Raw genomic sequence first — 202,816 nt, forward strand, 5'->3', positions numbered from 1 at the left:
AATTATGATTGCATTATTCCACTCCTTAGGGGTCATGCCTTTCCTAATGTATTTTGTGAAGAGTCTTGCCAGTTTCTGTGTCATGACTCTTCCTCTCAATTTTAACAACTCTACAGTAACTTCATCTTCACCCTAGGCATTTTGATTCTTCATTTTCTTCAGTGCAGGCTCTATCTCATTAGGAAGAATATCGGGTATGGCATATGTGTGATCCATCTTCCCCACTTTCCCTTGCTTCTTATATACTTTATAGTAGTCTTCTGCTATTTTAATTATGCTCTCTCTGCTACTTATAAGCACAACATCACTCTTCTTCAGATTCATTATCCTTTGTTTTCCTGTATTACTGCTCATGACCACTGATTTAAGTCCTCTGTTTTCCCTTAATGCTTGTTCTACTTTTCTTGTTAAATCTTCTTATGTCCTCTCTGAGTCTCATTCTAATGGCTTTACATAACTTGGTATACTCGATTTTGTCCTTGTCTGTGTTTATCTTGTTCAGTTCATCATGACAATTGTTTCTTGACTAATTTTTTCTTCTTTGGATTTCTTTTTACCTATAGGTGTCTCGGGCTTTATCACTTTTAGAAAGTTGTATTCCTCGTTAACATCTTGGTCCTGAAAGGTCTGCAGAAACGTCTTTCTCTTTACATGAGTGCATAAGCTTTTATTTGAATGCAGTGAATCAATTTGTTTTAAATGCCATCCATAGTGTAAATGTTACAGTACTAGTATTACAAGTTTTGTTAATATTGTAGAAAAGCTATCACAACCTTTTTTCAAAGTAAACATGGAGATTGTATTGTGCAGTTTAAATGATACTTTGTAAGTCTGATTAGTGAGTTATACCATCTTTTCCTCCAATTGTGGAACATTGTAAATGAACTTTTAAAAGTTTCTTTTGATGCTCTGGTATAGACACCATTCAGTGTCCATTTAATAATGAGTCATGCATTTTTGTGGTGATGTACAAGTTTCACCATACTTACCAGTGGTCACACGTGCCACATACTGCTCTTGTAAGGTTAGTCCATCCTGGTATAGTAAGACTCCCATTGAATGGTCTCCTGGGTCATCTAATTTAACTGTGAGCACTGGGTTTGAAGGTACTTGAGGGAGAAAGTTTAGAAAAAGCAGAGAACACTAAAAAAATAATCAGTACCACCTAATAATTTTTTCATACATTATGCTTAGATGTGACTTACAAAGCTACCCAGATTTCCCAAAGTATATTGTATAATGCAGTATACATTATTGTACTTTACATATTTTGCATTCATTAAATTTGTTTTCCAGTTTGCCAAAAGCTTGCTTTTTTGTACTAGTTATTTATTTATTTTTTTTTCCAAACATGTAAATATTGTGTGTGTTATTTATTTGTATATGTTTTAACATATTTGGAACTCAAACTTACATCAAGACAAATCACAGTTTTTGTGCCTTAATGCAAATGTGCATCCATGCAATTTCCATCAGTAAATGAGTGCTGTAAAAGGAAAAACATGTGAAATGAACAACTGTTTGATTGTAGCACAATGATTGAACCATGGACTATTTGCATTACAGCTGGGATTTTGCTTAACTCAATTGCACTGTCTAGAGAGCAGTGTAAAAGATGTATAGTTGTTTCACAGTTTCATATGTTCTTTGCTTAATTAAAATTCAGGGAAAAAGCTTTAGACTGCAGAAAATTTATTGTAAGTGCAAATGCATCATATCTATACGTAGTAAATTAACCAAAATCATTACAGTGGCATTGTTTCATTATTATAGTGGCACTATTTCATCATTTTTACCATCTCCCATATGGATTTAATTTCACAACTGGGTTGTCAGCTGTTATAGAATCAGGGTACCTACCTACCCACCTGTGAAGGTTAACAGCCCTGAAATTGGTATCTGATTGGTGGTATCCACTGAGAATAAGTAAGTGTTGTCTATTGGGGAGGCATTACTTATTTGAAGTATAACCAAAGAAGCAACTTGTAGTGAAGGCACGCAATATGAGACGTAATGAAACAATGCCACTATAATAATTTTGGTTAATTTAATGCATATAGACATGATGAATTTGCATTGACTTATATGTCTGTAAATTTTCTGCAGTCTGAGGCTTTTTATTAATATTAAACTACTAAACGCCGTTTGGCATCTTTCGTATTGTGGATTTAATTTCACAACTGGGTTGTCAGCTGTTATACCTTTACCTACCCACTTAACAATGAAGGGCCAAATAGCCGTAAAACAGCCATCTGGCTTGTTGATATCCACTGAGAATAAGTAACAATAGTCTTCTCTACAGACAAAGTGTTATTATTCAAAGTATAACCAAATAGGCAACTCATTGTGAAAGCATTCACAATATGAGATATAATGAAACAATGCCACTATAACAATTTTGGTTAATTTACAGCATATAGACAGCCCTTTTGGGTAGCACAGTTGGTAAAACTGGTGCCCTCCCCACACCGGGTGAAAAAGACCAGAGTTTGAGTTCTGTCAATGATTTGTGAGGAATTTTTATGGACCTTTGCCACAACGAAGCTGAGTTAGTCTCACGCAAGGGTAGCATAGTTTTTACTCCCAGAAATTCGTGTTTTTCATCCAACAAACAGAAAATCAACCACAGACAGTATATACGGAACAATATGGCCTTAGTTGCTAATGTTCCTAAAACCCTACCACAACAACAGTATATGACATGATGCATTTGCACTAACTAGTATGTATGAAATTTGCTTATGTCGAAGTTATTTTATCTAGGTTAGTATTTTCCACAAGAAAAGGTAAAATTTTTTGAAGATGCTAAATTTTACTGGGATGGACAGTATGTTGAAGCTGATGACATGGAATCAGCTCTTATATGTCTTAGTATGTCATCTGATACTGAAATAGAATTCTATTCATGTGATGTGGATTCTGAATCTCAGAATCCACATCACATGAATAGAATCTTCATGAATAGAATCTGAATCTCATTTGGATGCATCTGTTGATGTTAGAATGCTACAAAAAAGAGATGCCAATGTTACTGTTATTATTAGTGGCATATGATGCAAGCTTATGAAGCATCAGCAAAAAAAAACTTCCACTTCACTTGTCTGCCCCTCCAATAATTTCTCCAGTTCTTCCCTGAATTTATTAAAACTGCCCACCTCCACAACTTCAGATAGCCGACCGGGCTAGCCGAGTGGGTAAAGTACCTGCCCGGCAACCCAAAGGTCGCGGGTTCGATTCCCGCCTCGGGCTTGGATCAAAGTACTGCAAAAACCTTGGGAGGTGCAATATGGCCACAGAAGCCGATGCACCAACAACTACCAAATCAAAAAAAAAAAGAACTGAAGCTTATCTTGGTAAGGTGATCCTTTCATTCCCTTCACCAATCTCCATTTCCCTTCTCTGCACCCTTTCCAGCAGATCAACACCCTTCCTAAAATGAGGACTATAGACCTGTATGCAATACTCAAGATGCAACCTAACCTTTGTTTTTTATAATGGGTTAATCACTTTCTTGTTCCTACTACAGCACCTTGAATTATCAGTGTTAAACTTCCACTGCCACTTCTCAGCCCATCAGCCTAATTTTTTTTTTAGATCTTGTTGCAGCAGCTTACCATTTGCCAACCTTTGTATCATCTGCAAACTTAGACATTAAGGCTGATATATTGTACCTTCATCAATATCATAAATAAATATAGAAAACAACAATGGGCCCAGCAATTAACCCTGAGGGATTCCACCAATAACATTAGTCCATGAAGAGGAGTATCCAATTATAACCACTGTCTTCTCCCAGTCAACCATCATTTTATTCAGAGATAGTAACTTGCCCTTAATGCCACACTGTTCCAATTTCTATAGCAGTTTTTTATATGCAACAGTATCAAAACAACATTTTATTATTCTTGAGAGGTCAAAAATTCAAATTGAGGAAAGACAGTTATAGAATAGATGTGACTAAATTTGCCTTTAACCAGCAAGTGGTTGATTGCTGGAACAAATTTCCATCTGTCCTGGAAGTTGACGGCTTGAATAAATTCAGGGCAGAACTAGACAAACTTTTGGAGTGAATAGATGGGTGAAATAAGAAGTTTTTTTTTGTTTTGTTTTTTTGGCTGATGCTGTATAAGCTTGATTTCTCCCATCATGTGCCTCTACTACTCGCAAGTATATGAAATCAAAATTATTTTTTCATCCAGTTCCTTTTTTACTGCATTAAAATATCCAATCAAATTGGTCAGACAAGATTGCCCCTTAACAAATCCATGCTGACTGTAGTATTATCATTAGTAAAGGCATATGATGCAAGAAAGCAAGCTTATACAGCATCAGCAAAATAAAAAAAACCTTCCCATTTCACCAATACATTCTCTCCAAAAGTTTGCCTAGTTCTGCCTTGAATTTATTTAAGCTGTCAACTATCCACTTGCTAAAAGCAAATTTCCACACATCTATTCTTCTACTGTCTTACCTCAATTTGAATTGAGGTAAGACAGATGGGATTCTTCCTCAAGAGGAAGAATCCCATCACCACTGAGTTGCTCCAATCATCCTTATACACCTCAATCAGATCACCTCACTGGTGCCAAGTCTCCAGATGCTGCAACTTGCAGAACTTAAGCCTTGCTTGGTAAGAGCAACTCTGTTTCCCCTCACCAAACTCACTGCTCTTCTCTGTTCTCATTCCAGCAGCTGTACATCCATACTAAAATGAGGCCTCCAGACCTGAATGCAGTACTCAAAGTATGGCCTGACCAATGCCTTATATAAGTGCATAGTATTATTAAGTGCATTCCTGTCTAGATGGTCCTGCATTACTTCTATAACCAGTGACTCCATTATTTACCCTGGCACAGATGTTCAGCTAGAAATTCTGAAATTACTCAAGTTAACTTTTTCATCCCCCTTTGTGAATTGGGGATATATTTGCACATCTCCAGTGCATAGTGACTTTCTCTGAATCTAAAGAACCCCTTATAATTACTGCTTCCATTAATATAACTGGATCTATCCCAGGTGCCTATTATATGTTTAGCTTGGGGGGATTCACAGACTAAAAGATTAAAAGTAACCACAGGCAGAGGTGTAGGTGATTCTTGCACTACTTCTATTAGAACAAGCTGGAGTGAGGGGTGTTGGAGGTTTCAGGGACTGATGGCAGTCACTGTGAAACAGGTGGGTATATGAGATATTTTAGGGTAATTAATAATAATAATAGGTACATGTATACTTGCATGTATACCAATGCTAGAAGTATAGTAAATAAATTTGATGAATTTGAAGTGTTGGTCAAGACATCAAAGGTGAATATTGTTGGGATAGCAGAGACGTGGTGTCGCACAGATAAATAAGAAATGCAGAACTGGAATTTGGGGAGTACAATGTGTACAGAAAGGATAGACATGATAGGAAGGGAGGAGGTGTTATGCTGTTAATTGAGAAAAACATAAAATCAAAAGAAGTGCATCCAGTTGATATAGATGAACAGTGCACTGTTGAGTCAGTTTGTTGTGACATAAGCACTGCGAAAGCAAAAAAATGAGTAGGAGAGTGTTATAGGCCTAATGACTTGAATGAATACAATGAACAATTGTACAGAGAAATAGAGGGCTAATAAATCAGAATGTCTTATGATGGGGGGGGGGCTCACATCTGGTGATTATGGGCTTGGCAAACCCAGGGTCCTGAGCTGGATATCACCATTCTTCTCTTTCTTGGTGATTCCTTTCTACTTATCTCTCAGGGTAACTCGGGAATTTTTTTTTTTTTTTTTTTGGCTGGTGCAGCATAAGCCTCAGGCTTCCTTGTACCATATGACTATTAATAATAATAATAATAATTTTAACTTCCCAGATATAGACTGGAACTTATGGGTTGGTCACTCGCACACTAGTAAGACTTTTGTGGATTTATTGGATGATTGTTTTCTGCAGCAGCAGCATGTTCGAGAGGCAACTAGAGAGGGTAATACTCTTGATCTGGTTATCAGCAGTGATCATTCATGTATTAAGAATTTGCAGATAAAGGAACTGTTAAGTGGCAGTGATCACAGTGTACTGATGTGGGATTTACTTAAAGATATAATTACCATCAGGAGCAAAGGAAGGGGTTTTTGCTTCTGTAAAGGTGACTACAGTGGTCTCAGACAGTTTTTAAATTCTGTACAGTGAGACCAACTGATGATGTTACCAACAGCAAATTCTAAGTGTGAAGCATTCAAGGAATTAATAGTGGGAGCTACTAAACGTTTCATACCTATTAAGAAATATTGTTCAAGGTTTAGGCCGAAATGGTTGTCGAATGAACTAATGAGCCTCGTGGCAGAGAAGAAAAATGCATGGGATGCATATAAATTATCAAGTCACAAAGGAGGTTAGGCAGATTACAAGAAATCTTTGGCAAAGGATGCTAAGAAAAACAGCAAGGATTTCTTTACTTATATAAGCTCTAAAAGGAAGGGAATGAATCTGATTGGTCCACTTGATATCGATGGTTCGACTGTTGATGATCCTGCTCAGTTAGCAAACGAACTGAATGAGTGTTTTGCATCAACATTCACGCATGAGGAGTTATTAAGGTTTGAAATGCCACAAGGTTATCAAATTGTAACAGGATGCTTAATGATTTTGTAATGACTGAGAACAAAGTGGAGGAGAAATTGTTGAAGTTAAACATAAGAAAGGCACCTGGGGTGGATGGGATCTATCCAGTTATATTAAAGGAGGCGGCAAAGCAACTAAGCAAACCCTTAGCCATAATTAGGAGAGCATCCTTGGACTCAGGGGCGGTCTCCACGGACTGGAGATGTGCAAATGTGTCCCCAATTCACAAAGGGGGATCGAAGGGTGACACAAGTAATTACGGACCAGTTAGTTTAACTTCTGTTCCCGGTAAAATAATGGAGTCACTGGTTAAAAATGCATTGCAGGATCATCTAGACAAGACTGCAGCAATAATTCAGACACAGCATGGGTTTGTTAAGGGAAAGTATTGTCTGACAAATTTGATTGGTTATTATGATGTGGTTACAAAGGAACTGGATGCAAAAAATAATTTTGATATCACATACTTGGATTTCAGGAAAGCTTTTGACACTGTTGCGCATGGAAGACTACTGTACTGTACTGTACTGTATTAAGGTTTGAAAATGGCAGAAGGTTATCAAATTGTAGCAAAGGAACTGGATACAAAAAATAATTTTGATATCATATATTTAGATTTCAGGAAAGCTTTTGACACTGTGGCGCATGGAAGACTATTGTACAAATTGGAGCAGAATGGTATTAAGGGTAAGTTGCTACAATGGATAAAAGGATGGTTAAGTGGGAGAAGACAGAGGGTGGTAATCAATGGGTGCTGCTCTTCGTGGATTAATGTTATTAATGGAGTCCCACAGGGTTCGATGTTGGGTCCACTGTTGTTTTGTATATTTATCAATGATATTGATTAGCATTAGCAGAGGCATATGATGCAAGAAAGCAAGCTTATTCAGCATCAGCCAAAAAAAAAAAAAAAAACCACTCCCATTTCACCCCTCCGTTCGTTCGAAATACCTGTCCAGTTGAGCTTTAAATTTGTTTAGGCTATCAACTTCAACAACAAGTGATGGAAGTCGGTTTCACCAACCAACCACCCGCTGGCCAAAGGCAAATTTCCGCACATCTATCCGACATCCGTCCTTCCTCAATTTGAATTTATGCCCTCTGAGGTGATTATTCTGAGAAAGATGAAGAATCCCATTGGCATTGAGCATGCTCAAACCATTCAAAGCCTTATACACCTCTATCAGATCACCTCGCCGGTGCCTAGTCTCCAGACTCTGTAATTTGCAAAACTTAAGCCTTTCTTCGTAAGAGCAACCCTTTGTTCCATTCACTAATCTTGTTGCCCTTCTCTGTACCCGTTCCAGCAGCTCTACATCCTTCTTGAAATGAGGCCTCCAGACCTGTATACAGTACTCAAGATGTGGCCTAACCATTGCCTTATACAAGGGAATAATCACCTCCTTATCCCTGCTAGAAAAATTCCTGTATATCATTGATAAGACACCATGAGCTACTCTTGCAGCTCGTCTGCACTGCTCAGAGAACTTCATATCTGCTTGCACAATTACCCCCAGGTCCTTTTCAATCTCCACCACTGTCAGTGTAGTACCGCAGAGTTGATACGTTGCTCTGGGGTTACTGTTTCCCATATGTAGTACTTTACATTTGTCGATGTTAAACTTCATTTGCCACCTCTCAGCCCATCTGTTCAACCTTTCCAGATCCTGTTGCAGCAGCATAGCATCAGTATTGTCCTTAACGACCCTGCCAACCTTTGTATCATCTGCAAACTTGGACATTAAACTTGATATCCCATCATCAATATCATTCATAAACACCGAAAACAACAACGGACCCAACACTGAACCTTGAGGAACTCCACTAATAACATTAGTCCACGTTGAGCAGTATCCATTGATTACCACTCTCTGTCTTCTGCCACTCAACCATCCCCTTATCCATAGCAGCAATTTGCCTCCAGTGCCACACTGCTCCAATTTGTGCAGCAGTCTTCCATGTGCAACAGTATCAAAAGCCTTTCTAAGATCCAAATATATAATATCAAAGTTATTCCCTGCATCCAGTTCTTTTGTGACTACATCATAGTATCCAATCAAATTGGTCAGGCAAGACCTGCCCTTAACAAAACCATGCTGCGTCTGAGCTATAACTGAATTCTTGTCTAGATGATCCTGCAGTGCTTCTTTAACCAGTGCCTCCATTAATTTACCTGGAACAGAAGTTAAACTAACAGGTCTATAATTACTTGTGTCAGCCTTTGATCCTCCTTTGTGAATTGGGGTTACATTTGCACATCTCCAGTCTATGGGTACCTCCCCTGAGTCCAAAGAAGCTCTCATAATTATGGCTAGGGGTTTGCATACTTCCTTTGCTGCCTCCTTTAATATAACTGGATAGATCCCATCCACCCCAGGTGCCTTTTTTATGTTTATCCTCAACAATCTCTCCTCCACTTTCCTCTCAGTTATTACAAAATCATCCAGCTCACTGCCAATGTTTACTTTACCTACATCATTCTCCTTCCTGAATAACTCCTCATGCGTGAATGTAGATGCAAAATACTCGTTTAGATTGTTAGCCACCTGAGCAGGATCCTCAACTGTTGAACCATCAATATCCAGTGGACCAATCTGATTCATCCCTTTCCTTTTCGAGTTCAAGTATGTAAAGAACTCTTTTCTGTTTTTCTTTGCATCCTTTGCCAAGGATTTTTCATAGTCTGCCTTTGCCTGCCTAATCTCCTTTGTGACTTGGTTACAGACCAACTTATATCTATCATAGGCTTCCATGTCACCCATTAATTTGTATGTATCCCATGCATTTTTCTTCTCTGCCACATGTCTCATTAGTTCATCTGACAACCATTTAGGCCTAAACCTTGAACAATATTTCTTAGTTGGTATGTAAAGCCTGGTAGCCTCCAAGATTAGTTCCTTGAATGCTTCCCATTTTGAGTTTGCTGTTGGTAACATCATCAGTTGGTCCCACTGTATAGAATTTAAATACTGTCTCAGACCATCATAGTCGCCTTTACGAAAACAAAAACCCTTCCCTTTACCTCTGATGGTAGTTACCTCCTTGAGTAAATCCCACTTCAACACACTGTGATCACTGCCACCTAGTGGTTCATTTATCTGCAGGTTCTTAATGCATGAAGAATCACTACTGATAATCAGATCAAGAGTATTGCTCCCTCTTGTTGCCTCACGAACATGCTGATGTAGGAAACAATCATCCAATAAATCCACAAAAGCCCTGCTAGTGTGTGAGTAACCAGCCCCCAAAATCCAGTCAATATCTGGGAAATGAAAATCTCCCATTATAAGACTCTCTGATTTACTGGCCCACTCTATTTCCCTGTACAATATCTTATTATACTCATCAGAGTCATTAGGCCTATAGCACACTCCTACTCTCAATTTTGATTTCCCTATGCTTATGTCACACCAAACTGACTCGACACTGCCCTGTCCATCGATGTCGACTGGCTTCACTTCCTTGGACTTTATGTGTTTCTTAATTAATAGCATAACCCCTCCTCCCCTCCTGTCCTGTCTATCCTTTCTATACACATTGTATTCCCCAATTCCAGTTCCGCATTACTTATATCTGTGTGACACCACGTCTCTGATATCCCAACAATATCTGCCTTTGATGTTTTGAGCAATACCTCAAATTCATCAAATTTATTTACCAAACTCCTAGCATTGGTGTACACGCAGGTATACATGCACCTGTTTTTTTCTTAGCTACCCTAACACAACCCATGTGTTTACTTGTACCGCAATGACTACCAGCAGTCTCTGAAATATCCTGCATCTTGTTTTTCAGACTTCTGCTCATTTCAATAGAAGCAGTGCAAGAATCACTTCCACCTCTGCCACTGGCTACTGTTAATCTATTAGTCCTTGTATCCCCCCCAACTAGCAGTTTTCCGACCCACCTAACACGGCCTCGACAGCATCAGCAAAAATTCTTGCACCCTTTCTATTTAAGTGTATCCCATCCCTGTAGAAGCAATCTCTCCTGTTAACAAGTACAGTCCAGGCTGAAAAAAATTCTACCCCTTGAGCCTTGCACAATCTTTCCAGGGCCGAATTGATCGACAAGGCTCTCATCATATACTCCCTCCTATCGTGTCTGGGCAGAATTGCAGACACTTTCAAGTTCAATCCTAATTCACGGCTTTTTTTCAACAGTGACCTGTACTTGCTAAGTAATTCCGCCGGTCTCCTACTCTTAATATCATTAGTGCCAACGTGTACAACTATATCACCTTTTGTGCCCTTAAAAGATGATATCCGCTCTACAACGTCATCAACCTTTGCCCCTGGCAGACATACCCTGGTCCTATTCCACCTATGAAGGTATATCAGGCTTAATGTCGAAGTTTGCAGATGATACAAAGGTTGACAGGGTTGTTAATGACAGTAATGGCAGTGTGCTACTGCAACAGGATCTAGATAATTTGGGCAGATGGGCTAAGAAGTGGCAACTGAAGTTTAACCTTGACAAATGCAAAGTACTGCATATGGGTAGAAGTAACCCCAGAGAAACTTACCAACTGTGTGGTACTACACTTAAGGTGGTAGAAAATGAAAAAGACCTGGTAGTAATTGTGCAGTCAGATATGAAGTTTTCTGAGCAATGCAGACAGGCTGCCAGGGCATGTCATGGGGTTTTGTCAATGATATATAGGAATTTTGCTAGCAGGGAAAAGGAGGTGATTGTCCCTTTGTATAAGGCAATAGTCAGGCCACACCTTGAGTACTGCGTGCTGATCTGGAGGCCTCGTTGGCTTTGATCTGGAGGGCAACAAGGTTGGTGAGGGGAATGAAGTGTCCTCTTACCAGGAGAGGCTTAAGTTCTGCAAATTGCAGCAGCTGGAGACTAGGCACCTGCAAGGTGATCTGATTGAGGTGTATAAATGGGTTGTATGGGTTGAGCACGCTGAATTCTGATGGGGAACTCTTGAATGGGTTGAGCACGCTGAATTCTTCCACTTGTTCAGATTACAAACCTAAGGGGGCATAAATTGAAATTGAGGAAGGACAGATGCAGAATAGATGTGCGGAAATTTTCCTTTAGCCAGTGGTTGGTTAATTGCTGGAACAAACTTCTATCTGTCCTTGTGGAAGTTTGATAGGTTAAATAAATTTAAGGAGGAACTGGACAAATATTTAAAGGGGATTGTTTTGCAATTTTTTTTTTTTTTTTTCTCTCTCTCTTGCTTTCTTGCATCACATGCTACTACTACTACTGCTTCAACAATTCCTCTTTCACTTTCCTCTCAGTCATCACAAAATCATTTAGCTCCCTGTTAGATTCTTCTGAACTTCTGAAATTCCCCTCGATAAAGAACTTGTCATGAGTGAAAGCAGATGCAAAATACCTATTCAATTTGTCAGCAAAGTGGGCAGGATCATCAACAGTTAAATCATTGTCCTATGTGATTCAACACCTTACTTCTACCATTAATATAAGTAAAGAAGTCTTCGCTGTTTTTCTTGATTACAGATTAATTTATATCTGCAGTAGGCTTCTGTATCGCTAGATAATTTCTATGCATTTTTCTTCTCACCCACAAGTCTCATAGCGCCTCGTAGCCCGGTGAGCAGGAACAACAGTACATAGCACACCCTTCTTGATTAGACCGGGGTTCGAGCCCGTGACCACCAAATACGGAGGATGCGGAAAGGTCAGGGAATGACGACCGCATATCCCAGGAGCAATATGGCCTTAGTTGCTAATGCTCCTAAAAACCAAATGACAACAACGTCTCATCAGTTCATCTGACATCCATTTAAGTCTAAATCTGGAATGGTACTTTTTAGTCGGTATGAAAAGCCTAGTAGCTACTATGATTACTTCCCTGAATGTTTCCCATTTAACATTTGTTGCCAATAACATCATCAGACAGCCGTATTGTATAGAATTTAAAAACTAAGACCACTGTAGTCACTTACAGAAACAAATGCCCTTCCCTTTACCCTTCACAGTAGTTATGTCAATATGTCCCACATCAGCACACTGTGATCACTGCCACCCTGATGGTATTTTACCTTCAAGTTGTTAATACATTAAGAATTGCTGCTGATATCAGATCAAGGGTATTGCTTTCTCTTTGCTTCTCTATCATGCTGCAGTAGAAAACTGTCATCCAATAACTCCACAAAAGCCTTGCTAGTGTGTGAGTGACCAAACCACAAGTTCCAGTCAATACTGGAAAGTTAAAATTGCCCATTATAAGACGTAACTTGGAGTGATAATGATTCTTCATAGATGAAATCCCTTCCATTTACTAAAAAGCAGTGCATACTTCTTCCAGTGCCTCAGAGAAGTGCCCAAGGCACACATTCCATTTTTTTCCATTTATTTGTACACACAATTATTAAATATACATACAATACTTACATGAAGATATATATATAATTTTATATACATTAACTTTCTTGTTACACATATATAAGACATAATATTTGACCTCCTGGTGCATTGCATACGTGTATCCCAGAGTCAAGGGTGGCTCCTAGGCAAAAGCCCATCTCCACCTAGTTCATCTGTTATGGTGTAGAACCTCAACAAATCTAGCCTAAAAACATTTGTGAATTATTTTACCACTGCCAATATAAGACAGCTGCTGCCCGGTGCCCTTCTCTAGGCCCGGGTTTACATTATGTATTTGTGCCAAATGCACAAATCCTGCACCCACCGAATGTAGGGCAATACCAGTGGGTGTCAACAAGTGAATTACTAGTGGAGAACTTCCACAAATTATCCTCACTACCACCGAGAAACAGTAAATTATTATATTAAAATTATTATATAAAAAAATATATAAAATAGTATTGTATGTATCTGTTTAGATATATACAATACTTTTTTTAAATATGCTCAGAATCTCTGAATTCCTGAGAACCAAAAAAAAACAATATATAACATACAATGGACAATTAATAACACTTTCAAACCTAACACAACAAACACAATGAGATAGCTACTAAATGAGTCTCATAAACCTTGTGTTTCACAGAAACCAATCTTTACAATAACAATTGACATAAATCTTGTTGATAACCATGACTACCCATATCACTTGTCCATCCTCTCTAATGGTTTTTTTAGTTCTCTGAATTTATTCAAACCACCTAATTCTACAACGTCAGATGGAAGTTTGCTACATCACCTACTTGCTCACTGAAAGCAAACTTGCACACATCTATCCTGCAACTATCCTTCCTCAATTTGAATTTATTTCCCCTCATGATACATAATCTAAGCAAGAGAAAGATTCCATCAGTAGTGAGCTTACTCAGTCAATTCAGAATTTTAAACAGTTCAATCAGATCTCATAGGTGTCTAGTCTCCAGACACTACAAATTACAGAACTGAACCTTTCCTTTTATGAGCACTCTTCTTCCCCCTCACTAATCTTGTTGCTCTTTTCTGCACATGTTCCAACTGATCCACATCCTTCCCAAAATGAGGCTTCCAGACCTGTATGCAGTACTCAAGATGTGGCATTACTTTTGCCTTACACAGTGGAATAATTACTTATTTATCCCTTCTGGTAAAATTCTGTATATCATTGACAAAACCCTATGTGAGCTCTTCTAGCAGGTCATGTACACTTCTCAGAGAACTTGATATCTCACTGTACAATTACCCCATGTTTTTTTTTTTTTTTTTTGCATTCTCCACTACCCTGACTATGGTACCTAGCATTTGTCAATGTTAAACTTCAACTGCCATCTGTCTAATTTATCTAGATCTTGTTTCAGTAGCATGCCCTAATTACTGTCATTAAGCCTGATGCTTCATCAATATCATTAACAAATATAGAGAACAACAATGGGCCCACTCAACCATCCCTTTATCCATAGGAGCAACTTGCCCTCAATGCTACATTGCTCCAATATGTACAGCAGTCTTTTACTTGCAACAATATCAGAAGCTTTTCCAAAATCTAAGATGTCAAAGTTATTTCTTGCATCTAGTCAGATTGGTAAGACAAGACTACCCCTTAACAAATCCATGCTATGAAAGTGATATAAATGTAATCTTGTCTAGATGGTCCTGCATTAAATATCTTAATTGTCACTGCAAAACTGAAAGCTACCATTAGACAGCTCTGGCTCTGATCATGGTTTCATGTTTGGTGTAGAGAATACCACTTATGTTCATTTAAATGAACATAACTGATATTCTCTGCACCAAACAGGGCTGAGGATTGGTTTCTTTTCTCTGAGTATTGTGGGATAAAAAATCCTCCCACATTATAGGTGAAGATAGTTTATTTATTTTCCATTCAGAGCATTTATTCATCACTTGATGCCCTAAGAAACTGTCCATTAAATTGTATAATATCAAACAGTATTTCATATATTAAAAAAAAAAAAAGACAGGCGATGAGAAAAAGAAGTACATATATTGGGTCATCTGTGGTCCAGTGGTTAGTATGCACAACCACAAATAAGGAGATTGTAGGTTCAAGCCTGTGCACTGCCACAAAAAATGCATGACCCAGTGAACCATGGTACTCATTTTGGCTGTGTTTAACAATTACATATGTATATAGTTGCACTGAATTTGTAACATGTTCTGGCATTGGCCATCTAGAAAATAAATGGAAATTTATTCATTCTGAGAAGCTTAGGGAAGCATATACTGGTGTGTTCCCCAGTATTTCTAAGACATGAGATGTGTTTGCATTTTATGGTTCAATCCAACTTGACGTTATTATATCCTATGGCAAAAAAACTGATATTACTGATTATCTGAAGCATGCAGAACATGTTCAATAATGTGTTAAGAAGGAAAAAAAATAAAAGTGGAAATGGTGATGTGAATGTTGTACAGAATCCTTTAACTCATTTTTGTGTGGAATAATTTTCCTGTGATTGTAGCATTTGCAATTTCCAATTCAGAAAAATGTTTTATGAATTGGAAATTGCAAGAAAGTACGGTTCCTACAGAACAAAAGATTTAATACAGCAGATGTTTTGCATAACTAGATTAAATGTAATGTTTTACATAACTGATTTGTCTAGTTCTTGCAAAGATTTATCTCATAGCAGTAACATTTTTTGATGAGAATCATTTTTGATTGGAGAATGTCACGAGTATTCTACTTTACATACATATCTTGAAATTTGATTTTACTTTGAATGCCAGAAGATGTTTGCTCTGAATAGTATTTTATGTGAATAATTCTTTGCTGTTATGGTAAAGCACAAGAATGGCATTATAATAGTATTAAAAGAAAACCAAAAGGGGCTCACTGTCATTCAATTAATTTATCTTTACAAAAGTGCAATTTTCACAAATCAAATAGAATGAAATTCTTGTTAATATATATATATTATTGGGAGAAAGCTGCAGATGTTGAAAAATCTTCAATGCAAAGAAACCAAGAAATATTGAAATGTACATGCATAAGATGGCTTTCACATAGAAGTTAATGAAAATTGGTTGATCAGTGAAAACCTTGCCTAGGTTTTATTTATTTTTTTTAAGGTATTCACTTAGAAACCTTGACATGTTTAAATTTATACTAACTTTCAATTTGTAAACAAAATATGTTGCAAATGGTTCAACTAAAAATATCAAGCATAGAAAGGATGAAAACTCAAATTCTGGTGTTGTGCCCTTTCACAGCAAGAAAGTTGCTATTACATCATAATATTTAAGTAATTAAATATGACAATTTCTTTTCACAAGGATTTAACTTTTGATTTCAGTGTTGATTTTGTTATTTTGACTTTTTTATACATATTATTGCTAACATCAAGGGATTATCTAACCATTTTTGGCTAGGGACCAAAGATAAAATGCTGAAGCCATAAAACCATTTTATTTTTTGAAATAGAATTTAATATTTGTTATCAACATTTCATTTACATTTAATATATTTTTTTTTATATTTAATAATTAAATATAAAACATATGACACTTCAATTATTACATAACACTAATAGCATTCTTATTATATGGTTGTAATAATATTGTTAAATACTAAGGAAGAAAGACAATGCATCATAAGAAAGCAATACACAAAAATCAAATATTACTAATATTTGATTAGTAATGTTTAAAACATAACTATAAAACATATTTTCAGAAGTCCAGATAAAACTATAATTTGTGACATGCTAGTTTTAAACTTGCCTAGTAGTAGTGGCAAATGATGCAAGAAAGCAAGCTTATATAGCATCAACAAAAAAAAAACAAAAAAAAAACTACACACTTCTCCCATACCTTCCAAGAATTTCTCTAGTTCTTCCTGAATTCATTCAAACAATCCACTTCTACAACAGATGGAAGCCTGTTCCAACAATCAGCCACCTTCTGGGTAAAGGCAAACTTTCTCACATCTATTCTGCAACCATCCTTCCTCAGTTTGAATTTGTGTCCCAACGTGTGTGGTCTGAGCAAAGCAAGAGGAAAAATTACATCAGCATTGAGTTTACTCACTCCGTTCAAGGCCTTAAACACCTCAATCAGATCACCCCGCAGGTGCCTAATCTCCAGAAGCTGCAATTTGCAGAACTAAAGCCTTTCTAGGTAAGAGCACCCTTTTGTTCCCTTCACCAATCTGTTTGGCCTTCTCTGCATCCATTCCAGCAGATCTACATCCTAAAGTGAGGCCTCCAGACCTGTATACAATACTCAAAGTGCAGCCTAACGATGGCATTGTACAAAGAAATAAGCACCTCCTTATTCCTGCTAGCAAAGTTTCTGTATATCATTGACAAAACCCCATAAACTGTTCTGGCAGCTTGTCTGCACTGCTCAGAGAATTTCATATCTGACTGCACAATTACCACCCAGGTCTTTTTTCATTTTCCACAACCCTGAGAGTAGCGTGGACCTACATTACCACACAGTTGATAAGTTACTCTGGGATTACTGCTACCCATATGCAGTACATTGCATATGTCACTGTTAAACTTCAACCACCATTTCTCAACCCACTCACCCAATTTTCTTAGACCTTGTTGCAGTGGCTCACCCTGATTGCTATCGTTAACCATATGTGAAGAAAACAATACACAAAAATCAAATGGCTAATTCCTTTGCATGCAAACCATGTAAAGAAATTAGCCTTGGGTTGAATGCCCCATTATATATATATATTTGCAGAGCTTTCTTTTTTTAATGAAGAGGTTCCAGAACACAACATTTTTATTAGTCAATACTACCTAATTGAACAAGATTAAATACTTTTTTAGAATGCTTTTTCTTATTCCCAAACTGTTAACAAACTGCTATTCACTGTTCACATAATGTAAAAAGTTAGCACTTACAATGTAAACGAAAGTAAGTTGTAAAGAATTTATTCATTGTTACAATGAATAGTGCTACTAGTTTTGAGACCTGTCCTTTCTGTTCTTGTTTCATCATCCTCTGGAGCAGCGGTTCCCAATGGTGGTTTGCAAACCTTCAGGGGTTCTTGAAAGTGTTCCAGGGGGTTTGCAGTAAAAATTATGTAATGGCGTCTGCTTCGATTTACATAGCTATATTATTGTAAACTACAAAATATAACTAATAATAAACAATAAAGTAAAATAAAAAGTAAAAATTGCCAAAGAAAGAAACCAAATCTCTCATAATTCCTTATAATATGTGTATTGTCTTACAATATATCATGTTAAATAATTTTTTTCCATATTAAATTTTTTGTTTTTTTTTTTCATTCTCAAGGGTCATTGTTATATGTATAGGTACTTTTTTGTTTTTTTTAGAACCTATAGTATTTAGTATCATGAATGGGTTGAAAAGTTGAAAATACTTGTTAACATTAAACTTGAACTTTTGTAGATTGTAATTTTCAGGAAATATGTATGAAGGAAGGTGGTTCCAGAAAACAGAAGTTGAATGAATAAATGAGGAAGAAGAAAAGTTGGTTCTGTGAGTTTGAACTTGGACGGCAAAATGATGTTGACTGGTTGCTGCACGTGTTCGGACTGCTTTGAAAGAGAGAGAGAGAGCAGGAATTATAGAAGCCAATTCAGAAGAACAATGCCATGCAAGTATCGGTAGAAAAGGCATGTGGCAGAAACAGTATGGCTATGGGACAGCAAGTAGAGAGACCCTGTTAGAGATGAGTTATTAATTAACCTAACTGCCCCCTTCTGAATGGAATCTAGAAGCCTGAGAGAGGTTTTGGGGTCACTGCCCCAGATGTGGGAACAATATTCCATGGTAGGGCAGATTTGCAATTTCTACAGAGTCAACAACTCTTTGGAAGTAAAGTAACGCTGAGAGCAAAAGAGAAAACACAGTTTATTAGATGCAGAGGAAGCAATATTTGTAATGTGCTTTAAGCCAAGTGAGATTAGGAGTCAGGGCAATCCCCAAACTCTTGTCTAGAAATTGGAGCGTCATCGAAGATAAGCATAGGAGCAGAAAAATCTTTTTTTACAAGATATAAGACAGGACTGAGTTTGCTTTAGAAGGATTGAAATTAAGTTATCTTTGCCCCACTGGAGAATTATCTGAAAATCAGCATTTAAGGATTTGGTAGTGGATACTCGAGAAGTTGAAGCTGTTTGAACAGGGCAAGATTTCTCAAACTAGAAGGTGGAATTCAATGTGCTATCGTCAGCAAAACTATGGATAGGATTTCCGGTCAATGGAAGAAAGTCATTAATATACAAGAGGAAAACGGTGAGAGAAAGAACTGAACCTTGGGGAATACCAACATTAGTGGCCAAGTTAGAAGACAGCCATCTACCGTCACCTGAAGTGAGCGGTTAGAGAGAAAACTGGATACCCCGTTACAAAGAACACCTGGCAAATCAAAAGATGGAAGCTTATTATTATTATTATTAGCCATATGGTGCAAGGAAGCCCGAGGCTTATGCTACACCTGGAAAAAAAAATTTCTGAATTACCCAGAGAGAGAGAGAGAGAGAGAAGTAGAAGGGAATCACCAAGAAAGAGAAGAATGATGATATCCAGCTCAAGACCCTGGGTGTGCCAAGCCCATACTCACCAGATTTGAGCCTCTGGGAGGAGGGGGTTATTTTGAAGGCCTTTAGACCAAACACAACCAAAAGCCTTTGAAATGTCAAGAGAATTGGCTTGAGTTTCACCAAACGTTTCCATTGAATTTGTTCTATAGATGGGTAACCTAAGCCAGAATATCACCAGTGGAACGACACTGACGGAATCCATACTGGCAATCGTTGATCAGATGAAAGATTTCCAGATAGTTTTAAGAGTTGGCAGTTAATTGATTTCTCCATTACTTTGCAAACAGAAGTAATCGCAATGGGACGATAATTGGATGGAAGGGATTTTTCACCCTTTTTTATGAACTGACTGGATATGAGCAAATTTTCAAGCAGAAGAAAAAAACACCTTTGGAATGAGAAAGTGAAAAAACACGACACAAAACAGGAGTAAGCTCAGGAGCACAGGTTTAGAGAACAAGTGGAGAAATACTATCAGGACCTGGAGTTTTCTTAGTATCAGATTCATCAAAATCCTTCTGACACCCTTTTGAAAGAAACCCACAGAGGCATTGAATGGAGTGTGCTGGGAATGGTTTGAGGTGATTTACAAAGATCATCAATACATAAGTTGGAAATAAAATAGGATGTTAGCAGGTCAGCTTTATCTATGACTGATGTGACAACTGAACCATCTGGTTTTGTCAGAGGTGGCAACAGAGATGGGCAAAAATTGTAGCCAATAGCTTTGGCAAGAGAGCAGAATGCTCAGCTACCATTTGGCCTAAAAGCAAGTTTTCTACTCTTAGCCTGTTCGAAATCTAGTTTGGACTTATTAATAACTGCATTACAAAGTATAAATAATACTTAATAGTAATTTTTATTATTATGCAATGTCGCTTATAAAAACGTACTGGAAATATTTTATAATAAAAATTCAGTATTATTATACGATTTCAGAGAATATAGTCTTAGTGGTTTGCATTAGAAATATTACGATGAAAGGGGTTCGCGATAAAAAAAATATTACATTGAAAGGGGTTCCGAGTCAAAAATGGTTGGGAACCGCCACTCTGGAGGATGATGAAACAAAAGATAAGAATTTACATGAAGTTCAGAATAAATTCATAGGTATTTTTAGACATTTAACATTTCACTCATTCTCATTCAGGTAGCTGACAAACTGAATGAGTATTTTGCACCTTCATTCACACATGAGGAATTCTGTAGGGAAGTGGAGGCCAGAAGTTTATCAAACTCTAACAGGGAACTAAATGATTTTGTAATAATTGAGAGCAAAGTGGAGGAGAAATTGTTGAAGTTAACCATAAGAAAGGCATCTGCAGTGGATGGGATCTATCCAGTTATATTAAAGGAGGCAGCAAAGGAAGTAAGCAAACCATTAGCAATAATCTTGAAAGCAACAGGATCTATAAAAGTTAAGCAAATATGCTGAGGGTGGCAAATGAAGTTTAACATTGATAAATGGGTAGCAGTAACTCCAGAATAACATACCAACTGTGCAATACTACACTCAGGTAATGAAGAAATGAAAAAGACCTGGGGTAATTGTGTAGTCAGATATGAAGTTCTCTGAGAGTGCACACAGGCTGCCAGTGCAGCTCATGGGGTCTTGTCAATGATATACAGGATTTTTGCTTGCAGGGATAAGGAGGTTATTATCCCCTTGTATAAGGCAATGGTCAGGCCACACCTTCAGTACTCTATACAGATATGGAGGCCTCATTTTAGAAAGCATGTAGAGCTGCTGGAACTAGTACACAGAAAGGCAATGAGATTGGTGAGAGGACCAAAGAGTTGTTCTTACCAAGAAAGGCTTAAGTTCTGCAAATTCCATTGTCTGGAGACTAGGCACCTGCTAGATGATCTGATTGAGGTGTATAGGGCTTTGAATGGTTTGAGTAAACTCAATGCTGATGAGATTCTTCCTCTTGCTCAGATTATAAACTTGAGGGGACATAAATTAAAATTGAGGAAAGACAGTTATAGAACAGATGTGCAAACATTTGCCTTTAGCCAGCGGGTGGTCAAATGCTAGAACAAACTTCCATCTGCCATTGTGGAAGTTGATAGCTTAAATAAATTCAAGGAAGAACCGGATAAACTTTTGGAGAGAATGGATGGGTGAAATAGGAATTTTTTTTTTTTGGCTGATGTTGCATAAACTTGCCTTCTTGCATCATATGCTAGTGCTGTCGAGGCAGTGTTAGGCAGGTCAGAAAACTGCTAGCATGGGATGGTAAAACACCGACTAACAGATTGACAACAGCCACAAACAGAGGTTGTTACACTGCTCCTATTGGGACATGCAGTAGCCTGGAGAGAAAGGGGTTGAGATTCCGAGCCTGCTGGAGATACTTGTGGGCTAAGCAAATACATGGGCTATGTTATGGTTACTAAGAGCAAAAACAGGTACATGTATACTTACACATACACCAATGCAAGGAATATAGTAAACAAATTTAATGAATTTGACGTACTGGTTAAATGGTCGAATGTAGACAATGTAAGGATGTCAGAAACATGCTGGCACTCAATCATAATGTAGTACTGACAGTGGTAGAGAATGAAAAGGACCTGGGGGTAATTGTGCAGTCAGATATGAAGTTTTCTGAGCAGTGCAAATGGTCTGCAAGAGTAGCTCATGGTGTCTTGTCAATGATATACAGGACATTTTCTAACAGGGATAAGGAGGTGATTATCCCCTTGTATAAGGCAATGGTCAGGCCACACCTTGAGTACTGTATACACGTCTGGAGGCCTCATTTTAGGAAGGATTTTGAGTTGCTTGAGAGTGTACAGAGAAGGGCAACAAGATTGGTGAGGGAAATGAAGGGGTCCTCTTATCAAGAAAGGCTTAAGTTCTGCAAACTGCAGCAGCTGGAGACTGATCACATCACCTGTGCGGTGATCTGATTGAGGTGTATAAGGCCTTGAATGGTTTTAGTATGCTCAATGCTGATGGAATTGTTCCTCTTGCTCAAAATAATCGTCTGAGATGGCATAAATTCAAATTGAGGAAAGACTGTTTTAGGATAGATGTGCGGAAATTTGCTTTTAGCCAGCGGTTGGTTGATTGCTGGAACAAACTTCCATCTGTCGTAGAAGTTGATAGCTTAAATAGATTCAAGGCAGAACTAGACAAACATTTGGAGTGAGCGGATGGGTACAATGAGTTTTTTTTTTTTTTTTTTGGCTGATGCTGTATAAGCTTGCTTTCTTGCATCATATGCCTTTACTAATGCTAATATAATGAATGCAGAATTTGAATATAGAAAGTAAAATATGTACAGACAGGAAAGAGGTAAAGGTTATACTCCTGGTTAAGGAACACAGAATCTAAGATACAGGATCTAGTTGATGTGGGCAGCCAGTGAAATTTTTAATTAGTTGGTGTAACATAAGGATAGGGAAAACAAAAATGAGAGTAGGTGTATGTTATAGGCAAAATAACTATGTTTAATGAGTATAATGAACAGCTATACAGATAAAGAGAGTGACCCAGAATGTCATAATGGGGATTTTAACTCTTCAGGTATTGACTGCAGCTTGTTTTTGGTCACACACACAGTAAGAAAACTTTTCTGGATGACTGTTTTCTATACCAGCATATTAGGCAATAAGAGAAAGCAATACTCTTGATCTGATTATCAGCAGTGACTCTTCATTTATTGGGAATCACCAGATAAAGGAACACTAGTTGACAGTGTATCAATGGGATCCACTTAAAGATATAACTACAATAAAAGGTAGCAGGGATGGATTTTGCTTTTGTAAAGGTGACTACAGTGGTCTCAGACAGTTTTTAAATTCTATCCAGTGGAACTAACTGCAAATTCTAAATGGGAGCGATTCAAGGAAATAATCATAGAAGCTACTAGGCTTTTGATATCAAATAGGAGATACTATTCAAAGATCAGACCTAATGATATCAGATGAACTGATGAGAGTAAATGCAGAGAAGAAAAATACATAAGGTACATATAAACTGTCAGGGAATAGAGTATACTTACCAATGGTAAGTATAAACTAGTCTGCAATCAAGTCACAAAGAGGGTGAGAAGAATGATGATATCCAGCTCAGGACACTGGGTGTGCTCAAGATGGTGAGCCCCTGGGGTTAGGCGAGGTATGAGAACCGGATTAGGCAAATTACGAGAAGTATCTGGCAAGAATGCAAAAAAATAACAAAACATTTCTTTACTCATGTTAACACTAGAAAGAAACAGACAAACTGGTCCACTAATTATGAATGGTATAAATGTTGATAATCCTGTTCACTTTGCTGACAAACCAAATAGATATTTTGCATTTACATTCACGTGTGAAGAATTTTTTATGGATGAGAATGCCAAAAGCATATCAAATTACAGGCAGCTAAATAATTTTGTGATAACAGAGAAAATTGGAAGAGAAATTATTGAAGCTTAAAAGTAAATATTCAGGGGGAGACACCTATGAAATGGAGATGTGCAAATTCCTCCCTAGTTCACAAGGGGAATCATAGGGTGAAGAAGTGAATTGTAAGCCTGACCTGTGTTCCAGGGAATGTAATGGAGTCACTGATTAAAGAAGTAATGCTGAACCCATCTAAACAGGAATACAGTTATATGTCAACCACATCATTAATTTATTACAGGACAATCTTGTCTAACCTATCTAATCAGATACTATGATGCAATAACAAAGTAACTGAATACAAAAAAAAACTGAGTACAAATAAATATGTTTAACTTAGCATTAACATTAATTCTTGCTTTCTTGCATTATGATGCAAGAAAGCAAGCTTATACAGCATCAGCAGCCAAAAAAAAAAAAAACACGTCCCATTTCCTCCAAACCAAAAGTTTGTCCTTTTATTCCTTGAATTTATTTAAGCCATCAACTTCCACTACAGATGGAAGTTTGTTCCAGCAATCAACTACCAGCTGGCTAAAGGCAAATTTCTGCACATCTATTCTACAACTGTCTGTCTTGTTGTTGTTTTGGTTTTTAGGAGCATTAGCAACTAAGGCCATTGTCTGTCTTCAATTTAAGTTTGTGCCCCTTCAGTTTTGTAATCTGAGCAAGAGGAAGAATCCCATCAGCATTTATCCTGCTCAAACTATTCAAGGCCTTATACACCTCAATCAGATCGCCTCACATGTGCCTAGTCTCCAGATGCTGCAATTTGCAGAACGTAAGCCTTTCTTGATAAGAGAACCTTTTGTTCCCCTCACTTATTGTTGCCCTTCTAGCAGCTCCACTCCACACCCTAAAATAAGGCCTCCAGACCTGTATTCAGGACTCAAAGTGTGGCCTGACCATTGCCTTATACAAAGGGATAATCACCTCTTTATCCCTGTTGGTAAAATTCCTTTTTATCATTAACAAGACCCCATGACGTGCTCTGGCAGCCTGTCTGCACTGCTCCAAAAACTTCATAACTGACTACAATTACTCCCGGGTCTTTTTCATTCTCCACTACCCTGAGTGTAGTACCACAGAGTTGGTAAGGTCTACTACCCATATGCAGTACTCTACATTTGCCAATGTTAAGCTTCAGTTGCCACCTCTCAGCCCATCTGTTCAACTTTTCTAGATCCTGTTGCAGTAGCATACTGTCATTAACAACCCTGCCAGCCTTTGTATCATTAAACTTGGACATTAAGCCTAATATACCTTCATCATTCATCAATATCATTGATAAATATACAAAACAACAATGGGCCCAACACTGAACCCTAGGAGACTCCACTAATAACATTAGTCCATGAAGAGCAGTGTCCATTGATTACCACTTTCTGTCTTCTCCCACTCAACCATCCCTTTATCGATTGTAGCAAATTGTTTAACCTTTCCATGTGCAACAGTATCAAAAGCTTTCCAGAAATCAAAGTATATGACATCAGAATTATTTTTTGTATCCAGTTCCTTTCTGCCCACATCATAGTATCCAATCAAATTGGTCAGACAAGACTTCCCCCATAGCAAACCCATGCTGTGTCTGAATTATTGCTGCAGTCTTGTTTAGATGATCCTGAAGTGCATCTTTAACCAATGACTCTGTGGGAATGGGGTTTTCTTATCCTGGCTATGGCTTGACAGTTGTGTGGGGGGGGAGAATAATATTGATAATTCTCTCTTGTTTATTTGTTTATATATATATATTATTTATAATCTATCCCTTGGCTATTTCTTTTCCCCTTTACCTTGGAACCACAAAGGCTGTTGTTTTTATTTTTTTATTCCTTTAAACAGGGGGGGGTCCTCACTTCCCTTCCAAGGCCCACATGCTACCTGCTGCATATATTATTTCCATTAATTTTATCTTGTTTGTTCATCAGAAGATCCAAGTACTGAGGACTTTATTTTATTATTTTTTCTCTTTATGCTAGCTTCCCTAGCTTGGATAGTTCGTACTACTAATTATAGCTCTGAGGTGTCAGTCTATTAAGACGAAACAAGGGGAATTAACATAACAAGGATTTATTAACCATTTGTACAACAATTATTTACACATTCTAAATTATTCATGATATCAAAATCTTACAACACAGTAATTATTATTATACATGAAATGGTGTCCTCCCTTAATCACCCTTCTTAAACAATTCGTAAACTTCCACTATGTTTTCAATACAAAATCTTAAATATTCTATCCTATACACTTTTATATGGTCATATATATATATATATATATATATCCTTTCCAACATATACTGAATAACTCCAATAATTTTTCAGTCTCACTTACATACTCTATGGAGGAAATTTCTACTTCGTCTGCTTCATGATATCAACTCTTACTTTTAACACGTTTCTTTAAGTTTCTTATCAAAACCTCTAATCACAGATAAGTAACATACTCACTCCGTCTCTTTCTCTCTCTATATTTCTATTATATCATATTCCTATCCTTACAATATAGTAGTCATCACATTACAATACTTCTCAAACGGTTCCGTCCAATTTTCTCCCATGGGATTTCTTTCTAACAGTTCTCGTTAGTAAAATTCTTACTTGGTATCTTCCCACTCTTCCTGGAAGAGTAGTTGATTTCCGGTCGTTCACAGGTGCTTCCTCTCTGACCTGCTAGGTTTACGGTTCTTTTCTGCCTCCACGTCGATCTTCCCACACTCAGGGCTACTGTCTCATTTTACCTTCCGTTAAAAGCTCGAACTGGCTTCCTCACGCTGATCAGTCTGCCTTTCACTGTTACCTTTACCCACTAAACTATCATGATCGGACTTTCCGTGCGCGTTTCCCGCACTCCCAAAATTTCTTTCCGCCACTCTCAAGCGCCTCTCCCCGGGATTCTCCTCCGGATCCTTTCCTTTCAGGTTTCGGGACTCTGACTCCTGGGCTTCGTCTGCTCCCTGCATCATCTTTTTGTTTCCCTTCACTCCCTTTTCATCCAATCATTTGGTAGTCCTCCATCACTATCTTCTTTTTCATTCGTTCATTTCTTATTCCTTTGTTTTTAAACAGATTCTGGTAGGTCAAACTGCCTTCTTTGTGATGAGAGCATCCGGGTGCTGCTACATCACTAGAATTTTATCTGAGACTGTCCGCTACTCACTTACCCTTCAGTCACGCTCAATTTCAAGTTACCGCCATTGAAATTATTGAGAGTGCCTTCCGAGTCTGCCCGTTTGTACTTTGTTTAGCACTCGAACACTGTGTGCTCTCGGGTCTTCCTTTTCTAATGGAGTCCGAAACCGTTCTAGGGTGTGGGCGTTCTTTTGTCCCTGGTGCCGTAAGTTCGGTACAGCCCTACATTCTGTAAACAAGAACCGTATCAAAACTGGCCTACCTATTGTACTACCTATCGATCAGGGTCCCTCCTGCTGCCACACTAATCCGGTCCCTATTGAAATGTGCACAGCGCAAGCAAAATTCTGCTGAGTGCTTGTCTGTTTTAAACATTAGATATTTTTCAATTAAAATGGTAAATTTTAATATCCTAATATATATGTAAGAATGGTTCTTACAATTCCATTATTTTTACCCGGAACAGAAGTTAAACTGACTGGTCTATAATTACTCTTGTCGCCCTTGGATCCCCCTTTGTGAATTGGGGATACATTTGCACATCTCCAGTCAGTGTGAGATCTCCCCTGAGTCCAAGGATGCTCATAATTATGGCTAAGGGTTTGCTTACTTCCTATGCTGCCTCCTTTAATATAATTGGTTATATCCCATCAACCCCAGGTGACTTTCTTATGTTTAACTTCAACAATTTCTTCCCCTCACTTTGCTTTCAGTTATTACAAAATCATTTAGCGCCCTGTTAGAGTTTAGAAGCTTCTGTCCCCCACTTCCCTACATTTTTATTACATTGTTCATTACTTTTTTTTTAATTTGATATTTTTAAATTCGATGGGTTAAGATTAAATCTAACGAACTTTTGTTACTTTTGTCCTTTTCAGTTAACTTGGTATTGTATGCAAAAATATTCGTGCAAGAAAAGTTTCGTTTTCGAACAAAAAAAAAAAAATAATAATAATAATTTTCGCAGTTGAAACCATGAAAATACCATATGACCATTGCTGAATTATTACTTAATCTAAAAACAAAAGAAACAATTCAGTAATACCAACCGTCCTTTAAATTTTATTGCTTTTAAAACGCTGTCGTAGAATGACTAATGCAAGATTGTAAAATTTATCTTTTTTTGTGAGTGCATAAATTGTTTAATTTTATGAAGAACATAGGACAAAGTCTGTTCATACAATTAACAAATTCATAAAATTAAACTAATTTTACTAACTTTATAAAAAATAAATTAATTGTGCAAATCTTATACTTTGATAATCTTTGCATGCCAATCCAGTTTCTGTTTTGAGGAGCATCATTTGACTAACAAGTAGATTGTTGTTGGTAATGCTCGTGTTATGTATTATGCATAAATTATATCGTCATATTGAATATGATTCAAGTTGATTAATTCATAAAATTATAAAATAGTACACGAAAAGAATACGTTTACCAAAAATTAAGTTATTTTTATTATCGTTATTATGATCACACCGTATACAGCGCCCCAATCGGAATTCACTGGTTTTTCCTGAAAAGTAAAACTTTTTCGACTGCTATTTGAGACGAAGCGATTGGCTGAGATTAGCCAAGCGACCATTATGTTTTTCGGAAAGTGTTGATGAGTTCTGTTTTCAGAATGATGCTGTCACTGAAGAAGTAAAGGTAAATTAATACCCTTTTGTTGCAATTACTTTTTTATCACATAAGTAAAAACAACAAAAAAATTACGAAGCTGCGAGACAACCAAAATGGCAAACAAAGTAAATGTTTATTTAAACGTATGACTATACAAATCTCATATTACTAAGGTCGCCCCGATGTGAATTGTCGCGTTAGATTACAGTAGAAAAACATGAAATTGGTAAAGCACATATAAAATACTGACTAATACAATCTGTTTGCAGTAGTAGCTAAATTTAAGCGTTAAGCAAGGCAAACCAGCGCTTGTGCCGTCTCTCACTTTAGATAAAAACGTATATCATACACATGACAAACAACTGGCTTTATATAAAAAAAAAAAAAAAAAATCGCGTTTTTAAATTAAAAAAAAAAGTTCATTAAAGTCAATGACTCGGTTAGTGTTAGGGTGTTTTATCCCCACCCCCTTACTGCTGTTTTAAAATCGGAAAACGAGTTCCCGAGTTAGGGTTTTACCCCTAACTCGGGAACTGAAGTTAGGGTGTTTACCCCCTCCCTAACTAAGACTAATCATAGCCTGCTTGCTATGTCAATCAATGCTACTCGCAACGATCAACCGGAAGGGTTCCAGCTTGTAAAGATTAACTGCCTGTTGCTTTTATATAAAAGCGACAAGCCATTGGATAATAATTTCGAAATCTTAGTATTGTTTCATCTTTTAAATAAATGACAGTTTAACCTTTTGACGATGCCATTTGTTTTAAAGTGCAGCTCCCAAGCAACTCGTTCGAAGTTTATTCTGCTGTGAGCATTAAGACCACTGCATTTAAGATGCAGTTTAAATCCTGCCAACCACAAAAAGCACATGAGGATAAGCTGGCCTTCATACTTCTTATTATATTTATTTTAAAATTTAATTAATAATAAATTAAAGCAACATTCCTGTTATAAGATATTTTTTATTATTTATATTTTAAATATTTTATATTTCAAATATGAGTAATTTTATATGAGGTATTTTACTGATAGCAATACGAGTGTTCTTTTATTACGATTTTTTATCAACTAAAAAGTGCATTGGTAACGCCAAAGCTTGTGTGACATGTAAATTTATCCCTGCCGTGCGAATGAATTTTGGAATAGCATGCAAATATAGGCAGTAGTGCCTTACCAGCTCGCTTTATACCATTATACGTATTAACTAAATATAATTATCTATGAAACGATCTAGTTTAAGATTATTTTACTTTATTTATATAGGAAAAAATAGTTTTAATAGAACTTATTAACAGAATATCAGCTGTCTTGTGTAGGATTCCCTTCCATTAAATTGTGTTACCCTCCAGCTTAGTTGGCCATAAAGGATAGTTTGCTGTTAAACCAAGTATGTACGTAGGAAGTAATAAAGATTTCCTTCTCTCTTTTATGAAATGTTATTAGAAAATCGGGTAATACTCCAGAACACGGTGCCCCTTTGACAATTACGTCGAGAAGAAGAAGGGGAAAGCAGTGACGTACGGTTCGTAACTCCGCCCATTCACTGCGTTCCCCCTCTTCTTCTCGACAACTGCACGTGGCGAATGTCACGCGACATAACAGTATGGCGGAACCGAAAAATAACGAAATTATCGGCAACAGTAATTTTTTCGGAGCAGCAGCCAAAATAATTGCAAATTAAACACACTAATTTCGTTCTTCAAAACGAAAAAAAAAAAATGAGACGCAGCAAACGACCAATTTTCGACAAATAACTGGCGAAGTCCCGCAAAAAGGTAACCTACCATTTTTAATTAAAAATTAACTTTCGTAACCTACCATTTTTAATTAAAAATGGTAGGTTACGAAGACAATTAAAAACGTAATTCCAATTGAAAAAGGTTCTTCAAAACGAAAAAGAAATAATGAGACGCAGCAAACGACCAATTTTCGACAAATAACTGGCATAGTGCCGCAAAAAGGTAACCTACCATTTTTAATTAAACACAAACGAAAGACAATTAAAAACGTAATTCCTAATTGAAAAACGTTCTTCAAAACGAAAAAATATATAATGAGACGCAGCAAACGACCAATTTTCGACAAATAACTGGCGAAGTCCCGCAAAAAGGTAACCTACCATTTTTAATTAAACACAAACCAAAGACAATTAATTAAAAACGTAATTCCCAATATACATTTTTTTTGTATGGCCACTAATACATCTGAATTAACACGTGCAACGAACAATAAAATTGCTCTTTGCACAAGCACAAAACGGCAACATAGAATTTTTTCTTTTTTTAAAAAAAAACCGCAACGGACACAATACTACGTTAATAATACGTGAAAATAACACAGAAATACAAGACAAACTAAACTCACCTCACAGCAGCAATAAACAAAGAAACAGTTTACCAGCAGGATGGAACGGGATAACGACAAACTGAAAACCACGAGGCAATAACCAGAAAATGAAGAAGTAAGAACTCACCTCCGTACGCACTAAAAACCAACATTCAAAAGAAAGAATATACGCAACGAATTTCGCATTTAGCGCGCTCCAGTGACGTCGTGTCACGTGACATCCACGTGAAACGAAGAGGGGACGCAGTCAGTAGGCGGGATCAAAACCTGTCAGTCACTGCTTCCCCCATTCTGACAGCCAATTACAAGGGGGCACCGTATATTGGAGTATGGCCGAAAATCGTATTGTTCAATTTTATAAAATATGATTAAAACAATTCCACTCAGGAATGCCCGCGCTTTTGTGCAAAGTCTTATCGGCGAAGATATTTCATAATGATCAATAAACACATAATGAAATACATTTTGGAATTATAAAATTACAACTGTGTTCTAAAACTTCATAACAGGGGGAAAAAAATGTTTCACATCAGAATGTTTATCGTTCTGTTTTTTATAATTTACGCTAAATTTGATAATGATAATGTAATGTGCCGGTAACTTTTTAGTGTCATTTAAATTCAAATATAAACAAAAACTAGAATGGGTCATTCTGGAAAGGGTCTGGTTTCAAATCTAGTCAACGACGCGGGAACTTTTACAGGCTTTTTTTCTCTCTCTCTCTCTCTCTCTCTCTCTCTCTCTCTCTCTCTCTCTCTGGGTTAGTCGGCCACAGATGGGAATAGCACGGTTTATCTCCCACAAACTCAGATTTTCGTTCAGTAAAACAGGCAAACCGACCAGGAATACATGCAAGTGCTCGGAGATCCCTAATATGACAGTTCCCCCTCCCCTTACACACACACACACCTAAACGGGGTGCATGCTTCGTAACCAAAATAAGTGGAACGACAGTTATCTATAAACTAATCACGGGCTGAAATTTAGTATCCAGTATCCCAGCGTGGCAGACGAACAGTCGAAGTGTAGAATATGATTGGTTCTGTCGAAGTGAAGGACGTAATTGCTAGCCTACGAACTGAAGTACGTGATGAGTTACGCGGAAAGGCTACGTCAATAACGTGAACTGAGAATAATAGTTGCAATTAGAAGGGGGGGGGGGCACTTATAGAAGGTGCTTTTAATCGACTTTCATTTTTGTTTAGTGAAAAAAAAAAAAAAAAAAAAGGTTATGTTTTTACCCTACTTCTTATGTTTTTACGCTACTTTACGCTACACTTGACGGATTCAAGCAATTGAAGCAGCGCGTCATTCATTTCAACCGCCCCTAGGGATACCGGATACTAAATGTTTACCTAATCCGCCGTAGCCTTAAATTAAATTAAAATTTTCTGTTTATACTCCGGGACGACCAAACGGTCAGAGGAGTTCACAAGATCGATAGAATACAAGAAACAGCACCGTATTCAATCTATCATTCGAACTCCTCTGACCGTTTGGTCTTCCCGGAGTATAAACAGAAAATTTATTTTTATTTTTTAATCACGTCTTAACATAGACAAGACGTGATTAGCTTATGTATCAGTACAGCGGTATTTAGTTACGAAAATGCGGTACTTTTCTGTATGAAGTATGGCCTCCATGAAAGCAATACAAGCAGCCAAACAGTGTGGTAGGTAGTGGAAAAGTAGCGATTGTCATTAAGGTGAACATTGATCCGATATCACAAGGACATTGCTGCCCCGTCGATATTTTTGATAACGGAATGAGGGGCGAAGGCCGGCGAACGTCTCATCGCACTCCGAATGTGTTAAGTGGGCAACAGATCTGTTTAACGTGCAGGGCGAGAAAGCGCAATCATACAACGTTACTACTACTACTACTGGGATATGAGCCGTGTGTAGGCGGGCATTGACTTTCTGTAAAATAGTATATGAGATGGAGTGTAGAAAGGGCAGAAACACGTCTCAGAATGGTTTCTTGTCATCATGAGTAACTAGTTTAACTGATGGTAACCCCATATCCCGACTCCCGGGCTAATCTCAGTATGCCACTTACTGATGCAGACTGGATTACCTCTTACCCCGGCATGTCTCCAGACTCGCATAAGGCTGTTATTAAATCCCAAAGAGACCCGTAATTCCCCACTAAAAACGTCTGCTGATTGTGCTCCCTGAAAAACGCAGAAAGAGATGACGTTACGATGTTAATAAAGTTGAACAACAATCTGCAAAAATATTCATTACACTAGAAACCAATGTTAATAAACAATTTTAATTATTTTCTACCTTTCAGATTTTGTTTTTATTAGTGTAATAACAATAAAATCGTTAAAGGTTTTCAGTTTTAATGAAAATTGTATTTAAACTTATTGTTGCTTTAATTCTAATTAATAAATTAAAACAATACTTGGATTTTTAAAAATCTTGTACAAAATGATTTATTAGGGGAAAAAAAATTAACTTTAGTAGTTTAGGTTAAGTAGTAATAATACATTAACTTAGTTGCCCCGGCGCTTATTCTAATTCGCGTACTACCACTTACTGATAAAAAAAAAAAAAAACTGGATTACCTCATTCTCCAGCATGTATGCTTGTTTTCCGACGTGCATACATGCTGGGGAAAGAGCAAGTATACTATTCATTCCAGTAACAGATACATAATTCGTCACTAAAGACGCGATACTGTTTTCGTGTTCAATCTCTTTCTGTTCACCGTTGTAGACGCTGCTGCAAATTTATTTTTAAATGAGCTAAAACGTTAGTTTTTTAGCAGTAGAAAAAGACCACAGCAGAATAATGAATGAATAATTCCGAAAAAAAACAATTATTTAGTAATAACTTAAAAGTGGAAAGTATAGTAATCTGCATAGTTGGTATTCTAACTTACTTGCCGATATAACAAATTTTGCAAACTGGAGTGTAGTGAATTTATTAGCCAATTTCACTACATCCTGTTCTCTTGCAACGTAATTTCAGTCTGTAGAATAGACAGGTTATTAACCCTTTCTTCAGTCATCATTGACTGCATGTAAGTTTTACAAATTTTATTTTTTTCTCTCCCACTTTCTCTGTTTTATACACATGTCTCAGTCCGTTTTATGTCTCACAAGTATGGTACCAAAATTTTTTTGTCAGCTGTAGTGTGGCGCCCAAAGCCTCATTAGCCTTTACTTTAAGGCCCGGTCTGCGCGAATGCTAGCACTTTAGCGAACCGAAACGTCTACATATAAGTGAAGTTAATATAAAAGTTATGTAATAGAATGCCCGCTGTGTGACAGTATAGTGGTTTCGCTGTTTCACCTCTTTGAAGAAGTCTGGGTGCAGATTGCTCCTGAGATTGGAAAAATTTAAAGGCTTCTTCAGTCCAGTGTACAGTTATTTGATCTGAAGAGGAGGAAATTGTTGGGTCTCCCCCCCCCCCACGTTAGATCTGGATTTTTTAGCTAAACACACACTTGTACATTGAGTGGACAGAAATCGTGGGATATCTACCTAGTAATAGGTAGGCCCACTTTTCGCCCGGATAAGGGCAGTCACACGGCGAGTCCATTAGTTCACAAAAGCATTCCACAGGTATTTCCATTCATGCCTGCTGCGCCACTGTCCATAATTCCGTCGCATTCCTGGATGGAGGATCCAAAGCTCGAACGGACCTTTCCACAATCCCAAATATGCTCTACAGGGTTCATGTCCGGTGAGGCTATTCCATGGTGATAAAATCTGCCGAGTTCTCTTCGAACCATGTTCTAGTGACCACGACTCTGTGGGGAGGCGCATTGTCCTGTTGGAAGAGTCCATTGCCCTGTGGGTGCACGATGACCATGAAGGGATGCAGATGGCCTGCAAGGATGGACACGTAACCTGGACCGTTCAGAGATACGTCTAGATGTACCAGAAGTCCCAATGTGTGCCAGTTGAACACAGTCCAGAACATTACCGACCGTCCACCTAGCTGAACAGTTCCTTGTTGACATGACGGGTGCATAGCTTCGTGCGGTTTCCACCAGATACGCACCCTTCCGTCCGCTCGAAATAACTGGAAATGTAACTCATCGGACCAGGAGATCTGTTTCCAAGGTCCAGTGCCGATGTTCTTTCGTCCCGTTGAGGCGTAGCATCCTGTGTTGTGGTGTTAGCAGTGGGACTCTGGTGGGTCGGCGGCTCCCATTGCGGCTAATGATCGCCTGATGGTCTTGGTGGAGACGTTTTTGGCACCCCTCGTTGAAGTCGGCGGTGATTTGTGCCACCGTCGCTCTCTGGTTGACTGAAACAATGCGAGACAGACGTCGACGGCCACGTTCTTCGACCACCTTTCTCCTTGTCTCTTGGGTTTGGGCGGCCTGAGACCAGGAATGCTGGCACCCAGCAGTATTGCACTTTTTCTGCTGGGTGCGGGATTGTGCTTTGGCACTATAGATTACAATAGTAGAAGCAGGTCCGGCTCCACGTACCGGGGACGGGCATCAGTTGGCAGCTGTTGATGTCAGCTGCTTCCTGATGGCAAGTGACCTGACATAAACAACACACTAAATACACAAACACTTCTTTAATACAGTTTTAATCTTTCCTATACAAAATTTAACTATTACTTTTAGATATATCTGTTTAAAATTGTAACCATCCCAAAATTTTTCTTGTTTTGAATATTCTATTTCTTAGCTATATTTCAGGCCCACTTTACAGTTTTTCTGTTATCTAAATGAATTAGGTGGAGATGGGCACATGTCTAGGAAACACCCCGACACTGTATATATACTTATTTGTATAAGTTGACAAATAATGATTTCATTAAATCATCTTCGCTTCTGTCATAGGAGGAGAGATCTGTAATCTGATACGTCACCACTGTTTGTGGCGTGGGGAATGTCTATTAATGGAATGTTGCGGCAGGGGGGCGGGGCTGTTGGTTAGAGTTAATACAACACTTCTATACCGAGAGCGCTCTACGAGACTTCCTATGCGACAACAGTTTTTGACTATAACCAGGAGGAACAGTAACATAAACAGGAGTTTCGCGGTGTGAGGGGGGGCTAGTAAACTTCCCCAGACCCACACGGGGACAGGAGGACCATCCTACTGAGGCTGTTTGTCTCGGGGCTTGTTTTGGCTCCCGACAGCCCTGAACACGAAATCGTCCAAGTGGCATTAATTAAAGATAATAGAAATGATTATTTCCATTCATTGCTTTCTAGAATCCTCGGGTAAAAGGAATTTGTGCTAATAGAGTGTGTTAAGAGTGCTATTTCAACGACGGGATCTGCTTTGTGCAAACGAAAATCAGGCCACTAGGATTACTAGATGTGGTTATGTAGTCTGCGTTTTTCTGGTTGTTAATTTTTATTTTTATACTGGGACAAGCTGTCCAGTATCTACGGATGGCAGGTACACTTTTCCAGGGGAGGGGAAGAGAAGACTCGAAGTTTCCTTTAATTTCTTTTTTTCAATTTTAAGTTAATTCCTCCGAATATATCACACTTCTTAGCTAAACGAGGCAAGACTATTTATATGATAAAGCAACTGTTAATTGACTTAGTTTCTTTCGAGACTTAAATCTTCAGCGAACGTAAATAATTTTTTTGGTCGTAACATGTAGATTTTCTTGTGTTTTTCTTTTCTATGTGGCTCTTAGAAGCATGCAGTAAAGGATTTAGTAAAATTCATTTATTTAATTTCACATTAAAAGATATATTTTTTACAGTTTCGTTTGTTATTCAAAATCTGTTGTAGTACCCAGTTCGATTTATTTCTAATATGCAGACTGAACATGGCAAAACCGAAATATTTAATCTAAACCCAAAATGCAAAGGGTTAGGAATGAATTATTCCATATGCTGTGTCACTTCAACGGTAGCTGAAGTGGATACCATGCCACTTAAGCTTCAAAATTTTGTTGGAACTAATTCATAATTTACGAACTTCCTTTTCCTCTCGTATAATGCACTCATAAACTGGTCAGTTTGAGTTAGCACGCTTTGCTGAGTCAAAGGGAAACAGCTTGAACTGCAGTGATATCGAAGTAATTTCAGATGAAGCTTATTGAAAATAGTAAAATAATTAGACTGTTTCATAGCTGGTCGGTTCGTAGTTCTGGTTTTCGATATTTAATACTTGAAACATGTGTAGATCATTCTTATTACTGGTTATTTTATCTCAGTTTCGTTTTATCTTATACGATTTTCTCAAGGCTTCCATCAAAGCCACAGCTGAGTGGAACCGGTAGAAAATAACAAGAGGAAGCATAATGCGACTAATTAGTGACCATGTGATTTTTCCATAAAAGTGTAGCTGTAGCTGGCTGGCTACGTGGTTTTGTGCAGTTAAGGACTCAATTAGCCACAAAATCATATTAGAGAACACTAGAAATATGGTTGCCTCTCTCCCAGGTCGCGTCTTGTTTATCTCACTTGCAGGCCCGCACCGTTTCTTGGTTACTTGGTGGATGAAGAGAGATTGAATGAATGTCTGAATCACCATAAGACTTCCATCCATGAACAAAACAAGATTTTCTCTTTGACTTATATGCACACCTCCAACAATCATACTGCACATGCCGTATGAATAAACAGCAAGCATTCCTATCCTTTGGAGAAGGTCATTTAATCGTTGTCGCCTGCTTGTTTTTGATCTCATTCGCCTTATTTGGATTAAGCCAAGCAAAGCAGCAAATCCAGATAATCCAAATATTGTGCATCGCATTACCACAATTCCAAACAGCATGTCATCTAGAAAGTCATCATCAGACAATACAAAGAACAAGATGAGAACAATTAAACCTGCCAATAGAATCAGTAGACCAAGAAACAGTCCTCTAGTAGATTCCTGACAGCCAAGACCGTGCCGTTTTGTATTCTCCCCTCGCTGAGAGACAGAAGACTGCCTTTGTTTGTGATGTCTATCATACAGATTAGCCCAAACGATGTAGATAATGCCTGCAGCTACTAAGCAGTACTGGATAATGAATGGATACATGTAGGGCATAGCCTTTTCCCATATGTTTCCTATGGTGGAGTTCTTAAGACATGCGTGAAGAACGATAAGGCCCTCTGTCTTTCCTTCTCCAAGATCCTGCCACCAGCATTGAGAAGTAACTGAAATATCAAAATACTGCACATCAATCTAAATTTTGAACTTGGAAAATAATATTTAGTCTGTTCAACCTTACTTTAATCCTGACAAACAAATTCACGTTATTGACGAACGTTCCTGCTGGTCAGTTGCCAAAGTACCACTTGTATTTTTAAGCAACTGACGAATGAGAGGGTTCAACTACGTGTATTTGTTTATCATATCATATTCTTACTCTAATTCTGACTTACTTCCATTAATATAGGATTAAAATAAGAATGAACAAGCAATTGAATTGAAATCACTGTTTGTGCATAGAATTTAATTACATTCAAAAAATTTAATTGTGAACGATTCTTCGATGTAAAAGTTTACACTAACATCGGCTTGACCTTAAAAATCGATTCACTTTTAACTGCAGTACGAGAGTGAATCAGTAAATAAGGCGAATTTTTATTTTTCGCAATAGTATATAACAAACAGTAGACATACTACTGTTTTTTATTGTTTTTTTTATCATAAATACTATTATTTATTATATACTTACGACATTCAAGGACTTACAACTTTCTCACAGTTCCCCCTGGTTCATTTCCATAAAAAATGCCCACTTGATATGTTTAGTGTACTGCTAAACAATAGACTAATCAGAGTAAACGATGGTGAGACCTAAAGCATAGGGAAATTCTCCATTGGCGGAGGGATCCTTAGCTTTTTCTTTGTTACCGACCCAGAGTTCTTCACGTCTATGCATAAGAATTTTGATTTCCTATGTAGATAACCTCAAGATGTTTATGTACTCCCGTTATTACCCAAACAGAGAAAACTCATTAGCATTTCTTTAAAATTCAAAGAGCCATAGCTCTGTAACCATTCAAAATAATACTTGTTTATATGAATTTTTTTTTTTTTTTTTTTTTTTTCATTATTTGCACGTGCTGAATTGATCCCGAAAGAATGGCATGCATGTTATGAAACACCTTATATAGAAGGACCGGCACATACTTTTTGATGGATATTCATTCGTTTAGTATTCTTTCAAGGGATATTGAAAGAATGCCAAGGTTGCTGAAGCAACGCATTTGGTAAAACACTATGCGTTAACCATGGCTTCAGAAAGCGTTGATAATAATCATTGAACCCTGCGGTATTCGAAAAAGTTGTAATTGCACCTGAGGCAAAAACTGATTGCCAAGCAATAAAAATGGCTATCGAACACGTCAAAAACAGGTATAATGAAGAGATAATAATCTATACCGATTCCTTGAGTGCAGTAACCTCTTTACAACATAAATGTCCGAACTCTCACCCTATCCTGAAAGAAATCAGAGCAGAGTTAATTAATCTCACAGAGCATAACACAGACGTAAGATTCTGCTGGATTCCCGGGCTTGCTGGAATCCAGGGAAATGAAAAAGCAGACCAAGCAGCAAAAAATCCAGTCAACCCCGTGTCTTCACTTGCCTCGATTCTTTATATGGACTGTAAACTCATCATAAAACAGTTATCTATTGACCAATGGACATCAGTATGGCAGCAATAGACCCATAACAAACTTTTCCAAATAAAGAAAAAGCCACAATACTGGAAATCGAGTTCACGATTAAACAGACGAGAAGAGGTTGTCCTTGCAAGGACACGCATTGGGCATTCCCATCTGACCCACCTCCATTTATTGACAGGTGATGAACCTCCTCACTGTCGTCATTGTTCCGCCCTACTTACAATGAAACACATTCTCCTCAAGTGTCCCTACAATCATGCTGCTCGATTAACAAATTTCAAATCGGTTTTAACCCAAAACAATTCATTAGAGATGAACCATATTCTCAGTGATGACGCAAATTTAACAGATTTATTTAATTTTTTAAAACAAATTCATTTATATGAACTTATCTGACATATGACTGAAAAAAAAAAAAAAAAAAAAATCATTTGCAGAATTACTGTGACAGGTGCAATTTGGCCTTAGTTGCCCTTGTGCCAATAAACTTCCATTTAAACCAAGTAGCCAAACATAAAGCAGTGGATATAATCACCTTTTTCTCTCCGCACCGGATAAAAAAGGCTCGGTTAGAATCCCATCTGTAGTGCTAAGAGTTTTTATAGGCTCTTCTTTTTTTTTTCCCCACAGCGTGACTGAGTTAGTCAGTCTCTGGCGAGGGTTGCATGCTTTTATCTTCCGGAAACCTGGGTTTCTCGTTCAGCAAACAGGCAAGCGAACCACATAATATGCGCAGTGTACAGACACAAATACACTAATGCCTCATAGCCTAAGTTGTTTTGGCGCTTAATACACACATACATACCGATCTTATGACAATTTTATGGAAATTAGAGCTTGTTCATCGAGAGAAGGGAATGCGCATAAAAGGAAAAAGTGCATAAGCCATGTGCAGAAAATGATCATAGAAAAAATACATAAACAATGAAGCCTAAGCCTCGGTTAAGTCTCCTATGCATAAGAATTTGATTTCCAATGTAGATAACCTCAAGATGTTTATGTACTTCCGTTATTAAGCAAACAGAGAAAACTCAATAGCATTTCTTTAAAATTCAAAGAGCCATAGCTCTGTAACCATTCAGAATGATACATATTTATTTGAACTTTTTTTTATTTATTTTTACGTGCTGAATCAATCCTGAAAGAATTTCCCCCATATTATGAAACACCTTATATAGAAGGACTGGCACATAATTTTTGACGAATATTTATTCATTTAGTACGTATTCTTTTAAGGGAATAATCCATTAATCTGTTCCAATTTACGCTATCACTCATCTCATCTCATCTCATCAGATAACCAATCATCACCAATCTGAAAATCGCAAAAATATATATTTTTGCATATAATAATTTAACTTACTTCTTTCTACCATATTTTTTGAAATGAAGTATAATAGTTCTGATACCGACGGAGACTACAACGATGTCCAGAAGTTAAAATTACAACCACAAAATCTGAATTATCAAAAAATGTACATGTTGAAATTCTTTAAAATCTTTTGTGCAAAACTACTGAGTTTGAATAGAAATATTTTTATTTTCCTGAATCATAACTGAGTTCATGACTGCCAAAAACAGTTGTGCCAGCCTTGCATAATTTAAGCCTGTAACAGAGTGTATGACATTGCTGCCAGCCAAAGAGCTTTCATGCTGTTTACAAGGCTGATGATATATCCTTGTAGTAATAAATTCCATTCCTCTACAAACCAAATATTAGCATATGGAAGGTTTCGAAATAAGGACGTGCTCCAATTCGTCTCCATAAGGCTCCCATAGCATGATTAATCAGATTCAGATCCGATGATATGGCTGCTCAAAACATCTGAAAAAAGGTATCACATTGAAAGAATTCATCGATCCCTGTGTGGATAAAAATAAAATAAAATAAAATTTCAGCGGTTATGGTACTCTGAAAAAAGAGACTAGATCTGTGATCTAGTCATATTTTCAAAGTTTCCTTCGCTTGCCTCCATCTTCGATGCAGGAAAGGGAAACAAACTCTGAAAAGGCAACTGAAGGTGTTTCCATCAAAGTATAAGATTTGCTGCCATTCATCATAATGTCTCCGAAAACCATCAGACTTCCTTCATGATAGTGCTTAATTTTCCTGACGTTCCAAAAGGGGCTATAAAAGTGTTCTTGGTTCTCGTCACCCGATGAGAATGTGGAACACATTTCTGTACACTTCGAGAATCCGTTTCAAAACGATCTTGAGTCACCTGTACTGAAAATATTGACCCAGTGGTCTTGGCTGTAAAGACTATATTGTCTGCATTAAGTCAGATGAGATCTCTTGGTGGGAAGGTGATGAGAAGGGAACACAAACTATTAGCTGCCTCATAAACTGCAGCAATTACCGTATTTTAGCAGTCAGGGACTTGAACCCCGATCTACTCAAAGAGCGTGTGCTACTGTAGTCCCACTCCTGACCACTTAGCTACGGAGGCCATAATAGAAATTTTTCGAAGCTTTCTGTATACAATTTGCCTTAATACTGTACTGTGATTACTGACAGTCCGAGAGATTTCCCTGGCAGTCAGCACTCTGTAGCATCTAGCTCTCAAGAGCTCAATACCGTCGTCTTGCCAATTCTTTGACCCACCTTGAGTTTGCCTTTGAGACGCCCTGATTTTTGATACTATTAAGGTTCTTACCACCCTGTGTGAGGTGGAAAAATCCTTTTTTTCAAAATTCAGAACCACACTGCATTTTACATAAAGAGGAAGTTAAAACGAGATGTGTTTTTACCGCTTTAGATTACAAATTAATGGTATTGCTACAGTCCATCCCTGGAGATCCCTGATATAGGATATATCTGATCTCCAGATATTAGATCCCTTTATATCAGGGGTGTCCGTGATATGAAGGTATCTGTTCAGTATTTTCTCTTCCTTTTAATGAGTTAAACTGATTTGTAACTTTCTCATGTTTTTTTTTTTTTTTTTCCCGTATCTCTCATCATGCCTTTTTGTTATTTCCGACTTTGTTAATAATGAAAAATTATTAATATAGTCGTTTTTTTTTAATATTAAATGGTAATATTTAATATTAACAAAAAATCGTTTTGATGTTTGTGCGCGTTACTTTTTATGTTCACAAGCAATGTTGGCCAGCTTGTCTTTTGTTATTGCACATTCTATTGGAGCAGCATGTAATGTCTTAGGTGATAATAAATAAATAAATAAATAATCCGATCGCTAAACATATACATAGACGTATACGTTACACAGAAAGGAGAATTCTTTTGCTAAAATAATGCCATTTATACTGTGAACTCTTTATGCAACGAGGTTTTAAAATCATTCCATATTTCCGGATTTGCACCATAATCTCGATATCTATTCTAGGCCTCTTCTAGTTGTGATCCACCTTCCCCCACCTCTTGAAGCAAAATATTATTAAACTTTTCAGTTATTGCTGAAAAGTGGACGATCGTATTTCAATGAACACTGAATGTGTAACTAGTTTGAGAGCGTGATAGATTGTGTGAAATAACTGAACCTCTGCAACTTACCGTAAACTCTGTGTTCACCGTTGGTTTTCAGAGAATGGACTGTCACATTCAATTTCTTAAAAATGTCTGTCGTGATAGTATTATGAAAGATATGAGCAGCGTTCAACCAATCCTTGGCGCATTCCCACAATAAAAGGCGAACCCACACTGCAATGTTTGTGGCAAATAGATGCATCAGAGCTATGTGGCGGAACCAGCCCAGTGAACGCACTATTTCCTGAAAAATAAAGAAAAGAAAAAAAAAACAACTTGTAGCTCTCTCTCTCTCTCTCTCTCTCTCCCAAGCATATACAAGTATAATACTACTTATTTAAGGAATAAGAATTTATAAATTATGCAAGACTGCAAAGTGAAACTTGTATAATGATATTTCTGTTCTAATATATTACATTCCTCAAGTCTGCTATTCTAGTTTCAAAATTGATATATACATATATAGTTCCCCCCCCCCAAATATGTACTATATATATATATTTTTTTTTTTTTGGCCCCCAGGCTTCTGTGTGTATGGGGGGGGGACTCCAGAAGTAATATTGTAGTTGGCAGTAAACGGGCTAGCCAGTCATCAAAAGGGTAGGATCACCTAGCCAAAAAATATGAATTTAATTTTAATATTTTCAAAAATCATAATAAGAAATTATATTTATAGAATATTATGCTTGTCCATCCCCTTGGTCTTCATTCTCCCCCCCCCCCGACCCGGTGCACCCATAAATGAAATCGCTCAGCCTTTAATGTATACCCAATACGTACACATAATTTTTAATTTAGACATCATTTGGAATATGAGCGAGACCGGACAAATGACCCACCCACCCAACGATGGTAAGGGAAAAGCTGTGAGTTCACACACACACACACACACACAGCCCGACACCGCCATTATAAACAAATCGTGTTGTTGTTGTACATTATCTGTCCTGACAACTGCTAAAATGCCGGTCGTAGTGGCTCCGTACACGTAGCGAGTGAACTGACACACCTCACATCTCAGCAACCTGAATAGCCTTAGCAGCATTTACGCAGTTTGTTTACCTTGTTGCTATGCAGGCTGAAGAGTTATGCACAATTTAGAAGAGAAATTTCCAAAAATTTATGAATGTTTATCCACCCTACTCAGCCAGGAGCGTAGCTACCGTATAGCAAAAGTGGGCAAAGCCTAGGGTCCTACTTCACCAGGGCCCATAAACAGATGCAAGTAGGGACCGCCGGCTATAGACAGATGCAACATGTAATGAAAATATTTTTGTCACTCAGCTCGTTTTGTTTTATCAAGGGGGGGGGCATATCAGAGGGCGTATCCTCCAATTTTGGGGAACCCCTCTGATCGGGGCCCTAGGCACATGTATTTTTTGCCTATAGGATAACGCGCCACTGCCTAAAACCATATTTGTCCCGAGTTTGGGAATGTTCTAACAGGTTTTAGATCGATATTCAAATTAGATTTATTTTTTATTTATTTATTTTATTTATTTTTTTTTTTTTTGAGAGAGAGGTACATAACTTTAAACTTGAGAAAGACCTGATATATTAAATTAGGATCATTCCAGATTTTCTTACCCATAAGTAACTTAAATATTATAGTCAGAAAATTATTATGTTTTCGCTATATTGTTTAGCTGTGGTCCAGCTATTGACAGTATAGTTTAGAACTGAGTACTGTATATTAAAGCAATGTACAGAACAGGCATAGATTCTGATGGTTATATTCAACTTATTTTGAATGGATAAAATAAGTACATGAAGAACAGTCTCAATTTGCACTCTATAATAATGAACAAGATTAGTGTAAGCAACTGTGGAATGGTATTGTAGTTGTGCATTCGGCAATCTTATTAAGGTTTGCTTAATAAGATTTTTCTTTTTCTTCCGCTAATTACAAGTTTATCATGTGTCCAGTTCTGTATATTAATTAAATCTCTCTATAAATCAGTGGTCATTTGGGTAAATTATTACCTGTAATATGCACAAGTATTAACATTTACTTATGTATTGGAGACAAAAAGATTACTCACAAAGATGTTGAATAATATAGAGCCAGGGTCAGTTGTTGTTGTTGTTTAGGAGCATTAGCAACTAAGGCCATATTGCTCCTGGGATATGCGGTGGTCATTCCCTGACCTTTCCGCATCCTCCGTATTTGGTGGGCCAGGGTCAGTGCCCTGGGACACGTCACATGTAATGTTCTTTTTACTCCTTGTAGTCAGTCTCAACCTGTACAATTAAGTTTTCTCCTTGTTAAGTGACAGTTTACCAAATCATATATTTTTTCCTCTGATTTCTAAGTTAGATAGCTTTTTCAGTAAAAGGGATGTCATTTTCAAATTAATGAACCCGATTAATATATATAGTTATTAATATTCAAATTAGTGTCGAAAGTATCAGTGAGTTCTTCTGAAAGGGTTTCAGTGCTTTTGCTCTTTTGGTGGAAGTATAGATTAGGATTTAATAAAGAAAATTTTTAAAGGTAGTTGCTATGTGTCGGTCATAAAATAATTTTCGGTTACTTTGTTAAGTTTACTCTGTAAGGTTATTGATTGATAGTCGAGTAAGTCGGTCACCTCTTTTGAATATGGGCTTGATCTGAAATGTAATTAAAGGGGTAGGGTATGCCCCAGTGCATATATAACGTCAATAAGTAAAAGAGAGAAGGCAGAAGAGAGAGAGAGAGAAGGAAGAAGAAAGAGAGAATATTATTGCTCTTAATATCCAAATTACAGTGTCTGGAGACTAGGCACCAGCGAGGTGATCTCATAGAGGTGTATAAAGCCTTGAATGGTTTGAGCATGCTCAATGCTGATGGGATTCTTCCTCTTGCTCAGAATAATCACCTGAGAGGGCATAAATTCAAATTGAGGAAAGACAGATGTAGGATAGACGTGCGTAAATTTGCCTTTAGCCAGCGGGTGGTTGGTTGGTGGAACAGACTTCCATCCCTGTTGTGGAAGTTGATAGCCTAAATAAGTTTAAGGCTCAGCTGGACGGGTATTTCGAACGAACAGAGGGGTGAAGTGGAAGTGGATTTTTTTTTTTTTTTTTTTTTTGGCTGATGCTGCATAAGCTTGCTTTCTTGCATCAAATGCCTCTACTAATGCTAATATCATGATTTGAATTGCCCTAATAATGCACTGCTTTCAGGAGATAGCCTTAGCTATTTTACAACTTGAAAACATTTCTTATGATCGAGAAGCGATGTCAACTGACAGCTTTAACTATATTACATCTTTGAAAACTGATTTTGTATAGTAGCTCATATTGAACAATTTATTTACAACTGTTTTGCCTGTGTTTTGTCGCTAGAGACACCACATGCTCTAAAGAGGGACCAGTTAGTCACGAAACAAGTTGTCATAGCAGTCTATCTTCGAGGAATCCATCTCTTAGAAAGTAGCGCAATACCAGGGCAACTCGATGCAAAAGCAAGCTTGTTCTGTAAGAATTAAGACCGTTGCATTAACTATGCAGTTTAAATCCTGCTGACCGGATAAACAGATTAAAACACAAGACAGTCTTGTAAACATTTTACAAAGACAGAAATGTTACCTTTTTTGCATGGATTCTTAAAGCAAATGAGATCTTTGATTAGAGTGCCAGATTGCTTTTTCAGTATTTTCTGAGAAATTGTAAAATGTTGATGATTTTTTTAATTATTTTAATGTGTTGGATTTTAAGGAATTTCGAATTGTAAAGGGTTGGATTTTCAAGTGTTTACTGTATTTATGATTCTAATAATTTATTTCACTATTTAAGCCTAAACATGTGTTTAATTGATTGTCTTTGGATCTTTTCAAAGTTTCTTAATTCGTGATTCTGATGTCAGAAACCATTAAAGCGTGATGCAAGGTAGGAATGACTAGAGTCAGATGTACTTGTAATCTATAAGGAGATGAAGATTATAGAGGTAAGATACATGTCTTTAATAAACCTAAAGTTTGGTGTATTCATTTGGTTATATTTTGTATTTCTGCTGGAAAACTTTTACTTGATTAAATTATTACTCCAAGATCCATATAGGATATATAAATACTCTCTACATAGGATGTTGATTTATGACTTAATTAAATTATTGTTTTATAGATTACATAAGTTTTGTTCGTCTAAATTTCTCTAGACGAACAGCTACTTTGGCCATTGCTTCTCGTAATCATATCGAGAACTTGGTCCATTCTTTCTTCCAGTTTTTTTGAGATCTTACGTTCGACATGTTGGACAGAGTTAGCATTTGTCCGATTTTACGAATATTAGCGGGTCTCGATTACACAAGTTGTCTGGTATCAAGTTTCGAGACATGTTTTTTATATTTTTTATACGTTTTTTTCCATAATGTTTTTATACGATCTTTACGTTCTTGAAATGAACTTTTTCCCTAGCTCAATTACTACAGAAAAAAAAAAGTGTGCTGTCAAGATTGAGCAGGCCATTCATGTGCACTACGTCGTCCAAATATCGTTCTGAAAAATTTTCATGTGGCCATGCCCCCTTATCACTCTTATTTGTTTTAACTTATTTACATATAATTATATATTTTAGCTTATACAGTACCCTGTATCGGCAAACTGGTACAGGGTATTGTATCAGCTTCCTTGTTTGTCATATCCGCTTTACGCAATTTGTTTACTTTCCTACTTTTAATCCCATAAACCATTAAAATTTGCACATAAGCGATGTGGAATAGTTTTAATTTTAATTTAATATTATAATGAAATGTTATTGTTGTTGCTACAATATTACAGAATTTTGTTAACCAAAACTCCAACATAAAAATAAAATGTCTTATGAAAGCGCTTATTTGCGCAAGTATGTCATAGGCATGCCCGCGTAATAAGCGAATTTAATTTTGTCACAGACCAGCGTAAGGCCGCGGATCACCTTTAAACACCACTTGTGTATGATATTAATATTATACACAAGTATCCGTCAGTATGCCGCTGATAATGATATTAATCAGCGAAATACTGACGGATGAGTGAGGGTTGTCAAACTGAACTGATGTACATAAAATGTGACTTATCCAGAATTGAAGTATGTACTATTTGTTAACTTTTATTATAAAATGCTAATTTATCTGTAAAAAATGCACTTCGGTTTATCACAAAAGGAGACACAGTAATCTCTTTTCCCTTGATGCTAGCTTACATAATTGCTCTAAATGTTTAACCTAAACTTAGCACTGCGACTTACTTGGGCATTCATGAAAAGAAAATGCATCTGCAGAAAGGAGAAGAGGCCTCGAAGAACGGGTTGGGCCAGATTTAATTCATCCATACAGTGTTCATGCATGGTAAAGAGAGATGCTATTTCTAGTCCTGTTGGTACCAAGGTACCCAATCCAAACACTGAAAATACGTAAGAATAGGTATTAGTTTATGAATGAGAACGAAACTTGCTTAAAAGGCTGAAATTAATTTAAAGTAATGTGCGTGTTATATTTCGGTAATTATTGCACCTCTAAATAAGTAAAAACATGATAAAATTTTAACATGAAATGCCAACGAGGACCCAATTCCAAAGTGTAAAATCTGATATTCAGATGACCGTCTCTTCCATATGAAGAATTTCTTTAAAGTGTTGTCATTCTATGGCAACGAACTCTTCTGCTTTACACTTCCCCGCTGGTGAGCTGTATATTCTATGCAAGGATTCAGTGTATACAGTTCAAGACCAAAAATACAAACCTTTCAATATGCAATGCTCTTAAACAGTAATTTAGTGACATAGATATTGTGATTATTGATATACTCGTACTTTCTTGGGCAGACACTCTATTCATTTTACAATCTGCACTCTATTTTTAATTTTATTGTGCCCCTCAAAAACACCACGGATGGGTTGAAGGTTTGGAAACAAGAACTTGTTCACGTTGGATTTACATTTCAGTATATTGAAAGTTTCAAGAACCACATATGAAGGGAGGTTGTTTCAACGACCAGAAATGAAGAGCGAAGGCTAGATTATTGAATTAATTCGAAGTTGAACCTTGAATGAATGATAACTGGTTTATGTACATGTTTGGTCAGTGTCTTTCAACAAGCATTTTACCTGTTTACGGAAAACTTAAAACAAGTGTATTGCTAGTATCATGGATGAGCTGAGTGAGTTGAGCATCAAGAAGAAACTTATTGCCGTTGAGACCAGGAACAAAGAAAGTAATGGAAAATAGTAGTATTTTTAATCGAAGACTCTTCTATTTGTTGCAGGCTTCAACAGCCTATCAATTAAAAAAAAAAGTAACCTTTCTTGACTTTCTTTCCATCTGGTTTCACCAAGCTTCTTCTTGCTTGTTAACTTTTCAACCGATTCATGGCGCTAATGCAGTATACACTTTCACGTTTCTGAGACTGTGGAAAGCTACAATGGAATTTTCTAAAAAAAAAGTAATTTTTCTTCATTTATTTTCATCTACTGCTGACACTAACAGTAGATGAAACAACAAGTTCTTCTGGATTCCCAATCCCCAAATCCAGCCATGCTTCTGAAGCAGTACAGGCTTCGACATTTTTTTTCTATTAAATATTAACTTTCATTTACTTTCGTTACTTCCGCTCACCGTGTGAATAAAATTTCTTCTGTCCTCTGATTCCTCGAGTTACCAGAGTGGATGGTTGGGATCGTTCTATTTCCACGCCATGTGGAAAAGGACTGAATTCCAGTCTTATCTGAAGTTGAGGGGGAGGTATAATTCTTTTCTCGTGGAAAGTTCGGTTATTTCATATATATACTGACACCCCATGGCCTTAGATCATATTCTAAAACAGCTAAATTTTGCCCTCCACCCCTCACCCATGCTAATGAAACAGTATGTGCTTCAATCAAGCTCGGTGGACTGGAGCACATCGGAACGCCTGCGGTTCGTCATACGCATCCGTAATATTACGTACATATTTATTTAGTTGGAGATCGTAATCTTTCCCTAGACAGCAAGGCGCTAGCGGGTTTACATTGGTTACAAGTCAGTAATTACAATAATGATTATAATATCAATAGATGAATAATTAGTGTATAACAATAATAAAGTAGATTATATGTGAAGTTATGGGAGTAAATAAAATAAAAATAAATGTATAATAACAAGAGTAAATTATATAAAATTAATTTTATAAAAATGCACAGAAATTGATCAATGAGCTTAGTAAGAAAACGTCTGAGGTCCATTTCGAACTTCATGGTAAAAAAATTGACCATTGGCAAATCCCTGATAGAAAATAGCACATCCCAAATTGGCCCTGTCAGTCGCCGACACCGGATTTCTGGTTTGTAAAGCTAATGAGACCAGTTTCTGGAATCACTCGTGCTGCGTCAGAATTGAACCACGGAGGTTTCAGCCAGGATTTGTTTTCTGCATTTCTTTTCAAAACGTATTTTAAGGAAGTCTATTTCAAGGATGTTGTAGAAATTGATGGTATTGGAGGGTAACATGTATGAAATACATGTTAGGATTCGAAGTGCAGTTCTGTAGATAGTAAAGTTGTAATTTTGGCCTCTTCTCTTCCCGCTGCACAGAATGTTGTCAATGTCAGGGGCATCCAAAGTGTGTGTGTAAACAACTGACTAAGGGTTATAATTTTCTGTGTAACGATGAGGTGTTCCCACGGTGGGATGCCCAGGTTCGAGAATAGTACATGTACATGTACAATAGGCCTTGAATGGGTTGAGCACGCTGAATTCTGATGGGATCCTTCCACTTGTTCAGATTACGAACCTAAGGGGGCATAAATTCAAATTAAGAAAAGACAGATGTAGATTAGATGTGCGGAAATTTGCCTTTAGCCAGCGGGTGGTTAATTGATGGAACAAACTTCCATCTGTCGTTGTGGAAGTTGATAGGTTGAATAAATTTAAGGAGGAACTGGACAGGCATTTGGAGGGAATGGTGTGTTTTTTTTTTTTTTTTTCTTTGGCTGATGCTGCATAAGCTCATACACTTGCTTTCTTGCATCACATGCCACTACTACTACTACCGCCTTGAAGGTTGTGAAGAGCTTCCTTGTGGCCCAGTTCAACCATCGCAGGTACCAGTATTTTAATCCAACATAGCGTTTCAGGTAGGGGGGACGGGGGAAGATGACCAAATCACTGATGCGTATATAATGACTGGGACGATACATCTCTGAACATACTGAACGATTAGCCTTGCTTGATTATAAAGTATTTTAGGGCAAGAACTTCATGCTACGTGGTAGAATAACTAACGTATAGGTTAGTGCAATAGCATCAGTTTAATTCGTAGCCATCTACCAAAGCAGTTAAATTGGCGGCATAGTTTTAATTATATCTCATGTTGTGAATACCTTCATAGCGAGTTACCATGGTATTGTACTACCTCGAATAAGTAACACTTTACCAGTGGAGAAGACTGTTACTTATTCTCGGCGGATACCACCACCCAGATGGCACCGTTCGAAGCTTATTGGCTTCTCATCGGTGGATGGGCAGGTACTCTGGTGTTGCAACAGTGACAACCTAGTTATGAAGTATAACTCCAGAATATAAGAGATGCCTGATGGTGTGCAGTAGTATAAACTGTAGAGTATTTTAGGGCAAGAGCCTCATGCTACGTGGTGGAATAACTAACATATAGGTTAGCGCATTAGTATCAGTTTAATTCGTAGCCATCTACCAATTAAAGTCGCCAGTAGATAGAGTTCCTTATAAAACATAATGCCAAACGTATAGTGAACGTAATTGTAAGATTTAAATAATCTTACAAGTAAGATTTTAATAAACTTTTAAAAAATGTATTTATTACAATAATTGTCAGAAAATTATTATTGTGTGATAATTATACTGAATTGTTCTTGGTTAAATAAAACTGATCTAGCCAGTAAAAAAAAAAGTTGGTTTACATGCCAGGCCGCGAAAAATGTTGAAGTGTGACGAAGATATTTACGAGTAAAAGTTGAATACATATGTATGTACAGTACTCATTTTCTTTATTTCTATTTTGTAACTCTGTTTTTAATTAAAATTAACAAGTACGATGCCTTGTTTTTTTTTATTCTTTTCTTATTTTATTTTATGTTACGTATCGTATACAATAAACCATAATGCATACATACATTATAATAAAACGTATTATATAGACCATTCGATGTTTATTGCATGGTTTTAATGCTTTAAAATGGCTGGTAACGTATACGTTACGTATCATAAAAGCTCAAGAATGCAAGATACACATAACGAACAACGTCTTGAAACGGAACTCGTTCGTAAACCGAGAGTTGCCTGTAGTTAAATTGACGTTATTCCAGGTAGTACAACACCATGGAAACTCCTCGTGAAGGTATTCACAATATGAGATATAATTAAAACGATGCCAATTTAACTACTTTGGTAGATGGCTACGAATTAAACTAATGCCATTGCACTAACCCAGTGATTTTCAACCTTTTTTTTTAATAACGGCACCCTAAGTAATTTATTTTATTTTGCGGCACCCCTACTCAGTTTTCTGCCCATTAGATCCGATTCTCTTTCTGTGTATATATATAATATTAAAAAATATATGTTATATGATAGTTATTACAATAATATAATTATAAAAATTACATTTACATAATACAAATTATATATATATATACTGTATATAATAATTTTATTCTTTATTTACTAAACATCAATTATAGATCACCACAAAATTAAAGAGATACTGTACACTTTTTATAATGAAATAAACATAAATTTTAAAAAAATAATGTTTAATTAACTTAAACCCAAATTACGTGTCACCCCTGGAATGTTGTTGCGGCACCCCGGTTGAAAACCACTGCACTAACCTGTACCTTGCTTGATTATTAAAAATAATTTATTTTATTAACGAGTGTTCCGCTTTGTAAAATTTTCCATTTCGGCCTCGAAATGGCCCATTATCAAAAATTCATTGTCCACTTACAAGTTTTTGCTTTATGAACCTATTATGATTAAATATTTTAACATTGATTTAACGATTTTCTTAATTTACGTAAATCAACGGATGTCTCACAAGTATGAAGACCAATCAGTTACTTTTACTGGTATCCATTGTACATCTGGCAATATTCATGTCCATCATAACCCTACATGAATTAAGTATTTACACGCATCCTACACTCATGATGACCATGCAAGATTATAAGGACACATTACCCAAAACTTTCTCAACCAAATTACTCTAGCGTTATCTTTACTTTTGACAACCAGAATGCGCATGCATTTGACTATAATTTCACCAATTTATTCGTTTCACTTTAACAATTTTTTAACCCCAACTTGAAATGCAACTTATTAACTTTTAAGGTCTGACGTAGTCGAGTGGTCAAGAGCGAGAATGCAGTAGCACACACTTTAAGTGGACCGTGGCTCAAGCCCGTAACTGCTAAATACGATTAATGATTGTATTCATGATTTTTTGTAAACGACGCCTCCGTAGCCAGGAGCAGCAGTGCGTAGCACACGCTTCTTGATTAGACCGGAGTTCGAGCCCGTAATCCACCAAATACGGAGTATGCGGAAAGGTCAAGGAATGACCACCGCATATTCCCGGAGCAATATGGCCTTAGTTGAAAACAAAAAAAAAAAAAAAAAAATTCATGATTTTTTGCAAACCTCTCTGACCATGGTCGTGCCAGAGTATAAACAAGAACATTTTTATAGGTGAATTTTCAGATTTCATAAAAAGGAGGGAGGATTTATACTAGATTATAATATTCAGCTCATTGAGAAACTTTAAGTTTTAAACCAGAAATTTCAAATTTTATCGTTTTTAATATAGAGTTGCGTTAATGTTCGATTTCTCTTACCTAAAGCTCCAGTACGCAGGTAAATGCTGGTGTCTATGGTGAACAGGGTTATCTTGTTACGGTTGTAGCCACTATCTTCTTCATCTTCGTTTCGAGACGATAAAGAAAACTTATCAAGGAGCACGCTAATATAGGCTCCTACCAGACATACAATAGCTGTACCCACTAGGTAGGTGAAAATGTAACCCTGAAACGAGATAAAATTTGCGTGTGAAACCTGCCATAAAATAAGTAAATTTTTTTCATAATTAAGCTATTTAAGCAGAATGACCGGCTAGCCCATTGACGACGGTGTAATGGCTTAATAATTAAAATCCTAGCTCTGGTGCATAGAAATCTTTTTATAAACCGAAATGCGCGTCTTTCATTAGACTTTGCATCTTTTTTCGTCTGTTCTATACAGATGGGCATTAATCCTACTATAGTAAAGATTTTGGAAAATTATTTTAAAAAAAAAAATATATTTTTTTTAAATTTATAAATGTATGAAATAAACGAAGAGCCGAGGTATTAGGAACACATCTCAGCTCCGCTTAACACAATTGTCCTTCAGTCGAAATATTAAAAAACTGCATTAAAGCAATACTTTTAGCGTTAATTAAAATTTATTTTCATACTGAAATTTTCGTGGAGAGTCAAAATATTAAGTTCCATTTATTAGTAGGTCATGTTGACTTTTCAAGAAAGAGTTTGCAGGTAGAATAGAGTTTGGTCAATAGTGTAAGAGTATTTATTCAGTAAAATATGCGTATGAGTACTAAACCAACCAAATGATATCTACTTATTATAAAAAAAATGATATCTACTATATATTTTTATTTATTGTTGTATTTTACTTTTTATTTTATTGTCTGGTGCACTAAAAGCTTTGGGCTTTCTTGCACCCTTCTGGCTAATACTAAATACTTACGTGAAAATACAGAAGAGGAATTTTATCGTGGAGAACCTCCGTAAATACTAGAATGGCGGTTATAACGATAAGGAGTTGTGCATAGAGGCCACTGAGTGCATGTATTGTGTCTCCTATTCCAGAGCTGTAAATAAATAAATAAAATTATATATAGCTTGTAGTTGGCAAAAACGTTTTGAACTCAAGACTTTACGGCAATTGGACAGCTAATCTTGTTTATCTCTCCACTAAAGTAAATGTTGTTACTTTTAAGAGTACGTTGTGTTCAGTACGTTGAAAGAAACTTTATGGATTTATTACTATCCGTGATAATTAATAGTAGTAGTGGATACATTACTCTATGTATTCACTACCACTATTGATTTTTTGCAGTGTTCTTTCCAGTTCTTACAATGCTTATTTACGACGCCCCAAGTTTACTGCCTGTATGAGACGATCGCCTCTACAGTATTGCAACTTCTCTTCAGAATGGAATTCCAGAGCGGATCCGAAACATTGACATCATTTTGCAATTACAGTATTTAGTTAATTGAGCATGCCTTTGTTTGGGAAATTCTGTTTTCCATTCCTGGGTTGCAATCAATAAAACCGTTTAATTTGCAAGTATACGTGGAGTCTGCGTTTTCATCTTTTTTGAAATTTAACTTTGCTTTTTCCGCTTCAGAGGTTTACGGTCTAATACCATCATCAGAAAAATAGTAAAAATATCTACAATTCGCTATCCAGTTGTTCGTTTATTTCCAAAAGAACTAAATATTCTTTTCTACCCCGCGGAAGATTATTACAATCCATCAATTATAAGTAGTTTTAGTAGCTTCGATGCACTTTACCTAGACACACGAGTCGTACACAATGCGGCAATTGGAGAACGAGACTGATGTTATGAGACGAGTGCTGGTGCTGCCATCCACTAGAAGTAAACATGAAATGAAGGAGTAATTGTTCCTCGAGCATCGCAATCAAGGTCAGCGGAAACTGCCGCCATTTGAGAACGTAGTGTGAGCTGAACTGCACATCTCTCCTAAGTCTGTGTTGTGGAGGGACAATGGAACAAAGAGTAAACATCAAATTTTGTATTCGACTGGGAAAAAGTGCCACGCAAACGTTTCAAATGATGCAGTAGTGAGTGTTTGTAGAGAATTATTTGTCTCGTGCATGTGTGTTCGAGTGGCATAAATAGTATCTCCCGAAAATGTTACAACCGAAGAGAATCACTGGAAGACGACGAACATCCGGGCCCGGCAAAATCGGTTCGAAAGCCAAAATTGATTGAGAAAGGTGCGAGAAATCATTGCCAATGACCGATGTGCAACGCTCCGAATGATTTCAGATCTGTGCGTTAAGGAAACTATTTGGCAAATAAACCAGGATTTGAAGAAAACGAAGGTGCATGCATGGTTCTGTTCCACATTCGTTAACAGACGGTCAGTGACAGGCACGAGTTGAACAGGGTCATAATGAAAACGTGGTGTTTTCATTATGACCCTGAAACGAAGCGAAAGAGTGGAAGTCTGCAAACTCTCGCAAAGACAAAAAAAGTTCTTAAAGATAGGTCAAAAATTAAAATCATGCTCATCGCTTTCTACGATAGAAGGGAATTCCGTACAGAGTTCGTGCCCAATGGCCAAAGTTACTGCTGCCTATTACCTGCACGTTTTGAAACTTTTGTTGCAGAAAATTTGTTGTGTGCAGCCTCAGTATCGAGAGGACGGCAGTTGGTTTCTCTTGCATGCATCGAGCCACAGGGCTCTCATTTTTTAGCAATTTTTGGCTAGCAAAAAAGTCTGCGTAGTGTCGTTTGTTTGTTTGGTTTTAGGAGCATTAGCAACTAAGACCATATTGCTCCAGGATATGCGGTGGTCATTCCCTGACCTTTCCGCATCCTCCGTATTTGGTGGCGACGGGCTCGAACCCCAGTCTAATCAAGAAGCGTGTGCTACGCACTGCTGCTCCTTCCCACCTGGCTACGGAGGCGCCACGTAGTGTCGTACCCACCGTATTCATCAAACAGCCCCGTGCGACTTCTTTTTGTTCCCGAAGCTCAAGGCACCACTGAAAGCTGTTATTTGATGACGTCGACACTATTCAAAAAGCTCTAACGAAAACATTGAACAGGAAAGCAGTCACGGTCTTCCATCAGTCTTTCCAGTCGCTTCGGGATCATTGCATGCAGTGCGTGGACGCTGGAGGAAGTTACTTTGAATAAATCAAGGTTAGTTTACTCATACATGGGATCATTACTTTTTTCTAGCATCAGTCTCGTTTTTCAATTACCGCACTGTACAATTAGAGAATGTCAGCCCTTTCTAGTTAAAATGAGAGCATATATTTCTTACTTCCTTGCCTTTCTCAGTATTGACACAATACGGAATTTCTTCTTTAAATGTTCATTTGAAGCTTTTACTTTTGAAGCTGTCTGATGATCCCCCCCCCCCACGCTTTTCGTCGTTCTCACCCATACTTATCTAGAGGAACAATCAATCCAAACGAAATTACTTGTCTGCGTTGATTGTTAATTTTTCTTTCCACTCAAATGAAGTTTCGGTGGAATCTACAAAGATGAGTTCATATATCATTCAAAAAGTCTCAACCAGAAATTCAGTTTATGCTACTAACCAGAATTTAATGAGTTAAATTTTTAAATACAAAATTTAGTAACTGATGCATTTACGCAAATGAATGACATTGAAAATCAGGACACTATGAACACGACGATACAGCTGAATCAGTAGTGTAGGGAATAAAAAAAACTAAAACCTGTACATTATTTTATTTTTCTTGTATACTCCATGAAATCCAGATGTAGGCGTTTTTTCTGTTTCTTTTTTTAACCCTAACTAATCTTTGCTTCTTTTGACAGAAAAATTAAAGAAATGATATAAATGAGATATACGAGTATAAATAAAAAATCATGTCACCTGGAAGAAATTTACAGATTAAATAAACTAACCTCTGAACGTTGAACCTTATCTTTGACCTTTATATTACTCATAAATTGCCTTTATATCAGCACTAATACAATCTTAAGGGGAAATCTGATCGAGGTGTATAGAACGTTGAAGAAGGGTTGCGTAAAATAAATGAATAAGGTCCGTTCTCCCTCGTAAGTGAGAAAAGAGTCAAGGGGCACAAATATAAAATCTCAGGGAAATAGCAGAGGACTGAATCTCAAGTTCACTATATGGAAAATGAGTTGTCGAATACTGGAATAAATTTCCACTTAGTGTGGCAGAGCCAGTGAGTCTAACTAAATTCAAAATGGAATTAGCTGGTTTCCTTATGGAAATGGGAATTGCGTGAATATTATGTTTTATTTTGTTATTGTATTTCATATTTATTATTAGTTATTATTGTTATATTATTTCTCCCTGATGTGGGGGGGTTCACCCCTTGACGGGTACTAATACCATGTGTACAGGGTGGTTGTTATATCCGGTGTTACTGTTGGTCGAGGAACTCTCTGACTCTGTTCAGGATTGTGACCTTCTAGAGTCTGTAGGTGTTCTCTGGGAAACCTATCGCTGCTAGACTCTTGTGTAGTCTTCGGCACCATACCGGAGTTTGACACGATAGTCGGGATAGTCGTTACTTGTTGCATAGGCTACATCTCTTTGATCTCCTATCTTAGGTCTGTGTAACTCCTGATCTTTTCCTCGTGAGTTTTCTGGAGTGTTGGGTACCGCTATGTCAGTCAGATAGGTAGCCTTTTCCTTCTTGTCCACAAGAGTTATGTCCGGTCTATTGTGCGGGATTGTCTTGCCGTTATTATGGCGCGGCCCCAGTAGAGCTTGTGGTTGGGGTCTCTAGTACAGCCAGGGATTCATACTTGTAATACTGTACAGTTTGTTTCTTTCTGAGGCCAGTTGGCATCGTCGACATGTGTCATCTGTCACTTCGGGCTCCTTGGCGGTGTATTTTAATGTTAGTAGTTAGCATTATAGTTATAAGTTTAGTTTTCTTTTCAATTAAACTCTTTGTTTAATTGAAAAAAAAAAAAAAAAAAAAAAAAAGCCAAACAGCACTTTAAATCTAACCGGCGTTACGCCGGGTAAGATTTAAAGATTTCTCCAACATATTTAAAGATTTTGATATGTGCAATAAAGTACTCGGACTGGTGCTTCTGCGGTCCTGTTCAATGAGTTTGAAAATAAACGGAAGTAGTATGTTATAATTCAAACTTCCTCCAACAGGAAACTGAACATACGACATACGCATGCGAATCTTTTCAGTCATAATTCAGTTTTTACCATTCCCATCCAAATTTATACGACTTTATAGAAATTTTATAGCTTTTTCAAATTCAAGCATAACATTAAAATTCTACGGAAACATTCGTAACTTCAGTTAAAGGGGAATAATAATAAAATAAATGTAGCGATTTAAAAATAAAAAAATGGCAAAGTTATCATTATAAATAAATTAATTAAAATTATAAACAAAAAATGCCAACTTGGAAATATGTGTATATTTTCGTACCACTTCTACAGTGACAGCTGTCATTGCAATATCATCGTCACAAAAGATCTTTTGTGATGGTGATATTGCAAAGACAGCTGTCACTGAAGAAGTGGTAACAAAATACCACGAAACGTTTGACCTCATGCACATATTTCCAATTCAGAAATAAACATAATAATACAAACATAGGTTTTGAGTGTTTACTATCTTCAAACAGCACAGTTTACCTGCGCATCATGCTGCTCAAGGAACGGGGAAAAAACGCAAAGTTTATCATTAGTTCTCGAATGGCTTATTTAGAGCGCACTCTCTAGGTAAGCCATTCTAGAGTTATTATTCAGAAATTTTACTTATCTTGAGAAAGGGCCTTCATGCTGCAGTTTACATACCGCGTAATGTACAGGATGGTAAATAAATGCTATATCCATCGGGGACGAACTTGGACACTTTTTGCTGCAATTATAAGATAGGGATAAAGAATGTTTAGCACCCTGTATATTATTCATCCTCTGTGGCTTTCTGTTACTTGATTAAAACTTGTTGAATCTCACATCTTTAGATCCGTAGAGATTATCCTCCAAAGTAATTTTTAACGTGCCACTATCATTCAGAGGAAATGTTCAAAGTTAAAAATATAATATTATGCATTAAAGTATGCTCTTTACAAATAATTTATCCTGTAGCTATTCAAGCTGTGAAGGATTTCTTGCATGATGACGTAATTATTATCTGGTAAAAAAACTTTAAATTAAAATAATTCCAAGGTTAAGAACAACTGAATACTGCAATGAAAAATTCGTGAAATTTGTTTTTAACAGCAAGCCACTCACCTTGCTGACGTTGTCTTCGTCCAGTCTTTGGAAGAACTCTTAGATTCGTTGCTGCGCTTCTTGGAATCATAATTAAAATTCTGACTTGCTAAAGGGAGCTCTTGGGTGACGCCATTTGTACGTGGCAATGGTAAGGGTGGAGGAGGTGGCAGAGGGGGCGGGGGAGGAGGTGGCGGCGGTGGTGTTGGTGGCGAATCATGGAAATCTGGCAGATCTGGGAAGCTGATGGCAGTGGGAAGTCCTAGTTTATCATTTTTGATAGTCATGTTTCAAGTTATGTTGGGTAATGTGTTCACATCAGTGATTATTCCTTATCGCTGAAATAAAACATAAAAAGTAAGTCAGAAACCTATTTAATACTGTTTCTTATCATTCTTCTTAATCTAATTTGAATTATTATTATTATATATATTTTTTTAATCAATAAAATGTTTCGCACCTTTCATATCTGCTAATTTTTCTCATAGTTTTCCGAAAACGTTTTCAAGGATTCATTAAGCAATAAAATGGTGATATATTTTTTTTTTTTTTTTTTTTACCTGGTGGTTATTACCTGACAAGTATTGTATCTGTGCGATGGTCTCTTTAAAAAAAGCCATAATTTTGTAAAAAAATAAATTATCACAGGACAGTGATGAAATCTTCAGTTCTCTAAGTTTTAATCTCCTAGCTTCGAATTGTAAAGTTTCGTAATATTTCTACGGAGACTGGAAGAGCTGTTGCGGCTGTTTGATCAAACACCAAGGCAACTAAGACCATGAGGTGTCGTTCCGTATCTATAAACTGTGTGTGTTTATTAACCTCTTTAGGTTAACCTAAGTTGCACAATTTAGAAACAGATCCAAATTTAGTTTATTTACTCTATCAAGGCAACTTAAAAAAGACTAAAATTTTCTCTTTCTGTCCGGTAGTTTATTAGGAACAGACTGCGCACGAAAATATATATCTGGTACAATGATATTTCATTGTTCTGCTTGTTAAGGATCTTGAAAAGAACGTAGTTTTCATCAACAAATGTCGATTAAATAAAGGGTATAACCCATATCTTTGTGTTAAATGAAATACAATTTCGTACTGTAGGTCTTCGCTGAATCCGAACTCAGTAAATTCTTATTGCTTTTTGTTGAGTTATTTCCATTGAACATACGATGTTAGTACGTCCGTGAGGCGTCCAGATTGGGGATATTCTAAGATAGGTAAACCGAGTTACATACTGTATAAACAGCGAAATATATGTGGATATTTGAACATTAATGAATGTCTGTAAATGAACCCTAAGGTTCGGTAAACGGCCATCATTTCCAATATATGTACTTTGTAAGGTAGAAGAATGTAGTTGTCGCAACCAGTGACAATTTTTTGATAGGTTTCCGAGGATGAAGCCTATTTAGAAATCACGTCACTCTTGCAGTTCATCCTGTTTTGTGATAACTTCTATGCACCTGTTCTTTTGTAACATATATCTCGTTCACTGCATGGGGCGGTGGGGAGGGGGATGTACGAGTATTTTGGTAGGATAGTACAAATAAATCGTGAGGCTATACCAAGTACAAAAATATACTTTTATGCACAAAATCCAAATACAATCAATCAATTGCATATGCACGGAACTTTTTTAAGAAGAACTCATTATTGTACACATAAGGTACAAACGATACTCCCCTCGCAGCTACAAGCGGGGGATTTACATAAAAAATAATGAAACACAGCGAATAAGATGATATAAACTAAATAAATAAAAGAATAGAACGTAGCATTAGACAACCATATGATTAATTGAAAAATCACAAATGATTTTACACTTAATCCATCTATGTATAAGAATTCGCTCCTTACTCTGTTTTCTTAAATTCAGTTAACGCTATTTGAAAAATGATACCACTTTACACGATGCAAATTTCCAGTTAACGCGATCTTTTTTTTTATGCGATAGTTGAAAAAGATTTCAATCGCGCGTTAAGCTTACCGCGAGTCGTACGGTCAATAAACAAACGTTTGCCTGCTGCCCGCCTCGGTGTGTTCCATCAACCATCGGAAGAAGACGTGTTTGTCTCCTGCTAATAAAGTCAATGCAGACTTGCATTTAAAAATTAAATTTTTAAATGAGCCAGATGAAAATGTTACCGCGAAGGAGATAACAGTAAAAGAATTAGATGAAATCTTTCGTATCGCATAGAACCTCAAACAAAAGGTTTGATGTTCTCTGCGATATTTATTTCGCCAGGGCCCAGAGAAGATTGTTGTCGGCTATCGGAAATTGATTGATGAAAAGAGAAAGTCAACACTTCAAATATTTCCGCAAAAGTAATTTCTTCACTGTGTATTTTATGTCAGAGGTTCCCAAAGTTTCTCGGTTCACGGCGCCTTTAATATCTCAGTAATTTTTTCAATGCGCACCCAGACCAAAAGAAATACCTAACAGTTTCGTTTAGTAGTTAGGTCCAAACAACTTAATAAGAAATGCTGAAACTGTGAACTACCTCGAGCTAGTAGTTCGCGCGGTGTCCGACAGATGTCGAGTATCGCTGTGTTTCCCTCGAAAATTTAAAATATTCCGCGGCGCACAGTTTAAAAACCGCTGTTTTATGCAATAAACATATAATTAATTTCATTATCTTTTACATTATATACAGTTAAAAAGTTATTTAAAAGGTATTTTTAAAATTCTTTATGGACATTCCAAAAGGTCAAGGACCAATTATAATTTTTCCTATTGGTTATGATATTCGATTAACGCGTTTCCGTTTTGAACGATGCGCTCGCGGGACGAATTAATCGCGTTAATCGAGGCCCGCCTGTATATACTGTATATATACAGGGTGATTCACTACCAGTGCGACAAACTTGCAGGAGGTGTAGGGGCCACAAAGACGAATCGGAATCACATAGCTTTGCAGGGTCCGAAATGCCTTCGTCATGCGGTGGAGGACGTTGAACGGGAGGTCGATGTGAACAGCGATCCCGCTGGAAGTCAGCATTTGCGAACCGGTTCCCGAGGCAGTAGGATGGACGAGTATTCAAACGTTGAACTGGCCGACATGCACCTCGCGTATGGAGCTGCGGACTGTAATGGGCGCGCCGCACTGCGCTTGTACCAGGAATATTTCCTGCACAGGCGTGCTCCTCATCATACGATTTTCGCACGTGTGCCCAGAAGATTACGTGAGACTGGTTGTTTCACGAGAGGTACCATGAATCGAGAGCGAACGACGAGGACGCCAGACAGTGAGCAGAATGTCCTACGTCTTGCAGAAGGCAATCCGAGTACGAGTACTCGAGCGAAACGCCAACGATTGGGTATTTCCCAATCCACTGTATGGAGGATACTGTCAACAAACCAAATGAGTTCATACCATCTGCAACGCGTCCAATCATTGGATCCTGCGGATTATCCACTCCGGAGGATTTTTGCTACTTGGTTTCTTCAACAGAAAGGTTTCGCAAATGCTGACTTCCAGCGGGATCGCTGTTCACGCGACCTCCCGCTCAACGTCTTCTACCGCATGACGAAGGCATTTCGGACCCTGCAATGCTATGTGATTCCGATTCGTCTTTGTGCCCCCCCTACACCTCCTGCAAGTTTGTCGCACTGGTAGTAAATCACCCTGTATATATTAGAGAGAGAGAAAGTCTTTACTGCAACTTAAGAAAAGAAAAAGAAAAGGTAGTTACATAGAACTTAATGTTGCAATCGACCCGTCACGGCACGCAGGCCAGAGGTTAACAATGAAACAAAGTGAAGTTAAAAAAAAAAAAAAACAAAAACAACTCAGTCCAACTGATGTCATTGCATGGAAAGCACCTTTCGATATCTTTTATCACATGCGAATTTGTTGAGATCAGCATCAAGTTTGTAGACCTTGGAGAGCATCTGAAAAGGGAGAAATCGATCTCTCAGGAAGTCTCGAATTCCTGGCGGCCAGACTTGGAGTAATCCACAGGGCAGAGATCGGGATTATCCAGCAGCATGTATCCCAAAATGGATGGCTCTGAGGTAAGTCCTGCAACCATTTTCACTGTGATGACCAGCCTCCGGAAATCAATAAGCTCAGAGAGACGGGGAACCCCCATTGCATTTGCTAATGCTGTAGTTCTAGCTTGTGGCTGCAGATTGGATTTCCAATTGGCTCATTTGAGTAGCCAATATTCAGCCGCAATGAGAGGCTTTTTAGTCGCGTGGGTGGCTGAGGCTCAGACTTCCGATGCGTACAGTAATGATGGGTAGATAATCGTTCTGATGTATTTACTGATTATTTTGGGATCTTTAATGTGCAACAGATTTTGTTTTGCTATCCAACAGAGTTTATCTAGCTGCGTATTGAAACGGAGTTTAGGGTCGAAGATTACACCTATGTTAGAATGTGAAGTAACAACAGGAATTTGGGTGTTTCCAAAAGTGGGAGCAATTACAGAAGGGTTGGTCTTTAGAGAGAACATCATTATCTTGATCTTGCCGGGATTGATCGCCAGGCCAAAGTGCTGTAGAAAGGATGCGATTAGTGTGGTTAGTGGTCGTGATGAGATTGGGACTGGGCCTGATTGGGGTAAGAATTTTAAGGTCATCTGCGTAGGAGATGATATTTTGGTTATTCCGCACCAGTGGGGCAATAATTGCTGTGAACAATAATCCAGAGAAGATATCCCCCTGTGGTACTCCAGCGGTAACAGCACTCAAATAGCATCTTCCTCCAGTGTCAAGTCGCAACAACCTCTTGCTAAGGAGAGCAGATAGAAGGCACAGCATGTCTCCCTTGGTGTTATAGTATGCTTTTAACAGCCACAAGAGAGAAGGAACATTCACAGCATCAAACGCAGCCTCAATATCTATGTAAGTTATGGCAAGATCGCTGCTAGTATGGCATTTGTAGTTGCGAGGAGGTTTGTAGTTGTTGATCGCTGTGAGAGAGTGTAGTGAATCTGGGGAGGCTTATCCGCGAGTATTTGTTTGGTGAGGACTGGTAGTAGCATTTTTTCCAATAACTTCAGAAGTGTTGAGGCTTTAGAGATTGGGCGGTAATGTTTACTTAGCGATGGGTTACGGATCTTGGGTATAGGCCTGACAATGTAGCTGTTCCACTCAACTGGAAAGGAGAGGGTCTTCAGGATGTCATTGTAGATTGACAGACAGCAGTGGTTGAATAATAAAAGGGCTGAGGCACATAACTATGAATTGGGGAACATTATCAGCTCCTGCAACAGCAGTGGGAGCAAATGAGTTGATGGCTTTTATAAGTTGAGGTGAAGTGAAATTATAGCTGTGAAGGATATCCAGATAAGACATATGATCTGGCATGTCAAGTTTTGGGGCCAGCACACTTGACGGTTGAAATCTGGTAATGCGGTCCATCCATTGGTCAGGATCAACAAGGATTTGGTTGCTGAGGCACCTATGATGATGGGGATTTTCCCCATATGAAGCTGAGCATTGAAGAAATTAGCAATCGCCGATGATTTTTGTCTGTTGAAATAGGCCCGTGCTTTTGAGTACGAAATTTGATCACGAACATCATTTGTTTCTTAAATTTTGTGCAGTTGTTGTTTCAGTTGAAAGGCTGCATTTAGGTCCTTGTTGTACCACGCCATCGAGTGGGGGGGGGGGTGATTTTAACCTTCTTGGAGGCGGAAAAGTTTGCGACAGTATTAATCCAGTTTGTAAGAATGGTTGTTGCAAACGAAGGGTGACCTCGCACCCTTCCAGGACATGCCATGCAGTGAGTGTAGCAGCCACAAGGCATTTTTCAGTATTTAGAAAATTTTGGCTGATGATTGTGGATGTTTTACTCCGCTTATACATAGATTCACAAGACTTATGGACAGTCGCTTTGCATGGAGGCAGTAAAATTTGCGAAACAAGAGGGTCATGATCAGAGTTAAAAGGTGTTTCCTGGGGGGGTCACACAATGTACATCGTGTGGATGAGAACGTAAGGTCAAGCTGGTTAGTTCCGCTAGTGGGCATGTCATTGAAGAGGAGAATTTTAGCGGATTTCATATCTTCCGTTAGGCGTTCCCTCAGCGATTCACGTTGAATTGGTATGTTGAAATCGCCCATCACGACATGACCTGCGGATGGGTGGAGGTGATTTAAGATCCAATTAGGAACTTCGGTAATAATATCTCTATTGGGCATTGGAGGAACATAGACTGTGCAAACGTCAATAATAGCTTTATTGTGAGCTAGGGTTAAGATTAGTGCTTCAAAGTTGGTGGAACGACGTCATCCACTTTATAAAAACAGATCAACTGTAGAAAAAAAGGTCACCATTTTTTTTTTTTTTTTTTCAGTTGATAGTCTGACATAAACACTACGCTTTGACGTACGTCTTGCCACTCTTCAGTTGTCCAGTTTTGATGGTCTTAGCCCACCGTTTCTTTCGATATTCCCGTTTTAATAAGGGTTTTCGGACCGCTACACGACCACGAAGTACTACTTGTTTAAGACGAAATTTTGAAGTGGATGTAGACACCGTAGTTTTTCTCTTCCTGTTGAATTCAGCTCGGACTTCAGGTGCAGTAAGTCGTCGATTGCGTTTAGAAATCAGTGTTATGGTCTTATTGTTTGGTTTCGCAGTTGTCCTGAGTCGTCCTTTAAACTGCAAGTGTCGTTGCATCCTCGAATAGTAGTTGTACTCCTTTATTAGAAAGAGCGAGTTTTTTGCCAATATTTCTTATGGAATAACTTACTTTATACAGAGTTGTAATAGCACTTCTTCATTCAACACTCAGTTCATTATTTCTTGCCATGTTTATCACAAAACACAAATCTTATATCAATGAATGATGGGTGTTCGATTTTATAAGTTACAGCTCTTACTCCTCAATTTATATTATTGCAAAACACTAAAATCATCTACAACGTTCTACTATATGCAGGAATCTTCTGCAATGTTCTACACATTCAGGTATTCTCTACACCTTTTTAGAATATTCTCGATTCTAGTAACTTTATAAATATTTAAGTGTTTTGATTTTTTAATAAAACTTTGACAATTAAGAAATATGAAACGTGATTCCAAACATTTCGGCGGGATGTACAACAGTGTGTTATTGTCTTGGGGAAAGTCCTTTTATAGTGCAGGACAACATTGTGGAGACTCATTGTAGTGCGAGGATCCAATGCCATAATGAATCAGTCTTTGATACTTTATTCTTACTTTCACAACTATGATGGGATCCAAGCAAGCACAGATCTCTGATAAAGCAAGTAATCACGAATAGCGATACTTAGGTTGCCAATCATCTCAGCAAGGCGCAGAAATATTGGATCACCGGAATGATGTGACTGTGGCGCTGATGGAGAATTTTTCGGGAATAGGTCCTTTTTCTTTGTGACATGGGTCTGGGAAGGAGCACTGCAGCATTTGCATGGGTAGGAACGTATCAGATAACTTTAATCAGTTTGGAGTGATCTGAAGGAGTGATTCGGCCAAAAGACTTAGGACTGGGATCTTCTAGCTGTAGTGATCCCAGAAGTTTGGTTAAGAAATTCTCCCGACCATAATTTTGACAGCAAAGATGAATCTTTTCCCCTGAATGATGGCCGGAAGGCTTCTGATGTTAAGGGCTGCTGCCATCTGGGTGGCCCTTAGTGGAGGAGATTCCAAAATTGCCAAATGATTCATTTCAACAGCCAGAATTCCACCATGAAAATCCGTCTAAGATTCATCGTAGCAGTTGATGTCCAAACTTCGGCGCCATAGCGAATGACCGGATAGACACAGGTCTTAATGTATTGCACCCAACAGCCTGTTCGTGAACGCGTGAAAGTTGTTGCTTTAGTAACCGCTGGAGTGGGCAGAACTTAATTTTAAGGTGATCTATTTGTGTGAGAAAGGAGAGCTTCTAGTTAAAAATGACACTCAAATCGGTGTGTTATTGGACAACAGAGATCACGGGTCCTCTTCAAATGGATGGGTTGCACCACCATTATTGGATTGCGTTTGAGTGAGAAAGTCTATTGTTTCGACTTTTGAACAACTTTTGAACAATTTGAATGCAGAGACCGAAAGCAGAGAGGTAGGCCTCAAGGTTCTGGACTTTCAATTGGATCAAAGATTGATATAGTCAGCAGTGCCCCTAGGGTTGATGAGAGTGAATGGTTTTCTATCATCAGCAGAGGTAACGATGTCAGTTCGGCCCGTCACAAAAGGCACAAGATAGCTAAGAACAAGATACCAGACAGGATCCCACCTTTTGGGCTTCCAGCTGTAATTGTCCTGGTGCAGCTCCGATTGTCATCCCGACCAATAATAAAAAATATACAGTATTATATTATATTAGGGTCACTTGGAATGATAATTCAATTACCCATGTGTATTGTATCTGTACCAGTGTGCATTGCCTGTGTTCTCTGGTCGATTTGCCTGCTTTGCTGGACGAAAAATCTTGCTATCTACGCCTGAGACCAACTAACTCAGCCACGGAATGAAAAAAACCCATAAGAGTTCTTCGCGTCATCGACGGGATTCGAACCCGGGCCTTTTCCACCAGGTGTGGGGAGGACGCTGAGACACTGTGCTACCCACGCAGACATCCCAACCAATAACAGTCCTGTTTCTCAAGCATTGTTAGAATAAACTACAACATGGTCACTGTGATTTATTCAGGCAGTGTCTGAATAAATCAATGCCCGCCAATGTCATAATATTCCGTGTGAGGCATGAAGCACAGTTTGTATTTTTTTATCTACTTGTGTTTTTTTTTTTTTTTTTTTTTTTGCCAGTGCAGCAATAGCCTATTTCTTCCTTCCCCTATATGACGAATACTGTTACTGTTATTATTACTATTCACGTAGTAAACTTGTCAACACGTGAACGGATATGCCATCAGATGCAGTCTGGTCGTCGATATACATAACTGTGACTTCAGAACTATGCTCAAAGGTCTTAAGGATCTTGATAGTGGTGGTCGATCTTGACCGAGTAACATAGTGAATCTGCAGTAGCTGTTCTGGATACGTAAGATTTCTCAAAGTGCTCTGATAGGCTTCATGCAAAAGAAATTGGGCGGAAATGACTAGTTTGGGAAGCTGTTGTTGCAGTAGAATTTTAGGAGCATCGGCAACTAAGGTCGTGTTGCTCCGTATATATTGTCTGTAAATTACGTGTGTTCTGTGGTCGATTTTCTGTTTGCTGGTCTAAAAAATCCGAGTTTCCGGGATAAAAAAAAACATGCTGCCCTCGTCTGAGACCGACTAACTCAACCACGTTGTGAAAAAGGCCCATAAAAATCGAACTCAGGTCTTTTCCACCAGGTATGTGGAAGACATGCGATGGTAAGTTTCTTTGTTGCATCGTGTGTATATATATATATATATATATATATATAGAGAGAGAGAGAGAGAGAGAGAGAGAGATTATCCATCTTGTCACCAGGTAGATTCCTAGTTCGTGTTCGCAGTCCTCTAGGACACAGGATGGAATTTTCTGTGCTGCATAAACACACTTTGCTAGTTTAAGTTACGTGGGCGCAGTAATTCTCTTGGTTGTTTGGTTTCCTTCTACCGGAAGTAATGTGGACATGTGTTTTGTAAAGGGCAGCTCCTAGAACGTCTGTTCAACTCCGCTTCGTATCTCTGTGAAGAACAGTGTCACTACAAATGGGCCAGAATGTGAATGACGTAGGTTTGAGTGTATTATGTGTGTGTTCTGTTGTTCTGTTCTGGCCTCTTGGCTACCCAGAAGCATCAGTCACCTGGACAGATGATTCTGGGTACTCGTCCACACCACGGGAAGGTGGGCCAGTCCCAATAATACACGTACCGTCTCAAAAGAAACTCTGACTCACCCGATGTTGTCAGAAGGTGGACCACGTTCCTCTGGGGGCCCCTTCCAGAGGAAGTGAAAAAGAAAAAAAAAAAAATCCCGTGGTGTAATTAAAAAAAAAAAAAAAATTCCAGAGGAAGTGAAAAAAAAAATAATAAAAATAAAATTTTTAAGCTGCTATCTGGGGATCCCCATTCGTAGCCTGCGTTATTCTGTAGGAGGCTTTCCTGCGCGTGAATACTTGCGTCGATAAGTTCTGGAAGGCAGCAAGGTTCTGTGGTGTCTGTAACAGAATGTTCAGTTGGTTTTCAGTGAGAGGGATGGTATTTGCTAGGTCTTGCCTCAGGTCCTCATAGAGAGCGCACTCGAAGAGAAGGTGGAACCAATTCTCCTTGGCCCCGCAGTAACAAACGTCTATGGGTATACTGGAAGTAATAGGCCCTTCTATTTGTAAAGAGATAATGATGGGGTTGTAACCTGATTGTATGTTACTTATAAGGTTTTGCTTAGTCACATATTGCGCCGATGCGAACGCGAGGTCCAGTATACTTTCGCTCCATGTCGGTGGTGTGCTAACCAGTTAAAGTCCTAATGTATTTAGACCATGACTCGGTCTTCTCTTAATATTCTCCAGAATATTTAGGAGATTAAAGTCCTCACACACACAAGGTGTTTCATTGATGACTGGAGACGGTTATGAAATCAGTTCAGGAGTAGGTGGTTGGTTGTTTGTTGTAGGGGTTTAGACACATCAGCAACTTTGGCCATATTGCGCCGTATATACATAAAATATGTCTGTAACATATTTTATGCGTGTCTTGCGTGTGTTCTCTGGTCGATTTGCTGTTTTTTTTGAGGAAAACCCGAGTTTCTGAGAGAAAATCTATGCACCCCTTGCCTGAAACCGACGAACTCAATCACATTGTGAAGAACATCCATAAAAGTTCCACCCGTTATTGACGAGATTCGAACTCGGGTCTTTTCCACCCGATGTGGTGAGGGTGGCGATTCAAACACCTCTACTACCCACGAGGAAAATTCAGTAGTTCATCGACTACTAGTACGTATGGCACTGGCGATTATACACAGCAACAATATCGAGAATATTGTTCTGGTTGTTGTTTTTAGTGTGGTTAGAACCCGAAAGAACAGATTGATTCATAGTGAGTGGACCATAGAGAATAATGACCTCTGAAGAAAATCGCTACTCCTTTCCCTCCCTCCCCCCCTGTGGTTTTCTCTTGACGTGCACACCATCTGATACCCTGCAAGCTATGTGGAGGTTATTGTATCCTGTTTAGAACCAAGCTATGTTTCTGTGAATCAAACCACGTCCATTGTTACTGGACAGCAAGAGCTCGTTAACTTCATTAAGTTTATTCCTCATAGATCTCACATTTTAAAATAGGACTTAGAAGGAAGCTGTTCACTTTACCGTTGTTAAGGATGTAAATGGCGTAATTTGTTTGTGCTGCTTCGCTCGTCTTCGATCTGTTGATACCATGACAGTGATCGCAAAATTCAGCAATGGAGATGTTAGCATTAGTATTAGGAGAGGCATATGATGAAAGAAAGCAAGCTTATATGGCACCAGCGAAAAAAACCAAAAAAAACTTCCCATTTCACCCACCATTCACTCTAATTGTTTGTCTAGGTCTGCCTTGAACTTATTTAAGTTGTTTATCTCCACTACAACAGATGGACGTTTGTTCCAACTACCAACCACCTGCTGGCTAAAGGCAAATTTCCGCACATCTGTTCTACAATTGTTTTCCCTCAATTTGAATTTATGTTCCCTCATAGATGAGTAACCAGAGAGGAAGAATCCCATCAGCATTGAGCTTGTTCAAACTATTCAAGGCCTTATACACCTCACATAGATCACCTCGCAGGTGCCTAGTCTCTAGACGCTGCAGTCTGCAGAACTTAATCCTTTCTTGATGACAGCAACCCTTTGGTCCACTCACCAATCTCAATGCCCTTTTCTATACTCGTTCAATCAGCTCTACATCCTTCCTAAAATGAGGCTTCAAGACCTGTGTGCAGTACTCAAGGTGTGGCCTGACCATTGCCCTATAAAAGGTGACAATGACCACCTTATCCCTGCTAGCAAATTTCCTGTATATCATTGACAAGACACCATAAGCGACTCTTGCAGCCTGTCTGCACTGCTCAGAAAACTTCATATCTGACTGCACAATTACCCTCAGGTCCTTTTCATTCTCCACTACCATGAGTGTAGTACCACCCAGTTGGTACGTTATTCTGTGGTTTTTGCTACCGATATGCAGTACTTTACATTTGTAAATGTCAGCCCATCAATGTCTCAGCCCATCTGCTCAAATTTTCTAGATCATGTTGCAGTAGTGTACTATCATTACTGTCATTAACAACCCTGCCGACCCTCGTATTGTCTGAAAACTTGGACATTAACGCTGATATACCTTCATCAATATCATTGATAAATACAGAAAACAACAATGGGCACAACACCGAACCCCCGGAGACTCCACTAATAACATTAGTCCACGAAGAGCAGTGTCCATTGATTACCACTCTCTGTCGTCTCGCACCCAGCCATCCTTTTATTCATTGTAGCAACTTTCCCTTCATGCCATTCTGCTCCAATTTGTACAATAGTCTTCCATGTGCAACAGTATGAAAAGCTTTCCTGAAATCCAAGTATATGATATCAAAATTATTTTTTGCATCCAGTTCCTTTGTAACCACATCATAGTATCTAATCAAATTTGTCAGACAAGGTTGCCCCTTAACAGACCCATACTGTGTCTGAACTATAACTGCAGTCTTGTCTAGATCAGCGTTTGCTAATTTTTTTTAGTCACGGAACACTTACGAAACACAATTTTTAACGGGAGCCAAAAAACTGTTTGCTAGTACGTATTTTATTACATGCGACGCTCTGTGCATCAGGAGCATCTTCATTTCCAACACATGTAAAGCCGAAATTCAAATAACTGTCGTCATACTTTCGTTTTGGTCTCTTAGTTGGTTCCTGTTTTTTCACTTGGAAATGACCCATAACTATAGACATGCGTTGAAAACCAAGACCGCAGTGAAATATGAAAGTTATATGGCTTTCCCATCTACCTTTACTTGACAAGTCAGTATGCTGTTGCACAGTGCTAGTGCCATATGTATTTGTTTTAAAGATGTTCATTCGATCGGTTTCTCAGGCTGCACATCTATTTTGTTTAAGTAAACTGGCATGGGTTCCTTGTTAAGCAATTCCGAAAAGAGTGACCCGGAATTTTTTTCTGGGTCACTTTCTCAATTGCAATATTGATGATATTGATTATGATGACGATTCAAGATGAAAAGCTGTTTATTTTTTTGAGTTTTCAAAAACCATTGGGTAGTCAGTATATCCTATCTCTAAATGGGGAATATTCTATAGTCGGTTTGCCTGTCTTGCTAAAATTTAAAAAAAAAGGAAAAAAAAGAAAAAAAAAGTTTTATGGAAGGGGAAAAAAACAAGCAACCCTCTGTGTAAATCACCTAACATACAGTACGAAAAATTCCCATAAAAGTTCCTCCCGTCGGAGTGGAACTTTTATGGGAATTTCAACTCGGGCCTTTTCCGCATGGTGTGAAAGAACAAAAATTATAATCACTCTGCTAGCCTCATGGGCTGAGAGATGGTAAGCAATAGCGAGTCTGGTTCTGGGACCGGTAGACCTATTTCCGTCTCTGGAAATGTTTTTATTTTGCAGAAGTGTTATTAGGGCAGGCAACAAGTGGTCGTATAAACTGCCAGTTCTTCGTACGAGAACTTAGAAAAATGTAAGCTCCCATTGTTGCTTAGGCATGTACTTAGGCAAAACGGGTCCCGTCATTGAATGGGACCCGTTTTTTGTTTGTTTGTTTTTTTTAATTCTCCTTCTTCTTCTTTCTCCAGAGGAGATGTTAAAATGAATCAAAAACTAGGAAAAGCAAGTGTGAAATATAAAGTTAACAATAAAAGCGATTCGCGATATAAACTTGTAAAAGAGGATTTCAAAGTGTTGACAAAATTGGAAAGCATTTATCTGCTTTTGCTTATTTTAAAAATCATGTTTGTAAATAAATCAAACTATTTCTTTACTAATCCAGTAAGCCTGGTTTTTAAATATTCTTCATTATTGTAAATGAGCTTGCTGTTTACAAATCAATAGATTTCAAACAAAAATTGAGTTTTACAAGTATTTCTGTGGTCTACCCGAGTATGCGTGAAAGCAACTTAAGTTAAAGAATCAGTCATTTCAATAAACTCAACGATTATCCTTTTATCTTTTATTCTGTAGTTAACTCCCCTTGTAAACAAGTTAAACAACAAATTAACATTAATTAACTTCTAGAGGAGGTGGTTAAGCTCCTTTAGCAGTTGGTTGTTAAGAAGTAATGAAGATAACTTACAAGTTTTTGCCTTTCTCACTTCCATAAGCCGGACGACTTCTCATATTTGCTTTTCTTTGCCGTTGTCACCCTTACACAATTTGCCGCGACCATACAGAATATTCCACTCGTGACGAACATCGCCGATCACTTGTAGCTAACGTACTTTAGGGCAAGTGGCGTCTGAATGGCGTTTCTTTACATCACACCCTTCTCTGACTTCATTGACTGCGCAGGGGCACGCTTAACATTATGACCGTGCCTGGTAATCCGTGTAGGTCGCAACTAAATTTCCCTCAAACAAGGGAGTCACTGTAATGCACGCCGTCACCACCCTCCTGCGATCATTAACTGTGAAACATATGTCGCTGTTTCAAAAGTTCAGGCAAGGTTCAACCGCGTTTTCAGTTTTCCCTTTTAGACATGAAATGTAACATCAAAATCTCTGCAGGTTCTTTCTATTAGTTCTCTGAACTATCCTGGAAGTGACGTCATCGAGAGTTTACATAAATACCGATAAAACGTTAGGGCTTCACCGAATGAGTGATTGGTCAAGTATTATGGTGTTACGGGTTGCTGGGATATATGCCAGTGTGCACTTTCGACCTGCGATACCACGGAAACACTCATTTACTATTGTAAGGTAACATCAAGTTAACAAAAGCATAAAGTGAACTACAATTAGCTTTGATAATTAATTTGCATTTCCATTAGATCTGGTTTCCACCTTTATTTTCACACACACACACCGAAACGGTACATTATTACATATGCTCACTCTGTTAAGTTTGTTTTTATAAAGAGAGATATTGCTGCCTCTTTTGTTATTCGATTATTTTTCTTATAGAAATTAATCAATTATAAAAATTTAGAATGTTTTATCGTTATGCGAAAGGAAATTATAACAATTTGGAATATGTTTTCATCACGCGCTAGTAATTTGAATATGTTTGTAAAAAATCATATCTTCCATGTTAAAATTCACACAATCTCTGATTTTTTTTATTTGTTCCTTAACATCTTCAGAAAAATTACAGTTTTGTTTTATTTTTATTTTTTCAGGATTACAAAATTACCTCTTCTGAATATATTTATTTTAATGGTGCATATATTTAATTTTATACACAGATTTTAGTATATGCTATTACAACAAAAATGAAATTGAATTCATCACAAACTCAGAATTACTGTATTAAAATTACCCTTGCGCTAATGGAATATAGGAAATGGTTTTAAATCAGTAAAACCGTAGTATTATAAAAAATAACTATAATGTATATAATCAGAATTGAAGAGAATCCTCTGTATTATCTAAATTTGTTCTCATCTTCAATAGTTAAAAGCAATATTTCTGTAAATGAGTGTTTTTCTTCGTGAAGACCTAGAACATTTCACCTTGAAGAAATGCAGAATATGTATAGAATCTTAAAACATCTTAAAAGTGAACTGTACCGCATTTATATACTCAGCGATCAACTTCAGGGCTTCACTGAGTGAGTAATTGGTCAAGTGTTATGGAGTTGCGGATTGCTGTGATATATGGCAAGCGGTAACTTTCGACCTTGTTATTTCGATTTTATTAGTTAGTCTACTCTTTTCATGAAATGGAATACGCCTTCAGAACAGCATCACGTGTTCGTACCATGCAATATAAAGCAGGTGGGCTGATTACGTAGAGATAGATTTAATAGCCCTAAGCATACGTAATCGTAAGTATATTAACTATATGTAGAAGTACATGTAAGGCCTCCGTAGCCAAGTGGGCAGGAGCGGGAGTGCAGTAGCACACGCTCTTTGAGTAGACCGGGGTTCAAGCCCCTGACTGCTGAATACGGTCGATCTGCCAACCCGCACTGGACCAGCGTGGCAGCTTATGGTCCATTTCCCTCACCATGAATTGTTGAGGAGGCTTCCATCCTGCAGTGGGTTGATAATGGCTGCACTTTACTTTTTTTTTTACATGTTCACGGAACATTTTGCCTGTTGTGCAGGCTGAAAAACACGGATAAATCATGGGAGAAACCGTCTACTTCAAATCAGCTAATTATAGCATCGAATGAAGAGGACTTTAGAAATTCCTCCAGTTAGAGACGAAAATTTCCACTGACCTGGTAGTTGCGCCGGAGTATAAACAAGAACATTAAATCTAACCCAGATCCGGCCAAACGAGTGGCGCACGGCCGTGTATTGTGCCGACAAGGCTGCATGTGTGCAATTCCGTGCAATCGGACTTGCCAGCATGATTATTTCGTAAACTGCAATCCTGCTGGATTTTCACGTACGGCTGTTTCGAGATTGGTCCAGTAACCAAATAACATCCAACCAACGGCAGCCCTCTGCTTGGAAACAGCTCGTTGATGCAATAGGCCAACGGAAGTTGACAAGACTCGTGCAGGATAATAACGAAAGGCTGCTGTCAGTAAAACAGCAACCCAGTATCCAATAATTTGAAAATTTATCACCCATTCACTGTCTGTTGGATGTCCGGCTAATGCAGGGTTTTAAATAGTATTCCAATCTGGCGCAAGAAAATAAAAAATAATATTGGTAGTAATAGTAGTGGCAAATGATGCAAGAAAGCAAGCTTATATAGCATTAGCCAAAAAAAAAAAAAAAAAAAAAAAAAAACGCTACACAGTTCTCCCATTCAGGCCCTCCAAGAATTTGTCTAGTTCTTCCCCGAATTTATTCAAACCATCCACTTCCACAACAACGGACGGAGGACTGTTCCAACAATGTACCACCCGCTGGCTGAAGGCAAATTTCCGCGCATCTATCATCCTTCCCCAACTTAAATTTATGCCCCATTATGTGTGCAGTCCCAGCAAGAGGAAGAATGCCATTCACATTCAGCTTACTCAATCCATTCAAAGCCTTAAACACCTCAATCAGATAATCCCGCAGGTGCCTATTCTCCAGAAGCTGCAATTTGCAGAACTGAAGCCTTTGTATGTAAGCCTTTTTTGTTCCCTTCACCAATCTGGTTGCACCCGTTCCAGCAAATCTACATCCTACCTAAAGTGTGGGCTCCAGACCTACAGACAATACTTAAGATGCGGTCTAACCATGGCCTTGTACAGTTACCTTGCTAGCAAAGTAACTGTATATCATTGACAAAACCCCATGAGCTGTTCTGTCAACATGCCTTCACTACTGAAAGAATTTCATATCTGACTGCACAATTATCCTCAGGCCTTTTTCATTTTCCACCCTGTAGTACCACACAGTTGATAAGTTATTTAAGATTACTGCTACCCATATTACTGCTACCTTGCATTTATTAATGTTAAACTTCAACTGCCACTTCTCAGCCCACTGACCAAATTTTCTTAGATCTTGTTGCAGTAGCTTACCCTGATTATTGTCATTAACTACCCTGCCAACCTTTGTATCTGCAAACTTTGACATTAAACCTGATATACCTTCATCAGTATTATTAATAAATATTGAAAACAACAATGTACCCAGCACTGAACTCTGAGGGACTCCACTTATAACATCAGTCCACGAAGAGCAATGCCCATTAATAACCACTCTGTCTTCTTCCACTTAACCATCTCTTTATTCATAGCGGTAATATGCCCTTAATGCTACGTTGCTCCAGTTTACACAGTTGCACATAAAAGCTTTTATGTGCAATTGTATCAAAAGCCTTCCTGAAATCGAAGTACATGATACCAAAATTGTTACCTGGTCACTGCACCATAACCTCAGATTGTATGAAGAAAAGGCCGCTTCTTAACAAATCCGCGCTGTCACTGCAGTATAATGGCATTCCTATCCTGATGGTTCTGCATTACTTCTTTAACCAGTGACTTTTTTTCCCTGGAACAGATGTTAAGCTAACAGGTCTGTAATTACTCTTGTCACCTTTTGATACCCCTTTATGATTTGGGGATACATTTGCACATCTCCAAACCTTAGGGACATCCTCTGAATCCAAGGATGCTCTCTTAATTATGGCTACAGGCTTGCTTTACCTCCTTTGCTGCCTCTCTTAATATGATTAGATAGATCCCATCCACAGGTGTCTTTTTTTTATGCGCCCTCGTGGGTAGAACAGTTTGTAGAATCACCATCCTCCCTTCACCAATCTGGTTGCCCTTCTCTGCACCCGTTTCAGCAGATCTGCATCCTTCCTAAAGTGAGGCCTCCAGACTTACAGACTTTTAAGATGCAGTCACCGGGTGGAAAAGACCCGAATTCGAGTCCCGTAGACGACGTAAGGAATTTAATGGGCCTTTTTCACAACGTGGCTGAGTTATAGTTGGTCTCAGACAGGGCAGAATGGCTTTTCTCCCGGAAACTCAGGTTTTTCTTCCAGCAAACAGAAAATCGACCACAGAACACACGCGATTTACAGACAGTACAGGAAGTATATACTGAGCAATATGACCCTAGTCGTTGGTGCTCTAAAAATCCTATTACAGCAAGAACAATAACAACAGTCTTTTTTTATGTTCAGCTTCAACACCTCTTCCACTTTCCTTTCAGTTATCACAGTCATTTAGCTCCCCATTGAAGTTTGATAAACTTTTGGCGCCCCCTCCCCTGAAGTATTTCTGAAGCATGAATGTAGGTGCAAAATACTTCTTCAATTAGTCAGTAACCCGAGAAGGGTCATCAACAGTTAACCCATTGGCATAATGTGGCCTAATATAAATTTTCTGTTTATACTCCGGCACGACAACCAAGTCAGTAGAGTTTCCAATAAATCGTCAATACAAATATTTATCGTATTTAGTAGTCACGGGCTTGAACCCCGGTCCACTCAAGGAACGCGTGCTATGCACTCTCGCTCCTGACCACTGGGCATATGATTCAGTCCCTTGTTTCTACTGTTAATATAAGCATTGAAACATTTGCTGCTATTCTTTGCTAGAGCCTTCTCATAATTTGCCTTAGCGTGCCGAGTATCCTTTGTAACTTGATTACAGACTAATTTATATTTGCCATAGGGTTCTAAATTACCTGATAATTTATATGCATCCCGTGCCCTTTTCTTCTCTGTCAGTTGTCTCAATAGGTCATATGACATCCGTTTAGATCTAAGCCCTGATTCAGCAATATTTCTTTGTTGGTAGGAAAAGCCTAGTAGCCTCTATGATTACTTCCTTAAATGATTTCTATTTAGAATTTAGTTAGTCTTATTGCACAGAATTTAAAAACTGTATAAGACCACTGTAGTCAGCCTCACGAAAGCAAAAAGCCTTTACCCTTGACAGTAGTTGTCTTTAATTAAATTCCATATTAGTACGCTGTGATCGCTGGCACTCAGTGAGTTTTTTACCTGCAGATTCTTAATGCATGAAGAATCACTGCTGATAACCAGATCAAGAGTATTTCTCCCTCTTGTTGCCTCTCTAAGATACTGCTGTAGAAAACAGTCATCCAAGGAACCTACAAAAGTCTTGCTAGTGTGTGAGTGGCCAACCCATAATTCCAGTCAATCATCATCTGGAAAATGTAAGATATTCTGATTTACTGGCTCACTCTATTTCTCTGTATAGCTGTTTGGTATATTTATCACAGTCGTTAGGCCTATAAGACACTCCTCTCATTTTTGTTTTCCCAGTGCTGACATCACACGAAACTGACGGAACATTGCACTGATCCCCCACGTCGACTGGATACACTGCCTTAGATTTAATATGCTTCTTAACTAAGAGCAGAACCCCTCCACCCTTCCTGTATACATGGTACTCTCCATATTGAAATTGAGCATCACTTATATATGAGTGACACCATGTCTCTGCTATCCTTACGATGTCTGCATTTGATGACTTAATCAATACTTCTAATCAAGTTAATATGAAATTGAATGCGACAAAATGCAAATTATGTTAGTTCTGGCCCAAGTGCCGTAGCAGATCGCCAACACTATTTAATTATTTAGTTTCAGGAGAGTCTGTTGAATCTGATGAGCAATTTAAAGCTCTGGCCGTTACATTTTGTTATGATTTTCATCATATTTCTCACATTAATACCATCCTACCCCGAGAATTCAAGTCACAGGATTTAATCAAACGCGCGGCGTCTTCCTTCAAAGGGAATTCTGCGGTTTAGATGCTATGCAAACAGGTTAACCTTCCCGTAAGAGATTATTGTGACACGGTTTGGTCTCCTTACCAACAATATTTGGGTGATAATGTTCAGCGAATCCAAATAAAATTTCTTTAATTTCTTTGTTACTGAAATCATGTTGCAGGAATTATAGTTCTTTGTGTGCACTCAGTACAATATGCTCTCTCTTCATTCTCAGCGCGATTTGCATAGCTGTTATTTTATTTAGTTTCATTAATAAAACTACTACTCTGCATTTTGGAAAAAAAAAATCACTAATGTTTTCTCAGAAAAGGTTATTTTTGAATCATTTTCTAATGCTGATTTCAAAAATGACCCGTTTGTTTCCATCATGTCCGGTTTCTTTCTTCAAAATTCACGAAAGAAAATTTGATTTTTCACACAAATTTTTATTTAATTTGACAGAATTTGTGCACTGGAATTATAACAAAATGCTACCTTTACCCGACTTTTATATTTAAATACATGTTGAAAACACTATTAAAAAGAACAATATGGTAAAAAGTCCACTAAATACTCCCCTCTCATTTTAAAAACTCATCTTTAATGTCTTTCCATGTCTTAAATGTCATTGCGAAACGTCTCACTCTGTTCTCCACTAACGCTTCCTAGATTTTCTAGGAAGTAGTCGATGTGGGAGAGTAAAAACCTTGACACTCATGTTGTTGTCCATCTTGAAGTTTTCCAACATATTTTTAACTATATTATTGTAGTCTGGATCCTTGTTGTACTCTAAAAGTTCTCAACAACAGACCTAAAACTAATCCATGCTTGTTTTTCTCTTTTATTCATAGTTCTTCCCTCAAAATCACGGTCCCTCATCATCTTGCGAATTTGAGGTCCAACAAATATACCTTGTTTTAGCTTCTCTTTAGTGCACAATGGGTATTTAGTACAAATGTAGTTGACGCAGAAACCTTCCTGAGGTGAAGCTTTGACAAACTAACTTTCATCAAACCCAGTTTGATGTGCAAGGATGGAAGGAGGACAGTTTTGGGTCCAGAAGTGGTTTATGAACTATGTTCTTTGATCTAGGCAACAGACTGCTCTTCTTTGGCCAGACCTTTACATCCAAGTGCTTACTCCTTGCCCGGCTATCCCACTCACACAAAAAGCAGGGCATTTTTGTGTAACCAGATTGATGTCCAAATAATATAATTGATATCCAAGTATAACCAGATTGATGTCCAAGTAATGTCCAAGTTTCATAGGAACCTCAACACAGACCAACCAACCATGTTATTCATACTTAATATTTGTCAACAACTTCTTCAAATTCTCATGTGTTCCTTTCAAATGCACAGAGTGAGCTACTGGAATTGACCCATATTTATTTCCATTATGGAGAAACACACCTTTGAACTCCTCCTCTTTGAGTCATTAAAACGTCTCCACTGTGTACGGTTGTAACTAATTCCTGAATAGTTCATTAAGTCATTTATATTACTACAAAAAAAATAATAATAAATAAATAAAAAAAAAAAAAAAACAGAATCGTCCTCAGAAAAGTAGGGGACTTGTTCTCATTCTGTCTCTACCATGAGAAAAACGTCCCATGTGCTAGATTATTTGACTTACGTCTAGAACCAAGGAGTTCTGCAGATTCCTTTGGTAAATTTAAATCTCTTACCCGATCACTGAATTCATGCTTTGAAAGCAGTTGAGGGCTGGACTAAATCTTCAGGCATGTAGACTTTAATTTCAGCACTCTGCTTTACATTCTCCAATATAAATCGAGGGCATGGAATCAGCAGGTTATCTCCATGTGGGACTGGTCTAATGGCATCTGGAATATTAGGATACCCAATGCCCCTCTTATTCTTTGCATTGTATCCCTCTACATTAATAAGCAAAAGTAAGTCATCACAGTGACGTGTAGGCTTCCGCCAAATCATAGGAATTGCAAATGGCATAGCCTTCTTTTTACCATTTTTCCACAATCTCAATGCTTCAACACAGGTTTGACAAACTTTATGTGGGAGCCCATTGTTTTTCTTGGTTACCGAGTTGCACTCCAAAATAAGCACAATACACATTTTTTGTAAATTCTGTCTTGTCTTTGTTTGAGGACAGAGGACTACATATATTTTACAAATAAGTTCGGATTGTTCAGACGCTTGTGTGAAAACGTTTTACTCACTTTTCAGCACAAGTTTGACACGATAACCAAAAATAAACTGAGCTCACGCTAGTAAACACTGCTGCACGGAGTTTGGAAGATCAGAACCAAATGACTGAAGGCTGTGTTGCCAACATGTGAAGATTTAGTTTACAAATTCCCAGCATTTACTCCTAAACTTAATACGTTCAATAATACAACTCACGACATCAGCTTAAGTGAAAAAAAAAATGAATAACATTTCGGAAATCAGCTTAAAAACTGAGTTAGAACTATTAGTTTACAAACATCGAAAACCATGCAGAGTACAGTAATGTGATTTTATTGATTCTCCCACTCTCTTGTCCATAGATGAATTTTTTAGTTACCCCGTCTTAGCTCGAAATGTCACTCCACCTTTTCCTTGCCTCTTCTTCGCACTAATTTTTCTTCGTAATTATTATTGTTCTTATTTCATTAATTGAAATTAATAAATATATAATTTATCTGCAGTGCAGCCAGTATAAATCAGCACGCGTTGAACAGAAGACGTTTTATGTGTTTCGTAGCATTTTAAAATGAGTGATTTCACTGAGCAGCCAATTTATATCAAATTCTGTTTCAAATTAGGAAAAGTACAACAGAAACCAATGAAGTGATAAAAACTGATTTAGGAGAAGACGGTATGTTTGTTCGAAGACATTTCGGAAATTTGCAAGGGCCGCTTGTCCGTGAAAGACGAACTTCGCCGTGGCCGCCCTTCAGAAATGAACGATTTACTCACTAGTGTTCGTATCTGATCAAAATATGAAATCACACTTGCTGGACTCAAGTGAAGAATATGGAGCACTAACAAACTTTGCTCAGCAGCTCTTCACCAGGCGAAGAACACTCATCGCCGTACACAGAGTGACATAAAAATGATGATACAGAACAAGACAACAAATGCCTACGTTCTCACCAACCCTCCCAAGGTGAAACCAGAAAACCGCGATGACTAAATGGAAACGAAAATTGTCTCTTTCCTCATGCACCGCTGAGTGCTCCGTGGTGTGGTGACTCCTGAAAGGACTACCTAAATACAAGGACCGAAACGGACATACTCTGAACCTTGGACGATCCCCCTGAAAGCCGAGGAAAGCCATCTGGCAAACGGGGCTGAGCATCTGTACCAGCCTGCTTTTCCCCCCTTTCCCAGGCGAGGGGGCGACGCTTTCGCTGTCTACTCCCCCTCCCGCCATCCCACTTTTCCTTCTGGTGTGGCATGGGCATGCCCACTGAAAAACGTGGGACTACCTTCCCTATCAGTCCCTTCCTTCTACCTCTACCTCCCCAGTCTTCTGCCTCCCCTCCCAAAACTTTTGGGCGCCTCCGTATCCAGGTGGGAAGGAGCAGCAGTGCGTAGCACACGCATCATGATTAGACCGGGGTTCAAGCCCGTCACCACCAAATACGGAGGATGCGGAAAGGTCAGGGAATGACCACCGCATATCCCGGAACAATATGGCCTTAGTTGCTAATGCTCCTAAAAACCAAATAACAACAACAACCCAAAACATTTCTTACACAGCGTATTACATATTACCCCACAGGTCCAAATCTAATACACCAAAATTACTGCCCGAACTATTAGACCTCTACAGAAACTCATTCAGCGAAACCCACGCAATGTTTAAACAAATCGTATTATTAAGCAAACCGCGAATAATTATTCTTTTTTTTTTAAAGGTCCTAGCCACTGAAATCTCAGGAAAGTAGGTGGCAGGACCTGCAAAAGTACAATTAGTCTTATTGGTACACCCGGCTGGCGTCCCCGTCGCTGGGTATAGTAACGTCGGGCCCCAATAGGGACCCGGCGGCTGACAGGTCGGATGAACAATGGGCACAACATACTACATTCTACATGCAAACCTCTGGCATTGACAGGGCACTGTCACTCGATACAGAGAACGTCCGCGGAGATGGGAGAAATCCCAGGAGCCGTTAGACCCTCAACATAATACCCAATATCTGATCAGGATCCTCTGGAACATCGTCCTTGATGAGTTACTTGGCCTGGATCTGGACTCTATTACTATCCAAGCATTCGCGGATGACATTACCATCTCCATCGCAGCAGACACCAGAGCTGCTCTCAAGGATACTGGCAATGAAGCACTACGGATCTTACAGGACTGGACGATTCTACACAAGCTCCGGATTTTCCCCACAGAAGACATAATCCATACTTCTCAAAGGCACCCTGCAAATATCAAGGCCTCCTTAGTTTAAGGTACAAGGAAAAGCCATCAAGCCGGTAACCTCCCTGAAACACCTGGGTAATATCCTGGATTCGAAGCTATCCTTCTTTCCGCACCTCTCATACCTTTAAATCAAAATCAGAAATTATGCAACCCTAATCGTCCTAGTAAGCAGGTGTGACTTGGGACTTAACTCCTGTATAAAGCTATATTCCTCCCTGTTATTACATACGGATCCGGGATTTAGTACCATAGAGCAATAATTGTTAGCAATAAACGCAAACTAGAAACAATTCAGCGGAATTGTTTCTAGGGCCTGCTAGAAACAATTACCAGGGCCTGCTGCACAGTAAGCTCTCCGGCCCTCCAGGTTCTTGCGGGTGTCCTCACCCTTAACTTGGAGGTTATCCGTCGAGGATTGCACTACTGCTTGTCGTGGGGCATCCCGTCTACCATCTTTGGACATACCATCGACACCCACACTGACTGTAAGCAAAAAAAGAAGAAATTAGCTGTCATGCTACTACAAATCTAGCAGACAAGATGGGAAGAGACGGACAAGGGTCTAATAACTAAGAAATTCATCCCGGACGTCAAACTTGTTTATCCAAATTCACCGCCTTGGTTCTCTCCTGGCCTCTACTGTACATATATTATAAGTGGACACGGCTCTATAAATCATAAGTTGGGAATCATGAAGGTTATTGATGATTCCCAACTTATGAATAAACCTCGGGAATCATCAATAACCCCTACTATACATGTGGAGAAATTGAGGATTGGGAACATCTTCTTTATAACTGGCTGATTTATGACGATCTTCGAGGAACACTATACACCGGACTCCAACATATACCTCAAAGACAGGAGCACCTGTTCATTTCTAACGAACAACACTACAAATTACTAACGGAGTATGCACAGAACCTCTTTGCTAGGCGCAGGACTCTACAACCAACTCAAGCAAGGGATACAAACCCGTGAGGGACTTGCTCAAATCAGAAATAAAAAATCTCTACTTAACCGTTTTACCAGCATTGACTTGCTAACCCTGGGACATCCAGGGTAGGATTACCTGCTAACTCACCAGCATGATTGGGTGGGCTCCAGTGGTCTTGGCCACTTCACCTCAAATTATAAGTTACACTCAGCACTCTCGCTTCGTGGCTTTCTACCCTTCTGGAGTTATCCCCTCCCCCTTTTCGCCTAGTGGGGCATACGCCCCACTGTCAATTTAGGGGATGACTTCACCTACATCCCCTTACTCTTACTTTCAACCCCCCCCACCTTCTTCCGTACGCCCTGTACTGCCGCACTCTACTATATAAATTTTCTGTTTATACTCCGGCACGACAATCAAGTCAGTAGAGTTTACAATAAATCGCCAATACAAATATTTATCGTATTAGTAGTCACGGGCTTGAACCCCGGTCACTCAAGGAACGCGTGCTATGCACTCTCGCTCCTGACCACTGGGCTACGTCAGGCCTTATATATATTTTTTTATTATTATTTTATTATTTTTATTTTTATTTATTTAATTTTATTATTTTTTTTAAATTGGTCTCCGTTCAGGAAGCTCAGGAGACGATGACGGAGATCTGCAAGAGAATAATGGGTAGGCAGCCTGGCTACCTCCTAGTGGTGTGTGCGCGGGCAACGTGGGGTTCCATCAGTGGCCCCGCGGCCAAATGCCAGGACACACAACAGAACCCAACACTTTTCTGGAATTTACTGTGTTCTGTATTTCCTCACAGTGTGCATTTTGCGCAGATGTGGGAAACCACAGGTGGCGCCCGACCCTAACGCTGTGCGCACTATCTGATCAGGATCGATCGACGTTTAGTCGTCGAAGTTGCTAATGAAATTAGTATTTTTTATGGGACATGTCAGTCAATTTTAACATAACACAAGAATGCAACGCATTTCAGCCAAACTTTTTGCCTCGCATTCTCACTGTTTGATTACAGACAACAGCTCGTTCTCGCATATCAATATCTTTGTCAACGTGCTGCTGCGGACCCGCACTTTGTTTCTTCCACCATTACAGGGTATATGGCGCTATGACTCGGAAACATAGGTCCTGCCTTCTCAGTGGAAGATACCGTCTTCTGCAAGGCCCGAAAATTTTTGATTCACAGGGCATTGTTTATTATGCTTGATAAATTATCCCACATGGTCAAACACAATGAATCAGGAATACTACAAAAAGGGTCCTACGACGATTCTGCGATGCTGTCCTTAAGAAAACGATCGGAAAGGTGGGCTTCAGGGAATTATCTCTTTCATCATGACAGCAAAGCACTATATCACTGTGATTTTCTATATATATATATTTTTTTTTTTTTTTTTTTTTTTTCCCCAAGCTTAAAGCCCCATTGAAAGGAATATTTCGATATCCTCAGCCGTTGCAACACTGGAACTATTATTAGCAATTTAAAAAAAAAAAAAAAAAGAAAAGAAAAAGGCATATCAGGAATGCTTCCAGAAGTTGCAAAGCTTTAGAATTGATGTATGCGGCAGACTGCATACATCGATGGAGAAGGCAATTCATCCGAATAGCCGGAAAGCTTCATTATTTCCCAAATTTTAGTTTCTTCTCCAAACTTTTTGATCATACCTCGTATTTAAAAATATTTAGCGAGATATTTTGTTTTTTTTTATGTTAAACATTAAACAAATAATTTTTTGAATTTTCATGCACACGCTTTCACTTTACCTTTCACTGGTGGATGAATTTATAAATACGACTCTCATTCTATGAAGGATTAAGACATAGTGTGGTATAGTGTTTAGGGTAAGGCGCCACCTATGGTCTCCCACAACTGCACCATCTGTACTCTTGTGAAGTGTACAGGACTCTGTAAATGCCAGAAATATGTATGGCATGTATGTATGATATACAACATGAATGAAATTATTATGAAATATCCCACATATTATGAAATACCCTGCATTGCCTATACATACATTCCTGTTTTGCATATGTAATATATCACATATGCAATAAACAGAAGCGTAACTAAATATAGAACGTGACCCCGGCCACAAGCTCTCCAAATGAAGGTAAAGAAATGAAGATTAAGACAGTGGCTTAATTCATATGGAATCAGGGGAAATTCAATTTAATCCCTCGCTGATGAAGTCACGGAGGAATTTATAAAATTTCCGAGCTAGCCAAGTAGATATACACATACCCTAGACAAAATAGTTGTTACATACACCCACTAAGTTTTCCATCGGTTAAAATCTTAGCATTAATCAATATCCTAGTTGAAGAAAATTTTATTAAAAAATAGCTATGAGATTTTCAGTGGTAAAAAATAAAAGTAATAAAATAAATAATAACAAGTAGTCATGTGCCCAGTGTGAATAAATATTTTACTACGCATGTGTCTGCTTATTTCTTATTTTATTATTTCTATTGTTTTTACCATCGAAAATTCCATAGCCATTTTTTAAAAATCAGCCAAACTCCATAACCGTTCAGAATCAAACATATGTTTATGTGGACTTTTTTTCATTGTTTTCATGCCCTGAAAACACATCCCACATATTATGAAATACGCTGTATTGCATATACATGCATTCCTACTTTATATATGTAATATATTACATATGCAATAAACAGAAGCGCAACTGAATATAGAACGTGACCCCGGCCATAAGCTCTCCAAATGAAGGTAAAGAAAACACTCATAATAACTCTATAATTCGTATTAAATTATCTAAATCAATTATTGTAATTACAATAATATTTACAATTATTGTAAATATTATTGTTTATATAAAAGCTGCTGGCTTCTGGATAAATAATAATTTCAGAGTTCTAACTTCATATGCTGCATTACAGCTTACATCAAACAACTTCTTTGTCATTGTTTTGTCAGAGAATTAGTAATAAATACCACCTCCTATCTGATAAGGACCCCGAAGCCCAAAACAGGCTATCACAGCATTCTCTCATCTTTTAAATAAATGACAGATTAAACTTTTGGTGATGCTATTGTTGGAAAGTATTGCAATACCAGGGCAACTCGTGGTTAAGGAAGTGTTTGTTCTGCGGTAAACATTAGACTATTGTATTAACTAGGCACTTTATAACTTTTCCGCCAGAGAGTCATACGACAGAATATTCAGGAGCGCAAGTGCAGTAGCACACGCTCTTTGAGTGGTCCGGGGATCAAGCCTGTGACTGCTAAATACGATTAACATTTGTATTGATTGATTTATTGTAAACTACACTGACCTGGTGGTCGTGCCGGAGTATAAACAAGAATATTATTCATCCTACTTTTAATAATTTATAATAGTTATTTCATATTACAGCATATAATGTTTAATATTATAATATACACAATGTAATTTAATATGGCAGAATACCGAATACCTGCATTTCTAACAATTAGTTTACCCTTTAAATTCCGTCTTGGATTTAAGATAAACACCGAGCCGTCAGTATATCGTGTTTTAAATTGTGCTGTTCTAGGGCAGAGATAAAAGTCCAGTTTCTTGTTGCTGTATTAAGGTTTTAGGAGCATCAGCGTCTAAGGGCCATATTGCTCCTTTTATAAGGTCTGGAATGTGTGTGTGTGTGTGTGTGTGTGTGTGTGTGTGTGTGTGTGTGTGTGTGTGTGTGTGTGTGTGTGTGTGTGTGTGTGTGTGTGTGTGTGTGTGTGTGGTCGATTTTCTGTTTGCTGAACGAAAAACTCAAGTTTTCTCGAGAAAAAAACCATGCTACCCAACGGCCTCCGTAGCCGAGTGGTCAGGGGCAGGAACGCAGTAGTACAAGCTCTTTGAATAGATCAAAGTTCAAGCCCCTGATTGCTAAATTCGGTCGATCTGCCAACCCGCACTGTACCAGCGTTGCAGATTATGGTCCATTTCCCTCAACGTGAATCGTTGAGGAGGCTTCCATCCTCGCCTGCGATCGAATAACTCAGCCACGTTGTGAAAAAGGCCCATAAAAATTCCTCACGTCATCGACGGGATTCGAATTCAGGTCTTTGCCACCCTGTGTGGGGAGGACAGCAATTTTGCCAGCTGTGCTACCCACAATGGCCCGGTTTCTGGAAGAGAAAACTCTACATCTCCACCTGTGATGAGCAACCTAAAGCTCCGGAGTAAGAGAAAAAAAAAACGGGGGGGAGGGGAATACTTTATAGAGAATTTTCCCGTTCTTCAACATGGTCGTAGTAGATGGCTTTTAATTATACAGGGGTTAAAGCCGCTGAATCCATACAATTGCATATATCTTCGGTTACATTCGTTGAAACAACATATTATTTCGTTTACATGCAGACATGTTGTGTAATATCATTGTGTGTTATAAGAGACGTTCGAAGGGTCAGTCATTTTGGGGTTAACACACTAGAACCCGAGGACACGTGTTTTTGGCAATACAGAGAAGCATACCTTGGTGAATTTCGACAATTAACCGACAGTGGTGTCCTTTAATTCTTCTGTTAAATGTGTATTGTTCATAAATGCTGGCTCTTTAAGGTATTCCCAAAGAAAAAAAAATCGAGCTGTAAAACGATCTTGGCGACCAGAGTCTCATAAACCGATCTTCAAACACAAATTTTACTGTCTGCAGTTCCACCGCAGGCGAGTCAGTACTCATTTTCAAGTTGCTGGTTGCCCACGTAATTGCTTGGGTAATATACAAGTCTACCCAAGCGTATTTTATTTTATCTGTAATTCGTGGGTATGGTATTCTTTGTGTGTGTATTCTTTGGTCGGATTGGCTGCTATGCCGGAAGGAAAAACTACAGTTTCTGAAAAATAAAATCGTTGCTACGCTCATCTGAGCCCAACTAATTCATCCGCACTATGAAAATGCCTATCCTCGCGTTAGTGATGAGACGAAGAGACGTTGATCTCCTGGCCCAAAACAATTCTCTCTACCCGGCGGATGTTAGCTTTCAGAACGACTGGTTCGAGCTCCTCGTTGACAAGCTTCGTTCTCACGGACTCCTGTCCTTCAAGAAACGTTCGCACCCAGCTACGCACAGCTTCACATCCATAACGCTGTCAGGACAAACTGCGGACATTTCACGATGAATGCAATAGTAGGTGCTCCCATTATATTCAAATATCAGATAATTTTAGGATGTTCTGGATGACTGAAAAACGATATTTTAATAATTACAAACTTACTATGCTGTTTTGAGTGCTGCAATTGATGTGTCATGTTGTATCGTGCCATTTGGACAATTCTAAACTAACACTCTCATTTTTAAAACAATCGCAATAATATACTTTGGTTATTTTTTTTAAAATTCAATTTGGAGACCTTATAACTTGAGAGTACCTCGTATAAAGAAATAAATAAAACGAGGCAACTGCACACACATCAGCGGTGACACAGCAGGGCTTTGTTGCGCCTTACCATCGCACGAATCTGTACCTTTGTGCTTCCCTTGGTGACTACAGGGTCTTGCTTGTTAACTGTGGTATTTTTATTTCATTGTTTTCATTATGTAGTTTAATTCGGTTTTTTTGCTTGTCTGCAGATTGTGGTTAACACATCTTTAGCATTATTTGTTGCAGTTTGCAGCAATTCTTATACGTAGTATAATATTTAATTTTGTTGCATCATTTACGTCAGTAGTAAATTATCGTTGCCTCAGTGATAATCATTGACGAAAAGGTTCGTGATGTGACGCCGAAAATTGGATCCTTTAAGTATCATCATTAGTTTATTTATTTGTCGCAGACTTATGTCCACCCAAAAAACTGTTATAAACTCAAACTGTTATATTAGGACCACCCCTAATATAACAGTGATTTCTCATATATGCCCATATATCTATTGTGTCTGTAAATTGCGTGTGTTCTCTGATCGATTTGCCTGTTTTTCTGGACAAAAAAACCCCTAGTTTCTAGGGGGGGAAACCTTGCTATCTACGCCTGAGACCGACTAACTCAGCCACGGAGTGAAAAAAAAAAAAAAAAAAAGCCCATTAAAGTTCCTTTCGTCATCGACAGGATTCCAACCCGGGCCTTTTCCTTTGTGTGGGGAGGATGGTGACGATACCACTGTGCTACACGCGCAGACATTTAGGTCTACTAGTGAAACGATGTGGGTTGGTGCTTATAACACGAGCAGTTAATGTTAATATAACTTCAATACCATGAGAGTTCCACGAGACTTGCGCTATGTGATTTGAATAATCATTTATTGTATACATTTCAGCTTTGTATATAAATGTCATTCAGTGCAGAGCATTACTTTTTTGTTCATAGCTATAACAATATTAGGCAAAACAAACTGTTTGCACAAAGCATCATATGTTTTGTTGCAGTTTGCAACAAAAAATATTAAACCCAATACGAGTGGTAGTGGCATGTGATGCAAGAAAACAAGTGTATGAGCTTATGCAGCATCAGGCAAAAAAAAAAAAAAGAGAAAAAGAAAAAAATTACAAAACAATCCCCTCTAAATGTTTGTCCAGTTCCTCCTTAAATTTATTTAACCTATCGACTTCCACAATGACAGATGGAAGTTTGTTCCAGCAATTAACCACCCGCTGGCTAAAGACAAATTTCCGCACATCTATTCTACATCTGTCCTTCCTCAATTTCGATTTATGTCCCTCTTAGGTTCGTAATCTGAACAAGTGGAAGAATCCCATCAGAATTCAGCGTGCTCAACCCATTCAAGGCCTTATACACCTCAATCAGATAACCTCGCAGGTGCCTAGTCTCCAGCTGCTGCAATTTGCAGAACTTAAGCCTCTCCTGGTAAGAGGATCCCTTCATTCCTCTCACCAATCTTGTTGCCCTTCTCTGTACAAGCAAATCTACATTCTTCCTAAAATAAGGCCTCCAGACATGTACGCAGTACTCAAGGCGTGGCCTGACCATTGCCTTATACAGAGGGACAATCATCTCCTTTTTCCTAATCATCGTATCGGCTTTCATATTGTGAATCACTTCATGAATAGGTTACCCTACTGTTAAATTTCAAATAAGTAAAATTCTCCTGGTAGAAGTACGTATATTGATACTTATTCTGTGAAGTTCAGATGGCAACGTTTTGAACATAATTATCTCCTAATCAGGTCTTTCATTTGGAATGCTTGCTAATCCTTGACGAAGAGACAGTTATATCCAAAACAGTAATGGCACTCCGCTGAAAATAAGTAACAAAATGCTTCTCCTAGGAGGTATTACTTATTTTAAATTTAAGAGTAAGGCAGTTCTTTGTGAAGTGATTCACAGTATGAGAAGTAATATGATGATGCTTCTAGAGCAAAACTCTTTGTTTTGCCCAAAATTGTGACAGCTATGTACAAATTGATGTTTTGCGCTTACCGTACCATAATTATAGCTTGAGACTTTTTCTCATAAACAGTATCCTATTTATTCGAAAGGAAATATGTCACCTTATTCACTGAGGCTATTGGATGTGGTTATGTAGTTGGCTTTTTTTTGTTTTTTGGTTTTTAACCCCCATCCCAATTTTTCGAATAAAAATGTGATATAATTTTCTGTATCGTTTTTAGAAACATGCAGTAAGTATATAATAAAATATAAAATGAACTTGTTTAATTTCTCATTAAAGGTATATCGTTTCGCTGTAGTTTGGTTGTTCCTATGTTATTGTTGAAAGTGTGTTGTGAATAAAGCAAAGCAAAGCATAAGTCAGTTTATTTAGAATATGAAGTCTCAGCCTGGCAAAATTGGAATTTCTAATGTAACCCCAAACTGCCAGTGTGTGGTTAGAAAGGAATTATTACAGTTCTGCCATTTGAACAATAGCTAAATGGAATAACATAACATTTAAGCTTAAAAAGTATAAAACGTTTTCGTGCCTAATTCATAATTTAAGAAATTCTTTTAATCTTGGTCGAATTTTATTTGCATTCATAAACTGGGCTCTTTCAATTAGCACGCTTTGCTGACGCAACGAAAAAAAAAAAAAAAACTTGAACTATAGCGAAATAGAACAAAATAAAATATTAGATTGTCCCATATCTCGTCGAATCGTAGTTCTGGTTTATGATATTGGACCATAAATGTGTAGAACTCTCCGGCTCTCTCCTGTCACTGATTATTTTATCTCAGTTTCGCTTTATCTTGTACGATTTTCTCAAGGCTTCCATCAAAGCTACAGCTGAGTGGAACCGGTAGAAAATAACAAGAGGAAGCACAATGCGACTGATTAGTGACCAGGTGACTTTTCCATAAAAGTGTAGTTGTAACTGGCTCGCCACATTGTTTTGTGCAGTGAAGGATTCAATTAGCCACAAAATCATATTGGAAAATACTAGAAATATGACTACTTCTCTTCCGGGTCGGGTCTTGTTTATCTCATTCGCCGGCCCGCATCGTTTCTTGGATACCTGATGGACAAAAAGGGATTGAACGCATGTTTGGATCACCATAAGACTTCCATCCATGAACAAAGCAAGATTTTCACTTTGACTCATGTGCACACCTCCAACAATCATACTGCACATGCCATATATATAAATAGCAAGCATTCCTATCCTTTGGAGAAGGTCATTTAATCGTTGCCTTCTACTTGTTTTTGATCTCATTTGCCGTATTTGGATTAAACCAAGCGAAGCAGCTACTCCAGATAATCCAAATATGGTGCATCTTACTGCCAGAATTCCGAAGAGCGTGTCATCTAGAAAATCATCATCTTTAGATAATACAAAGAACAGGATGAGAGCAATTATGCCCGCGACTACAATCAGTAGACCAAGAAATAATCCTCTACTAGATCCCTGACAGCCAAGACCTTGCTGTTTTGTATCCTCCCCATATTGAGAGATAACAGAAGACATTTGCCTGTGTTTGTTACGTCGACCATACAGATTAGCCCAAACGATGTAGATAATCCCTGCAGTTACTAGGCAGTACTGGATGACGAATGGATACGTGTAAGGCATATTTCCCATATATTTCCTATGGTCGAGTTTTTAAGACACGTGTGAAGAACGATAAGGCCCTCAGTCTTTCCTTCTCCAATCTCTTGCCATAGGCATTGATCAGCAACTGAAATATCAAAATATTACACATCAAAATCTAAATTTTGAAAGTAGCAGATGATATAGATTTTACTACACTTATAATAAGCAATTGAAATGAAATTGCCATTGACGCATGGAATTTAATTGCATTCAAAATAAATTTATTTTTTAATTGAGTGCGATTCTTTAATCCACTATTTAAAGACAGAAACATCTGCTCGATCTGACAAAGCGATTTACTTTTAATACAATAGAATGTACCGATATTTCTAGTAGGAAGGTGAATCTATAGATAAGATTTAGGTTTCAGTTTTCACAGATATCACTATTCGTTATACTGTATATTTATCACCATTTTCTCAGCGTTCTCAGAATCTCTTCCACAAAACATCTCCACTTATCGATATCCTGAATGCATTGCTGTGCAAATAAGGATAACCCACAGTTACAATTTAGAGAGGGAAACTACCTAGAAAGAAAGAATCTTCTTTTCTCTTTGCTCCTGCCTTCTAACCCTCATGTCCTTGCATATATTCTATGCACATGACTTCAAAGTGTGTGTGTGTGTGTGTGTGTGTGTGTGTGTGTGTGTGTGTGTGTGTGTGTGTGTGTGTGTGTGTGGTCCTGTGATTGAGAAAGCGCTTCTTACGTCTCTGTAGTTACAACCATGGAGATATCCGAACTTATGAAATCCCTCGAAACCTTGCACATATCATAAACTTAGCGAAGTCAGCACAAATGTGATTTTTATTAAAAAAAACAAAAGGACCAAGAATAACATCACTGTCTTTTCAGATGAATACACAATGAAAAAATACAGGGAATAGTTTGGGAAGACCAACTAATATCCGGTTAACATCCCGCCATTCCCAAGGGGCAAAATCCTATATCCTATGTAGAGAGCCAGTTAGGAGCTCACTGGGGTTTCCACCCATCACGCAGTAGGTCATATGAGTATTATCAGAATCACTACGTGATACTGGCTTTCCCACCTACGACTTCAGTACCTCCGGGGGGATTAAATATCTGATACTACGCTTTCTAAGAAGGTCGTTCACTTTCTCCCTTCAAGAAACGTCTACTCGTAAATAGAAACATCCTCGCTCTGGTAAAGCTGATCTCTCATAGATTGGGAGTATCCTCCATAGCGGAAACCCTCATTAGGCCATCTTACCCACAGAGCAGCAGCGATTTACCATCCTTCCTAGTTGTTTCCAGCACGCGTGCGTTTGTCAAGCAGCTGGCATATGGAGTAGCTTGCATTGCTATAGCAATGCAGTCCTCTCTACTTTCCACTCCTGTCAATTCCTGCCCACCATCCGATCATCTCTACTGTCTACTCTTATCTAACAGCATCTCTCAATTGTTTAACAGCACGCGCCCTTCCTAGTATCCTAGTAGAGAGAGAGTGTTTCTTTTCTTTCTTACTGTATTTCTCACCTATATGCATGGAACGCATATAAATTATCAGGTGATGCAAAAGCCTACGGTAGATATAAACTAGTCTGCAATGAAGTCACTAAGGATGTTAGGCAAGCTAAGCAGGTTATTAGGGTACAGAGGCTTATTTTCTCTTAGATTGTGAGAAATCTTTGGCAAAGGATACAAAGAAAAGAAAAATAACTAACACTAGAAGGAAGGGGACGAATCACATTGGTCCACTTGATGTCGATGGTTTGATAAACTTCTGGTAGGATACCAGCAGTTTATCAAAACTTTCGTTTCTGTGAAGAGAGAGAGAGAGAGAGAGAGACAGAGAGAGAGAGAGAGAGAGAGAGAGAGAGAGAGAGAGAGAGAGAGAGAGAGAGACAGAGAGAGAGAGAGAGAGAGAGCTCTTGTCTGACCAATTTTATTGGAACTATGAAGCAGTCACAAAGGAACCGGATGCAAAATATAATTTTGAAATCATATACTGTACTTATATTTCATGAAAGCTTTTGATACTGAGCACATAATATACTGCTAAATTGGAGCTATAGCCGAGGGGGGGGGCAGTACGAAAGTTGGTAGGTTGGTAATGATAGTATGCTACTGCAACAACATCTAATAAAATTGGGCATTTGGGCTTAGAAATGGCAACTGAGGTTTAACATTGTCAAATGCAAAGTGCTGTACATGAGTAGCAGTAATCCCAGATTAACGTACCAACTGTGAGGTACTACACTTAGCGTAGTGGAAAATAAAAAAGACCTAGGGGTAATCGTGCAGTCAGATATGAAGTTCTCTGAGTAGTGAAGACAGGCTGCCAGAAGAGCACATGTGGTTTTGTGAATGATGTACAGGAATTTTGCTAGCAAGGATAGGGAGGTAATTATTCCATTGTACAAGGCACTGGTCAGACCACATCTTGAGTACTGCATACAAGTATGGAGACCTCGTTTTAGGAAGGATATCGAGCTGCTTGAGCGGGTACAGACAGAGGCAACAGGATTGGTGAAAGGAACAAAGCGGTGCTCTTCCAAGAAAGGCTTCAGTTCTACAAATGCAGCGTCTGGAGACTAGGCACTTGCGAGGTGATCTGATTGAGGTGTATAAGGCCTTGAATGGTTTGAGCAGGCTCAGTGCTGATGGGATTCTTCCTCTTGCTCAGATTACAAACCTGAGAGGGTATAACTTCAAATTGAGGAAATACAGTTGTAGAATAGATGTGCGTTAGTTTGCCTTTAGCCAACGGGTGGTTGATTGCTGGAACAAACCCATCTGATGTTGTGGAAGTGGATAGCTTGAATAAATTCAAGGATGAACTAGACAATCTGTTGGAGGTGATAGATAGGTGTATGGGAAGTTTTTTCGTTTAATCTGATCCTGTATAAGCTTGCTTCCTTGCATCATTTGCTATTACTAATGCTAATATAGCCTTTTGTTTTCTCTTAAACCCCCTGATATGCAAGAAGGAAACAGTCTTTTATCTTTCTTCCCTTTCTCGCTACTGAAAATCTTTTCAGCTTCCTCTCTCACCCTCCCAAAACTATATTGATGGCCATCTCCTCGTGCGACAAGGAGGGTAGCCAACTAGCAGATCACCTGGTGTGTCCTGCTGGCTGGTTGTTCATACAGCACAGCATACGCGCAGACCAATCATACAACACAACTCCACATTACAACACAGAGAACCTATACAACAAAAATGACTTTGACTGTTCAAATATTTTAACGTCACATAGACTTATGGACGAACTGTAAGAGAAGCCTGGTCAGACACCACATACAGGGGGTAGAGAAAATATTGGAAACACCTGTGACAAGAGTTACTGGTATGCACTAATATGGTGTTGTGCCACCCTTTTCCTTCAAAATAGCTTGTATTCTGTGTGGAGTAGATTAAAACAAACTTTGAACTATCTTGAGAGGAACATTGGACCATTATTTATGACCGACGTTTCAAGCTCCGTGAGTGATGAAGGTGGAGAAATTTATTTCACTTCTTCTTTCAACAGTTTTTTTCTATCAGAAACAGTTGAAAGAACGGAAATTTATACGGAAGTAGATTCTGTTAGTATGTACTTGTAGTATATACTTTCCCCGGAAAAGATATTTGTCGTAAAAAAACATGTACACGCAGTGTGAACTTTTTAGAAATAGTCGTTCATTTGGATAAATATCGGCTTTGTAGACCAGTTGGAGCAGCAACTCTTGACATAGTTCATCTTGTTGATTAACTTATTTGGAAAGACTAACCATTTTTAATAAGATTTGGTCTGGCCATCGTCCTATAGTAGGCGCGAGCAGCTCCAAGTAGGTGATTGTTAGTTCGAACAGGAAGAAATTTAAACTCTTCTGGCCTGGGCCGTCTCGAGAATAAGCAGAAATGGTTTATTTATTTGTGATAAATAGAATATTAGCCGTTCATTCGGTTGAAAATAGTACCAGATAGCAATTCCCGATATGCGCCCACAACTTAAAATTTGAGACAACTTTGGTGCCTTGTGGTCGAGAGTGCCCTAACACACGCTTTTGAATGGACCGTGGTTCAAGCTCGTGTGACGGCTAAATATTATTGACGATTGTATTCATTGTCATAATGATCAATTGCAAACTCCTCTGACCTAGCGGTCGTGGCAAAGTATAAACAAAACAAAAATATAAAGTCCAGGTGCTGCAACTTCTGATTTTTACACATTTGGCTCACTGAAGGATGCAATTCATGAGCGCAGGATTTTGCAGCAATTTAAAATGCAGGTAATTTTTTACATTTTTTCCAAAAAACTACAATTTAAAAATTTTATATCGCGATGCTTCTGGAATAAACCTTGAATGTAAACTTTGAGATCATATCGAACCTCTTAAATATTAAATATTTTCTACACTAATTTTGACAGTCGAAATTCCTTTTCATATTAAGGGAAGGTTATTCAGGACGGGACAAATTATTATTATTATTATTTATTATTATTTTTTTTGGAATTGGCGATAGACTGCCACATGTTTATCTTTTCCTCTCATAACTAATGACTAAGCACCACTGCTTGGTTAGTTGGCGCCTCCTTAGCCAGGTGGGCAGGAGCAGCAGTGCGTAGCACACGCTTCTTAATTAGACCGGGGTTCGAGCCCGTGCCACCAAATGCGGAGGATGCGGAAAGGTCAGGGAATGACCACCGCATATCCCCGGAGCAATATGGCCCTAGTTGCTAATGCTCCTAAAAAACCAAATAACAACAACAACCACTGTTTAGTCATTAGTTACTTGTCACTCGTTTGGAGAGGCTTGGGTTCGATTCCCATCGAAGACTGGAGGAATTTCTAAGGTCTTCTTCAACCAAGACTATAATTAGCCAATCTCAGACGGAGAGAGTAGAGGTCCCGCGTGAGTTATTCCAGATTTTTCAGCCCGCACAACATGCAGATCGGTCTGTGAACACAAACACGCACACACTGATACAAATATTGATGCCCCCCTTAAGCCAACAATAGAACAGGACTAAGCACAGATAATACGGAAATGGCGTCGCTACTCTAATTTTGTTTCTTTTCGATGCTATATTTTTTTTTTAGCAGAGAATCGTTAATTACTACAACACAGGATGTGCATATGTGAAAAAAATAGCTTGCCTTTTTTTTTTTTTTTTTTTAAATATCACTGAAAAACTCGCGACAGGACAGTTTTTGGCCCATCTTGGGTGACAGTATGGAATACTATTTTAACATACAATATGATTGTGCTTTAACGTTAAGGACTGCTGTGATGGTCAGTTATCCAATACAGAGTCACTTATTGTCATTTAGTCGCTAAATCTATCCCTCTCCCCCACACTTACAAATTTTTCAATTTTTGCCGCTTATCGCATGCCACAATAAAGCTCCTGCATGATTTAAGAAATATCGGCCTTGTGACCCGTCGGAGCAACAGCGATGTTTATCATACCGATGAACTTATTTAGAACAATAGATACATCGATTTTGAGCAGTCGAATATTCCTTTGAATATTCTTCCAAAAGGATATTGATAGAATAGTAAATTTTCTGGAGCAGTGCATTTGATAAAGCATTAATGACTTCTGCATTAACTTATTTCAGAAAATATTGATCGTAGTTACTGAACTCTGCGGTATTTGAAGAAATTGTATTTCCATCTTGGGCAGTGAATAATCACCAAGTGGCCAAACATACGAATATTCTTCTGCTCTGTCTCTGTAATTGAAAATATGAATAAAATTACGACATACTATTCGTAGAGGTCAAGTGCACTAACCAAGAAGGCTAAGTCTACTGTTAATCTGTCCGACTTACCCTACCGCGCATCCAACCTTAGATAACCAATTGTAATATTGTATATGTAATTCGAGTGCTTTCTTAACCAATTTTGGAAAAATTACATTAATTAACAGTTTCACGTGTAATAAGTTAACTATAACTTCTTTCTAAGATATTTTTTAAATGAAATATAATAATATAGCGGTGTCCAGAAATTAAGATACAACCAACCACAACTGTAGATATACCAAAAAAAGCGTGTACTTAATGGAATTCTAAAAGTCTGAGTCTCAAGCCAGTCTCTAAAGTCCATCAGCCTTGGCTCCAAAGACCATATTGTCTGCAACAAGTCAGATGAGCTCTCCTTTGTGAGAGGATGAGGTAGACAAACCCTGGGTCGAGAGTTTCCCTTAAAACTTTCGTTTCTGTGAACATAGAGAGAGAGAGAGCTTGCCCGATACAGTCACCGTGGGCTCTTGCAACTCTTTCTTCAACCGTGAGATACCTTACGCTTTTTACAATACCTGTTCTATTTCCTGGTGTTAGGTGGAAAGGGTAGAGTCCCTTGAGTTCTGTCTGTTTTTTTTTTCAACCCGAACGACATGCAGGTAGGTCCATGAAAACACACTTCTGCAGACAAATATACTACACATATATGAAGCGACAAGCTCGGGTGTCGCTAAAATAACAATTTGAATTTGGTTTCTTGGTAGTGTTGCCATAATCTGTAAATTACTATACTCAATATGTATAAGGCACTGGTTACCTCAGTTTGTGATTCTCCTATTGGTAGTCATCCACTACTGCGAATCTTTCCAGACGTCTGTTTTGATTACATAAAGAGGAACGCTAATCAAAGGTGTTTTTTTTCACTCCATTAGATTTTAAGTGAGTGGTGTTATAGTGCTTTTCTATACCTGCTTGATTTGTATATTCTGAAATTTAATATTCGCATTAGGATTTCATATTCGGATTTATGTTTTTGTTTTGATTTTAATAACGGGCAGTTTTCCACTTTACGCCTAGTTGTTTGCGTTTTTTTTTTTTTTTTTTTTTTTCACGACTGCGCTAGCCTCGGGTTGCCTGCTTCAACGAACATTTCCTATTCAAGTGAGGTTAATATAAAAGTTCTGCAAACAAATATACTACACGGATATGAACGACAGGCTCAAATCCGTGTAGTATAGTTGTCTGTAAAAATAAAATGCTATATATTGTAATGATAGTGTTTACTTTTTCAAATAAGTTTCATAAAATTTCAATACCTTCGCTGGTATCAAATATTGCTAATAATGTGCAACACTGACATTTAAACTGCGTGGCATGCCCAGTGAGGGAATGAAGGTACTGATGGGACCCTGGATTGAATCTTTTACTTGAACTTGCAAAGTTTTAAGATTCTAAAACAACAAAACATTAAAAAAAAATGCTGTGAGGGAATGAGGAGAACAAGCAGCCTGAATCCGTTTCTCACCGACAATCTACACAAATAATCATCATTATTTGACATACTATGTTTATGCAATATTAAACATTTATTCTATTGTATATAATATATTTTTTTATTTAAAAACAGAAAATGATACAATCCGTATGAACATTAAGTAGTGCACATGTTTACAATCATGACAACTACATTATAACTGACGCTTTAACATGCTAAGCCTAAATTCCATATTTAGAGAATACCTTAAACACAAATTAGCTTAGAATGATGCGTAACAATCACAGCATTAAAATAATTTACATATATTATATATTACAATAAAATCATAACATGCAGAAATGAAAAAATAAATTCAAAAAAGACAATTCAAATTATCATAATGTAAATGGCACTTGTTATTGCACTTACAGCCATGCTATCAACTGTTTGCTTATTTCATTTCCGAAAATCACTGATGAAGCAAAGAATTTATTTATTACACTGAACAACAGTGAAAATTTTTTTTCAATAGAAATATGGTGGACTAGGTGTATTTTTTTTTTAACGCTGATTTCGAATGGGCAGTCCGTTTTTCTTAGCATCCTCAGTTTCAAAATATTTCATAGTTTCGGTTTCAGGAACTTTGATTTTGTCTGTTTATATTAGCTGGACTGCTGATGTAGGTTTTGGGGACAGGAGTTTTTCTAGATCTTGATGAAGTGGTCAGTTTCTGGCAGTTTTTATTATTCTACCCACACCTGCATATCAGATATATAAAGCAAACCTCCTAATAAGTCAGTCAGTCGGAGTAGTGTGACATTAAATAATGTTAAATGTAACTTTTACTAATATATTGTTACATGTTAGCAAACTCATGCTAGTCTTTTGGACGTACTTTTAAAATGTCATGTCAGTGCGTTAATTCGCCAGATAACTTTTGTAATGCGTGCGGTGATTACACAACTAAATTCCACACATAGTCTATAACGTCCCTATTAAAGAAAGCATATAAACTCTATTTTGGCTGTAAATTAGGTGATCAGGACAAGAAGTGGGCTCTTCATATATGTTTCATTAATTGTGTTTCACACCTCTGAAGCTGGGTAAAAATTAAATGTAAAGTATTACTGCCATTTGTTCGCTCTTCCGAGGGTGTGTAACGAGCCAACCGCTCATGTCAACTACTGCTATTTATGCATAACTCAAATTGAAAAACGGAAGGGGAAAGACAAAAAAAAAAAAAAAAAAAAAAAATGACTACCCGTCAGCCATTAGACCAGTTAGTCACAGTGGCGAAACACCTGTTCCTCCAGAAACTTGATTGTTAGAAGACGAACACACAGATCACTCAATGGAAACAGTCTGAACGAGGTCTGAATCAGAAATACGAATGCTCAGACCGCAGCATCTTATAATTCAAAGCCAATTAAACGATCTTACGTGATATAAATCTTTTGGGATTTAAGTTTAAATGAATGGAATTTACTGTAAAAATATACAACTATGTCTGTATTTCGCAAACAGTTTCGTAAGGCGAACAAAAAGAGCTTTCTTCATATTTTGGTATGGAAGATTCACTTACTACTACAGTGAAGTTGATGGATTACTTGATGCTCTTGGAAGAGACCATAAACCAGAGGAACAGCTTTTCATCAACTATTAGAAATTAAGTCTAAACGGTTTTCTACTTCATTGCAGAAATATACGTCCATCTATATGTTCCTCGACATTAAGACGGCCTTTGACAATCTGTCCACCCATGCATTATGTTGCCATACTGTGTAACTACTTCAAAATCTCTGGTCACATTCTAGTTCTCCTTCAGTCCAGGACACTATGCATCAGAAATCAGAACCATAATCACCGCATTCTCTGCTCCAGAGGGCTCCCCCAAGGGGACCTTCTCTTTCCGCATCTTTAGAACCCTTCCTAGCAAATCATGCTAATTTTTTCACTTACGCAGATGATATTAAGTTCTTCATCATCACAAAATGTAGTAGTAACTGTGAGCTCCAACCGACAGCTACAAGAACTGGAAAATTACCTTCGTGCGATTGGGCTCTCCATTAACAAAGAGAAAACTTCACACCTCTCTATCACCAAGAAGAAAAACACCAACGATGTGAACATCATTATAGCGAACTCCCCAATTAAAAAAGCCACCCAACATAAGGATTTGGGTGTCACCTGGGACAAAGACCTCAACTTCTTGCCTCACTTGAATGCCACTCGAATGAAAATATATTCGGCTTTATGGGCAAACAGGAGATCTCCAACTTCCATGACCCGCATATTATCATTAAATACATTCTTCGATGCATAATCCAAATTCCTTTGTATGCCTCGACTATATGGTCCTCATCACCCTCATCATACCAAGCCAGGTTCCTTTCCATGGAATACTGGGTTTTGAAATGGCTAAATAGGGCTACCTAGGAACCTTCTTATTCTTTCTCATCTTCTATCCGGAAAACTGAGCTCACCTGATATATGGGATAACATCGTCAGACAGGAGAAGATGCCAGACCAACACATCCTCATACAGACCGAAGCTGCGTAGCATGCCCTCCCTGGACAACGTGTTTCCACATAACTCCTTCCAAATATTGAATAGATTAGCCATAGACGTTGAAATGCTCTGCAAGGACAGATCTTCCATTCTTGCAGACATGTATGCCCTTGTCATGTTTTAGGTGGACTCTGAGAAGCCGCGCTATCCACGCTCTGTTGTATCTGTATGTACTTTCGTATGTTGTATCTTTATGTTTATATATCTTCACCAGAGGCTGTTTAAGGCCGTGTATTGTATCTGTGCTTTGTACACAATGAATTTGTATGTCATTTATATTTAATCTCTGTATGTAACTCGTGTCCTCTAGCTGCATAGCTGTAAAGGGACATTTCTTCGGAAATAAATTGATATTAATAATAATATATCAATCGGCCGTGCTCCCCACATGAAAAGATTCAATGAGGACGCTGACCTTCTCTTAAGAAAAGCACAGTATGATAAATTCAAGTGGGGTATCTGCAAAGATTTCAAGGATATCGGGGTACTTTGAGATCTACAATCTAGCTATACAAATTTTGCTTTTTGTGCGAATGAGGCAGTCGAGCCAAAACCATTCATTACGAAATTAAGGTCCCCCCCGCATGAATCTTATACTTGAAAAGTTGTTGTTGTTATTTGGTTTTTAGGAGCATTAGCAACTAAGGCCATATTGCTCCGGGAATATGCGGTAGTCATTTCCCGACCTTTCCGCATCCTCTGTATTTGGTGGTGACGGGCTCGAACCCCGGTCTAATCAACAAGCGTGTGCTACGCACTGCTGCTCCTTCCCACATGGCTACGGAGGAGCCCGCTTGAAAAGAAAAAAGTTATTTGTAAGCCACTAGGTGATCGAACAAATGTATTTTTGCCACTGCCTTCATATAAAGTTAGGTCTAATGAATAATTTAATAAAAGCTGTTGACAGGAATGTCGATGCCTTTCAATATTTAAAACATCAATATTTAAGGCATTAGTGATGCCAAAATCAGAGAGGGTGTATTCGTCGGTCCACAGATCAAAGTTACTGAAAGATGAACATTTTGAAAGTGTTAAATCCTTTAGAATTGGAAGCTTGAAAATTCTTCAAGAAATTGTCTCAGTGTTTTTTTTAAAACAGAGCAGATAACTATAAAATCTTGATTGAGAATTTATTGCAAGCCTACCAAAATGGCGGTAGCAGTATACCTATAAAAATACACTTTCTCCATTCTCACTTAGGTTTTGCAGAAATAACCTTGGTCATATTGGTGATGTCGAGGTGAACGTTTTTTTTAAGATAATGCTACCATTAAGAAATTGACACACTATTGCTGAACATTGATCGGAGAGAGCTCCTGATTATTACAAAAGAAAAAGCAAGCGAAAAAAAATATATTTAACTATATTTTTATGCCGGCTCTTGTAATATTTGTTAAAATTTCATTAATACTTCCAGTAAGCGCAACCTGTATTCTTCTGTAAATCCGTGGGCGCCAGGTAATATCTGATTTTAAATTTGGATTCAGGTCATAAAACGCTATGAGATGGCCCATATTTCAGGAGAGGGGAAGTCATAATCTTAAAAGTTGTTGCCCAGTGTAGGTTGCTTGCATATATCCGAATATTAATACGTGGTATTACTATATTAGTTTGGTATGTATTCAGTTACTTAATTGTGAAATAATACACAGTCCGATCTTATGAAAAAGCGATATGCATGTAAATTTAAAATGACTAAATAACGCCGCGAAATGATTGGTTTATTTTGCAGTGAGCAACGATTCCGTCTCTAATATTCATTTTATTCAAATCACTTGTATACCATTTCATTCGTTTTGTGATACTTCAGAGGAGAACCACAAGATTGGTTCTCTTGAAAGAGACCCAATTATTAGGTGTACTTAAATGAAATGATAGCAGTATGAGTGACAAAAATAAACTGTAGGTTTCCTTTAGGAACATAAGTTTCCTTTTAGTCTTCCCTATAAAGTCCAAATCAATGACAAAAAGCGTTAAAATTTTATGAAGATGATATAGCCGACCGGTCTAGCCGGGTGGGTAAAGTGCCTGCCTGGCAACCCAAAGGTTGCGTGTTCGAATCCCGCCTCGGGCTTGGATCAAAGTACTGCAAAAACCTTGGGAGGTGCATTGTGGCCACAGAAGCCGATGCGCCAACAACTACCAAAAAAAGGGAAAAAAAAGATGATGGTATAAATGAGATTTATGGAAGGGTGTTCAAAAATCAACGTCGGGGATATACGTGTAGCGATTATAAGCAAATGTGAGTCGTTCGTATGAAGTGTGGTTGCTCTTTAGTTTCGTAATCATGTGCTATTGACTCGACGAGTCACGCAAGCTGTGTGATTAAAACTATTTTAACAGCATAATGCAGTGCATCAGCTATATTACAGACTTTCAGTGTCCGAAAGGACTACGATAAGACCTGATGTTGACGAATAGCTCGTCATGATTATATGTTAAAGATAGTACTAGACATAAGACTTGGACGGAAATCTATTCCCGAACACGAAATAGAAAATATTACTGTGCTGAAAGAGAGAATGCCGTAACAAATGCGCAAGAACTAGCATCTGTTTTTTTTTTTTTTTTTTTTTAAGCCTGTATCATGCTTCAATTCAATCGCTTATTCTTGTTGGTAATGATAGTGTTTTTTTAGGCGCATCAATAATATATCTGTATTATATCTGTACAAGTGTGTGTTCATGGGTCGATTTGCATGTCGTGCTGGCTGAAAAACCCGGAATAACTCACTAGAAAACCCCTACTCTCTCCTCATGAGATCGGCTACATATTGTCTATGCAACAAATCTTACATTATTATGTAAGATTTGTTGCATAGACAAACGTTTCCCTAATTATCTGGAAATACGAATGGCATTTGCTTACAGAATTGAAAATTGACAACGGACGTCTATGAAAGATTTTGTAGACTAAGAAAACCAATTTCTAGAGGTATTAATGCCGTATTTGCAGACTTTGGTCAAAAGGCAGTCCTCTCATGATTTAGGAAATCTCACTGCAGAACTCTACCACAGCAATCTATGCGTAGAGTTCTGCAGTGAGATTCTTTCGTTTATGAAAAGGAACAACAGGAGAAACTGAACATAATATGCTCTGTACACGTTGCTGGGCAGGGCGCTCAAAGCTTGTGCTGAGGATTCAAACATGCAGATGCCATAAGCATATGGGAATACGTAGAACGGTAATGTCTAAATTTAACATTTGAAGTTGTTTGTTGATATCCAAAATTCAATCTCGTATGTGCAAAGTGAAATCTCAAGTCTCTATTGCTGTTTGGTACCAGTAGTATTGCCCAACTCCGTCATTCTAGCTCTCCAGCAGCATGAATTGCTTAAAATGACTGACTGTTTTTATGCAAGATGAAGTTCTTTTTCGCAGGATCTTTATTGTACAAATACTTTGGGAAAATTTCTCTAACAAGAGGATTATTAATTGCCGTGTCCGTACATACTGTCACCTCGGTCACCTGATTTGAAGCACTGAGACTTTGCTTCTGGGATTCTGAAGAATAGCGTATATTGGCAACGTGAACAGTGTATCTTTGAGACCTGAAAACAAGCAGTACGTACCATATTGCCAATATTCCACACAAATTGCTGTTAAAAATGCACATCACCTTTTATTTCATAAGCCGTCCATTAAAAATGCAGTTCTTCAGTTTAAGCATGTCCTGGACTATGAAGTATAATACACAGATCACTTATATTCTGTGTCTTCGGCTATTCTAAACCGTGACATTTGGCACTTTTTTTTTTAAATCTTTTATCTTTTTCTTTTGTATTATTCGAGTAAAAAATTATGTCCAGCAATTGCTTTTTGCTGTAGATGCGTCGGTTTGGAATATTTATATTGTTGGAAATTTATATCACTATTCATTTATATCGTTAGATCGAATTATTTATTTCTATCATTAGATCGAATTATTTATTTATATCGTTAGATCGAATTATTTATTTATATCGTTGGTGATTTTTAGCGAGTGTCGTACTTTGCAAAATTCATTGGTTCTCCTCAGTCTCTGTTTAAGTTATCTGACATTAAGCATCATTAGCACTAGAAAAAACTCACTAGTATAGAGACAAAACGTCATGCTTCTAGCTGGGAAGTCTTGCTGCCTCTTTTGTGTTGATTTTTTTTTTATGATGTCCTGCTAACACCTGTTTTTTTTTTTTTTTTTTGGCAAGCCAAAATGCAGCGAACTTGCCAACTTTCGTATACTGTAATAATTTACGTCCATCAAAAAATCACTATTATAAGGAAATTCAATTCTACCATTTTCAAAAGTTGAATGAAACCGCTCTTTATTTCCTTAAGTGGGGAAGAGCGATTTAATTAAATTATTTCCCTCTATCATGGTTATAGAAGATTAGGTCTGTCATCCGACTCTGAAAACTGGGTCCTTCAGTGTCACCCCTAGTTTATTTATTTTTCACAGCTCCGGTTTATTGGTGGATGTACTAGGAGCTAGTTTTATACCTTGAGCAGTTAGTGTTAATGCAACATATACTCCAGGAACTCCAGAACTGGCATATGCGACTGATTAGCTGAACTAGTTAAGTGACGAGTAGTAACAGTCAGAGAAGATTGTAAATCTTTCCTATTATGATTATGGCCTCTATTCATAAGTTTACATAACCTGACTCTAAGTGGTATATATGCAAGGTGATTTACTTATATACAATACTTTGATATTCTTCGTAACCCTAGATAATAAAAAGGAAAATACTATTTCAACAATACGTCTGCTCCATTCAAAGGAAAATCTTTCATTATGTTTTTTTAACTGCTTACCACAATTATTCTGTTGATGATGGGAAAATATTGCAATTTTTTTTACGTTGCTCTTTAAAACCATGAAATAAGATGTTTTAATAATGCGGAGTTATTTAATGTCGCAAGCTGTCTCGTATTTGTTCTAGTTTTGAGTATTTTATTATTGAAACTCCACTGAGAGTAACAAAGCCTAAGTCGGTTTATTTCGAACATGAAATCTGAACTTGGCAAAACTGGAATCTCTGATCATTAAACCCAGAATATCAGTATGTGGTTCTTAGAAATTAATTATTAGAGATTTATTATTTCAGAAAGAGTTCAAGTGAATTACATACGATTTAAACTTAAAAATACAAAAGTTTGTTGTAGCTAGTCATAAGTTAATATTTAAAATATATTTTAATTCATGAACTGGTCTTTTTGAGTTAGCACGCATTGCCGCCTCAGAGTGAAACAACTTGAAATATAGCGAAATCGAATTTATTTCCAATGAAGCTTAGTGGGAAAATAAAATATTAGATTGTTTCGTAGTCGGTCGGTTCATAATCCTGACTTCCAATATTGGACACTTGAAGCATCAATGTGTAGATATCTCTGGCTCTCTCCTGTCACTGGTTATTTTAACTCAGTTCCGTTTTATTTTGTACGATTTTCTAAGAGCTTCCATCAAAGCTACAGCTGAGTGGAACCGGTAGAAAATAACAAGAGGAAGCACAATACGACTAATTAATGACCACGTGGCTTTTCCATAAAAGTGTAGCTGTAATTGGTTGGCTACATGGTTTTGTGCAGTGAAAGACTCAATTAGCCACAGAATCAGATTAGAGAATACTAGAAATATGACTACCTCTCTCCCAGGTCGGGTTTTGCTGATCTCATTTGCCGGTCCACACCGTTTCTTTGATACTTGATGGATGAAAAGGGATTGAACGCATGTTTGAATCACCATAAAACTTCCATCCATGAACAAAGCAAGGTTTTCGTTTTGATATATATGCACTCCTCCAACAATCATACTACACATGCCGTATGAATAAACAGCAAGCATCCCCACCCTTTGTAGAAGGTTGTGTAATCGTTGTCGTCTACTTGTTTTTGACCTCATTTGTCGTATTTGGATTAAACCAAGTAACGCAGCTAATCCAGATAATCCAAATATTGAGCTTCTCACTGCCACAATTGCGTAGAACATGTCGTCCAGAAAGTCCTTATCATTAGACAAAACAAAAAACAGGATGAGAACAATTACTCCCGCCAAGAGAATCAGTAAACCAAGAAACAGTCCTCTAGAAGACCCCTGACAGTCAAGACCATGCCGTTTTGTATCCTCCCCATATTGAGATTTAGAAGACGTCTGCTTGTGTTTATTACGTCGAACATGCAGATTAGCCCAAACGACATAGATAATTCCTGCAGCTGCTAGGCAGTACTGGATAATGAAGGGATACATGTAAGGCATAGCCTTTTTCCATATGTTTCCTATGGTAGAGTTCTTAAGACACGCGTTAAGAAAGATAAAGCCCTCTGTCTTTTCTTCTTCAAGATGTTTCCAAAAGCATTGATTAGCAACTGAAATATCAAAATATTACACATCAAAATCTAAATTGTGAAGTGGAAGATAATATAGATTTATCAAATGCTTATAATAAGCAATTGAAATGAAATCGCCATTCATGCATGGAATTTAACTGCATTGAAAAGAAATTTTAATTGTGAGCGATCCTTTGCAGTACATGTTTAAACAGGCAAACTCGATCATAGATAGCGATTTACATTTAACTGCAGTAAAATGTACAAATAATTTTAGTATGACGATTAGTAAATAAATAAAGTTGATTTTAATTTTGAACAACATACGACTATTCGTTATATTGTTATTACTACTTGCCCACAAATTTCCAGAATAAATTCCATGTAACTTCCCCACTTATCGATATCTACAATGCGTTGATTTCTGACTGCAAATCGGAATTACCCACAACGAGACCTTCCGCATTTTCCCTAAATAGGGGAGGTGTTGTTCTTGGTAAGATCCCAATGTAGAGTGCTATTATTCTTTCTGTTCCTGCTGCTCTCTATTTCTTCATTTTTCTGCATAGGGATTTCAATTTTTGTGCACATGCCGCCAAGATATTTTACCTCATGATTCAACAAAAGTCTCTCAGGTCTCTATGGGTGCAACTTCTTTTATCAAATTCTTCGAACTATTGGGTTGGATTTTAACAGCATAGCCAGCCCAGAGCTGTTTTTCATGGTATTTGGCGCCAGACATGCCGGTATGATTTCGGATACTGCCACTCTACTGGAGTTGTCACGTACAATTATGTCTCAGGTATATCGAGATTGAACCAATAACCGTATAACATCCAGCCAGTGGCAATCCTGTGATCGGGAACAGCTCATTGATGACGCAGGCCAATGGAGATTGACAAGTCCTGTGTACTGTAGCAAAAACACTACAGTCAGTCAAATAATAAACAACCCTACGAGAATAGGTAACCAAAGCTGCATTTCAGAACGCTAAACTCGTAATATCACCTGATTCCACACCTGTCAGCAAAAAAAAAAAAAAACATTTGCTACAGTAATTTTAATAATCGAATTTCCTGTGCGTATATACTGTCCTCCCATTAATATCTGGACACGCCTCTGTTGATAAGTTGGACATATCAGACCCAACCAGTACGTATCAGACAACTATGAATATGCTTATAGGCCTCGAGGAGACTTTAGTACAGTTGTGAATGCAAGATGCTGCGATCGACGGATTTAACAGACTTCTATCGCGGAATGATAATAGAATGCCACATAAGCAATCAGTCTGTGCGTGACATTTCAATGGGACTGATGATCCCTAGGTCGACGATTGGTGATGTGAACTGCAACTGGAAGCGTACTGGTGCTGAAACCATTACGGAAACTACCCGGAAACCTCAGAATCCGATGGAACGTGACAGGAGATACTTTGCAAAGAATCGTCTACTCGGAACTCAGGTCGACGTTGTCGCAGCGCGCGCACCCACACACACACACACACAGGCCCTCACTGAGACGATAGGTTGGGACACATCTCAGCGCAACCATAATGCGCAGGATGCTGCATAATGTGGGTTATCATTTGTTATCATAATTTGTGATAATAATTTGTTATTACAGTTGTGCAGCCGTCCACAAACCACTAATAACCCCGACTAATACCAGACTCCGTTTACTTTGTGTAAGGCCTGTGCTTAGACTATAGACCAATAGAAAGCTGTGTTTTGGAGTGACGAGTCACAGTAAATGGTCTACCAGCCTGACGATTGTGCCTAGTTATGGTGGATGCCCATAGAAAGTTGCTTTCCGGAGTGTATAGCCTCGAAAATGAAATTTGGTGGAGGCAGCGTAATGGTTTGAGCCCTGTTTTTCATGGTTTGGCCTGGGACCATTGGTTTTTCTCTCTTTCCCTTTTTTTCTGGACAATAATGCGTTACATACGATGTGGGCGCACGCGAGAAAGACCTATGCCTGTATCAGCAGGACAACACTCCACGTCATACTGCTCGTGTTGTGACGGATGGTTGGACGACATGAGGGTCGAAAAGTTGGACAGGCCAGCCCAAAGCTCTGACCTCAATCTTATAGGAACCTCTGGGATGAATTGGTTCGTCGGTGTGTGCATGAAGAGAGAAATAGAGATTGGCTGGTCGTCCCTTTAGACATTTGCAAAAAAATTTCAACCTTTATGGCAAATTCTTGTTTTCAATAAAGGCCAAATGGTTCATCACACGTTATTTGTAGATATGCAGGTGTCCGGATATTAATGGTAGGACAGTGTAGAAGAAGGCTGGCCAATATGGGATTTCTAGTAGATTCACGATGGGATTTCTCATTTCGTGTAGATAGAGTGGACTACCACATGTTTACCTTTGCCTTCTCATCCCTTGCCCTCTTGGCATCATGAATAACACATCGTTACTATTTAAAACTAAATGAATTTTTTATTCATTTCGATGCTATACTGCCTTGCAATTTTATTAGGACCATGAGCTATTGACGTGTTGGATTGCCTTTGACCTCACTCACCGCTCCGTCACGATGCGACATAGTAGAAAAGTGTTGATATAAGGAATATTGGACCATTCATGTAATAAAATTGTCCTAAATTACCGGAGTAAAGTGGCTGGTGGATCATATCGACGAATACGCCTTTACAGTTTATCCCCAAATGCCCAATGGGATAAGGATCCGAGGATTGTGCTCACCAGCATAGATGCTTGAAGTCATCCTCGTGGTCCTCAATTTATCTAAAGAATTAACTCAAGCAGACCTTTTACTTTCGACATTCCACACTATTTTTCGAACTTCTTTCTAGAGAGCTTCATCATCCGCATTGCAGTACCACTAATCTTTGATCATACATTGACTTATGTATACCACTTCATCTTTTTAGAAGACAGCTAGTTGATGTATGCTACAAATATTCTTTGATCTCAGGAACTACATTAGGTATTTGTGCATCCTTTTGTTTTCGTTGTATTAGTTAAAATTATTTATAACTTCCTCAAAATTTTGTTGCATTTTTCATCATGTCTTTTTGTTATCTCCCACTTTGTTTTAATGTAAATATAGTGTTATGAGACGTAGTGTTTATGATGATAGTTGTACGCGTTTACCTGTACCTTTATGATTAGTACTGGTAATTTGTTTTTTGTTATCATACATTTTGTTGGGGCAACCGTAATGTGTTATTCAATAATCATTAAATAAATAATCCGATTATGAAACATTAAGGTGTTTTGCAATGGTATTTATACTCTGAACTCGGCATAATAGTGTTTATGCTCTGAACTCTGTATACAAAGGTTTTAAAATCATTCCATTTTACATACATACTTCGAGATAAGTGTGTAAGTAGTTGTAAAACACGATTGACTATATGAAATAACTGAACTTGGGCAACTTACAGTAAACTTTGTGTTCACCCTTGTTGTTTAGAGAATGGACTGTGATATTAAATTTCCTATTTTGGTCTGTGGCATTTTCAAAGTGGTGAACAGCATCCAACCAATCCTTGGCGCATTCCCACAGTAGGAGTCGAACCCACACTGCAATATTTGTGGCAAACAAATGCATCAAAGCAATATGGCGGAACCATCCCAATGAACGCACTATTTCCTGAAATGATAAAAAAATAAATAAACTGTATCTCCTCTTTCCTGCATTTTTCCTTAATATATATAAACATAATAACACTTATTTAAGAAATAAGAATTTCTCAGTTACCTGGCCTGCAAATTGAATCTTGTCTGGTCTGGAAATCACTACTGGATGTGAGAATGACCAGCAATGCTGACGCCGGTTAGACGCAATGAATATGCAGTACGAGACAGTATGTCTCGGTCTCTATTCATCAAATGAATAGAGACAATGCCACAAGCATTTATCCGATGAATCGGTAATATTCAGTTGTGGCAAAACCCGATGGAAGGTTGAAAAAGGAGAAGAAAAGGGGAAGGCAATAGGTACAACATCAGAACAGACAATGATGCTAACGTCAATCATGCAGCAGATATATGAAAGCACATGATCAACATCACATAGTATGAAGGTATATCCAAGTAGGTTGCTAAATGCAAGCTAATCTGTTGAGAAAACAAAGTCTGGATGTCGAAGGCTACTGTATATTTTATATGTGTTTTTATACATTTTAACATATTTTACTACGTATATGACGCTTGTAATTGTACAGAGTATTATAGTTTTTATCTCATATGTTATTTGTACAAGTACAAACGCGTTTTAAAATTTTAATTGTACAGTATTTGCATTCGATTTTATTTATACACGTAATATAAATCAATCAGTATTATTAAAAAGTTTTTAAAAGCAGTTTGGTCAGTGTAGAACAGAATTAATATGTGTGAACTATTCCTTATCTTGTTTATTATAAAATGCAGCTGTATCTAAAAATTTCAGTTTAACACCAAGCACTATTTCAGTGCTATATTGATTTAATACCGCTCTGATGTTAGTTTATGTAATTTTTATATCTCGATGACATTTTAAATGTTTCATCTAAAGCACCTCGACTTACCTGGGCATTCATGAAAAGAAAATGCATCTGCAGAAAAGTGAAGAGGCCTTGAAGAACGGGTTGAGCCAGATTTAACTGATCTATACAGTGTTCATGCATGGTAAAGAGAGATGCTATCTCCAGCCCTGTTGGTATCAAGGTACCCAAGCCAAACACTGAAATTACATAAGAAATTTGTTAGTTTATGAATGAAAATGAAACTTGCTTAAAAGGTTTGTATTAATTCAAAGTAAAGTGCGCGTTATTCTTCGGTAATCATTACACATTTAAATTGGTAAAATCTTTGCTGCTCTAAATTAGTAAAAACATAGTAAATTTTTTGCATGTATTATTTGAGCAGTTTCTTGGCCAATCTGGGATATTCTACCACCGACGAAACGTCAACTGGGACCCCATTCCAGAATATAAAATACTTGTAGATCAGACGCATACCTTTGGATTGTTCTTGTACTTTGCAATTTGCCCACCCTACTCTTTCTGATTCGTGTGACTGTCTTCCCGTAACCACAGTATCCAGCATCAGTGAATTTTTACCAAAGTGCCCTTTTTTTTTAGATAATTCCGTGGACAGTTTCTAGTAAAAATGTAATCCCCCCCCCCCCTCCAACACACACTATTTCAAATCAGTCCGAACACGTGCCGCTACCACTTGGCATTCATTGACTCAACTCCAGACTCACAGAACTAACTTTTTCTCTTCCTCGTTTACTCCTTGTACTTCTGAACTCATTCACATGTATTTCCGTAAATTTTGTTACTACAGAAATTTGAATCTAATATCAACACGTATTTTCGGTCTTCTCGGTCTTCAACCCACGCACGGCACTAAGTACTATGGGTCCTAATACCCTTCATTTTTGCGGTTTTCATTAAAAAAAAAAAAAAAGCTATGGTGGCTTGTGTAAACTGCACTTCAAAATTTGACCACCCGGTCTCGCTATGACCAATTATCCGAATTCCCTAAGCATCTAGCTGACAGCAAGACATCGACGTCGTCCTAGCATTTTAGAGACTGGTGGAATTTAGAGGAAATTTAGAGGAATTTAGAAAAAGGAATTTAGATAAATTCCTGACAATTAACATTTCTCTTCTGACTGGAGGTGGACATTCAACAAGTGACACAATTGCTGTAGCAGCTTCTTAAGAATGTTTATATCTCTCCTGGAGATTACAAAGCGTTCTCAAACACCCAGTCATTTTTATATAGCATCATGCTACCGCATGCAAATTTTTTTCCGAATACATCCGCTTCTGACGGTCGCAATTCCGTGTATAACGCTATATGACATAAACTGTGCAACTTCTACTCGTTTTAGTGGAGTTAATACTGACTCAGAGTTAATTAATGACATTGCTTTGAATAACTAATTGAAATGTTCTTGTTTATACTCCGGCATGGTCAGTGGAGTTTACCGTAAATCATCAACACAAACATTAATCGTACTTAGCAGTCACGGGCTTGAACTCCGGTCCCCTCAAAGAGTGTGTGCTACTGCACTCATGCTCCTGACCACTCGGCTACGTCAGGCCTAAAATATTGTTGTTTATACTCTAGCACGACCACCAGGTCAGTGGAGTTACAATAAATCAGCAATACAAATGTTAATCGTATTTAACAGTCACAGGCTTGAATCCCGGCCCACTCAAAGAGCGCGTGCTACCGACGCTCATGACTCGGCTACGTCAGCCTTTCCATGACTACTATAACTTATGGTTACTACTCTATCCAATAGGGATGCGCAGAAGCACCACACCTGCTTTGTACTGCTATATTTCACAATAAGCTGGTAAATCGTATTTGAACCTTTGCTGTTTTCTCACTTTATACTAACGTGAATGTGAACATAGTACTTCAACATTTAAAATTGTTTACCTTTTCAAAGAGACACTCCTCGTTCTTGAACAGACCTCACATTGGATATATTAAGTTGAAATTTCTACTTCAAACAAAATACGTTACTTTCAAGAATCTTATTTTTTCACAGATATTCGTCCTTTCTGTTAAAATGGGCATTGGCACGTTCCTCGCAGAAATTTTACTTGGCTTGTGTAAAAGCACACATTTCGTAACCAAGTAGACAGACAAATCCATCTCCCACTCCCGGACGTTAAACTCTCTGTCCATTACATCTATCATGTACTAATCACAGGAGGTTCTCAACAAATAAATACCTTCTTTAATGAATTTAATACATTCCACTATAAGCTAAAATTCACTCAAGAATTTTGAGGAGATAATAAATTCGATTTTTTCTCTTTGTCTTTTTAAAGTACAAGACGAAACAATTACATAAAGAAAAACATAAAAGTAATTACAGCTCAGTCCTCCAAATACGGCAGCCTTGTCAGACCTTAGAATTTTCCAGATTTTGAGTGGTCAGTCATTGAAATAAAAATTTAAAAAACCAAACATGTTACATATACATCTCCTCCCTCTATTTCTCTTTCATCTATCTCTCTCACTGCTCTCGCTGATAGCACAGTGATCATAATCACCATTCTCCCACACCGGGTGGAAAAGGCCTGACTTCGAATTCCATCAATGAGGGGAGTAATTTTTATGGGCCTTTTTCACAACATGGATGAGTTAGTCGGTCTCGGGCGAAAGTTGCATGTTTTCTCTCTCCCATCCCCCCCCCCGGATGTTCTGGTTTTTTGTCCAGCAAAGCGACAGAAGAATTATAGACATAATATACTGAAGCCCCATAGTCTTAGTTGCTTTGGTTCTTAACACACACACACACACACCTAAGACAAGTGGTCGAACGCGAGAGCACAAAAGTACGCAGACTTTGAGTGAACGTGATTTAAGCTTTAAGCCCGCCTGACTTGTACTTAATAATACTTAATATGCTTATCTGTCTTTATTTTGTGAACTCCTCTGACCTTATGTGGTCGTCCGGAGTATAAACAGAAAATTTATATATTTGTGTACGTGTGTGCACATACACAAATACTGTGTATAAAATTTGTTTGTTTGTGTCATTATTCCGTGAAAGGAAATACTGCATCTGTATTCCTACCAGTCTGACTGTTTTACAGTAAAGCATTAACCCTTTTCTAATACTGTACTTAGTTTTAATATTTTCTTTATTTATCTTTAATGATTTGTATGGATTTTCTGAACTATTATGAGAGTTACATTTTTATTGATCACTTTCTCGAAGAAACAGTGGTGTTCAAACTATATGATTTTATATTGCTTGATTTTCATATTTTCTTTCTGTCCACCGTCACCTTTTTATATACACATTTCTGACCTGCATCAGTAAACAACGCCGAACAGTTGAATTCCTCTTCCGTCATCGGCCTCAGGTGATGAGAGTGCATTTCTCAAAACTTTCTAGTCCGAATTATCGAAGTACGTTTATCTTTCTTTCATCCTTCGCCTTTGACAACCAGTATGTACACATATTTGATTATGATTTAACCAAATGAATCATTCTCTTTTAAATGTAATTTTTTTTTGTCCATGACTGAAATGCAACACATATACTCGTAAAGGTGAATTTTCGGATTTCATAAAAAAAAGAGTTTATTAAATTATAATTATCAATTCAAATGAAAAATTGTGTTTTACACCACAAATTACATATTTATTCTTTCGTAATGAGTCGGTTCCTCCTACCTAAAGCACCAATCCTCAGATAGATGCTGGTGTCTATGCTGAATAGCGTTAACCTGCTGCGGTTGTAGGTACTGTCTTCTTCGTCTTCATCTCGAGATGACGAAAACTTATCAGCTAGCACGTTAATATAGGCTCCAACTAGACAGACAATGGCAATGCCCACCAAGTATGTGAAAAGATAACCCTGAAACGAGACAAGTTTTATGTGTAAAACCAGTCGAAAAAATATGATTACATTTTTTCATTAAACATTTTTAAACGGCATGTTCTGCTAACCCATATCACATTGTAATATCTCGATCATTAAATTGCTAGATCTTGTGCGAGGGAATCTTTTATTAATAGCAGTGGATCACGGAACTTATAAGTGCTCAAGAAAATTAGGACCCTTATAGTTAAAGAATGAATAACGCAAATATTTCAAATTATAATTAAAATATAAAATGTAAATAAAACTTTTATACTAAAACAAAAATAATTTGGAATTCATTTCAAAAAATTTACATTTTTAAAATATTTCAATACATTTTAAAAAGATGCATAGCGTTATTCCGTGCAATTAAAAAATTCTCTTGGCACGAAAATAATGTAAATTTTGGAAAATTAAATATAATTTTCCAAAATTATATTAATTAATCTACTGAATAAATGAAGGCTTTCGTTGTTAATGACCTGTACAGATTTTGTTGAGAAAACCAAATATTTTATCTTTTCTGTTTACTAGGAAATCATGTCCTAATTCTGTCCTATCTCAGAACTAATTTCAAGAAAAATTAGTTCTGAGATAGGACAGAATTAGTGAATAGAACTAGTAGTACTATTAGTAGTGAAAAATGATGGAAGAAACCGAGATTATGACGCATTAACCCCAAAAAAAAAAAAAAAATCACCTGTCCACTCCTTCCAATAGTTAGTTTGTAAAGTTCTTCCTTGACTTTATTCAAACTACCCACTTCCAGAACAACAGATGGAAGCTTGTTCCAACAATCAACCATCCGTCTTCAATTTGAATTTATGTCCCTAATATTTGTAGTCTGAGCAAGAAGAAGAAGAATCCCATCAACATTGAGCTTGCTCAATCCTTTCAACGCCTTAAACACCTCAATCAGATACCTCGCAGGTGGCTGGTTTCTAGGTGCTGCAATTTTCAGAATGAAGCCTTTCTTTGTAAAACCACACTTTTGTTCCCCTCACTAACCTCGTTGCCTGTCTCTGAACCATTTCTTCCAGCAGATCTACATCCTTCCTAAAATGTAATAAATATAAGACCTGTATGCAGTACTCAGGATGCTGCCTAACCATTGACTTGTACAATGGGATAATCACCGCTTGTTCTTGCTAGCAAAATTTCTGTATATCATTGACAAAACTGCATGAGATGTCTTGGCAATCTGTTTGCACTGCTCCCAGATCTTCATATCTGACTGCACATTACCACCAGGTCTTTTTCGTTTTCCACTACCCTGAGTAGATACATTAATCTAGGATTACTGCTACCCATGTACAGTACTTTGCATCTATCAATGTCAAACTTAAGCTGCCACTTCTCAGTTCAGCTGACTAATTTTTCTAGATCTTGTTGCAGTAGCTTACCTTGAGCACTGTCATTAACCACCCTGCCAACCTTTGTATCATATGCAGATTTAGACATTAAGCCTGATACTGTCATCAGTATTGTTAATAAGTTTAGAAAACAGCAATAGGCCCAGCAGTGAACCCTGGGGACTGAACTATTAATATTAGTCATTAGGCTTCTGCGTCGCCTGATAATTTATGTGCATCCCATGCATTTTTCTTCTCTGCCACGAATCTCATGAGTTCGTCTGATATCCATTTAGGTCTAAGCCTTGAACAGTATTTCTTAGTTGGTATGAAAAGCTTAGTAACTTTTTTGATTACTTTCCTAAATGATTCCCATTTTGAATTTTCTGTTGGTAACTTCCTCAGTTGGCCCCGCTACATAGAATTTAAAAACTGTCTGAAACCTCTGTGGTGACCCTTACGGAAGCAAAAGGCCTTTCCTTTACCTTTGACAGTAGTTTAATAAATAAGTCTTTAAAGAAGTCCCACATCAGCAAGCTGTGATAACTGACGCCTGTTCGGTCTTTTACCTGTATATTCTTAATGTATGAAAAATCGCTACTACTAATGAAAAAAAAATCAAGGGTGTTTTAGCTCTGTCATGCCGCTGTAGAAAACAGTCATCTAATAAATTCACAAAAGTCTCGCTAGTGTGTGACCAACCCGCAGATTCCCATCAATCTCTGGAAAGGTAAAATTCCCATTTTAAGACAGATTTATTGGCCCACTTTATTTCTCTGTATAGTTTTTGTCATACTCATGACAGTCATTAGACTTATTCTCCTTCTTTCATTTTTGTTTTACCAGTGCTTATGTCGCACCAGACTGACTCAACATTGCACTGCCCACCCCTGTCGACTGGATGCACTGACTTAGATTTATTATGCTCCTTAATTAAGAGCATAACTCCGCCCCCCTGTCCTTTATGTATACATTGTACATGTACGCCCAAATTAAAGTTCTGCACCCCGTATGTCTGAATGACAATACTTCTTGATATCCCTACAGTGTTTGCATTTGAACTTAATCGATGCTTCAAATTCATCTGATTTATTTACTATTCTCCTAGCATTAGTGTACATGCAAGTATGTGTGCACCTGTTCTTACTCTTGTCTACCTTAGCAGTTACCCTGAGTTACCTAATAGTGTAAGCGTATACTCATTTAACAAAATAGTGTTATGAGTCCTAAACAAATACAGATATCAAATTATGCAAGAAACAAGGTATTAAGACAAATACTTACGTGAAAATACAAAAGGGGAATTGGACCGTGAAGAACTTCCGTAAATATTAAGATGGCGGTTATAACGATAAGGAGTTGTGCGTAGAGGCCACTGAGTGCATGTATTGTCTCTCCTATTCCAGAGCTGTAAATAAACAAGAAAACATCGTAGCTTACTCATATTTTGGGTCTAAATTACATAGCATTGGAGATGGGAAAAATCATTTCAAATTCTAACATTATGGTTTATGGCATCTGAGTTATATGCTCAATTGGAAATATAAGGTTTGTTCAGGGTAATGGAAAATGAGAAAGATCTGGGAATTGTGCAGTCAGACATGAAGTTCTTTGAGCAATGCAGAAAGGCTGCAAGGACAGATCATGGAGTTTTGGCAATGATAAACAAAAATTTTTCTAGCAGGGATAAGGAGGAGGTCAGGCCACATCTTGAATACTGTGGAGGCCTCATTTTAGTAAGAATGTGGAGCTGTTGGAACGAGTACAAAGAATTGCAACGAGATTTGTGAGCGGAACAAAGGGGGTGCTCTTACCAAAAAAACATCGTAGCTTACTCATATTTTGGGACTAAATTACATAGCATTAAGTTCTGAAAATTGTAGCTTCTGGAGACTAGGCACCTGCGAACTGATCTGATTGAGGTGTTTATGGCTTTTAATGGATTGTTCCTCTTGCTCAGACCGCACAAATGAGAGTTCCTTTAGCAAACGGGTAGGTGATTGTTGGAACAGACTTCCATCCGTAGTTGTGGAAGTTGATAGCTATAGTTTAAACAAATTCAAGGAAGAAGTAAACAAAACTATTGGAGAGAATGAGTAGGTGACAGGGAAGATGTCGTGTTTTGGTTTTTTTTTTATTTCTGATGCTGTATAAGCTTGCTTTCTTGCATCATTTGCCACTGGTACTGCTAACGTACAGCCTGTTATGACATAAAATGTGTTCTTCAGTAGATTGAAACAAACTTTAGGAATTTATTACTCGAAGCTTTAGTACTATGTATATATTTACTCTATGTATCTGCCACCACTATTAATTTTTTTGCGAATGTTCTTTTGAAAACATAAACGCGCCTTCATTTGTGATTTAATGAGGGGTCTTGATTTTGAAGGCAACTTTTGCCTTCAAAATCAAGACCTCTCATTCATAAAATTCAAACTATTTAGGAAGATGCTTCTTGGGGTATCGAAATAAAAAAAAATCCATGGGATCAGGCCCATTGAATAAGGAGGCTGAGGTATAATTGTCCACCATAAGTATATTTCGTGGATTGTGTAGTATGCTGTTTTCATTATTATAGAATTTCTTTCAACATTGACGTCCTTTGCAGGCCTTCTCTTGAAATTCGTTCCAGACATTTCCCTCCTGAAACTCCTCCAAACATTTATTCTCATTCTTTTTAAGAATTTTTTGAAATTATGTAAAATTACACAATACCTTTCTTCTTTACTGGTATCGTTTTTCTTTAATAAATCCACAAAAATCAACGCCTTTCTGTTCCAAATGTAGACCGTGAGTTTCTAAGTTGATCTTGAAAATTTTAACCCACTAGAGAGGTAGCATACTTATGAACTATCATTTAGCATAAGGGCCATAAGAAAACACGTTTCAGTATACTTGGGGAAGGACGTTACGTAGTTTTTATCCATTAAGAATTATTAATATGTATAATTAACCACTCTTTTACCACGTGGAGTTTTTAATATATATTTTATTAAGCATAGCCTAAACTAATATATACAGTAGTGTGACGTTTCGGGTATATTTCCCATACCCATCGTCAGACCGTGCTGTTTGGGAATAGAGATAAAATTAAAAAGGTGAAGGTTTCTAATTAATTTACATTGAGCAGTTCTAAATTACAATCATAATTTTTTAACAAAGGATCAGTTATAAGATGTATTAACAATTGGTCATTTCTAATTTTCAATAATAATGCCAGTGAGTAGATAAATAATTCTAAGTTATAATAACAAATTGAGCATCTCTAAAATTACAGTTACGACATAATCATAGAGATGCTCAATTTGTTATTATAGCTTAGAATTATTTATCTACTCACTGGCATTATTATTGAAAATTAGAAATGACCAATTGTTAATACATCTTATAACTGATCCTTTGTTTAAAAAATTGACTGTAATTTAGAACTGCTCAATGTAAATCTAATTAGTAACCTTCACCTTTTTAATTTTATCTCTATTCCCAAACAGCACGGTCTGATGATGGGTAAGGGGAAGATACCCGAAACGTCACACTATTATATATATTAGTTTAGGCTATGCTTAATAAAATACTGTATATATTAAAAACTCCACGTGGTAAAAGAGTGGTTAATTATACATATTAATAAAATAGGTTTCATTTTCTGTTATTCCTGTATCGGGCAGTTATTTAAATCGTCAAGGACATCTTGGTAAATCTCTTTACTGCTCTTTATTTTTCTTAGTGACTGGTGCGATCATTTTTTGCGGCTTCATTTTCTCTGACAATACTTGCAATAAACTCGTTGCATTCCCTTTTGAACAACTGAATTTATGAATATGGTTATTTGTTGTTAATTATGGTTACTTGTTGATAAGCTTGATTCGGTTTGAATTTGAACCGAAGCAACTAAGAATATTATGCACCAGTACATCATGCCTGAAATTGCGTGCATTATGTTATCGGTTTGCTTATTTTGAAGAATGAAGAAATCCACTTCACCGGAGAAGAGACTATTTTTCATCCCAGACAGATCCAACTTGGCTACAGTGCGAAAAGTTGAGCTGTTAATAGATACTCTTGGATGAGTTAATCCAGAAGTTGTTGATTCCGACCGTTTACCTACCCTGACGAACATAGTCTTTGAAGTGTTTCAGCCAACTTTTGATATTACTTACGTCACCATTTCTCCTTTGTAAACCTTCCTTAAGTGTTCATAAATATTCACAGCACACAATTCGCTTAACGCGAAAAGAAGACGGGTCTCCAGAAAATGGCGAATTGAATGATGTTCATTTCTCATTATTACCGTACTGTTTTATTAATAAAATAATTTTTGTATATAAGCTATACCGTATTTTGGAGTTATGGCATAACAGTCATTAGTGTTTGACTGAATCTTACGCTGAGAGCATTTTTTAAGATATTCTGTATGGTGGTCCAAGACGTTCTCATATACTGGTTTGCTTTTCTGGTACATATTGGAAATGAAATTTTGAAGGAATATTTTCGGAAATTCATGAATCATTATTCAAAATTATTATAATTGGCTGTATCAGCTCTGCCACACCGGTATCTAGTTCTCAAATTATATTTGAGAAAAATTTGTAATTCATTTAAACGGTTTTATAATTTTTAATCTACTGTCGATCACACTAAAATCTGTGTTTTCTTGGAAAATTTATTTTACTGGAATATTGTTTTAACATACCACGTTAATTAAATTATGCATCTAGAATGCTTCCTCGTCCTCTCGGTTGGTCAGTTTATTGGTCAGATGGATGAAACCATCCGTTGTAAAAAATTATTAATGCTTTTAAAAAGGTAAACTGCAGCCATTATCAATCCACTGCAGAATGGAGCCTCCTCGACGATTAATGTTGAGAGAAATGGATCATAATCTGCCACACTGCGGTTGGCAGAACGATCCGTTTTTAGCAGTCAGGAGCTTGAATCCCGGTCTACTCAAAGAGCATGTGCTATTGCACTCATGGTCCTGACCACTCAGCTACGGATATTATGATATGTAAATTTAACATTTAATGATTTTTATTGATCAAAATATGATTATGACAGATAAAGTTCAATAAAATATGAAGTGTTTGGTTTCTGATATCACATCTGGTCATTCTAGTCTAAACAAAAATTCATCATTTTTTATTTGAAAAATATGAGACGTTATATATCATCCCTAACTTGAAGCTTTATAGCTCTAAACCTTTACAGGTAATTAAGAAACTTAAACTTAAATTGATTGATTGTAGTAATTTCTATGTCAGTTTGATGTTTTTCTGATGTACAGGATAAATATAAATTTCTTATCTGCAAGGTAGGGCAGCCCTCCCCGAACCAATTATATTACTTCTGAAGATAGAAATAGATACTGCTTTATTTATCTGTTTGTGTACTGAATGAACTTATTTAATCTTATAACAGATAAAGTTCAATATAACTCGGGAGATTATACTCGAAAGTTTTGTTTAAAAACATTTTGGACAAGTTACATTAAAAATGCATTTACAGTTTATCATCGTATATATTGAAGCTGTAAACAATTTCTTCCAAGATTATCAAGGGTTAAGGACAATGAAATAAACTGAATACTGCAATGAAAAATTGCCTAAAGTTTGTTTTAGCTGCGTCCACTCACCTTGATGACATTGTTTTCATCCAGTCTCTGGGAGCACTCTTAGATTCAGTTCTTCGCTTCGTGCTATCGTCATTGAAATTCTGGCTTGTTAAAGGAAGCTCCATCGTTACGCCGTTCGTACGCGGCAGTGGTAAAGGCGGAGGAGTTGGTAAAGGAGGAAGGAAAGGAAGTGGTGGTGGCGGTGATGTTGGTGGCGAATCGTGAAGGTCTGGAAGATTTCGGGAGCTGATGGCTGTGGACAATTCTTCTAGTTTAGCAATTCTGATAGTCATATTTCAAAACGTTTTGTATAATGTGTTCACATCTGTGATTATTCCCTGCCGCTGCAATCAAAAACATCAAAAATTAGAAACCTACTTTTATGTGTCTTATTATACTACAGAATCAAATGGGAATGCTTTGTTTCAATGCTTTTTCTTTTTTATCTCTCTAAAATACTTTGCACATTTTATATCAGCAATTATTTTATAATAATTTTGGTCATAGTGGCCCAAAACATTTCATCGGAATAGTGTGGCAGTTAACGAATTTATATTTCATTTATTAAACAATAAAATGATTAATTTTCCCGATGAGATTACATGACAATTATTTACAGTATTTATAACAATTACTCATATATGCCAGGGTCTCCGGACGTTTTTTTTTTTTTTTTATTAAATTAAATAAATGCAATTGTTTAGAACAAACGCCAAAGCCAAATAAGGTCATGAAGCATACATGTGAACTGCGTACATTCTTATGGTCGGTTTGTCTGTTTCTCAGAATGAAAATCCAGAGTTTTTTCTAGCAACCGCTGCAAAAATTACTAACCGTGCCAAAACTACTCCAAGGAGTAGTTTTGGCACGGTTAGTTTTGTCATGCTCCATCCTTGCAGTGCAGCGAAAAAGAGCGCCAAAACAATAATCATGGTATTGTTTATTCTGTTTTTGTTACTGTTGTTGCTTATTTGCCGGCATCGCTTTTAATATATATCCTAATGAATTCATCGAGCGCCATTATCCCCCAGAAACGAATTAGTTGTCATGTCCCATCTCTTTTGTTACCTGCTTTATGATAGTCTCAGTTTTTCAGCCGAAGTCAAACCTATTGAACCTGTGCTTGGTACAGTTTCATCCTCAAACACGTCATCAAGCGCGTGATATCTGAACACCTGTTGGTATGAAGTGAAAAACAAAAACATCCCCTCACACGGCCGGTGCTTATACAATGAACCCATCAGTGAATTGCTAATATTGTATTACAAGCAAACACTTCATTTCCTCTTCTATCTGAATGCGTGCTCGGGTATGTACTTGTCAGCAATGTGTTTAAAAAAAGGATGTTCGGAAAGATATTTAGACTTAAAGAACATAACAAAAGGATGTTCAAACACAACAACAAACGTCACTGGTTTACTAATGCTTTCTGTGAGTCAAATGAATAATTATCTGGATCAAATATTCCTTTTTTTAATAAGATTGTTCTTCAGTTTTGCTAACTGCGCATTACATATAGCAGAAAATACTTAAAAAAAAAAAAAAAAACAGCTCGCAAGTCGAAATTTTTCATAGGGAGGCCTGTAAGCATTATAAAAATTCCAGAACTGGAAGATTTTCTGGTCAATTTGCTTGTTTTGCCGGATGAAAAACCCGAGTTTCCGGGAGGAAAAACCCTTTCTATGCACGCCTCAGACTGACTAACTCAGCAATGGAGAGAGCCTGTTTCAAAACAATTGTTCATATATGCCAGTGTCTCTGGATGTATTTTTTATAAAATTAAATAAATGCAATTGTTTAGAACAAACGCCAAAGCCAAATAAGGTCATGAAGCATACCTGTGAACTGCGTGCATTCTTATGGTATACTCCGGAACGACCACCAGGACAGAGGAGAATACCATAAACAACACCGTATATATTAGTCACACGGAATTGGACCACGGCCACTCAAAGCACGTGTACTTGTGCATCCTTGTGCTTATCACTCGGCTACGGGGGCCGTAATTTTTTGTCTCTAACAAAACCTTTGAAATCAAAACAGTTTTTAATTTGGTGTGATAAATGTCATGGCATAAAATATCGATGTAATTTTTTAATGTTTGAGTAGCGTAAAATCTAAAAACGAAAATGTTTCCGGTGTCACATTTTCTTTCTTTAGCTTTTTGATTTCATTTTGAGTTTTGTTAAATGAAAGCTCAATTTCTTTAAATGATAAATTCGTTATTAGAACTTGAAATTTTAGTTAAATCTTTAAATCACTTCCATGACTATCCTAGTGACTGTTCAAATTCTGCTACTATATATATACACTGTATATATTATAGTAAAAGCACAATAAGTACTATACAGATGCTGAACATGTATACAGCTTGCAGTAGGCCATAAGGCCGAAATAACTTATAAAAACTAAAATAGCCCATGCAGGCATACATGGCCAAACCCTGGAAATAAACATATAATATATTTATATTTTATTACTAATTATATGTTTATTTCCACGGTTTGGCCATGTAGGCCTGCATGGGCTATTTTAGTTTTTATAAGTTATTTTGGTCTTATGGCCTATTGCAAGCTGTATACTGTTTTGTTTATATACATGTTCAGCATCTGTATAGTACTTATTGTGCTTTTACTATAATAACTAGATTACAGACTGATGTAATGTACAATCTGCTTTTGATGGCATTAATCTGATCTGGCTAATAACTTTTATATTCATCCCCATTGTTTATATGTATATATATATATATATATATATGTGTGTGTGTGTGTGTTTCCCTCCTGCTGGGGAACTTTCTGTTTAATTTTAAGTGTAATGAACTTAGGGAGTACAGTAGTTCAATAAAGCTTTCTCTCTCAGAAGCAGAAAATTTAATTATTTATCAATTCGCGGCCTATTTGGATAATGGCTACTCTAATTTAATATACTTACATTTATATTGGTGTAATAAGTAATAACAGATTTAAAAAGTACGAAGGAATTATCAGATAATTCCATCGTAATACACACAGTTTATAAATGGCCTGGGAAAGCCATTGAAATTTCAGGTCGAAGCTGTGAATTCGCTTTTGTATATTATTAGATCTTTTTCTGAATTATTTAATCGTTGTACGCTTTACATTACAGCGATTATAAATAAGGAAAAAAGTAGGTCTCTAATTACTTGGAAGAGGGGATCTACGTGATCGTAGAACAAAATAGTATATAAATATTGATATTGACGGCCGCCATGCGTACACGCTTACGTGTGTGTATGATATGTCGTAGAATCGTGTGTCGCGAGCCGATTTGCACGTTGTACGGGCTGAAGAACCCAGAATAATTCCCTACCAAAAAAAAAAAAAAAACTCTACTCCCTCCGCATGAGATTGGCTAACTAGCCTCGATTGAAAATGACTATAGAAATTTCTTCAGTCGTCGACTGGAGTTGAACCTTTCTAACGGAGTGTTGGTTGCGATATATGTATATATAGGAGTTAGAAATGAAAAGTAAGTAGTGCTTGTCAGGGCTGGAAGCCGAGAATTAACTGGAAGTCAATTATGCCGCAGTAGCTGAAGGGTGAAGTAGGCTGATGCTTGAGTACAGCAGAAACAGGAACTCAAGCATGTTAATCTATGATTGCTAAATACGGTAATGTTCATATATTCTCTCTGTCTTGTAAGCTTCTTTAATCCTATGTGTCTGTTCGAAGTAAGAACAGAAATTTTGTTTATTTGTATTACACAACCATTTTTATGAGCTTTTTTACAACGTGGCTGAGTTAGCCGGTCTCAGGAGAGAGTTGCTTGCTTTTTTTTTCCTTCTTTGAAACTCAGGGTTTTCGTCCAGCAAACAGGCAAATCGACTACAGAATACAAACACAATTTTCAGACTCAATATACTGACTTCTCATAGCCTTAATTGCCTTGCCGCTTAACAGGCACGCAGACAGACAGAACCGAAACGTTTAAGATTGTTAGAGGTTTGTAAAAAAAAAAAAAAAAAAAATCAGAAATTACGAAGATAAGATCTCATCTTTGCAATATCTAACATTTTTTTTCTAGTCAGTCATTTAATTATAATTAAATTAAGGACTGCTGTAGTTCGTGTGTGTGCGAAAGATCTAGATGTAATAATAGTACTGCATTAAAATTCCAACTACAGTATAACTGTTATCTGCCTAACCTTATCTATGGCTGTTAAGGGGTTATCGGGTGATCTGATATAATGATAATTATTTTAATTATAAACTGCTACATTTTTCTGCATTCTCATTCCACTATGCCGGTGTGCTTAGGCAGCAGTTAATTTAATTTAATTTTCAGTTGATATTAATAATTTAGCTGACATGTTTTTCATATATATATAAGCACGTCACTGTAAAATCTTGATAAAAGTATGTCGGCAAAGTTTTATCAACCGACGGAATTTCGGTAATTGGGGTCAACAAACTTTAGGGCCAGCTAATCTCTCGCATTAATGTTTCTGTGAAACGCTTTCGTTTTATTATTTGAAAAGGAGCTGCGCTCTCTCTCTCTCTCTCTCACTCACTCACTTATAATGCCATTGCCCTCCGATGAAATTTATGGCTTAAATTTATATCTCATAATGAAAAAAATAGGCAATGGTATGGCGACTTCAGCTGATCGGAATGAGCATAATTTATACCAACCCATGCTGAGCAACAGGCCTCCGTAGCCGAGTGGTCAGGAGCAGGAGTGCAGTAGTACACGCTCTTTGAGTAGACCGGGATTCAAGCCCCTGACTGCTGAATACGGTCGATCTGCTAATCCGCACTAGACCAGCGTGGCAGATTATGGTCCATTTCTCTCAACATGAATCGTTGAGGAGGCTTCCATCCTGCGTGGATTGATAATGGCTGCGGTTTTTCATGCCGAGCAACGCGCATGTTGTTTGATAATTAGTCAATAGGCTAATTAGTTCATCAAGCAGTTTATGAGCTTACGATTTACAAGTCAATTCTCCGACCGACTAGGCAGATGGTCATTACTGACCAATTGGCCAGTTTAAATACAAACAAACTCCTACCTTAGGGTCAATCCGGTTCTTTAAACAATTTTATCAAAAGCAGGCCTGATAATTTAAAATAATAATAATAATAATAACAAAACGTTTTTAAAGAAAATTTTTACTTCAGCACAACTAATTTAAATTTCCTTTTATCTATTTTTTTTTTTCATTATTTTTTAATCAGTAGAGCGAATAGTGTTTTAATGAACCACAAGGTGATTTGGGTTATTTTCATCAGATATTGTCTGTGTTCTCGGTTGTACCTGCGTAAATGCCAGCAGATTATCTAGTGTTGGTATAATCTTATTTAGTATTATTATTTTTTTTAAATTTTTTAATTCTTATGTGTTTCTCATTTATTTATATTCATTACATCACCACACCGTGAAACAAAAAAAGTTTGTTTATATATTTAACTGTTTCTTATATCTATTTTGTGTGCTGCATCTAGTCTGAATCATTCCTTTCCCCCCTAGTGTCAGTATTTTAGCAACGTTTGAATTTTGTTTCTCTTTGCAACGTTTATATGTACTGTATTACATAAATGCGTACCAATACTGTGAAATAGTAGCCGAGTGGGCAGGAGCGGGAGTGCAGTAGCACACGCTCTTTGAGTAGACCGGGGTTCAAGCCCCTGACTGCTGAATACGGTCGATCTGCCAACCCGCACTGGACCAGCGTGGCAGATTACGGTCCATTTCCCTCAACATGAATTGTTGAGGAGGCTTCCATCCTGCAGTGGGTTGATAATGGCTGCACTTTACTTTTTTTTACTTTTACTGTGAAATACAAGAGCCTATTGTATTTATATAATAAGGTTGCAGATAGCAATGCCTTAGGGTGTAAGTTATCTCCACACTCGATCTGCTGCGTTTACGGATACTGTTATAGGTCTAGAGCGGGTGAAGCATAAGTTGGGGCAACAAGTTTTACAGTTCATATGAAGCCTATTTTGTAATGCCTGAGGATGATCAAGACAAGTTGTGGGCTCCTCATTTCTGCCGTGGTAGTTGCAGTCAGCATCAGACGGATGATTTCGTGATAGTCGTAATAACAAAAGGCCTCGTGTAGGCCTTTTGTTATTCCTCGAATATGGAAAGAGCGCACAAACTGTTATGACGACGGTTACTTTTGTATGGTGAATATATCAAAGTTTAAAAAGTCTGCGGATCGAAAAGCTGTAGAAGTGTAGCGTATCCCTCCGTTGAAGCCCTGCCATTTCCTAAATCACCTTCGAGAGAAGTCTTCAGAATTGGATCATGAATCTGGTGTAGAGGATAACGAGACTGTTCAAGCAAAGCGGCGCATTTCCCTAATCAGAAAGAATTGGATGACTTAGCGAGGGACTTGGATCTAACCAAATTCAGTGTAGCGCTCCATCTGTTCAAAACATTTCCATATATTAAATTAACCATACAATACAGTGCTTTCTGGACTGACGTCCATCCGCACTTACATCATTGTTATAATATAAGCATAACATTGTACAGTTTACACTTTACGTACACTTGAAAACAAAGGACTTCTCAGTACAACAATCTACTAAAATTTGTTTCAGCATTATTAAAGAAAACTCAATGGCTATAAAGTTTAACAGAAAAGTTGAAAGGTACATAAAGTATATCGTGTACACCTTTTATAAGTCTTAGCTATTAACATTTCTATAATGTTTTCTGTACAGTATACGTTCACTATTTACACAACACTTTATTTACATTATGTTGTTGCTGCTGTTGTTATTGTATTAGGAGCATCAGCGACAAAGGCTGTATTGTTCCTTATATATTGTCTGTAAATTGCATGTATTCTGTGGTCGATTTTCTGTTTCCTGGAAGAAAAGCTCAAATTCCGAGTAGCCGACATAATTGAAGTCTTTCTCACGGTCGTCCTTCTGCCGATCTCACCATTCGAGCATTCGAGTTGCTCGTCTTTGTACCCTTCGTGTCTTTTTTTTTTCAGTGAGGTCTCCATACTTGAACACAGTATTCCAAATATGGTCTTACAACTGCCTTATACAGTGGGATTATTACCTCCCTGTCTCTACAGGATAACATTCGATAAATCATCGATATGACACTATGGGCGTGGGCTTTCCTGACTGCCTGTTTACACTGTACAAAAAACTTAACTCTCATATCCCTTTCCTTCTCCACTGTTTTTAATTCAACCCCACCAAGTATATAATTTATTTGGGGGTTCCATTCCCCACCTCGCATTTAGCAGCATTAAAACATAGCTGCCACTTCTCTGATTTGAAGGCGCCTCCGTACCCAGGTGGGCAGGAGCAGCAGTGCGTAGCACACGCTTCTTGATCAGACCGGGGTTCGAGCCCGTGACCACCAAATACGGAGGATGCGGAAAGGTCAGGGATTGACCACTGCATATCCCCGGAGTAATATGGCCTTAGTTGCTAATGCTCCTAAAACCCAAACAACAACAACTCTGATTTGAAGTCTATTCCATCTTGAAGGAGCACTGCTTGGCACTGATCATTAACGACTCTGAAAGTCTTTATCTGCAAATTTTGACATCACGCTTTCTATCCCTTCGTTGATGTCATTTAGTGAAAATGAGAAATAACAGTGGTCCAAGCACTGATCCTTGAGTGACCCCCACTCCTGACGTTACAGCAATCTGAAGAATATCCATTAATCACAACTATCCGCCTTCTGCCCTGCAGCCACCTACCAATCCATCTTAGAATTTTACTGTATTGTTCAAGCTTATACAGTAACCTCTCATGCGGGACCGAGTCAAATGCTTTGCTAAAATCCAAATTAACTATGTCGAAATTGTTCCTTAAATCCAGCTCATGAGTAAATGTCAAAATAGCCTGCTAAGTTAGATTACAGAAAAAGGCTACGTACAGAAATGATGCAATTGCACTAACTTGTACGCTAGCCTAATAAGTTAGTTAAACATGATTTTCCCTTAATAGAGCCAATGTATCCTTCAGAATGCCATATCTATCCCTGGATTGCACTCTTAATCATTGCCTCTTAAGGTTTTTCTTACCATTGAAGTCAGACTAGCCGGTCAGTCTGTAGTTGCCAACTTTACCCTTAGAACCGCTTTTATGTATTGGCGATACACTGCCACTTCTCCAGTTCAAAGGTGCTCTCATAATTAACCTCAATCGTTCAGTACACTCCCTGGCGCTCTCCCTCAAAACTACAGGGTATATGCCATCAACTCCAAGAGCCTTACTTGCCGTTATGCTCAAAAGTTTTTCTAATAAACAATAATTTGTAATTACGACATCACTAATTTCACATGGCTCAGTCTCACTCGCACTGCTTCTTCTAGAATGAAGAGTCATTCATCAGTAAACTGATGCAAAGTACCTATTCAATTCATCTGCAATACTATTACAGATCAACCTGTACCTCTTGTAAGTTTCAGCACTTTTCATCGCTGTGTAACTGTCCCATGCTATCGTTTTCTGCTCTATTGGGCCAGCCAGCCCCGCAGTCATCCATTTCGGAATCCTCCTGCAGTATTTTTCCTAAAGGTATGTATGCGTTCATGGCTTCTGTGGTTTTTGCTTTAAAAGAAATTCTTAATTCAAATGTATGCCCAGGGCAATCTTCCCAATTCAAAGATGCCATATAGCATCTTAAACCGCCAAAATCCCCTCTTCTGAAGTTAAAACCAGTGCCTTTACTTTAACTACTGCAACACCTTTCTTCATCTTCCAACTAACGATTGCATGATCACTTCCTGACAACGGTTCCTTAAATCCTGTGATGTCATCTGATTCGTTTGTAATGATGAGGTCAAGAATATTTTCAATCCTAGTACTTTCTCTAACATTCTGGTACAAATAATAATCATCTAATTTATTTTAAAAAAATTTTCCCCATGGTGAGTTTTCCTCCCACTTATTTCAATGAATCTGTGGCAGATTAAAGTTGCCCATAACAAGACGCTTGCTTGCTTGCCCATTCCATCTGCATGTAAAGACTCGTCATGTTCTTCACAATGTTCTGGTCTGTAGATTACTCCACTCTTATTGTTCTTTTGCTTCCAACTAACTCACACCGCAGAGATTCTATGCTGGCAGACGTAACTTCAACCTCAGCAATAGCTCTTTTCGCGCCCAGGCTGCTTTTGATAAGAAGAATGACCCCTCCACTCCTTCTACCTTTCCGAACTTTCCTAAATACTGTGCATTATACATACCGTAGTGGAATTCGTCATCACTAATTTCTGGGTGGCACCACGTTTCTGTTAGCCCTATTATATCAGAATTAGTTGTCGTAACCAGGAGTTCAAATTTAGCCATTTTATTGACAACACTCCTGACATTACCATAGACACAGTTGAGACTAAGTAATCTTCTTTAGTTTTTGACCCTGACACACAACTTGATGTTGTTTTGATTTATATCCCAAGCTTTATCTTCCCCCTCATTTGAAGCATTGCTACCTCAGAACATCTTAACAACATCAACTGTTGTGGCAACAAACAAGAATTCATGAGGTAAGTGCAAGAATTACTTTGACCCATATCATCAGTATACACCCTTCTAGCCTTCTGGCTGTCCCAGGTGTAACCACTGGTTCGTAATAAATTGATTTATTATTATTATTATTATTAGTTTCTGTTGGGGAAGCTTAAAAATGAAATAACAGATGAATTATTAGCAATGTGTTTTTTGAAGAAACAAGCAAAAGGGTTGATGTATTTAAAGCGGCTGTACAAAAATGCTGTAATAAAAATTTAGATTTTCGCAGGTCGAGTGAGTTGCCTCTCAATGTGGCAAAAAGCAGCGAATCTAGCGCAGTTCAAAACGGGATTGGATGGTTACCTTGTGGGAATGGGAATAGTATAAATAGTTCGAATTTTCATTCTTGTATTTATTTATTTATTTTAATATTATTTACTTTTTTGGCTGATTAAAAAAAAAGTCCGCTTCCTCACATCATTTATCTTTATTAATACTTATACAAAATCATAATATGAACTTTTGTTTACTGTGCAAATATTGCGGTCATTATATTGGTTGTTCTTGCGATGTAACATTCTTATCATTATTCTCCCACTGAATTATAGCGGTGCCACTGTAGACTATTTGAGCCACATATGATTTGACCACTTATTTTGCAAAATATATATTAACATTTCAAAATATCATCTGAATTCAGAGGTTAATGAAGTTATTGAACAGACTAAACCGCCACATAATCTGTTTTTTGTAAAGTTTACGAAAACTTTTCGAATATTCGTAGGATTCGATCGTAGTTGAATGTTTCAGGAGGTTGAATTTTTCAGGAGTTAAATATTTCAGGAGGTTGAATTATAGGAGTTGAATATTTCAGGAGTGCCGTGAAATAACTTCGATCTGAAAATCGAAATTGTAAACCTCGGGAACAGCATTAAATTGTCCAAAAAAAAAAAAAAAAAAAAGGAAGTAATAGCTCTAGTAGTTACGAATATTGTTGAAATACCCTATTATCAAAATTACCCACACGTGAAGTGCTAGGAATTGGATTGCAGTCAAGTTAAAATGCATTAGAAACAAAAAAAAGAGAACTTTGTAGCAATTATGCGTTGTTTGTATAACTCGTCAGCAGAGGATATACACTAAGTTCCAGTTACAACGGGAGAGAACAGCAAATTGACTTGACTTTCCCCCGCGACCTTTATAATCAGGTCACATGACTATCAGCCCAGACTTCCAACGCACGCATCAATCTCCCTTACCCTGTGGTCTGTAGAAATCCGATCCGGTATTTTTTGTTATAGTCGTGGAATAGCAACAAGTCCATCTTCTGTATAGGGACATGTGTGACGGCCTAACTTTCTTATCGACTTGTCTTACTGTTCGGGTAATGAAAACAACCTCAAGAAATATTACATTGCGAATTATAGCAAAACTTCTAGTTACAAGAATTTCTTATGTATTAATTGATTCATCAGTGTTTCATATTTTCTAGGTTGTTATTACTGCTGAATCATTTAATCTAATACGTCAATTTACAATAATTACTCAAAATGATAAATACAAAACTGGTAAACCGTAATTACAGCGCGCTGCTCGCCATTACACCGTAGCTCTCTTATAAACAATAATAGGCGCCACTAAATTTTCCCTTAGTAACCATTAAAATTAAGAAAATAAATTTATGTTTCATCATTCACAAATTAACTTAAAAGAATACAAAATTCTGTTACAAAAATCATTATGTAGCAAAAAGGTTAACGATATATCTTATTAACAACAAACTTTACAGAATGTGCGTGCACAAACAGTAGATAACTGCCTTCTTCGTTATATGAAGAGCGTCCGCGAAGCGTATCGTTCTTCGTTTCAAGCATTCAGGGGCGTGCCGTCTCGAGGGTGCAAGAGGTGCACTGCACCCGGGCGCCGATGTTCACGGGGCGCCTGAAAACCTAAAACTTACATCCACATATGAAGAAAAATTTAAAGGAGGCGCCAAATTGCGATTGGCCCCCAGAGGCCACATTGTGAATTATGGTGGTTATGGTACTGTGGGGTGGGGGGGGGGACGAGGTCTTTACTTATATATATTTTGTTTGAATATTATTTATTTATAATGTTATTAAATATTCCTTATTTTGTTTAATATTCTTGTTTTGTTCCCTTTTATTTATATAGACCTCCTTTTTCCTATACCCCCACTTACACATCTGACTTAGACTTCACAGGAGAATTCCAGATTCAAGAGAACTTCTCAATTACGTATAATTCCCTTCGGAAAGGCTGAGTGTTCAAGAATGACAAAAACACACATTAATTTATAACATAACACAGTTTATTTACATATATATATACACAACTAAATAAAATGATCAAATTCAAGCACATACTAATATTATTCAAATTTGCCCATGTAGCATCAGATATAAATGGGATTAAATACATTGGTTTTACACTAGAAGGGTTATTTCTTTATACACAACATAATCGATATCCTTACACAAAAAACTGCTAAAGTTTCTTCTTTCTTCACACATGAACAATAATTGCTTAAGAGGTTTAGTTAACACTCTTTCTCCTATGTAAATCAAATTCTTACCTTATAAATTGATTTAGGAATTTCACTCTTAGCTTCTGATTTAATTAATGCCCCATTTTGTCTTGGGGAATATAATATCACAGACTTTCCCTAATCATGATGAATCGTACATTTAACATCAATTTCTGGACTAATGCTGGTCCCAAGGGTTGGCTACATCCATAAGGCTATTTCTTTCTCTGTATTTCTCTACCCTTCCCTTCCAAAATATATTATACCTATATGTTAGACAATAACAAATATCCAATTTCCTTCCCTTACCTTCCTACTCATGTCTAATTATACATTACTCAAAATCCATACTGTCGTCTGACTTATCTCTATATTTATGTATATATTTATATCTTTGTACCACCTTCCCTTAACATCTTTCTGAATTTCTACTAATCTGCTATTAGAGTTCCTACAGTCCTTTATTTGTGAGGGAGAATACTATATACTAGTCACTTACTTAATTTTACGAATCGGATTTCTCCGTTTTGTGGCCTTCAGCTCCTTGTCTGGGAATGGCATCATCGTTTGCCAAGGGCATTCATCTCAGGACTTTTAGTTTCTCAATGGGCTGTAGTCTACGTCTGGATAGGGCATCACTGTGTCTCTTAGGAATTTATGGGCTCGTCTTCGATACTGCTACTTAACCTTCGGTTCAGCTATTCTGGCGGACTCGGGATTACAACTTTACCTTCTCAGCTCACTTATCTGTGCCTTGCCTTTATCACTGCCTTCAGATGGTGGACTAGGGTTATTTTTCTCCTGACACTACTTATTTTCAGGCTGGCCACTTTCTCTACCTTCCTACTCATCGAGCTACTAATTCCGCGTTTTCGCTCCTACTCTCGAGCTACTAATTTTGCGGATTTCGCTCCTTCTCCCTCCACCTTATTAAAACTTATTCAGAAGAAGAAAACTCACAGGGCATCTCGCACTAACTCCTCCTCCACTCCACTTTTTACAGCTCATCCACAAGGAGAAAGCTCATAGGGTGCCACCCTCCCTCCACCTTTTAAAAACTTCTTATTAAAGTAAGAAATATTTCACAGCGCTCGTTTGCATATGGGTCACTACCCTTGCCTTCCAACTGCGGACTACTCGACTGTTCTTTTCTATTGTGAAACTCCACTAACTTTTCTTAACTTACTGACTGCACTTAAAACTTATCTAACCCTTCACTACTCCATCTTAACTTTGTCAGAACTTTCCTAACTGGCTGAGAGGACAGGACTTATCTAACCCTACACAACTTATTACTCATTTTCCCACTAACATTGTCAAAAACTCAACTCTGTCTTTCCTAACTCATCTTCACAAAAAACCAACAAAAGCTCAGTGTTTATAACTCATTTCCATAAACACCCACATAAACTCAACTTTGTGTTCTTTTTAACCCATTTTCACCCAACACTAACAAAATCTCAACTGTGTGTCCTTCTTGGCTGCGTGCGCTCTCTTTTTGCTTTCCGAATTTGTGTACCGCCCTTTTGTGTTGGCCCACCTTCGCTCAGAAATTTAACCACTCGTACTTCAATATTTAAATTTACATCCCGACTATTCGCTAGTGTGGCATTCCCATGCTATGTCCATCCCCGCTAGATTCAACCTCCCATTTTAATATCAATATTCCTTTCCCAGGCTGTCTGTTGCTTTGAAGTTCGCGGCCATCTTTCTGTTTCACTTAACACCTTTACTTCCTAAGATGCCAAAACTTGCTATCACTGACAGCCAGATGCTAGTCTTAAATCTCATCGGAGCATTTGTCCCGTATTTACTACCCGTCTCTTCTCCAGATGTCACCGATCAAAGGAATGTCCCGACAAACTCAGTCCTTTGCTGTATTGTTCTTTCAGAGCCATAATTATTCACACGTACTCACTAGCTGCTACCTGTGTCCCGTTGTTATGGTGTTATTTCCCGTGTGCTGGGAGCTGAGGTGCACCCCTTCTGCTAGTCATTTCATTGTTTACCCCTCTCTCTTGTGACCTTGTCTAAATTTAATCCCTTGCGAGTGACCCATTATCTCAGTAATACTCGCGACTGGTAATGTTTCGCTGCCCCATATAACTATGTCATAAGCTTTACTTTAAATGAATCTCTCTTTTCTATAAAATATTATACTTGTAAGATTTTATATCTTACAGTACCCTGGGAACGCACCTGCAAGCATTAATAGGTAAATTGTCGTAATTTCGTTGTAGGCGATCTTATGGTCATCTACGATGAAAGTCAATCTTAGTTAGCTGTCGGGAACAAAGAACTTCTCCCGTATTTATAATTGTATTTCCCAAAAGGAGGCGAACTATTTCTTGTATCTACAAGAATCTAGTAGATAACAAGAGGGAATAGAGGATGTCTACGAACCTCATTTACAAAACTAAAACGTTATTGTGTGGAATAGAGTCTAATTTTTATTCACCAACGGAGAATATGCGTGCTGCAGTTGATGGCAACATAATCGCAAAACTGTAATCATGACGGAATTTACAAACCCCGAGAAGGTGCAGTGCGTACTTTGGTTCAACGAGCTGCAGTCTACCACCGCTGTTATGCGGTGGTAGACTGCAGCTCGTGGTGGTCAATTTCAAACAGAACCTACAGGACCCAGAACCACCTAGTAAACCTACAGGTCTGCAATGTTGTTGTTTGGTTTCTAGGAGCATTAGCAACTAAGGCCATATTGCTCCGGGGATATACGGTGTCATTCCCTGACCTTTCCGCATCCTCCGTATTTGGTGGTGACGGGCTCGAACCCCGGTCTAATCAAGAAGCGTGTGCTACTTGATTAGACCGGTTGGGCAGGAGCGCACTGCTCCTCCTGCCCACCTGGCTACGGAAGCGCCACAGGTCTGCAATGATACGGAAAATTCATAAAGGACAGCTAGTACAGACACTGTCGATCAGGACAGTGAGGGCGTAGTAGAGCTAGTTCTTATCCCTCAAATGTGCCACCCGTGAGGTTGACATGTCAAAGTCAACAGTGTTTAATATGTTACGTCACAGTCGGAGAATAAAATCATAAAAGTTACAGCTAGTTCAGACACTGTCGATCTATGACAAAACCAAGCGGCTAGAATTTTTTTGATACTGATAAACGTTAACCAATCAGAAAGCAATGTAAAAAAAAAAAAAAAAAAAAAAAAGCTGGCGCCCTCCTAAAGTTCCGCAGTAGGCGACGCCTATCTCGCCTATTCAATTGCGACGGTCCTGGACCGTTGGTGAATAAACACTTGAAGATATCTTCTATCACCTGGAAGTGGTTTCAGGCTTATATTATGTACCATATTCCCACAACAACGTTTTAGTTTAGTAAGGAGGTTTGTAGACACCCTGTACATAACACGTTTCCAAATATAATGAAGGGTAGTTTTAAAAATACAATGGCCAATATTTTCACCTTTTTATGAAGGTCTTTTCACTTATTTTAGAGTAGATGCCTAAAGAATGGAGTGTGCTATATTTAAATATCTTTGTCCTCGTGTCCCAGTTAATCTTTTGTAAGTATAGCTTGCATTTGATAAGGAGTCATTGTCACTAATTCTGATCTTGTTATGTATTTAACGCTGATGGGATGGCTCTAACTTCCTTATGACACAACACTTGGCTCACTGCCAAGAATTCCTCTAAATGAACGCCATTAAATGCTACTAAATGCTCCTACACTTGAAACATTAGTTCAGTAGTAAATGTAAGTTAGAAACTGATGCAAATTAAAATGATGTAAATCCTTATTTAAACGAAAATGTAAATCAACTCTGAAGTTCATTTTTTTGTTTCATTTTTCTTTCTCACATGTTGTCCACTTTTTTTTTTTTTTTTGTAAGAGGTATCGGTGTCGCTTTCGTTATGTACTGATTTTTATAACAAAGGTTTGTATTCTCAGTTAACTGTAAATAATGAAATGTAAGTTTACTTTAGTAATTTTTAAATGCAGATTTACTTAGGCACCTGTTTTTTTTTTTTTTTTTCCTAAGGTATAACTGCAAGCGGTACTGTAGGGAGAAAAAAGCACTCCACGGTACTGTAGGGAGAAAAAAGTACTCCACGGTACTGTAACTGCAAGCGGTACTGTATGCTGTGGTAGGGAGAAAAAAGTACTCCACGGTACTGTAACTGCAAGCGGTACTGTATGCTGTGGTAGGGAGAAAAAGGGAAAGTTTTCCAAGGTCATGCACTAGGCTTTTTCTTTCATAGCGTTAGTGGGGAGCTTCCAGTTCCGTATTAACGATTTGACCTGTAACACTGAACTAGAGCCCGTTTTTTCTTCCTGCTTTACTGAGGTTCATGAGGATGTAGTTTTTATTAAATATATTGAAATCTGTCAAAAATAGTATCTTTCATTGTAATTTTTTTATATATTTTTTTTATGTGCATTTCCTTGTTTGACGCTACTTTTTCATTCTTCCACACTGGATCTATCTGAAAGAACGAAGGATACTTACAGAATAGGGCTATTCAGTTAGTGTGTTCAGTGGACCACTTTGCGCAAGTTTAAAGACCTTGCGGCCACTATTTAATACGTTAAGTACATAAAAATGATGGAGAAATTTTCATTTAATAAATAAAGTGTATAATTTATTCACCACCAACAGCAATGTACAGAGCCAATATCAGGTAATCCAAAGTAATATAATATTCTAATAAATCAAATAATGAGTAAAATTTAATCTCATTTGTGAATGACGTTTGCTTGATTAGCGCTATATTAAATAATGTAATGAGACACTTTTAAACCACGTGAATAATTCAACGTTAGTTTTATTAAGTACTTGTGACTTATGTATACTAAATTTGATCGAAAGATGACGTTTCAGAACTGGTGGTGGATCCTATCATCAGATGATGATAGGATGACGAATACACAATCTGATACCAGTTCATGTATTGTTCTGAGCTGTATTTGTTCGTATTGGTATAATTTAGTATACTTAGGTCAGAAGTATTTAATGAAATAAATTATTCGCTATGGTATAAGAGTGTTTCGTTGCATTATTTAATCTAGGAGTAAATTTGAAAAAAAAAAAAAAAGTGGACAGCGGTACCAACAAATAAAGACGAACGAGAAATATTCTCGTGGGTATGTTAAATGATCAAAAAATCCTATAATAATATAATAAAATACTTCTTATAATTAATATTAGTGATTTAGCAAAAAAACAAAATCTACGTTAAGCAGGCTACGGTCGAGAATCTGTCTAATTGCAAATAATGAAAGTATCCAGGTTAGAAACCTTTCTTAATCCAACGTTCAGTGCGCAATTCGTCACGCCCGGTTTAGCCTATGGACTTTTAAGGAATTTTACTGTACTTTACTAACCCTATGAAATATAAATGGATATGACATTTTTTCTTATTCGATGTTCCCTATACAATCAAGATAATCGGGAATTGCATTGTAGTTTAAAAATTTTATTTTTTTAAAACTTGCCTTAAGCAGAAGCTCTCTCTCTCTTAGGTACAGAGTCAGGTTCGACCGAATCCGTTGAACACGCGTAAAGACAGCCCTCTGGTTGCCCTCCTTAATTTGTGATCCTGTCGACTGACAAAATTTGTTCAGACAAATTCTGAAAGGTGCATCTTTTTCTGCATTTCAGAATTGGGGCGGCAATGGAGATGTATCTGAGATCTGGATGTCTCTGGTTCGGGCATGTTAGGGAGCCGAGTGGTCCTAGGGATCCGTAGCCGAGTGATCAGGAGCGGGAGTGCAGTAGCACACGTTCTTTGAGTAGACCGGGATTCAAGCCCCTGACTGCTAAATACGGTCGATCTGACAACCCGCACTGGACCAGTGTGGCAGATTATGGTCCATTTTCTTCAGCATGAATTGTTGAGGAGGTTTCCATCCTGCAGTGGGTTGATAAGGGCTGCAGTTTACCTTTTTTTTACGGCTGTGAAATCTCTTCTGTTCAAAGGTACGGATAGTGTCTTGTTTAAAGACACGATCTGTACCTTTGTATTTGAAATAAATACAGTAGTTGCATTCTAATATATGATGCAATTTTGAGATAAAACATGGGTGTACAAGGTCAGTGGCTTAACGTAATTTGTTTGGTAGAGAATTAGTCGTTAATATTAAATACAGTAGACTCTAGATTTTCAGGAGCGTTATATTTCATGATAACAGATAGATGGTAAAAAAAACAAATCCCGGATAATCGATTTCCCGGTTAATCCAAAAATACAAGTCCCCGACATAGGTAAGAGATACGTTCCAGGACTTCTTACTTCGTCGAGTTTTATGTAACTCGGGAATGACTAATAACATATTGCTACTATTATTATTATTGACAAATCTGAATTCCGCGCGCTACTTGTTAATGTTTGGCCCATTTTCATACATCCTTATTAGTTTAATTTTCTGATCCAAATCGATGGCTTTCCTTTTGTTGGTAGATTTACTAGTACCGCTGTCATTTATTCTCTTAGTCGGCACCATGATAACGGTCAAAATGAAATTTTCTGTAAAGAACTTCACAGGGTTAAACAATTTGCAATCCGGGTTACTGGGCTTTTCTGTTCGTGCATCTAATTATAAACGGGTAGTAAACTCGATCTTATTGCATTTGCGATAATACCGATAGCTGGAGTTGTGTGTGTTTTTACGTTATTATGGTGAAATGTGTTCCCCTTCACTGAAATCTTCAGTCATATATAAAAATAAAAAAAAACCCATAAATTGTAAGAATCTTCTCTTTCCTATTTTTTTTTTTTTTTTTTTTTTTTGCTTGTTAACTCCGTATCTCACTTGTGCAATTTGTGCGTGCCGTGATCGTCATTATTGATCGTTTATTTTATTTATTTATTATTTTTTTCGTTTTAAATTTTACAATCCTAAAAAAAAAAAAAAAAGATTGAGTGAAAAAAAATTTACGTAAATCCGTAGTTGCCTAAGTCGGGGACTTACTGTATCGAAAAATGTTCAGCAACCTACGTAAAAAAATATGGCGATAGATAAAAAACGAAAAAACTTACCAACTCGCGTGTCCAATACGATGCTTCCCTTTATTTTTTACGATGTCGATTTTAAATCTAATAGCTTCCCTTTATTTTTTACGATGTTGCGTATGGTTTGGTCACCAACATTATAATGGTTCCTTAGAGATTTAACAGATGCATCATTTTCAAACTTTTGATTATTTCAAGTTTTTGTCTGAAAATGCGACTCTTTTGCGTTTATCCATCATTTTCGCGATTTCTGAACAAAAAAAAAAAAAAATTACTATAAAAAAAAATTCTGACATCCCTGACATAAATAACGAAACAAAATTTCCTTTTGCGCTGCAACGAAATTTTTTGATTTCTGGTTGATTTTTTTTTTTTTTTTTTTTTTTTTTTTTTAATTTGGAGTCTTGAAGTGTCCCGGTTAATCAAGAGTCTGCTGTACATCGAATCTCAGAAAATAATAAATTTTTATCTGAGATTCGATTCTGACTGATTGACGTGTTGGGCTTCGTTCCATGGACACACTCCAAGATCTTTTTTTTGACAAATCGAAATTCATGGTTGGATGATTAATCTATATGTATGGGGCGAGAAATATTGTGCTTACTGCTTCTTTGTTTTCATCCCCTTTTACGAAAGCGTTAAGATTCGTTTGCCTTGAGTTTTGAAATTCCTTCCTCAAATGAACGTATTCTGCTTGGGAAGAATCTCCTGTTAAGCTCCTCGCTAATACGTCTTTCATCGGTTGTGGGGAAATTAGCCACGCTTTTTGCCATGGTTTCTTTAGCATTTTGAGAACCCAAAGGAAAGGCAGCATCATCACTCTCATTTATTTCTTTATATTCTATGGTACATTTTTCATTCGGTACGTCCCATGGTCATTTGCAAGCACGAAATGATTGCAAATGACAAAATGGATGTTCAGGCGTTTTTGGATTCGATGGAACTTAGCTTGCTTTCCCTTAGGACAGTCAATCAAAAAAACTTTTGCTTCTCTTGATTTGTGGTCTAAGATGAACGATTTAAAGACGGCAAAAGAAAAAGTGTTGTGCATTTTTTGAAACAGTTGTTCAAAATGCTTTGAAGGGTCGTATTATTTCTGGATGTAGGGGACCGGGAAACACCCAATCAGATCGCTTCGAGATCTTCCTTCAATTTTTTTTTTTTTTTTTTTTCCAGTTAAGAGTTTATTTTGGGTAAATCAAAATCATCTGGAATAATGCCGTTGTGATTCTCATTAGTTGTTGATAACTGGTCAGAATGTAAGCTATACAACAAAATTTGACACTGCATCATCTAGAACTGATCATTAATGGAGGGAGACATGCTTGATATTACTTACCCTTTAAGACGAAACGCTCCATAGGCATCCTGAAAATGTACTTGTGTGTGTGTACTTGGTTTTGTTGAATCTTAAATGACGTACAGGAACTCTGTCTCCTCTATTGTCACTTTGATTACAGCGAAGACGTTATATCCAAGATTGGTGGTGAATGAACTTTAATAAATTCATTTCATCCCCTAACCAAGTTTAAAGTAAAATTGTGAAATGGTAGGTGAATAATGCCGTCTTATCCCTGGAAGCAGGGATAAGGGGTCATCGACCTTATTTTTAGCACTTCTAATTTTGAAAAAGCTATGTGATCATTTTTGTAAAAGAATTTCACATTCTTACAGAATTGGTGCACATTCGCGTGATCTCAGCTCTAATCTCAGTGACATCCATTTGCATATATAACCTGTAAAGCCTTACTTAATTTTTCTGACCAAATCCTAATTATTGGTTGTCCAACTGCCGCTCGTCTCATTTGTCCTAATTACTCACTTTACGATTCTTTCCACTTTAAAGATTATAGTTATGCGTATATCCGCTCTGATATGCCTTTTCTGAGACCTAATCTCAGATCTCCTCTAATCTGAAATCTCCTCTTTTTGATCTCTGTGACTTAACTCTGCAGTAGTGGCATCTGTTCTGATGGATTCCTCAACTAAATATCTATTATTCGTTAATCGCTGGTTCAAGATAATAATAGCGTCTCCTTATACCTTACTTTTATACCTTACTTGTAGAGTCTTGCATCGGGTCGGGTTAATATGAATGCGCCGAAAAAGTTCTAACAAGCAACAGCAGCCTAGTCAAAAAAAAATATTACACAAAGAAGAAACGTTTCCTTCAAAATGTGTTGTACTGGTATTGCACTACTTTCAAACAAACGGCATTGGCAGGACGTTAATCTATCATTCACTTAAAAGATATCCTCCCAGTTTCAGGACTTTTCTAGTTCCTCTCACGTGGTTTGTTTTAAATAAAAGGCAGAAACCTTTAGGCGATGCCACTTGTTTGAAAAATAGTGCAATATCAGGCAACTCGTTGTAAAGGTAGTTTGCTCGCTGTGAGCATTAAAAATATTGAATTAACTAGGCAGTCCTGCTGATGCAAAAACATATGAAAAGGCAAGATCCGAACTTCGTATAACTTAATACTTTTAGTAATGTCAATTAACTTATTAAAATAACAATTGTGTTGTATGTTTGTTTCATTTCTTATCAATAAATATTTTCGACACCAACATTAACAATTTTTGACGCATTACTGCTTAACAGGGACCAAAAGGTTGGGTGTGGACACAAAGTTTTGGTCCCAGTGACAACATTGTCATTGGGACTTTCGATCGCTTCATTTTAGCAGGCATCTGGAATTTGTGTCCATTCCTCCTTCAGTGCAGTCCAGTTCAATTGTAGAAGAGGAACGCATTGATCACACCCTGATATGGCGTTCCAATTCATTCCAAAAGTCTTAGATCAGGTTTGAGATCTACACTGGGTCAACAAGGCAGTTGTTGTATTTTATTTTCCCCCAAACCAGTTTTTCATACTGTTTTCTGTATGGAATGGGCTTCACACTGTTTTCTGTATGGAATGGACCTTTGTTCCAGTAATGGACTGGAACAAAGGGCCATTTAAAAAGAGCTTCCAGAGGTGTGAACACCATGGAATTGTCCAATATATCAGTGTACCATTCGGCATTAATGGCTATTAGCACTGTAACAAACGGCCCGAGTTTGAACCACGAGAAGCAGTTCTTCGTCCCGCTGCTATGGGCTACACCTTGGTATTTCATTGTGGGTGCAATACAGTACACTATATGTTGTTTTCGCAAGGCTCTCTTCACACCCTTGATTTTTTGATCTGAAGATAGTATGATTTGTTCCTGGTGGTCGTGCCGGAGTATAAACTCCGGCACGACCACCAGGAACAAATCTGAACGGTTGGTGTCGTGCCGGAGTATAAACTCCGGCACGACCAACCGTTCAGAGGAGTTTAAAACTAATCATTTTAACATTGAATGCGATCGTTTATCGCATTTATTTTATTTATTTAGCAGCTGTATGGGTTTGAACGAGGTCACTCAAGGGTGTGCACTATTTGCATTCCCACGTAACCACTCTGCTACCCATGGGACTCTTAGCCCAGTGGGCCCTATTTCCATTGTACCAAGAACGGTGCATTAGGCACGATGCAAAAGCCATCCTGGCTTCTTTTCGTTGGTGTGACGTGGAGCTTGTGAACAACATCCCTGTTAATTAAAATCGATGTTGTGCAGCTTTCTATGGACAGGGGATGCACTTACACTTTTGTGAACGTCTGGAACTCGAACATGAGGTTCTCTTTTCGCTTTCACTACTGCTTTCTTTAGGGATCACCAAATCCTTTTTTTTTTTTTTTTTTTTTTCTTTTTACCTGCCTGATTGCTTGCTCACACCTGCATCACTCTGTTTCTTTCACCATTTCATTAAATCTTAGCCGATGGACTTTGTAAGTTCAAATGTGGATGGAAAGACAAATTGTTGCTATAGCATCTGACGATTAAGCCCCTGTGAAATTGTTAAACACGGCAAGTTCCTTGCCCCGGATCATTCTGCTTTTTTTTTTTTTTTTTTTTGCGTTATCTCTTTTGTTGCTAACACACTTTTAAATCTGCTCTTCACACATCTCCGATCCGATACTTTTAGCAGAGTAGTATATATGCGAAAGATATATTACAGAGTAAACGTTAAAATGAAGGAACACAAATTATACTATTCGTACATTGTTGAGAAATCAATAAATAATATTACGTTGATGGGAATTATTTTTATCCTTACAGTGACTGGAAGATATTCAGGGTTACAACCTGTCATATTATCGTTACTGTAAACAGAGTGACATCACACTTCCGCCCGAGAAACATGTGACACGGAATGCCAAGTAGTCGCTTTAAACTGGGTAAGCAAAGAGAGTTTTTAGTTGTACAGCCTACGAGCTGTAAGTTGCCCATCCTATTCTAGCGCCTACGTAATGTCTGCGAATAAGTGTGTCAGATATATGTGTATTAAAAAATACGTGTGCTGCTAATGTTTTGAAAATCAGTGTACGTGCAAAGTTCCAGTCGAATGTTCTTACGGATTCAAGCAGTTCAGCCCGTTTGTGACTTTCTTAAGTTTTAGAAACTAAGGCAGTTTAAGTCGCTGGCCAAAATGTTTGCCCAACGAAATCGAGATTAGTAGCAGAAACATGTAATGTTCTGAAATTGCTTGTACACTTGGTCACTGTCTTTATTTTGTAAAATGACAAACTCCAGTTTCCAAAGGGTAAAAAAAAAAAAAAAAAAAAAACAGAGATTCCGAATAATTCTGGCTCAGTGTGAAAAGAGCCAATAAGAGTTTCTTTCTGTCCTGACAGGACTCGAACCGATGCTTTTCCCACACAATGCGAGAGCATGGCGATTACAATAGCTGTGCTGATTGCGAGGAAATTTAAAAATTTATACGATAGACTGTAACAAAGTAACTGAAGTGGTAAGGCAAGCTAAATCATGACATGTAAAGTAGTCAATGTAAGTTCACATAAAAAAAAGCAAAGAATTCTTTGCTCACGTAAGTCCAATAAGGCTAGCTTTTGTGGTGGAAAGAGTGCTGGAGTTCGTGGTAAAGCATTTTCTGCAAGATTATATGTGTATATATGTCACATTAGGGCCACCCGGAATATTAATTCAACTATCGAAGTGTATTATCTTCTTGAATTGCATGTGTTCTCTGGTCGATTTGCCTGTTTTGCTGGACGAAAAACCAGAGTTTTCGGAGTGAGGTGGGGAATCTTTGCTATCTACACCTGAGACCGTCTAACTCAGCCACGGAGTGAAAAAAGCCCAAAAAAAGTCATTGACGGGATTCGTACCTGGGCCTTTTTCCATCCCGTGTGAGAAGGGCGGTGACGATGCCACTGTGCTACCGCGCAGACAAGATTGTATGGGATAATCTATAGTATATATCGAACCGCTCTTCAATATACGAGGGCGAGTCAAATAGAAAACGAAATTTCTATTGTCTACGTAATATTTTTCCAAAAAAGACATTATGTAGATAATGTCTTTTTGGAAAAATGCTCTTAATTTAAAGTACGCTCTATCGTGAGTGTAAGTTTAGGGATTGTTACTAATGCTTCTACTGAACAACAAAGCACTCTGGGTAGGCCTGTGTGCACATGGAGTGTTGCACAGTAGTACCGAAATAGGGCGTGCATAGTGACAGATGCTCCAAGCTAGCGCGATTTCTGTTATTCAATTTCTTATAGCGCAGGGCGTCTCTCCAGCAAAAATTCACTAGTGAATGGAAAAGTTGCAGTCGACAACTGTAATTCCCATAAGTATACGAACAGGCAGCTTGTGACCATCAGCAGGTCTTATGCCAATCCGCCTTGATGACGTTGTCTGCGAAGGCAACAACTTCTACTGTGATAATCACAATATTTTATTAGCTAAAACTACAGTATTATGGTATCCAAGGGTCAGCTTTAAAAATGTTACCAAGCTTTTTGCCAAACCATTCTATTAAAATCGAATTGATAAAGAAATTTCATCCCTAATTAAATGTGTATACGAGGAGCACTCCAGCGATCTTCTTTTGTGGTCTTTACTGTTTTTGATCTGTCTAAACGACATACGAGTAATAAGCCGTCAGGAAATCAAAATCTTAAGTTATACGGATAATATTAAAATCTTTCAACTGTTAATTCAGTAGCAGATTACTTAATAAATATTTGCAGTTATTGGATAGGTAGTTAAAGTGGTTAAAAGACAACGACTTCAAGCTCATGGTTCCAAATATATTATTGTATCATTTCACAAACTTAGTACCACAGTATTTGATTATACATTTGACTCTATCACTATTCCTAGAAACAGAATTTTTTTTTATACACGGGAAACTACAACAATCATATTAAAGCAATTTGTCATCAATCTAGAAATGCCGAATTTTACTCTGATTTTTTAAATAAAATTATACAAAATAACAGCGCTACCTATATTAGAATATAATTCACCCATCTTATATCCACTTAATCCACTATGATAGTCATGGAACCCTCGTGATTCTAATAGTCAATTTATAACGGAGCAATTACTGTATAACTTTCCCGATATCTTTGCTGCAAATTAAACCTTGATTTCACATTAATCAGTTATCAAGAGAGGTATCAGCGATTTGGCTTGCCTTTTGGAATATGGAAGATCACTCTTGGTTCTTCGAGTATATTTCAAAATCTTGTATTCTCGTTATAACAATAAAACACTATTGCAATTCATTAATTTCAACGAACCCCTAATAAGTCATAGAAAAACTGACTTATATTAAAATAACGATTGCCTGAAATCGCCGTTGCAGGTCATTTTTGACACTGTGCATAAAATAGACTTTTAAAGTTGTGTTTTCAGCATTTTATTATAAGCATTAATATAAAAGAATTGGCAACAGTACATAGTGTTGTGCTTATGGTAATGCACATAAAAGTAATATTTCCGATAGTAAAAATTTGAACACAACTTTTTTGTTTAGGAAAACTAAAAACTAAAGTTTAAAAATTAATTTGCACAATATAAACAAATGACAGTTTTGTCAACGGTTCCTGTATACTTTCCACATACATACTTTTTGTACAAAAACAAAACTACAGAAGCGTGCACATTTCTGTAGTTTTGTTTGCCTAGCATCGCCTAGTTTCTCATTAATACCTTTTGAGAGGTTTTACACCGCCGCTATTGTTACTGTTTGAGTTTCTGCTTTCTCTGACTCTATATATTCTTTTATCTTCTCTTCTCAACTTCCCGTCACTTCTTTATTAATAATCCAAGGGTTGATTATTGCAGGATCTAATACATTATAAAAGATGCGAACCGGCCATCTACGTGAACCAGCTTTTGTTGAATATTTTTTAGCCATTTGGTCTAAAATATTAACCCCGTATTTGTTTCGTTGTAATATAATAATGTGTCAGGTTTCTTCTTTGTACTATTACTTATTGCAACATTTGTATGAATTGTACTCAAGATTATGACATTTTTATTTGCTTTGCCTGATAATTCGTCAGAGTGCAATCATCATGTTTGAAAACTGATGTGGAATATAATTTTACCTTATTTTTTATAGACGTTGGAACTTCTTTACGATCACGATTTACAGTTCCCACTATAGTAGTAGTTTTTGGGACTAATTTATTTGCCAATTCAAAACTGGTAAAGAAGCTATCAGTGGTCACATTTCTACTTCGATTCAAAAATAGTTCCATTAGTTTTAGCACGACATATTCAGAAAGTGGTTGACTAGCTGCAGATATTTTGAAGTTGTGTCGGCTGCCAACCAAAATGTTATACCAGATTTCTCTGGTTTTTTGGCCATATATTGGGTGAATCTGCATCTAGCTTCAGTTGGAAATAGCAGCTCATCTATTGTAACATTTGCTCTAGGTATATAGCAGGCTTTACAGTTGGAAATAAATCTGCACTATATTTCTGAAGCTAAAGCAAATTTATCATTTCCTAAACGCTCCTTCCGTGAAGAACATATGTCGAATCTAATGAACCGTTTAATTTCTCGAAAATTGTTACGTGACATTGTATCGTGAAGAAATTTAGGCCCCCATACAGTTGACCACAAACTATCCAGTTCTAAATTTCTAACACCATATGCTCCGCGAGCTAAAGTACAATGATAAAAGCATCAAGTTCTTGAATGGATAAACGTATATCAATTATTATCCTTCAATTCTCCTCGTGCTTCGATTTCAGTGCAGTCTGTATGTGCTTTATCATTGAAGTGTCTACAAATAAAGGAAACGCACTTACCACAGAATTCATACACACGTTTCGCCTTGCATAAGGAATTGACCCAGGGTTATTCTGAATTAGGTTCCTTTGTGGTGCACGTCCAGCCGAAGGACCACTAGATTTTATAACTTCCCATATGCATCCAGATTTTTAAGTACGTTTGTTGCCCACTGATAGGCACGTATAGTTTTTGCGATTATGATGAAGTGTATCTACAGTATCACTTGATGCACAAGGATCATAAGTATTATTTCACTACTACTATATTCCTCGCCTCTTTCATTAGGAATCCATTCGTCACTTCCTTCTTCTCTAAATTGATCCCCATTCTCCTCTTCAGACTCAAAAATGAGTCTGACGAGCAGATTCAAAACTGAAACATTTTAGTAACGCAATCGAACTAGGACTGTAAAAATTGTGAAAATTCCTTTCCACGTTTAAAGTTTCACTCCTGCTAAACTAAAATGGTACTGCTCAGCAATATCTATAGTAGTGACTCCTACACACGGTCAGACCTGAAGTGACATACACAGACGTACAGACATACGCATCTGGGCATGTACCTGCACAAACCATAGGATAATTCGAATCATAAATGTTTGGCAAAATTAAATAAATGCAAAAAACTTGATTAACTGTGTAAAAATTAGCTAATTTTATTGAAATTTTACAAACAGTCAAATTGACTGCTTTGGCAGTTTTAGGTATAGGGCTAAAATTTAAAAGAAAAATGTGTGCAAAATTCATGCCGTAAATTAATGGAAAGTTAGAAAATGTCATGGACTCACTTCTGTAGTTAAAAGGGCTGCAAAACTGCAACAGTTTAACAAGTGCCTGCTGCAGCGAGACAGCAGTTTCATCTCCCGCGCGATCCCGTTATTCCTTACTTTCAAAATGGCATCACAAAAGATGGGCTTGTCATTCCACCTCTAAGATAGACCATCCCTATTTTGAAGAAGAGCCGCCTACAAAAATTTCAACATTCGTTCATCACCGATTATTCGAGGACTGGCTAATTCCAGTATCCTCAGGAAAAAGATAACATTAGTGGGTAAATTACTTCAAGGTGGACGAGATGCTGTTGATAAATTAGTGAAGTCAAAGTATCAAAGTATTTTTTTGTAGTTTACTGGCGGTTTCCAGGGTGTCCCCTGTGTCCGCCGTTCGTTAAGCTTAATTGTGTGCCAGCAGAATCGTTTTTTTAGTTCATCTAATTAAAATTTAAGTTTAAAGTTAAGTTTAAAGTTGAAGTTTAGATCAAATCGTTTGAATGTGTTTTAGTTAATTTAAGTTAATGTTTAGTGTTTAGTTTTAGGTTAGGGTTAAGTTAAGTTTGAGTAAAGTTTAAGTTCTGTTGTGTGTTTAAGTTGAGTGTTAGTTAATTTAGTGGGCAAGTTTGGGTTTGAGTTAAGTAATTATGAAGCTGGTTTTGACATTAGTGTAGGTTCGGTTTAGGTTTAAATTTAAGTTATAGATGAGTTTAAGTTTAGGTTGTAGTTTAGGTTTAAGTTTAAGCTTAGATTTGAGTTACTGTTTAATTAAAGTTATAAGTTTAATTTATGGTTGATGTTTCCTAATTTAATTTAGTTTTAAGTTAAGCTGAAGTTAAGTCGGGTTTGAGGTAGAGTTAGGTTTAATTTAATTTTAGTTTAAGTTTAGGTTGAATGTAAGATTTAAGATTTGAGTGTGATTTATAATTATAGTAAGTATTTAGTGAGTGATAAGTACGCGAGCCTTTACGGAATTTAAGTTATCTATCGCGGTTACTATTTATAATTGTCATTAGTGTGTGTAATGTGTTGTGTATGTTGTTTGTGGCTGGCATCTGGCATTTAGCAGCAGGGGGCCGCGGAGAACTAGTCCCGACCCCCCGCTCCCGTACCGCGCCACGAGGAGGCAGCCAGATTCTCTTTTTTTTTTTTTTTTTTTTTTCCTCCTTTCTCCCTTCCTTTAACATGGTTATAAGCTTAGTATTACGTGGTAAGCCATCCCACACTTGCAGGGCCCAATCCTGACCTAGTGTGAGGGATATCTAGGTATGTCACTTAGTCATTACGTGTTTATGGACCGTCCAAATGTAGTAGATCCCACACTTGCAGGGCCCAATCCTGACCTAGTGAGGAAGATACTAGTGTTGACACATGATTTGGACTGTTCAATTGTGATGGATCCACTCTCGCAGGGCTCAATCCTGACCTAGTGCGGTGCCTCATGGTGAGTGAAAGTCTGTATTTACATGGTTTAATATCCATTTTGGCAAAGGCCCTGGCATTTTCGAGCCCATGCTGGTCTGGTGAGTTGATGGTAGTTTAGGGCACATATTGAAGACACATATTGATGACACTTAAGCGTGAGTATTGCCCAGAGTGGCATGTCCATTTGTGGTGGACCACCACGTGGTTCCAGTTTAATGACGCACATCACAGTGTGGATTGAGTCCCAGTTCGTCCAGTCCAACCAGTCAGTTCTGATTGTTCCCTTGTATCGCCTGTCTTCTTTTGAAAACGCGCTCCGCGAAAGTCGATACCTGTTTATAGTGTTCCTCAGTAGCAACCAACCGTGGAAAGTCACTTGTATCAAAGACGTTGGTTTCGAGTTGAAGGGGAAGCCTGTAATCCGTGTAGTAGGGACACTCCAGGATGATATGTTGGACCGTTTCCAGGCCCCCACACTTACAGCACGGGGTAGCTGATAATCCCAGTGCGTTTAGCCTCGAGTTCAGGCTGCCATGACCACTAAGGAGGAATGTTAGGTAGAGTCCCGGATTAAACCACGATCTTATTTGTTTGGTTATTTCCGCCGCTTGAGGTAGGAATAGATGTGTTGTCCGCCCCTTGCTGTCATTGGTCCAGCTCTCTTGCCAGTCTATGACGTATAGTTCCCGTAGTCTCTCGTTGTCTTTTTTAATTGTGAGGTTTCTATCTATTTGGTATCTTTCAAAAATAGATATGATGTTCCTACTTCGGCAATATTGGAGATAGGTATTTATGACCTCAAATTTAATTGGGAGCTTTCCGCTAATTATCTGTAGTGCTGATGTTGATATAGTGCGGCACGCTTTGGTGGATGCCAGAAGGAAGAATCTTTGGGCTTGAGTGATTATTTTGTTAACAGTATGTTTTTGTATACTGCCTGCCCATGCACCTGCAGCGTAAGTTATGATTGGAAGCAGAATGCAGTTGTAGTAAAGCAACAAGGTGCGTGGTTTGATATCCCACGAGGTTCTGGTAATTCGAATTAATTTTCCTGTTACTGTCTTAACTTTCTGGAGTATATATTTTGCATGGGGTATGTATTGCTTTTTACTGTCAATCATCACTCCAAGGTATTTAAGTGTAGGGACCATTTTTAGGGTTTGGCTTCCAATCTTTATGTTTGGTGGTCGTTTTATATCCAGTTTTCCTTTCAACAGGATCTGTTTGGTTTTGTCTGAGGAGATTTCTAGTTTATGTGTGGTAGTCCAGGCAGTCAGGTCTTCGAGGATTTCTTGAGCGGCGCTTTCCAAGGATAACCTTGAATTCCCTTGTAGTAGAATAATGAGGTCATCTGCAAATGCAATCTTTGCTGCCGTGTTGTGTTGGCGCGTAAGCCACCCATCAAGGACCACGTTCCAGCAGAGTGGGCCAAGAACAGATCCCTGTGGGCAGCCCCGCGTAACTGGCCTGGTGACATGGCATTCTCCAGAGAAGACCACTAGGCTGCGATCATTGAAATAGTCCGCTAGGAGTCGATAGATGGGGATTGACACTTCGGCCTCTCGGAACCTCTCAAGGACACTCTGTCTCTCGGTTGACTTCAAAGGCCCCTTTGAAGTCAACCGAGAGACCAAGGACATACTTTGATTCTGTGTTTGCAATGGCGTTTTGCAGTGCTACAATGGCATCCACGGCTGATCTGCCCTGGGTAAACCCAAATTGGGATTCAGAAGAAAGATGTTTCCTGTTGTAATAGGCTCTCAGTCTCTGGGCCAGGAGTTTTTCCAGGGTTTTCCCCAGCACTGGGAGAAGAGCTATTGGCCGGTAGGAGGTGGGTAGGTTTGATGATTTCTCCGGGTTTTTAACTAGAAGTTTTAAGTTGGCCTTCTTCCAGGGTTTCGGAAAGATGCCGTGGGTCAGGCAGGAGTTAAAGAGATTTATGAGTAAAGTTGGACACTGTGACCAAATTCTCTTGACTGTGGCCACTTCCATGAGATCCAAGCCTGGGCATTTGCCATTTTTCATTGTTGAAATTGCGTTTTCAATTTCATCCGCAGTGAAGATCTCCTCCTCTGAGGGCGCAAGATATGTTAGGTGAGCCATGCGCATTTTAGTTTGTGTTGAACTTTCGGGCCACATTATGTCTTGGCGGATCAGTTCATCCAAGATGGTATCTATGGATTCATTCCAGGTAAGGCTCTCAGTCTCGCCTGTGGTCATGATGGACTGAAACACCTCCCCAGGATGGACCTTCTCCGTAATCAGCTTATAGACTAGTCCCCACGGATCATTGGTAGTTGATTTTTTGACCAAACGGCCCCACGCGTTTTGTTTCTCATGATAAATGGTGTTGAAATACTGTCGACGAAGTTGTTTATATTCTTCATAGAGTGCATGGATGGCATCCGGGGGTCTACCCTGTCTTTTGGCTTTTTGGAGGACTTTCCTGGCTTTTTTCAGTGTTGCCCTCTGTTTAGTCATGGTTGTTGTCCACCAGGGGACGTAGTTTGGTTTCCTTATGCATTTTTTTAAGCTACCGTCACTGATTTCCGTTATTTTTTCCGTGATGATTTGGAGGAGTTGGTCAGTGGGAAGGTTGGAAATGGATGTTAGATATTCTGGGGAGAATGTTTCCTTCAGAAGTCTGTCAAATCTGTCCCAGTGTCCCTTCTTCGTTTGATATCTTGCGAAATTATACATTTTCCGTCCTGGGTGATTGTTTGGTTCAGAAGTCAGGTGGAATGTTATGACCATATGGTCACTAGCTGACCAAGATGGACGCACCTTCCACTCTCTGACTTTATGTCTTAGTGGGGGGCCCACTATTGTTACATCAATGTAGGATTCCCCTGTGGCAGATGAGTAAGTCGGTGGGTGGCCCTGGGTGTTTTTAATAATTAGGTTTTTGGAAGTTATCAGTTCTTCAAGCATTTCACCCCTGTCATCAGTTTGTGGGCTGTTCCAAGAGGTAGACTTTGCATTTGTGTCTGCCATAATGATCACATTTCTGTCAGGCAGCCTATCCAGTGCGTGGTCTAGGTAATTCACAAAGGGCTCAATGTCCTGGCCTCGTCGTGCGTTTCTCATGTATATGGAGAAAACATATAATCTGGCTATGGGACCTTCTATACAAGCTGCAGCAGCATATTCAGTACACAGGTTATTTATCCTCGTGACTGTGAGGGTTGGGTTTGTGATAACAATCGCGGCCCAAACCCTTGATGTAGCATTTCCTCCTGTGCCGTCCACCGAGGGGTTCGATTGTATTACCCGCGCAGAGAAGGGGAGGCCCTTTACTTTTCCTTTATATGAATACAGCTCCTGCAGCCCAAGTATATCTATTTTGTTTTCTTGGATTGTTTTGGACAGATCTGACATGACCGATGCGCATCTTTGGCAGTTTAGTTGAAGTAGGTTGAAATTCTTAACAGCTAATGTGTTATGGTTGTTAGTCATAGTTGGTTCGTTGCTTAGTTACTTCTTGTGCCCTCAGGTATTCTGGGCACAGTGGGTCACGATACGAGTGTTGCGAATCCTTATTTCGCGCCTTACAGTTTGGGCAGCATACAGGACCCTCAGAGGTCGGACAGGAGCCGGCTTGATGGCCCGAAAGGCCGCAGTGCCCACATTTTTGCTCTTTTTGTCTACAAGTGGTGGTTGCATGGCCATATGAGAGGCACTTGAAGCAACGTGAGGCCACAATGAAATCTTTAATTGTGTGGGCAGTCCACCCAGCATACACTCGCCCTCCTGTTTTTAGAAATTGCTTCCTCAGTCTGGGGGACATTTCCAGGACCCAGTGTTTGTTTTCATTACTTTTTGCGTTCATCTTGAACCTAATTTTAATTTCTTTTTTGTATGCATCCGGTGTGATATCTTTGTCGCTAATATTTTTGTTGTACAGATCTTCCAGGAAGTCAACCTCCTCAAAGTCCTTTGACACATTATAGACCGCCATTGTGGGGTTTAGTTTTTTTGGTGTGTCTGCAGTTAAGTTTAATTCGGTTAGTTTGGAACATTGTTTGATTTTGTCTAAGTCATGTATTGTGGCTGTTTCAATGGCCACTCCGTTTTCTCTTAGGTTCCTGATAGCTTTTATCTTTATGGTCTTGAGGTCTGCTCTTAATTGTGTTGTAACTGCCTTATTTACCTCCTCGCTTGATTTTATTGTTGATTCCTTGGAGGGCTTGATAATGATGACATGTTTGTCCTGATTTCCCTGTGGAACTTGATCTGGGACACTCTTCTTGCCAATTCCTTCCCCTACAGCCCTGGCATAGGTCGGTCCTGGGTTTGGACTAGGTAGGTTTTGTGCATTTCCTTTTGTTTTCAGAATTTCATTTGCAATTGTTGTGTCGATTATTATCTTTTCCATTTTCCCCCAGATTTTGCAGAGCTCAGTTACCATAAAGGGGGTAATCTCATGGCCTGCTTGAAGAACTTCCAGAAATCTGTTTTTCAGGGCTGACATTTTTTCTATGTTTTCTACTGTTCCTTCTGTTTTTTGGTGTTTTGGTAGGTTTTGGACCTGTAATGCCAAATCCTCCGTTGTCTGTGTATCAACTTCCTTTCCCCTAATGTTTGTCCCTTCTTCATCTGTTTCATTGACTATCGTGATGTCTGGGTTTGGATTTTCCCTCAAAGTGGTTTTTCCCTGACATTTTTTGTGTCTTGTTCCCTTTCCTTTCATGGGAGTTGCCTTTTTTGTAGCAATTTTACCCTTAAGATTTTTTGGTTTGCTAGTAGGCTTTGGATCCATTTGCTGGTTTTTTAGGAACATGCCGGGAGTAATTGGACGCCCTATTTTCATCCTCTGCTTTTCATTTCCATTTGTTGAGGAGTCACTGCTAGAGTCAGTGCTCTCCGTCATGTTGGCTTGGTTTGGATCTGCCAAGCTTATCAGTTTGCAAGTTCGGCCCAAAGTTTTCTCCGCTAGGGGCGCCGCAGTGCCAGTTTATTTGGAACCACAATTGGGTGACAGGTTTTGAGTTTGAGCCGTCTCCGACAATTAGGGACGAAGTTATGCCACTTCAAAGATCCCGGGATGAAAGTCTGGTTGCTTTTTATCCCGCCATTTGCGGCGTTTTAGTGATATATGGTTGAAACTTGGTGAGTAGGTAGGGGATAGGACAAGGGGTCCGTGCTGTAATTTTCGTGGGGGTCAGGCCTTCCGTTCCCCAAGTTATTCGCAATCTCCTGATTGAGCCACCAGGGGGCGCTGAATTTTGTAGGGGGATGAAGTAATTGTTTTAGTTATGCATATTTTAATTTTCATAACTCTAGGTGCAATGGGGGCAGAGCTATGGGTATTCAAATTACTTGATGTTGTGTTCCTAATATTTTGTGTGGCACTATACAACTTCTAAGTTACCTTCTTACCTGGTGGTTGCTATGGCAACGCAAGGATCTCCTGCATTCACTAACGTGGCCCCAATGCCCGGATGTTGGCGGTCAAGCTGGGTTCCCGCCAATTCCTTTGTCTCCCAGTGGTAAAGAAGGCAATATGTCAGCCGTTGTTTGTCCACTATTTTGTCGTTGGCATGGTGGCCGAGAGATTACCGCAGAATAGGCTGGCAATTGATGCTATTTATGTGTGAGTTGTGTCCCCAGCATCACAAACAGCCTCCCAGTGTTCCAGAATTTAAAGGCACTTATTCGCCAAGATAGTTTGGGAATAAGACCACATCAAAATTTGTAAAACTGCCAGTTAGATATTCCTATATTGAGTGAATATGAGATTCCATGTTAAAATTTGGCTGAAGAATGCATTTTGCCCGCGATTTTAAAAAGGCTGCAGAAGCGCTAATATTTAACTGGCAGTGGTCAAGAAAGGCTCTTTTTACTCACCAGGGTTGGCTGTATACGATCCAGTTATCCATTTTTTGTTTTTAACTAGTTAACACAATTTTTTATATCACTTTCCAGGAGCACTATTTTCAACGTCTGTACATATCAACGGACCACTGTATCCACCGATAAATTAGTGAAGGCTAAAACCCTATTGAAATTTTTTTTACATGAGTTTTTGATGGACAAGGCCTGAAGGAATCAAGTAAGGTGAAATCCCAAAACCGCTGGATTGGTGATGGGGCTAAGTTTTTGTTGAGACATGAGTTCATCAAGCTAATTAAAGCCCAAGTGGACAGAATGCTTTGCCCACTCTAGCGAGGACTTCACGTGGTCGTAGTAATAATATGAGCTGCAGAGCTGGGTGTAATGCAATTGGAACATTGACTCATGTTGCCAACGTTGTCATCGCACAGTGCTCGGGTTAAGCGGCACGACGCAATAGTTAACATTGTGGCTAATATATTCCAACAGAAAGGTTAGCGCGTCGTGGTACAACCGACTATAGAACACCCAATAACACTGTGACCATACGGGCCTTAGATAGCCAGTATGGTCTGTGTTAAAGAAGACCGAGTGGTGGTTTTGGATGACCTTGATGTTTTCCATAGACTTAAAAGAAGACGCTATGACTCAAATATCAACCTGAAGAACTAGATCAGAAGAATTTGAACACCCACCAGTCGCCTCAACAATAACGATTTCATATAAAGGTATCTGGAGTAAAGATTCAGCCTTCCTACTCCAGACAGTAGGACTTACAGCTTCAGATTTCAAGATCTTGACCATCTGTGCTTTACAAGGAACTGTCTTGTTGTAGGGTCTATCAGAACATGACGTCCATGATTCAAGACTGATGTCCCTACTATGTTGTTTGATTTTGCTACATTTTGTAGGCTACCATAGCCATTAATTATGGGAATTATAATAATAATAATAAAAAAAAAAAAAAAATATATATATATATATATATAGGCAAACGGTCGTATGACCGTCGCGGCAGGTCTGGTGTCAATAGAGTAATGAGCTTCTCAAACCAACTGGTCCGAGAGTTATTTTAATAACTTTCAAAATTTTAATAAACATCTGTTAAAGAAAGTTAAATTTCATTTTAATCTCATTTTTTACGATTCATGGATTGTATTATTATGCTTCTTCCAACTTTGGATGGTGTCTGTAGGTTTAAGTAAATAATAAAAAGATAAAAAAAAATAAATAAGTGTGTGAGCTTGTCCCGGGCGAAGGAAGAAAATGTGAAGAATGCCCCTCGCCCAGGACAAGCTCACACCGTTATCACGGTAGAAATCGTTGTCTTAGCAGACGGCGTCATCAACATTCTAACCACTGTACGACTGTGGCAAATGTGACCAGAATGCGAGATATACCAGTCATGGGTCTGCCTACACCATCACCCATGACAGATCGAATTGTAATAATAAGTATATAGACTATAAACTTATTAAGATAATTATAAACTTTTCGGATATCAGCGTATTGTTTGTATTTACTTGTAGAAGTGTTTGTTCACAGACCAATTTGCATGTTCTGCTGGCTTTAAAAAACGGAGTAACTCAGGGTGTGCCCTACTCCTTCCTCCTGAGTTCGGCTAACTGCAGTCTGAGTTGAATAAGACATTAAAAGTTCCTCCAGTCATTGATCGGGAAGGAGCCCAGATAGTTCCAAACGGTGGCAGATGGTGATGTGTCGTTGCCGACTAAGCTGCCACAGACTGCGTTCAAAAAAAAAAAAATCAAAATCATATTAGGGTTACTCGAGAACAATATCATCCACCCATGTATATTATGTCCGTAAATGGCGTATGCTTTCTAGTCGAGTTGCCTGGTTTTCTGGACTAAAAATCCGAGTTTCCGGTAGAAAAAACATTGCTATTCTCGCCTGAGACCGAAATGAAAAAAGCCCATAAAAGTTCCTCTCATCATTGACAGAATTCCAACCATGCTTTATCCCCCTTGTGTGATTATAACAACTGCTGCTCGCGAGGATAACAGATTGCAGTACAGAAAAGGTTTGTTTGAAGTGAATTCCTGAGTGTGCCAACGATGGACAGAAACATTTGTGAATGGGATTGTGTGTGTGCAGCACCTATCACGATATAAAGAACGAAGGAAATGACTGGATCGCATAACGACTATGGATGGGGTATGGCTCATGCACTTTGAACCAGACAGCAAGAGAAACTCATGCAAAGGAGAAATTTAAGACTTTCGAATGCACGGAAGGTTATGCACACGTTGTTCTTCGACTCAGAGAGACGAAGAGGAAGATGAGAAATAAGAAATAGACTGCTGCTGTGAATTTGTGAATTACTGCTTTTGGGATGAATCATTTAACTCACCAAATTATGCATGAATCCTCATAAGTTTATCTGAAAAAAGTGACAGGAACATTTTACAGGCGGAATTATTTTGTTACTAGACAATCCGCGCGCTCACCTTAAGCAGAAAATGGCAACCATCCAGAAACTACAGGGTGTCCCATAAGTCCAGAGTCATAGGGAAAAAAAATTGGCATTCCGAGCATATTGTTGCAAAGCCCGTTCACAAAATTCCATCCATCAGTAGGGATCATCTTCGCTTAATTTCTGTAGGAGCTGAAATTTATATGGGTATCATTTGTGAGCCTTAAGAATGCGATAGACTACTTTTTGACACGCCTGTTTTGGAGGACAATCGGCGAAGAGATTTTTTGGGACTTCTGTTAAAATGAGCAAGGATAGCAGTCTCCGTATCGTTATCAGTTGATCTCTTCGCAGGTCCACTGCATAGTTTACCTGGCGCAAATGTGAGAAATCACATGTGGCGCTTGATCCTAACACTATGCACACTATGCATAGTTTACCTGCCGCAAATGTGAGAAATCACATGTGGCACTTGATCCTAACACTATGCACACTATGCATAGTTTACCTTGTATGGATCTTGTTTCCTTAAACTTTGCAACAAGTCTGCTAACACAACTCTGTGTTATTGGCTCGCGGTCTGGATGCAGTCTGTTAAATTCAGCAGCGGCTTTTCTTTGACTTCTGTTTCCTATGAGTAGAATTATTTGGATCTGGTCTTCCTTGCTCAGATACATCATGGTCTGTAAAAATATACATTAACCCTATGATGCGGGACTTATGGGACACCCTATACAGTACACTGAGAAGTAATTGAGCGTCCTCCACACAGATGGGATTTATCGCTTTCCGATTATTATTATTATTATTATTAATATCAATTTATTTCTGAAGAAATGTCCCTTTACAGCTATACAGCTAGAAGACACGAGTTACATACAGAGATTAAATATAAATGATAGACAAATGCATTATGTACATAACCCAGATACAATACACAGCCTTAAACAGCCTCTGGTGAAGATACATAAACATAAAGATACAACATATGAAAGTACATACACATACAGCAGAGCGTGGATAGCGCGACATCTCAGAGAGTCCACCTAAAGCATGACAAGGGCATACATGTCTGCAAGAATGGAAGATCTGTAGGTTCTGTCCTTGCAGAGCTTCTCACGTCTATGGCTAATTTATTCAATATTTGGAAGGAGTTATGTGGAAACAGGTTGTCCATGGAGGACATGCTACGCAGCTTCGATCTGTATGGGGGTGTGTTGGCCTGGCATCTTCTCCTGTCTGACGGTCTGGCGATGATATCCCATATATCAGGTGAGCTCATTTTTCCGGATAGAAGCTGAGAGAGGGTAAGAAGGTTCCTAGAGATGATGTGATACCTCCAAGGAGGCGTATTAAGATTGGTGACCAGAACAGATTTTGATATTGTAGGTGTTAGCCCGGCAACCCTATTTAGCCATTTCAAAATCCAGTATTCCATGGAAAGGAACCTGGCTTGGTATGGTGAGGGTGCTGAGGACCATATAGTCGAGGCATATAAAGGAATTGGGATTATGCATCGAAGAATGTATTTAATAATAAGATGCGGGGCATGTAAGTTGGAGATCTCCTGTTTTACTGCCCATAAAGCCGAATATGTTTTTATTTGCGTGGCATTAAAGTGAGGTCTTTGTCCCAGGTGACATCCAAATCCTTATGTTGGGTGACTTTTTTAATCAGGGAGTTCGCTATAATGATGTTCACATCGTTGGTATTTTCCTTCTTGGTGATAGAGAGGTGTGAAATTTTCTCTTTGTTAATGGAGAACCCAATCGCATGATTGGGTTCTCCATTAACAAAGCTCACAGTAATAAGACTGGAGAGACTGGGGGCATTTTGTGATGATGAAGAACTTAATATCATCTGCGTAAGTGATAAAATTAGCATGATTTGCTAGGAAAGGTTCTAAAGATGCGGTGAAGAGGGCGGCAGAGAGAACGCCCCCCTTGGGGGAGCCCTCTGGAGTAGAGAATGCGGTGATTATGGTTCTGATTTCTGATGCATAGGGTCCTGGACTGAACGAGAACTAGAATGTGGCCTGAGATTTTGAAGTAGTTACACAGTATGGCACATAATGCATGGGTGGACAGATTGTCAAAAGGCCGCCTTAAAGTCGAGGAACGCAATATCCAGTTGCTCTTTGTTGCTTAAGGTACCTTCAATTCTGAACAGTGTTTCTATGAGGTTGGTGATCGTGGATCGTCCAGGTGGAGGTACACTACACTGTGGAGGTATGGAAGTTTGTGGCCGAACATGTGATGGGTGAGAGCAGGGAGTATGGCTTTTTCCAATATTCTGAGGAAGTGCATCTTACGGAAATTGGTTTGTAGTCATTAGGCGATTTTGGGTTAGACTTTTTTTGGAACGGGAAAAACATAATTTGTCCAAGATGGCAGGGTAAACTCCTGTTTCGAGGATGGAGTTGAATGCGTCAACCAGGAGGTCTATGATATATACACTGTACAGTTTATTCATGAAAACAGGGACTCTATCCAGGCCAGTGGTAGACTTGTTGGGAAGATTGTTGATAACCTCAGTAAGACGTTCCTTTGTGATGGCTATTTTATCCAGTGATGTTTGGTTAGCTGGTGGATTAACCCGAATAAATGGGTTTGGGGCAGGCAGGGGCTTAGTTTCGAGCGAGGAAGATGTCAGCAGTCATGGGAGACTGTTGGTTCTTGTTGGTGTAGATTCCTTTCCCAAGTTTAATTCTTTGTGAAATCCAGTCGTTCTGTGCCATCTGAATGCGTAGGAAACGTGCCCGATGTTTTTTATAGAGCTGATAGTCGGCTAGATCCCGTGTCCTTTGCCATTTCCTGTATAGCTTCTGTTTCATGATGAAGGCGAGTTTTGCGTCGCTGGTAAACCAGTTCTTGGTCCTGGAAGACAGGTGGACGGATTTGGAAGCCCCTTCATGGACGATGTCTTTTAACAAGTTAGCTAAATTGGTAAGCGATTGATCAGGATGGCTAGCAGCAATTATTTTCCAGTCTGTAGCTCTTAGTCTTTGTAGGATAATTTGAGGTCGCATATATTTTAATAAGAAGATCTTGAGTTGGGATTCTTTATGGTCATATTGTTCAAGTTGTCGGGGAGAGCATAGGCTTTCACAATCAAAGGCAATTGGGAGGTGATCTGATGCAAACTTAAAAATCGGCGTTCTGAGAGTGAGATGGTCGAGGTTATGGAATAAGAGGTCGAGGTTTTGATATCGTCTTGTAGGTTGCGTATGGGTTAGTCTAAGGCCAGGAGATTAGAAGGAGTGTACGACGTCCTTCATAGCAACTTCATGTCTTGGGGATGGCATGTTGAAAACTCCTAAATCAAAGGTGAGCGTGTGAGGCTTGAAGTGGGTTATAATCCAGGTATTTTAATATTTTGGGAGACCGAAAAATGATATAGCAGGAGCAGGACCTTGATTCCATACAGACGAAGAAGTGAAGGTAATCATCAAACAATAGTGCCTACAGAAGAGGTTTATGAGATGGGTATCAAAAAAATCTGGTATACAAATGGGACAAGTGCTTAAATTGTGATGTGTTTTTTTTTTCTTGATAAATGAATTACCGACTTTTGTAAAAAAAAATTCTCATCTTCATTTTCTCTCCCACTTTCTTATGATTATTTTTATAAAAACCCCAAACTTGAAAATTATTAGAACCTATAGTACCAAATACTGTGCGTAGGTTTTAGATTAAAAAGACAGAAGTCATTAATTGACGGTAAATTTGCTTTCTGTAGACTGTAATTTTCGCCCTCGCAGTAGCACAGTTGATATAATTAACGTCCTCCCCACACCTGCCTTTTAATCCCATCAGTGGCATGAGGAAATTTTTTTTTACAACATGGATGAGTTAGTCGGACTCGGGAGAGGTAGCACGGTTTTTCTTCCAGCAAACAGCCAAATCGACCACAGAACACATGCAGTTTACTGACATAATATTTACGGCACAATATGATCAAAGTCACCGATGCTGCTAAAACCTACTATAACAACAGTTGTAATTTTTGAGAAATACATGTGGAAATAGGGTTGTTCCAGAAAACAGAAGTAGAATGGATAACTGAGGAAGAGGAAAAGTTGGATCTATGAGTTTAGAGTTGGACAGTGAATGGATGCTGACTAGTTGCAGCACGTGTGGAATAATTTGGAAGAGAATGGGACAGTTACGGATGCCAACACAAAAGAGCAGCGTCCATGGGTATTGTATCCATAAATTGTAGGTGGAAATAGAGAGTATTCAGGTTGGAACTAATACCCCGTATATTTTTGAAATGAACGAGAAAGCTTTTGGGAGGTTTAGGTCTTTTTGCAGATATCTTTGCTGTCCTCGTATTTGTTTGATTATTCGCGATGCATTCAGTAGATAGTATTTGGTAAAAGTGGGGGGGGGGGATGTATGAATTAATGATATTTTTGGAAGAAGAATTGGCCTCGACAATGTCACTTCCAGACACAACTCAGACTCAGTCCAGTCACTAAAGAGGGCGCTGACTCTCTTTAAAAATTACAGCTGTGAATTACAGGCTCCGAAAAAGCGATAAGTGTTTGCCTTTTTATTTACCTAATTGTTATTTTATATTGTACTTTATACATAGTCTTATAGTTATTGTTACGCTGGTTATTTTTATTTTTAATTTAGATAAAGAGTTTTTGTAGATTACTACGTAATATACGTAAAACCGTTATTTCGTTTGAATCTTGCTGCCATTGTTTTTGTATAGAGTAGTAGGGAATTCAAAATTAATTGTGTTAACTAGGTAGCTCTAACGTATAATTATATAGCGTAATACGCATAACTGTTTCTATTAGATAGCGTAGAATTGACTTTTAATTAATTAAATTTATTGATCTTATTAATTTAAAATATCATGCCCCAGACTAGAGCAGCAAAGCAACGGGCACAAAATGGCAGGAGTGCTGTGACTCGGGGGAGAACTGAGGGGGCCGATTCTCCAACGCATCACAGCCTAAAAAAATGTGCAACTTGTGAAATGTTTGCCGAACTCTCTGGAACAGAACATGATATTGCCATGGGGGATGTCTTTGTGTGTGCGCGATGTAAGGAGTGTAAGGAAATCAGGCGACAACTCAGCTTTGTTATGGGCCTATATGAGAGCTTCAAGGATAGGGTGGATGCCCTCGAAAGATCTAAATTGAGGGCCCATCAAGCTTATCAGCTGCCCACATCAACACCAGAGCTTGCACTTGGTCATCGCGCGACACAGCGGCAACCCCCAAGACAGAATGCGCTGGTCCCACAGGAACTAGTAGTTGTTCATGACTCTATTGTCAGGGAAACGGGAAACATGCTTTGTAAAAAGGATAGGTGGAACAGGACCAGGGTATGTCTGCCAGGGGCAAAGGTTGATGACGTTGTAGAGCGGATATCATCTTTTAAGGGCACAAAAGGTGATTTAGTTGTACACGTTGGTACTAATGATATTAAGAGTAGGAGACCGGCAGAATTACTTAACAAGTACAGGTCACTGTTGAACAAAAGCCGTGAATTAGGGTTGAATTTAATTTAAAAGTGTCTGAAATTCTGCCCAGACACGATAGGAGGGAGTATATGATGAGAGCCTTGTCGATCAATTCGGCCCTGGAAATATTGTGCAAGGCTCAAGGGGTAGAATTTTTTTCAGTCTGGTCTGTACTTGTTAACAGGAGAGACTGCTTCTACAGGGATGGGATACACTTAAATAGAAAGGGTGCAAGAATATTTGCTGATGCTATCGAGGCAGTGTGAGGTGGGTCGAAAAACTGCTAGCTTGGGGGGGGGATACAAGGACTAATAGTTTAACAGTAGCCGCAAGCAGAGGTGAAGTTGATTCTTGCACAACTTCTATTAGAATAAGTAGCGACCTGGAGCGAGGGGTGTTGGGGGTTTCAGGGACAGATGGCAGTCATCGTGAAATTGGTGGCTATATGGGATGTGTTAGGGTAACTAGGAATAGGTGCATGTATGCTTGCATGTATACCAATGCTAGAAGTATAGTAAATAAATTTGATGAATTTGAAGTGTTGCTCAAGACATCAAAGGCGGATATTGTTGGGATAGCCGAGACGTGGTGTCACCCAGATATAAGGAATGCCGAACTGGAATTTTGTGAGTACAATGTGTACAGAAAGGATAGACAGGATAGGAAGGGAGGAGGTGTTATGCTGTTAAGAAAAACATAAAATCAAAAGAAGTGCAATCAGTTGAAAATCATAAGAAGTGCAATCAGTTGAAAATCAAAAGAAGTGCAATCAGTTGAAAATCAAAAGAAGTGCAATCAGTTGAAAATCAAAAGAAGTGCAATCAGTTGATATAGATGAACAGTGTGCTGTTCAGTCAGTTTGGTGTGACATAATGTTTGGTTTGCAAAAGCAAAAATAAGAGTAGGAGTGTGTTATAGGCCTAATGACTCGAATGAGTACAATGAACAATTATACAGAGAAATAGAGTGGGCTAGTAAATCAGAATGTCTTATAATATGGGATTTTAACTTCCCAGATATTGACTGGAACTTGTGGATTGGTCACTGACACACTAGTCAGACTTTTGTGGATTTATTGGATGATTATTTTCTGCTGCAGCATGTTCGAGAGGCAATCAGAGAGAGTAATACTCTTGATTTGGTTATCAGCAGTGATCATTCGTGTATTAAGAATTTGCAGATAAAGGAACCACTAGGTGCAGTGATCACAGTGTACTGATGTGGGATTTACTTGAAGATTTAATTACCATCAGGGGTAAAGGGAAGGGTTTTTGCTTCCGTAAAGGTGAGTACGGTGATCTCAGACAGTTTTTAAATTCTGTACGGTGGGATCAACTGACGATGTTACCAACAGTAAATTCTAAGTGGGAAGCATTCAAGGAATTAATCGTGGATGCTACTAAAAGTTTCATACCTATTAAGAAATATTGTTCAAGGTTTAGGACTAAATGGTTAACAATTGAACTAATGAGACTCGTAACAGAGAAGAAAAATGCATGGGATGCATATAAATTATCAAGCGACTCAGAAGCCTATGGCGGATATAAGCTAGTCTGTAATCAGGTCACAAAGAAGATTAGGCAGCGAAGGCAGATTACGAGAAATCCTTGGCAAAAGATGCTAAGAAAAACAGCAAAGATTTCTTTACTTATATAAACTCTAAAAGGAAGGGAATGAATCTGATTGGTTCACTTGACGTCGATGGTTCGATTGTTGATTATCCTGCTCAGATAACAAACAGACTGAATGAGTATTTTGCATCTATATTCACACATGAGGAATTATTAAGGTTTGAAAATAGCAGAAGATTATCAAATTGTAGCAGGGTACTTAATGATTTTGTAATAACTGAGAGCAAAGTGGAGGAGAAATTGTTGAAGTTAAACATGAGAAAAGCACCTGGGGTGGATGGGATCTATCCAATTATGTTAAAGGAGGCGGCAAAGCAACTAAGCAAACCCTTAGCCATAAATATGAGAGCATCCTTGGACTCAGGGGAGGTCCCCATGGACTGGAGATGTAATAATAATAATAATAATAAGAAGAAGAAGAAGAATGCAATTCCCAACTTTTCATCAGGATTGGAACCTAATTTTGTATCAAATGCCACGAGTTACCGCGCTCTTCAGGATTTTGCTAAGGCAACCTTCAATAAAAGGTTCGCAATCCTTTTTGCAATGACTACACATGCGAATGTTTCAAATTCAGCTCAAGACTCTTCACCGTCACTGCAATGACGTCCATTTTCTCAACAAGATCTACAATTCTGGACTTGTGCTCTGTGTGTTGTGTTTTTTTTTTTTTTTTTTTTTTTCTGAAACTCTACAAGTGTCCTACAACTACAACTCAATCTGGCGATGAACATTCCTGTGCTCCTTTGCTCAGATGGCTGTTAACTGACTGTGACTTTGTTATTGGTGATTGACTGTGACTTTGCTACTAATGACTGCAGGACTTACTGGATTTAACCTCAACTGTTTATGAGGTTTGCGCCTGCTTCTTGGCTTGTGTAAAGTTTTGTCGGTTGAATGGTACTGTTATCCTTAATTATATTTTTTTAACTTGTTATTTTTTTTTTTTATGTTAATATGCATAAGATTACTTTCATTGTTACTTTGACATTTCAAACGGGTAGCCAAACAGCCAGTTCACTTTTGGCCATTTCTGCAGAATCCTCTAATTTAAAAGTGAAACGAGGCGGAGATGAACTAACGTTCCAGGTGCCGTCCAAGACAAATACATACATACATACATACATACTTATTCTTTCTAACAGTCTGTGTGGGTAGCACAGTGGTATCGACGCCGTCCTCCCCACACCGGGTGTAAAAGGCCCGGGTTCGAATCTCGTCGATGACGCGAGGAAGTTTAGTGCGCTTTTTTCACTCCTTGGCTGAGTTAGTCGGTCTCAGGCGTAGATAGCAAGGTTTTTTACCACCAGAAACTGGGGTTTTTCGTCCAGCAAAACAGACAAATCGACCATAGAACACACGCAGTTTACAGACATAATACACAATGCACGGCAGATGAATTTAATTATTCGGGTAGCCTAAATATAATAGTTTTTATTCTTTCTAACACCCTTTCCTCAACATCAGGTGTTATGCTTCTGAGCCTGCGAAGCGCCCATGTTCTCTAAGGTGTTGATGTATCCTGATGAATGTGCGCCCGTTGGGCTGACTTCGGCTGGGAAATGCTTTTTGGTACAAACGTGGAGCCTCGAGTGCACTGCCGTTGGCTTTACCATACATGAAGTGCATGTCAACATACTCTTCGTTGCTGTAACCTCTTTTAATGATGACTATCCTTTGACAAGTACTAGTATGCCTGTTATGTCTCAGAGCATTGAGAGAGGGGAAAGGGAGAGAATGAGCATGACATAACCTAACCTAAACAAACAAGTCAGTGATGGATCCCAACTCTGTACAGTTCACCTAGTCAGTGGTAGATCCCAACTAGAAATGTGCAATATCTCGAAAACGATTCACTTAAGGACCCATGTTTACTAGGCTTTTTTTGCATATTGTAGTCTGTACAGTTCACCTTTAAATTATTGACCATCACTTTTGAAACACCCTGTATAGTAGAATACAAATATATAAAATAGCACACAAATACTCATTATGGAATTTGCTGTTAGAGTTTTATATTAGCAATTAATCGAAGTTAGAGACGGTTACGGAATCGAATTCAACTTTTAAGTTTATACAACACCTGGTTGTCTTATAATACAGTATATCTCACTTAATTTTTAGTAGCCTTAAAATATAGTGGGTTAAAGCTTTATTTTTTGTATCAATAATCGAACTACGTTTGCTATAAATTCATCGATCTCATATTATGGAGACCTTCCATCATTAGTTGCTTCGGTATTGCACTACTCTAAATAAAAATAAAAAGCGCCACTCCTGGGAAAAAAAAGGATATTAATATATTTTTTAAAGTGTATGCCATTATATAAACCCACTTTGCTTATTTCTACAAATTGAGGCTTTGTCCCACAAGAATATTCTGTAGCTCTCGTAGCATGAGACTTTTTGTCCTATATTTTACTTGAGTTAGTAGCCTTAAGTCCACAAAATGTCCACAAACACAAATATTATTTTTGCTAGGTCATCACGTCATTGGCAGAGTCGTTACAGCTGTAATGCAGCTAAGATTGGGACCGTTAGCCCTTTAAACAGGAAACACGTGAACTGTCTAGTTTACGACATTTGGTGTCATAGTCTGGACAATTTATAAATTCGTCACATTTATTCTCGAATTATTTGTCATTTGTCAGTAGTTGAATTAACTGAAACATAGTGTTCAAGAATCGCACACTTGAGAGAACTGTGTAGCAATTGGCCATCTGTATTCGGCACCATATACAAGTTTATTCAGATCGCGTGATGTAGGAGGGGGTTGAATCATTTTGAACGCTTTCGGCTTGGAAGAATCTGTTATTGAGCTATAGCTGACAGTTTGTCATTCGACGTGATGGAGGTGAACTGAGGATGGGAGAAATGGGGGTTCCACTTACATATTTTTAGAAATCTGAAGATAAAATTATCCCAGTTAGCATTTTCACGTTGATCACAAAAAACGTCCAGCTCATTAATTTAGGAAGGCTTTGGATATACTGTACAATTGGTTAGTAAGTTGTATAGTACGGTGCATGTTGGTTTCAAAAGATAATGCTTATTATTAGGCCTCTTTAAGAACTAATGTTTTTAAGCTGATATTGTTTTCTTTTGGAGAGCGATCCGATGCCCGTACTTGAGCTCCATATTGCATATTGTTTGATGGATGTCTAGCTATTGGGACTTATTTCTAAGTTGCCATGAACCCTCTCACAAAGAAGCTATTCTTCTGACGACACATTCGCAAGAAACTTATGAACATTGGAGATAGGAACTCTCATTATAATAAGAGATGCCTTTTCCCAATTTCTCTTTATACAACGCAAAATTGGTCATCTGCGCCGAAGCGCTATAAAGCAAAAGTCTTTTCCATAGAATACTGGACCTTGGTATGTATGAACCGATCTGTGGTTGTCCACAAACCATCTTGAAATATTCACTACTTGCAAATCTAGAATTACAATCATGAAGTTACATAGTAACCATTTAAAAAAAAAAAAAAAAAAGCCAGCATGACACTCTCCAAACTAAATACTGGAAAGATGAATGCTGCTCCCTCAACGATAGACATCATATATGTGCCGAAAGAAAAGAACAGAAACTCCATTAACCTCAGTTCACCTCAGTCCACTTACCGCTTGTCTCATCTCCAGAAACCTCGCTAACATTGGAGGAATGTTTCCAGCTAACATATTGGCAATAGTTAATGCAATATAAAGTGTAGAAGGGAAAACCAACAAAACGTTGGCATTGGCAATAGCAGTGGCAATTGGTGCAAGAAAGCAAACATAGGCAACATCAGCAAAAATAAAATAATAATAATAAAAACACGACACCTCCCATTTCACCTATTCGTTCTTTCCTTCCAATAGCTTATCTAGTTTTTCCTTTAATTTATTTAAGCTATCAACTTCTGCACATCTATTTTGCAACCATTCTTTCTCAACTTGAATTTATGCCCCCTCAGGTGCCTAATCTGAGCAAAGGAAAAGGTCCATCCGTATTGAGCTTGCTCAGTCCATTCAAAGTCTTAAACACCTTAATCAGACCACTTCGCTGTAGGCGCTGCAATTTGCAGAACTAAAGCCTTTTTTGCTATGAGCACCCCCCCTTTGTTCCTCCTCACCAACCTCGTTGGCGTTCTTTGTACTCGTTCCAACAGCTCTACATTCTTCCTAAACATAAACAAAAACGTTATTTGGTTTTTTTTTTAAGAGCATTAGCAACTAAGGCCATATTGCTCCAAGAAGCATGTGCTACGCACTGCTGCTCCTGCCCACCTGGCTACGGAGGCGCCTTAAACATATACAGTTTGGGTTGAGTTGGATGGGTTGAGCACGCTGAATTCTGATGGGATCCTTCCAATTGTTCAGATTACAAACCTAAGGGGGCATAAATTCAAATTAAGAAAAGACAGATGTAGAATAGATGTGCGGAAATTTGCCTATATCCAGCGGGTGGTTAATTGCTGGAATCTGGAATCAAACTTCCATCTGTCGTTGTGGAAGTTGACAGGTTAAATAAATTCAAGGAGGAACTGGACAGGCATTTGGAGGGAATGGTGTGATTTTTTTTTTTTTGGCTGATGCTGCATAAGCTTTACACACTTGCTTTCTTGCATCACATGCCACTACTACTACAGTGTCGGCAATAACAATTACCTATTTTAAAGGTAGCGCCGTTTCGTTGCTCCCTCAACCTTCCTTCACATCTATTTCTTGAAAACTACAATCTGCAGAAATTCAAGTGTAATGTGAACAAATATCCTCAGTCTTCTCAACTTTCAATCCGTGCACCGTACTAAGTAGTATAGGTTCTAATACCGTTCGTGTTTGGAATTTTCAATAAAAGAAATCATAGCGAATGCAGTGGCGGCGCGGCAGTTTGTGTCCTACTGTAGAGTACATTAAAAAATAAGAGTGGTGGTCGAATGAACACCGTGCACTTGCTCTCGAAACACTTTTTTTTTATTTTAACCAGGTGATTCTTTTGTGAGTACTAAAAAAAAAAAAAAAATATATATATATATATATATATCAGAAGAAATGATGGTGTTCCAAGTAAAAAGACTATAACACATTGGATTTACAAATTTAGAACAACTTCTGTAGTAACAGATTTGAAAAGAATCAGAGCAACTTTACCACGCAGTCCTCGAACATTTGATAATCTTAATAAAGGGAATTGAACATATCGGAACGAATTTTACTTCATATATTGCATGTCGATTTAAAGTTCCATCCGGGTAAAATGCAAATTGAACAATTACTTGTTCGTGATTTGGATATACGCTTGAATTTCTGTAATCTCTTCCTACAGAAGGTGATCGATGATCCAGACTTAATCAGCCGTTTAATTATGAGTGATGAGACTCACTGTGATTTGAATGGGTATGTAAATAAACAAAATTTAAGATATCGAGCAGCCGAAAATCCACTTCATCTTTATGAACAGCCACTTCACAGCCACATTGTATCCCTTTGGTGTGGAATGTGTGCTTTCAGTATCATCGGTTCTTACTTTTATGTAAATGCTAATGGATCAGCTATCACAGTAACTTCAGCCCTATATGGAAACATGCTGCAATAATTTGTAACAAAAGGAACTTCACCAAAAAGGTGTCAACTTACAAAATGTCTGGTTTAAACAGGCGGTGCTGCGGCACATACTGCAAGAGTTTCTCCAGGGACGCTTTAAAGGAAATGTTTCCAAATCACATTTTCTCGTTTAAGCAACATAAACTGGCCACTCCAATCACCAGAACTACCTATTTGTGATTTCTTTTTATGTGGTTTCTTAAGAAACCACATAAAAAATTAAATTCAGAGTCTGTGGAAACCGTCCACGGACACCCTAACAATTAACATTAAGCAGAGCAATGATAATGTACGCATACGAGTAGAGGATTGTGTTCACAGTGGTGGTGGCCATTTAACGGATATCATTTTCAAGCAGTTAATATTCGGACACCTGCATATCTACAAATAGCCTTTTATTAGACAAAAACTAATAACGTATACTGAAACTTTTAGCCCATATGACAGCATCTAGCCACCGTTTAACATTCACCACTAATTTTTTTGCAAATGTCCTCCGACATTTTCCGTCATTCGACCTTCAAAGCAGCGACCAGTCCAGCTCTATATTTTGGGCAGTCTCTCCTCACACACACACACACACACACTACATGATTCAGTTCATCCCAGAGGTTCTCTGTAGGATTAAGGTCAGGGCCCTGTGTTGATGTAACTTTTCGACGCCCACGTCCTCAAACCAGTTCGTCACAACACGAGCAGTACGACATGGAGTGTTGTCCTTCTGATACTTGTATGCACCTTTCCTGACGAGTTACTACAACGTAAATAACGCATTATTGTCCAAGACGTCTGGGTAGACCTCAGTATTCATGGTTTTGTCCTAAACAACTAATGGTCCAGGCCAAACGATGAAAACATTCCTCACCACGGCTCTGTGGGGGAGGTGCATTGTCCTGTCGGAAGAGTCCATTGCCCTGTGGGTGCACGATGACGATGAAGGGATGCAGATGGTCTGCAAGAACGTAACCTGGACCGTTCGGAGATGCGTCTAGACGTACCAGAAGTCCCAACGTGTGCCAGTCGAACACGTCCCAGGCTATTGCCGACCGTCCATCTGCCTGAACAGTTCCTTGTTGATATGACGGGTGCATAGCTTCGTGCGGTTTCCACCCTCCCCTCCGCACCCTCCCTTCCACCCCAAATAACTGGAAACGGGACTCATCGGACCAGGAAACCCGTTTCCAATCATCCAATGTCCAGTGCCGATGTTCTTTCGCCAAGTTGAGGTGTAGAGTCCTGTGTCGTGGTGTTAGCAATGGGACTCTGGTGGGTCGGCGGATCCTATAACCTATTGCGGCTAATGATCGCCTGATCGTCTTGGTGGAGACGTTTCTGGCATCTTCCTCGTTGAAGTCGGCTGTGATTTGTGCTACTGTCGCTCTCTGGTTGGCTGAAACAATGCAAGACAGACGTCGACGGCCACATCCGTCGACCAACTTTCTCTGCCCACAGCGCTGTTCACAATGAGATGTTATTCCGGAAATGGCGTATTCCCGATACACTCTTAATATTGTCGAACGGGGGCAGTGCAATTTCTGTACCACCACCGCGATAGAGTGACCCATGCATCGGGCGCTCACTAACATCCCTCTTTCAAAGTCGGTTAACTCACGATTTTTCTTCATATTGGCATCGAATTACCGTCTACGTGAATGCAGTGTACCTGTATACCTGCCAAGAGGTGGGTTGGTAGATTGGCGAGAAGGGTGATAGCGTCGCGTTGCCCAGGAACCAGGTATCCCATAAATTCTGTTCTTTCAGTGTAGACAGCTGAACAACGGTGGTAAATCATATCATGCAGCGTCCCTTGCGTTGTTCTGGTGCTGGCATGTGTCCCAATCGTCGCATTGAGGGCCTTTGTGCTGCGAAAACGTCGACCTGTATTCCGAGCGGACGATTCTTTCCAAGGCTCTCCTGTCGCGTTCCGTCAGCCTAGGAGATTTTTCCGGGTATTGTAGTGAAAGTTTCAGCACGTTAGTCCACATCAATTTACAGATCACATCACCTAGGAATCTTTGGTGCCACATACAGCACAATTGCTTATGTGACACCATATTATCATTCCGTTCTGAAAGTCTGTTAACTCCATCGATAGCTGCATCTTGCATTCATAATCGTGTTAGTCTCCTCGAAGGTCTACGAGCATATTTATAGTTGTGTCTGACGCATGATGCTTGGATAGGACTTGAAAATCTATCAACGGAGGGATGTCCATATATTAATTATTGAACAGTATATTAATAAACTGTAATAACAATAAATGTCTTTTTTCAATATGCACGGTGGTCATTTCATTTTTAAAATGGATTGTGGTTTTGCCCGACAAATACAAATATGGTTAGAGAAATATTCAAGGATGACAACGGAGAACTGGTAAAAGAACATCAGCGCACTCTTACCAGTTTGAACTCAGTCTCATATAAACCTGTATAATCATGCATCTGTAGGTTTTTAACCACTAAAATTTCTGAGAACAGTTTTCTACACAACACTTGAATTTATTATGTTTGACCCCTAAGGTACTGTTAATTTCTGAATACATCGGATTGATTATAAAAGGATGTTATGTATACCATATAATGCAATCTGTATATAGGCCAAATTGTATATTATGCATTGCTCCCTGTACTGCCATGTGTATACTGTATATGAGCAGAAGTTTAATATAATATGTACTCCACTTTCTTATGTGGCTCTTGCAACTATTATACTGTATATGAGCAGAAGTTTAATATAATATGTACTCCACTTTCTTATGTGGCTCTTGCAACTATTATACTGTATATGTTTGACTTTACTACCCCATTACCCTGCTAGTATTACTATTCACGAGACATGTACCAACAGTTGTACTGAATAATAATATTTCAACCCTTTGATTAGGATGACAGTGTGATAAACAAAGGTAAGAAGGGCTGTTTGACTTTATCAATATGTTTTTGTAGTAGGGTTTTAGGATCATTAGTGACTAAGACCATATTACGTGTGTTCTGTGGTCGATTTTCGGTTTTGCTGGGCGAAAAACCCAAGTTTCCGGGAGAAAAGCCATGCTACCCTCGCTTGAGACCGACGAACTCAGCCAAGTTCTGCTTGATCAATAATCTGATCGTTTTTCTCACGTATGATTGGAGAAGTCTTAGGCTGTTTTAGAGAGAAAACAAGTGTGTCAGTTTTTGGATGTTAAGCGAAAGGTAGAGGTGTCTATCATTGTTTTATGTTTAAGTTTATCGTTGATCTGGTGCAGTGCCATTTCTGGACTATTACTTGATTGTACTCGCATGAATAGTTTTATTTATTCTGCCTAGATACAAACACAAGCTCTCAAATATACACTGGTGTGCAAAACTTAAGAACCAGTGAGGTTTTCACCTGTAGCTTCTCATAGGAATGGCCTGGATATGGGAAAAGCATGTCAAAGGAACCTTGTGAGGTACAGAAATTATGAAGGAAACAACACCGACACAACAACGGAAACAAAACGGTACAGAGGGACTTAATTCAAAAATGGCAACATAGCACTGGCTGCCATGATAGAGATGCATCACTGCCAAAGATGGAACAAAGGGAAGAGGTGGTCCTCAGTAGGAGATATGGCCACCCCTAATGTCGATGCAGGCTTTGCACCGCCTGTCCATACTTAGAACAATGTTGTTGATAAGCCAGCGCCATCTTCAGGTGGTGAACATTTTCTGGTGGGTGTGGACGTGCCTCTAGGCGCTCCCCAGAGAGTCCCCATGTGTGTTCGATGGGATTTAGATTGGCGAAACGAGCAGGCTAATCCATACGAACAATGTCCTCCCTTTCCAAAAGCATTTCAACAGCTGCAGTCCGATGGGGTGTGGCGTTATCATCCATAAACACGAACTCTGGGCCATTGGCACCTCGGAACAGACGCACATGGGAAGGATTACCTCACTACAGTAGCGTGCACCGGTTACAGTCGTACCGCCTTCCAGTATCTGGAGTTCTTTACGTCCATCCAAGATAACGCCTCCCCAGACGAGAACACCTCGACCGCCATATCGATCCCTTTCAGTGACGTTTGCGGGGTGATACCGTGTGCCAACCTCTCTCCAGATTAGCTGACGTCCAGAACCGCTGCTAATACTGAATCTACTTTCATCAGTAAAGCCTTACCCCATTGCGCTGGCTGTCCAGTCCTTGTGTTTGATGCACCACTGTAAACGGTGTCTCCGATGGGCAGGTGTTAAAGGGACACAGCGTACTGGCCGTCGGGCAAACAGGCCACCTTTGTGGAGTCGCATGGCCACAGTAAACCACGATATCCTGCGTCCTGTGCAGCTGGTTTGCAATGGATCCCGCTGTCTGCCGTCGGTCCCTCTTGGCCTGTAGGAGTATATAGCGGTAATCATTGGGCGTTGTTTTTCCTGGACGACTACCACTGGTCCTCCGAACATCTGTACCTGTCGTTCTGAAGGCCGACCACGCACGTGAGACGATGCTATGGGCGATACCGAACTCTGCAGCCACACTCCTCGCACTTCGACCTTCTTCGAGCTTCCTAATTATTCTACCCCATGTAAAGAAAGTCATCCAGATGTTGTCTACTGGCCATTTCGTTGTCTGTAGCACTGTATGAAACCAATCGAACGTCTGTAACAGTCGTGCTCACCATTCGGTAATTTGCACATAACTGCTGAACTGCTGATTTTATCTGTTTGTGAGTCCTCTCATCACGATTCAGATTTTTGCATGTGCACCAGTTATGCAAATCGCCACAGGCTGTTTCGTTTGATTTTGTGGTTGTAACCTTTAGAAATAGTGTTAGTTGGTCCTTAGGTTTTGCACACCAGTGTACTAGTTGTCATTTAAGCCGAAAGCAGTTTCAAGCACTTCTAGAATGTTATTAAAAGCAGTTTTGATAATTACATAAACAATAACCAGTCCCGGAGAGAGATTCTACTTGCTCTGTTTCAAGATTTTCAGGAGTAGCTAAAAAGTTCAGATTCTTTTCTAATGCACAGTATTTGTGGGATTGGAACTTTTTAGCAACGGAATTACTGGCTGTTTTGTTCCATCCATTGGTTTCTGAGCATTGGATTCATCACTTATGCCCTCGTGGGTAGCACAGTTGGTATGTTCGCCGTCCTTCCCACACCGGATGGAAATGACCAGAATTCGAGTCCTGTCGATGACGTGGGGAATTTTTGTGCCTTTTTTCACAACGTGGCTGAGTTAGTCGGTCTCAGGCGAGGGGTAGCAGGATGTTTTCTCCAGGAAACTGGGTTTTTCATCCAGCAAACAGAAAATCGACCATAGAATATTTAGTTTACAGACAGGATATACAGTGGCGGACAAAAAACTGCATCACTTGTGAATTTTGCAAATAATGTATTTTGCCCTGCATTGTGGGTTGCAGAAATGTTCGAAATGCATTTGTTAGATGTAAAAGTAAGACACTTTACAGGCTCCATTGCTAGGATTTCTCGTAAGGAGTGGGGATTGAATAAGAGGGTGTTGTCATTGTATTATAAGACTATTTTTCTCCAGATAGTGGCATATGCGGCTGTTGTTTGGTTTTCTGTGGTAACTAAAACTAGGATTCGATCGAAACTTTTATCGCTTCAGCGCTCTATGTTATTAACTTTATTGAAAGTACCTAGAACAGCGTCTACAAACGCCCTACAGGTAATTGCTGGTACCATGCCATTGGATTTATTTATTGTCTACAGAGGGTTTTTGTACAAATTGAAAAAGGGTACATCAGTAACGTTTTTGGATATTACAATTGATTTTGAGAATAATATTAAAGAAGAAAAACAACGAATATGGAACAAATTAATGGATTTATGGCAGACCAGATGGGAAAGTGGTGATGTTGGAGCTGTGACGAGGAAATATATTCCCCAGGTGAACTATGCATTGGCAAAAACCGTGGCATCTTGGTTTACGCCTTCTATGTTCACTTCTTATTTGTTGACAGGACACGGCTCACTTAGGGCCAAATTATATGAGAGAGGGTTGGAGACAGATCCTTTCTGTACATGTGGCGAGCAGGAGACTTGGATGCATGTAATTTTTTTATGTCGGGAGTATGAAGACCAAAGGCGGATTTTGATGGCGCATATTCCTGACTTATCATTTGATACAGTGCATTTGCTTATTGCAAATCGTGACTGTTTTAATTTATTTCAGGAGTTTTCAGCTGCTGTTTTTGCAAGAAGAACTGTTCTCAGAGCCTTTCTTCAGAGGCAAACCTAGTGTCTTAATTGTCTTCATGGAGTTTCACTATTTGTTTCTACATCTGGCTGGCGGCTGGGGTGCTGGACCTGATTCATGGTGTTGGGTCTGGTGCTCTGGTTGGTTGTCTTTTGTGCTGCGATCATGAATACTCCATTCTGGATTCTGCCGTGCTGGATCAGATTCATTGCGTCGGGTCTGGTGGTCTAAAGGTTCTATTATCCATGGCGTACAGTTGGAGATTGCTGGATAGTACCGTTATTGGTTTTGGAGGTTCCAGTGCATGTGAGGAAATATTCAGTTGAACTGTGATTTTGAAGTTTATAGTTGTGCCATCCAGACTATTGAATATTATTGTTGTTTTATTATATATATATATATTTTTTATTATTATTTTTTTTTTCCCTGCTGGCTCCCTGGTATGGGCAACCCGGGGCGCGGGATTGCTGGCACTCACTGGTATTGCACTACCTCCAGTGGGTGCGGGATTTCAAGAGCGAATAGCGCTACAGTAAAATCAGACTCAGGTAATTTAACATATTTTTTAAGGACTGCTTTGTAAAGACTATATATTCCCAAGTTCTCAAGGTAGATTTGGGCTTATGCCTGGGAGCTACCCTGAATAAGAATACACTTGCACACACACACGAGAGTTTAATGTTTGTCAGAGCATATAATTATATGTAAATATATCTTGTATATAAATCATGTATATACTTTTATGTACATAATGTTGAGACTAAATTGTGTGTTAATAAATGAATGAATGAAAAAAAATGTTAGATGCGATATATATCTCTGTGAATGAAACCCAATAAAAAGACTCCACCTGATATACCTAATTTCCGTAAATATGTTCCCAAAGTAAAATGCGTAATTAATGGAAATATGAGAAATCATGCAAATTGCAATATATCATGATAACCAAACATACATTATATTGCATTTACGTGTTCAAACTGAAATGACAAGTGAACGTAATAGTGTTATGTACCGTAAATCCACAAAATAAGTCCTCACTATTTTGTTATTCCTCCTCGAGCTGCAATTACAGCCTTGCAACGATCTGGCATAGAGTTAATCAACTTCTGGATAGACCTTTGCCCAATTTCATGGTACTACACCTTTACAATGCTCTCCTGCAGCTGAATCTTACTTGTTGGCTTCTAAGTAATTTTAGACGACATTATGTACCAACAATTTTCAATAGGGTTCAAATCTGCACTGTTCAAATCCGGGCGAGTTCAATACTATAATTCCAGCATTTCTGAAAATATTAGTGTAAGTATGTTTTAAGTCTTGTGAGACAAGAAGACAAACTCATCATTAAATCTAAATAGCATAAAACTTACTAATTTTGCTGTGTGGCAAGGTGCTAAGTTCTGTTGAAAAATGCAGTTTTAGACGTCTGTGTGTTAGGCGTTATTTGCTTTGTTCACCATCTCTTCTCCTAATAACGGGTTTCAGGTACTCCTCCAAGGTAACAGTGTAGGTTTCTGCATTGACCATTCCGTTAATAAACTAAATTCGGCCCACCCCTTTGCTTGTTATGCATCCCCAGACCATCCGACCGGCGGTGAAATTTACAGTCGGTTTTATACAGTCAGGATGGTATGCCTCCGATTTTCCTCTTCTGACATATCGCTTCCCATCCGAGCCGTGCAAGTTGAATTTCGATTCGTCAGAAAAGATGACGGTGTCCCATTGCTCTTTTGTCCATGAAATGCGTTTTAGCCCAAGCAAATCGCTTCTTCCTCATTTGTTGGGTGAATGAAGGCTTCTTCTTGGGCCGATAGGCATGCAGACCACATTCTGAAAGCCGTCTTTGGATAGTTTGTGCATTTGTTTCAACACCAGAGGCCATCTCAAAGTCCAGTTTTAGATCAGGAGCACTAGCATAGCGATTACGAAGGCATAGCCATTTCAAATATCGATCTTGGGAAGGCGTAGTCACTCTCTTACGGCCTGATTCAGGTCTTCTCTTCACATTACCGGTTTCGCACTTTAATTTCAGCACCCGGGATACAGTTGACTGGTGGCAGCCTATTTTATCAGCGATAGCACGCGTAGAAAGCCCTTGTTGGGACAGAGCAACAGCTACGTTTTTTTTTCTTGGTGTTAACCGAACATATGGAGCCATGCTTACACCTCCGCAAAACAGGATACTAATGAGCGTGTATACCCTTCCATCGCCGTATTTATAGAAACGGCTGATACACTACATTGCATTTACTATCTGATGCAATAGCAGCGTTATCTGACGCAATACCTTTGCTTTGCGAAAAAAAAAAAAAATGACTGTAATCAAACAATATCTTATACGCTTCACTACAAATGTTAATTTTTTTTAAGATTATGCAATTTTTTGTCCGCCACTGTACACGGAGCAATATGGCCTTAGTCGGTGATACTCCTAAAAATCGTACTACAGCATCACTCTGTATGGGCTAAAACGATAATGAAATGTAGTATGTCAACTCTTGCAATGTCTGAATTGGTGTGGCATGTTTTAAGGGTTTTTTTTTTTTTTTTTTTTTTTCGCCATCTTCCCCACACTGGGTGAAAAAGACCTGAGTTTGAGTCACGTCGATGACGGGAGAAATGGGCATTTTTCACAACTTCGCTGAGTTAGTCGTTCTCAGGCGAGCATAGCACTCGGATTTTTTGTCCAGCAAACAGAAAATCGACCTCAGAACACACACAAAAATATACACGGAGCAACATGGCCTTAGTCGCTAATGCTCCTAAAACCTTACTACTACTACTAACTACATTTTGTATTTTAGAGGAGCAGCCATGGGATAAAATAGTCATTCTTCAGGAATTAGATCAATCAATTTTTATTCATTAAATCTGTAATACTGATTACAAATCCTTATTTGGTAGATGAAATGAAATATTCCAATTATTTAACATGCATAATCGATAAAAAATGTATTAGGAATTAAACGTTACATAAGATTTACAAGATTTTTTAACTTGTGTTGGCTTTAAAATATATATAGTAATAAGCTTAATCAAAAAAGATAAGTATTACATCCACAGTACAGCAATTGAACAATACAGTAAAGGAAATGGACTCCCATTTAGAGAGAACAGTTTTATTTATCATAAATGCAATTTGTATAATTTAATTAACTTGAATTAATAGAAAATAAATTATAGATGATTTTAAATACTAAAGATCACCCAACTGTTAAATAGTAAAAGTATTTAAACCTTTAAAATCGACATTAAAATAGGAAATACAAAAATAAGAAAGAGCTGATCAATTATTTAAAGTGGCTTTAAATTTATTAAAATTAATAAAATTATCAAATAAATCTCTATCTAGTTCATTTGAGAGCCTTATAACCTGATTCAAAGAATTTACAGAAAAGGAAACATTCGGAAAAAAATTTGGAGTGATCTAACAGAGCGGTGCAATTAATATTTTGTAATGCGAAATGTGAGGTGGAGGTATAGGATTTCCCCTGTGATTATTTCATTAACAGATGTCTCTTTTTATAATACCACACCATCATCATCTATCATCGTTCCGCTGTTCCACGGGTCGACATATCAAGCCTCGCCACCATGCCCTGTCCGTGTACTACTCTCCGTTGTTGATTTCACTCCAATTTCCTTCTCTCTTAATGACATCGGTCTTTATCATGTCCTGCCATCTCATTCTTGGTCTCCCCCTTGGTATTTTGTATTTCCTATTTTAGAGGAGCCCCTTAATTGTAAATCAAACATTCTTCTTGACAAACGCCTCTCGTTCATCCCGTTCATTTTGACATGTCCAAACCATTTCAAATGGGACCTTTCAATTCTATTCTGGAGTTTTTCAACCGGAATTCTCTCCCTAATCACATTATTCCTGATTTTGTCGCGTCTTGTCTTTCCGGCTATGATCCTCACAAATCTCATTTCTGCCACCTGAATTCTGCTTTCATCCTTTTTCCTCATAGTCCAAGTTTCAGATGCATATGTCAGAATTGGTACATAATAGGCCTGATATATAGCCGTCTTACACTTCAGTGGTATGTTCCTGTTCCAGATCAGATCTCTTGTCTGCCTACTGTCCTTACTTTGCTCACTGTATTGGTGCACATATTCTCAATTCCCTCCACAAGATGTTCCTCTATCCCCAAGTTTCTCAAAACTTCCCGCACTTTCTCTCTCTTTACATCATCAAACGCTTTCTTTATATCCAAAAATGCCATCCATAATTCTTTATTGTGTTCATAACACTTTTCAATCAGTTGCCTGATGCAGAAAATTAGATCCACCGTCGATCTGCCGTACTGTTCCTCGGCCATCCTATTTTCAATCGTTCCTCTTATTTTCCGCTCTAACGCTCTCTCATACAGCTTACTCACATGTGATGTCAGTGTGATGCCTCTATAATTGGAACAATTTTTCCTGTTCCCCCTTCTTGAACAACGGGATGATCAAACCTTCTTTCCAGTCCTTCGGCACCTGTCTCTCATCCCAGATCTTACGGAACAGTCTATATGTCCACGCTGTCCCTGCTTCGCCTGTAGCTTTCAGCATTTCTCCATTTATCTCATCGATACCAGCAGACTTACCTGTCTTGGTGTAAATCCATGCCTGCACTACGTCATTCCAAGTCAAGTCTATCTGCTCTCTCTCTCTTCGAATCTTCCCTTTCATCCCCCCCTTTATGATCAACCTGCCTTTGTCCATTTTGCTGGCTGTCCCGCACGTTCAACAGATTTTCAAAATACTTCTTCCATGTTCCTCTTATCTCTTCGTCCTTGGTTATTAGATTCTCATTCTCATCCATCAAGTATTTGCTTTGTTCACCATCTCTTCTCCTTTTCCTCACCATACCATACAGTGTCTTTTTATTATCGTCGATATCTTGTCGTAGAGTTTCACTCCATTCTTCCAACTACAGTCTTCTTTCCTCGTTAACTATCCTCTTGGCCTCTCTCTTCACGGTTTCATATATCTCTTTATTCTCGTCATTTCTGTTCTGAAAATAGGTCCTGAATGCATTATTCTTGATTTTCACAGCCTCTCTCGTCCTATCATTTCACCATGGGGTTTCTTTCCATCTCCTTCTATTTCTTGTCCTTCCACAAACCTGCTCTGTCAGTCCTACTATACAGTCTTTGAATGCTTTCCATTCTGATTCCACGCTGTTCACCACTGTCTTAGGTACAACCTTCCTGAACTCTTCTCTGAACATCGCCCCTTTTCCCTCTCCTTTCAACTTCCACACCCGTAGTTTTCTCTCTCTTGTTATTTTGATCCTCTTCAATTTAGGGATTCTTAAAACCCCAAAAACTAACCTGTGATCACTACCCAAGGAGACACTAGGAATGACCTTGACGTCCACTAGTCTTCTGTGTCGCTCTTTATCCACGAGTATATAGTCAAGGAGGGATTCCTGTTGACCGTCCCAACCGTATCTTGTCACTTTGTCTCTTTCTCTTCTTGAATCAGGTGTTTCCTATGACCAAGCTATTCTGTAAACAGAAATCCAACAGCCTGTCACCATCATCATTCCTAGGTCCCCAGCCATGTGGACCATAACGTATTCTAGTCCTTGTTTCTCCACTCCGACTTTTGCGTTCTCCACCTGTTGTGTTCTCTTCGAGCTTGTCCTCAAACTCCAGCTTCTTCATTTCTTCGCAACCGGTTTGAGTGCGTAACATTGTACTATCTTCAATGTTTCGCTGTCATTTATTTGCAGTTTAATTGACATGAGTCTGTCGCTGACAATATCAGCGACAGACTCACATAATACTACACCATACTTCCTAAATCTAGCACAGTAATAAAATAAATATACAGTACAATACACTTAAAATTCTACAACATGTATACAGATAAATAATGATAATAATTCTACTGTTTATATAAATCAGAAATATCATGAGATGTCTCATGTATTTAACAATTTTGTATAAAATCAAATGTGATCATACTATTCGTTGATTATGAAATAATTCGTTTATAAAAGTAATAGAAACAAATATCAGATTTAATAATAAACAAATATTAAAACTACGTGTAATAATAAAGATCATAATAAAATACCATGTATAAAGTAAAATAAAGTTACCCATAAAATTTACAGATAATGAAAAAGTACAAAATGTGATTACAACGTCTGTTTTAAGTTTAAGCCCAGTTTGTTTTTAAATACCCAGGGTGATGTCCAAAATTTTTCTTGTTAGACCTGAAAAATAATTACAATACCTATAATTTATTCTAGCATAGATTAGAAAAAACTCCTTTTGTTCTCTGAGTTGTCTGGGAGTGCTGATAAAATAAGTTTGTCGTTCAAGGCGTATCTTCCGTATATTTTAAAAGAGCTGTATCCCAACAGATTCTTCATAATTTTCTCGAGCTCTTAATTCTGTTACCAAACGTGTAGTTCCATATTTGAATCGTATATTCAAGTACTGATTTTCCATAGTATACATATGTAGAAAAAGGTCTAGGATTTAAATCGGATAAAACAGGTTTTAAAAAGTTCAAATTAAAATGATTCCATTAAATGTTATTTGTTAGACTTGAGATTCCTTGTAAAGCTCACATATAAGGTCTGTGACAGACAGGACCGCGTTAACGCTACGGCCAAACAGGACATGTCCGGGGGCCTCATCTGAAGAGGGGCCCCATTTTCAGTGTAAATATTTTCTCAAGTAGGGCTAAAATTTTCTAATAATAATAATAGTTTATATATATATATATATATATATATTAAAGGGGCCTCAAAGTTAAATATGGCCGAGGTTTATTCATCCTTAATCCGGCCCTGGTAGCAGACCATATATGCGACCTACAGTATACCGGAAAGATTATGGGAGAGAAAAGGACACCTTTCGGCATGCTGGAGCGTGTATGGTAAATCAGCCGGGAAAGGCTTGGTTACGATATGTTAACCAGATTCGCATCCGTTGAGGGTCACACTGGGTTCGATTCCCTTGCATTTTTGTACGCTTGCGCTGGAATAGTATTATTGCATAAAAATAAATCGTCAGTTTATCAGCAAATGTTAGTGAAGAGTGGGTTTTTTTCTGTAATCTTCAAAACAATATGCAAGTTTCAGAGGAGCTTTCACATGAATTATCAAAGAAATGTGACACAGCCCTCGTGGGTAGCACAATTGGTAGGATCGTCGTCCTCCCCACACCAGGTGGAAAAGACCCGAGTTCGAATTCCGTCGATGATGGGAGGAATTTTTAGGGGTTGTAAAAAACAACCGTGGCTGAGTTATCGGTCTCAGACGAGGGTAGCATTGTTATTTCTCCCGAAAACCCGGGTTTTCGTCCAGCAAAACACACTCCACCACAGAACACACGCAGTTCACAGGCAGCATACACGGAGCAACATGGCCTTAGCCGATGCTCCTAAAACCCAATAACAACAAAATCTGACACCATTTGTATTTCTCTGCATTTTCGTCATCGTTAAGCACCATTTTTGGATCGAATTGTGACTGGGAGCGAAAAATAGGTGCTTAACATTAAATGTTGTCGACAGTGGATTAAATCTCGAGGATACGACTCAACTACAGCCAAGAGGAGAAATGCACGCACACGAAGGTGTTACTGTGATTTTGGTGGATGTGTAGCTGATGTTTATTGCTAGCAGCTGAAAAGTTTGAGCATTACATTGCAACAAAAGCGTTCTTTGGTCAATTCAAAACGTATTTCCTTTTATTAGACCAACGCGACTGTTTTGGAGCTTGGTTGGGAAAAAGTTCCACTGCCGCCGTCTTCCCGAGACCTGGCATTAACGGACTATACATCGCCATCGCCACTCGTTTCGAGCGGTATGGATCAATTCCGGTCAATGGATGGAGAAATACCTGCAATCCTCTTCAATGGAGGCTGTTGTTAGCTGATCTCAGGCTGAAGGAGTAAGATTTCCCTCGAGTTCCTCAAGGGTTTTCAGTCCGCACAACGTGAAAATCGGTCTGTGGGCACACATTTCTACCCACTGTATAGATATGAGCAAGAAGCTCCGGTGCCGTTAAAAAAAATAATAAACAATAATAGTACTGTTTATTCTGAAGTTCACAACATCACTTACGTGGAAAAAAATCTACAACTATTTTGATCGTTGTTGCAGGTTTTTGAGGCACTCAAAATCAAACTCTCCATCTTCTCTGATTGAAAACCAAACGAATTTTATATCTTCAAAATTATAGTACAGTTGATGCTATTTGGCTTTATTAACAGTTTGGAGGGCTATACTTCTGTAGCCTATATTTTTTTTTATGGAACGTCATTTAAAATGTTTATTCAATTCAATGGTCATGATACTCATAGCAGAACGAACTTTTCTTTCAAAACAAGTTGACTCAGTATTGCGCTACCGTTGTGAAGAAAAAGTTGTCGTATTAACTAGTTAGTTGTTACAATAGTTGTATGCTATGAGCCGTCAGTGAAAAGTAGTAGTCTACTGACTAGAAAAATTGGTAACATTTGCTGTTTTTAAATCTGAACTTATTTCTTGGAAAAATGTACATAGGCTGCAAAATTTATCCTTTGATAAAATTACTCTAAACGCATAATATTCTCGAAAAATAAAATGCTTTTATAGTATTTGTAATTTAACTTGTATGTGTGCGGTTTAAGCAAGTGTGAAATTCGAAACAGGCGGTTTCCTTGAGTATTCACGCACTTTTGCTTATACGCACTTTTCTTCCAGTGTAGGACAGTAATTCTTTGGCGCATGCGTAGACTGAAAAAATTAGCAATTATTTGATTTGCATGCTTAATGCATTCCAGCGAACAATCAAGTCTGTACAGATATCTTTTTTATGATCAACCATCAACCCAGAACGTGGCTTAGTTAGTTAGTTTCAGACAAGGGTTACATCTCCCTCTCTCTCTCTCTCTCTCTCTCTCTCTCTCTCTCTCTCTCTCTCTCTCTCTCCTGGAAATTCGGGTTTTTCGTCCAGTAAATAGGCAAATCGATAACGGAATAAATACAATTTTCGAAAACCCTCTATTTTATTGTCAAGTCCTGCCGACCACAGGTTGGGGAACGATGATCTAGATCAGTGCTACTCAAAGTGTGGTCTGCGGACCGGTGCCGGTCCGCGACGATTTGGAAATTGGTCGTGGATGTTACCGGTCTCCGACGATTCGTCCGATACCGATCCGCATCGGATTGGAAATAAAAGAAACTGGTCCTTCACCACAGATAGTTTGAGAAGCACTGATCTAGATCACAACCATTGCTAAAAGCAAAGACTTAGAAAGCATAATTTAAAGGCCAAGATGATGGAAATATCAGTACCAATGTGACATTTTTTTTTATGAAAACCCCAAGCACGAAAGGTATCCTAACCTATAGTAATTTAGTACCGTGCGTGAATTGAAGGTTGAGAAGATGAAAGAAAATACTTACTGACATTAGACTTAAATTTCTGCAGATTGTAATTTTAAGGAAATACGTGTGAAGAGAGGTTGATCCACAAAACTGAAGTTGAAAGCATAAATTGAAGGAAAGTTGGTTCTGTGAGTTGCAAGTTGGACAGTAAATGGATGCTGACTGGTTGTGGCATGTGTTCCGACCGGTTTGGAAGAGAGAGGGGGAAATTAAAGAAGCCAGTTCAGAAGGACATAGTGGTGTGTATCTGTCAGCGGTCAATGCGAAGAAGCAAAATCTGCCAGGGCAAGATGAGGGTGTGACAGTGTGGTATTTTGAATATAGTATTGTTCATCTGGCAACTCAGTTACTGGAAGGTCCCCCCCCCCTACAGGAAGGAGCATCCGTCCACAACACGAGGAGCCGGGTCAGGTCAATAGATGGACACCTGTCATGATCTACCCCCTCCTGCCAAGTTGTGAGTCTATTATAGATTTCTGGTGTGCAACCTGTTTGTCTGACCAAGTCAAATACTGCATTGAAGTCGACGAAGATTGCCAGTATGTATTTAGTACCTTAAGGCATCGTAATTTCCTTTTCTGAAATTAAAACCCATTCCTTTGCCTTTTACTTCTGCTACCTCTCTCGTCATCATCCACCGTAGAACTCCGTGATCACTTCCTGCTACTGGTTCCTCTACTGTCAGCCCTGTTATGTCATCTGATTCATGTGTGATGATGAGGTCTAGGATATTCTTTTCTCTAGTACTTTCCCTGGCATGTTAATACAAATAAGTCATCTAGTTGATTTAAAAATTTTGTTCCCCATGTCGAGTTTCCTTCCCATTTAATCCAATCAATTAGAGGCAAATTGAAATCACCCATAATAAGGCATTGACGCTTACTTGCCCATTCCATTTGTATGTAGAGGCTTTTGTTATAATCTTCACAATCACCTGGTCTGTAGATTACTCCTACTCGCATTATACCTTTGTTTCCAACTATCTCACACCATACAGACTCTATACTAGCATGTGAAATGTCTGAATCCGGGAAAGCTATCGTCGCACTCAGGCTGCTTCTGATAAGAAGAGCCGACCGGGCTAGCCAGGTGGGTAAAGTGCCTGCCTGGCAACCCAAAGGTCGCGGGTTCGAATCCCGCCTCGGGCTGGGATCAAAGTACTGCAAAAAACTTTGGGAGGTGCACTATGGCCACAGAAGCCGATGCGCCAACAACTACCAAAAAAAAAAAAAAAAAAAAAGATAAGATAAGAAGCATTACCCCACCACCCCTTCTATCTAACCTATCCTTCCTAAATACATTATACAAGCCGTACTGAAACTCATCATCCCCAATTTCCGGGTAGCACCACGTCTCTGTAAACCCTATTATGTCCGCGTTACTTGTTTTAACCAGCAGTTCGAATTCGCTCATTTTATTGACGACACTTCTAACGTTACTGTATAAATAATTAAGATTTACTGTTCTTATGCATTTAACAACCCTAACACAACACTTGAAGTTTTTTAGGCTCTCTTCCCTGATATTAGCTACCCGCTCACGTGAAACCTTTCTGCCCCTAGAACATCTAGATAATACGTCCAGTTGGGGTAACAGATAAGAACTCTTAAGGTATGTGTAAGAGTTACTTTGACCAATATTATCAGATAAACGCGTGTCAGTATTACCCACATCCCCCCTAACTAGCAGTTTCCCTGAACCTTTAAAGTATCCTCAATAATACTGGCAAAAACTTTTGCACCGCCTTTGTTTAAGTGTATCCCGTCTCTACAAAACAAATTCCTTCTACCTACAAGTGTGGGCCATGCTGATAGAAATTTACCCCTTAAAGTCTTGCAGATTCCTTCAAGTCTTGAGTTAATCCACAAGGCTCTTAACATATAATCCCTCCTATCGTGTCTGGGCAGAATTGCAGACACATAGACATTATGGCCTAGCTCGCGACATTTCCTCAGCATGGTCCTGTATTTTTCCAACAAATCGTCAGATCGTGTACGTTTAATATCATTTGTCCCCACATGAATAATAATATTTTCTTTGCCCTCTTTAAAATCTGACAATCTGTTGGTGACATCATCAATAGTTGCTCCCGGCAGACATACCCTGGTTCTGCTCCACCTATCCTTATTACAAAAAATATTCCCCGTTTCCCTGACAATGGAGTCTCCTAATAAAACAATGTCCTTTTTAACCACGGTAGTTTGCTGCACTTGGTTTTTCTGTTTTGAGGCTCGAATCGGGTGTGCATCACTTGGTAGATTGCTGGAGTTTTGAGTCCCTGACGAGCTCCCAGATGCATTATTTTCTAGGGCAAGCACTCGTTTTTTCAGGGACTCAAATTGTTCCATCAGTGCACCATATCAAGCCACCAGAAGCAAAGTAGCGGGTTTCAATATGAGCTTAAAAATTTAATTTTTTACATTCGCATTTTATCCCACATTTTAAATATTCGAATTGATTTTCCCTCTGAATTGAATGATGTTAGCAATAAACACGATGAAAGATTTCACTATGACATTTTTTGGAATATAAAACCGGTAGAAAAACGATATAAGTGGAGTCCGAACATGCTTTCGGATTACTGCTAGACACTTATAATGGATGTCGGGGGGATAACATAAGAAATCGAACTAAAACATTTTAAACTAAAAAATTGACGTTTTTTTTTCACGTATGATGATGGGTATCGGTGAGATACCTGAAACGGCACCTTAATGTATGGTAGTTTAGGCGAATAGCTTAATAAACTATATTATTAATTTCACGTGGTATAAGAGTGGTATTAAATATAGTAATAATCACGTTTTTTGTTTTGCTTTTTAAAGCTTGTTAAATTATTAATAAATTAGTAAAACAAAAATATTAATTTTAAAAAAAGACGCGATAACATACTTTTAAAGTTATATTCGTATTCAGAACTACGACATGTGGTTAACTCACATTAACAGGGAAAAAAAAAAAAAAAGTTTAGATTTGTTGGTCAATATTAATTTTTTAATGCTCGGTAATGCTATAGCGCGTAATGCCGTGGCGTGTGCCATTTCCCGTGCGAAGTGCTCGAGGCTAAAGCGTTCTTTTACAGCAGTTGCTACAGTAATATTTTTTAATGGACTGCAAGCGCTTATATTGCATTCATTGTGAGTATCGAATTAATTATGGTGCCTTATGCAGTGTTTATGCATAATTAATTATGGTGCCTAATATACAGGAAACCTTATGAAATATAACTTTATATGCACGGGTAACAGGTATGCTATTAGCTAATTAGTGAAAGGCTACTGCTGTTATTTAAATATTTATTTAAAGAATGCAGAATTTAAAGTTAAGAAATATTTCAAACGCCGCAACCTTTTTTTTTTTTTTTGTTTCAATTGGCCATCTCTCTCTCTAAGAGATATAAAAATTGCCAGACAGTTGGTTGTAGTTAAATTATTAATGAAACAATAATATCTGCAAGTGACACCAAAATCCTTTATGGTTCATTAATAAATATTGCAGTCTTTCCGGTAATTTTTTTTTTTTTTTTAATAAATGGAACAATCTAAGCAAATTTCCTAATATTAACACTTTATCATCTTATCCAGCAAACATTTCGTTATTGTAACGAACGTTCTTATAATGTAATCGCTTTCACATGATTATTATTTTTATTATTATTATTATTTTATTATTATTTTTTTTCATTTTGTTTTTGACTGTTATACTCAATAATGAGTTCAGATGGAATTTGATGCTAAAAAGGTGTTAAGCCTACAAGACCTAATCATTTCGTTGGCATCCGTCAAGTCCGTTGGATTTCATGTTTGAAAGTAGCGTTCGGAAATATTTTCGTAGCGTGCTATTATAAGCTTAGAGAAACGGTTTAGTTTTTCGATATAATAGTACTACCGATGCGAGCCACAATCGAGAATTAAATGTGAATATCTATAGGAGCTTTTCTCTCGTTAGCAGTTATGAGAGGCGGTGTTTGTTTCTTCTTCCTGATTCTGTTGATTAACTGAACTGTGCATATTTGAAGTGTTTTTAGGTGAATGAAAAGTGTACCCCAACATGCACCTAGTTTAAAAAATAGGTAAGTCGAGTTATTCACTTCTGTGGGTGTATTTTAAGGTAAGGCGAAATTTACCCTTGTTTGAAGTTCCTAAAAGCTGAATTATCATAACCCCCCCCTGCTAGTTAAACATAAGAAAAGCACCTGGGGTGGATGGGATCTATCCAGTTATATTAAAGGAGGCGGCAAAGCAACTAAGCAAACCCTTAGCCATAATTATGAGAGCATTCTTGGACTTAGGGGAGGTTCCCACGGAATGGAGATGTGCAAATGTATCCCCAATTCACAAAGGGGATCGAATAATTACAGACCAGTTAGTTTAACTTCTGTTCCGGGTAAAATAATGGAGTCACTGGTTAAAGATGCATTGCAGGATCATCTAGACAAGACTGCAGCAATAATTGAGACACAGCATGGGTTCGTTACAAATTTGATAGGATATTATGATGTGGTTACAAAGGAACTGGATGCAAAAAATAATTTTGATATCATATATTTGGATTTCAGGAAAGCTTTTGACACTGTTGCGCATGGAAGACTATTGTACAAATTGGAGCAGAATAGTATTAAGGGTAAGTTGCTACAATGGATAAAAGGATGGTTGAGTGGGAGAAGACAGAGGGTGGTAATCAATGGGTGCTGCTCTTCGTGGACTAATGTTATTAGTGGAGTCCCACAAGGTTCGGTGTTGGGTCCACTGTTCTTTTGTATATTTATCAATGATATTGACGAAGGTATATCAGGCTTAATGTCGAAGTTTGCAGATGATACAAAGGTTGGCAGGGTTGTTAATGACAGTAATGGCAGTGTGCTACTGCAACAGGATCTAGATAACTTGGGCAGATGGGCTAAGAAGTGGCAACTGAAGTTTAACCTTGACAAATGCAAAGTACTGCATATGGGTAGAAGTAACCCCAGAAAAACGTACCAACTGTGTGGTACTACACTTAAGGTGGTAGAAAATGAAAAAGACCTGGGAGTAATTGTGCAGTCAGATATGAAGTTTTCTGAGCAATGCAGCCAGGCTGCCAGGGCAGGTCATGGGGTTTTGTCAATGATATATAGGAATTTTGCTATCAGGGAGAAGGAGGTGATTGTCCCTCTGTATAAGGCAATGGTCAGGCCACACCTTGAGTACTGCGTACAGGTCTGGAGGCCTCATTTTAGGAAGGATGTAGATCTACTTGAGCGTGTACAGAGAAGGGCAACAAGATTGGTGAGGGGAATGAAGGGATCCTCTTGCCAAGAGAGGAAGTTCTGCAAATTGCAGTGGCTGGAGACTAGGTACCTGGGCGGTGATCTGATTGAGGTGTATAAGGCCTTGGATGGGTTGAGCACGCAGAATTCTGATGGGATCCTTCCACTTGTTCAGATTACGAACCTAAGGGGGCATAAATTCAAATTAAGAAAGGACAGATGTAGAATAGATGTGCGAAAATTTGCCTTTAGCCAGCGGGTGGTTAATTGCTGGAACAAACTTCCATCTGTCGTTGTGGAAGTTGATAGGTTGAATAAATTTAAGGAGGAACTGGACAGGCATTTGGAGGGAATGGTGTGATTTTTTTTTTTTTTTTTTTTTTTGGCTGCTGCTGCATAAGCTCATACATTTGCTTTCTTGCATCACATGCCGCTACTACTACTACTACTATTATGAAATTCAACAAATTTTTGTTCTTCTTAGAGAGAAAGAGAGAGAATATAATTATTTGAATACATTATAAAAGAGACATTTAGTAGACCAAAAAGATAAAACTGGTCTTTACTGTGGTTTTGTTTTTGGTGATTTCGGAGTATTGAATACTTTGGTCATAGTACTCTGCGACCATATTATCATGCTAATATTAGTTTCTTCGGCTTCTCTGAATCCCTTCCTGATTGCGTATTCGATGAGGACTGACGAGATCTATGTACCATTCTTTTGTGCGCCCTCGTTCTCTTTCACTTTCTGCGTTCTCTCTGAACCCGTTTGTAGTAGCACCATGACTTTTCCATTTGGTGACTACGTCAGCCACCATTAATCTAGGGCAGCCTGACGAACCTTTTTGAGAGCGTTTGCCAAAATTGCTGATACGTTTATGAAATTTTTTTGTTGCGAATCCCTGCTCTGCTAACCTAAATTTCTTTTACGTAACCGCTAGATTAAAAAAAAAAAAAAATTTGGATAGCACTGTACTCCGTGTACCGAGAAAATCTCGAGATGACGACCGGCGTACCATAGGTTCGTCGGTCGTCATCTAATATGTTTCAGTTTTGATGCAATGGCACAAACAGGTTGATTGTCATCATGGCATTCTATGATGACTCCTACTTTGGAAGTCGCCAAGCTCAATCCCCATCTAGCGTGAACGCAGTTGCTTTTATACTTATTCCTGAAATGTGGATGGCAGTATGGTTCATTTTTCCAAAGTTCCAGGGATAAACGGATACTTTTATGTAATGTAGTGTATATTAGAGAGTTTACGTGAAAGTTTATTTTGGCAAGAACATTATCATTAACCTTACATAAGGGTCAACTGTACCCGAACCTCAGCTAACTCAAATGTGGTTACCACTGCACTTCCAAGTTGACCAGTCGGCTATGTTCTGCTGTGAGCATTAAACTAAAATTAGTTTTTTAAACTAACGTTTAAAAAACTAATTTAAAAACGAATGCAGTTTAAATCTTTTGTGCCTTCCAACAAAAGAGAGTGGTCGTGAATGTTCTGTTTCATAATATGGAAAGACAAATAGTTGCGCTATAAGGGCGGGAAGGGGGGAAGACACTTAACTTAAAAAAATTAAATTTACTTTAACCCTGCTTCAGTCCGATGAGTGCCACCACCCTTACAACTATTTGGAAAAAGAATGGTTAACGTTACCATCTATTAAGAAAATGTACAGACAGAGGCTAATGAAGTACACATTAAGACACTGATAATTAGGTTCTGCAGTTTTGAGAGTTGCTAATTTCTGGTAGCTCTAAAGAATCGTACCCATAAAAGAGAACATGTAATAATTGAAACATCGAGTTTCATCCTTGTTCTATCTTTATTTTAGATACTCAAGCTAAATAATAATTTTTCAATAACGGGTTACTGCAGAAGAGAATAGTTAATTAAAAGCAGCATAAACTTAAGATAACCAGTGTCTAACTACAGTACTTACTTTGAAACAGAGCCATTTTTCCAAGTTTCTTAGCGCTCAGTGTTTGAGGAACGTAGTTACTAGGTCTAACTTCAAGTATTCGCTTTAGTAGTTGCACACATTAAAATGACATGGTTTTCTAGACTTACCAAGGATAGGCTTAATGAAATTCAGTTAGTTAAAACAGAGACGTGACGTCATAAGCCTCATTACTGTTTGGCAAAGAAATAACAACGAAAGCCTAGGAGCCTTAGTGACGATTAGGAGGTCAGGCGGTTAGCATTATATCACAAAAGATAAATTACGCATGACCTGATGGAGAGCTTGTCAAGTTATTCTTTCTTTAATAAGGAAGTGCCCGCCAAGGATCTCGAAAGAGTAGTTTTTTTTTCTTTAAATAGGTAATAGTTTAGAGTAAACCGTAATGTAATGCTGGATCACATATGCATACGTCATAGTTCCTGTCGATTTTTATATTGTTCGTGTGAAGCCTTCCTCTTCTCTGGTGTAATCAAAGAGTAACTCACTTATATATTCACTTACCACGGTATATGCATATTGTATATTCATATACCATTTTTATTACACACAGACCACGCAGTAAAATATAAATTAATTTATTTATTGATAAAATTATCTACTTGTATCAGGTAGTTAGCAATTGTGTTTAAGGAGCAGTGAAATTAAATTCGATCAAATACATTGCAACCATTCAAGATTCCATAGTCTGAAGTAGAATTTCATCTGTAATAAATCTTCCTAATAGAAAAATTATAAATAAATAGAAATGTAAATGCAGTGAAATAAAACAATTTTCGTACTTACTTCTATGTGCCGAAATAATAAGACTGTGGCATAAATATAATGCCTCTAAATTGGGTTATTGATTGGTTTCCTTTGGATGAAAAGCCACAGTTTCTTGGAAGGGGGAACCGTGGAGCTCTCGTCTGAGACCAACTAACTCGGTAATGGTGTGTAAAAGGAAAATTCTATTATTGAAAAACCCATTTCACAGTTCCCATATATTTCTCCCCTTTGTTTCTATATCAACCCACCCGGCTAAAATTCTTAATTTAGGCTCCATTTATTATTATTTTTTTTTCAAGTCTCTTCCTCTTCTCTTCCCCCTCCTTCGTACCGCAAAGTTCTTATCGCCTGAATGTATTCTAATGCATATTATGCCAATTCCTATTCTTTAATGTGCCATTTAACTATGTGTTTGTTGTTCATCTGTGCGGGTTTCAATTTTTCTTCCGGCCTTGCCTATGTATACTTTATCCCATTTACACATATTTTGTATATATATATACACGATGATATGCCTTCTGCATTGCTTGACAAAATTAATAAAACAAAATGTTTTTCATAAATATTTTATTGTGAACAGTGTATTCGTCGACACTGTTCACAACAAAATAGGAGTCCCGTTTTAGCCTACAAACATGTTATAGATGTTATTTCATTTGGAGACAACAAGAAATGAATGCGGTACCATCCCCTCAACATCAGAGAAAGAGACACTTAGAGTGGAGGCGGTGTTCTTGTATGGGACGGAATAATGAACAACAGCCGCAACCCTCTTCATGTTTTTGATAGGGACACCGTAACTGCACAGAGGTATCGACAGCATATCCTTATCCTCTATGTGCGACTTTTTAGGAATGCGGTGGGCCCAGGCTTTCTTTTCATGCACGACGACTCCACTGCACATAGAGCTCAAGTGTTGGAGGAATATCTTGACACTGAACGTATCCGATGACTTCCGTGGCCAGCACGATCAGCAGACTTAAATCCGATGGAACATGTGTGGGACTCCTTTGGGCGTCGCATTGCACGCCGACAGCCAACTCCTCAGTCACTCGGTCACTAAGGTCTGCGCTGGTGGAAGAATGGGGTTTGTTATTACAGTCTTATAGACACACTTATATCGAGCATGCTTCACCGTTGTCAATTTTGCCATTGGGGGGGGATCATACGCCGTACTTATGTCATGTGACCATATTTTCTATCAACTTGTATCGTTACCTTTTTGGTAATTGTTATACAACCCCTATAAATGTCCCTTATACCTGTCCGACGTTTCTTGCTGTCTCCTCATTTCATTTTTATTCTATGGGCCTTGAGGTTGTCACAGACATTCTCTCAGATATGCCAGACAAGCTGTACTTGCTACCTGGGAGTCTAAAACGGTGATGGAACTGATATTCCGGTGACACTCAAGTCAAGTGGACCCAATTTCGGCGAAGTCCGGACGGTCTGTGACAGCCAAATCCTCTGCTTGCACCTTCACGATGGCGGGACTATTAGTAATCCTGGGTATAACCTCCATGCACAAGTACATAGTCGATGACCACCCAGGTGTGAACCAAGTTAAGCAGGGGTCGAGGTGTGGCACCCACACCACATGGAGGAATGCCCCTCTATGTTACCAGGCAGTACTAGGTGGTAGATGACTCTCATCAACCGGTGCAATACCACCACTTTGCTTATTGGAAGCTTGAAGTGGTGGAACCCATGTTTAGTCTCTAGAGCTAAGTTCCGGTTAACCCTTCCCTATCTCTTCCATCATGCAGTATGATTGATCACTTTTGAGGTTATGATGAACGTCGTGGCGAGATCCAATATTCCTTACATTTCGAGGGTACAGCTCTAAAACGGTGTTCGCAGGCCGGCTGCTAGTTAGTACGCCGGACCGAACCTATTGGTAACTCTCTCTAGGAGGCTTCTGGATCAGCTAGTGTATAATCTTGCTACCTCTAGTCTGCCAAATAATGACCGGAGGGAGTCCGAGTAGTGTGTATGCGGGGAGCATTGTCGAGGCCACATTATGTCAAGGATCTGGGTATATTCTTACCATGTGTACGCCATATCCAAAAATTTCATTACTTAATACAGCATGTCCCATCCACTTTTTCTTACTATTGAATACACTATGAATTGTCAAACTAATAGAGCAAGCTTATCTGCGAAAAGATCTAAACCTCCCATGCACTTCCTAATTCATTTCACAAATATACGTGGACTCAATTCTAATCTGAACGATGTCCATTTCCACTTGTAGTCTGTCAAATCCCATGTACGTTTTCTGACAGAATCTCAGTTATCGGTTGATTCAACTACTGCTCATCTCAGATGCCCAAATTATTCGCTGTATGATTCCTTTCGCCTCAGAGATGGTACTTGTGCATATGTCCGTTCTAATACTCCCTGTCAGAGGAGACTTGGCAATTTGAAATCTCCTCTCTTTGATCTTCTCTGGCTTAAAATCTCTCTACTTCATTGTGTCAAATTCATCTGTTGTCTCTACCGTTCTCCCAACTCCACTAATCACTTGGAGCTCTTTGACTTTCTCTCTTTGCAACTTGACTTTCTCTAGTCCAACTTTCCTAACAGTGAAGTAATTTTCCTTGGTGATTTTAATGTTCAAAACTCAGATGGCTTCCGTTTTCTAGTCACACCGACCCAGCTGGTCGAGATGCTGAGGCTTTTGCAATTACTAATGACCTTGCACAGATTGTTCATTTACCTACAAGAATACCGGACAATCCTAATCATACAGACAATACGCTTGATATTTTTCTCACAAACAACCCTTCTAAGTACACGGTCCAAGTGAGAGGTCCTTTAGGCACTTCAGATCACAGCTTGGTGATTGTCTCTTCTCCAATGGAACCTTTATCTCATGGCTATTCCCAACAGAGTGTTGTTTGGCATTACAAGAATACAAAATGGGATGACCTGCGAGATTTCCTTTCTTCTTTTCCTTGGTCGGATTACTGTTTCAAAAGTT

The 202,816-nt window shown here is 38.2% G+C and overlaps 3 protein-coding genes across 4 annotated transcripts; all 3 read right to left on the bottom strand.

Moving 5' to 3' along the window:
• Nucleotides 1-36,853: 36,853 nt before the first annotated feature.
• Nucleotides 36,854-74,657, bottom strand: LOC150090748 (proton channel OtopLc-like). The gene is made up of 7 exons (XM_090379839.1): nucleotides 74,286-74,657; nucleotides 60,107-60,423; nucleotides 54,819-54,942; nucleotides 53,909-54,095; nucleotides 48,315-48,469; nucleotides 43,134-43,350; nucleotides 36,854-38,135 (listed from the first exon to the last, which is right to left on the bottom strand). Exons 2-7 carry the CDS (start codon nucleotides 60,370-60,372, stop codon nucleotides 37,198-37,200), a joined length of 1,887 nt encoding a protein of 628 aa, XP_090235965.1. The 5' UTR covers nucleotides 60,373-60,423; nucleotides 74,286-74,657; the 3' UTR covers nucleotides 36,854-37,197.
• Nucleotides 74,658-93,346: 18,689 nt separating this feature from the next.
• Nucleotides 93,347-94,553, bottom strand: LOC150090749 (proton channel OtopLc-like). Its single transcript, XM_090372417.1, has one exon. It carries the CDS (start codon nucleotides 94,484-94,486, stop codon nucleotides 93,755-93,757), a length of 732 nt encoding a protein of 243 aa, XP_090228543.1. The 5' UTR covers nucleotides 94,487-94,553; the 3' UTR covers nucleotides 93,347-93,754.
• On the bottom strand, nucleotides 94,439-199,198 carry LOC150090750 (proton channel OtopLc-like). 2 transcript variants are annotated; one of them, XM_090372410.1, is made up of 7 exons: nucleotides 199,048-199,183; nucleotides 126,013-126,335; nucleotides 121,665-121,788; nucleotides 118,839-119,022; nucleotides 115,211-115,365; nucleotides 114,081-114,291; nucleotides 94,439-94,697 (listed from the first exon to the last, which is right to left on the bottom strand). In XM_090372410.1, exons 2-7 carry the CDS (start codon nucleotides 126,282-126,284, stop codon nucleotides 94,552-94,554), a joined length of 1,092 nt encoding a protein of 363 aa, XP_090228536.1. In that variant the 5' UTR covers nucleotides 126,285-126,335; nucleotides 199,048-199,183; the 3' UTR covers nucleotides 94,439-94,551. The 2 variants fall into 2 exon arrangements, with proteins under 2 accessions (XP_090228536.1, XP_090228535.1); XM_090372409.1 differs by lacking the exon at nucleotides 94,439-94,697 and adding an exon at nucleotides 108,571-110,703 and having other exon boundaries at nucleotides 199,048-199,198.
• Nucleotides 199,199-202,816: the final 3,618 nt, after the last annotated feature.

This window comes from Mastigoproctus giganteus, chromosome 1 (assembly GCF_048544385.1).
Source record: "Mastigoproctus giganteus isolate SK-2022 chromosome 1, ASM4854438v1, whole genome shotgun sequence".
In the NCBI taxonomy this organism is placed as follows: Eukaryota; Metazoa; Arthropoda; class Arachnida; order Uropygi; family Thelyphonidae; genus Mastigoproctus; species Mastigoproctus giganteus.

Excerpts from the sequence above, each read along its gene's own strand:
- LOC150090748 (XM_090379839.1), bottom strand. The coding sequence starts at position 60,372 with ATGACTATCAAAAATGATAAACTAGGACTTCCCACTGCCATCAGCTTC. Across the intron at positions 54,096-54,818 it reads TTCCTCTTCTGTATTTTCAC|GGTTACATTTTCACCTACCT; the intron begins GTAAGTATTTAG and ends ATCTCGTTTCAG. Across the intron at positions 38,136-43,133 it reads CGGTGAACACAGAGTTTACG|TTACTTCTCAATGCTGGTGG; the intron begins GTAAGTTGCAGA and ends TTGATATTTCAG.
- LOC150090749 (XM_090372417.1), bottom strand. The coding sequence starts at position 94,486 with ATGTCTTCTGTTATCTCTCAATATGGGGAGGATACAAAACAGCAAGGT.
- LOC150090750 (XM_090372409.1), bottom strand. The coding sequence starts at position 126,284 with ATGACTATCAGAATTGCTAAACTAGAAGAATTGTCCACAGCCATCAGC. Across the intron at positions 114,292-115,210 it reads TTCTTTTCATGAATGCCCAG|GAAATAGTGCGTTCATTGGG; the intron begins GTAAGTCGAGGT and ends TTATCATTTCAG. Across the intron at positions 110,704-114,080 it reads GGGTGAACACAAAGTTTACT|TTGCTAATCAATGCTTTTGG; the intron begins GTAAGTTGCCCA and ends TTGATATTTCAG.